This window comes from Saccopteryx leptura, chromosome 12 (assembly GCF_036850995.1).
Source record: "Saccopteryx leptura isolate mSacLep1 chromosome 12, mSacLep1_pri_phased_curated, whole genome shotgun sequence".
Classification (NCBI taxonomy): Eukaryota; Metazoa; Chordata; class Mammalia; order Chiroptera; family Emballonuridae; genus Saccopteryx; species Saccopteryx leptura.
Window position 1 is genome coordinate 28,872,921 of NC_089514.1, and position 259,058 is coordinate 29,131,978.

The 259,058-nt window shown below is 44.2% G+C and overlaps 1 protein-coding gene and 1 long non-coding RNA gene across 13 annotated transcripts; one reads left to right on the plus strand and one right to left on the minus strand.

Moving 5' to 3' along the window:
- The first annotated feature begins 81,673 nt into the window (after positions 1–81,673).
- On the plus strand, positions 81,674–235,935 carry ICA1 (islet cell autoantigen 1). Of its 12 annotated transcripts, none has more exons than XM_066353953.1 (15): positions 81,982–82,138; positions 87,537–87,610; positions 105,612–105,648; positions 109,356–109,521; positions 113,180–113,252; positions 118,866–118,989; positions 123,630–123,828; positions 190,766–190,891; positions 192,464–192,562; positions 205,141–205,235; positions 207,609–207,661; positions 210,547–210,606; positions 210,719–210,751; positions 220,650–220,919; positions 235,097–235,935. In XM_066353953.1, the coding sequence occupies exons 2-15, from the start codon at positions 87,601–87,603 to the stop codon at positions 235,216–235,218; spliced, it is 1,467 nt and encodes a 488-aa protein (XP_066210050.1). In that variant the 5' UTR covers positions 81,982–82,138; positions 87,537–87,600; the 3' UTR covers positions 235,219–235,935. The 12 variants fall into 12 exon arrangements, with proteins under 12 accessions (XP_066210046.1, XP_066210047.1, XP_066210048.1 ...); XM_066353954.1 differs by having other exon boundaries at positions 109,359–109,521; XM_066353949.1 differs by lacking the exons at positions 81,982–82,138; positions 87,537–87,610 and adding an exon at positions 81,674–81,815.
- LOC136383962 (uncharacterized) lies at positions 118,953–121,117 on the minus strand. Its single transcript, XR_010747505.1, has 3 exons — positions 121,059–121,117; positions 120,195–120,281; positions 118,953–119,022 (listed from the first exon to the last, which is right to left on the minus strand). It is a non-coding gene; the product is annotated as an uncharacterized lncRNA (long non-coding RNA).
- Positions 235,936–259,058: the final 23,123 nt, after the last annotated feature.

The window sequence follows — 259,058 nt, forward strand, 5'->3', positions numbered from 1 at the left end:
CCTGTCCTCTCACGGCAGAGAGACAGAGAGGGAGCTCTGGTGTCTCTCCCATTTTCTATACGGACACCAGCCCGGTTGGATTAGTGCTTTATTATCTTTGTTCCCTCCCAAAGGCCCCATCTTCTAATACCGTCACATTGGGGTTAGGACTTTAACCTATGAATTTGAGTGGAGTCTGAACATTTAGGCTATAAAAAGAGGTTATCTTTGGACACTTGAATTCCAATTGATTTTTATTTTCTCCTTTATATTTTTCTGATTTTTTTTTTTTTTTTTTTTTTTTTTTGGTATTTTTCTGAAGCTGGAAACGGGGAGAGACAGTCAGACAGACTCCTGCATGCGCCCGACCGGGATCCACCCGGCACGCCCACCAGGGGCAACGCTCTGCCCACCAGGGGGCGATGCTCTGCCCCTCTGCGGCATCGCTCTGCCGCGACCAGAGCTACTCTAGCGCCTGGGGCAGAGGCCAAGGAGCCATCCCCAGCACCTGGGCCATCTTTGCTCCAATGGAGCCTTGTCTGTGGGAGGGGAAGAAAGAGACAGAGAGGAAGGAGGGGGGGTGGAGAAGCAAATGGGCGCTTCTCCTATGTGCCCTGGCCGGGAATCGAACCCGGGTCCCCCGCACACCAGGCCGACGCTCTACCACTGAGCCAACCGGCCAGGGCTTTCTGAGAGTTTTATACAATGTATTTCTTTTTCAATTAGAAAGCACACACAAAATTTTACAATATTTTTGTGACTAAAAGCAGTCACATCACTCTACTGGGCCCTTTTCTGTGTTATAATTTTATGGTAAAGAGAAGAATGTTTGTCGATATTAAGCATTTATTTCCTATATAGTATTTCTTTGCTTCAATGAACATGTTCATAATTTATAACTTCTGATTGTCAAGGTGTCCCTGATATAGATATTTATCAGGGATAGAGAGGGAGGTGTGAAATCTGTTGAGAATCAAATGCCTGTGACTAATCTGTCTGTTCCATTTAGCATCCCATATATACATCTATATATTTATGAAACTCTAGCAGGACCAGACCACTCAAGGTAGTAGCTATGTGCTCAGGTGTTCTCCTTCTGTCCCCTGCGAAGCCCTGGGCCTTCTAACCATGATTCTGGTGGCTCTGAAAGCATAAAGAAACAGGAAGGATAGCTAAAGGTGGAGCACGCTAAGGATTCTGGGTAAGGAGCTCAGTGCCAATGCATGGGCCAATGTAAGAACTGACCTTGCTTAACCTTCACATATTTGAAACATTTATCTCTTTATATATAAATAAGGGTATTCAAAATGCGAGGCTGACCTATTGTGGCACAGTGTTGACCTAGAATGCTGAGGTCTCTGGTTTGAAACCCTGGGCCTGCCTAGTTGAGACATATATGAGAAGCAACCACCATGAGTTGCTGCTTCCTATTTCTCCCCATTCTTCTCCCTTTCTCTCTCCTCTTTCTAAAATCAATAAATAAAACCTTAAAGCCTGACCAGGCTGTGGTGCAGTGGATAGAGCATTGGCCTAGGACACAGAGGAACCCAGTTTTAAAATCCTGAGATCACCAGCTTGAGCATGGGTTCATCCGGCTTGAGCACAGGCTCATCCAGCTTGAGCGTAGGCTCATCTGGCTTGAGCTCAGGGTTGCTGGCTTGAGCGTGGGATCATAGACATGACCCTGTGGTCACTGGCTTGAGCCCAAAGGTTGCTGGCTTGAAGCCCAAGGTCGCTGGCTTGATCCAAGGATGCTGGCTTGAGCAAGGGGTCACTCACTCTGCTGTATGAAAAAGCAACCAATGAACTAAGATGCTACAATGAAGAATTGATGCGTCTCATCTCTCTCCCTTCCTGCCTGTCTGTCCCTGTCTATACCTCTCTCTATCTCTGTTTCTGTCTCTCTTGCTAAAATAAAAAATAAAAAAATTTAAAACCTTAAAAAAATAAACAGGGATACACTTGTGTGTATAATATAATAATATATTATTTATATGAAACCAGATGAAATTTTCAGGCTCATTTAACTAGCTGTCAAATGACCAGGAAAGCACCAGGAGTTACAGAACAAGGTATGTTAGTATAGTGCAACGGTTCTCAACCTGTGGGTCGCGACCCCTTTAGGCGACCCCTGTGTTTTGGTCATTCGAACCCCACCGGGGTCACGACCCACAGGTTGAGAACCGCTGGTATAGTGGGGTGCTGAATGGGACAGACCAATCAGTCACAAGTATTAGGTTCTCAACAGCTTCCCCACCTCCCTCTCTATCCCCCTTCCAATAGCCATACCTGCTAACGGTTGAAAAATGAAGTTCACATTCTTTTGGACTATTTTCATGGCTACAGTAGCAATCTTTTAACATAGTGCTTGCTCATTTGACTCCTATTATAATTTTCAGTGAACTAAATATCACAATGTCATTCAAATTCACAGACTAAAGATATATCTGTAGTGACAACATAAAGTATAGGATAAAATTCACTATCCTGATAAGATGATGAACATGGACAGTCACTCTGAATAATTCGAGATAAACAAACTTTTCCTCCCGATGGCTGGATATTTTGGGCCTGACTTCTCCACCTAGTTGTCCCAGCTCTCCATTTCATTCTGCCCATGTCAACACAACGAAGTCCCCGTGCGGGATTTTGAAAGCTTCACTATTTCATGTCACGTTAGCAAGAGAGACGCACATAGCCAATTCTGGATGGGTTCTTGTGACAAATGACTTCTATGGTTTGCACGTGTCTCTTCAACGACAGCTGCTGGAAAGAAACATCACCTCCCAGCTGCACAACTAAATCCTTCTCTCCCTTGTGAATTAGGAGGAATTGAACGTTTGGCTTTAAAGTGGCACTTCGTACTCCTCTCACTGAATATCACAATCGTGCCCAGAGAAAAGGAAACAAAAAAACCCATCATTGGCACTGATGGGAGAAAAAAATAGCCCTCTCATTACAGAAATAATAAGCAGGATGTGCCCCTGCAGCTTTTTTCCTTAATTCTCCTATTGTATTTTATTAAATGATGTGATTTGAAATTAAGGCTCTGGCAACCTTCATGCATACTCTGCATAAACAAGCAAAACAGAAACACAGTTCAAAGAGCAAGAATCAGCCCCTCTCAGAACCATCTGCTTTCTTTTTGTTAGGAAACTTCAATTCATCAGCAAAACTCCAAAGAAAATATTTATAGCAGAAGGATCAGCCTGCATTCTGAAGCTGTTTGGAGGCAGGGTTAGTGGAATGTTAGAAAACTTGGTTAGATTGTGTCTCTTACTAACCAATCCAGAACTAGTCATTTATTCTGCCTCATATACTCATTAAATATTTTATTCACTTGTGCATTCATTCAACATTTACTTAAGATCCCTAATATTCCAGGAAGTGTGGCAAGTGCCTCTGTTTCCATATCATTAAATGAAGATAATACTTACACCAGCTATGCCTACCTCTCAAGGTTGCTGAAAACACTGTTATAAACCATTAAGTAAATAAAAGCATCTGTGTTTGTTTCCTAGCAATAAACAGCCAGAAGAAAGTGCAATAGTCATTTAGTTTCCCATGCACAAAAGAAAAAAAGATTAATATGATTATAACTTGGAGGAGATTTCATTTTCCATGTCCGCTAGCACAAACTTTCTGCTAATTTTCATATCGGTAAACCTGATAAAACACCGTCCTCTCCCTAGTCTTACCAATTGCTCTTCTCAATGGAGGGTAACCAAAAGCTCACAGACACTATTAACTTTCTCTATCACTTTGTATAAACATATAAATAAATATGGCTAAGCAATAATATCAACATGTATTCCTGGTTTGCTAAGCAAAGTGTCACCTTGAACTTTCTTTCCACTTCTCCTATAATTTATACCCTCTTAGCTGATGGTAGCTTTGTAACCATGGCCTTCCATAGAATAAGACAGAACCCCGGAAGTCTGGCATGAAAAATAAAATCTTCTTGGGTTCAACAACTAGGTTGGGATGGGAATATTTGTTTCCACAGCATATTCTAGCCTATTCTAACAAATTCAAACATTGTACCGGTGATAAAAGGTTATATAACTAAGAAGCCTAAAATGTATAGCAATGGCTCAGCAGTTAGACAGAGGGCAGTGAGGAAACTAATTTGGAGTCCCAGAAAATGGCAATCCATTGTATGCAATGGAAAAAAGCATTTGGTAAAATGATTGCTTGTGGTAATTTGGGAGGTGCCCATGTGCTTCTGAGCTCACTAATTTAGGGGAAGTATGTTGACTGTGAATGTTGGCTGTGTCCAACAGAAGAGTACAGGATGAAATAAGCTCATGAAATCCCTGGCTGGCCCAGAAACAGAAATGAAAGGGGTGAGAATAGTTCAGAAATATGGAGACGCTCAAATTAAAGTGGTTGCTTCTAGAGCCCAAACAGTAAAACTTGAGATCTCAAAAGACTTTGCAACAAAATCCCAGTGAAACTTTCCCACTGGATAAAATGACTCAGGACAAGGATTGGATTAAACATGTGAATTCCTCTGCTTTCTGCAGACATCTTCAAGAATTTTAGAATTCCATTTAGGAAAAAATTTCAGATGTGATTACTAGCACATGGATCTTACTGGAAGCGTATACAGTACATGGGAAGCCTACTATATCTGTGAAAAAACTGCATTGCCAAAGAAATCATAAGTCTATCTACACTGAAAAAAAAATTGACATTTGAGACTTACAACTTTGGGGTCCCCCGGATTCCATGACAAAGAGGGTTACTGAGAATACTGTATAGCTCCCAAAGAAGCCACATTCCCAATACTCACTTCAGAAGTGGCCAAAGAGAATAATGGAAAAGAAAGAACATCTCAGAGGGCGCAGCTTGCGGTCAAGGAGTATCAACCAATGAAAGAACTCTCCAGGTTCAGGACTAAGTTCCAATCCAGAAACACTCACCAGCCCCAGGATTGTGGAGCCTTCACGAGGTCTATCCTGTGGGATTTTATCATCGCTGGATAGCCCCAACCTGCACCTTCTCAAGTGGGTATGCGTTCTGAGGTTATGTAATTTTACAAAATTATATGACAGAAGTTCATGGAATTTTCCTTTTGGTTTATAGGTCACCTTAACAAGAAGAGCTTTACTTGGACCAGGCCCAAGTATTCTGTAGAGCTTTATGTAGTGAACAGATGGGACTTTGGGATGTCTCCCCTGAGACTGGGTTGAGATGTCCTATATGTGTGAAGAAGGAAGTATCGTAATTGGAAATTTGATGACTAGACAGGTAGACAGTGGACAGAGACTGTAAGTATCTACCTAATATTGATGTATTTTTCTACATTTCCAATCCTCCATGCCTCTATCTAAATTATTGTGGAACCAGATCAAGCCAGTGGAAGATAAGAAACAGGGCTATGTAACTTTCACTTAAATCTTCTCCTAGGACCTGGCTGGTTGGCTCAATAGTAGAGCATCGGCCCAGTGTGTGGACTTGCCAGGTTCGATTCCCGGTCAGGACACACAGGAGAAATACCCATCTGCTTCTCCACCTCCCCTCACTTCTCTCTCTCTCTCTCTCTCTCTCTCCTGCAGCTATGGCTTGATTAGAGTGAGTTGCTCCCCCCCAAAAAAAGAACTTTAAATTAAATACAATTTAGGTGTTATTTACAGCCCTCTGTCTTCCTCACACTGAGAGACTGGGCCAGGGAAAGAAATGAGCGAAGATGCCACATTGTATGAGAATATGTCTTTCCAACAATTAAGGCTTTGCTGTTGGAAGAACTTTGTCATATCCAACTCTTTCCTAAGGATGCATTCTTTCCTAGGAGCCTCCCTTTATACTCCCAGTAAATACGCTTATGTAAGTTTGCTATTCTATCAAATGAAATATACCCAGTTGTGTTGAAATCCTGGCATGGGTTATCCCATTGCAATTGTTTTGAAATTTGCTTCCTTTGTTTAGAGAGAGGAGCATTGAGAGCCATCTTGGTCAGAGAAAGGGAAAAAACAGGAGAAGTTGTTTTTTTTTATTCAGTGAGAGGAGGGGAGGAAGAGAGATAGGCTCCTGCCTGCGCCCCAACTCAGATCCACCCAGCAAGCCCACTAGAGGATGATGCTCTGCCCATCTAGGGTGGGGCCAACTCTCTCTAATCGAGCCATGGCTGTGGAAGGGGAAGAGAAAGAAAAGCGAGAGGGAGAGAGGGAGAGAAGCAGATAGGTGCTTTTCTTGTGTGCCCTGACCAGGAATCAAACCTGGGACATCCACACACTGGGGCAATGCTCTACCACTGAGCCAACTGTCCAGGGCCTAATTTAAACTTCTTTTAGACATCAGGTATACTGACATAGCTTTGATAATCATGTAACAAAGAATAACACAAAATGAGGAGCAATGCATTTCTATAACTCTGCCGCTTTCCCCACGACAAAGGTTTGGCATCCTGAAGCACTTGTAGAAGCCAGAGCACCAGCTTGTAGAAGGTAGGAGCAACGACGACCATGAATGCAGGACCCACCTCCCCATTGGAACAGAGTATCCAGCAGAAAGGGTGGTGGGATCTAGTGGATGCTATTTAACTGATCACCAGATCTTTCATGAGTACTTAAGAAACACTGCCAAGGGACCCCAAGAAACAGAACTGAGAGAGAGAACTTTACCAAGAACTTAATTTTGAGTGAAATGAATGGAAAATAGAGCCAGGAATATCTCAGGTATCAATTAGCTTTTATTATATAAACACATCCCAAAACGTACTGGCATAATACAAGAAAATTTACTATGTCTCGCCAGTCTAGGTGGATTAGGCAGCCCTGGTGACATGAGCTGGGCTTGGTTTATCTCATGCTCACTCATGTGTCTGTGGTCAACTAACAGGCAGTCGGGAACTTGCTGAACTAGCTGTCCTTAGCTGACAGGATTCAGCTTTCCTCCACATGTTCCTCACATCCTTCCAGTGAATTAACCTCAGCTTGTCCGCATAGTGGGGGCAGAAAACCAAGAAAGAGAAGGAACGAAAGAGGAAAGCATTTCTTGAGGCCAAGGCTTAGATTTGGAATACCATCAGTTCCACCCATTGTGTAGGTCAGAGCAAATCACAGGCCAGGGTAGAGTTAAAAGATACAGATATAGACTCTACCTTCTGATAGGAAAATCTACAAAGTCAATAAAGAGGGAGGCAGACACTGAAAGGGTAATGACTAGAGCCATTTCTGCAGTCAATTCACCACACCTCGGTTATTGCTTTTACCATGACACTGTTTGTATGGGAGAAACTAGGTTATACTCTTCACAAGTTTTCCCGAACTCTAAAGCTGGAAGGATCTTAATGATCATGGTCTACCTCAACCCTCTAATATGAAGGAGAAGAAATCCGAGTCTCAGAGAGGTTATGAAATTTGGCTAATTTCCCGTAGGTGAAAGAGGACTAGAAATTACTGATTCAGCTCCGAGCTCTTTCCACTATACTATACTAAACTTTCTTCTAAGGACACTTTCAGGATACAACAAAATTTCGTTTTGTTCTCCATTATTTTCACCCACCCATATTTGCCATGAAACAATGGTCTAGAAATTCTCTAACAGTGTCAATGAAGACCCTTGGTGTCTCAGCCATGGGACCCTCACCGAGGCCCTGTCCTGCTCTACCAAGACTTGCCTTTGGTCTGTGAGTTTACTGCCCAACCCCTCTCCCACAGTAAACTTCCATAATCCTAATTATCTGCCCTTGTCCCATGACTATGTATCTATACAGAACCAACCTTCCCCAGAGGGTCCCAGCATTTGCCTGACAACATCCGTATTTGTCTCAATATTTTATGCTCTTGACAGAACTGCCCTCATTAACAGTTGCTAGTAACCTTAATTTTGCAATTTTCCCTTCCTCTTTTGCATAAGTAGCTCTATTCTGCCTTCCTTTCCTGTAGTTTCCCCCCAGAATTTATATTACAATTCAGAAGCTTGAAAGTACAGTGCTTATTCCCACGTCGAAACACACTGTAACCGACAAACTTAGAAACACGGCTATTCCTTACATTTCTAACTTGAATGAGATGGATAGCGAAAGAGAGAAGGTATAGCTTTCTGGCAACATCATCTTGATCCCTTTTAAGCGGTTGGAGCTCGAGGGTAGCACAGTGGGTCATGAACATCAGGTGCTATCACACTCTTGGGGCCGGCATATGTTGAAGTGACTGGTTACTGAGGAGGCCTGCTGCCTATACACAGAGCATGAAAATAGGAAGAAAAGCCTCTGATTTTTAGTCATTTTATGATTCATCTCTGTTTTTATGGGCATCCCAGCATAGTTCACCTCATTAGCCATCATAGAGATTTTAATTCTTGAGTTAATCCTGTGTTCATTCATCAGAATGAATATTAATATCTTTCTAATGTAATTTTTAATTAAATATAGCATCACCACTATAACACCCCAAAGATCTAAATAGAGTTTGAAAGAGAAGACAGACACTATCACAATACGAATCAGAAAATTCAGCTCACATTCTTTTCGAAAGGCTGATCACCTATGAAGTAATGAGAATAAATTGTGAGATAATGTAGGACAGATCTAATTAAGATAATGAGCTATGATTATGGACGTGGTTTTCCAGGGTTAAAGATCTTAACAAAAGGCAATACATGGATATATTTTCAATATCCTCTTTGGTCTATTTATATTAGCTATGCCTCTGAAAAAGGACAACATTCATCAAAAGTAATGACCCCAAGTCTGCTGCAAGCAGAATTTTTACTATTTTGCTATTACTTATGCATTTAATCCTTTGACAGACTTTTTAAAAAATTCATTTTCTATACTTGACTGAAACAGCATTTTTCTTTCTTTCTTTCTTTCTTTTTTTAAATCATGGCATCCAAGGGGAAGGAGATATTGGAATCCGTGTTCTCTCTGCACCTTTGAAAGCTGTATTATGAAAATAGTTTGATTTGGCTAGAAGAGATTTAGATAGATATTTCTAGAAGGAACTAACTAATTAGCATAGCTTTAACAGGCATGGTAGGCAAGACAACCGGGTGGAAAGGTGTCACTGAGCTTTGTAAATATGCCTGCCATCTTTCCTCCCCTCCAAAGACAGAACAACCACTTAATTCCTTAGTCAACAACGGCGAGTCAGCAAAAACAAATATTTTCTGAAAAGCACAGGTAGGGGAGCCCTGCCTGGAAGGGTCTGCTGTCTGCATTACTTGGTAAAAAAGTCAGCATTGCATTTTGAACATCCGGGCACTTTGCCACCCATTAAAACTGACAGTGGAGAAACTGCAATCCAGTGGATGCTAAGAGTCCGCACGTGTTCTGTCAACAGTGGCTCTCAAGGGAAAACTTGAACTCTAATCAGTGGTGCTTGTGCCACAGTGGATCCCTGGCCCAGAGTCAGCCTCACATTTATGCCATTCATGGCTGCTGTCATTTGCATCCAGTAGCATAGTGCCACGGGTCTGTTTTAGACTATTAAGCAAGTTCAGCTTATTACTAGAAAAGAAATGATAACCCTGGCGCTGTGTTTGACCACAGTACAGTAGATCTCTGGGCTCCGTGACCTCCCCAGCCTCCAGGACTCTTTAATGACAGACTATGTGAATAAATCAAGTGGCACTTCACTGAAATTTTGAGAGCCTAAGGATCTTTGAACAAAGGTGGGCAAAACAAAAGCATGAATGCCTGAAAAGATACAAATGATACATTTGAAAGCAAAGAAATTGTCAATTCCCTGTTCCCTGAATTTTTATTGAATTTTACTTTGCATTCCTTTTGTCTAGTACATGTCCTCTCCCTCCCTCTTCATCTCTCTCTCTCTCTAACTCTTCACACATGCACACCCATACCAATGTGATATTGTAGAAAAGATATTGCTAATAAGTCAAAAGATTTGCTTTGTCTAGTACTGGCACTAATTCTAATTAGCTGTGCTGGTCTGAATAAGTCACTTAAACTCTCTGATCTTCTATTTCCTCAACTCTGAAACGGGAAAAACACTGTCATCTTGTAGGACTGTTGTGAGGACTAAATGAGATTATGAAATTTAAGAACATACAAGGGTCTTCAGGTTACGACAGTCTCAACATATGACGCTTCAAGTTTATGACACTCACTCCCATGAAATCTTTTTTAAAAAATTGAGACGTGAGTACTTTGGCTTACACTGTTAGCATCATACTTATAGACTACATGAGTGAACTAGTTTGGTTGCGTGTGGTGGAAGAATACGCAGTAACACGGCCTATGAGTGAGGGGTTGGCATCCCCAGTACTCTTACCTACACCATTTTGGGCTGTTCAAAGCACAAGTGTTTGTGTCGCTTTGTTTGGTGACTTTTTGACCCTTATCATGGCTCCTAAACAAATGTCAGAGTCTTCAGATGGTAGTGCTCCGAAGAAGAGGAAAGCCATCATGATGGGTGTCACAGAGCTACGGGCATCACATGAAAAGGAGCTGTCTTCTGAGGACCTCATTCAGCTGGAGAAGCAGCTGATTGAAGAGCAAGAGATAGAAACCCCAGAACCCAAGAGATTTACCACCAAGGGTTTGCCAGAAGGTTTCTCTATGGTAGAGATGGGTTGAGAAATTTCAGGCTGAGGACCCCAGTGATGACAGATTCAGTGAGGTCTACAGAACTGTTATGGATGCCTTGCAATGCTATAGGCAGATTTTGGAAGAGAAGAAGTCATCAACCTTCCAGACTAGCTTGGAACAATTCTTTAAGAAGGGAGAGAGGCCTGCAACAGATCCTGTACCCTCTACATCAGCTGCATCTTGAGAAGAAACACCTGTAGTACAGGTAGAATCATCTCCAGCATCTCCTGCATGTTCCTTAGGCAATCCTGATTCACCTGACCCAGTATCTCCAGCACCTTCTGCAGGTTCTCCTGCCTCTCCAGCTTCCTCCTCCCAATAGGTCACTCTCTCCCACCTTGCAATACCCCTTCCAGTGTGCAAACCAACCACAGAAATAAAATAAGGAATTTCTTTAACACACATTTTTTCTGTTAATATATTTGGTGTACAGTACAGTATATTTATGTCCTTTTCTTTTTTCTGTGACTTAGTTGTGTTTTATGTTCTACATTATGATTTTACAACTGTGTTAGGATAGGTAAATGACTTAGGCTAGGGTGTATTTCAACTTACACCAAAATTTGGGTTATGTCACTGTCGTAGGAATAGAACTTGTCATAACCTGAGAGCCCTCTGTATAGACCTCTGGGCTACATATTCTAAAAATATAGTGCTGTCAATATGTTCCCACCATATTAGGTAATTTGAGAAGCAAAACCACCCTATGAGAAGCTTACAGCCAGGGATTAATTTATATCTTGAGGAAGTAAAATAATAATTTCTGAATTTGTCTTATTTCAAATGCAATCCTCAGGCCCTGGCCAGTTAACTTAGTGGTAGAGTGTCAGCCTGGCATGCAGGAGTCCCGGGTTCGATTTCTGGCCAGGGCACACAGGAGAAGTGCCCATCTGCTTCTCCACCCCTCCCCCTCTCCTTCCTCTCTGTCTCTCTCTTCCCCTCCTACAGCCAAGGCTCCATTGGAGCAAAGTTGGCCCAGGCACTGAGGATGGCTCCATGGCCTCTGCCTCAGGTGCTAGAATGGCTCTGGTTACAACAGAGCAACGCCCTGGATGGGCAGAGCATTGCCCCTTGGTGGGCATGCTGGGTGGATCCCGATCGGGTGCATGCAGGAGTCTGTCTGACTGCCTCCCCATTTCCAACTTCAGAAAAATACAAAAAAAAAAAAAACAAATGCAATGCTCATAGCCCTTATTAGACTGGAGGACTTTGAAAGAAGCTTGAGTACAGACACTGCAACAAGAAGTCATGGGAGCATCTTTCCTAAGGACCTATATTCACTAAACACATTAAATAATGGTACCTATTCTTTCCTTTTAACACCCATGCTCATCCTATTGATTTTCTTTCCCTTTTCCTCTCAGGATCCAGTATGATAGAATAGAAAGAGTGTTATGGATTTTTTTTTCTTCTTTTTTTTCTTTTTTTGTTTTTACAGTGACAGAGAGAGAATCAGAGAGAGGGTTAGATAGGGACAGACAGACGGGACTGGAGAGAGATGAGAAGCATCAATCATCAATTTTTCATTGTGACTCTTTAGTTGTTCATTGATTGCTTTCTCATATGTGCCTTCACTGTGGTCCTTCAGCAGACCGAGTAACCCCTTGCTCGAGCCAGCAACCTTGGGTCCAAGCTGGTGAGCTTTGCTCAAACCAGATGAACCTGCACTCAAACTGGCGACCTCGGGGTCTCAAACCTGGGTCCTCTGCATCCCAGTCCGACGCTCTATCCACTGCACCACCGCCTGGTCAGGCTGTTATGGATTTTGTAGACAAAAGAGACCTGGCTTGACAACTTTTCATACTATTCAACTCTCCATGCCTCGAGTTCTTCATCTGTAAAATGGACTTCTTCCAAATACTACTTTAAGTTAAAAGCACTTCAGACATAAATAGTAGGATTCTTCCATTGTATTTCAATTGTTGGAGATTGTTAGCAGTAGAGCCAACAGGCCACCGTAGGGAAAAAATCCAGTGTGTTATCACTGGGCTTTCCCACCTTCTATGTGGACTTGTTTCTCCTGGAGGTTGGCATTTCTTCAGCCTCACTTCCTAATTTGGGTGGCATTGTGTACCCCCAGTTGCCACCATCCCGTAAGTGCAGTTTTCCCCTTACCCCCAGACTAGTTCCTCCCATTTTCTTCAAATCTAAGATCAGCTCATTAATTATTAGTTACTCTATTCAACATAAGCTTGAGAGTAACTAGCAGCCCATTAAACATGCAAGAGATATTTTTCTTTGAAAATCCACATCTTCTTGGCCTGACCTGTGGTGGCGCAGTGGATAAAACATTGACCTGGAACGCTGAGGTCGCTGGTTGAAACCCTGCACTTGTCTGGACAGGGCACATATGGGAGTTGACACTTCCTGCTCCTCCCACCTTTCTCTCTCTCTCTCTCTCTCTCTCTCTCTCTCTCTCTCTCTCACACACACACACACACACACACACACACACACACACTCACTCTCCTCTCTAAAATGAATAAAATTAGTTAATTAATTAATTAACAGAATTGAAAAAAAAAGAAAGAAATCCACATCCCTTGCCGTGTTAGTGGAGGCCATTGGCATTGGCCATGGTGGGAAGGGGAAAGCTGCCCATTCTCCTAAACTTCAGATAGGAGATGAATGCCAGCTGCCTTTAAAGTCAACACCAAACCACACCTCCCTCCCTCTACCTGTCCTCAGTCTACACCATCATTTATCAACTGAGATACAGCCCGGGATCACAAACACAGCAAGTCCAAAATTCAACGAATTACCCTCCTTCCCAAACCTGTATTTCCTATCTTGAGAACTAAACCACCATTACTCCAGTCTGAAGTCTGGGAGTTATCTTTCTGTACCACAACTCAGTCCTGGCTCCAAGCCTAGCTCTGGCAATGGCTTCCCGATCAACTTTCCTTTCTCCAATCAGCACTCACCAGGGTAGAGAGAATGGTCATTCTAAAGAGCGAATAGAATCATTTTATGCTCTTATTCAAAACCCTTACATGTGTTCCCCTGGCCTATAGGACATTATCCAAATCCTGAATTTGTCATCCTCAGTCAGTGCTTTCTCCAGCCCTCCCACGAGTCGTTCCCAGTATCACACCTTGGGCTCTGTGTGTGGCTCTGATCTGTTAAACATCCCCAGGTCTGTGCACATCCTTGCCTCTCAGAATGCCCCTCATCCCTCCCTGCCTGGTAAACTGCTGCCGTCCGTAGGTGTTTAGTGCCAGGGCACCTTTTCCTGGGTTCTCCCTTTGCCTTCCTTACCCCAGCCTACCCTCCTCCCTCCCTATCCCTATGTATCTATTTTGTAAAAATCTCTTTTTTAGTGAGTGCTCAATATAATGCGTTTATAATTACTTGCTCACATATTTAACTTTCCAACTAGTCATGGGAACCTTAAAGACAAGAACTATGCCTTGGTCATCTCTGTGTTCCTCAATGACTGTCATATAGCTGTCCCTCCAGCCTCTTTCTCCCCTCTTCTAATTATATATTTGAAAGACATCCTTCAAGCAAGCTTGTGGGGATTTTGTAGTAATAGGGAAAAGCCTCTTTGGGCGTCCAAATTTTACTTTGCCCAGCACTAGCCAAGAAACAGTTGGAAGACAGGGTGAAGTAAACAGATACCAGTTAGTTGTCTGAGTGGCTAAGTGTCTGAAGGAATGGTTTATAATCCTAAAAATCATTGGTATTTATGTGGGTCTTGAAGTTTTGCTTTTTTTACTATTTTCCTTAGAGCCTGAAAGACCAATTCTTGTCTTTTTTTTTTTCCTCTCCCTCCAAATGGAGCTGACTTAATCATGTGCTAAAGAAGTAAGTCTCTATTACATTACAGGAGCTGTATAAACCTCAAAAACCTGGCTTCAATAAAAAAAAAAAGTACTATCCCAACATATTTCTTCAGGGTACCTCAATATAGTACAGCAGTAATCCTGTCACATTTTGACATTGCACATAGTATTATCACAAATAAATTATAATTTGGGTGGTTTATTGCCACCACTTTGTGCCTTAGCCACATTCCTCTTGGGCTTGATTCTCCATTGGTGCTACACCAATGGTTTCTATTATTTTCGTTGTCATTTAAAGCATTGTCATCTGAGTCATGTCTCTCTTTCTTCCGGTGACATTAGTCAGTCTTTCCTGTTGAAAGCCTTTATTTGGAAATACTCTGCAAGTAGAAATAGCACACAAAAAAATACATCCAGGATATTTCAATTAATTTTGAAATATCAGGCCCAGAGCATAAAATGTGGCTGTAGATTATTTGCTGTTTTTCAAGCCCACTAAATTTATAAACCCTTTTAAACCCACTAGAAATAAATATGCATTCTGTTCTGCTCTGGACTACCTTATTATTTATTTGTGTTCACCACAATGTATATTTAAAAATACAACAACAGAGGACGTTTTCTTAGGCAATGATGTACAAGATCAATTTCATTCAAGGTTTTGCCCATCTGATTACATTAGTAGGGGGGAGGGAAAGGTATTTTCACAAGTACGTACATGCGCAGTGTTTATCTAGGGCTCTTGTGCGTCGTTGTTGTTACTCCTTGTCATACCTGATAGTTTTATGTTATTAAAACTGCACTTATGGCCTGAAAGAATTTTTCTGCATTCATAATGCATTACTTTAGACCAGGGGTCCCCAAACTTTTTACACAGGGGGCCAGTTCACTGTCCCTCAGACCATTGGAGGGCCGGACTATAAAAAAAAACTATGAACAAATCCCTATGCACACTGCACATATCTTATTTTAAAGTAAAAAAACAAAACGGGAACAAATACAATATTTAAAATAAAAGAACAAGTAAATTTAAATCAACAAACTGACCAGTATTTCAATGGGAACTATGCTCCTCTCACTGACCACCAATGAAACAGGTGCCCCTTCTGGAAGTGCAGCGGGGGCCGGATAAATGGCCTCAGTGGGCCACATGTGGCCCGCGGGCTGTAGTTTGGGGACCCCTGCTTTAGACTGTATTGATAACAATTGATTAAAGGTTCATTTCCAATATTTGGGTACAAATTGTAAGTTCTAATCAAAGGAGTCCTAATAGAATAGAGAGTCTTAAGTTTGGAGTTCACTTGGAAAATACTGTCTAAGCTATGAAGTTCATCCTGCTCTTTCTGTCATGTGGGATTAGTAATAACGTAACTCAGACAGGTTCTAACTTCGCAGCAAGTAGGTTTTATTGAAAATAAGCATTTTCCTTAAAAATGCTGCCTGAAATAATGCTGCAAAAATACCACTTCATGTGATGTGCTTATGTAGTTAAAAACTATGTGTCCATAATGGCAAATCACGAATGTAGAAAGCCCTGGCCTCTTAGAACAGAGGGAGAAAAGGCTGGCTCTCTAGTACTTGTGTCCCTGAATAGGATGGCTGCTGGAATCAGAGACTCCCAGAGGCCTCAGCCATTTTCATGGGAAAATTTAAATTGATTGCTGATCCTTCAGCTCTATAAGCAGCAAAAGATAAATTTTTTCTTTTTTTAGAAAAAAATTTAAAGAGGTAATGTTTCCTAATGAAACCGAGCATTTTTCAAACAGGTTAAAAGTAGAAGGCAAGGAGAGAAGCATTTCAGATGCACATCCAGGGTCTACCCTCCACTAGGACAGGCTACTTAGCTCAAGGTGTTATTTAAGTTTTCAGCTGGAGCCTCCTTGGAATGCATATTATACAGGGAAAACCCAGCCCAGAAATTACTGTCACTAAAATCCATGATAATAAATACAATTTCAAGTAAGCTCTCTATCGAAAAGAGCTATTTTGCCTGACCTGTGGTGGTGCGATAGATGGAGTGTCGACCTGGAATGCTGAGGACACAGGTTTGAAACCCTGGGCTTGCCTGGTCAAGGCACATGCAAGAAGTAACTACCTATGAGTTGATGTTTCCTGCTCTTCTCCCTATCCCCGCCATTCTCTCTCTCCTCTCTCTAAAGTCAATAAATAAAATCTAAAAAATAAAATAAAATACTAGAGCTATTTTTATATCCCACTATTTGTAGATCTGACTTAACAAATAAATGGCATCCCTGGTACCCAAACATGTAAAATACCTTCTCTATTATGTCCATACTTACCTGTCAGAACTATCTAATTTAGAACTCAGTTTTAGTCCTTGAACTGATTCCCATGTGCTATTATTGTCCCAGGAATTAAAACCAAAAATGGCTGCTTGAGGGACAAGCTCTGGGTACACTCCAGTCACCGTGTTTAGTTAGAATAGAGAAATTTTCATTTGTACTCAGGAAAATTCCTTATACCTGTTCCCAGAGTTCAACAGTGTTGGTTTTGCTCATAATCACTGTGATCCAAGAACGCAGCCAAGGCCAGCAGGTTGTTCTGACCTGGCTCAGTCAGTCCTCCTCACCCATGACTCATCCCTCTGCTCCCAGACAGACATCAGAATTCAGTCCTCAGGTTCAGCACCCTTTTTCGCCGGAAGAAAAACATCAAATGAACCTCTGTTTTTAAGAATACAAACTTGGCAATCAACGCCAACCTTTCCGCTGAAAACAAATTAGGAAATGTTAGATGAAGTAGTTTTTTAAATTGAATTAATTGGGGTGACATTGGTTCACAAAACCATTTAGTTTTAGAACAACTTCTTAAAAGCATCAAAGAGCTAACAGAAGATTGGAGAATAAACACACCGAAGGGGAGAGAACCCAGAAGCGGGGGAGCTGCTTTTGCCTATGAACGTTCGTCTATCTGAAAGGAGTAGCCGAGCTGCTGAGCTGACAATTAGCAGCAAACCGCACAACGAGAGGGGCTGGAGAGACAGAAGTTGAAAATCCAAGGCTCATCAAGCCTGGGGGGCTTGCTAAACCACCCTCTGCTTTAGGTTGGGACCTCAGAAGTCTCCACCATTGGAATAAGGGGAGCTCAAAGAAATAGGCTGCCATTAGCCATAGAAAATATATCTCAGAATGTAGAGATTTCTAATGAATCAACAAACAAGTTATTAGAATTAATAATCAGAGTTAGCATGGCCACTGAATATGAGGCCAAAATCAGTGTGGTCCTCTAGGCTAGCATCAAACAACTGAGAAATGAAGTTTTTGAAACAGTGTCATCTATGGTATCATCTACAAGTTAAATACTTAGAGGTAAATCCAATTAAAGATATACAAGATTTCTATGATAAAATATTATTGAAAGAAATTAAATATATAAATTAAAAAGTGATATATCACATCAGTCCTCCCCAAATTAAAATTAAATTATATATTTTATGTAATCTCAAAGTTTTTAGCAGTCTCTGTGCATGTGTGTATGTGTGTATGTGTGTGAGTTTACCACTAGACTCTTAAGTTTTTATAAAATGTAACAAAAAATAGATAACCAAGACAAGCATAAAGAGGACAATGTTGAAGAACTTACTCTACCTCTACCAATTATCAGGGTTCATTATAAAGATAAGGAAATTAAGCCAGTGTGCTACTAATACAATAATAGACAAATAGATCAATGAAGGGGTAAAGAGCCCAGAAAAAAAAAATGTATGCAGTCACTTGATTTATAACAAATATGAAACTGTGCAACAGTGGAGAAGGGTCATATTTATAAAAAATGGGCTGGGTCAGTTGGATATCCATATGGAAACCAATAAAACATGACCCTTACTCCACATCATATGAAAAAGATCAATTCCAAGTGTCGTGTAGATTTAACGTAAAAGGTGAATCAATCAAGTGTCCTAAAGATAATGTAGGAAAACAACTTTGTGACCTTGAGGTAGGCAAAGATTTAACAATGCGAAAACACACTAACCAGAAAGGGAAGAACGATACACTGGACTTCAATAAAATTAACCATTTCTGTTTATCAAAAGACACCACTGATAGAGTGAAAAGGCAAGTCACATGGTAAAAGAATATATGTGTGGCACCAATAACAAATGGCCAGTATCCAGAATGCATAAGGAATGCTTACAAGTAAGTATTCATGCCAGACCAATGGGACAAAGACTTGGATGGTCACTTCACGAAAGAGAATATCCAAATGGCCAACAGACATGTGAAATGCTCAACTCTTTAATGCAAGTTAAAGCGACACTGGGTATCACTACACACCTGCCAGTATGAATAGAATTTTAAAGACTCACAATACCCAGTGTTTGCAAAGGTTAGAGGAACCCTCACTCTCAGATATTGTTTGTGGTAATGTAATATGGTACAGACAGTTTTGCAAACTCCTTGGTATTATCTCTTAAAGTTAAACATATGCATGTGACCCAGAAAAACCACTTCTAAGCTTACACCCAAGGAAAGTGTGAGCATATACAGTGTGTCCGTAAAGTCATGGTGCACTTTTGACCGGTCACAGGAAAGCAACAAAAGACGATAGAAATGTGAAATCTGCACCAAATAAAAGGAAAACTCTCCCAGTTTCATATCTATTCAGTGCAGTTTGATGTGGACTCGCGCACAGAATTTTTAGGGCTCCATAGGTAGCTATCCCGTATAGCCTCTACAGACTCATCACTGACTGATGGCCTACCAGAATGGGGTTTCTCCACCAAACTGCCAGTTTCCTTCAACTGCTTATCCCACCGAGTAATGTTATTCCTATGTGGTGGCACTTCGTTATAAACGCGCCGATATTCACGTTGCACTTTGGTCACGGATTTGAATTTAGCGAGCCACAGAACACACTGAACTTTCCTCTGTACCATCCACATCTCGACTGGCATGGCCGTGGGATGCTTCTCTGTATACACGGTGTTACGTCATCATCTGTGCATGCGCACATGCTGCCACATCATCCTACAGAAACTGGGAGGGTTTTTTTCTATTTGGTGCAGATTTCACATTTCTATCGTCTTTTGTTGCTTTCTTGTGACCGGTCAAAAGTGCACATGACTTTACAGACACACTGTATATACCAAGCAATTTATACAGGATATTTATAGAAACATTATTCATTATTATTATTATTATTATTAATCACCAGAAATCAGAAAATAGCCAAAATATATATCAATAACACAAGGGATAAATAAGTTGTGGTAAAGTCATAAGATGGAGTACATCTATCCTTTGCTCAGTAACTCTCATTCACTCCTGAAAACAGTGCCACCAGTTCCAATGTGTGGAAGGTGATTTCCTCACACCAAGAATTCCCAGTTACCAGCTGGGTGTTCCACAATTCAACTCAGTTCTGATGCTGTTTACCTGGAGAGAACATCAGACCCACAGGTTAAGTTTTCTAAAACTGCACACATTACCCCATTCCTAGCAACTTCAGGGACAGTCACCAGCCCAGGCCATCACCTATGCTTCTGACTGGCTGGCTATATTTGGAGGTTCCAATAACTACTACCTGCCTTGGATCCAAATAACTTAGGAGAACTCAGAGAAACATTTTACCTACTAGATTACCAGTTTATTATAAAAGCTTATAATTCAGACACAGCCAGATGGAAGAGAGAAACAGGGCAAGGTGTGGGGAAAGGGCAGAGCCTCCATGTTCTCTCATAGCACTGCTCTCCCCAGTCTCACATGATCACCTATCTGGAAGCTCTCCAGGAACCCTGTCCCCTCTGGGTTTTATGGAGGTTTCAATACATGAACGTGGTTGGCCATTGGCCCTAGAGTCAACCTCCAGCTCCTCTCTCCGGAGATCAGAGTAGCGGGACTGAAAGTTCCAACCCTCCAATCACATGATGGCTTCTCCTAGCAACCAACCCCCATCCTTAGTTGAGACCCAAAAATCACCTCATTCATCTAACAAAAGACACCTTAATTGATCTCCGTCCTTAGGAAATGCCAAAGGTTTAGGAGCTCTGTGACAGGAACAGTGGAAGAAAAACAAATACATAGTTCTTATTATAAATCATAGTATCTCAGGCACTAAGTTAAAAACATTCAAAGAAAATTATGTGCTTGTTGTAATGGAAAAAAAACAACCTAATGCATTTTATGCCAACCACAAAGATCCAAATAATAGTCACAGAGAGAAAATAACAATTAAAAAATGAAACAAGTTTATATAAGTAATAAGCAAGTGTTGACAAGTAAAAAATTAGTACATAAAATGTAATGTGATAAAAAGTTGTTTTGTTTTTTTCTGTATCATTTTTTATAACAACTTTTTCACCTTTGGGGGGAGGTATGGTTTTTAGTACTCAAACTGCACCTACATAGCAAAGTAGTAGCACAATAAAAAAATAGAGGGCAAAATAAAGGTAAACATGAGCTCTCTTGAAAGCAAGTAGAAATAAAATATTCACACAGCGGTCTGAAGAGTCATGGAGGGATGCCACCTCTCTGTTGGTGTGTCCATGTGTACGCCAGTGGCCGATGCTGTGGTGGCCATGCAGGTTCACATTGGATTCGAGCAAATAATAAAGAAACAGTGGAGCCAAAAAATGGTGGGCCATTCCATTTATTAAAGTCTTGCCCCGGCTGATGAGCAAACAGGCAGGGAAAACACTTCCCTCTCATTCAGAGCTCCCAAAGCCCTGGCACATTCTCCGGTTCCACCACCTGGAGAATCTTCTCCGGCTCCTCCTGGAACCAAAGGCCCCACCAGCCTCAGCGGAGCTCCCAAGGCCCCTCAGCTCCAGTTCCACCTCTGCACTCCTTCCGCTCCTCTATGGAACTGGCTTCTTCTTCAGCACTCTGCATTCTCTCCGCTCTCCCTGCAAAACTGGCTGGACCCACAAAGACCCCTCCTCCAGCAAACAGCAAACAATGGCCCCTCCCAAGCGGGAATGCAATCTGCAATTTGCAATCAACTGCCCTGCTCTGAGGGCAAGCACACATGTGGCTGCCCAGCGCCATTTTTTTTTTTTTTTTTTTTTGTATTTTTCTGAAGCTGGAAACGGGGAGAGACAGACAGACTCCCGCATGCGCCGGACCGGGATCCACCCCGCACGTCCACCAGGGGGTGACACTCTGCCCACCAGGGGGCGATGCTCTGCCCATCAGGGGCGTCGCTATGTCGCGACCAGAGCCACTCTAGCGCCTGAGGCAGAGGCCACAGAGCCATCCCCAGCGCCCGGGCCATCTTTGCTCCAATGGAGCCTTGGCTGCGGGAGGGGAAGAGAGAGACAGAGAGGAAGGAGAGGGGGAGGGGTGGAGAAGCAGATGGGCGCTTCTCCTGTGTGCCCTGGCCGGGAATCGAACCCGGGACCTCTGCACGCCAGGCCGACGCTCTACCACTGAGCCAACCGGCCAGGGCATCAGCGCCATTTTTTAACAATAAAAGTGAGCAAACTCAAAAAATACAAATTTTACAAATTTATTTGCTCAACACTATGCAAAACAACACAGTTTGGGTTCATACAAATATGGCACACAATTAGAATTTATTCCATATCATATTCTTTGACTAGGTAGGAACAGTTGTTCAAGAATTTTGATAACTATTTTTATGTTTCTGTGTAAAACCGTAATGCTAAAACATCACTTCTTATACCATATTCATTTTAATATGTTTTGAGATTGAAAAAGTCATTATACTAAGTAAAAATGAATCATTCCCCAAAAATGGAATAAATTTTCAAGAGCCATATAATTGACATGTTGCTCACTAACTAAAGTCAGTAGGTAGAGTAAGTCTGAACAACCAAAGAAAATGAACAAACTAGTGCTACACGCAAACACATGGATGATTATCAAAAATATATTGTTCAGGCAAAGCCAAACAAAAAAGAATGCATACTGCATGTAAGGTATTTTTCCCCAGCAGGGAAGAAGGAAGGGGCGTAGCCACACAATGTGGATAAGCAAAAGCTTTATTGAGTACAGAGCGCTTCCCACCCGACAAGGTTCTCTGGTCCCAGAGACAGAGGCCACGGAAGTCGCAAAGGGTGACCCGTGTGGGGGATATTTACAGTGTCTCTAGGGTGGTTGAGCTAATATGATGTGGTGAAATCTCACTGGCTGGCAGATGGTCGCTCTTTTCCAAAGAGCTCCTGGGAAGTTTCTTTTGGCTCACGTGGTTGTGGGCGGCTCAAGCCAAAGTTCCCGGGACTGGGTTCCTCACGTGACCTTCCCCCATTGCTGACCACCTCACACTGCATATTTCTGCTTATTTAAAATTAAAAAGCTTGCAAACTGTAGCATTAGAAGTCTTCCCATCTGGGGAAGAGAGAGGATGTCATAATTAAGAAGGGCATGAGCCTGACCTGTGGTGGCGCAGTGTATAAAGCGTCGACCTGGAAATGCTGAGGTCACCGGTTCGAAACCCTGGGCTTGCCTGGTCAAGACACATATGGGAGTTGATGCTTCCAGCTCCTCTCCCCTGTCTCTCTGTCCTCTCTCTGTCTCTCTCTCTCCCTCTCTCTCTCCTCTCTAAAATGAATAAATAAAATAAAATAAAAAATTAAAAGGAAAAAAATTAAAAATAAAAAATAAATAAAAAAAAAGAAGGGCATGAGCATGGCCTCTGGGGTGTAGGTCATGTCCTAGTTCTTGACCCAAGTACTGCTAACAAGAGTTTTTTGTGCTAACTCATTTAGTTGCACACTTGTGTTTCCTGCATTTTTCTTTCTTTCCTTTTTATTTTTAAGTGAGAGGAGGGGAGATAGTGAGACAGACTCTTGTATGCACCCCAACTGGGTTCCTCCTCCAGCACCCCAATCTGGGGCCAATGCTTGAACAAATTGAGCCACTGGCTGCGGGAGGGGAAGAGGGAGAGAAGGAGGGGAGAAGGAGATGGTCACTTCTCATGTGTGCCCTGACCAGGGATCAAACCTGGGACGTCCACACACCAGGCTGACACTTTATCCACTGAGATAACTGGCTAGGGTCAGCATTTTTCTATTTTGATGTCATACTTTACTAAAAATATTTATTTAAAACAACTCTTGAATTATGATTGAAAATAGCAACAAAATTGTTAAGTACCTAGGGAAAAAAAAACTAATAAGAGTACATACTGTAGGATTTTCTTTATATAAAGCTCAAAAGTGGTTGAAATAAATAAATGAATGAGTCTTACAGTATCTAGGAATGCATTCTCCAAGATATAACTATAAAACGGAAGAGAGCAAGGATGTCCGAACTACAGAAATCAGGATGAGGAGTGCCTCCGGAGTAGGGAATGGGTTTTGATAAGAAAAAGGTCTGCTGTGACTTCGGAGGACAGACAACCTTCTATTTCTTTTACCTGCACAGTTTTTAGATGAACATTGTTTTAAGCTATATGTTTATACGTTAGGCTTTTTCATGTATGTGCTATATTTTACAACTTCTAAAAAAAGGGTTAGAAGGGGCAAATAAAAAAAATCTTAGCATCTTATATCATCCAGTTTACTTCCCTTTATTCTTGTCTAATAATGTTCAATGTCATTTCTTATTATTTATTTTTTATAATATCATGTTTACAAAAAAAAAAATGAGGATGCTCATATTCCTTAAGCCCTATCTGGAATAAAACAATGTGAGGGCAGGGGCTATATTTTTATCTTCCTTGGTATCTTCCAGAGCACCTGCACCATGGCCAACACAAAGAGGCACTCAGTACTAGAGTATCAAAACATTTGGAGAGGCTTGCTTTACAGGCCAACCAGAATGAATCTCTTCCCAGTTAAAGCTGACACTCGCCTTCGGCTGCCTTGCCCATCTCATATCTAAAATTTATAACACACCATGAAAAAAAAAAAAGCTAGTAAGTTTTTTAATTATAACTGAAAAACCAACTTCAGTCTCTCAAAAGAAAAATTTAAGAGAAAGTGGAAGTAGGTGAATTTCCCCTTATTGCATTTCATCATTTCCTTTCACTTTTTAGGTCATTCAAGAAAACAGAGACAGCAGCCCTAATTCCTTTAAGGTCTTGAAAGAGTAGGACATTTGTGTAGTTTTAGATTTTTGTGTGTCTTTGGCATTCCCCAAGGGAAGAGACACCATCATCTCTGAAATATTTGTGACATCCTAATAAAAAACTGTGAGCTTCTAAGAATAAACTTAACAGTTAAATTATGTTAAAGTAAAGATAGTGGACAATGTCTGGTTCCAATCCCAGCTTCATCTCTATATAAACTGTCTGACATTAGCCAAATTACTCTCCCTGAGCCTGTTTCCTCAAATTATAAAATAGGGATATTAACCCTCCATAGATTGCTATGGATAGTAGTACGATCATACATATAAAAGGTCTTGATGGATAGGAGAGTCTGAACAAATGTTATTTTCTTTCCAACCTCTACGATTATTGAAGATTGTGGTGGGGTCGATCCCCAGTTTGTAACCTTCAGTCCTTCCTGATGGCACAGGGTCCTAGACTTGGTGAATCAACTAATGGTACAGATGAAAGAAAGAAGCCCCCTGAATTCAGCCAAGATGAAATTGACAAAGTGCCAAGTAAGGGCACAAAAAATGCACTATTAAATCCCTTAAAACACAAGCAAGTAGGAAACATTTTACAGAAATAACATATGATACTGATGCATACAGTGGTTGGTATAGACTCATTTGAAATTCACACCTTGAAATATATCACCATTATTTTCATATCCCCAAGAGTGGTGATTTTGCAAATTTCTAATTTTATTTTAGTTGTCAGTTGACACACAGTCTCAGAAAGATGTTTGAATCAGTTAAATTCCTGCTTCCATATTAATTTATGTAAATACAACAATATCATTATTTCGAGGTCCTAAGTCAGCATCTTCTTGCAGCTCCGTGGTCAGAAAACCTGACCAAAACTACTGGAGTCACCTGGTTACATTTAAAGAGTCTATGCTAATCAAGAAATGCAACATTAGGAAATGCGCTTATCTCTTCCCTGGTGTTCCTTCCAGATGTCTCAGAGCAGAAAGTGAAAAAGTAAACCTGCCTGATTCTCTGGCGATCTACACTGTTTCCTAAACCAGATTTGAGATCCTCTAACTCTCAGTCTTGCTTACTGGGTAATATTTGTTCTAGCCGGTACCACTGGGACCCAGATACCATTCTTCTGCTTATGTGAGTTGAACCTAAAGTACTCTCCTTTCTTCCTCACCCACCTTCAACTCTCCCTTCCAAGAAACCTTCCCCCGGCACTGGCTCTTCAATGATGACGCCCTGTGGAGCTCCTACCACGTGCACAATTATACACCATCCTGAACTGCTCCCTCTCATGGGTTTGTCCTATCGCCCTAACTACATTAGAAATCCTTCCAAGATTAGAATCAAGTTACCCCCTTAGCCTGTTTTCCCCACAGCTTCTAACATAGCTCTCAGCACCTACTCGGCCCGTTGAGTGAGGATGGCAGTGTAGGCACGGGAAGAAGGTTGGCATTAACTAGCCTGCTGCAAACACTACTTAATGCTCAACATCTCAGATCGCCATGTGACTCATCCATAGAAAATCAAAATGGCTGGGGGAAGAGGGGGCAGCAAATAAGCTCACACAGAAGTCTTCGCAGTTCCGCTTTTTAAGTTTTACAAACTGCATAGTGTCGATAATGTTGAGCTTTTCATCTTTCCTTGTCTAGAAGTTGAAAAAGAACATTGTTCACTCTGTTAGCCCCAGAGAGCTAACTTGCATGTGCCTCATCAGCTGCCTGCCTTGCCCATTGGCTTGCAGGAGGTTGCAATAGGGAGGACCAGCAGATGAGAGAGAGAGAGCAGGGTGTATGGTCCTCCATCTCCCTTGCTAAGGGGCCCCCACAGACAGGCTGCATCCTTCCACCAAAGGTCTCAGCAGTCCTCTTCACAGTCTCACTGCGTCTAAGTCCTGGTAACCCCATGCCCTCTCCCTTACAGCCAGGGGTGAGAATACCTTCCCACCACGTTCCCACTGCATTTTTATGCCCAGTGGTTTCCCAGAACCCTGCCACACGCCAAAACTCTCTCTGAATTACCCAGTTTTGAACGAACTGTTTCCTGTCAGGACCTTGTCTGATACAGAAGTTTTACTTTATGATCTTAATAACTATAATCTTTATAATATTTGTGGCACACTTGCTAGTATCCTTAGGGAGATGAGTGCACGTAGTACAATGTGCCCTTCTCTTTAGGATTCAGAGTCAGCAGTGGGACTCTCGGAGATGGGCCGATTGTGGTCTCAGCTCTTATCACCCACCCTGTGCTTTACAGACATGACCTCATCTCATCTCTCCTCCTGTCCAAAAAAAATATTAAAAAAAAAAGTCTAGAGATGAGGCCAATAAGTCAATTTTATGGTACTAAGGGAATACAGCTGCTGAGTAATAGTATTAAGAATGTGAACCCGAATGTCTCCCTACAATACCTGTGTCCTTAACTAGTGTATAGAATGGTCCCCTACCATGGCACAGTGTCTTAAAGGGCTAATGGGATGTGTTGATCTAGTGATTCTTATACTCAATACTTTACACTGCTGTTCTTTCTGAACAGCAAGGATGATTTTGTATACTTCCTCTAAGTGACTAAAAATAAATCTGCAGCCCCGATACAAACCTGACAGCTATTGACCAATCGGACTTGCTGGTAGCAGTCAGCCTGGAGTATCTAATTGGTTGCTCATGATCTGCTATAGGCCAAGTAACATGAGACGCACCCCTATTGGCATTGTGTGTGAAAATAAGAGTCACAATTTTATAAGCAACGGCCTGAGAGATTTTGGAACACAGAATTTGTGAAAGCGATTTTCTTCACTTGGCCATTGTTTTAGAGCAGGGGTCCCCAAACTTTTTACACAGGGGGCCAGTTCACTGTCCCTCAGACCGTTGGAGGGCCGGACTATAAAAAAACTATGAACAAATCCCTATGCACACTACACATATCTTATTTTAAAGTAAAAAAACAAAATGGGAACGAATACAGTATTTAAAATAGAGAATAAGTAAATTTAAATCAACAAACTGACCAGTATTTCAATGGGAACTATGCTCCTCTCATTGACCACCAATGAAAGAGGTGCCCCTTCCAGAAGTGCGGTGGGGGCCGGATAAATGGCCTCAGGGGGCCACATGTGGCCCGCGGGCCGTAGTTTGGGGACCCCTGTTTTAGAGAGTACTATACAACATCTTAATGTGCAAGGAAATCATATGGTTGGAAGCCCAAGCCACATGGCAAAGACAGAGGTAGCAACACCAGCTCACAGCGTTCCAGCTGAATTCAGGTTTCAATTCATCCCAACCCAGGTGCCACTCTGACACGAACCAGCGCAGCTAGTAATTCCAGGTCCTGGGTGGGAACGGCGCGGAATTAAGAAAATGCACTTAAAGTAAAAGGATGGGCTGGGACTCTGCAATGCTGATGGCTAGAACAGAGTGCGCTCCACACCCGCTTCCTGCTTTATTTATAGGCAAAGTGAGGCCATTAGCAAATCAGAGATCTCTCATCCCATTTCCCAGGCAACCCAGGAATTCTACCAAGAGCAGAAAAGCCCCACCATACATAACATCTTAACTTCACAAAACAAAGGATAGAGGAAACTTGCCTCCAGTCTTTCCCGGGAACATGGGGGGTACTGTAAACAATCCAGCACCACAGCTTAACAGCCTTTAGCAACTTCACAGAACAAGTGAGGTAGGGGGTTGGGCAGACTGGCAGCTTACTGTCAGTTCCCCACACCACTGTGCCCCCCAAAATCTAAACTGCAAAAACCCTGTTGGCTTTTCGGTCCCCAACACCACACAATGCAAGACAAGAAGCCTCCAGATGATTCCATTCCTCAGTCACTCAGTCACCCCAACCATTCATTTCTTCCTAGCCGGGGTCTCAGACATCAGCAGGCAGAGGCAGCCGTCCTGTCCTGTGCTGTGTAAACGCCTAACTGCAGAATTCAGGGAGGTACTGAAGGCAGAAACCACCGGATGAACCCAAAACACAAGGCTGGTATGTTCCAAAAGGAAAGTTTATCTTAAAAGCGCCTGGATGCAAGCGGGCTCAGACCACAAAGGGTGTCAGCCCCAAGCTGCAGGAGAGAGCACTAGATATAGAGGTTGCTGCAGGCGTTTGCTGGCATGGGGTTGCCTGCACCTGGACATACTCAGGTTAACATATCGGGGTTTGTCGCCTTGGTTACAAACTGTCTCCCTTTCCCAACCCTCAGGTCCCTCATGAAGGCCTTGTCCCAAAGACATTTTCTCAGAACTTTCAGGGTGGGGGGGGGGGGCTGCTTAAGGAGAGAGAAAGGTTGGGTGAGGGAGATGTTTCCTGAAGAAGTTGCCCTAGCCTCGTGGGAAGTTGGATGAGGGGAATTTGAGTTTAAAGGGGTTCTGGATTTAAAGGAGCCAACTTAGACCTAACAGGTACAAGAGCGGTTTTAGTTTTTATGCCACTAAGGTTTTAGGTAATTCATTATATAGCAATATGCCATTGAAACACTGTTAGAAATAAAAGAGGGCCTGACCAGGCGGTGGCGCAGTGGATAGAGCGTCCGACTGGGATGCAGAGGACCCAGGTTCGAGACCCCAAGGTAGCCAGCTTGAGCGCGGGCTCATCTGGTTTGAGCAAAGCTCACCAGCTTGGACCCAAGGTCGCTGGCTTGAGCAAGGGGTTACTTGGTCTGCTGAAGACCCGCGGTCAAGGCACATATGAGAAAGCAATCAATGAACAACTAAGGTGTTGCAATGTGCAACGGAAAACTAATGATTGATGCTTCTCATCTCTCTGTTCCTGTCTGTCTGTCCCTGTCTATCCCTCTCTCTGACTTTCTCTCTGTCTCTGTAAATAAATAAAGAAAAAAACAAACAAACAAACAAAAGAAATAAAAGAGGAATTAAGGTGCTACGGTAGGAATTATAGAAAACTATATAAAAATAATCAAAACGGGGCCTGACCTGTGGTGGTGCAGTGGATAAAGTGTCGACCTGGAAATGCTGAGGTCGCCGGTTTGAAACCCTGGGCTTGCCTGGTCAAGGCACATATGGGAGTTGATGCTTCCAGCTCCTCCCCCCTTCTCTCTCTCTGTCTCTCCTCTCTCTCTCTCCTTCTGTCTCTCCCTCTCCTCTCTAAAATGAATAATAATAAAAAATAATTAAAAAAAATAAAAAAAAAAAGAAAGAATCAAAACGCCCCAACTTAGCAACACGAAAGGACCACACAGTGCAAACGACAACAGTATGTGTTTGCTGCAGTGTGTGGCATGCGAGGGACAGAAGTGCAGGTGTCAGCAGAGGGACTCCTAGTAACAACCTCCTGTGACAGGCCTGCCTGATGATCTAGACAGGCAATCAAAACTGCATTTCCTCCTCTTCCAAAGTGAGGAGGGGGTGAGAAAACGGGAGCTTTTTTCTAGAATAAAGAGCTGAGCAAAGAACTTCCTTTCCACCCGAAGGGCCATAGCCAGCTCTAATGTAATATTTTATACGTTGGACCGCATTCTCCTATTTACTACTGACATTAAAATGGAAGTTACCTTCTCAAGGTAATGATGTTCAAATCCTGCCTCCCATGCACGAGGCATGGCTTAGTTGGTGACGTCAGAAACGCTCCCTAGCTCTGAATCAGAAGGAAAGTTCATTCTCAAGGAAGTTCAAGAGCACAGCACCAGGATGGACAGGCCGGGTCCTAATGCAAAGGCACCAAGAGCATAATCCAGGAGATAAGAGCATAGGCCCAATGAGTAAGGGGAGGGTGAAATGAGGAAACTCGCAGTAAGGTAACTGGATGGGCATGATGAACAGAACAAGATAAGATGTTGGCACGCTTTTAGTATGGCACGTGGTGCCTGATAGTGTGGTAGGCAGAACCAGTAAAAGGTGATACCTGGGATCAAATCCCTGCTTGTTCTGCTTTGTGAAGAAACCATCAGTATAGCCCCATGTAGACACCAGAGGTGACTTGAGAGCTGGTGACATCCACAGCAAAAATAATAAGCTGGAGCATCTGCCTGGCGTGCAGGAGTCCCGGGTTCGATTCCCGGACAGGGCACATAGGAGAAGCGCCCATCTGCTTCTCCACCCCTCCCCCTCTCCTTCCTCTCTGTCTCTCTCTTCCCCTCCCGCAGCCAAGGCTCCATTGGAGCAAAGATGGCCCCGGGCGCTGGGGATGGCTCTGTAGCCTCTGCCTCAGGCGCTAGAATGGCTCTGGATGCAACAAAGCGACGCTCCAGAGGGGCAGAACATCGCCCCCTGGTGGGCATGCCGGGTGGATCCCGGTCGGGCGCATGAGGAAGTCTGTCTGACTGCCTCCCTGTTTCCAGCTTCGGAAAAATGAAAAAAAAAAAAAAAAAGTAATAAGCTGGATGCTTTCTGGGCCGAGGGACCATAAGAACAAAGGTCCTGAGGTGGGAGATGCCTGGTGTTCAAGAAACAGCAAGCAGGCCAGTGGGGTTGGAGCAGAGCGAGAAGAAATGAACACAAAGAGAAAACAAAGGCCAGATTTGTCTTGAGCTTTTATTCCGGGTGACCACTGGACAGTTTAGAAGAGACGAATGAAATGATCTAACATTTTCTTAGCAGGATGACTCTGGAACCTGGATTAAAAATAAACCCATGGAGTTTGTGTTAAAACACTGTGTCCAATCTAGAGGCATTATTCTTCCTTAGGTATACCGGTGGCTTGGCCCAACCAGTGGAAATGGCAAAAGTAGCTGGGTTCTGAATATATTTGAAAAGTAAAACTGTCAGAATTTGCTGACAGATTAAAAGTGAAATGTTCCCTTCTTGCATTACTTTTCCTCATAGCACTTACACTTTCTGACATCCTACATATTTAATTTTCAGTGCTTTTATTGTTTCTCCCACACAAATGAGAGCCCCGTGAGGGGAAGAATCTTTTTTGTCCATTTTGATCACTGCCATGGCCCTGATGCCTGGTTCTCAGCGAGCACTCAATCAATGGGTGCTAATTGAATTGACTCATCTGAAGAATTTTAGTAACTCAGTTGAGATCTTTTACTCTTGTCACATTCTCTTCCTTTTCTAGACATTGCTTATTGCAAGGTTGATCCCATTATTCTGCCATGAGTCACTTCCCACAGTAAATCCACTTTAAATCGATCGACATTGTTTATAAAGTGTCACCTAAATTACTTGTACAGCTTGGTAGCCCTGTTCCGAGAGCTGGTGTAAACAAACGGCTGTGATGTGCTAGACATGGAATTAGGTCATTGCTGAGTTCTAATCGACCTGATTTAATTACTGTAGATGTCACTGAGGCATACTCGCAAGGACAGGTGGCATTACAACCACTCTATGTTGAGGTAATGTGCCTGTTTTCAAGTCTGAGTTATGATGTATTAATAAAGTGGCTCTGATGCCGCCATTTTGATGCCCAGGTAATATGATGAGACCAATCTGAGGGTACCACCTTGAAGCAGGGACGTGTAACACTACCTAAAACCAAGCCATCAGATTCCCACCTTTCTTTGAGTCCCCAGTGATGAGCGTCATTCCATCGCTGAGGTTCAAGGGCCTGAGGTTAAAGAGCCGGTGGGGCGGAGCATAAACTGAGGGACCGGCTGAGGTCAGGTTCCACCTTTAGGGACTCCCCTGTTTGCCAGATTTGCATATCTTAGCAGCAGACATCAATGATTCTAAATGGGATTTCTGTCATTCTCTGAACAGTGATTTATATCTTGAATGATCTGTATACTGAATAATTAGTTGCTCTTATTTAAAATTTTTCAATTGTTTAATAAGGGCAGTTTGTTCTATTTTGCAAGTGAGAAGCCACACTGGATGCCTTTGCATTTCTGCAAAGCTTTTTCCGTTAAGCAGCAATGCTTTCTTCTTGTTACTTGGTTAGGTTTCTAACACACACACACACACACACACACACACACACACACACACACACGGAGTATAAAGCTATCAGGGCAGAGCCTATTTCCTATTCTCAGTTTAATATGCACAGGGAATCCTCAGTTGCAATTCCAATGATTTGATCAGGGTCTCGATTATACCTGGAACTGTGTGAAAGCTCCTTTGTCAGTCAAGAGTTGGCTCTTAGCCACTAGGGTAAAGAAAAAGGCCTAATGTTTCTCCAATCTAGCCTAGCCAGTGGATAGCTGCCCTCAGAGGCCCAGTGGGCCACCGGGAGTCACAGTTTCAGGCAGCCTTTAAGCAATTCTTCCCTGAAGGGGTAATAATTACCCAGCCGGCCTTCCTGGGTGCCTGTTTATTGGAGGGAAGTGTATTGGGAGGTGGGAAGAAAGGGAATCAGGGATTCAGGCATGGTGAACACGGACCTAGAGATCGCACTCCCTCATTTTACACAAAAGGCCACTCTTGCCTTGTGATGTCGGGCGGACCACGTGGATCGGAAGAAGGAAAACCTGATTTTCCTCCAGGCCTCGCAAGACCAGCACTTCGTCCACCGACCCGCCCACTCCTGCTCTCCTTCTTCTCTCTCTCAACCCTGTCCCTCTGGTAGTTTTGCCCCCTCACCAATCTGTCCTCCTCTCCCAAGTCCCAGGTTTGGAACCACCCCCTACTGAAATAATTGGGTCCCTGTCCATCCCTTTTAGCAATTCCCAGCCTGGAAAACAAAACGTAAATGTCTTGTCTCCTCTGCACTTAGCATTGCTCAAAAAGAGGGAGGAGTGGGCGCTGCTCTGCGTCCTGTTCCCTGGGGCCTTCCTCCACTGCCTGTCTCCCCCCTCTGCACTCCCAGGGGAAGTGTGAAATGCTGGCATTAGTGGGGAATTCTCCCTTCAAAATGCAAAAGCAACGCAACTGAACCCCAATCGGGTTACTTTTTTTCCAATGCTCTCTCTTCTATGAGAGAAATTTATATCTCTCAAGTAATTTGTCTTTGACTTTATTTTGCACACAGACCTTTCCCACATCTGCCCTATATCATATCACAATGTTTCTCATACTAATGTTAGAATACTTCTTACATAATTTGTCTCACATATAAGGCAGTTACATTATATTTGACCTCACAAAACTCATTTACAATGATGTTTTGTGTGTGCATGTGAATAAAATCAGTACTTACTTTAGGAGTCTGATCACAGCCTAGCTGGGTCTTCTGTACAAAACTGCAATCAAGATTTTAGCTAGTCTGCATTCCTTTCTGAGGACCCTTTCTGAGGGTCCTCTGCCAAGCACACTAGGTTTTTGGTAGAATTTAGTTTCTTGAACTTGTAGAACTGTGTGTTCCCTGCCAGAAGGCCCTCTCCAAAAAGCAGGTCATATCATAGGAGCTTGCTTCCTCAAGTACAGCAAAATAGTCTCTCACCTCAAAAAAGTCTCTGGCCAGCCCTAGCCAGTTGGCTCAGAGGTGGAGTATCAACCTGGCATGTGGATGTCCCAGTTTTGATTCCATGTCAAAGCGCACAGGAGAAGTGCCTATCTGCTTCTCCACTCTTCCTCCTCTTCCTCCTCTTGCTCCTCTCTCTCTCTCTCTCTCTCTCTCTCTCTCTCTCTCTCTCTTTCTCTCTTCCCCTCCTGCAAGCATGGCTCAATTGGAGCAAGTTGGCCCTGGGCACTGAGGATGGCTCCATGGCCTACACCTCAGGCACTAAGAAGAGCCTGAGTAACACAGCAACACCCCAGATGGGCAGAGCGTTGCTTCCTAGTGAGCTTGCTGGGTGGATCCCAGTCAGGGCGCATGAGGGAGTCTGTGTCTCTGCCTCCCCTCCTCTCACTGAATAAAAAAAAAGGTCTCTGTTCCTCTTTGAAGGTCTTCCATCTGATTAAGTCTAGCTCATGCAAAATAATCTCTGTTGTCATATAACACAACCACAGAAGTGATATTCCATCACCTCTGGAATATGCTCTCCATTAGAAGCAAGTCACCAGTGCCATCCACACTCAAAGGGAAGGTATTATATGAAGTATGAAGGTATGGTCACCAGGAAGTTGAAAACCTTTGGGCCCACCTTAGGCTCTGTCCAATACATCACTAAAGAGTTAGTTATTAAGTTAACTACATGTTTTATTGTAAAGATAAATGTAATCTATTTCTATCAAAAATCCAACCATTACAGCAATAAATGAACTAGAAACCCAAAGTTTCTTCAGTGACTAGTTAGAAGTCAGAGATAGAACAGAGATTTTACATTCTGGCGGATTTGTCAAAATGTTCTATTTTTATGGTCCTTTAGGTAAACAGCTAACAATGACCAGATCAATGGATTCAGTAAAGGAAATGTTCCCAACACAATATGCCACTCTTTAGTTTTGTTCTTTGTTTGTTTGTTTGTTTATAGAGACAGAGAGAGACAGATAGAGACAGCCCTCTGAGTATCAACATAATGCCAATATCGCTGTCCCAGCATTACCCTATAGACTTTGGTGTAAAGATATTATGGTTATCTTATTTATTCTAATTAATCCCATCAATAGTATGTTCAAAGTCCCATTCAGTCAGGATGAATGTCTCCCTCCTCCATATTTCTTTACAATTTTGTGTGTAGCACTGCCGTAGGTCATCACCATACTCAGTTCTTACTGAACCGAACCAGGGTGCCATGAATCAGAATATACACTCCTCATAGTGGACTGGGCTATAAATCTTAAGATAATACCCCAGCCTTATTTCCATCTTTCTTTATCTTCTTCAACTATTCCAAAGAATTTAAATTACATCTGTCAGGGAAGACCAGAGATAGCATTTTTCCATAATGCTTTAATAAAAGTGGTATTGACTGAAAAAAATTACACTGCAGACCTATTTAAATAACTCAGGGCACTGAAAATACTTTTTTTTTTTTTTTTTTTTTTGTATTTTTCTGAAGCTGGAAACGGGGAGAGACAGTCAGACAGACTCCCGCATGCACCCGACCGGGATCCACCCGGCACGCCCACCAGGGGCGATGCTCTGCCCCTCCGGGGGGTCGCTCTGCTGCTACCAGAGCCACTCTAGCGCCTGGGGCAGAGGCCAAGGAGCCATCCCCAGCGCCCGGGCCATCTTTGCTCCAATGGAGCCTTGGCTGCGGGAGGGGAAGAGAGAGACAGAGAGGAAGGAAGGGGGTGGGGGTGGAGAAGCAAATGGGCGCTTCTCCTTATGTGCCCTGGCCGGGAATCGAACCCAGGTCCCCTGCACGCCAGGCCGACGCTCTACCGCTGAGCCAACCGGCCAGGGCCAAAATACTTTTTTTTTTTTTTAAAAAAAAAGAACAAAACCTGAAACATAGAACTATGAGAGGTCAAAACAACTCCTTGTACTAGAACTATATGTTTGGAATTTGCTTAATCCCAGCTAAGTGCTTAGAGTTAATTCAAGAAAATTAAATTACATCATAGGTTTCATGCATTTGCCAAGAAGAATGAGATGGCAATAATTCTGCCATGTGGTAAAGTGCACTTATAAGATTGTTTGCAATTTATTCAACAAATGTTTATGGGGCATCTAGTAGGTGCCAGGTAACTGTTCCATATCCTGGGGATACAAAGGTAAATCGAGCAAACAAAAGACTTGATATCATGGAGATATCTTGGGAGCACAGGAGACAGGAAGTAAGTAAATAACCAGCTATATCAGATCATTGCAGGGTATGGCAACTGTTAAGGAAAAAACCAAGGGAGACAGAGGAATAGAGTAGGACTGGGGGAGAGTGATAAGTGGTCGGGAACCGCTTCTCAGAAGAGGACATGTTTCGGCAGACACCTGGACTGGTGATTAGAGAACAGAACATAAGATCCCGAGGAAGAGCACTCAAGGCTTTGATAAAAGCAGGTTTTAAGATCGAAAGGCTGGAGGAAAAGCCAGTGTGGCTAAGTAATGAGCAAGGAGGAGAGTCAGAAGCAGTCACTTCGAAGAGAGGGGCAGGAAACAAGATGACGCAGAGCCTCAGAGACTCGCGGTGAGGAGTCTGGGGTTGAGGTGGAATGAGAAGCAGCGGGAATTTCAGTTACCGTATTTGAGAAGTTCGAGCAGAGCGCCAACTCTGAACTCGGACTGCTCTAAGTGCTTTACAAGTATGAACTCATTTAATCGCTTCACAAGCCTATGGGATGGGTGCTAAGAACATCCCTATTTTTCAGATAAGGAAACTGTGGCTCAGAGAGATTTCATAATATCATCCCAGATGCTTGGATATAGCAGCGCCAGGACAAACTATCATACTCTATCATTTCAAAAATTCACTCTGGCCCTGGCCAGTTGGTTCAGTGGATAGAGCATTGGCCCAGCATGCGGACATCCTGGGTTCCATCCCTTGTCAGAGAACACATGAGAAGCAACCATCTGCTTCTCTTCCCCTCCCTCTCCCCCTTCTCTCTCTCTTCCCCTCTTGCAGCCAGTGACTCGATTAGTTCGAGCATCATCCCTGGGTGCTGAGGATAGCTCAGTTGATTCAAGTATCAGCCCATATGGGGGTTGCCAGGTGAATCCTCATAGGGGTGCATGAGGGAGTCTGTCTCTCTATACCCCCTCCTCTCACTTAAAAGAAAAAAATTCACTCTGGTTGCAAAATATAGGAGGGTGGGAAGAGTCCTGGTAGCAATGATGGGGGCTTAGACTAAGGAATGACAGGGGAAAAGTGAGAATGGTTGGTGTCTTACCCCTTCCAGATTGCTATAAAAGTACCAGCCCTTTTCCTTCTACAGAACGAAGCTTCTAAGAGCAGAGAGATTATCGTCAGCATAGGCAACCAGAATTACATGACCCATAGACCAAGAAGAAAATTTTCTTAACCCTTCAGAAGATTAGAGAAACCTTAACTCCAGAAGATTAGAAAAAATTGAAGGTCTGTATGGAGAAGAAAAACAATTGTTTTGCCTACATAGTCTCTCCGGATGTTTGGAAAAGGTATATAGCAATCTCACTTAATGGTTACTTATTCACTGCTCTATCTCTATATTGCTATGCCAGCAGTATCTACTGTAGGTAGGCTGAGCCTGCTGTCTGGGGAACAAAGGCAAACAGGAATTAAGGGGGAATATATATACATATATATATATGGCCTGACCAAGTGGTGGTGCAGTGGATAGAGCATTCACCTGGGACTTTAAGGACCCAGGTTCAGAACCCAGAAGTCGCTGGCATGAGCGCAGGCTCAGCAGCTTGAGTGTGGTGTCGCTGCCTTGAGCATGGGATCATAGACATCATCCTATGGTTGCTGGCTTCAGCCCAAAGGTCACTGGCTTGAAGCCCAAGGTCGCTGGCTTGAGCAAAAGGTCACTCGCTCTGCTAGAGCCCCTAGACAAGGCACATGTGAGAAAACAATCAATGTACAACTAAGGTGCCGCAACAAAGAATTGATGCTTCTCTATCTTTCTCTTCCTGTCTATCTGTCCCTGTCTGTCTATCTCTCTCTTTCTTACTATAAAATAAAAAAGAAACAAAGAAAAAAATATATTGATATACATCTATAATTATATATATGTAATTAAAGATTGAGGTCAATGCTACAAAGGCAACAAGCAAGATGCTGAAATGGCAAATGATAATGGGACCTGCTTCGATAGGGAGTTCAGGGAAGGCCTTTCCGAGAACAGGCTCTCTTAGGGGGACCTGAAGGACAGAGGAAAGAGTATTTCAGGCAGTGGGGAAAATATATGCAAAAGTCCTTGAATAAAAGAATTGTTTAAAAGACCAGTGCAGATGGGGCTGCATGAGTGAGGTGAGAAAGGTCAGCAGAGATTGAAGGTCAGAGTCAAAGATGGGACTTCGTTGTATGTAAAATCAGAGGATTTTAAGCAGAAAGATGGCATCATCATATTAATTCAGGTGGTCAGTTAACAATTATATATAGAATATCTATCATGTGACAAGCACTATTAGGTGCTGACATATGTGCACAGCTTAGAATCTGGGGAGAGGTTACAGTCCATCCTCTCCATTACTGCTGTGTGCTCCACAATTCATCCTCAAAAACATGAATGAATGAGCAATGTGTATTAAAGTACAACTGTAAATCTACCAAATTTACTTTAACTCCTAAATGCTTGAGAAGAGAGCCCACCCTGGCCAGGTGGCTCAGTGGATAAAGCGTCATCCCTATGCACCACGGTCACGGGTTGGGTCCCCCATCAGGGCAAGTACGAGAAGCACTCAGTGACTACATAACTAAATGGAACAATGAGTTGATGCTTCTCTCTGTCTCTCTCTCCCTTTCCACCCCTCTTATTTGCTCCCTTTCTCTCTCTCAATCAATGAAAAATTAAATTAAAAAAGAGAGAAAATAACCCAGTCTGTTCATCGTCATAGTAGCTGCTGAATTAAGGCTCATTGACTCCATGCACAAATGAATAAATGACAAGGCCAACTGCAACTCTAAACTAGAGATGATAAATTTCAGCATAAAATGGTAAGAGTTTCTAGAGTAAATATTTGCCTATAGTCATTTATAAATAATTCAGATTTCTGTCTGAACCACCTATCAATGCTCCTGGGAAAACTAAACTGAATACACACCTGCTTATGGCTCCACTTTCTGTTTCATAAGCCACAGTGAACAAGGGTACAGGGGAGACAGGGGCTCTCTCCACGTTCTCTCTAGTTCAGGGGTCCCCAAACTATGGCCCGTGGGCCACATGTGGCCCCCTGAGGCCATTTATCAGGCCCCCGCTGCACTTCTGGAAGGGCACCTCTTTCATTGGTGGTCAGTGAGAGGAGCATAGTTCCCACTGAAATATTGGTCAGTTTGTTGATTTAAATTTACTTGTTCTTTATTTTAAATATTGTATTTGTTCCCATTTTGTTTTTTTTACTTTAAAATAAGATATGGGCAGTGTGCATAGGAATTTGTTCATAGTTTTTTTTATAGTCCGGCCCTCCAACGGTCTGAAGGACAGTGAACTGGCCCCCTGTGTAAAAAGTTTGGGGACCCCTGCTTTAGTTGGATCCACTTTCTTGTTCATAAACATCCCAGAAACTATAGACGGTAGTTAAGGAAGGAAAAGCTGAGGAGGAGAAATTGAATAGGGAGGGCCTCTCACTTCCAAGAGTTAAGACAGTTTGGGTGCATTGTAAAGACTCCAGACTTAGGAAGTCTAAGGACCTTGGTTAGATTTCTCATTTTACCCCTTATTCAAACTTCAGGTAAATTGTGTGAAAAACACTCTGAGACTCAGGTTTCTCATCTCACATTGTGGAAGGAAAAGCCAACAATAGACAAATTAATCAAGATGATCATTGCAAATTGTTGCATAGACAACAACTTCTCGAAGACCACATGGCGGGCACCGGGGGACCTAGGGGAGACTGCCTCACAGTCCCCTATGCAGGTTTCATGAGGTGGCCCCAACCCCCAAGTCCTTATGGGTATTTATTGATACCCACAAATAAAAGCAGGGACAAGAACGAGAACGTCAGGAAGCAGAGAAGAGAATGAGGAAGTCAGGAAGGGGAACTTTAGAGCAGATTAGAGGGCAAGCTAAGTAGCTCAAATGTCCCCACCTATTGATTTATCAGAATTACTCATTCTGTTCCTATTGTGCTGCATTCAGTACTTTTGTCAATAAAACCACTGTGGCCATTGCGTCAGGGCACTGAACTCTGTCCCTGTGCATTGTTTCTATTCAGGGCCTCTACAGCAAATAATGTTAAATGCTAAGAAAAAAAAAGATAAAATAGAGCACTGTGGCAGAGACTGAGAAAGGTGGAATTCTGAGTCAGCCAAATAGCTTGAAGAATGACTAAGCTAAAAGTGCTGGTCACACTGTACTACGGGAATGTCAAGGTGCTAAGCCTCACAAATTGTAAACAATAAATGCAGGGAAAGTAGTAATGTTGGGCGGATAAAATGTATTATGCTCACTTTGTTAAAGATGGCGCTGCCCATGTGAAGGCCATTGCCCAGGTGATATTAATGTGTGTCTCTGTGGGCTGTGGGCAGGCAGAATCCTTGTAGCCTGGGGCTTGGTTTTAGGACTAAGCCTTTCCCACCCTTTTTGATGTGGGGTGGTACAATCCCATCATGCCCCAGATAAATGACTTTGTATTAGAGACTTCCCTATTTTGTATATTGGATTAAAGGTTTGGATTTCTACAGTATAAAATAGGGGCAGAACAGGAGCTTGCTCTCTTGGTTCCTGAGATTATCATTAGAGGAGAGAGCAGAGCAAAGAGAGGCCACGTGGAGTAGGCCAGGAGAAGCAGCCAAGATGGTGGAGTGCTGAGTGAGAAGCCAGTTTGTGCAGAGTTTGTGCAGGGAGAAGGAAGGAGATGGGGAACAGAAGTGAATAAGTCTGGTGAGCTAGAAACCTTTGATTCTAGGAAACTCGGATAAGTCAGTAGCTTAGTGAGCACTGAATGTGAGTGGGTTTTGGAGCCTAGTGTATGTTTTTACTTGCCCGCCGGGTGCAAGCTAGGATTAAAGAAAATGGCCCACCAGTTTGTGGCTCCATTGTTTCTTTACCGACTGTCCGAATCCAATGCGAACCTGCATAGGTCAGGCTGCTTTGATAGTGGCAGCCCTGCCTTCTGGCTTTACAAGTAAGCATTCCAGAAAAGTGTGCTTGCTCCTTTGTGTAGGGAAACAGAGTGTCTGAGGAGAGGAGAGTCGGGATTCAGAAGGCAGGGGTGTGGACCTCACCATCACAAAAGGCAAACCAGAAAATAATGACAAAGCGAAAACTGAAACTTCCCCTTCCGCTGTCCGTATGTACAGAAAGGAGCCCAGCTGCAGCCAGTGTGTTTGTTGTCAGTCCCATGGGCTCTAAACCAGAGGCTTCAGTTGTTGAGGCTTTTGTTTCCGGTCCAGCACAGAGGTTGACACAAGAATTGGAGTTAAATAAGTTATTTTTAAGTGTGTAAAGCCAGAAGCCAAGGTCACTATCAAAGCAGCCTTCTGGCCCATGCAGGTTCGCATTGGATTCGGACAGTCGGTAAAGAAACAATGGAGCCACAAACTGATAGGCCATTTTCTTTAATCCTAGCTTGCACCCGGCGGGCAAGTAAAAACACACACTGGGCTTTAAAACCCACTCACATTCAGTGCTCACAAAGCCACTGACTTATCCGAGTTTTCTAGAATCAAAGGTTTCTAGCTCACCAGCCTTATTCTCCTCAGTTCCCCATATCCTTCCTTATCCCAAATACAAACTGCACAAACTGGCCTTTCACTCAATACTCCGCCATCTTGGCTGCTTCTCCTGGCCACATGGTCTCTTTCTGCTCTCTGCTCTGCTCTCTCCTCTAATGATAATCTCAGGAACCAAGAGCGCAAGCTCCCGCTCCGTCCCCATTTTATAGTGTAGAAATCCAAACCCTTAATCCAATGGAAGTCTCTAATACAAAGTCACTTCTCTGAGGCATGATTGGATTGTACCACCCCACATCAAAAAGGGTGGAAAAGGCTTAATCCCAAAACCAAGCCCCAGGTTACAAGGATTCTCAACACACATTAATATCACCTGGGCAACGGCCTCACGTGGGCAGTACCATCTTTAACAAAGTGAGCATAATACATTTTATCTGCCCAACAAAGTGTAAGCATTATTTAAAAAAAAAAAAAAAAAGACAACTGGCCCAAAATGGAGTTGCTTATGCTAAGCCCCACATCACCAAACCAAGACTTAACTATAGTTTCGGCTTTCCCAGAAATAGACTCAAACTAGTCAATCAGGAATCGCCTGATCCGCACTAGTTAGGGAGTCTGCCTGATAGGCCCCTCCTATCCCCAAGGTGAAAAAACTCGTGGACAGACAACAGCGCAACGATTGCTCGGGTGGGGTGGGGTGGCGTGGGGAGGTGGAGGAGGGTGTCTTTCATTTGGCACAGCTCCTCAGAGTTGCTGTCTACCTACAAGATTGGGAGCTGCCCAATTCAAATCAATTTTTGCTCAAATAAACTCTCAGAATTTTTACTACGCCTCAGTTTATTTTTTAATAGTGCTGGGGGTCAGAAGAATGAACCAAAGGAGACCCCGACAGCCCCCAGGAACAGCGAGCACCCAGCGTAGTTACCTGTTGAGTATCTAGAGCTCCCTGTTTTCTCGCCCCTGCAGGATGCGGTGGGCGAGTCCCTCTCAGATCTAGCTCCACAGCTTTTCTGTCCTGAGCTTTCAGACTTTATCTGAGCATTTCTTTTTCTGGGCCGGGTCTTCAAACTGGCCAGAGTCTGACCAGGTCAACTTGGAAATTGGACTGGACCCAGGTTGGAAACTGGACTGGGTATAGGGATGGGCTGGTTCCGACTGAGAAAGCAGACCTTGTTGTGGTCAGCCTGGGTCTGGCTTAAGCTGGACTGAAGCCTCAGGTGAATAGAATTGTGTTCTAAGGCTGAACAAGCAGGTGAACTGTTGGGCAGATAAAATGTATTATGCTCACTTTGTTGAGGATGGCGGTGCCCACGTGAGGCCGTCGCCCAGGTGATATTAATGTGTGCTGAGAATCCTTGTAGCCTGGGGCTTGGTTTTGGGATTAAGCCTTTCCCACCCTTTTTGATGTGGGGCGGTACAATCCAATCATGCCTCGGAGAAGTGACTTTGTATTGGAGACTTCCCTATTTTGTATATTGGATTAGAGGTTGTGAAGCTACAATATAAAATGGGGATGGAGAGGGAGCTTGCGCTCTTGGTTCCTGGGATGATTAGCATGAGAGAGCAGAGGGAGCAGAGCAGAGAGCAGAAAGAGGCCATGTGGCCAGGACAAGCAACCAAGCTGGCGGAGTGCTGAGTGAGATGCCAGTTTGTGCAGAGTTTCTATCTGGGATAAGGAAGGAGATGGGGAACTGAGGAGAATAAGGCTGGTGAGCTAAAACCTTTGATTCTAGGAAACTCAGATAAGTCAGTGGCTTTGTGAGCACTGAATGTGAGTGGGTTTTGGAGCCCAGTGTATGTTTTTACTTGCCCGCCGGGTGCAAGCTAGGATTAAAGACTATGGCCCACCAGTTTGTGGCTCTGTTGTTTCTTTACCAACTGTCCAAATCCAATGCGAACCTGCATGGGCCAGGCTGCTGTGATGGTAGTCCTGACTTCTGGCTTTACATTTGGCATAGTCGGCAGGATTCAATACAGATCGGCAAGGAGCCTTTGAGTGGTGGAGTAGAGGACTGGCTAGTGTTATGGTTCCCCATGGCTGTCCTTTTGGGGACCGTGTGCTGGCTGACTTTTACAGCCATGCGTGAGGAAACTGAGAGCTCTGTGGAAGAGGCTTCCTGGGACCTGCAAACCAAGCAGTGGAAGGAGCTGGAGCAAACGCGGGAGAAGCAGATGCTGACCCTGGAGCTGGAGGAAGCGCTGGAGGAGGAGGTCGACCAGGTTTGCAAGATTCGCCTGGAAATGGAGCCGCTGCTGGAGGAGGACTCACAGGTTCGTGAGTTGCAGATTGCCCTGGATGTTGTGGAGAGCCAGCAGCGGCAGGAGGCCAGGGCTGAGGCTGAGGATGAGGCTGAAGCTGAGGCTGGGTCCGGAGCTGCAAGGTCTGCAGAGCAGAAGGCTGCGGCAGCCTGGGGCTCAAGCCTGGCAGCAGGAGCTGGTGTTTCTAGTTCCTCTTTGGAGGATGAGGAGAATCAGGCTGGAGTTGCAATCCGCAGTCTCCATGAGATGAGAGCCCAGCTGGAAGCAGCACCTACTACGGCTCTGGTAGGTCTGCGATTTTGGGACACTTGGTTGAACGCTGTCATGCTCTCCGGAGCAGAGATGGAAATGCTGACTGCCCCTCTTTGGGACAGTGTAAGACCTGCCAGGACGGCAGGAATGAGGGGGGTGGCTGATGCCCCATGTGCTTGGACTGATTTCCTGGACTACGACTGGAGTGGGCATTGGCTCCTTTGTTGGATGGATTACAGATTTTGGACAATGTGAAATACCCTGATGGGGGTGGGGGGGTGGCTTTGCTGAAAGCAATCCCCCGCCCCGGGAAACTTTTCCCGTGGCTAGAAAGAAGGCCGAGGACATTTTGCGCTTTGGGCAAAGTGCTCAGAGACTGGTGAAGTGTACCTTTGTAATTGTTGAAATTGTATAATTTGCCATGTTGCAATTTGTGTAATGTGCCTAATTTCCTTGCACAGGGATGCCGGTGGTATAGATTGTGGGTAGTAAAGTGAGCATAGGGGTGGATTGTTGGGCAGATAAAATGTATTATGCTCACTTTGTTGAGGATGGTGGTGCCCACGTGAGGCCGTCGCCCAGGTGATATTAATGTGTGCTGAGAATCCTTGTAGCCTGGGGCTTGGTTTTGGGATTAAGCCTTTCCCACCCTTTTTGATGTGGGGCGGTACAATCCAATCATGCCTCGGAGAAGTGACTTTGTATTGGAGACTTCCCTATTTTGTATATTGGATTAGAGGTTGTGAAGCTACAATATAAAATGGGGACGGAGAGGGAGCTTGCGCTCTTGGTTCCTGGGATGATTAGCATGAGAGAGCAGAGGGAGCAGAGCAGAGAGCAGAAAGAGGCCATGTGGCCAGGACAAGCAACCAAGCTGGCGGAGTGCTGAGTGAGATGCCAGTTTGTGCAGAGTTTCTATCTGGGATAAGGAAGGAGATGGGGAACTGAGGAGAATAAGGCTGGTGAGCTAGAAACCTTTGATTCTAGGAAACTCGGATAAGTCAGTGGCTTTGTGAGCACTGAATGTGAGTGGGTTTTGGAGCCCAGTGTATGTTTTTACTTGCCCGCTGAGTGCAAGCTAGGATTAAAGACTATGGCCCACCAGTTTGTGGCTCCATTGTTTCTTTACCGACTGTCCGAATCCAATGCGAACCTGCATGGGCCAGGCTGCTGTGATGGTAGTCCTGACTTCTGGCTTTACATGAACCTTACTAAATATAATTTTGAATTACAGTAGCCACTGTGGAGAACTTTTAACCTACCTAAGTTTACCCACATACAAGGTCCCCTAGAAAAAGGGGTCTCATTATAAAGGTTCGAAGAAAAAATATTTCCCCTCCTCTCCAGTTCCTGGTGACTAGGTAAGATCCACGAGGAACCCCACTCACTCCAGAGCCTGCTGACAGGATCCTGGGGAAAGGGGCAAAAGCTGGCAAAGGGTGAGAACCCTGGCCAGCACTAGCTTTCCCAGATGTGTGTCTGTGGTGCCTGGTCGAGAGAAGAAAATAAAATTTTACCTTGTCCCTTCCTTCCCAAATCCTGATTGGCAGGAACAACAACAACAAAAAAGTAAGAATTAGATCTTTGAATTGTGCTCCTGAATCTGCTTTTGGGCACCCACTGATTGTTATCCCTCCTAGGGACCACTATTGCCTTTCTGTTTATCTGCTTTTGTGTCCTGATAATGTGGCTTGGCAGCCATCGTGCTAGGTGCCCCAAAATATGGCCGGACAGAAATGTGGTTTGCACCCCACTTGCAGCTAGGGTCCTACTCACTGTTTTCAACCCTCAGGGGGATCATTGGTCTTTATTTCTTTTGATTATCTTTGGGAGTGGCTTTGGATCTTGGGAGGGTAGCGTCTTTTGTCCCTTCTTTAAGGGTGCCTTCTGCATTCAAAAGGTTGTTTACTACTGCCAAAAATGTTTACCGTTCTGGCTGAAATCTGACAATCTATTCAAATTGATTTTTGCTCAGATAAACTCTTAAAAGTTTTAATGTGCCTCAGTTTATCTCTTAACAGTCTGCACTAATCCAAGCAATGGCACGGCAGCAGCAGACTCCACTCAGAGAAGTAGCCCCAGAGCCCAAGGAAGTTGGAGCTTTGTTTATACCGTTAAATTTAAAAGAAACAATATATCAAATTGTCATCCACTAAAAAACATGTTGTTCATTCACCGACTTAATCATAATTTTTTAACACTGATAAACAATAAATTACAGAGGTCAAAGCTGAACAATAAAACTTCCAACTAGCAACTGGAAAATTTTCAAATGGAAAAGGCGGCCATTTTAAAAAAAGCAATCTTTACCAAGCCCCGGAAAGCTTGACGGGACCTAAAGCCGTCATTAGCATATCCAGCCACCAGATGTCACCATTGGTTTAAGCAAATCGGCTCTTAGCTAATTCACACAGTGTTAGGTCTCAGATACAGTAGCTGACATTTCACTGAGCAGTTCTTGAAACCAAGCCTCCAGTTAGTACCTACATATTTATAGAGAAATTAAGACCCAGTCTAGCTTCTTCAAACTCCCTTTCTAGTACTGTCTCTGCTTCATGTATTTTTATTTAAAATAAAATGAAACAAGCTCGATGAAGCCCTTAAGGTTAGTAAACTACAACTAAGAAAAATTATATCAAAAACAGTTGTCTGTATCACAGGGCTTGGTTCCAGGCAATAATGTCATATTTACTTATCTTTTCACTTCTTACAATGCCCATTCTTGGGTATTACCAGTTAAAACAGCTCTTCAGGAAGAGAAAGGAAGTAGTGAAGAATCTGACCATCAAAATCTGATTGAATGTATTCTTTTTAGGTAGATAGTACTTTATTTATTTATTTATTTATTTATTTATTTATTTATTTATTTATTTATTGAGAGAAAGAGGGACAGACAGCTAGGAAGGGAGAAAGATGAGAAGCATCAACTCATAGCTGTGACACCTTAATTGTTAATTGATTTCTTTCTCATATGTGCCTTCACAGGGGAGGGGGGCAGGGAGGAACTCCAGCTGAGCTAGTGACCCCTTGCTCAAGCCAACGACCTTGGGCTCAAGCCACTGACTTTGGGCTCCAAGCCAGTGTCCTTTGGACTCAAGCTAGCGACCATGGGGTCATACCTATGATCCCACTCTCAAGCCAGTGACCCTGCACTCAAGCTGGTGAGCCTGTGCTCAAGTTGGCAAGCCCACACTCAAGCCGGCAACCTCAGAGTTTCAAACCTGGGTCCTCTGCATCCCAGGTTAATGCTCTATTGCACCACCACCTGGTCAGGCTAGGTAGATAATATTTAAACAACAGCCCCTAAAAGATGTTCCTATTTGAAATTTACAAATGAGTTTTTTACTGTATGGCTGCACCCAGGACTACTTTATGTCTTAGTTTTGATAGAGGACTCAAGGATTAGAAAATTACCTTTAGTAATACAGCTTTTAGTTACAATGAATAGGATTAATGATTTATGTAAGTGAAAGTTTTATTCCAGGAGCTGGACACATAAGTTGGCCTAGGTGACTTCATGAGGCTGCAAGCAATCTACCTTTGTCCCCAGGCCCAGGAGCTCCACAAGCAAGATGGTATCTAAGCCTAGTGCTCCAAGGATGGAACTCCCATTGACAAGAATGCAGATAAAGAAGTATTCTGTCCAGGAAGCAGTAAGGACCATGATTAGATAGTAATGACCCTGATGTCCTGGAAAAGATGTTAGGATTCCAGGAAAGAGCCACCCTGCCTTGTGACTCCTACGGGATTAACTGCATGCAGCCCATTGTACTAACCTCCCGTGGGAAAATATATAATCAGCCTTCACATCCGAGATTGTAAGGCAGGCTTTGGGCTAGGATATGCCCCCAGTCTTCTCAGGTTGTGGCAATCTTGATTAAAGACACCTTGTTTCCTTCCCAGATCCAGTCTTTGCTTATTGGATATTGCAGAGGTGGATGATCCGAACCCGGACTATTTATAGTCTGGTAACAGTTTCTCTATTTTTTTGGTAATTATAAAGAAGATTAAATGTTAATATCTTTTGTTGTTAGTCATTAGGCTTCTCTCTCTAGATGAGCGACTAGTCTCTCCATTTATATAAACCATTTTCTTTCCAACAAGACTCCTTATATATCCTCACCCTTATTTAAATATCCCGGGCCTGACCTGTGGTGGTGCAGTGGATAAAGCGTCGACCTGGAAATGCTGAGGTCGCCGGTTCAAAACCCTGGGCTTGCCTGGTCAAGGCACATATGGGAGTTGATGCTTCCTGCTCCTCCCTCCTTCTCTCTCCTCTCTCTCTCTCTCCCCCCCTCTCTCTCCTTTCTAAAATAAATAAATAAATTTTTTTTAAATAAATAAATAAATATCCCAACAAGCAAATTTTTTACATCCCTAACTCCTCCTTCCCATCCTCACAATTTCTGCCTTTTCAGAAAGAAAAACATTTAATAGATTTCTATTTCCTAAAGACAGCGCAAAAACACCTCAGAAGTTTTCTGTTTCCTAAAGTTATTGTTGGGCAGACAAAATATATTATGCTTACTTTGTTAAAGGTGGCGCTGCCCACATGGATGCCCGTCACCCAGGTGATATTAGTTGTCCTTCTTCTTGGGATGGGTGTGATTTATTAATGTGTGTTGGGGGCGGGCTGTGGGCAGGCAGGATCCTTGTAGCCTAGGGCTTGGTTTTAGGACTAAGCCTTTCCCACCCTTTTTGATGTGGGGTGGTGTGCTCTCATGAGGAATCCCATTATGCCTCAAATGAGTGACTGCAACAGAAACCTCCTCGTTTGTATATTGGATTAAAGGTTTTTGTTTCTACGCTATAAAGTGGGGCAGACCGGGAGCTTGCTCTCTCGGTTCCTGAGATTAGTATTAGAGAGGAGAGCAGAGAAGGGCCACGTGGAGGAGGCCAGGAGAAGCATCCAAGATGGTGGAGTGCTGAGTGAGAAGCCAGTTTGTGCAGAGTTTGTGCAAGGAAAAGAAGATGGGGAACAGAGGTGAATAAGTCTGGTGAGCTAGAAACCTTTGATTCTAGGAAACTCGGATAAGTCAGTAGCTTTGTGAACACTGAATGAATGGGTTTTGGAGCCCAGTGTGTGTTTTTACATGCCTGCCGGGTGCAAGCTAGGATTAAAAATGATGGCCCACCAGTTCTTGGCTCCATTGTTTCAATACCATCTGTCCGAATCTAATGCGAACCTGCATGGGCCGGGCAGCTGTGATGGTGGGCGCGGCAACTGGCCTCACAGATATAATGGAAGTTCTCCCACTTCATAGAGCGCATCAGTATTCTTTCTCCACTACAAATGGAAATTTCAAACCAAGAAACAACACAGGACAAGAGCAAGGACCAAAAGGAAAAGCAAAGACGTATGTGCAACTGAGATCAGAAGAAAGACAATTCCGAGTAGAGAGATTTACTACTGGCTCACTCCCATTAAATCACAGGGTTTCAGCACTGTGTTTTTTTATAGCTCTGTAATTTTGCTTTTCTATTTGGCAAACAGAATTAATTATGCTCCTTATTCAAACAAAATGACAAAGAATTATGTGAGCTGACATGGACAAAAATGCAAAGTTGATTTATTTGAATCCTAAGAATAATAGTTGATGAGTCTGAATAAAACTTGCTGCTAAAAACAGGACATTAAAGATCATTTAGATATATTTAGTGCAGTCATTCCTTCCAGTTGCATGCACATTAAGTAGCTTTTTATCTCTGAGGTGCCATCAGAGGAACTCTCAGACATTCAAAATACCAGCATTATATCATTAACACATTTCTGGTCAATGAGTTGAGTCATGTGGAACTTAGGAAAATATGTATTGCCATTCTCTTTTAAATGAGCTGCGTATTACATCCATTAACATAACTATATTGATCTAATTTCGTTATTTTCAGTAGAGTGCAGTTTGGAAATATAAAATTGATAAATGGGAGCCAAAGGAGAAAAGGGGGCTTACACAAAATGCCATAAATTATAAAACCTCAATATGGAACATCCTAGATAATTGCCATAATTTAGAAACATTAAGTAGTATGCTTTTTTTTTAAGAAAGAAAATCTTACATGTTTTAACCATTTTATGTCAGCCAGACTAATCCCCTTTCCAGAGAGTTTGAATTTATGTAAGTATCTAGGTATTTATCACATGAACTAGGGAAGGGTCAAATCAGAGTCTAGCTCTAGATCAGGGGTCGGGAACCTATGGCTCACGAGCCAGATGTGGCTCTTTTGATAGCTGCATCTGGCTCGCAGACAAATATTTAATAAAAAAAAATAACGTGAAAAATATAAAACACTCTCATATATTACAATCCATTCATTTCCTACCACTCATGTTCATGGTTGCGGGTGGCTGGAGCCAATCACAGCTGTCCTCCAGGACAACACCAAATTTTTATTGGATAATGCATAATGTACCCGGATTGTTGTATGGCTCTCATGGAATTACATTTTAAAATATGTGGCATTCATGGCTCTCAACCAAAAAGGTTCCCGACCCCTGTTCTAGATACTTGAATACAATCCCTAGAGATTCTGCTCTAATTGGCCTGGGCAGCAGCTTGAGCAAAATATAGTTAAAAATGCAGACCAGGTTGAGAATCAAGGCACCAAACCTCACCTCTTCCCAAATGAATATTGGCACATTACTGTTTTGTTATTTTTCAGTTGTTTATAAAGGAGTTTAGTTCTGAGTTAAGTTTAAAATGTGCTTGGGAATATCTAAGTTACTGCAAAAGGTGATTGCAAACAAACCATTCTTTATAGCCAAAGGATAAAAAAAAATGTCATTAGTAAGTAGATACAGTCACTCACCTCTCCATTGATCAATTCCCAAAAGCCAATTCTTTGGAACTTCCACGAAATGTATTGACAAAATGAATCAAACAAACAAACAAACAAAATCCAATAGCAAATAATTAGGGCTGAAATATACTTTTATTTTTTACAGGATTTCTCAGAATCTGTAACATGGAAATAGATTGCCGATCTCCAAGACGGACAGAATTCCTGTGTGACATGCAGTAAATGTGCTGAGTGACTAAAAGAACCACCATGGGCCTAAGGTCTCATGGAGCACACCTCAGGAAACGCAATCTGAGAGTGTATGTTTGTTTATTTATATAGTCTATATGTGGCAGAATGTTTCATACTGTAAAGCCAGTAGTCACGGCCAGGGCCACCATCACAGCAGCCTGGCCCATGCAGGTTCGCATTGGATTCGGACAGTCGGTAAAGAAACAATGGAGCCAAGAACTGATGGGCTGTCATCTTTAATCCTAGCTTGCACCCGGCGGGCAAGTAAAACATACACTGGGCTCCAAAACCCACTCACATTCAGTGCTCACAAAGCTACTGACTTATCCGAGTTTCCTAGAATCAAAGGTTTCTAGCTCACCAGACTTATTCACCTCTGTTCCCCATCTCCTTCCTTCTCCAGCGTCAAACTGCACAAACTGGCCTCTCACTCAATACTCCGCCATCTTGGCTGCTTCTCCTGGCCACATGGCCTCTTTCTGCTCTCTGCTCTGCTCCCTCTGCTCTCTCATGCTAATCACCCCAGGAACCAAGAGAGCAAACTCTCGTTCTGCCCCCATTTTATATTGTAGCTTCACAACCTCTAATCCAATATACAAAATAGGGAAGTCTCTAATACAAAGTCACTTCTCTGAGGCATGATTGGATTGTACCACCCCACATCAAAAAGGGTGGGAAAGGCTTAATCCCAAAACCAAGCCCCAGGCTACAAGGATTCTCAACACACATTAATATCACCTGGGCAATGGCCTCACGTGGGCAGCGCCATTTTTAACAAAGTGAGCATAATACATTTTATCTGCCCAACACATACATTCCTATAGAGTGAGAGCTGATAATACCCTTAGTTTTACATCTATGTTACTCAAAGTGTGGTTTGTGAGCCAGCAGCATCAACAGGGAGTGTTTTAGATATGCAGAATCTCAAGCCTCGCCCCAGACCTGCTGAATCAGAAACAGCATTAAACAAGATTCCCGGGAAATTCATATGCATATTAAAGTTAGAGAAGTGTTGCCAGCCCACCATAAGAAAGTCTTAGCGAGATATTAATATCTACTAATGGTGACATAGCCAGACCACTGAAGTTCACCATAATGGGCTCATAATAGCAACAAGTATGTTGCAGCACCTTGGAATTTTCCAAGCTCGCTTTATCTCCGTTGTACTCACAGTTAACTCGTTAACTTTTCATCTAGTTTAGGTGGTATTCGCCTGTTATCTCATGAACTTACTGCACAGGCAACTGGTTAGACCAGCGAGGAGGAAAATTGTGTCTAACACCTGGTGTTCCTAGGCTGCCTTCCAATATCAAGGGAAGAGATTAGATAGTTCAGCATCTGTTATTGGGTAATAAAGGCTCATTAGCTTATCTTTGCAATATGGCCAGAGCTTCTAGATTCTGTGGATAATAAATGGGAGCCAGCCTTCCAGATCACCGTAGCCTCAGGAAAAGTTGCTTGGGTGGCCTTATCAGCTAGCTTGGATCCTTTAGATTTTCACTCTCCATTATGTCAGCCTCTCTCACTAACTGGGAAGCCCCTGGCTGCAAATCAACAGGCAAATTACCTTCAGTGGTGAAGTCACGGATAGAACCTCCAAACATAGATTTCACTCTGGAGAGCCAAATTAAATGCAACCTGGTGCCAGAAAGGCACCAAGACCCATGCCAGGTGTGAGCGTCATGGGCTCATGGTATTTGAAAGGTATCAAATCAATATTTATTGAATGAATAAATAAACCACAAATGAATACATGCAATAAATTGGAGTTCATATCTTTCAAGCTAGTTTGTATTTCTAAATCCTTATGGATGGGATCTTTATGTGATTTTTTTTCCAATTTCTTCTCCTGCTTATAGTCACCTTATAACTGTAGGGATTCCACTGTGTTTCAGCAGAATACTGAATCCAGACAAGAACATTGCCATAGGCCCTGGCCGGTTGGCTCAGTGGTAGAGCGTCAGCCTGGCGTGCAGGAGTCCCGGGTTCGATTCCTGACCAGGACACTCAGGAGAAGCGCCCATCTGCTTCTCCATCCCTCCTCCTCTCCTTCCTTTCTGTATCTCTCTTCCCCTCCCACAGCCAAGGCTCTATTGGAGCAAAAAGTTGGCCCAGACGCTGAGGATGGCTCTGTGGCCTCTGCCTCAGGCACTAGAATGGCTCTGGATGCAACAGAGCAGCGCCCCAGATGGGCAGAGCATTGCCCCCTGGTGGGCATGCCGGGTGGATCCCAGTCGGGTGCATGCAGGACTTTGTCTGACTGCCTCCCCGTTTCCAACTTCAGAAAAATACAAAAAAAAAAAAAAAACATTGCCACAAAATCACTAGCTATGGCATTGGAAGTTTAAATCTGGGTTCTGCCATGTGTAGACTGTGTAATCTTCAGTGATTGTTTAACTTTTGGAGCCCACCTATCCTTCCTTGCAAAACAAGACTCGTAATGCCTTATTTATAGGTTTTATGGAATTTTAAAAAGGTATCAGCTGTGGAAGGTGTAGCATAGTGTAGTAGTCCTCAATAAAACACCGCCCGTTTTTCAAAACTTCACCCCTACCCTAGATGCATTGTTCTGGCTTTACCTAAACCTTATCCCTGTCCTTCCTAGATACACCTCTGTGGATCATTTAAATTGTCTGTTTCCATAAATTCTTTTTAGAGGCCGAGCGCAGAGTTAGCTTTATTTTTCTACTCCAAGTTCATTTGCTCATTCATCCATACGTTCGTTCTAATAATTTACTGAGCCCTTAGCAAGCATCAGATTTGATTCATATATATCCAACTAGAAATAAACCTCATTAAGAAAAGTTCTGTAATGGGTGCTACAGTCAAAATGCTTACTGCTTGTTCTGCTCTGCCTGGAAGTCCAGCTACAGAGATCAACCATGCTCAATCCAGGGGGAGCGACTCAATATTAAATATCCCAGGACTAGGCATATAAACATTCTCCTATACAGGTCTCTTCATAATAAAATGCATTTAAGTAGGAAATGACATAGATACACACACACACACACACACACACACACACATATATATATTTCAAATTTTCTCATTTTTTTTATTTCCTAGAAAAAAAGCTCAAATATTACACTATCTGATTCAGAATAGGACATCCATCAAAGTTTTTCAACTCCATTTGCTGAGAAGTGGCCATTTATAATTAGGCTGAATTCTTCAAGATGTTGAGCTACAAATGCCATAGATTCTTCCCGAGCAAGCCCCTTAAGCATCGCACTAATGACCACACACATCATTTTATTTAATCCTACTCCATGGTGAGTTTCTCGTCTTAGGTACCTTTATGTTCACAAGCCCTTCAACTTCTACCAAACCAAATCCACATGGATGCAACTAAGAAAACTAATACTAACGGCCTATAGAAAGCTGGAACACTATTTCAGGTCTTGGATTAGAAACAAAGATTATTTAGCCTCAGTTGCAAGTGACTTTATAACCTGTATCTCTGGCAGGGGGAGGGGGGGCGCAAAAAACTAATTGAAGGGGAAAAATCTAAACTATAAATTTTGTAGATGCTTTAAACAATAACAACAGGAAGTGCAAGTGAAAAATTAATCTCAGGAAGAAGGTACACTTTCAAAGACAAAAGGTTAAGTCCTGGGAGCATTGGTGACCAGAGATGTATAAACGTAGTTTAGACAAGAGGTGTAGACTGCGAGGGGAGTATGCCACTCCCTATGAGCGGAGTGATTGGCAAGAGAGCCAGCTGAGCGGAAAAGTGACGAGACCTTCCGTGGACGTTGGATTGCGCAACATCTCCGGCTGTAGGAACTTAGCATCTGAAAACACAGACTATCAAATGTTTCGGCAATGCTCGGAATTGTATTTCATCCTTTGGAACTGGAAACAGCCTCTCAAAGTGTTTCTCAGAGCACTGCAAACCTTCAAGCTTGCATAAACAAGACGATGTCCTTGCTCCCCGGTCAGGTGAGCCATGCCGTGTCCCCAGCATCCTGTCAGGCTCAGCGCGGCTGTTCTGGAAATATTTGTTCAACTGAGGAGGCCGAACCCAGCTAGAATTCTGTTCAGCGTTCCTGTATCTCAGGATTTTGGGATCCACTGTGTCCTTTTAGTGTGTATGGTGTGTTCCCTAATAAAAAAATTAAACTAATGAAATAGACTTTATTTTTTTAAAAGCCTCAATAAAAGTTAACAATCGTTTTCCACATTATTAGAACTAAAGACCCGCCTGACCAGGAGGTGGCGCAGTGGCTACAGCGTAAGACTGGGATGCGGAGGACCCAGGTTTGAGAGCCCGAGGTCGCCAGCCTGAGCACAGGCTCATCTGGTTTGAGCAAAGCTCACCAGCTTGGACCCAAGGTCGCTGGCTCGAGCAAGGGGTTACTGGGTCTGCTGAAGGTCCACGGTCAAGGCACATGTGAGAAAGCAATCAATGAACAACTAAGGTGTCGCAAGGAAAAACTAATGATTGATGCTTCTCATCTCTCTCCGTTCCTGTCTCTCTGTCCCTATCTATCCCTCTCTCTGACTCTCTCTCTGTCTCTGTAAAAAAACAAACAAACAACAACAAAAAAAAAAACCCAAAACACTAAAGACCCAACATATCACTGGCTAAAATAATTTTTAAATATCACTTAAATTTCCATTCTATGTGAACTCATGAAATGCCAGCGGGCGGCGCCGCAGGTGCGCACAGGGGAGCAAGGGCAGCTGGATAAATCCTGGGGAGTAGCCAACACTCTTTGTTTCAGTATTTGATACAGTTTTATTTTTCAGAACGTACAGCTGTTGGGACGTGCTGTTCATGCATCTTCACCAGCAGCTGAGGCATCCCCGCCTGGGGTGTTTCTGGTGTAGAGGCCTTGAGCTCTGTGCTGTGACACTGAGATCTCTGTCCCGTGACACTAGGGTAGAAAGTCCTTCACTTGGAGCTCCGGTAGGGTGCGCTGGCCAAGGGGACATGGAGCCTCAGTCTCTCAGAAACAGCAGCTGGGGTTATAAGCTAACAGTTGGGAACGGCCTTACACAGTTTGTCATATGTTAAGACTATGGCCGGCTTTCCAGCCTCTTCCTTCTTCTCACCGTCCCTGGGGGGCATAGCAAAGCCCAGAGAGCAGCTGCCACCCCTGCCGCCTCGCCAAGACGCCAGACAAAAAGTAGCCAGTACTCTAGCTGGGTGCCAGCAGCCCACGTTAGGTCGCCATCTGAGTGAGAGAATGCAGAAGGCACGGCGGGCTACTTCCGGCACTGGTAATGCGGTTCTGGTTCGCTCCCCACTGAATCCAGAGCATGGGTTCAGAAATTAGAAAACCGAGCAAAAACTGAACACCTAACGGCCTATGATAGAGACCCTTCCCAGTAGTAGAACTGTGGCTCAATTAACATGAGAGTCCACTTGAAAACATGCCAACACAACAATTTTTTTTTTTTAATTAACATGGGTCTAACCAATCAGATCAGACCACTGTCCCTTAGTATATCCTTAGAGGGCAAAAGAAAAAGCTGTCTACCCAGTATCTCCTCTCATGAGAAAAAGAAAAAGAAAAAGACTGGAATCCCCTTCTCTGTTGGTTGAAGCTGCTGCCGTGTAAGAAGGGCAGATTAAACTTCCCTCCTTGGAATGTCAGAAGGAATGATCAAGGCTCTATAGAGAAGTTCTGCTTAGGGTCTCCTGAATTCATGGAACAAAGTCTGTAAAATTAAAGCAGGGAAAGGGGAGAAACACTGTACAACAGGCCCTCAGGAAGGGCCACAATCGAGTTAGCAGTCACATGCTGAACAGTCTCTCTCCCTCTCTCTCTCTCTCTCTCTCTCTCATCTTTTCTCTTATTCTTTTGCTTATCAGTTCCATTCTTCTTTCACCCAGCCCCCCACCTCCTATCCCCCACTGCCCACGCCATCTCAGTCGATTTTCTTTGCTAGGTAGCAGATATTTCTCATAACACCAACTTGAAATAGTCTAACCACTGATGGACAAATTTTCTCTGTGACATTCAGCTCACGTCTCATCAGATCAGTTCATCTCTGAGCCATGAGGGCGGATATTTTGCTCTGCATATACTAACCTTTCAGGAGTATCTGTAATGAGGCTTTTAAACATATGAGTCTAAAACGGTTCTGAGCCCTGGGATGAAAAGGGAGCCACATACCAAACCTGACAAGCTCAGGGGAGGCTGACGTGGCGGACTTTACAAACTTAGAGACCTAAAGTAACCACATAGGACGGTCTGAAATGAGAGCTTCCTAACTAAAAGCGAGTCGTGATAGGTAGTCATGTCCTCAGCGGGTATCTTCCCTGACAAAGGTCAATGTTGACCTTAACTGGGCCTGTCTATTGTCATTTTGCATCTTTAATAACATGTGTTTGGAATGTCAGAGGAGTTTCCTTTTTCCACACCCCTCATGGCACAATCCTCCACCAGAGCACAGACCACAGAAACCCTCATCTTATTGTTATTGTATTAATTGTTAACTATCCTGTACCCACCAATGTAAAAGAGAAAACGTCTCTTCATTTTATGGTTGATCCAATCTCAGAGATTTCTCCCCTTTGCTTCCTCCCACCTCCCTAATCTACCGCCAATGAATTTCATGTAACTGTTCTTCCGCCTCCTCCTTTGCTTCTGATGTATAAAAGAAGTGGTAAAACTGCCATTTCCCAGAGCAAATTCTCAATCTATTGAGATTTAACTTCCTGGCAATTGTCATCAGTTTGGTTCAAACAACTCATAAAAATTCCCTATAGGGTTGGCCATTTCTTAGTCAGCAGTCCAGTTACAATGTGTGTGTGGTGGGGGAATTTCCCTTTTACAGCCAGGCAATGCTGACGACCCCAGCTGGCTGTCCTGCAGTCTGACTCAATTCTGACACTATCTCCCCCCAAATAGCATCAAATTCTGTAAGTGAAGGAGCTCAGTCCTACAAGACCCCGCCTCCCCTTCAGTTCAGACACCAGTTGCAAGTTCAGGTGCTTCTAAGGTTCCCATAAACATCTCCTTGAGTTTGATTAATTGATTAGAGCCGTTCATAGAACTCAGAGAAACATTTTACTTCCTAGATTACTGGTTTATGACCAAAGGCTGTAACTCAGCCACAGCCACAGGGAAGAGACACAGGGAGGGGGTGTACCACTCTCCCCAGATCTCCACGTGTTCAGCAGACCAGAAGCTCTTTGAAATGTGTCCTTTTGGTTTTCATGGAGGCTTCCGTAGTACATCAATATGATTGACTGATCCCACCTCTGTCCCCTTTCTCCTTCCTGTGGGTCTTTGGGTGGGACTGAGAGTTGCCTCATTAACATAACATTAAGACATCTTTGTGGCTCTCTCCACTTAGGAAATTCTAAGGGTTTTAGGAGCTCTGTTCAGAAAAGGGACAAAGACCAAGTATATATTTTTTTATAAATCACAATATCACAAGTCATAAAAGCTGGCCAGACCGAGGTCCAATCAGGCAAAATGAGCAGAGGGCAGCAGAGGCCACGTCAAGAATTCCTGTCACGGCAGCTGTTCCGGGATGCCCACTCCATTCAGTGGCTCTGCCACGTCCCTTCCGTTCTGCCATCCTGACCTGACAGAGCTGGCTAATAGCAACAGCTTCCAATTAATTCAATCATCTGAGCACAGAGTCCATTTTTAATTTATTTCCTGTCTCTCTTGATTCTCTTTTCATATGGTAATCAATAAAGATCTAAAAACGAAACTTTATTTGAAAAAGGTCAATATTCAGTAAATGGAATAATTTTAACATGACTGCCAAGAATTTTTCATATGTCTAGCTTTTTTTATGCTAGATAAAATTATTGATCTGACCAGGTTGGTGCATAATAAATGATATTAAGATAGGACGTATATTCACTTAGTGTTTAATTTGCTATTTTCAATAAAATTATTGCCGATAAAGGTCATCAAGTTTTCTCTAAATTTTTTACAGAGCCCAATGAAATGTTATACATGCCCCAAAACCACATCAATAGAAGGGTTCATGGGAATGGGTAGTTTGTGAGTTTTCAGAACTACTAATGTATTTAGTAGTCATTTCTCTCAGTTCTATAAACATACTGTAATTTACTTAACCGTGCTAGAAAATAAGGTTCAAATCAGAACAAAAGAGTTTTTTTTCTTTTTCTTTCTTTTTTTTTTTTTTTTTTTTTTTTTTTTGCATTTTTCTGAAGCTGGAAACGGGGAGAGACAGTCAGACAGACTCCCGCATGCGCCCGACCGGGATCCACCCGGCACGCCCACCAGGGGGCGACGCTCTGCCCACCAGTGGGGCGATGCTCTGCCCATCCTGGGCGTCGCCATGTTGCGACCAGAGCCACTCTAGTGCCTGAGGCAGAGGCCACAGAGCCATCCCCAGCGCCCGGGCCATCTTTGCTCCAATGGAGCCTTGGCTGCGGGAGGGGAAGAGAGAGACAGAGAGGAAGGCGTGGCGGAGGGGTGGAGAAGCAAATGGGCGCTTCTCCTGTGTGCCCTGGCCGGGAATCAAACCTGGGTCCTCCGCACGCTAGGCCAACGCTGTTTTAAGCATACTTTTTGTGAGCAGAATTAGAAATATATTCCCCCAAAAAATGCAATTGGAAAGAAACAATAACAAATAAACATAACAGGTGCTCAATAAATGCCTGACTGAATGAATGATCATGGAGAAAACAAAGAACACAATGTGGGGTATATAAAATATATAGCGAACTACAGAAAAGCTAACATTCCATAGAAGAGATAAAAGAATGTAGTTTTACATTCAGGGGACCCAAAAGATGATAAATAAATAAGGTTCAAGGAGTTGCTGGAAAGGTAGGAAAGTCATTTAGGCCAACAGATATATGAAAAAATGCTCAGCTTCATTAGTTATTAGGGAAATGCAAATCAAAACTACAATGAGATACCACCTCACCCCTGTTAGATTAGCTATGATCAACAAGACGGGTAATAGCAAATGTTGGAGAGGCTGTGGAGAAAAAGGAACCCTCATTCACTGTTGGTGGGACTGTAAAGTAGTACAACCATTATGGAGGAAAGTATGGTGGTTCCTCAAAAAACTGCAAATAGAACTACCTTATGACCCAGCAATCCCTCTACTGGGTATATACCCCAAAACCTCAGAAACATTGATACGTGAAGACACATGTAGCCCCATGTTCATTGCAGCACTGTTCACAGTGGCCAAGACATGGAAACAACCAAAAAGCCCTTCAATAGAAGACTGGATAAAGAAGATGTGGCACATATACACTATGGAATACTACTCAGCCATAAGAAACGATGACATCAGATCATTTACAGCAAAATGGTGGGATCTTGATAACATTATAAGGAGTGAAATAAGTAAATCAGAAAAAAACAAGAACTACATGATTCCATACATTGGTGGAACATAAAAATGAGACTAAGAGACATGGACAAGAGTGTGGTGCTTACCAGGGGTGGGGGGAGGGTGGACAGGGGGAGAGTTAGGGGGAGGGGGAGGGGCACAGAGAACTAGATAGAGGGTGGCGAAGGACAATCTGACTTTGGGCGAGGGGTATGCAACATAATTTAATGACAAAATAACCTAGACATGTTTTCTTTGAATATATGTACCCTGATTTATTAATGTCATCCCATTACCATTAATAAAAATTTATTTAAAAAAAAAAAAAAGTCATTTAGATCAATGTATGAATGTTTTTATTCTCTATTATTGATTTGAACTAATAGGAAGTATTAAAATCCCAGGATAATTATAGTTTTAATATATTGAGGAAGGAGAATATTTTAATTAAATTTTGCAAACAGTAAATCTCATTTAAGTATGAGTGCCTCTTCAGAAAGGACTTAATAATAAAAATGCTAGTATACGTTGAAAAAAATCAAGAGCATTGAAAAAAATTAAAAAGACAAAATTAATTAATACAGCCCGAGCATTCCAACACAATAAATACCAATAATGCAACAGCAGAGAAACATAACAGGAAGTCAGGAAGGAATTAGTGTCACAGTAATAGGTTTACAGAAAGAAAAAAATGTCTAAAACAACCATTAGGAAATTTCCTGGAGTAATGTGGGTTAACAGTCAAAAGTGACATTTATTTTATAGAAAATATACATACCATTGTGTGGCCTACACATAAGAAAGTTTATTTACAGTTGACATTTGCTTTTTGTTAAATTTCTTAAGGATAACAAAATCTAAATAAAGCATTTCAACTTATGATTTTTAAGTTGTATTTACAGTAATTAGTATATGCAAGATGAAAAATCAAAGAAAAAAATAACATTTAAAACGTATGTATCTCTCCTTCAAAGTGCTTCATGTTGTTCCAAGTCTTTTCAAACAATCTTTAAGATGTCAGAACATCAACAAAGATGAAAGAATGATATTATTTGCCTAGTAAGTCCCTTTTCTTTTTAACAAAGGATAGTATAAGTAAACATCATAAAGCTCTTCCAAATTCACTAGAATGCTTTTCTTTTTTTAGAGAGAGAGAGAGAGAGAATAAAAGAGAGAGATGAGAAACATCAACTAATAGTTGTGGCACTTTAGTTGTTCATTGATTGCTTTCTCATATGTGCCTTGACCAGGGGGGCTCCAGTCAAACAAGGGACCCTTTGTTCAAGCCAGCGACCTTGGGCTTCAAGCCAGCGACCTTTGGGCTCAAGCCAGCCACCATGGGGTCATGTCTATAATCCCACACTCAAGTTGGCAACCCCTGCACTCAAACTGGATGAGCCCACAGTCAAGCTAGAGCGCTCGGGGCCTGGAACCTGAGTCCTCAGTGTCCCAGGCCAATGCTCTATCCACTGTGCCACCGCCTGGTCAGGCCTCACTAGAACTCTTAACTTTAAAAATTGGGGAGGGGTATTGTTTTTATGAGGCCAATAATTCAAATTTTTTAAAGGAACATTAACTTGGCCTGACCTGTGGTGGCGCAGTGGATAAAGCGTAGACCTGGAAATGCTGAGGTCGCCAGTTCGAAACCCTGGGCTTGCCTGGTCAAGGCACATATGGGAGTTGATGCTTCCAGCTCCTCCCCCCTGTCTCTCTCTCCTCTCTGTCTCTCTCTGTCCTCTCTAAAATGAATAAATAAAAGTAAAAAAATAAAAATAAAAAATAAAGGAACATTAACTTGTCCATGTAACCATGAGTGCAATTTGCTAATTTACTCCTGCAGCAAATACCCTATTTTATTAGTGGCCTGAAATAGTTGATGCTTTCCTCCTCCCTGGCAGGTGCCTTACTTTTCTGACACACTTGATCTGGTCCCTACAATGCAAACTCAATATTGACTGGGGAGGAACAAAGTGAAACCTTTTCTTCAGCCACAAGTGTGACTCTAACCAATGATGACAATCACGCCAGACAAAAGAGATGAAATTTCATATTTATAGTCTAATGTCACTTACAAATGCTCTGAAGTACCTAGCCCTTTAAACATTCAAGGTTACAGTGTTTCTGGTTAATTGCAAAACTAGCAAGAAAGTAACATGTTTGATTTCTTTTTGGTTCTGTTTTATTTTGGGTACTGTTGGGCTAGGCATCTGATCGGAACCATACCAAATCACACCATTTGCAGAGCTGGGCTGTCTCTGCATTTTTTGAACAGTAAGAGGAGTGAGGGCCTGTGGCTCTGTTCTCCCAGACCCCCACTTTTGCAGTCTTCTGGGTTACCAATGAATATTTAATAAATGTCTGAGGGAAGGGAGGGACAGGGGGATGGATGGGAAAAGGGATGGAGGAGGGGAAGGAAGAAGAAAAGAGATTTTGTGATTTAAAAGTACTTGAACTATCTCAAAAATCACTGGGTAAAAGAAGCCATTTAAAGCTGATCTGACTTTTCTGGGTCACAGTTGGCCAGCAGTCCCCTACGTGAAAAATAAGAGGACTTCTTGAGATCTAAAATTTCTCATACAGAAGTAAAACTTTTATAGCACAATCAGTTTAAATGTGAATTGTTATGACTGACGTTTAATTTCACTTAGCAGTGTTTCTAAAATGAAATTGATGACTGGCCAGGTCATGATTTGCCTGGAACAGTGCTTCCCTGCACCTGTCACCCCAGAGTATTTATTAGTAGCAATATATTTCATTTTTAAAAGTGTCCTGGCTTAAAAACAATAATTGATATGGTCACTCAACCGATGACCAAATGCATTTGAGAATCCTGGTTCTTATGAAAAGTAGAGTTACCTGAGTCCTCGAACCTGATAAATTAGGACCCAGATGGGCAGGCCCAGGAATACACAGTTTAATAAGCATACACACACCCGACATAATTGTCAGGATTACTCAAGTTTGAGAAGCACAGCATTAATACACAGTAGAGGATATTAGATTTCAAGGAGGAGAAAGCTGGGACGGCCAGTGAGTGAAAATAAACAGGATGAGGTGACATTAAATAATATTCCTAAAGCCACCAATACGTAATTCTGCTTACTTGGCAAGTTTCTTTATGCACTGTGTACACTCCCACTGGAACATCTATCTTCGTCCCAGTGGCAGTGACATTCGTACAAGGGGACAGATATGAGAAAGCTCTAAAGGGCTTGATCCAGCTCCTATAGTGGCATTTGCTGTGACCCTCTGCTTGTCCTCATGCCAGGTCTGTGTGTCATCACTTCCTGTCCTCTCACCCTGTTCTCTCACTAGACTGGCTACACTAGGCTACCTATAAAAAAATTAACACTTCCCATGGCTGTTTTTTATACGTCCCCATACCATCCTCCTTTAGATCCAGATTTTAACTCAGAAGAATAAACATCATTATTGCAGTAATTCATGCTGAGTTTTTCCACCAAAAGTTAAGAGGGAGAGAGTTTGACCCCATGAAGGAACAGGTTAGCTGAGAAGTCTCCATTTCTTCTTGTAGCTTTCTTCTTCACAAACACTCGATGATTTTTAGTTAAAATTGAGCGACTCCATCTCGGATCACTGTACACGGGGATGCCCTGCTTTTTGAAAGTTCATAGCAAGCCACTTTGCTTGTACAAAAGACTTGTTTTCCCTAACTGAAAGAAATCCTAGGACTGTTTTGCAGTGAGCTGCCACAGAGGCAGCGTGCTCCCAGAGCAGCTAGAGGGGCACCGCCAACTCCTTCCCCGAGAGCTACACTGAGCCTCTCCGCATCAAGCCCCCGGAGCTTTGAACTGTGTCTGTGAGCATCTGTGCTTTATTTTGACTTGTTTCGTGCATCCATTAGCAAGATGTGTTCTAGGGTATCACAAAAGCCTAAGAGAGGTCCCTTAGCATGAAACTGGATATAATTAAGTGTTTTGATCTTGGTTAACAAAATAAAGACATTGCGCATGCTTTGAATTTGAGGTCCAGGAGTGCTCAACATTATTCCATATACATTAATGGTAATTCTTCTCTTTACGCCATTTTTTCCTCTTATGAAATATTTCATATTTTGGATAGCAGGGGAAACCTGCATATAGGTAGTCTTTAATTTCTATGTTTGTTAACTAACGGACTTGGGTTGCAAGAAACATAAAACAACTCAGACTATCTTAGACAAAAAATGGAAGATTATTGGAAGGATTGTAAAATATTTCATTAATTCTAAGGAAGGAGCAAAGGACAAATGCTCAAAATGATAAGAAGTGGGAAGTCTCCAGAAACTCAAGGAGTTGAGCGACCTCTCTAGAATGTGCCACAAATATGACTTGGGTCAAATGGCTTCTCAACTGTCTTATCTCACCATTCCAAATGCTCATCATGAAAATGTAGCACATAGTCAGGTAGCAACTCCCAGACAAGTATCTATGGCCACAGAGAGTCTCATAGACAGCATCACATAGCACAGGCGTGATCTCCTGGGGCCTATGTCTGTGGAAAAGGAATAATCACTCTGAGAAAACTGAAATCACTGCATATAGGTAGTTGACTATACAGCTACCACAATGTCATTTGTTACAGTGTACTCTCTGGTTGCCCAGTACACACACACACACACACACTATGTATATATATATATGTGTATATGTGTGTGTGTGTGTGTGTGTGTGTGTGTATATATATATATATATATATATATATATATATATATATATATACCTTTCCCCCCTCCCCATATCCAAAATACTCATAACACATGATCCAACCAATTCTTAGACAACTGCACTGGGAGACAACCACTGTCATTTCCAACCACCACACAGAGGGGAGATATTGGCCTTCAGGTCTAGGCCTCTGGTTCCTTCCCATCCCTCTCGGGTTCTGTCGCAATCCCATCTCAATATTCTACAGCCTGTGGACTACATGATCAATTCAGCCATGACTTAGATAACATTATAGAGCCCTGGAAGAAACAGGGAGAAAAATTTAATTATTATAATTCTCCCTTAAAGAAGAAACATTAGAATAAATAGCATGCTCAGCAAGGAAATATTGGTGCGCGCTACAGCCCTCTGTTCTGCATGCGTTCACAAGACTGCTGCTGACATATCAGATAGATTCCTTCTCTGCTTGTTCCAAGTTCTCCTGGCTCCCAGCCAACACCACAGCTTGCCAAGGATCTTTGCCCTGATTGCACAAAGAATCCAGCAAGTCCAGGTGGCAGTCTCAGCTACCAATTCAATAAAGCCTACATTTTTTTTAACCCTTGGATTATGCATTTCTCCACTGAGAACTGAATTCTTTAAGCTAAGAAGAGTTAAATGATTTCAGAGAGTTCAAGCAAAATTTCTGAAAGTAAAAACAATAGGTGTAATTGTAAGAGGTACCTTTACCCTTAGGACCTAGGTTGCATTTTATTCTGGCTGTGAAAACAACATCAGATGTATTGGTCACCAGGGCCACTCTGTTCTACATTCTACAACAGGGGTCGGGAACCATTTTGGCTGAGAGAGCCATGAATGCCACATATTTTAAAATGTAATTCCGTGAGAGCCATACAACAACCCATGTATGTTAAGCATTATCCAATAAAAATTTGGAGTTGCCCTGGAGGACAGCTGTGATTGGCTCCAGCCACCCGCAACCATGAACATGAGCAGTAGGAAATGAATGGATTGTAATACATGAGAATGTTTTATATTTTTAACGTTATTATTTTTTTTATTAAAGATTTGTCTGCGAGCCCAATGCAGCCATCAAAAGAGCCACATCTGGCTTGCGAGCCATAGGTTCCCGACCCCTGTTCTACAACATAGCACACAGAGATCACAGGTGCTACATCTTAGATAGTGTTGTAGCTAAGTTTCCAATTGGTCATTCCAATGAAGCCTAGCCTCATCAGGATGATTGGATATTTTAAACAGTAAAGCCAGGCAGTTAGTAGCCTATTGCTTTGCTTGAGTTACAATGCAGTGAGATCATTGAGGAGAAGCCGTGATTGGAACCCTGCAATGCATTCGAGGCATGTAAGCAGAGAAAGCAAATCCAAATCCATAAAAACTGTTGCAATGATGAGCAGTTGCTACTCCTCCATGATGAAGGAGCAACTCAAAATAACTGACCTGCTAGAATAGAAGTCAGTCAGGGATCCCACAAGTACATTGCTGGTCACTGTTATTAACAGTATATATCTGTCTTGATGAAAAGAAATTCATGTTTTTGAGTCCAGACATCACCTCCATTCTGGTCATCACAGTTATGTCCATGAACCAACAGACTAGCTGGTGAAGGAGAATGACCATCTCCCATAGAAAGAATCATTTGTTCCTCTAGTTACTAATAGCCTCTTCTGCAGCGATGGCCTCTTAATGTGCAATCACATAAACACAGATATTCTCACACTCTGAGTGGTCCTGCCCCCTTCCCTAATGCCTCCTTGTCATCAGTTCTCCAGTCTTGATCCTTCCAAGTCTCTATCCATATAGTAAGGCCAGGACTAAAAATTATCTGGCAAGTCCTCATTCAGTCTTACCCATCTCTAAAATACTGCCACTGTTCCAACCAAGTTCCTTTCTGCAGTATATACATTGCCCAAGTCACTCTGGTCCTTCCCTGGAGACATCTCTGACATCCCCGGAGACATCTCTGACTTCCCTGGACACATCTCTGACTTCCCCGGAGACATCTCTGACCTCCCCGGAGACTTCTCTGACTTCCCCGGACACATCTCTGACCTCCCCGGAGACTTCTCTGACTTCCCCGGACACATCTCTGACTTCCCCGGACACATCTCTGACTTCCCCGGAGACATCTCTGACCTCCCCGGAGACATCTCTGACTTCCCCGGAGACATCTCTGACCTCCCCACAATCCAGAAATGAAAAGGTTAAAGTCTGGCACAACAGCGGGCCTCGGGCCCCAGTTTTAGTGTTAGATTCCAGTTGTCTTGCTTGTTACAGATTCAAACAGCACCTCTGTGCCAAATAATTAGCTCAAGAAGTGATGTAGATGCTGACCCCAAGTAGACAATAAAATACTTCCTTCCAGACAAAGTGGACAATAAAATTTCTGCTCAAAATTTACCATTGTCAGCATTTTCCTTCTCCACTGTAGTCCAGGGCCACCCAGAAAAGCAGCGTTACTCCCTCTCATCTGCCTGGTGCCAGGACATCACGAGAAGCCATCTGTCCACAGGTTGAAGTTACTCTATCCCTGATCCACTCGTCACAGGAAACTCCCCGCGAGGCATGAGAGAGAACGTAATATAGGAGTGAACCGCCCCACTCAATCAATTCACCTGTGTCCTCAGGCTTCTCACAGGCTCAGCCTCCATAGCTCCCCTCCTCCCCAGTCTCTTTGGTGGGGATCCCAGCTGGGAATGCCGGGCTTTATGGCCAAGTGTCTGAGACAACCCCATTTCATGTTAGGCCTCAAGGTAATGTGGCCGCCTTACCCCAGATGGTTGATGATTCCGTCTCTACGTGAGCCTCACCACAAGCCAGGAGGCATTTCTCAAAATGAAGGGCCATCATTTAAAGGGACCTTTGCATTTTCCCAAACACAAAAGGTCCTTCTGTGACAGCCTTGTTAGGGCTTGTCTTGGGCTCCATACTGCTTTCTGACGGGCCACACATGGTCCCAGCAGCTCTGAGTCCCGCACTCATGAGGGCCGGGCGGGGCCGAGCAGCTAGCCTTGCTGCAGGGCCCGCTATAGAGCCCCTCTCACTTTGAGTCTTGCCCCAAACTAGCCATTTCGGGTGGTCACCCAGAAAAAGGCCAGCATAGGACATCCAAAAGTGGCCATACTCTATCTAAAATCCAAAGAGCTCCCAACTCACTGTACCTAGCACCATATTTCACCATGTATAAGACACACCTTTTTTCAAAAAATTTGAAGTCTAAAAACTGGGTGCATTTTATACAGTGCTTGTAGATTTTTTTACTTGCATTTCCTGCTTTTTTCACGCGGATGAGTAGTATGAATTTTATGATGAATAAAACTTGAGTTCAATAACTTTATGTAATATAATTTTTTCAGATTTTGGGCCCCAAAATTAAGATGTGTCTCATATATGGGAGCGTCTTATACATGGGGAAATATGGTACATTCTCTTTTAAAACTTGGTGGATGAATGTTTTATTACCTTATATAAATTACATACTCAATATTTTTAGCTTCAAAGTGCTGCTTTATCATATTAATCAAAGTTGGTGATTATTAAGGTGACTAATCATCCTCCTGTAGGGAGGATAGTCCTTCTTTTGTAAATTCTGTCCTCCCTCAAAAAGTGTTCTCCTACATGTCCTCCTTTTTGGTATTGGAAGACTAATCTGTAAATACTCATATTCTTTCGATGCAGAATCTATCTATTGCATGTGATGTGACATATTTGTATCTAAATTAGTACTTTTTCTTACAATTATTATCAAAAATTAATAAGCATGTAAGCATAATTACAATATAAAATATAAATATTTTATTATGCATTTATCATATCATAGTGTATTATTGTTGCAATGAATAAAATGTTTCTTTTATTTACGATATTGTTTTCTTCTATTTATTTTTGTCTTCCTTTTCATTGTAAAAAGGTTGGTCACCTTATGATTTTCTCCCACTTCATTTCATTCATCCATCTCTTCTTTATTTAGACTCTATCTGCTAAAAAAGGGGTAGAACGTGTCTTGTCATGTCTCAATGTTGCTTTGTCCTAATGAACAAACGGTAGCAAGGAGCTGCAGAGGAAAATAGAATCTCATAGCAGGCAAGTAAGTTCATCACTTCACTACACTTCCTTACAATGTTATGAATCTATATGCAGAAATCTGCCCATCTGAGAAACTGTTTAAGACAATTCAATAGCTCTTAGGATCTGCGGCTCTTGTTTGAGACAAGCAGAGTAAACATTGCCTCACCTAAGCAGGAAATCACCCTTCGCCATGTTCTTTCTGTGGCAGTTTTCCCAGTTGAGACTTTTACATGTAAAATATCTATTAGAAAATTTTTTTTTTAACAAATCACTCTTTTGTCTATTCGCTTTAACTAATATCAGAAGTAAATGAACACCTATGTTCCTCTGAGCCCTTTCAAGGCAGTTTTAACCCAAGTTGATTCTGAGTGCACTAAAGAGTTCTTCAGTTCTATGAGGATTTCTTATCTACTATGTGTAAGCTCCGTGTGAGGCCAGAGAGAAATATGCCATCAGAGTTTGCAGACTCAGAGTTTGCAGACTCATAGGGGATACAAGTAGGTAGACAGAAAATTACAGTAGAGTTTGGTGTGCTGTAGGACAGGACTAACAGAAGGGTGCTGTGGTATTGGGGATCAGGGAAAACTTTCCAAAGGAAATGATATCTAAGCTGAGGCTTAAAGGGAGAAAGATGTAGGAGCCACCCAGACCGAGATGCTAGTACGTGCAGGACAGAGTGTGTGTTCTGGGCAGGGCAGCAGTTCTATGCAATGACCGAAACCACAGAGAGCACAGCATGTCTGGATACGGAAGGCAGTTCAGTGAGGCTGGCTCTTAGAATGGGGGTGCTGGTGGTGGTGGTAGGGGGACAATGGAAACATATGTGTGTGTGACACGGCTCCCTGCCCACCTTACAGCCCCACTTTCCTTTCTCTGCAAACAGACCTCAGGAGATTGGCACAGACCATTGGTTTGTTTAAGAACAGCTAAGGGCCTGACCTGTGGTGGCGCAGTGGATAAAGCGTCGACCTGGAAATGCTGAGGTCACCGGTTCGAAACCCTGGGCTTGCCTGGTCAAGGCACATATGGGAGTTGATGCTTCCAGCTCCTCCCCCCTTCTCTCTCTCTGTCTCTCTCTCTCCTTCTCTCTCTCCTCTCTAAAAATGAATAAATAAAAAAAAAAGAACAGCTAAGGAATGAATCAAGGTAATTTCTCTTTCCTAAGGCGGCAGAGTTTTGACCAATCAGATCTAAGAAAAAAGTCAGCTGAAGTTTCCCTTCCAGGTGAAAATCAGACACTCCCGAGGAGTAAGCTGTTATCCGCTTCTTCCCTGTCTGGGATGCTCACCAGATATTTCTGGTTTGTAAAAAATTTGGGTGGTTTTTGCCTACAGTATCTAATCAATGACAAAATAGATTATATGTATAAATACAGAGGAATAAAGAGTGGATATTTAAAAGCAAAAAAGAAAACAAAACCCTTCTAGCTGGAGTTGCCACAGTCATCTTGTCATCAAGGAAAAGACCAATGAACCAAAGAGCATTATCTCTTAGGCATTATCATTTAGTTCAGCTAATGAGCTACCCCTGCATCTCTGTTTTGTTGTTGTCTGAATGTCTTGGTATGGGGGAGAATGAAATGTCTTTATTATTTAAGTCTGTTTGTCAGGGTTCTGTTACTTGCAGCTGGGCATCTTCCTAAGGGTTATACGAAGACTGCGTTGATAAGCTGGGGTCATATCGTGAAGGTCCTACAGGCTATTCTAATCAACATCCTTTTGTTTGCAAGTGACAGAAACCTGTTTGCAACTGGCTTAGGTGAAAGGGGCACCCTATAGGAACGCACTGGGGGATCTCAGGTGGTGCAATGAAAGGTGGAACAACCAACTCGTGGCAGGACCAAGCACAGCCCAGGCTTAGGGACAGCTGGAACCAGGGCTTCCAATACCACCAGCCGATCGCTCCCTATGACTTATCCATGCTTCTCCCCTTGCGTTGGCTACAGTCTTTCTCGTTTTGACTGGGTTCCAGCACATGATGAAAAACATGGCCCTTGCAGCTCTTGAACTTCCCTGTTAGCTTCCACTCCCAGGAAGAAAATGCTCCTTCTAGTATTAAATTTAAGAATTTCATTTCCATAAAAAATGTTATTGTTCTGGGTGGTCAGAACAACAGATAACCACTGCACGGGGGGTCAAACAGAAGATGTTAAGCAAAAGAACAAAATAATTAAATAATTAAATGTGTACTTCAGAAAGATCACCAAAGCCTCAGGCTAGACAATAGATCTGGAGGGTAGTCCCAGGAGGAGGGGCACCTGCCATAATTCACGCGAGATGTAACAGTGCTTAAACAAAGGCAGAGATGCTGCAGATGATAGTCAAGCTCTTACCTAGGCACTGCAGTTGGTCCCTTCCACATCCTACTGAAGAACACAACTTGTCCATGAGAGCAGAGAAGTGAACACAGAGCTGTGTATATGACTGCAGTTTTAAGCAAAGGTTTCGGGAAAAGATTAATCCATTTGCCCACTTTTATCATAATTAACTTTTTAAAAAGTCTGTTTTAAGATTCTACTGGCTTCAAGTACTGCTGAGGCTAATGTTTATTCAATAGTGATTTAACATAAAAATCGATTAACAGTTCACAAGTTTAAGACATAAAACACCAAATATGAAAATCCAATGATCCACACTTAGGTGTTCCCACCAACCCAACATATTTTAGTAGGAAATCGTTTACTGTGTGCTTTGCAGAAATAACAGTTTATCTGAAATCAAAGGCAGATGACACAATGATGTATTACAATGCTTGCACACAGAAGTAAATATTTCCAAATAAAAGCATAGTCATGAAACTAAAGGTATAATTACACATAACAGTAAAAATAATTAACCCAAGTGAACTATCAAATGTAATACTGGTAAAATTTAAAGATGAATTGGGGGATTTAATTGTTACTGATATGATTTCAGATACAGGGTATTTTTTCTTTTGGTGTCTAGATCTGTTCTAGATGGATGCTTCTTCAAGAATAGACCACAAAGCAACAAACATGGGGGGAAAGATAGTAGATGAGAAAAGGTCAGGTTGAGGAAGGAAAGGAAGACAGAGAAAGACAAGGAAAAGGAGTGTTTCTTCAAAGTGAACCAGTACTTACTGCATCTTCTCTGACCCAGGCTCCATCACAAGACTGGCAACAAGAGTTTGTAGGTCACACTGCTGCAAACTTATCAAGTCTTGGAGGAGGTCATCATGAGCCTGTGACTGATGGTAGAGCCTTGAGCTGGACCCAGGCATCAGAGGCTCCTTACCCGCTCCCTGTCCTTGGAGTGAATGCTGTGAATGCCCACACTTCCCCATTTCAAAAGGAAAAGTTTCTTACAGAGTTTTGCGTCTGGACCTTGTGAGCTGTCTAGCATTCTCTGCCTTACCAAAGCTATACCAGCCTCTTAGGTCCATAGATTCAGTGGTGTGCAAAATCTAGTGTGCACCAGAATAAGCGCAGGAGATAGCTCAGAAGGCAGAATCCTGGGCCTCAACCCAACGGTTAATCTACGAGGTCAGGGATGCTTGTACACTGTTAAGGAGCTTCTCAGGTGCTACTTCTGCCTACTGAAATTTGAAAACCACAGCCCTAGATAGATACATTTCAGACTAGCAGGTGAACCTGTAAATTATAAAATCCTGTATGTACTCTGTAAAAAAGCCAAGTATTATCAAAGAGTATAAGTGAAAATTCAACTTTCTCCCACTGCCAACCTTAGCCAAAAAGAGATCACTCCTCGGAGATAGCTTCTGTTAATATTTAGTAAATAGCACTAGAAACCTATACTTTAATGTTATGTATAAAATATTTACTTACATAGATTCATATTACATGCTGTTGTGCAAGTTGCTATTTTTACTTAAAAAACAAAAACATCGTGACCTTATTTCAACAGCTGTCAGTGTTCTAGTATGTAAATATACCATAATTTAACTTTTCTTTCTTTTAGATGGACAACTTACTGTTTTCAAAGTTTTAATGCTGTCAAGTGTTGTGACACTTGTTTTCATATGTTCACTTTTGTACGCTCACCTAATTATTTCTGCATGAAAATATCCTAAAAGTGGAGATACAGACCCACAGGTATATATAGTCATGTTACGTATGTATTGACAAATTGCTCTACGTATAGGCGTATACTTTGTTTCTAACCTACATGACCAGCAAAGGCTAAGTGGAAAAAGGTGTGGTGTATATACAGTATATATTATATATATATGAATATTATTCAGCCATAATTAATGAGCAAATCCTGTCATTTGTGACAACATGGATGGACTTTGAAGGCATTATGCTAAGTAAATAAGTCAGAGAAAGACAAATACAGTGTGATCTCGCTTATCTGTAAAATCTAAAAAAAAAAAAAAAAAGCCCACATCACCAAACTCATAGAAAGAGATAAGATTTGTGGTTATCAGAGGTGGGGAGGGAAAACTGGAGAAAGGTAACCAGAAGTACGAACTTTCTGTTACAAGATAGCTAAGTACGAGGGATCTAAGGTACAGCGAGATGACTATAGCTAGCACTGCTGTATGACATGTGACATATAGGAAAGTTGTTAAGAGAGTAGAACCTAAAGGTACTCATCACAAGAAGAAATATATATTTTTTAAAGTATTATATCTATATGAGATGATGGATGTTAACTAAACCTATTGTGGTAATCACCTTGCAATATATGCAAATCAATTCACCATTGTAGACCTTAAAATTATACAGTGATGCATGTCAATTATTTCTCAATAAAACTGGAATAGAAAGTTTTTGTTTCTATCCTCATTTTATGAGTTTAGTACAGCATCCATTTTCCATATCCTCATCAACTCTGAGCATTTTTATTTTTGGTGATTGCCAATATGATAGGTGAAAATGTTTTAAGTTGAAAATTTTTATTGAAAAACAGTATTTTTATTTTTTATTTTTATTCTTTTAGTGAGGGGGGGACAGATAGGGAGGGAGAGAGATGGAGAGGCATCAATTCCTCATTGCAACTCCTTAGTTGTTCATTGCTTTCTCATATGTTCCTTGACCAGGGGCCTCCAGCTGAGCCAGTGACTCCTTGCTCAAGCCAGAGACCTTGGGATGAAGTCAACGACCTTGGGCTTTAAGCCAGCAACCTTTGGGTTCAGGCCAGCCACTATGGGGTCATGTCTATGATCCCACCCTCAAGCCAGTGACCCCGCACTCAAGCTGATGAGCCCATGCTCAAGCCAGCGACCTCAGGGTTTCAAGGTTTCAAACCTGGGTCCTCTGCATCCCAGGCCAATGCTCTATCCACTGCACCACCACCTGGTCAGGCTGAAAAACAGTATTTTTAAATGTTTACTATTTCAATGTCTTCTTTTATAAATTGCCTATCCCTGGGTTTTGCCCACATTTCAGTTAGAGTGTTCATGAGGACCCTTCAGAAACATCCCTAGACTCTCTCCCCATTAAATAATAGTAATACATATAATATATATCGATCAACAAAATACAAAATGTAAGGTTACTATTAATTCATTAATGGAGGAACATTTGATTGAGATGAAATAACAGGCACCAGATGTATGCTGCCACCTGAAATAACTAAAACAAACAAAATACCATGCAAAATATTGGATATTAGAAAATAATATTTATTCTTCCTTTCCTCTACCCGAGTTCCTGACAACTGTTTTTTTGTTTTGTGTTGTTTCGTTTTATGTGAATTCTCTAGTTTTGCTGTTTCCAGTATGTCATAGAGCTGGAATCACACATTACGTGGCCTCTTCGGACTGGCTTTCATTCAGCAGGATGCTTTTAAGATTCCTTCATGTCTTTTAATGGATTGATAGCAAATTTCTTTTTAACAGTAATTTCCTTTATTATTATTATTATTATTTTTTATTTTATTTTTTTTCTGAAGCTGGAAACGGGGAGAGACAGTCAGACAGACTCCCGCATGCGCCCGACCGGGATCCACCCGGCACGCCCACCAGGGGCGACGCTCTGCCCACCAGGGGGCGATGCTCTGCCCCTGGGGGGGGTCGCTCTGTCGCGACCAGAGCCACTCTAGCGCCTGGGGCAGAGGCCAAGGAGCCATCCCCAGCGCCCGGGCCATCTTTGCTCCAGTGGAGCCTTGGCTGCAGGAGGGGAAGAGAGAGACAGAGAGGAAGGAGAGGGGGAGGGGTGGAGAAGCAGATGGGCGCCTCTCCTGTGTGCCCTGGCCGGGAATCGAACCCGGGATTTCTGCACGCCAGGCCGACGCTCTACCACTAAGCCAACCGTCCAGGGCACTAATTTCCTTTTAAATGTAGTATAAACCACAGTTTATCTATTCACCTATTGAAGGACATCTGGGTTGCTCCCAATTTGGAGCAATTGTTAATAAAGCTGCTTCAAACATTCATGTGCGTGTTTTTGTGCGGACATGCTTTCAACTCATTTGGGTCAATACCAAGAATTGCGATTGCAGGAGCATATTGAGCTTGGCCAGAAATTGCCATATCGTCTTCCAAAGTGGCTATGCCATTTTGTATTCCCATCGGAAATAAATGAGAATTCCTTTTGTTCCATAGACTCACCGGTATCTGGTATTCTCAATGTTTCAAACTTGAGCCATTCAAATAGGTGTGCAGTGGTATCTCATTGTTTTAATTTGGAATCCCTTTTGATATATAATATTGAGCAAATGTTTTATATTCTTACTGCCCATCTGTATGTCATCTCTGGTAAGATGTTTGCTCAGAATTTTTGCCCATTTATTAATTGGGTTGTACATTTTCTTGAGTTTTAAGTTTTCTTGGTATATTTTAGATAACAGTCCTTTCATATATTTTTGGGAAATATTTTCTCCCAGCCTGTGGCTTGTCTTCTCATTCTCTTGACAGTGTCTTTCACAGAACAGAAATTTTTATTTCTAATGAAGTTCAATTATCCATTATTTTTCTGTCATAAATTGTGCCTTTGTTGTGTAGTATCAGAAGAGTCATCACCAGCCTGACCTGTGGTGGCGCAGTGTTGACCCAGAACGCTGAGGTTTCTAGTTCGAAATACTGAGTTTTCCTGGTCAAGGCACATATGGGAGTTGATGCTTCCTGCTCCTCCCCCTTCTCTCTCGCTCTCACTCTTCCCCTCTCTGAAATGAATAAATAAAACCTTCTAAAAAATATTAAAAGAGTCATCACTGAATGCAAGATTACCTAAACTTTCTTCTACGTTACCTTCTAAGTTTTATAGTTTTGTGCTTCACATTTAGGTCTATAATTTCTGTGAAAGGTATAACATCTGTGTCTAGACGTATTTTGGAGCATGTAGAGGTCCAGTGGTTCCAGCACCATTTGTTGCAAAGCCTATCCTTTCTCCACTGAATTACCTTTAGTTTTTGGGAAAGATCAGATGTTTATGTTCATGAATCTCTATGTCTCTGTTCCATTGATCTGTTTGCCTAGTCTTTTGCCTATAGGCACCACATTGTCTTGATGACTGTAGCTTTATATTAAGTCCTGAAGTTCGCTCATGTCAGTTCTTTGACTTTGTTTCTCTCCTTCAATATTGTGATGGCTATTCTTATGGTTGAAGTCTTTTCAGTTTTATTAAAACTATAAACCCACCAACAACATGATAATCAAACTTCTTTAAATTAATGATAAGAGTGGAAAAAAAGTCTCTAAAAGCAGCAAGAGGAAAAAAATGACACACAGGACCAAAGGTAAGGATGACAGAAGATTTTGTCCCTGAAATGATGCAAGCTAGAAGCAGCATCGAACAAAATGTATAAAGCACTGAAAAAAAAGTCAATCTAAAGTTCTTTACCAATTAAAAAGATAGTGCAAAACAAAGATGAAATAGATTTTTTCAGAGGTACGAAGCTAAAAGATTTATCACCAACATATCTGCATTTCAAGAATTTTGTTTTATAGACACATCACATGTATTTTTTAAATAGTAGCCTTTATTTGTCAAGTAGGTGTTTTGTCTTCAAACATTAGTTGTTAGGGATTCAAATCCCATGATCCTTTGCATTAACACCAAAGACTATCATGGGCCTGTGGCCCAGGGATTGAGAATTATTGTTTTAGAACATAAATATGAGAAATGAAGATCTAACCCAATGTTACAAGACAGATGGATTAATTAGGATAAAAGTTGGGCTGTAATAATAACCAAAGATATAGTGGCTTAAACAATGTCAAACTTTATTGCCTTTTTATAAAACAATCCTCACGGGAGAAGCAGGGCAGTGTGGCAGATCAGGTTGTCAGGGATCCAGGCTCCTTGCTGTCCCCTATATATTGTCCTGACCTGCATGCTCAAAGGTGATCCAATCATTCAAAAAGGGTGAAAGTTAAGGTGAAGGTGTGTTTCTCCCATAGGTATGACCCAAAAGTTATACCCATGTTTCCAGTCATATCAGAACCAGACCTTGCAGCAAAGGAAGTTAGAAAACACAGACATCTGCTGTGTCACAATGTATTCAACTAAAATTTATATTACAGTAGGAAAAATGGGGACTAAGTACAGTATTTGGAAATAACAGTCTCTGCGAAGGCGAGTTAGTAAAGGAGTTAAAAGTAGAAAAAGAAAATGCACCTCATTGGGACTTAGGATATATGGGGTACAGTCCTGATTCAGCCTCTTAAAGCAAATGTTTGACCCATGCTTCACCTGAACTACTTTTACTGTTTGCATCTGAGTTTTTAGGGAGGGAAGGGGAGAGGGAGAGAGACAGAGACAGAGACAGCAAAGACCTGGAGAGTTCCATTCTAACATTTCAGTTAAATCCTGTTCCTTCCTAAGCAGGGTTGAAGGGTCATGAGCCCTATGTCTGCTAAGACCAGGGCACAGCTATGAACTCTAGGTTAAGGTCTGTCCAAACCCCAATACTAGTCAGAAGCAGGATTATACTAGACGGCACATGCCTTTCTTGCAGAAGTTTCAATGGATTATGCTGGGTGTGGAGCTGCATTATTTAGGCAGAAATCTAAGTTGCTCGACAATGAAAATAATTACCTTTCTTCTCAGCATAAAACAAGCCTTCTCTCTTCATTGTAGCCTTAATTTTGAAGGGAAAGGAAGTTAATTTTAATTAACAATAGTTAATGTTGTAAATTAAACACTTGTTCTATTTTCACATGTGCACACAAATTTGCGTAAAGATATCACTAATTCTGCTGAGGGTAGAACAGAAGCTTTGTTTTGCTATGTAGAGAGCACAATTGATCACAAGAATTATCCCAAACTTGGTCAAGATACTTGGTCTGTGTTTCTGAGAACATCTAATTCCTCTTAAAGTATTATACAATAATAATAAGAGAATAAATGACTTTATTTTGACAATAACATTTAGTTCACTCTTTCTTTAAATGTTCTATCGCCAATAAAAATCAGACAATAATTTTAATAACTATTTTTAAAGAAAACTTCATGTACAGCTTTTTTAAGCACATTGATAGTAATAGCTTAAGTTCTACCTTGCCATTGTACACTAGAAAAAAGGTATCATGAGTACCGTCACAGATGAGTCAGACAATAAAAGAATTTCAGAGCTGTAGGATACTGTAAATACAGACGTAAGTGGGTTTACAGTTGTTTTCATGGAAAAAGACATGCAGGTTAGATAAATGAAATACAAGAATAAACTGTGTTTCATGTACTCCCAACTGTAAACCTACTTTTACCCCGTAGGTCTGGATGAGTGGTAGAGCACTCATTTGCATCGTGGTGCCCGTTCACCAAGAGGAAGAGGGTATTCTGCCTTACTTGCTCATTTTAGGTGAGAGCATAAGAATTGAGGCCATAAAAAATATGCACCAACGGTCCACTAAATGTATTAATGTAGATGAAGAGTTTGTATATTTTCATATATACTTATATGCATATATTATTTTTTTTTCCTTTCCTCTCCAGCCCTAAACAATTACTAATCTACTTTCTGTCTCTGTAAATACCCCATCCTAGACTTTCATGTGAATGGAATCATATAATAGATAGAGTTTTGTGGCTAGCTTCTTTCACTTAAAATAATGTTTTCAAGTTTCATCCAGATTACAGTATGTATTTAAGTATTCCATTTCTTTTCATGGCCCAATAATGTTCTACTATATGGACATACCATATTTTGTTTATTTATCCATCCATTGATGAATGGCTGGATAAATAAACAGTTGGGTTATTTCCACCTTTTGACTAACCTGAATAATGCTGCTGTAGACATTTCTGTGAAGATTTTTGTGTGGATGTAAGTCTTCCTTTCTCTTGGGTACATACCTAGGAGTAGAACTGCTGAGTCATGTAGTAACTTTATGTTTATTCATTTGAGGAACTTCCAGACCATCTTCCAAAGTGGCCACATCTTTTACATTCCCGTCATCAATGTATGAAGAGTCCTATTTCTTCACATTCTCACCTGGCTTTACTTTTAAGCAATGTTACTTTGCTAAAAATGGTGGAACGGAAGAAGAGGACAATACCTGATGACTTAGTGCCCATATAAACCCTGGACTGACTGTTTTCCAATTTCTTCTTTATCTTATTTAATCCACTGCTATTCAGAGTCTCTGTTAATGGCCGTCTACCAGAATTCATAATTCATGTGGTCCTATTAGCACATCTTGAGCCTGGGAAGCCTTAAAAAAACATCATTGAATTGAATATGTAAGTGTTTTATTTCCCTCTGTGGAGAAGTTTCTTTGTCTGGAAAATCCACATTATTTCCTTACTTTCATATCCCATCATTCAAGAGCCATTCACTTCTTAGAAACTGTTTCGGTTCTACTAGAACCTGTGTGTGCTCTGCAAAAATGAAACAACTTGATACCCAGAAACAAGTGGAAATGGTACAGGCGGAGCCATTTTTAAATGGGAAGAAAGCGCCCATTGTGACTTATGTAGAATGAACACGAACTTATTTTCTTCCTCAAATATTTTCCTAATTTTTAGGACAGCATTAATAATGATAAAAAGTCATTTAAAGCTTTACCTTAAACTCTCTGGGACCTTAAGGAATTTCAGAGCCATGTTGACCAGATAGTGCCGGTATCACATATCTGTTCACTTTGGGACATGGATTGGGAAGCCACTTCTTTTAGCCTCAATAGCACATTGTTAGACTCCTAGCCCAAGGTTGTCACCTTGATCTTTAGAAAAGTAAAAAGAAACTTAAGTCATTAGTTATATATTAATAAATCAGGGGGGTATTTTTAGGCCCATTTCCCCTAATACTTGTGTTCCAATTACCTGTATTTTGAGGGGATACTGTGAACACTCACGCCACCCGCCATTCTACTGGCTCTCTTGTAACAGATAGAAGTACTTCCCACAAAGCCAGTCCTTGAGAAACAAGGCTTCGAACACTTTTTCCTGTAACTAGTACATCGCCACTGGTGGAAAGGAGAACATTACAGCCAGGAAATTTTGTAATCTATTTCTCTCTCAATGCTTTAACTAATTGATACATTCAGCCAACATTTGTTGAGCACCTACTATGTTAGAAATAGCACTTCATTCTGTTTAAAAAATAAGAATCTCTTTTTTCCAAACTCCTAATAGGTTTTACACATAAGTTAATTGTTCTTGGAATCAAATATTTTAAAACAAAATATCCTAATCATCTTTCTTTCACAAGAAAACCTCCCCCCCCCCTATTTTAAGAGCTTTACTTGCCTCCCTTTTTCTTCTTACAAACAGGAAAAGCATCTAGCTTATGTTAACCATTCAAGTTGAACACTCCTTATAAAAGTCAAATATATGAGCAATGTTTTTCTCTCCCAACATTTCTCCTGAATCTCAGATTTTCAATAATTAAATACTTTGGTAGACCATATTCATTATTTGTTTATTCATTAACCTTTATTAAGGACTTGATGTGTGCTCAGGTCTATATTTTGTGCCATACTGAGACAGGGACAAGCCTATCATTGACAAACAGAATCTCCAAGAATATATCCAAAGAACAGTATCAGCTTTAAAGGTTATATATATATTTCTGGAGCTGCACTATTTTATACCTTTCTATTAAAATGACAACCTCTCCTTCACATTTTCACTATCCATTTTGGCCAGCCACCTTTGTATCTTGAGATTAAGCCTAATCTCTTGGTTCAGAGAACACTGGATTCAAACTTCTGCTCAACATTCTATTTGCTGAACACCTTTATGGATGGCACTTTGGGCAATGTTCTCATCTGGAAAACAGGAATAATAATTTTACCTACATCATTAGGTTGCTGTAAGGATTAAATGTAAAGTATACAGCACATGCCTGGCATATACTGAGCAGCCCCCCCGTGTCAGCTGCGGATTTCAGATTTGTTTGTATCTTTATTCAATAACCATCTTTCATTCTGTCCTATTAAACTGTTTCAACCACTGACCGTTCAGTAAACTTTTTAACAAATACATAACAATCGGGGTTGAGCCATAGATAATCTTGGGAAGTGCCTATTCGAGCTCTTTTTCTTCACATGATCACTGCAGGGTATCTAAAAGCAGGGTTTGGTTCATTCCTGACGACAGGATAAGAGAAGATGAAATTACTGTAAGCATCAATAACAAGTATAAAAGATATGTAACCATATGGTAATGAAAAAATTATATACATATACATACATACATACACAGTTTTTTTCACACAGACTTTTTCCTTTAAATCCAAACTTAACTCACAAGTACAGGCCTCTGTAACTTTTCTTGGCATTAAAGCCTTGAAGTCTCCTATCCCTTAAGCCACAGAAATCTCTAGTGGAAGCTAGTTAGTATGCTCTACACAGGGCACAAAGAGAACGCTTCGCTAAGGCTTCCACCTGTCGGCCAGGTCATTGTGACGCAAATGCTATGGACACGTGGAACACCTGCGGGGGAGCAGCAGGGGTGTGGTCACCTTGGGCCGCATATCGATCGGAGCATGCCCCAGGAGATGGGGGTCAAGGAAAGACCCCGTGGAGTAGAGAGAGGAGATTCGTTCCCCTCATCCCGAACCCGCTCCAAACAAGGTAAGGCCATAACCTCCTCCGTCATCCAGATCCCGGGGACCTGGTTCGCCCACCGGGAGTCTCGGAAGCGGAGAGATAGGGAGAGGGGGCGGTGGCAGTGCCCCGACCGCCAGCGCCCGCTCCCCCTGGCCGCTGCGCTGCGCTGCGGCGCGCTCGGGCTCCGCGGGTTGCCATTCCGGCTGGCGACCGCCACCGCAGGAAGGGCCGGTTCCTGCGCTCCCCCGCCCCCTTCCCTCGCCTTCTGCTGACGCTGACGTCGGATGAGGGAGCTGGAGGGACGCTCCGACCGCGGCCGGGAGGCTCCTGGGGGCCGGGGCTCCGAGGTACCTGCCCTCCGGGGCCGGGGTGGGGGCGCGCCGGGCGGGCTGCAGGCTGTAGCGGGAGTCGCCTGGCCGCCGGGGCTGTCGGGGGCGTCAGCCTGGGACTGCCAATTATGCCCTCCGCGGGCGGCGGGTGACAGGAGGGTCGCCTCCTCCGGCCACTGATCCCGGTGCAGGAACCGCTAAAGCCCCGTCCCCTCCCCCGCCTGCCCCCTCGGGCCTGGGAAGGTCTGGCGGATGCGCGCGCCATGCGAGCGTGCGTCAGCCCCGGGGGAGCGGGAGGAAAGCGGCTGGGCTCCGGGCGCCTCTCCCGCCCCCGCGCCGGCTGCACCCTCGCCCCAGCCAGTCCCCCACCCCACCCACTCCGCGCCTCGCCTCCCCGCGGCTCCGGCCCCGGGACCTCAAGGTCCTTGAGTCCGGGGCTGACTTGTTGACAAGTTCACCTGCCACGGCGCCTGGTGTTTGCCTTTCCTCTTAACCCATTGGCCATCTTTGGCGGAGGTGGCAGGGAGCAGATGGGTACCTCTTTATAACCACTGGTGCCGAGAGGCCTGAGCTTGGTACCCTGCGGACGAGGTGGTCGTCAGCCCCAGACCCAACTGGAGCCAGAGACCCTAAGCAGGCCAGGTCCCTGCACACCCTGGCACTGCCGTTTCCTTTGAGTGCAGCCGACTCCTCCTTTCCTGACCCGGGGCTATTGCAGCTCCTGCTTCCTCTATAAACGAATATATCCTGTTATGATGCTTGCCTTCGCCCAGAACGACTCCCTATGAATCTTTCACATCGTCTTTTTACTTGAAGGCTCCGCGGCTTCGCTCTGAGGGGTCTGAAAAGTAACAGTGCCCTTTCGCTGGTGAAAGGCATTAACTGCCTGCTGGGGGCGAGTCCTAGTTTAGGAAGAGCATCTGTTTTCTGTTTAGGTAGCATAAAAATCAGCATGAGGAAGGGTGCTGGGTGGCAGCCTAGTAACTGAGATCTGGTAACTTTATAAAAATGAACAGGGCCTGGGAAATATAGCACCAGCTGGTAGAGAATGATACTGAATGTAGGAAGAAAGACACATAAGGCATTAGCCATTAAGGCCCTATAAATTATGACTCACTGCAAACATGTTCGTGTCCAAACATTTCAGTCAAGTCTGTCCAGAAAAATCTCAAGATTGGTTTCTGTTGACTTTGATTTTAGATTTTCTGAGATCTGGTCCCGGGGGTTGGGAAGTGAAATAGGAAATGCTCTTTGGTTTGAAGTTAATGCTCCAGACTCAGTTTCTTACCTTCTATGTCAAACACACACACATCCTTTCAAAATACTTTTAAGTGAGTTTTCAAACCGGTTTCAGTTTTTACTTTGAAACATCATGTGTAGAGTATACCGTAGGGGCAAAAGCAGTTTCTGATCCCTCATAGTTCCAGTGTCACTGGTTTTAGACCATCGCATACATATATATTTAATTGCAGGGGATGTGGCTTTCTAAATGTATCTTTTTGCATTAGGTAGGTAAATAGTTGTGCTAGTTATATTAAAGACAAAAAGATCTTTAGAAAATGACAGTTAAGCTATTGAGTACAAATTGTAATAGTGAAGAATTCTGAGGTTAAAAAAAAACCAGCGGTGGCTACTTCTCCCTTGGGTCATTGAATGCTAAGGACGCTGCAGTGGTGGCCAGTGCCCGGGCAGTTTATCTTATAGCTGCCTTTCCTTCATTCGGTAAACTGGAGTATTGAGCTGCTGCTTCCTGTGAGCATTTCTGTCTCTGCCTCGACTGTGTAGAAAAATACAGAAAACGTTGTTATCCAAAAGAAAACCTTCAATATTGCTGCATTTTCAAGACACTTGACTACACCGTAGATTTTTTCAAGTGCAGGCGGTTTTATTAGAGGCAGGACGATGTAGCCACTATGAAAAGACAGGGCAGGGAAAGCCTGTGTTTGTGTGAACTTGAAGGTTCCCGGAGAGCTCATCCAGGAGAAGGCGGGGCTGTGAATAGGCCACATGGACAGGAAGAAGTTTTCCTCTTCACTGCTTCATAGCTGGAAGCCTGTGGGGAGGTGGCACCATTTAGGATCAGTGCGCTGGTCACTGGTGTGCTTTTTACTCTGTCTGCGTTCTCAGATTTATGGGAACCCCTGACAAGTTTGCTATCTGCATGTTTTTGTTCATTAGATAACATAGGTCACTAATTAATTAGCCTTATTCTCATCCTCACCTCCATCAAGAATCTGCCTCAACAGAGCTTTAGGCTCAGACTGCTACAAGATACCCCCCCCCATTCCTTCCCCAAAGCTGTCACATTTTATACCACAATCCTATCTAGCATCATGGAGGATGTGCAGAGAAGGCTTTGGATCCCAGTGGAGCAGAATTGCAACCCCAGCTGCAACAACTAACTAACCATGTGACCTTGAGCAAGTTACTTAAGCTTTCCACGTCGTCATTTCCATATCTGTAGAGCAAGAATATTCACCTTGTGGGGTTGTGGTGGAGCATAGAGATAATATATGTTGACTTTTAACAAATAGCCTGGTATTTTTCCAGAAGAATGGGTTTATTCAGGAATAACAGAGAATTGCAATTCAGGACATGTGGTCTAATGGCAAACTAAATACTTGCAAGTCTAAAGAAACAAAGGAGAGGAGCATGCTTTCATAGACTTAGGAAGCGCTATTGTAAATGAAGAGTCCATTGGAGGAAATTGAAAGTTCCAAGTAGAGTGACTTTTCATTGGCTGAGTTATGGCACACTCCCATTGGATAAGCTGTTATTGGGTGAGGAAGACTCTTCTATTTTGCCTGCTGTAAAGTAATATCACTTCCTGTCAGAGATGCAAGGCATGTCACCTGTTGGGGTCAGTAGTGCTGTTGAATGACATCTCTGCGAGTTCTCCAAATGAGGTTTTTGTTTATTAATCTTCACATAGATAGGAAATGCTTTGCACAGTAAATAAGACTCAAGTAGCAGTAGTAGTAATTCTTTTACATGCTAAACATATGTGGTCTCTGTATCTGGAAAGGATGCTACTGCTTTTTCCCTGGTGAGAAGGAAAATGTTCCAATTTGGTTTTCAGTGGTTCCGGTGATTTTGTACCGATCCAGTGAGTTCGGGCTTTCTGGAATACTTCTGAAGTTGGAGAATGCAATCTGTGGAACAAAGCCAAGCTAATGTGTTCCAGTGGGGAGAGATCTTCCAAACCCCTGCCGCTCAGATGTGATCTGTAACCAGCAACCTTGGCTTGCCTTTGAGCTTGTTAGACATGCAGAATCTCAACCTGCCCACCAGGCTCACTGAACTCGACTCTGCGATTCAGTGAGATCCCCAAGTGATTCATGTGTACGTTAAAGTTTAAAAAGCATTGTTCTGACCTGGCATTTATCAAACCTTTCTGTCTGATAGAATCTATAATCTTTGGGGAGCTTGTTAAGTGTGGGTTACTAGCCTGGCTTCTCCCATCTCCTCTTAACACCTCAGGTGGCTCTCATGTCCAAGGTCCTTCCACTGTCTTTGAGAAACACTGCACCAAACTCTTGATCCAACACAGTGCTCTAAAATGAGCCGTGTCGTGGCGCAGTGGGATAAAGCGTCGACCTGGAACACTGAGGTCGCTGGTTCGAAACCTTGGGCTTGCCTGGTCAAGGCACATATGGGAGCTGATGCTTCCTGCTCCTCCCCCTTCTCTCTCTCTCTGTCTCTCTCTCTCACTCCTCTCTCTCTCTAAAAAAAAAAAAATCAATAAATAAAATATTTAAAATGAGCCGTGCCCTCTGCCTTGACACAGCTGCATATTCAGCCCCCTGTGAGGTCAGTAGGTATTATAATCACTAGCTGATAAAAAAAAATTAAGACTGCTTGCATGAGATGCCCTGCATAATGTGAGTGGTAGCAGTATCTTAATACTCCTTAAATCCTCGTTGATCTTGCTTTTACTACTCCAGCATCCAAACATATGTGCTCTCTCTGTGTGTGTAAGTAATTTTAAATATTAATGAATCTCTTTAGCATAGGGGTGACTATATATAACAGGGCATTTAATACATGCTCTGAACACAAAGTGTTCCTTCTATATGACTATAGACCAGTTACTTGGAATAACTGATTTTGAACTTCATCCACAAAATGAGGATGACCTCTACTTGGCAGTGTGGACAGGATAAGCATCGTGTGCACAAAGCCTACATCTCAAGGTCTGAGAAGTGTTGGTTTCTCCACTGATGTGAACTGCCTGTCCCAATGTAAACCTAGTGAGAGAATGAGTTCATGGACAGCTGAGAAGATGGCATTGCTCGTGATGAGAAATCTCTCCTGCTCAGTCGGATAGAGTCATTCACCAGGCCTTTGTCCAGATCAGAGAAGTGGGCTCACTACTCAATTTTCAGCGAGGATTTGGTGTGTCGATTCCATATGTCATGCGCTGGGCTAGTATTGGGAATCCCAGGACAAGACCCAGACCCTACCCTACTCGGGAGGATCCTAGAGCCTATAAGGGAGAAATAGAGATGTCAGTTGACAATTTCGTTTCAGCAGAAACAGAGGGGGATGAAGCCCAGGCCAGAGGCACCTCACCCAGGTGGGAGAGAGAGCAGAGAAAACCAGAGATGGTTTGTGGAAGAGGAGACCCTTGGGCTGAGCCTTAAAGGACTAATAGGAACTTGGCCGGTGAAGAGGGTTGGGAATGGGGAGAAAGAGTTGCCAACACAGTATCTAGGAGGACAAAAGGAGAGGAAACGGGGAGAGAATACTGGCAAATAGTCCTCACGTCTGGACCCCAGGGTGCGTGTGTGCCCCTTATTAGCTGAGAGACCTTGGGCAAGTTTATCATCTGACTTGAGAGGATTAAATGCATTAATCAGGATCGGCACAGGATTGATTTCAGTTAGGGTGGGGCAAAAGTAAGCTTGCAGCTGTGAGTACTGAAAACAGAGTTTATTCTTGTATTATTATTTATTAATGATTGTATTATTTTTCATACAAACAACTGTAAACTTACTCTTGTCCCACCCTGTATAGACATGGTGGTGGTGAAGATCTCAGTGGGAAATCAGGGACAGATATTAAGTCATTAGATTAGAGAAATCGAAGAATACAATTTTGGAATACATTTAACAGGAAATACGTAACATTAAAAGAGGGTGGCTATTAAGAAAAAAAGTGCATGCAGTACAATACTGTGGGGTGGGAAACACACAAGTGTATGTGTTCAGGGTTGGACCGCTGATCATATAGATGACGGTATTACCGTTAACCCCGAGAGTCTGGATTGGAGTGTGGAAAGGCCCCCGCATTCTAGGTGGTGAGAGTGTTTATACAAGGAGTGGCTGTAGAGTACTGCGGCTACTTTCCCAGAGCACACATTAAAATCTCCTCCAAGACTTATCAGCATCTCTCACACCCACTTCTCTGTTCCCAGAATAGGGCATGGACACCAGTGTATGAAGCCTAAAGGTACTTAGGGGAAAGCCGGCCTCCTCTGCATGTGTCTGGGTGAGTGCATCCTTAGCCAGAGACCAAGCAGCTAACTGTGATGAATGGGCCCCCTCTCCTTACTGGGAGGAGCCCCGTGAGCCACCAGGAGCCCATCAGCAAGGTTCTGCTGTGCACAAGCACCTTGGTCGAAATGGATTGGGGACTCACACGGGGCCTGCGCCTGTGACTAGGAGAGGCTGCTTCTGTAGGAGCAGAGCCTCTGATCCATCTCGTTCAGCCAGGCGACGAAAGGAGTGGTTAAAACAGGAGCTCTGGAGTCAAAAGCACATCTGAATTTACTAGTTGTTGACTTTGGGCAAACTACTTCACCTTTCTAAACTTTCCTTCTCCTTTGAATTATTTTTCAGTTTTAGTTGACATTCAGTATTATTTTGTATTAGTTTCAGGCATACAGCATAGTGGTTAGACAGTCATATACCTTACAAAGTCATTTCCCCATATCTCTAGTGCCCACCTGGCATTATGCATAGTTATTACAGTATCGTTGACTCTATTTCCAATGCTGTACTCTTACATCCCCTAGACTGTTTTGTGACTACAAATTTGTAGTTCTTAGTCCCTTCACCTCACCTTTTCCACTTTTTTTTTCTTATTTGTAAAGTGGGTGCTATCCCCTTCATGGCAGTGGTTACGGATGACATAATGGCATTCGGCTTCACACGTGTGACGTGCTCTGTCAGTGGTAGCACATAATTTTTGCCTTTTGTCCATCACATCTTTACAAGAAGCCTGCTGTTACAGGTACTTAGCTCGGTGTAAGGAGGCAGAGATGAACCAGTTAGGATCCCTGCCTTCAAGGGACCTGCAGTCCGGTGCAGGAGATGCAGATGAATTAGCTCACTTCAGGAGAGTAATGGGAGAGCAGCATGCCGCCACCTTGGATGGTTCATTCTTCAGTGATGAGGACAGGAATGGAAGGTCCGTGCCAGGGGGCAGGGTGGGTGTTGGGCTGGGGAAGGCTTCATGGAGGAGGTGACATTTGAGGAGAGTTTTGCAGTAAGATGTAAGGTGGCCAACTGGATAAAGGAGGAGAGGGCAATTCAAGTTGAAAGGAAACTTTACAAGTTTATTCAGAAAAAGCCTAGGATTCTGAAGTGACCAGAAGAAACAGTTCTGTGTGAGGGATAGTAAAATTTTTTGGAAAGAGAGCCAGAGTGTGGAGGGCTTTGGGTTTTTTGCTAGGAAGTTTATGCTTTTCTCTGGTAGGAGGGTAGTATGATTAGATTTGCATATTATAGTAGTAATATAGTAATAGTTCAGACTATGGTGTAAAAGATTGCAGTGGGCAGGTACAGGGATACTGTTGCCTCTGAAGGCCTAGACTAAGTCCTGGGTATGAATATAGAAAGAGAAGATGTAATTAAAGCTTTTTAGGAGGTATAATGGAGAGACCTTGGAGACTGGTTGCAAAAGGTGGGAGAAGTCAAGTTTTCACATTGGGCCATTCAGTGAATTTCATGCCGGTAATTAACATCCAGGGACCAGAGGAAGACTTCTTTGGGGGTAGAAGTAGAGAGAGATAAGTTTAGTTTTAGATGTGCTGAATTTGAAGTGCCTGTGGGGTACCTAGGTGAAGATTACAGGAAGGAGATGGAAATTGAAGCACTTCTCCAGAGTATCAGATCCACCTTCCCGTCTCCCTGCTATGATCTCTGGGGAGGGGTTTCATTCTGGAAGTCATCGGCCTATAGCTGTTGGTTGAAGCCTCGGACATGGATTAAATCACCTAGAGAGAGCAAGCAAAGTGTAATAATAGAAGACAGCCACAGTTGGAACCTTATAGATCACTGATATTTGAGATGTGGGGATGGGAGGAGGAGCTAACAGAGAAAACAGAAAGGATAGCAGAAGTGTAGGTAGTGTTTCCCGAGCAGTCGAGGAAGGGGAGCTTAGAGGTCAGGTGAGATGAGCGCCCCAGTCGGGCACACAGTGAGAAACCTGGGTGTGGCGGGGAGAGGAGCCATGGTGTGGGCTTAGGAGTCTGTGAAGTGAGGGAAGGAGATGGTAACTGGAGGAAGAAAGAGGTTGAGGAATACAGGCTGAGGGCAGAAAGGGAGGCTGACTAACTTGAAAGAGAAGGCATAATAGATGGAGTAAGGTGGGAAGGGCCCAGGGGGAGATCCACCTGGAGAGAGAATAGTGAATGGCAGCGGTTATATTGAATACATGGTTCTGGAAGTTTCCAAACAAGAGAGCAGCTGTGTGCGAGGGGTGGGAGCTATGAGAAAAGGGGCCAGTGCAATGCCAAAGGCTGGAATTCCCCGTAGTACATGAGCATGGGGTCTGGCGTCGTCACCCTGGGGAGATCTCTTACACCTGCTGTGCCCTGAGGGCCAGCGGTTGAGTGTCCTTGTAGCCAATGCTCATTCCTGAGTGTTGCCCTAAGCCACGTGGGCATCACTGTGAAGTGGGTAAACTTTGCCTTGATGTCAAGCCGCTGCCCCTTTCTGCTTCTCTCTGCACTCCTGCCCTGCAGCTCTGTGCCTCTGGGCTGCTTTCTGCTTGTTCCACCTGCCCTGCCAGGTCTCAGCCCAATGGCCTGGCTTTCCCGATCCCCATCCCAATAACCTGTCTTCTGCCCTGTTCACTCTGGGCATTGCTGCTATTTAATCCTGCAAGGTGCTTCCCTAAGAAAGCAGAGGGGCCTGACCTGTGGTGGCGCAGTGGATAAAGCGTCGACCTGGAAATGCTGAGGTCGCCGGTTCAAAACCCTGGGCTTGCCTGATCAAGGCACATATGGGAGTTGATGCTTCCTACTCCTCCCCCTTCTCTCTCTCTCTGTCTCTCTCTCTCTCTCTCTCCTTTCTAAAATGAATAAATAAAAAATTAAAAAAAAGTTGTTTGGGTTAAAAACCCAAACAAACCTTGATTTAAATAAATAAATAAATAAATAAATAAATAAATAAATAAATAAAAAGAAAGCAGAGGGAACCCGGAAAAGGGATCTCTTATGAGTTGTCACATAACACCAACTGATGACCCAGTATAGATAGGCAAGGTGGCTCTGTCAGTTGCGGTGCAGGAAACAACAGTGCTTTCTCTTGGCATCTGCTTCCCTTTGCTGCTGAATTTTATTTTAAGGTTCTCATTCGGCTTCTCCCTCTCCTGCCTCAGCTACCTTCATCCCTTGCTCTTAAGCCAGCCCAAATCAAAGATGATTTAGTGACCACAGCTTTGCCAAGGAAAGTCCTTGAACCCATGCTGTTTCAGAGCAAGGACAGGGTTGTTTGTCTGCAGAATCTGTGTATGGTGTAGACATGTGATCAACCACATATTGGTGTCTGTGTACTTCAGTAATGTAATACTAATGAGAAAAGTGAACTGTGTGGCTTGGAAAATTTTCTTCAGTCCTGGGCCTCAGTTCCCATCTCTGTGAAAAGAGGGAATTAGGCAGAATGAGCTATACATGCTTTCCAAGCTCTGAGTGATCCTGCGGAGACATAAGAAATTACTTGATCATCTCTTTAAGATGCTTTATCATGAATTTAACATTAAAGAAAAAGAACCTTGTAAACATTAGTCTTGCTAATTACTCTGATTGCTGACATTATGCAAATATGGAATTTCATGGAGTTGTGGTCACAACAGTGTTGTAAAGTAACCATACCTCAATTCCACAGATTTACGTAGAGACACCAAGTCCGGATGAATTTTGAAGAGTTTTATTAAAGGAGGAGATTTATTAAAAATGCTGGCCACATATAGCTGACATGGGGCTGTCTGGAAGCCCAAATCATATGCAAGTCCCAAAAATATTTCAGGGGCTGTTTATATACCCTTGATCACACACGGGCGGGGCAGAGCATGACATAATGGCACAAGCTTACGACATTTGTTTAAGAGACACACAGAAACATTAAGACCTTTAAGATAACACAATCAAAGATGTTTACAAATCTTTTAGGGTTCATCTTCCCTCCTTTGCCTAGGGATATGTTACTCTCAGGATTCCAGGAAGGGGGAGGAACTACAATCAATGTAGGGTGGTATTTAAATTCCGTCTCTTATTGAAAGAGAAGTTGTTTCTCGGTTAACCTTTATTTTAGATTTAAAACTAAATGACGCATTGTTCTTGCAAGCCAGAAACTTCTACATTCTTCTTCCTCTCCTCCTCAAAGGAAGAACGGGACAGGAAAGCCTGGCAGGAAAGCCTGACCTTTCCTTCTAGAATATCAATATTAATTTTTCAGCTTTTTGGTACCTTACAACACAGTCACATGCTTTTTCTTCTATGACATCTATATTATTAAAATATTTGCATATAAATTATATAATATATAATTTATGTATACATTTTATTTATTTATTTATTTATTTTTTAGATAGAGTGAGAAAGACAGAGACAGGCAGACAGGAACAGAAAGAGATGAGAAGCATCAACTTATACTTGCGGCACCTTAGTTGTTCATTGACTGCTTTCTCATATGTGCCTTGACCGGTGGTCTCCAGCTGAGCCAGTGACCCCTTGCTCAAGCCACTGACCTTGGACTCAGGCCAGCAACCATGGGGTCATGTCCGTGAGCCCACGCTCAAGCCGGCAACCTCAGGGCTGTGAACCTGGGTCCTCAGCATCCCAGACCAATGCTCTATCCACTGTGCCACTGCCTGGTCAGGTAGTTTACATTTTGTATTTGTAGACATATGTATATATTTTTATTGAAATTATTAGGTTGACATCGTTTAATAAAATTATACAGCTTTCAGGTGTACAATTCTATAACACATCATCTGTACACTGCATTGTGTGTTCACCACCCCCAGTGAAGCCTCCTTCCTTCACCGTCTAACCCCCTCTACCTTCCTCCGCCTTCTGCACCACCCTTCTTCTCCTTTCACATCTGATGGTCTTACACTCATTCATCCACTTCTCTCACAGGAGTCTGATTTGACTCAACAAGTACATTTTGCACATAGATTTGGACTATTGTAAAGCAATTTACTATGAAAAGACAGAGTGCAACCATTTTGTAGGTCATTTGTATAAGCTATGTATGTATGTATATCTATACTGACATATAGTGTTTATATATATACACATATATATAGCATATATTTGAGATTTTATTTTTTAATTAATTTTAATGGGGTGACATTGATAAATCAGGGTACATATGTTCAGAGAAAAGATCTCTAGGTTATTTTGACATTTGATTATGCTGCATTCCCATCACCCAAAGTCCAATTGTCTTCCGTCACCTTCTAACTGGTTTTCTTTGTGTCCCTCCCCTCCCCCAACCCCCTCCCTCTCCTCTCCCCCACCCAGTAACCCCCACACTCTTGTCCATGTCTGTAAGTCTCATTTTTATGTCCCACCTATGTATGGAATCATGTAGTTTTTAGTTTTTTCTGATTTACTTATTTCACTCAGTATAATGTTATCAAGGTCCATCTATGTTGTAATGATCTGATGTCATCATTTCTTATAGCTGAGTAGTATTCCATAGTATATATGTACCAAAGCTTTTTAATCCACTCGTCCACTGATGGACACTTGGGCTGTTTCCAGATCTTTGCTATTGTGAACAATGCTGCCATAAACATGGGGGTGCATTTCTTCTTTTAAACAGTGCTATGGTGTTCTTGGAGTATATTCCTAACAGTGGGATAACTGGGTGAAAAGACAGTTTGATTTTTAATTTTTTGAGGAATCTCCATACTGTTTTCCACAGTGGCTGCACCAGTCTGCATTCCCACCAGCAGTGCAGGAGGGTTCCCTTTTCTCCACATCCTTGCCTGCACTTATTCTGTGTTGTTTTGTTGATGAGCACCATTCTGACTGGTGTGAGGTGATATCTCATTGTGGTTTTAATTTGCATTTCTCTAATAATTAGTGATTTCAGCATTTTTTCATATGCCTTTTGGCCATCTGTATGTCCTCTTTGGAGAAGTGTGTATTCATTTCTTTCGCCCATGTTTTGATTGGATTGTCTTCCTGGTATTGAGTTTTACAAGTTCTTTATAAATTTTGGTTATTAACCCCATATCAGACGTACTGTCAAATATGTTCTTACATTATGTAATTTGTCTTTTTATTCTGTTCTTATTGTCTTTAGCTGTGAAAAACCTTTTTAGTTTGATATAGTCCCATTTGTTTATCCTGTCTTTTATTTCACATGCCTGTGGAGATAAATCAGCAAATATATTGCTGCAAGAGATGTCAGAGAGCTTACTGCCTATGTTTTCCTCTAAGATGCTTATGGTTTTACGGCTTACATTTAAATCTTTTATCCATTTTGAGTTTATCTTTGTGAATGGTGTAAGTTGATGATCTAGTTTCATTTTTTTGCAGGTAGCTGTCCAATTTTCCCAACACCATTTGTTGAAGAGGCTGTCTTTACTCCATTGTATGCTCTTACCTCCTTTGTCAAATATCAGTTGTCCATAAAGGTGTGGGTTTATTTTTGGGTTCTCTATTCTGTTCCGCTGATCTATATGCCTGTTCTTATGCCAGTACCAGGATGTTTTGAGTACAGTGGCCTTGTAATATAACTTGATATCCGAAAGTATGATACCTCCCACTTTATTCTTCCTTTTCAAGATTGCTGAGGCTATTTGTGTTCTCTTTTGGTTCCATATAAATTTTTGGAATATGTGTTCTATATCTTTGAAGTAAGTCATTGGTATTTTAAATGGTATTGCATTGAATTTATAAATTGCTTTGGGTAATATAGACATTTTAATGATGTTTATTTTTCCTAACCATGAGCACAGTATAAGCTTCTACTTGTTTATATATTCCCTGATTTCTTTTACCAATGTTTTATGATTTTCTGAGTACAAGTCTTTAATTTCCCTGGTTAAATTTAGTCCTAGGTACTTTATTTTTTTGGTTGCAATGGTGAAGGGGATTGCTTCCTTAATTTCTCTTTCTGACAGTTCATTGTTAGTGTATAAAAATGCCTCTGATTTCTGAGTATTAATTTTATATCCTGCCACCTTGCTGAATTCATTTATCAGGTCTAATAGTTTTTTGACTGAGACTTTAGGGTTTCCTATATACAATATCATATCATCTGCAAATAATGATAGTTTTACTTCTTCTTTTCCAATTTGGATGCCTTTTATTTCTTTTTCTTGACTGATTGCTGGTGCTAGGACTTCCAGAACTATGTTGAATAAGAGTGGTGAAAGGGGGCACCCCTGCCTTGTTCCTGATCTTAAGGAGATTGCTTTTAATTTTTGCCCATTGAGTATGATGTTGGCTGTGGGTTTGTCATAGATGGCTTTTATCATGTTGAAGTATGTTTCCTATATTCCCACTTTACTGAGAGTTTTGATCATGAATGGGTATTGGATTTTATCAAATGCTTTTTCTGCATCTATTGAAATTATCATGTGGTTTTTCTTCTTTCTTTTGCTTATATGATGAATCACATTGATTGATTTGCAAATATTGTACCAGCCTTGCCTCCCCAGAATAAATCCCACTTGATCATGGTGTATGATTTTTTTCATATATTGCTGGATCTGGTTTGCTAATATTTTGTTGAGGATTTTAGCATCTAAATTCATCAGGGATATTTGCCTATAATTTTCTTTCTTTGTGTTGGTTTTCTTTCTTTGTCTGGTTTTGGAATCAGAATTATGCTTGCCTCATAAAAGGAGCTTGGAAGTCTTCCTTCCTCTTAATTTTTTTGAAATAGCTTGAGAAGGATAGGAGTTAGTTCTTTGAATATTTGGTAGAGTTCACTTGTGAAGCCATCAGACCCATGACTTTTCTTTGTTGGGAGTTTTTTGATAACTTTCTATCTCATTTGTTTTAATCGGTCTGTTTAGGTTTTCTGATTCTTCCAGATTAAGTTTTGGAAGATTATATGTTTCAAGGAATTTGTCCATTTCCTCTAGGTTTTCTAGTTTTGTGGCATACAGTTCTTCATAGTATTTTCTTACAATATTTTGTATTTCTGTTGTGTCAGTTGTTATTTCTCCACTCTCATTTCTAATTTTATTTATTTGAGTCCTCTCTCATTTTTTCTGGGTGAGTCTGGTTAAAGGTTCATTGATCTTGTTTACCTTTTCAAAGAACCAGCTCCTGGTTTCATTGATCCTCTGTATTATTTCTTTAGCCTCTATCTCATTTATTTCTGCTCTGATCTTTATTATTTCCTTCCTTCTACTACCTCTGGGCTTTACTTGCTGTTCTTTTTCTAGGTCTTTTAGGTGTAGGGTCAAGTTGTTAATTTGAGCTTTTTCTAGCTTCTTAAGGTATGCTTGTAATGCTATGAACTTCTCTCTCAGGACTGCTTTTGCTGTGTCGCATAAATTTTGAGTTGATGTATGCTCATTATCGTTCGTTTCTAGGAATTTTTAAATTTCTTCTTTGATCTCATTGTTAACCCATTTGTTATTTAATAACATGCTATTTAGTTTCCAAGTGTTTGAGTATTTTTCAGTTTTTCTGTTGTGGTTGATTTCTAGGTTCACGCCATTGTGATCAGAGAAAGTGCTCGATATGATTTCAATCTTCTTAAATTTGTTGAGACTGCTTTTGTGTCCTAACATGTGGTCTATACCAGAGAATGTACTCATGAGCCCTTGATAAGAATGTATATTCTGCTGCTTTAGGGTGAAAGGTTCTGAAGATATCTATTAAATCAAGTTGATCTAGTGTGTCCTTTAAGTCTGTTGTTTCTTTGTTAATTTTCTTTCTTGAGGATCTATCTAGTGATGTTAGTGGGGTATTGAAATCCCGTACTATTATAGTATTGATGTTGATCTCGCCCTTTAAATCCATCAAAGTCTGTTTTATATATTTAGATGCTCCTATATTAGGTGCGCAGATATTGATAACAGTTATATCTTCCTGATGGATTTCTCCCTTTATCATTGTGTAGAGACCTTCTTTATTTCTTACTATAGCCTTTTTTTTTTAAAGTCCATTTTATCTGATATAAGTATTGCTACCCCAGCTTTTTTTTTCATTTCCATTTGCGTGAAATATTTTTTCCATCCTTTTACTTTCAGTCTATGTGCATCTTTTGTTTTAAGGTGTGTTTCTTGTAGACAGCATATGTATGGTTCCTGTTTTCTTATCCACGCAGCTACCCTATGTCTTTTGATCGGATCATTTAGTCCATTTACATTTAAGGTTATTATTGATATGTAGTTGATTATTGCCCTTTTATTCTTTAAAACTATATTCCTCTTTTGCTATATTCTTTTTATCCTTTGATCTGTTTACAACAAGCCCCTTAGCATTTTTTTGCAGCATTGGTTTGGTTGTAGTGAATTCCTTGAGTTTTTTTTTTTTTTTTGTCTGGAAAGCTTTTTATTTCTCCTTCAATTTTAAACAATAGCCTTGCTGGATAAAGTAGTCTTGGTTTTAGGTTCTTGTTTTGCATTACTTTGAATATTTCTTGCCGTTCCCTTCTGGCCTCAAGTGTTTCTGTTGAGAAGTCAGAAATCATCCTTATGGGGGCTCCTTTGTAGGTGATAGCCTTTTTTTCTCTAGCAGCTCTTAATATTTTCTCTTTATCACTAAGCTTTGGTATTTTAATTATGATGTGTCTTGGTGTAGATTTCTTTGGGTTTCTCTTTAATGGAGTTCTCTGTGCTTCTTGAACATGTGAGATGTTTTCCTGCCTTAATTGAGGGAAGTTTTCAGCTATGATATGCTTGAATAAAGTCTCTATCCCTTGTTCTTTCTCTTCGTCTTCAGGAACTCCTATGATGCAGATGTTATTTCTCTTCATGATGTTACAGAGCTCTCTTAGGTTTTCCTCAGACTTTTTGAGTCTCTTTTCTTTTTTCTGCTCTGCTTTTGTGCCTTTACTTATCATGTCCTCTAACTCGCTGATTCGATTCTTTGCTTCATCCATCCTGCTTTTAATTCCTTCCATTGTGCTCTTTATATCAGATATTGTATTTGTCATTTCTGACTGATTCTTTTTTATTATTTCAATGTCCTTTTTTATATTTGCTATCTCTTTATTTAGGTGTTTGTATTGACCATCTATTGTTGTTCTAAGACCTTTCAGCATCCTAACAGTCATTATTTTAAACTCTGCATCTGGTAATTTGATTATATATGACTCATTCAGGTCCTTTTCTGGGGATTTCTCTTGATTCATTTGTGTTGCATTTCTCTGCTTTCTCATTTTGTCTGTGTAAAGGAAGGTTTTGGCCAAAATGACTGGAGTCATTTTGTCTGTGTAAAGGAAGGTTTGGCCTCTGTTCCCTAGGTATGGTCTGTCAGCAGGCCCACCACCCCCTCTGCTGTTGCTGCCTAGGGCATTTGGGTATGGGCATTGCCGGTGCCTGCCCACTGGGGCTGTTGCTGTGGTTTCTGCCTCTCATTCACGGGAGTGGCTGTGATTACATGCTCAGGTGTACAAGCCTCGGTGGCCTTGGCCTTCACCCCACCCCTGCTGGTGGTGTTATGCTCAGCCCTGAGGGCAGGGGTGAGCACCTTTGCTCAGTTGCAGGTTTCCGCCTGATTCTGGGCTTTCTTCCTGCCCCTGAAGGAGGAGCCCGCTTGTGGGACAGCTGCTAGTCTTGGCTCCACAGTTTGGATGGGACTGTATGCCAGGTTCAGTAGCGGGACTCCGCCTGTTCTAGGCTTTTGGCTCCACCCCTGTGGGAGGATCCAGCTCCCAAGTCAGGCCACAAGCCTTGGTTCTTGGCAGGGCAAGGCTGCACTCCTGCGCCCTTGCTCAAGGGTGGGTCTCCACCCCTTCCAGGGTTCCCGCCCTCCCCCCCCCCCTCTGCAGGCTGGATTGCAGACGGCCTGCAGCTGGGCTTGACTGCTTTTGCACATCCCCTCCTCCCCAGCCTGGCAAGACTGAGCTCACACCTGGGCCTCAGTTGTGGCCAGCCAACTTCTGCCCTTGCCCACAGTACTGTGCTTCTGCGTCCCGCCGCCGCCCACCCTGGGCGAGCCCTCAGCCGTGTGGGTGGGGGCACTGCAGCTCAGACCCTAAGACTCACTACTGTAGACCCAAAAGCTCCCTCCTTCTAAGTGACTCTGTTCTGAGTGCTGCGGGAGAGCTTGTTTGGCTGGTGTCCTGCTTCCCTTTGCTGGTATTGCTGTTTCTGGGGGAAATATTTGCTTCAGATTTGGGGAGTGACTCGTCCCAGAGGTTAGGGTGGCTGTCTCTCAAAATGATTCTCCCTGTGCCTCCTAGATTACACTCTCTTCCTGCTACTCCAGTCCTCTTCTCTCTCCCCATCTCCCGGAGCCCTGGGTGAGTGGTTGTGAGAGAGGTTTTCTGTGCCGTCCCTTTAAGAAGAATCCTGGGTCTGAGAAATCAGTCTCTTTCTCACAAACAGTATCCTGTCTTGTTTCCAGCTAAACATTGTCCATATGCCTCTTCTAGGCTCTGGGGCTGCAGGCTGGGGCTTTGTTCCTGGGGCTCAGGACCCTTCCCTCTCTGCTAAACTCACTTCCCGCCACATGAGTCTCTCCCGGCTGCCATTTGCTCCAGGGAGCTGGGCAGCCCTCTCCACGTTTCCGCTTTTCCTACCAGTCTCAGTGTGGCTTCTTCAATGTTCCTTGGTTGAAGAGTCCTCTTAGTTTAGTCCAAAGTTGGTTTTTCCAGACGATGGTTCTTAAAATTAGTTTGTAATCCACTTTGGTTCTTGGAGGTGGAAGTTGGTACCGAGATTTTATTTTTGTAATGACATTTCTGACAATAATCATCAGCATTTCTCGGCAGAAGTACTATTTAAGGTATTTTCATCTGTACAGAATATTAGGGATCTTAGTTACAGAATTAATCTCTAGCTCTTTATTGATTTTCTTAATGCCATAGACCAGGGCTGTTCAATAAAAATATAATGGCAGCTACATGTGTAATTTAGATTTTATTTTTTCATTTTTATAGAAAGAGGGAGAAAGAGTGAGAGAGAGAGAAAGGAGAGAAAGATGAGAAGTGTCAACTCATAGTTGTGGCACCTTAGTTGTTCATTGACTGCTTTCACATATGTACCTTGACTGGGGGTCTCCAGTTGAGCCAGTGACCCCTTGCTCAAGCAGGAAGCATCAACTTTCATATGTGCCTTGACCAGGCAAGCCCAGGGTTTCGAACTAGCGACCTCAGCATTCTAGGTTGATGGTTTATTCACTGCACCACCACTGGTCAGGCCACATGTATAATTTAAAATATTCTGATATGCACATTTAAAAAACTAAAAAGAAACAGGTGATATTAGATAATATATTGTAGTTAACCTAATATATTCAAAGTATTATTTCAACATAAAATATAAAAATATATAGAATATATAAATAAATATCAAATTAAATTAAATATTAAGTGGAATATGTAAATATATATTTATATGTACCTAATATAGTTATATAAAGTTCAAATATATCAATATATCAATAGCAGATATTTATAATTTTTATAAATATAAGATACAGATTAATGAGGTAGTTAGTTTACTTTTTTGTGGCCAGTCCTAAGTCTTCAAAATCCAGGATATGTTTTACATATAAATCAGATCTGAATTCAGACTAGTCACATGTGTCTAGTGGCTCCTACATTGGACAACACAGTCTTAGATGATTGAGTTAATTTAGCTCAGATTATTGGTTTCATAAAAAATTTTGAAAGTTGACATCATTTTTTTTTTATTTTTTGGTTGGCGTCATTCTTTGAAATAATGTTTATAAGAGACTTCCAGATTTATAATTGGATACATGGATCCCAATTATAAAATGAAGTTTTGAAACATAATTTAATTTATTACTATCATCTAGTAATGTTCTGGGCTGGCAGTTGAAAGTTGTAATATTTCTTTACAGAAGTTTGTTGAGACCTTTGTCTGACTAGGGCGTTCTGTCATTATTCACCTTTTGAGCTTAAGCTTTTAGAGAAAAAGCCGCGATAAGTACTAGATATTAAACTCCAAAAGCTAAATTCTAATGGACATTTGAAAGTTACATTAAAAAGTTACGTATTTATACGGCACGTTTTTGAAATTAGTCTTGTCATTAGCAAAAATAACCTGTTTTGTGTGTATGTGTGTTTCTAGTCTTCTGACCCATTTTGTATCGTATGCTCTTGTTGATGCCTTTGAGGCATGTATTTTCACATGCCAGCCTCTGTTATTGTCGCCAGGATTTTTGTTGTAGCACAAAATTCACCCTCGAACATACTTTGCAAACAGGGCTTTCAATAAGAGAAAGGCAAGCAAGATGTAGACTATGTGCCTGGGAGCCCTCTGAGTTTTGTCTCATTTTGTTTGTTTTTTTGTATGTGGGGGGGGACACATCATTTTTAACTAATATTAATGTTAAGGAGGAAAAGCTTTTAGAGAAAATCTTGGCTATTATTATTATTATATTTTTTTAGTTTCTTAGAGTATAATAACCTGCTATGTTTGACATTTTCCTTTGAGAAACAGCTCATAGAATAGAAGAAGAGACTGAGGAGAGCACTGTGCGATTAGAGTCCCTCCTTGTGAACTTGATCTTTAACCTGATTTTGGACATATTTTCTCCATTTTCAGAACCCTAATTTTTTTATCTTTAGAAAAGATGTGTTCATCCTCTCTAAACTTTTCCATATATAAATGTCTCTGAAAGTAATTTAAGTTCGCTTTGTAGTTTTTGCACCTGGGGGCATTCTAGATGTCAGTTAGTCTATGCTACTATTTTACAAGAGAGCAAAGTAAGGCCAGATAGAGTGACTTGGAGTAGTCAGAAGATTGTGGCATGGTCAGCATGATCATGAGTTTACTGGATTTATTTTATATTGAGAAGCAAATTGGGAAACAAATTATATTGGCATTAAAAATATTTACATTAGGGATGTGATTTAATAGGTTTAGGGCATTGTTAAGCTTAACTAATGTCTATATAATACCTGAGCTGCTTAAAAATGTGCATGAGACGATCATTTACAATTCAGATTTTAACAGTGACTTGCATGTGTAGAGTTTAAATAAGAACATCCATTTGTTACCTGAACAGGCTGTGGCGCCATGGATAGAACATCAGCTTGGGATGCTGAGGACCTAGGTTTGAAACCCCAAGGTTACCGGCTTGACCATGAGCTCACCAGCATGAGCATGGGGTCATAGGCATGACTCCATGGTCTCTGGCTCGAGACCCAAAGTCACTGGGTTGAGCAAGGGGTCACTGGCTCAACTGCAGCCCCCAGTCAAGGCACATATGAGAAAGCAATGAACAACTAAAGTTAGTACTTCTCATCTCTCTCTCTCTCTCTCTCTCATCAAAAAAAAAAAGAAAAAAAATTTCCAGAAAGAATTTCTCCATTTAGCTGTAGTGCTCAGACTTTAATGTGCTTAAGAATCTCTTGCAAGCCTGTTACAAATGCAGGTTCCCAGACACATTCTTAGAGATTCTTGTTCAGTAGGTGAGGGATGGGGCTCAGGAATTGGCATGTTAACACCCCAGAAGATTCCAGTACAAGTGGCTGTAAATAGTACCTTGAGGGACACTCCATGTTGCACCATAACCTGGAAGGGGTTGGAAGTCCAGGTAGAAGGGGCAGTTTGCTCAGTGATTTTACTTAATCTCTTTTACCTCAAAGAACTTAAATTGTTAAATATTTTCAATGATCAAAAATTTATCAAACTGTTGCAGCAAATGAAATAGTCAACAGTGAAAAGGCAACTTGCTGAATGGGAGAAGGTATTTGCAAACCATATATCAAATAAAGGGTTAAAATGCAGAATAACCAAAACTCCTACAATACAATAACAAAAATGTTACCCCATTAAAAAATAGGCGCAGAATTTGAATAGACATTTCTCCACAGAAGGCATGAAAATAGCCAGTGAGCATATGAAAAGATGCTCACCTTCACTAATGACCAGGGAAATGCAAATCAAATCCACTATGACATATCACCTCATAAGGATGATTGCTACTTAAAAAAAAAAAAGTCCAGAAATAACAAGTGTTGGTGAAGGTGGAGAAATTGGACCCTTGAAGCACTATTGATGGGACTGTAAAATGATGTAGTCGCTGTGGGAAAAAGTATGACTACCACATAATCTAGCAACCCCCCTTCTGGGTATATATCCTAAAAGAATAAAAACAGAATCTTAAAGAGATATTTTCACACCCCTGTTTATTGCAGCATTATTCACAATAGCCTAGATGCAGAAGCAACCTAAGTGTCCCTCAGTGGGTGAATGGATTTACATACATACAATGAAAGATTAGTCTTAAAAAAGAAGGAAAACCTGTCATACGTTACAACACAGATGATCGTGAGGACATTGTTCTAAGTGAAATAAGCCAATCACAACACAAACGCTGCATGATTCTACTTACACAAAGTATCTAAGATAGTCAAACTAAGAGCTGGGGCAGGGGTCCCCAAACTACGGCCCGCGGGCCACATGCGGCCCCCTGAGGCCATCTATCCGGCCCCCACCGCACTTCGGGAAGGGGCACCTCTTTCATTGGTGGTCAGTGAGAGGAGCATAGTTCCCATTGAAATACTGGTCAGTTTGTTGATTTAAATTTACTTGTTATTTATTTATTTATTTATTTATTTTTGTATTTTTCTGAAGCTGGAGACAGGGAGAGACAGTCAGACAGACTCCCGCATGCGCCCGACCGGGATCCACCCGGCACGCCCACCAGGGGCGATGCTCTGCCCATCAGGGGGTGATGCTCTGCCCCTCCGGGGCGTCGCTCTGCTGCGACCAGAGCCACTCTAGTGCCTGGGGCAGAGGACATGGAGCCATCCCCAGCGCCTGGGCCATCTTTGCTCCAATGGAGCCTTGGCTGCGGGAGGGGAAGAGAGAGACAGAGAGGAAGGAGGGGGGGTGGAGAAGCAGATGGGCGCTTCTCCTATGTGCCCTGGCCGGGAATCGAACCCGGGTCCTCCGCACGCCAGGCCAACACTCTACTGCTGAGCCAATCAGCCAGGGCCTACTTGTTCTTTATTTTAAATATTGTATTTGTTCCCATTTTGTTTTGGTTTTTTTTTTAACTTTAAAATAAGATATGTGCAGTGTGCATAGGGATTTATTCATAGTTGTTTTTTTTATAGTCCGGCCCTCCAACGGTCTGAGGGACAATGAACTGGCCCCCTGTGTAAAAAGTTTGGGGACCCCTGGGCTGAGGACTGGGAGTTGTTCAGTAGGCATCAAGTTCCAGTCATGCACGGTGAAAAAGTTGTGGAGATCTGTTGTACAATAATGTTGTGGTTAACAATACTGTACTATACACTTCAACATTGTTAAGAGAATAAATTTATTTTTTTTACTGCAATAAAAATATTAATCAGGAAGTACTAACTGTCCTAATAGTTCCTGGTGAAATAGAACTCAAGGAAAGAGTATAATCATTTCATTTCCTTGAACAATATCTTTTTATGAGAAATGTTGTTGGAAGCTCTGAGCTAAAGAAAGTAAACGGGTACTTGCTGTGAGGCTGTCTGGGTGGTTCATGGCATCGCTATGACTTACTGAGCAGAGGGCAAGGCTTACTCATCGTGAATGTCACTTCCAAAGCAACTTGTCCAAGAACCTGGACGCCCTCCAGGAGGAAGAGACATGCTGATTGCAGGATGCTGTCATTCTGGTGACATCTGGACAGTCTAAGAAAATGTTCTCCTCCCTCTTACCCAAAGCCTGGCATTTCAACACCTCAATTTAGTTCCCTTAACACATTTTTTATAAAAGCCTGGGAAACTTTAATCATTTTAGGGATACTGGTTGTTAGGACCCTTTCTAAGGCAAAGGGAGATGCCTGCATTGATTTTGTTGGAGTAGCCAGCGCTCATACACTGAGCGTTCCCTCAGGTGGCCAGCAGTCTGGCTGGCCAGTGGCCATCCCTGTAGGTAGTGAGCTCACCAGTCTTTCTAGTAACTGGTAGGCAGGTGTAACTGGGTTGGTTGACTCTGCCCCTCCCTGTTGCTTGGCTAGCTTCTATGAATGGGTATGTGGAGTTAGTGTCAAAGGCACCTGATAGGCTGGTAAAAACCGAAATAAACATGGTTTCCTCCTTTTCACCCTTCTTGGTATCTCATTTTAGCCAATTAACTCTTTTGTTCGGTTGTTTTTTTGTTTGTTTATTTTTTTGCAATGGGCTGGTTCATTTTTTTTTTTTTTTTTTCTTCTGAAGCTGGAAACGGGGAGAGACAGTCAGACAGACTCCCGCATGCGCCCGACCGGGATCCACCCGGCACGCCCACCAGGGGCGACACTCTGCCCACCAGGGGGCGATGCTCTGCCCCTCCGGGGCGTCGCTCTGCCACGACCAGAGCCACTCTAGCGCCTGGGGCAGAGGCCAAGGAGCCATCCCCAGCGCCCGGGCCATCTTTGCTCCAATGGAGCCTTGGCTGCGGGAGGGGAAGAGAGAGACAGAGAGGAAGGAGGGGGGGCGTGGAGAAGCAAATGGGCGCTTCTCCTATGTGCCCTGGCCGGGAATCGAACCTTGGTCCCCCACACGCCAGGCCGATGCTCTACCGCTGAGCCAACTGGTCAGGGCCCTTTTTTTTTAATACTGTTTATCCAAATATTTCAAATCTCTAAAGAAGCATACAGATGCAATATACTCGCCACCTAGCCAGACACAGAGAACACTGTGGGTACAGTTGAAGTCCCTGCATACACCTCGAATAACGTCCCTCATCCCCACTGCAGTGGTAACTGTTATATGGAATTTATTGTTCATCATAAGTGATTCCTTGTACCTTTACTATATGACAATTTTATACTTTAGTAGTATATAGCACTGCTTTGCATGTTATGGTCTCATTTTATGTAGTTTCTACAACCTTCCTTTTTCATTCAACCTGCTGTTCACTTCTTAAACTTTATTTGGGATATTTATTTTAGTGTTACTTAGCTAATCTCAACACCAATGTACAATGTTATTGTGTAATAGTATTGGGCCCCTAAAATACAACAAGAAGTGGCTTAGATTGGAATTTTTATGTGTCAAGTTAACATATAATTGTAATATAGTGTGTAACTGTTAAACATATTTGTTTTATTTCAGGCTATAATATAACTTATCCTCTTATGCTTTTTCCCTGACCCTTCTCCCCAAATCATCAACAATAGAAAAAAAAGGAGAAGAAAACATGTCAGGACACAAATGGTAAGTAATTTGTTGTCTTTTTTAAACTGGAAAGACTAATGAAAGAGGAAAACGCATAGTATGTGCTCAATAAATGTCTACTGAATAGAAAAAAATCAAGAGTCACATTAGCAATAAATAACTTGTTAGTTCCTATCTAATGCTGAATATAGTCATGTTTAGTATCCCTATTAAGTGTAATATGGAATCCAAGTAACCAAAAATATGTTTTCATCTAATGAATATTTTCTAAGAAATTTCTTTATATATAACTTTTCTCTTGAGAATCTAATGTTGGCTTTTCTTACCACCATTTCTTCAAATGTAATGAATTGATACATTTTTATCACTATCTTATTTACAACTTCTAATATTAGGATTATAAGGGAATTTTATGTAGGGAAGCTATAAAATTAATGAACACAAACTCTGACTCATTAATTAATAGTCATGACTTCAACCTTCATGAACATTCATGACCCAATCACTGTTGGAACTGATGATGAAGGAAATAGATGTGGTAATCATATGGCAACGTTAGCACTGATATTTATGTGCCTATAATACATCTCAGCAGTGTGGTTAACATCTTATAAATTCCAGATCTGTTTCAAGCAGTGTTTCTGAACCCTTCTGAACCCCTGATCCATTAGGCAAGCAGGTCTTTGTCATGTTTTACCACCTTTAATTTGTACCATGAAAAATGTGGTGCATATTTTTTATTTATCAAATGCACAATTAATTACAACAAAGAATGTACTTCTTAATCCCTCCTCTCTCAGTAGAAAAGCAATCAGGTCCAAGTCCTCTTTAATATCAAGTGTCAAACTTTAAAAGAATTTTTGCATCTCTTAACATGTAATGACTTTTAATTGGTAATTAATAAATGGCTAAGGGATTTAGTTTCCCTGAGTGTCCCCATTTGACAGCTTTCTAACTAACAGTTGTCAGACTTTTTTTTTTTTAATTGTTCCATCTTGCCTCATTAAGACAGGGGGGTGATTCCATCCTGTGAGCCTCCTAATGGCTGTCATATCAGAGCAGCAGGCTCAGGAAGCAGGTAGTCACTTGTGTAGAGAGACTTGGAGAGCCCCAAGGAGTGGGCCCTTCCCCATAGTCTTTCTTCCACTGACTCTGTCACTTCATTGATTGCTGCTAAAACACAAGGGCTGCCGGGACCATTGAAATGAGCACTGGACTGGGATTCAGGGCACTGGATTTTAATACTGTGTGACTTTACTCTAGATCAGTGGTCCCCAACCTTTTTTGGGCCATGGACCGGTTTAATGTCAGAAAATATTTTCATGGACCGGCCTTTAGGGTGGGACGGATAAATGTATCATGTAACTGAGACAAGCATCAAGAGTGAGTCTTAGACAGATGTAACAGAGGGAATCTGGTCATTTTTTAAAAATAAAACATCATTTAGACTTAAATATAAATAAAACAGAAATAATGTAAGTTATTTATTTTTTCTCTGTGGACCGGTACCAAATGGCCCACAGACCGGTACCGGTCCCCAGCCCAGGGGTTGGGGACCACTGCTCTAGATTCTTAACCTTTTAAAACCTAAGGTTCCTCATTTGTTAAATGAACAGGGGTGGGGGTAAGTCATTTTCACTCGATTTCTAAAGCCCCTTTTGGTTTTTGAAAATGGAAATTTTTTTTGTTAATCCATGACCTTTGGGGGGACAGGAAATAAAAAGATACTATGCAAAGAAGTGCACCCAATTTCTCATTCTTGAAAATTCTATTTCCCTGAAATAACCACAGTTTTGGGGGTAGATGTATGTCCTCCAATCTATTAATGTGCATACTCTAAGGAGAGATTTTCTTTCATATAAAAATTATAGCTATTTTCTATTATATAAGCTTATAATAAAACTGCTAAATGATGCAGAAGCCATGAAAGTCTCTCCAATCCTACTTCCCTAAAGATAACCATTACTAAGAAAGTCATCTGAAATCCTTTATGACTTTTCAAGAATAAGTCTGTGAACTGAGAGTTAGACACGTTATCTGAGAAGAGATTATAAATCATCAGGTTTTGAGAGACAGGTATGTTGAAATGGTAGTATAAAGCAATGTTTTAGGACACAGGTCTGGCATAGTTTTAGTGGTGGCAATACCATGAGATAGAATATGATGTGTGTCCATGTAGGAGAGACGCAGGACCAGGTGGGCCTTTGAAGCGGGAGCCCTGGACAGCAGGAGGGTGCAGACAGGATGGGAGGGGTGGAGTGCCAACAGAAAACTTTCTGTCAATATTTGAGGCACTCTGGTCACTCTTCCAGAATTCCATTTCATTTTCAATTTTTTTTTCCTAATTTCTTCTTATGTACATTTTTTTAGAATTTTTTTTTTGAGAGAGAGAAAGGAAGAGAGAGAAAGAAAGGAATGGAGAGAGAGGAGGGAGAGAGAGAGAGAGGGAGGAAGGGAGAGAGAGAAAAGCATCAACTCGTTTCTACACTTCGTTGTACATTGATTGGTTTTTATACCTTTCTTGGTTAGGGATCAAACTGATGACCTCTGGCTCAAGCCTATAACCTCGGGGTCGAGCCAGCTTGAGCTAATGGCCCTGGGATCATGTCAGCGACCCCAGGCTCAAGCCAACAAGCTCGGGTTTCAGGCCCACAACCTTGACATTCTGTCCGAAGCTCTATCCACTGCACTACCTGAATATATTTTAAGCATTTATATTTTAAAAATTAAAGTTTTAATATCAGAAATCTATAACTTTTTAAAAATGTTTTTAAATTTTATTTGACTTTGGTAAGAAATCTATCCTCACAACAATGTTTAAGTGGACAGTGTAGGGCTACTGTATTCATCAGGCAGAATTGAAACATTCTGACTGTTGATAAGGAATTTCCCATTTCCCTCTCACCCCATCCAGCCCCTGGTAGCCACCACCTTGCTCTCTGACTCCATGAGTTTGGCTATTTAGGTCCCTCTGGGACAGAGTTAGAGCATGCTGTGTTTCAGCCCCTTATCTCTGCTTTTCTGCCATCACTTTGGTGTTGGTGTGACGCTGGCCTGGAGGAATATTGGTGTGTCGGCGTCATCTCTGCTTCACTGGGTGACTTGAGCCCGTCACCCTGCCTGGCTTGGCCTCACTTCCCTCCACTTCTAAAAGGGCTGTGACCTACCTGTTGATATCTAAACTCTCTTCAAGGTTTAGCTTCTCTTTTTCCTGCAATAATTGTTTTATTTTTTTCACTAACTTTTAAGGTCTTAGAGTCAGCGTTGATCCACTTTTTTGGTGTAATTACCATAAAAGAAAGTATTTATATGTTGATTAATGTTGTAAATGTATAATACAGGGGGTCCTCAGGTTATGACACAGTTCTATCCTAGGACAGTGACATAACCTGAATTTTGATGTAAGTTGAATCACATCCTCGCCTAAGTCACTTACCTAGCCTAACACAGTTGTAAAATCATAATCTAGAACACAAAAACACAACTAAGCCACAGAAAAAGGAAAAAGACATAAATATACTGTACTGTAGTAACAGAAAAAAAAATGACCAAAAAATGAGGATAAAAAAATTCCTTCAATTTTTTAAAGTTTTTATGGGAGTAAGCGTCGTAAACTCAAAACGTCATACATCGAGATTGTCATAATCCAAGGACCCCCGTACAAGGTTTAAATAAGTTCTTTCACACTGAAATATCTCAGTCGTTGTGAAAGCCATGAATGAAATAGTTCCTTGAATGTGTTTCAGCAGCTACCCCTGGGACCTACAGGACCGATGCGCTCAGGAGAAGTCGGTCGTAAACAAGATGCAGCAGAAGTACTGGGAGGCGAAGCAGGTCTTGATCAAAGCCACGGGGAAGAAGGAAGATGAGCACGTGGTGGCTTCGGATGCTGACCTGGATGCCAAGCTGGAGGTGAGCCCTTGACACCTCTCCACACAGCCACCTGGCCTGGGTCATGGTCCTAGAGTGGATCCATCTGGGCACGCATAGGTTTGCTTTAGATTTGAAAATCCATTGTGAACAACTAGTTCATGCGGACGATCTAGGATCAGATCAATTCAATCCCTGCCTGGTCTTTTAAAAGAAATCTAACAGATTTTCCTATAACTACTCATATGCCTCAGTTAATTTGTTTGATTTTTTGTTGTTGTTATAATTGTTGTTGTTATTTTTTGCACTTAGTTCAAATGCATGGCATGTGGTACGTTCTCAGTAGAGTTTGCTGAAATCTGTCAATGCAATTAAAGAACCCCCACTAGTGATGGCAACACTAGGGTTTGCAAATGTTTACATTTACCAAAAGAAAAAAGGATGATAGGGAAGATCCTGGAAAGTAGAGCCTAGTAAGCTTGGTGTTCTACCCTGGAAAATTCTAGAATGACTTAGTGAAGCAGCTATTTCGTTAGACTAGTTAATAATACAGTGAGCTGAATTTGTATCTGGTTGCACCTGGAATACCAATATCACAGGTGGAAGGCCCACAGACTCCCTGTGTTTTTGGACATTCTGCCAGTAGTTTAGATTGAAATATAAACAGCAGAATTCTGTGAATAGCAGGGCGCTGAGAGGAAAAATATGCTACATGACCTGATAAAAATTCAAAGTGATCTCCAGATTTAATATATAAGCTAAAGTTATTAAGCTGAACATTTAATGGGACTAAAACAAAAGCCTCAGGATTTCAAAAAGCTGGGTTAGACAGGATGTTCTCATGCAGATTGCTCCGATGGAGAAAGTACCACCCGAGGTATCTGTTCTGATTTTAGTATTCCAAGTAAGTTAAAACGAGTTTAAGTAGCTTATGCTTTTCACATCATATAGCTTTGTTTCTCTTTTTAACACCCTAGTGAATGAATTCCACATGTTAATTATTAGTGCATTACATGCAATACAGCTATTTTATATTTATTCTTAGACTTTTGCAGAAGCATTTTTACCAAGTTAACTACACCAGGGGTCCCCAAACTATGGCCATTTATCCGGCCCCCGCCGCACTTCCAGAAGGGGCACCTCTTTCATTGGTGGTCAGTGAGAGGAGCACATTGACCTTCTCATTAGCCAAAAGCAGGCTCATAGTTCCCATTGAAATACTGGTCAGTTTGTAGATTTAAATTTACTTGTTCTTTATTTTAAATATTGTATTTGTTCCCATTTTGTTTTTTTACTTTAAAATAAGATATGTGCAGTGTGCATAGGGATTTGTTCATAGTTTTTTTTATAGTCCAGCCCTCCAGTGGTCTGAGAGACAGTGAAACTGTGTAAAAAGTTTGGGGACCCCTGAACTACACTTTAATCAAATAGTTGCTGTCCTAGCCACAGAGCATCCAACTGTTAGCTGTGACTAACCATTTTACACATGACAGAGGTTTCTGCTGCAGCAATGTTAATACTGGTGTTGATGTTTATAGAGACTGGATTCCATCAATTAAACACATGAAAATGATATGCAAACCATTTTGATCTGGTCTTACACTGTTACCCATACAGGGAAAGCCGATAGAACAAGAACTTCTATGCTACTGGCACAGAAAGCTAGTGCCAAGCTAATGGTCAGGTTTCTTTACAATCTGTTGGGAAGCTAAGGTAGAAATGTTGCTCTAAGTTTAAGTATTTGTTAAAATAGCTTGTTAATAAAATATTTTTCTCAAAAATAGCTCCTAAGTACAAAAACACACAAGACTAACCTGATAGGTGTCTGTTAGTGGGTGCTTAGCACAGGACACTGACTGGATGTGGAAATGTTTCTCATCTTATTTTGGGTGCGGTTACAAGAGTGATTGTATACAATTGTCAAACTCACAGAACTGAACCCTGCAGAGCTGTGCGTTTTATTGCATTTAATTTAGACTTCAGTTTAAAAAAAGTAAACAGTAACAACAGATCAGATCCTGACCATAATTTATGAATTACCATGTGTTGGTGGTTTGTGACCCAGAATACTGATATCAAGTATTTGTTAAGAAACAGACTCAGCCTGCTGGTTTTCCTATTTTGTTTTCTGGTAAAAGGTTGTTGCTTTGTTTTGTTGTTGTTGCTTTTCTTTTCTAAAGAGGTAGAGGGTGCATTATAATGAAATGAGATTTAGTAAAATGTGTACTCTTTTTTTTTTTTTTTTCTCTGAAGCTGGAAACGGGGAGAGACAGTCAGACAGACTCCCACATGCGCCCGACCGGGATCCACCCGGCACGCCCACCAGGGGGCGACGCTTTGCCCACCAGGGAGCGATGCTCTGCCCCTCCGGGGTGTCGCTTCTGTTGGGACCAGAGCCACTCTAGCGCCTGGGGCAGAGGCCAAGGAGCCATCCCCAGCGCCCGGGCCATCTTTGCTCCAATGGAGCCTTGGCTGCGGGAGGGGAAGAGAAAGACAGAGAGGAAGGAGAGGGGGAGGGGTGGAGAAGCAGATGGGTGCTTTTCCTGTGTGCCCTGGCCGGGAATTGAACCCGGGACTTCCGCACGCCAGGCTGACGCTCTACCACAGAGCCAACTGGCCAGGGCCAAATGTGTACTCTTTGTGTCCAAGTTTTAACATATTAAACATTCCTGGGAATAGTTTTAATCTTTTAAGTATAGATGTATGCCTCCGTTTTTGTTAATTTGGTCATATATATTATGAAGCATATCACCTAATTTGATTAAAAGAGTGAAGGGCTTTCTACTACCAGGGTATAATTGCTACAGCACCAGGGCCAGTGAGCTCGAGACAGAGGCAAGGCCTTGCCCTGTCACATCGGGTGGCTCTTCAGGGGCAGAACGCTCGTCTGCCAGGGTTCCTGAGAGATACCAGCCCTGGCCAGTGCGTTGGTGGAGACAGTGTAAAGCTTCTGTTCTCTCCTCTCTTGAGCTGTCTCAGTTTCTGAAGCAAAGCCGGTCCACCATGAGTTAAAAGTCCAGCCCACCTGCTTTTCCCTTCACTTCCTCTGTCGTGGCCATCGCATGACATTAGCTTTCTTCTCTGCATGTTTTATGAAATCACTGGGAAAATAAGGAGTGATGAGGCTGCCAGGTTAATTCCATTTTCCCAGATGTCTTCTAAACAGAATGTTCAGCTGATAGAGTTTTGTTTGCTTTTTTTATAGAGTTGTTATAGCATGCCATAAAAGACATTAGGATCACAAACTAAGCTAATTTTATGTTTTAAATATGATGCTTAATTGACGGGTTCTCCATTAAAATAGGAAAAAAGACAGCAAGTGGTAAAAATAAATAAATAAATTAGATTATGAGGGAATACTGGGTCTCGGGTGTACCAAGTCCTCTAATTGGGCCCTTCACTTAGGATTTCTGTTTATCAGCTATCGTTTCAATTGTCTGGAGGAAGTCACTGTTCTGCAGGTCATACTTTGGATTGCAGAGATGATAAATTCCAATAAACACAGAGCCACAGGAGCACATAGGAAGGCTTTGGCCGCAGCTTCTGCATCGTCCACCACAGAACATCAGGCACACTTAGCACACGGGCCTGTTTTTAGTGGGCAAATCAAACACTATGGTTATATGTTCAATGTAATTAAATATTTTTATTTCACTGCTGTCTGTTTTATTTGGCATTTTGTTTGTATTTTTTATTACAGCTATTTCACTCAATCCAGAGAACCTGTTTGGACTTGTCTAAAGCAATTGTACTCTATCAAAAGAGAATATGTTGTAAGTATACCATACGTATAAATATTCACCAGTTAGACAGTAAGAAATAGAATATTTTGCCTTACTGTATCATATGTTTAGGAGGTAAGACAAAGTCACTGGTAGTTAGGAGCGTCTGTCTTTGCCCTTTAAGAAGTAGGGAAGAGGGACTTTAAATATTTGATCAGAAACCCTTTACATGGGCTGTATATCTTACAAGTACCGTAACAGTTGAGTTCTGTATTGGGTCGCCCATGATTAAGTACAAGCCATTTATTTTTCTAATTATTAAAACATTTTCTCAGTTTTTAAATCTTGGGATTTTTTTAAACTAGGTTTTGTTTGTTTGTTTGTTTGTTTGTTTTTTGTTTTGTTTTATTGCCCTGGCTCTATTTCTAATTTTATTATTTTTAAAATTACCAAATGGAGAGAGAAGGCACATATAATTAGTGCATTGGCAATGTCTTACTGCCAGTACTTCTTTATCAATGTTTCTTAGGTTGGATATTGGGTTACTAGAGAAGCAGACTTTCCTATGATCATCTGGCTTAAACGCATGAGCATATCTCTGAAATGCTAATATCAAGTTGTACATTACTATGCCTTTCTATTTCTATTTGAAGGTGATTTAATAGTACACTTTCTATATTTCTGAGACTAAATGGGATGTTTTTTTCTGTTTCTGTCTGCTGTCAAACCTTTTCCCAACAATCACAAATTAACAATTGAAAATTTTCCTTCATTGGGGGTCTTTTACTAAGACTTTTTGGGGATAAGTACAAAATCCTAGGACTTAGAGGCAGAATTCTATAAACTGTCTATGTTGCTATGTACTAAGTGTTTGAGCTAAAACTTCTCCAGGGCGGTAACTCCACCGTCTTGAGCAATGAGGAAACAACATACACGATACAGCCACACCCACCACTCCTCTGTCCCCTATTTGGTCAGTCTCAATCACAGGTTTACTTCGTCACCAACACAGGGTTCAGGTCCCCTTCCTCCCTCCATCTTCACTGCCGCGCTCTCAGCTCAGGCATCCCCCTCTCGATTTGCCACGGCGGCTTCCTGACTCGCTGCCTCGCTTTGCCTCTTCCAGTCCACTGTCTGCGCTGCAGTCACGGAGCAGTCCGGCCGCTGTCGTGGGGCTCCCAACTGTCAAAGCAGGGACAATTTGAGCAGCAAAACAAATAATGACTATTGGATTACAACCCATAAAGTCAAATAGTCAAATATCTATAAAGTCTATATGGAAATCAACAAATAAGGAGGAGAGACGCAGTCCTTCCTTATAAAATAACTCCAGTGAATAAATAGAGAAAGGCTGAGAAAGCCACAAAATCATGAGGCAAACATGACCATAGCAACTGTGACAGTTGGGATGCTCTGAAAGATGTCATAATTCAGGAAAGTTTGAGGAGAAACAGGATATTTGCATAGTCTTGTGTATTCTCCCCCCAAGATTTATAATAATTACAAAAAGGGGGGAAAATTATAATTTCACAGTAGACATTCAGTCGACAGCACCCAAGGAAGTGATGGAGGTGAACCTCCCCAGGGATAATGCGTGTTGACCACATGCAGGCCTGATACCATGCACTCAGCTGTGTGGGTTCTTTCCCCAAACCTGTAACCCCGGGGTCACAGTGAGAAATCAGACAAGCCCACTGCGGGGGCAATTCTGCCCAAGACCTGACAGGTGCCCACACAGGGCATCACGGGCGTGAGAGAGAAGAAAGACGGCGCTGTCCCAGACTGGAGGAGACTAGGGAGACGCGACAGCTCGACGCAGGGCAGGATCCTGGACTGGGTCCTGGAACAGAATGATGGGAAACCTGGTGGAATTTAAATAAGGCTGCGGTTTAGCCAATAGTCGTGTACCAGTGTCAGTTTGCTGGCTGTGATCGTGTGCCATGTGTTATGTAAAATGCTAACATCCAGGGATGCTGAGGAAGGGTATCCAGGAACTCTATTCCACTTGCAGTTTTTCTGTAAGCCTAAAGTTATTTCAGAATTAAAAGTTTTTCAAAATGTACATTGGAACCTATGGCTTCTCTGCCGAAAATCCTCCAGTAGCACTTTAAATAAGATTCAAACTCCCAGACCGTGGCTTATAGATTCCTACGTGATCGGCCCAGCTCACCCCTCCAGCCACGTTCGTCTTCATCCGCCATGTGACCTGAGGCCTTTGCACTCACTGTTCCTCTGTGTGAAGTGTCCCTGCCTGATCGTTTCAGGAGTGGCCCCTTCTTGACCTTCAGAGTTCAACTTCATGATCACCTGCTCAGAGAACTTCCTTGACCACCAGTCCAAAGCAGCTGCTCGTCTCTCTTACTCTTTATGGTATTGAGTTAGTGATTCTGTATTTGTTTTATTTCCTATCTGCTGCTGCTTGAACGTAAGCTTCATTAGAGCAGGTACCCCGTGTGTCTTGTTCGTTTGTATAAGATCACCCATAAACTAATTCACTCTGTACCGAGCGAAATAATGCTGCCAGAATAATTGCTTTTATAATTCTTTAGTTGCATTTTTAGGGCACATCTGCAAATCTAGGCAGCAATTAAATATGCATAGGTTTTTAGTTGTCTCTGCATTTGTAAACCTCAGTGAAGTGAAAACTTGTAGTCAGTACAAACTTTTTTTTTTTTTTTTTTTGTATTTTTCTGAAGCTAAGAATGGGGAGAGGCAGTCAGACAGACTCCCGCATGCGCCCAACCGGGATCCACCCGGCACGCCCACCAGGGGGCTACGCTCTGCCCACCAGGGGACGATGCTCTGCCCCTCCCGGGCGTCGCTCTGTTGCGACCAGAGCCACTCTAGCGCCTGGGGCAGAGGCCAAGGAGCCATCCCCAGCGCCCGGGCCATCTTTGCTCCAATAGAGCCTCAGCTGCAGGAGGGGAAGAGAGAGACAGAGAGGAAGGAGAGAGGGGTGGGGTGGAGAAGCAGATGGGCGCTTCTCCTGTGTGCCCTGGCCGGGAATCGAACCCGGGACTTCTGCATGCCAGGCCGACGCTCTACCACTGAGCCAACCGGCCAGGGCCAGTATAAACTTTTGAGCTATCTATTACCTTAGAAGAATTTTAAAGGTCCATAAGTTAATTTCAACATTTGGATTTTAAAATTAACATTAAGGGAACAAACATCTCGGAAAACAATGGCTATCACTCCTTGGATGCCTGATGTGGCTCAAGCTTTTAAAACAATTTTATTGATTGATTTTTAGTGAGAGAGGAAGAGAGAGAGATAGACAGGAACATAGATCTGTCCCTGTATATAACCTTACCGGGGATCGAACCATCAACCCCCATGCTTTCAGACGAAGCTCCAACCAACTGAACTATCTGGCCAGGGTTGATGATGATTCAGCTCAAACTTTTTCCAGTCACCCTCTGAGCAGCACTGCCAGTTAATCAGAGTCTGGCTCTTAAAATGAAACCTATTTACCACCCCAAGTTCAATTCTCAAGTGCACAAAGTAACCAAAAATGATTTTTCAAATGCTTCAACCTTCTAGGTTTATTTAGGAAAGAGTACATTTCACCAACCATGCAATCATGTACGTTCCCTGAATTGATTTCTTCTTAGCTTGAAGCCAAATGTGTTCATTTGTATGTGACTTGAGGCTTCAAGGTAAAATAGGTGGCAGTAGCCTCATGCTATTGTGAACAAAAACATGAAATGGCTTCCCACAGGGAAAGATTATTTGTGCAATTGAGTGGGTCTCACATTGGAAAGTAAAGAGAAGGAGTAAAAGGCATTAAAAAACAACAAGACGTCTTATAGGAATTTTTTTAAAGCTACAGAGAACCATGGCATAAATGTCAAATAAACATTGAAAGTGAAAGACAGTGTACAAGGATAACAAGGGGGAAATTATAGTTAGTTTAGTAAGCATTTACGTGGAGGATCCATAGTTTGCATGAGGTCCCTTTCCTGAGACATCTTCGAGTCCCATAGGAGATAGACACACACCCACCTACTCACTAACACTAACACCGATATTCAGAGAGCATTGCTAGCTCCAAGAAACAGGGATCCATCACTACTTCTTTGAGCTGGACTTTGACCAGTGAACTTGAATCTGAGAGACAGAAAGGGGATAGTCATTCATCTCCCACAAAGAACGGCTTCTAAAAGCTTCTCCTCTGAAATGTTTAGAGTGAACCAAGGTCGCAAATTAGTAAGGAAGCCATAGGGCGTTCAACCTTCACCTTTGGATTTCTGGTTCCTGGCTAACATTCTGTAGCCATTGTTGGAGAGGGTGGGTCAGAAATGGGGTGCTTTCTGAAAGAAATCTGGATGGTTACTGAAAACAGACAAGAATTCCAGTAGCATTTAAAAAGCAGTTTTAGAAACACGTGATGTGTAAAAGCATCAGTACAGCAATGCGAAATAAGAGTAGTAGTGTTCAGAGTATGTCCATAGCAAATGCTGTGTTTAGAGAAAAATACATTTCTGGAAGCTTACATCACTCCTTGCTCAGCTGTTGGTGATTGTGTATTGAGGACCAGTGGCTGTGTTATAACTCACTGTTCATTGTGTGGGTGCCCTGTGTTTGATTAAACAATCTCCGCTACAGGGACAGAGTGTTTTGCTATTATAAATAATGATGCTACGATGATCTTTTTTAAAAAATTGATATTAGGGAGGAAGGGAGAGAGAGAGAGAAATACATCGATTTGTTGTTCCACTTATTTATGCATTCATTGGTTGATTCTTGTACGTGCCCTGACCAGGGATTGAACCCACACCTTGGCGTATCAGGAGGACGTTTTAATCTGAGCTACCTGGCAGGGCCGGTATCTTTATATATACATCTTTCTGTCCATTTTACCACTTCCTTGGGATGTACTAACAGAAGTGCAATGACAAGAGACATTTGTATTTACTGCCAAATCAATCTGTAGAAAACTTGTACCAGTCACTATCTCACCAAGAGTATCATCTGAGGTTGTCTTTAAAAATAAGGACCAATATAAATATCAAATTATTATGTTGTGTACCAGGAACTAATATAACGATGTAGGTCAATTATACAATTCTAAAAGCAAGATTAGGCATAGCTGATCCAGATTCGGTTCCAGCTCTGCATTGAAAAAATCCAGCAAGTCATCCGTCTCCCCCCACTCACTCCTCATCCCCCACCTCCAACCAAAACCCTCGGTCATGGATAGAGGTGTTCGAATTGCTTCACAATCAAGGAGGATGTAACTCAGAAAGCAGAGATCAAAAAGTCAGCAAGAGTGAAAAACAGAAGGGAACTGGGCCTCCATTATAGGCAGCCACTAAATATTCCCACAGTCATACTTGACAAACTCAACTTTCTCAATTCAGCTCGAAGCAGCACATTATCGGCTCGCTTTACAGGACAGAGGTCATTCTCTGGTTCTGATTACAGGGCACCAAACGCACTGACAGATGTAGTCGAGTGAATTTGATCTCTCGGTTTTGTACAGGGAAGAACAGCATGAAAGTTAGAGGGAGGGGGTGGGGAGCTTACCTTGTAGCCTGTCACTTGGATTTTATTTCTCTCATTTTTGACTCGAGAAGAGAGAGGACCTTGTGATTTGTCACCCTGCTTCCCTCTGTAATAAACATGCTCATTGTTCACGGCTCTTTTTGGTCTTTTCTTCATCAGTCTTGTCTCAAGAAGAAAACGAACTGGGAAAGTTTCTCCGATCCCAAGGCTCCCAAGATAAAACCAGAGCAGGAAAAATGATGCAGGCGACAGGAAAGGCCCTCTGCTTTTCTTCTCAGCAAAGGTGTGTGGCCTCCCTGGGGGCTCGTGGAGGGATCTGTTGAGAATGTGGGACCCACTTACTCAGAACACCGAAAAGTCTCTCACCTGAGACTGACAAGCTATTCTGTTCTCAGCTGTTGTCTGTTTGTACTTATTCTCTGATTAAGGTCACAGGTATGATATTCTTCTCCTCCTTATGAGAATTTAAAAATATTATTTTTTCATACTTCTTCTGGTCTATTGGTCAATTTAGGTGCCACTCAGTGATGTCCTAGGCATGCATATATATATATATATTTGTATTTTTCTGAAGCTGGAAACGGGGAGGCAGTCAGATAGACTCCCGCATGCACCCGACCAGATCCACCTGGCATGCCCACCAGGGGGCGATGCTCTGCCCATCTGCAACCAGAGCCATTCTAGCACCTGAGGCAGAGGCCATAGAGCCATCCTCAGCGCCCAGGCCAACTTTGCTCTAATGGAGCCTTGGCTGCAGGAGGCGAAGAGAGAGACAGAAAGGAAGGAGAGGGGGAGGGGTGGAGAGGCAGATGGGCACTTCTCCTGTGTGCCCTGGCCAGGAATCGAACCCAGGATTCCTGCACGCCAGGCCGATGCTCTACCACTGAGCCAACCGGCCAGGGCCCCTAGGCTTATATTTGACTTTGCTCATTGCCTGTAGCAATCAGTCTGGTGCCCTTCCAGCAGCTGATCAAAGCAGTAGCCTAATGAGACCAGGTGGAATGGTTCCTTCTCTGCTCTCTATAGACCAATTAACTTAAGAGCATTATTGTTGAAGATGTCCCAAGCTGTTCTGCTCAGGCCCTGGACAGCAATCAGCAGTCCTACCTGGGAGCGTGCTAGAAAGGCAGAGTCTAGGCCCCATCGTAGAACTGCTGAATCCCAACCTGCATTTCAATGAGATCTTTGTTGCTTTTGATGCACATCCAAGTCTGAGCAGCTCTGGTGCAGAGGAAGTTGTGCTAGGTCCGTGGCTTCTGTTTTGAACACTGCTGTGACTCATTTTTACGGTCTGTGTGGAACACGCAGGAACCCCTGCACACAGCTGCACTTTGTGCCCAAGAAACTGACTCTCCTCGCCTCCTCCTTCGCCAGTAACTAACAAGCCTCCAAAAACTGTCAATCACTACTATTAGGCAGGATTGTACCTAAATAAGGCTTATAAGTGGTAGCTTCCAGAAATATTCAGGCTACAAAAATGTTGCTTACTCAGATTGTCCAACCTTTTCTTCTGTTAATTTCTCCGTACTGCGTTCTCTCCCTGTGGGCCACGAGCAGGACTATTACACAGTGTTCCTGTGAAAACCAAGAAAGGAGGAGCAGAAAAGAGACCAACTGTGTTAGTTTCTCAGCATTCCCACTGCTGGGCACTCGGGTTCTTCCTAATACATTTGGACCCTGACCTGGAGGGCAATGCCAACTTTCCTACTTGAATGAAACCATTTCTAATAGTTCTCTACCCCAGTTTTCCAAGAAAAGCGTTACTTTATAATTTTGAATTGCACCTTTTAATCTTATTATAACTGTTATTCCTTATAAAGGTACTTATTCATTCTAAAAAAAATTTAAAAACAGAGAAAAACCAAAAGGACAACATTTTAAAAATCAACTAAAATTTTAGTATAGATTGTGTACTTCTAACTGCTTGATGCTTTCTACCACAGACATGTGCCCTAGCCTTACAAGGATAACTGATTCTTGAAAATTTTTCCATAAATTATCATATGTTAAGCATATAATTATTACTAATTTCAGTGGCAAAATTCTTACGTAGACCTGCATGCCAAAATGAACATCCATTTATGAGAAACAAAGCCAAATCCTTGGACACACCACTACAAAAACTACTGTGACTGATCACATAATTATTTCATAATATGGCTATCCAGCTATACCCTTTTGTACTGGTATACCAAATTATCTCACACAGCACGCATTTGGTACTATAAGTTTATATAATCTAACCTTTGGATACAGATAAAAATAATAAAAGAAATCAACAAAAACAATGCAAATGATATGTGAGAGTGTCACTATGACAAAGTCGCAATCTGCCCTACATCCATAACTTACGGCAGCTTGGTCAGCCTGCCATTTGGACGGTGGCCTCCTACAGCATGCCTCTGGCTCCATGGCGCTCAGCTGCCCACCAAGCACCTGGAATCCAAACCAGTCCTGCTAGACATGAAGAAATAGGAGGATTACATAAAACCCTCATGAAGTTGAATTTTCAGACCTTGAATAAACATAATTTTGGCTATGTCAGAATTTGTTTTGAATATAAACAGCACCATCCCATACAATTTTTGTATAGTATTGCATTTTGATTATTTATCAAGTTGATTTTTCTGATGAAATAACACTAACCACCTTTTTATGTCCATTAGACATTTTTTAAAAACCTCTACAGCAGAGTATTCTATTATCCAGGCACACCATGATACATTTCACCTGAGTCCTGTGCACAATTTGGATCACATCCACCTTTACTGACTGAGGAATAAATGCCTTTGGAGTAGACCTTCAGGCACTTTATTAACCATTCCCATTGGGTAGCTTTTCGTGAATGAAAACGTGGGCCAGTCTTTCACTGAAGCTTGCTGGTTCAGTCACTGAGTTGTTCCTTGGTCTGGACTCGGTTTCTGGCACCACATGTGAAGAGATTTTTACCTTTCTGATTTTACATGAAGCAGTTACAGGGAAAAAAAAAAAATAATGAAGTGCTTTTATATGCCTGCTTCTTTTCTTCAAGATCTTAATCGCTATCCTCATGTCATTACATCTTCAAAAGTTTGGGTCCAACTTTACCACAGTCAAAGAAAAAGAGAATATTTTATTCACCAGACTCTTTTTCAGCCAGTTCAGGAAAAGTGGCAAAATCCAAGGGACAAGAAAAAAGAACCCAGAAATAAACAGGACCCTTAGGGGGACGACGGAGGGCCCCTTCTCCCCTCCAGTAGAAGTCTCCAACTTTATAAACCTTCACACCAGTGTTTGTTTTCCCGACTTATTTGGCAGTCAGTGCTACAACTGCTCATTCAGTTTGATGAATGGTGAGCATTAAACTTAATCCGGTGGTGATAAAGCACAGGCTTACTTTATGACACAACAATATGTCTTTGAAAATGACTTGCAACACCTAGGTAGGACGATTCGAGCAAGCTGTTTTTAAAGAAGTGCTGAATATTGAAATACAGTCCTTTACAGATAAAAGGGAAAGTAAATAGTAAAAGAGATATTTTTCTTATTTATTCATTTTTGTTTGTGTTGTTTTTTTTTTTTTAGAGAGAGAGACAGGAGTGGAGCGGGGCAGAGGAGAGAGATGAGAAGCATTAACTCATCGTTGCTTCACTTTAGTTGTTTAGTGACTGCTTCTCTTACATGCCTTGAAGGGCAAGAAGGGGGCTCAAGCCAAGCCAGTGACCCCTTGTTCAAGCCAGTGACCTCGGGCTCAAGCCCAGCAACCTTGGGATCACGTGAATGATCCCACACTCAAGTCAGTGACCCTACGCTCAAGCTCGTGACCTCGGGGTTTTGAACCAGGGCCCTCAGCATCCTGAGTCAATGTTTTATCCCCTGTGCCACCACTGGTCAGGCAGGACATTAGAGTTTATTGCTATATCTATAATCTTATCATACTGTACACATGTAAGGCATCATCAACATTGAGGGACTTGTCAAGAGCTCACTTCAGCTCACTAACAACATTGTTCCCACCACCTAGGTACATTTGCATTTAAATTGAAATGTAAATGTTTCTCTTAGTTTTCTTTTTTGACCCTTTGCCTTGCAACTTAATGCAGATGACTTTTTTGAAAGTGAAATTCATCTGACATTACTGTTTAAGGTAGGAATATGAAAGAAGCAGTACATTTCCACCCAAAATAAATATTTTATCCAAAGTTTGATATACATCAAGCATTATTTTTTTTGCTGAATAAATAATGATATGTCATAGCCAATATTGAAATATTATACCCAGTTCATTGTATAATATACATTTGTTTTCAGTGACGTATCCTTAAGTTTTGTTTTCTCATAAGGATCAAATCACAAACCTATCTGAAAGCGCTGGGTACAGAAAACCCTCAGTACCTGCACTTCTCTCCTTCCCTGACCATTTAGAATGCTCTGCCTGTGCTTCATTCTCTATGGGAACAAGCAGCAAATGCCCAGGCCTTTGGAGAATAATCCAGAATGACCTAGCCAGGGAGACCCTGATCACACACAGGTCCATCTCTCCCCAAAGGGCCAGGCTGCAGAGGAGCAGCCGGCAGGAGTGGCCAAGAGTAGACATGGGAAATGGTTATGCCTTGACCTTTCTCCGTTAACACAGATGGTGCTAGCTTCAAACAAGTACTCTTTGCCCAGGCATGAGGCCGCCCACAACAACGCCGATGGAACGACTTCCCAATAGTACAGTTAAGTAATGTAATCTAAGAGATCAGGACATGGCTAATCCTCTCTGGCTGACTCATCAGTTCCCAAACATTTCAGTTATGTTCTAATTCATCAAACGTTTCTACAGCATCGTCTATGTTGCAGGCACTGTTCTAGGCTCATGAGTTTAAGATTGGTAAATTGTGAAGGACTCAAACCGTTAGCCCGCTTAGTTTCTAAACTGTGGCACTCTCGTCGGTCTAGGTTAGCCTTGCGAAATCCTTTGTGTCGATTTCACCAAGAAGTGGAGACGTTTCGGCATCGGGCCATCTCGGACACTTGGCTGACAGTCAACCGCATGGAGCAGTGCCGGACTGAGTACAGAGGGGCATTATTATGGATGAAGGACGTGTCACAGGAGCTGGATCCAGACCTCTACAAGCAAATGGAGAAGTTCAGGAAGGTAGGAGATTCTCTGAGCGTTACCAAAAGGGGAGCATGCTGGAAGGTAATGGGGTGTGATTTGAATCCCTCTAGTGAGGAAGACACAACTGAAAAGCACCAAGGATGCAATTCATCATCGCTGGTGTCTTTTTATGTGACAGAATACCAATTAATGCAATATAATTCTCTAAGGATAAGAGCGAAGAGACAGCTGGAAACTGCTGGGACTTAGTTACTCGTTCTAATTGAAGTCAGATTTTCAAATAATGTGCACTCTTTGTAAGGTTGTCACTTTCAATGCTTCTCACGCAGAACTAAAAATCAAGATTAGATCAAATGAAACTGGAAGGTGAGAACAGACTGTTGTGGAAATCCTTTTTAATTGCTAATGAATATTAAAATTAATAGAATAATAATGCTCCTTTGTTTTGTGAATTGGTTCCGAAGCTGTAGCGTGTGGCATTGACTCCATCTCTAATGGATCTCCTCAGAATTTTGTCTGAGGAAAATATATAGCTGAGGAGATGGGTATGCTCCTCAATTTCCCGGAAATAACTAGTGAGCAGGAAAGAATAGTATTCCCTTGGTTTTTAAAATTGTGTTGTGTGTCTGGTTTGCTGTTTGAAGATTTGTTCAAACAAAGATACATCCCACCACCAGGTGGCAGTCATGCACTGAGTAACGGTGAAATGCAAAGAGTTTTGTTGTGGACATAGTCCATGGTTCTTTGTTTGGTTGACTTAGCTATATTTCTGCGAATGGAAGAAAAAAATAAAGTAAATGTTAGGTTTTACATAATATTGTATCAACTGTCTTATTACTCATTTCAAATGATTCAATTATATTGCTCAAAATCCCTAGATTTATTTTTAAGTACGTACATCCTTGCAGAGCTGGGAATGGGAATGAAAGGCCAAGGGATCCCAGCAGGTTAGATGTGGGGGATAGTTGAACGGAGGGAGGGTCAAGAATGGGGAGGAGGGATCTTCTGTTGCTTAAGAATGAGGTCACCAATTCTTAACCTAGGTATTAGAGTCATACACATTCTTTTAAATGCCACATCTTCTGGTTTGTAATCTAGAACCCTTCTCTGTAAAGAAAACCAGAGTTCATTTTATTTGATTGTAGATGACCTTTGTGTGTTAGCCGTGTCTAACTTCTTGGTGAGGCAGGCTTCTGAGCTCATGAAAAATCAGAATTGAAAAGGCATTATAAATGAGCTATGAAACTCAATCCATAAACAAGAAGATCCCAAAATAGTAAATAAAACTTTTCGAGAACTGATCACTAGATGTTGGCGAGCCCAGGCTGCCTTTGAGATTGTTTAACTTTCTTACTAGGCAAGTAACTGGCTTTGTCTTTGACACTTTACCTGGGGGTTGAAGGAGGATGGGGGAATAGAATGGAGAGGTTAAAAAAATAAAAAGAGACAGAAAAACCCTCAACATTATCTGTGGAGTAGAGTGCCCATCACCTTATATCTGCTACATCTTTTTAACTTTGTAATAGCCAAAACACAGATTTCATTTTATAGGTGAAGAAAATGGTACCTATTATAAGTGACTAGCCCAGGGTCAGACAGGGAAATAAAAGTCAGAATCCTAGAAAATTGTGCATGTTTTTTTCCTTAAGAAAATAAAAGGGAAGTTGAAGAGCGTGCCTAAAATGAAAAGGGGCATTTTCATAGTGATGCCACTCCTTTGATTTATTCATTCAACAAACATTTATTGAGCACCTTCTGTGTGCCAGACAATAAAAGTAAGCTTATGATTATTCTGGAAGGCCGGAGAATTTCCTGTGGAATCATGTTTATTTGGTTTTGTTTTGGAGGGTGGTTACTAGCTGTGTAAGGCTGAAATAAAAACCAAGCCCTCGTCATTTGGTTTGAATGTTGAAATATTACCCACTCTTTAGTGTCATCAGTCTGTTGATTTTGGAAAATATGGTTGAAAAAATTCTTTGCCATACAGAAGGAGCTGCAGCGATGCCTTGTCCTGGTCCCATGTGTGCTGGGTTTAATTTAATAGCAGAACATCGTGTACTCAGAATCTAGGGAAAGACTTTTTTTTTTTTACAAAGTCAAAAATTATTTGATGGCGCTGGCCTCTCCACAGGGGCAGGGACTAGACAGGTTCTCTTGACTGCCCTCACACCAGGGCCAGCCCAGCACCTGTCCCCATATCAGTGGCCAGATTTGAACTATTGAATTTGAAGTGTCAAAGGCATGTTTTCTCAAACCTCTAGAGCATTTCCACCACATGCAACTGACCTTAAGATGTTTTGGAAGTTGACGTGTGTGGCTTGCAGGTAGGAAGTAGCATGACCAATCTGTGGCTTGCTGCCCTCTTTGGAATGAAGTTAAATTGTGAAGTTTGCTGTTTGCTTGGAGTCACGACATGAAATTTAACTTTGGGCAAGCTTTGGTGTTTTGTCCCCGTTAGAATTCCATTTTAAACAGGTCTCCATTGATCTCTGAGGAAAAGTGTTCATTCTCAGCCTTCTGGGTGAGAGGTCAAGCTGCAGTTGGCTCCTTGGGTGTCACTGTGGGCTGGGGACTTACAGTCTCTCCTTGGAGACTCCTCTGGCCACTGTCATCATTCAATGGATGAACCTTGAACTGAGGTAGTATTTCGTGAAAAAATTCCGTTCTTTGAGTTCCCACTTTCTGAGCAGACGGAATTCTAAGTCATGCCTCACAAGCGGATCCCCCTGATGTCAGTCTTTAGCATACATTCACTCATTTATTCATTCAAGCAACCAGTGGTAATGAAGCCCCACTGCATGCTGGGCCACAGGTAGGCCACAGGCATGAGTAAACAGACATGGTCACTGCCCTTCAGTCACGTGTAGCCACTTAGGTGTATAGCAAGAAAGCATGGGGCAGTAGTCTGAGGTAGCACAGGCTGCTGCACGGAGGGCTGCCTGTAGGAAATGGCAACTGAACAAGATGTGATGGATGAATAGGAAGGAGCTGGGTGGAGGAAGTAGAGACCAGTGAGCAGAGTTTCTGGCTGAGGAAGCAACTTAGATAAAAGCCTTTAGGTGAAAGCACTTCTAAGGACCTGAAAACCAGAGCACAGAGGGTCTAGTGGGTGTGGGAACGGTGGAGCCCAGACCACGGGGCTGCCAAGGCCCGCGGAGCCACGCCAGAAGGGCTTCTCCTGGAGGGCGGAGGGGGAACGGACGGGTTTGAGAAGGGAAGGGTATGACTAAATCTGCGTTCTCGGCAGCTCCCTCAGACTTTAATGTGGAGAAGGGTTGGGAAGACCCAAGCCTCACGCCTGGGAGCGCTGCTCGGAGGCTTCTGTATGAACCGAGACGAGGCCTGGGGTGCCCATGGAATGAGGAGGGCAGACGCCCAAGGAATACTTTGTTCTGGCCTTTCCCAGACCATCAGAGCACCGCTTTAATTACAGAGCTCCTCATTCTTTCTGGATAGGAGTATAAACAAACAAACAGCAAGATCAAGTGTGCTTCCACCTCCAGCCAAGGCTGTTTTCTTAGTGTTTCCCAATGCGAAGAAACTTTTTTTTTAATAGCACACAGTAAGCACAACAGCAATGATGAATGGAAAACTTAAAATTAAATGAAGTAAATAATCTGTTTCCATTCCGGCCCTCTTTGAAGCACGTAGGCCAGATGACAGAGCTCTCAGCAGCAACGTTACTAGGCATTTATTAAGTGCCTATATTTGGGGATAGAAATACAAAGAGGTGGAAAAGCTTGATCCCAGCTCTCAAGAAGGACCCTGCTAGTCATCTGCTTCTTGTCAAAATTACTGCGATAAACAAGACACCTGGAGAGTGGCCATATGTAGCTATTCTCCCAAAGACCAAATAATAGGAAATGGTAGGTGAACTTCAATGGGTCGGCTGGGCGGCTGTGTGTAGTTGGAAGCCCCTTCTGACAGCGTGACTCACCCCAGCAGGAAAACGGACAGCAGGCTACACCGTGCAGTATGTGATGAGCAGTTACGACGTGTGATGTATGTGCCCTTTGAAGGCAGAGGTAGAGGGTATAATTTAAAAATAGAAGTCAGCTTCTTGTAGCAGATTACATCAGCTTAAGTTGTGAGCTCACACAGAAGAGCGTCGCAGCCCGATGCCCTTGAGAGAGTCCTCCTGTGGTCAATTAAGTGGCTTGTTTTTCCTGAAAGTCAGAAATGGGATGGAGGGTAATTATTCTAAATGGAATAAAAGCTGTGTTAGGTGTAAGAAAATAGTTCTGAACCCTCTAAAGAGATAATATGGAAACATAGACACGGGCATTTGTATGAGTCGGAGTCCTTATGGGCAAGGACGAGGGAACTGGCGTTTTAATGAGGGTCATTTATTAAATGGCTAAATGAAATCCTCCAGCATTTGTCTAGTGTTTTATCACCATCGTTCAGGAGGGTATCTAAAAGGTAGGGAATGTGAACGATGCTCTGGTATTCTCAGGCTTGTCTCTATTTGAAACACTGTTCGATTTCTGAGGGCTGTTAATTCACCCACATCGTATTATCAAAGGATATGTTACTGTGAAAAGGTTCATTAAGGAATGGTGGTGGCTAAATAGGTGGGGCCTTATTAGTGTCCTCAGTCAGTGGTGTCCCTACGGAAGGTTCGGGTCTATAGAGCTTGGTCAAGGACTAGTAAACAGCAGTATTGACATGAGAGGGTGCTTTCCTGTGGGCGAAGACGGGTTAATTAATTTGACAGTATCATTAATTACTGCTGAAATCATTGGTCTTTGTCAGAGGTCGGGCTCTTTTAGCCACGGAGGGCAGGTCCCCTGAGAGCCGGAGACGCCAAGTAATAATGCGGGAGTATCACCACTCAAGCCATCTCCTGTCCGGTGATAAAGGCCTATTGTTTGGCCTGGGCCTTCCAGCTCTCTTGCTTAAACCAGTGTTCTGCTTTGCTTCAGTGCCAAGGGCAGGGCTGAGACTCACCAACCCCAACAAACTGTGTTGAGTGAGTGTGGAGAGTTTCAGCTTTGGGTCCGTACAGTGCACCAACATGATCTGTTTAAAGCAGCACCTTGCCTCTCAGGGCTTTGCTGATCGATACATAAAGGGGTGGCTGAGGGTGGTGCTTCACCCAGTGCTCTTCTGTCTCCCCTAGTTCTGAAATTCTCTGCACTGGGTTGAGTTCTTGGAAGAGGTGAAAGTTCCGTTTGTAAAGCTAACAACCTTTATTATGTCTGTTTCATAACCCTCCAGTTTTCGTCTGTGGGGTTTTGGTGTGTGCTTGTTGTTTGTTTCGTTGGGTTGTCTAATTAGGGTGCCTGTTTCTTGCGGTGCCCGAGAAGATGGAATCTGGCTGCTAAACCCCACCCTCGGTTGCCCTTTCTTTCTACGGCCTCAACGCCGTAGGGCAAACATGCCATTCTCACATGGCACAATTGGGCAGGTAACGAATAATTACGCCCTGGCTTTCATTTCTGAATTTCATGAGATGAAGCCTTTGGGGCTTTGTGTCTTTACTGATTTCCCCTGCTGAACTGGGTGAATAGCAAAAATGAGTTTCAAGGTTAAGACAAGACCATTTGGAATAGCATGCGTGAAACAGATAACTCTCGCAGAGCTGATGGCTGGCTGGCCAGCTGGCTGGCGGCTGCTCCTGGTTGGAAATAGAGGGGAGGAAGGTGCATGAGCTCAGAGTTGGGAGGGCTGTGTGCTCTGTTCCTAGTCCTGCCCACAGCAGCTGTGACAGCTTGGCTAGATCTCCAAGTCCACTGTAATGTTCTCATCCACTAGCGGAGAGACAGGTACTAGAGGGTCACCACGCTCTCTTCCAGCTGTAACATTTTTATTATCCTCTCTCTAAATCATCGCGCTCTGAAACTGTTAGGCTCGTCTGCCGAGACCTGGAGACTGGGCCCGGGCTAACATGCCTTTGGTCAGCGTCATGTTTGCCTCCCACTTCGAGAAAGTTCTGATCTTGCCGGGTCAGCCTGGTCTTACTGCTGTTGCGCTAATATTAGACCCTGGAAAAGAAGAATGTTTCGCTCATACTTCTTGGGTAGAGGAGCCTTCAGTGTTTGCAAACTGACGTTTATCTCTTGTTTAGATATTAATACTTTTGCAAGGGTGAGAAACCCATGACCCCACAGGCCAGCGGCCTGTTTTTGTAAATCAATTTTTTTCTGGGAACACAAGTGTGCCCATTCATTTACTTGTGTCTGTGGCTGCTTTCATAAGCCCATGGCAGAGTTGAGTGGGTTTGTCAGACTGTTGTGGCCCACAGAGCCAAAATGTTTGCTTTCTGCTCCTTTACAGAAAACGAGTTGACTAGAGTTGACTGACTTCTATTACATGTTGAGGTTAAGAAGTCTTAGGAATTAAAAATTTGTTTTAATTATGGTAGAATACACAAAATAAAATGGACTGTCTTAGCCATTGTTAAGTGCCCAGTTCAGTAAGTCCGTTCACATTGTTGTACAAGAAATCTCCAGAACTTGTGCATCTGGCAGAACCGAAACTCGAGTCCCCATTAAACAACCAGTCCCTGTGATCCCCTCCCCCAACCTCTGGAAACCACCATTGTACTTTCTGTGTTTGTGAATTTGACTATAGATTTCTCATATAAGCAGAATCATGCAATATTTGTCTTTTTGTGACTGGATTATTTCATTTTGCATGATATCTTCCAGGTTCATTCATGTTGTAGCATGTGGCACAATTTCCTCCCTTTTTAAGGATAAGCAGTATTCCATTGTGTGTATACACCATGTTTTATTTATCCATTTATTTAGCAGTGCACACATTTGGGTTGCTTCTACCTCTTGGCTACTATAAATAGTGTTGCTATAAAAATGGTGTGCAAATAACTCCTCCAAACCCTTCTTTGGACCCCAAATACATAATAAACAAACATAATATGCGTCTTATGTTTGTCTTACTGAATGAAATTTAATCCTGCCATTGAATAAAAATGAGACTCAAGCTTTGCAAGCAATTTGACTTTATCATCCCAGAAGATAAGTCTGCATACACTAAGTCATAGTTTATATTATCTCATTTCTCTAAGAATAGTAAACACTGGTACAGTTTTTAAAATAAACATATCTAATACTGTAAAAGCTAATGTGTTGGCTTCAAATAGATTTTTTTTTTCATGCGGAGCTTAGAGAGGACTGCTTCTCTCTTGAGAGAAATAGTGACTGTTTGCATGTGGCATTTCTCTGATTGCTGAAGGGGAAAGCTTGCTTTACTCTCAAGTTTCAGAGTGGACTGTGGACAGAAGTGGCTTATCGGAGTGGGAACTGCTCTGGCCCAAGGTCATTCTCCTTTTTTCTGACCGTCCGGCTTTTTCTCCTAAGGCTTGTATGTACTAGATGTCATATGCAAACCTGGTTTCCAGAACTTCATAGATGATAATGTACCAGACATACAGATGTTACCAAGTAGAACCATCAGGTTCCAGAACGAAATGTTGCTATCCAGTGAGCTGGGCTCCTGATGAGGGCTTCTCAGTGCCGCGGCAGCTAGAATCTGTTGAATGAATTCATTATTTCCCTGTTGCAGCGTGGTGTGCTTTTGGCTGCAGGGTCAGAGAGATGGCTAGTTACCAGGGCCCCCCCCCCCCCTTCCACACCACCACAGAATGTTCCATCTGCCTCGCTCTGCTACTGAAGAAGGTGTCATCTTAGATTATGGTTATATGGAAAATCACTGTGTTCCCGGAGTGTGATTTACTAGTTGCTATCTTTCTAGGTTGTCTCCAAGCCTGTCATATCTATATTATTACCCTCTTCTCTGGTTAGCAGCTCAAGTATCAGCTTTCCTAGCCAGTCCTCGTATTCTCTCATGACAAATTAGTTGCAATTTTTACCATCTTCTACAATTTAGTATAAAAGAAGACAGTTGTTGCACCCTGGTGGGTTAGCCCAGCACTCTCACTTTAAAATGTTTATGTTTTAGGGAATCTATCTCACTACGCTATTATTCTTATTTTTAAAAGTGGTTTTTTACCATTTTAAATGGCAAAACCATTTTAAAACATGGTTTGCTTAGAGACACAACACAGAATGTGGGTTTTATTTCATTTCGAACAGGAGTAATAGATCTACCATTTCCTGAATGCCAGGAGCTTTATTGTCCTCTAAGATACTTTTATTAGAGTCAGGGAGAATTCTCCTCAAATATATTCTTCTTTGCAACCAGACTTTCCAGTGACAGGAAAAAAAAAAGATTTGATAGTTGTCTAAATCATTACTTTTACATCAGGCTGCATTTATAAATTGGCTAGGGAGTGTTAATATTTCAGAAGGGAAGCTCTAAATCACAATTGCTTTAGAAAAGAACCTACATTTTGTGTTTGTCATTAAGGAAGACTGGAATGTTTTAAAAAGCATTAAAATGATTGAATTATTTTTGTGAGCCCCCAACAAAGCAACCCAAACAAGATTTATTCAAGCAGTATTGGCCCCATAATGTCATCATAGACTATCTTTCAAAGAAAACTCAGAATCCCCCTGTATCCCAAATCCTAGATCTATCCATACTTTAGTGCTGAACTATCAAAAGAACAAGCCAATAGAACACTGGTAATTTCCGTTCACCGTTCTGAAATTAAAAAAAAAAAAAAAGATACATGTTGATTTCATGGTCTCCAGTGAACTGATACAATCTTTTTTTTTCTTTTTTCTTTTTTTGTATTATTCTGAAGTTGGAAACAGGAAGGCAGTCAGACAGACTCCCGCATGCGCCCTACTGGGGTCCACCCGGCACGCCCACCAGGGGGCGATGCTCTGCCCATCTGGGGCGATGCTCTGTCGCAACCAGAGCCATTCTAGCACCTGAGGCAGAGGCCATGGAGCCATCCTCAGCACCCGGGCCATCTTTGCTCCAATGGAGCCTTGGCTGCGGGAGGGGAAGAGAGAGACAGAGAGGAAGGAGAGGGGGAGGGGTGGAGAAGCAGATGGGCGCTTCTCCTGTGTGCCCCGGCTGGGAATCGAACCCGGGACTCCTGCACGCCAGGCTGACGCTCTACCACTGAGCCAACCAGCCAGGGCCTGAACTGATACAATCTTAATCGAAGGGGAAAATTGGCTGGTGGTCCTGGTGTTACCCAGTTTATGACCCCATCAGCAGTGGTGCTCTGTTCTCTAAAGCGTGCACAGTTCCCCACCACTTTCCACTGATTTCTCTTCAAGAGTGGCTTCCCTTTGGCTCCTTTAATGAGTTTGTGGTAAAACCTGCCAACCTTAACAGAAAGCAGCTTTAAGCGCGTGTGCTACCCATCATCGAGCATAAAACTTTCAGGTCAGTTCCAGGTATGATACAGTTATCCCGTGCGGGGAAAAAAAAAAAATTGTTTCCTGATATAACAAGTATCCCAAACTAAATCATCATCTCGCACAGGATAAATGAAACCCATATACAGGAGCCCTAAAATATTAAACCGACCAATTTGACATGAACTCAGGGAGCCCTAAGAAAAAGCAGGCCCTTGAAAGGCTATCGGTACAACTTTGAAATGAAATTCCCACATGCATTAATCAGGCTTCTGTTGTTCCCATCAAATGAAATATGATTTGGGGGCTTGGTAACACTTCACAGTTGATTGGCTCCTTCTATCCAACCACCCATCTATCTGTCCATCCATCTATTTAAATTCACTCCCCAGCTGTGATCCTGAGACAGCCATTGTCATTTAGATCTCTATTCCTTACTGTGGTTCTTCTGGTGACTGCCGACATTGGAGTAGGGGCTACTTCTCAAGATAGATTAATTATATAAACAAATTGAGGGATGAAAGTTTTTTTTTTCTGCTTTGTTCCCTTAGTTTTTTGTTTTTCTTTTTCTGGGCTTTTAGAGATGGGACTCTGCATTCTTATAAGCAACAACCATTCATGGGTGGTAGATCATGTCCTGAGAGAGGTCCAGGCAGAGATTTGGAAAATACCCACACATAGAAAGGAAGAACTATATGAAAAGTCCATACATTAGTGCGTGAGAAATAAATGAAGGACTTTCTCAAATAGACAAGGAAGCTGAAGAGAAGCTAGCAGAGTAAAAATATATTACATTTAGGATCTTGTTCTCTTTCCATTTTTTTCCCTCTTAAATTGGGGGTGGGGGGGGTGGGTGTAGATGCAGGAGAACCTGGCAATAATAATTGTTTTGGGGGCAGGAGACTAGATTGGGAGATGTCCCGAGAAGAGATAAGAAACGAGAATGAGGTTGGAGTTTTACTGTATGCCTTGCACCTTTTAAATTTTGTGCCCCGTGCATGTATTATCCTTAAAACAATATGCATGAAAAAGAATGAGGATTAATGAGAACAGATAAGATTTGGTAAAAATCAAAGGCATAATGACAGAAAACTCTTAAGAGGGACAAGAAATGGGGAGGATGATTTTTTTGGTTTGCGTTTAATAGAAAGGGAAGAAAGAAGAGACTCTAAAGGCAGAGAGGGGAAGCTTCGTTCCAAAGGTGATGTCATAGGGCAGAGGATGGAGGAGGCTGGAAGATGAGGTCATTTTCGAAAGCCATCAGCAGGGAGAGCCATGTGAGGTGGTTAAGTAACTGAGGGCTGAAAGGATCAAAAATAATGCCCGAGGGAATCCCACCAAAATCAGGGAGGAGGATGAGAATGTTTCTTGTAAAAGCCTTCACTGTTCTGAGAAAACTGGAATGGGCAGCCTTATGCTTCTCCTGAAGGGGGAAAGGTGAGAAAGTAAGGAGACAGCTTTTCCCATTACCCTCCCTGTGTCCCGGAAGGAACACGTCCCCTGTTTTGCATCAATGAGAATGTAGAGAAAATCGTTTCCCAAAAAAAGAATCCAAGAGGGGCAGGGCAGCTATTGCAGAAAGAGAAGCCTGCATGCTTTCTGCCGAACACCAGGGCCTTGGGGTTGGGTGCAGCGTCCTCGAGACTGACGTCTGATCTCTTAGCGCGGAGGTTTTCTGCTGGCTTTCGCGACTTGTCCTGTGTTCGTCCTTCCCTGCTAACGCTCATTCATGCTGTTTAATATGCTCAGTCTAAATCTTTCCCTACGGCGTCTCTCTCAATTCATTTCTCTAGATCTGTATCCTGCTCAATTTCTGAAATCTAGCGATCCCATCAGTTTGGGGTTTTATTTTTTTTACTGATAGTCTTCCAGTTTTTGTAAATGAAATCAGGAGTATTTATGCTCCTACGAGCCCTAATTTTGTCATTAAAATTTCTCAAGAAGCAGTATCAGTTGCCATCAACCAAACTCTACCCCTTTGGCTTCCTGGTATTTATGTATTTACAAGTTTATTTTTAATACGCTGACAAGGGCCTCTGAATGCTCAGGTTTAAAAAGAAACTGACATGCGTGCAGAGTCTAAGCCGCACACCTTCCTGGGCACGCAGAGCGGATGGGGCTCCCGCTCACCAAGTACTCATGTCAGAATCAGGTAAGACTGGGAGGCGTGGGACGGAGGGTTTCCAGAGACTGCCTGGCAGACTCAGGTTTCACTGGAATTGTATCACGGTCACCACAAATCAAGTGTTTTAGAGTAAAAGGTCAAAAGCATCTTTAATTTTAAAGCCTTCCATATCGTCCTCATCCAGGCTGTGTAGGCGATGCCTCCTCACCTTTCCTCCCCGAGCCCTGCCAGGAAAAGCCAGTGGTTTGTAAACTGAAGCTATGTCAGCTAAAGCTTTTATTGGTACTTATTATCCGGGCCTCCGTCTGCTTTTAATTTTAATTTTTCTGCTGAAAGAACTAGCTTTGCCTTTTTTTTTTTTTTTTTTTTTTTTTTTTTTTTTTTTTTTTTTGTATTTTTCTGAAGCTGGAAACGGGGAGAGATAGTCAGACAGACTCCCGCATGTGCCCGACCGGGATCCACCCGGCACGGGTGGACGCTCTGCCCACCAGGGGGCGATGCTCTGCCCCTCCGGGGCGTCGCTCTGTCGCGACCAGAGCCACTCTAGTGCCTGGGGCAGAGGCCAAGGAGCCATCCCCAGCGCCCGGGCCATCTTTGCTCCAATGGAGCCTCGGCTGTGGGAGGGGAAGAGAGAGACAGAGAGGAAGGAGAGGGGGAGGGGTGGAGAAGCAGATGGGCGCTTCTCCTGTGTGCCCTGGCCGGGAATCGAACCCAGGACCTCCGCACGCCAGGCCGACGCTCTACCACTGAGCCAACCGGCCAGGGCCTGCCTTTCTTTAAAAAAAAAAAATTTTTTTTTGCACATCTTTTACTTTAAAATAAAAAGGAACAGCTGAACGTAGTGACGTGGAGGCAGACAATGGACTTCCTCTTCCCTGTCCTTAATGTGTTTTAGGTTTGGGGCAAAACCTCTTGGATTCTGTATTGACCAACTTGTCCCTCTTCTGTCCCCGGCATGTCCTCCTTCTCCCTGCCGCTCTTCAATTTCAGCTAATAAATTGTGTAAGTATAGTGGACAGGAAGAAGCTGATGTTAGGAAAAAGGGGGTTTGGAAAGTAAAATGAAGAGTTCATCAACTTTTTCATTTCCTCTTCAATCGAGAAAATAAGAACAACATATTTTAAGAGAATGTTAAACATGAGTTGTACAAAAGTCAAAATACTGCTCTTTTTTTAAGTATAAATGTTGTCAGAATACAAAAACAGCAGCTATGTAAGCTCCACAGTGCACTATATGATAGGTTAATTTATGCAAGTTTTTTAACATATTTGAATATTTTCCCAGCCTAGGGTTGTTCTTAGCAGTCTGCCTTGTAGCTAGAGTAGCAGCTACTTAAATATGTACATAATGCAGACAATTTCTGATTAAATATTTGTAAAATGCTTCTCAGTTTACAAAACTGCTTCATAGTGACAACTTCACTGAGGCTCACAGAGCAGTGAGGGCGTGAATGCTTGTCCCATTTCACAGCTGTGGCCACCGAGCACCGTGAGGCTGACTGACTCACCCACAGCCATAGACATGAACCCGAGTCCTCTGATGCCCAGGCCGGAGCTCCGCCCACCACTTCTGCTCCAAGTCCCTCCCACGCTGATAAATGGATCCACGTGTCATGCTAGGCCACATGGGAGAGCGTTTCTATGGTAGAGACCCAGCTGCACAGTAAAGTAACAGCTACACCTTCCAGCACGTTCTATATCCTTTGTGCTCATTTTCTCTGACCCCGAGGGCTCCTTTTGCTATCACCTTAAGGAGTATTTGGTTGGTTTGTTTGTTTTTTCCTTCTCACCAAGCCAGCCATCAGGATGACTGCCCTCTGAACATCTGGTCATGTTTCTGTCTTCAGCATCGAGGACGTCTTGGGTCCCACCTTGTTCCGAGTGCCCTTTGTTGTGAAAAGGCTGGTTTCCAGCGTGGGTTTCTTGGGTTGGGGTACCTGAGCCCACAGCAGCCTACCTCCAGCACAGGGCCCGGAGTCGGAATGGATGCTAAGGCTCGGGAATGGAAAGTTGACATCGTGGAGGCCGGCATCCCAGCCAAGGCTCCTCTGCATATTGACTGGCAGGTTGAAAGCCAGTACGTACACTACTGAGAGGGCTTTACTTGTAACGGGCAAGTCGCAGAGGCCCTATAGCCGATAGGCACAGAAAGTTAGCAGGTCACCTACAACATTTCCAGTAATAAAGGACATCTTCCTACACATCTGACTCACCCAGAGTTAGGGTGTTTCTAGCCGGAGTTGAGTATAAGAATCCTCTGAGCCTGACCTGTGGTGACGCAGTGGGATAAAGCGTCGACCTGGAACACTGAGGTTGCCGGTTCGAAACCCTGGGCTTGCCTGGTCAAGGCACATATGGGAGTTGACGCTTCCTGCTCCTCCCTCTTCTCTCTCTCTCTCTCTCTCTCTCTCTCACTCCTCTCTCTCTAAAAAATAAAAATCAATAAATAAAAAAAATTCTTTAAAAAAAAAAAAAAAGAATCCTCTGAGAAGCCAGTTGGACATGGAGAATCCTGGGTGCCACCTCAGGATTCTGATTTGTGAGGTCTGGGGTGGGGACCAGGAATCTGATGTATTATTATTATTATTGTTATTATTGATTGATTGATTCATTTTAGGAAGACAGAGAGGAAAGGGGAGAGAGGGAAGGAAGCTTCCATTTGTTGTGCCACTTGGGTATATATTCATTGGTTGCTTCCCATATGTGCCCTTACTGGGGATTGAACCCACAACCTTGGTGTTTCAGGACGACACTTAAGTCTAACCAGCTGAGCTAACCAACCAGGGCAGGAATCTGATTATTAACAAACTTCCAGCTGATTCCCTTGCTGGAGTCCATGGATCACACCTTGAGACATATTTTCCCAACACACCATTGCAGAACAGCTAGTGCTCACCGTGATGACTATTCCATCCAAAAGGTGATTTTGCTATATTTAATAAGACAGACGTTCGAGACAGGTGTCCTTTGAATGAAGATTGATTTCTTATTCTTTAAAACTCTTTTAGCCTGACCTGTGGTGGCACAGTGGATAAAGCGTTGACCTGGAAATACTGAGGTCGCCGGTTCGAAACCCTGGGCTTGCCTGGTCAAGGCACATATGGGAGTTGATGCTTCCTGCTCCTCCCCCCTTCTCTCTCTCTCTGTCTCTCTCTCTCTTCTCTAAAAATGAATAAATAAAATAAAATAATAATAAAAAAAAGACTAAGCCTTTCCCACCCTTTAAAAAAAACTCTTTAATAGAATTAACTTGAATTATATGGAAAAGTTACTTAAATAAAATTCTTTGATTCCTGAGAATCTCACTAAGTCAATCATTACTCTGCTTCCGGGTACTTACCACACGTTTGCTTAATTAAGCCCTAGAGCAGGGGTCCCCAAACTTTTTACACAGGGGGCCAGTTCACTGTCCCTCAGACTGTTGGAGGGCCGGACTATAAAAAAAACTATGAACAAATCCCTATGCACACTGCACATATCTTATTTTAAAGTAAAAAAAACAAAACGGGAATAAATACAATATTTAAAATAAAGAACAAGTAAATTTAAATCAACAAACTGACCAGTATTTCAATGGGAACTATGCTCCTCTCACTGACCACCAATGAAAGAAGTGCTCCTTCTGGAAGTGTGGCGGGGCCGGATAAATGGCCTCAGGGGGCCGCATGCGGCCCGCGGGCCGTAGTTTGGGGACCCCTGCCCTAGAGCCTAGAGATTTGTGTACCACAGACACTCAGATATACTTACTTTGCTCATCTACAACCAATTTTAACCTTGCTAATTAATCCGTTCTCCAATTTCAACTCATCCCTCCTCAGTGTTCTCCCAGTTGACTCAGAAAACTGAAAGAACTCAAACGGAGCCTCAGGTTACTGAATATCTCAGATTGATTACTCAAGATCATGCTGTTTGGTGGACATGCAGCAAATGATTTTGAGAATTCATTTATACATGTTAAACACAGGGTGTTTTCCAAGAGCGATCTGGCACTGTTGGTGTCCTGATATGCATGCTTTTTTAAAAAAAAAAAAAAAAAATGCCTACAGCATCACAAATAAATCCTTCCCACTGCATCCTTCCCCGGTCATGTGGTTTGTCTACTGCCTGAAGCTGGCCATCCTCTTGAGACTGGAGCCGCCAAAGACAGAGAAGCCTTCACCACCAGGTCCTCCACACTGCCGTCATGCTACTCTGTGGTTTGTTACAGCTAACGTTATTCATACGGGAAAAGGTCCTGGCTTTGAGTTCCTTTCCGTAGTAAGTACCAAGATGTCAAGAAAAAGGCAGGGATGGTATAAAAATAGTAATTCCCAAATGTCATTTGTCCCAGAATGACATTTCTGTGCTTGTGGAATACATGAGAGGCTACAAAATGATAAATAAAGAATGTCGGGAATATAGTAGTTTGTCATTTCTTGACAGATGCCCCACCATTCTTGAGTAGGGCAAAAGAAACTTCAAATAAGAACAAAATTAACAAATAAGCTATTAAAAGTTTATTACGTGCCAGCTACTGTTCTAGGCATTTGACATGAATAGACTCATTAAAATTCTTCAAAGGTTAGACACTGTGACCTCCCACCTAGAATTTTGAAGCATAGAGCGGTTAAGTAACTGTCCTGATGTCACACCGAATGTGGCAGGGCCAGGTGGGATAGGTTATAAAGTTACTCACGTCATCACACACACATCTTCTTTTCTGGACCCAAAGTAGTTTCTTTATGAGTGTGTGTGGTGGGGACGTGCAGACTTGTCAGGGAAACGAGGTTGAATAGCCTCCCTCGTTTCCGACTCAATGTTGAGTGTCCTCAAATTTCTGCTGCTTATTAGCCCTGGTTTCCATAGTCTCTTTGAGGATTCTCTTTCAGAATTTCACCCACTGTTCCTCCCAGGGGAACACTGTGCTGACTGTGTCCTGGAGGTGGGCAGGGGAGATGGCGTCCTTGAAGCCACCCTCTGTCCCTGCCTCCTTGTCTTGCTGCAACATGGCCGGCCTGGGTTTGCATAGCATGTCCCTGAAGCTCGTGACTGGGGCAACTCCCGGTCTTTTCCTCATGTCAAGCAATGTTCTGAGAACTTCCTCTGCCTTCCCTTAATGAGTTACCCTGATGGCAGCTCAAAGGCTTTAAGAAGCTAAGTCACCTTCATGTCAACTCTACACACACATACATGACACTGTTTCATCTTAATAAATATTTACCAAGTATTTTCATTCAACCTGCTTTCTTATTTATGAACCTGCTATTTATTTTTTTTATCTAGTGTCTGGTGTGGGGGGGGGGTTCAGATTAGATTACAATATTTCTAACCTTTTTTTTTTTTTTTTTTTTGTCAGAACACTGCATATCTGTTTGAGGCTGCATGTGAAAGTCTGTGTCTTATTTACATAAGAGAGACTATAGTAAGGAGGCGCTCTCTCCCTTGACCAGAGGCGGAGGGCAGGGTAGAAGAGTTTGTAAAGGAAGGAGGTTAGGGAGTTAGGTCAAGAAAGAGGAATTGATATCTAAAGTGAGAGCTCCATCCTTGTTTGCTTTCTCGTTGCCAGGGAACTGAGCATATACAAAATGAGTCGGCAGCTCACCTTTCCACCAGTGCCCTTGACCCTTGGCTTTCTAGGAGGCCAGTTCTTTATGGGGGAGATGTGTCAGATAGACATTGAAGGTGTGGGGCATGAATGTGAGCCCCCTGCCCTGCATCTACTTCGAGACAGTCTGGAGCAGAGCTAGACACAGACGTGATAACGCTAGTGCAGTGAGCTGCACCCAGAGCTCTGTGCATAGAGAAGAACCGATTAATTTCTCAGCTATTCACTGTTCTGCTTCTTCTGGTAAATTGCCTTTCTCCTTATCTGTTTCACTAACTGGTGCCTTTTCTGTCTCATGCTAACAAACAGGGCATCTCTTGAAACCTTCATCACATCCTTCGTTCATCGTCATTCTTACATTCTTCAAGTTACTTATCAACTCTCACAACTTCATTCCACGTCCTTGGTTCTGCCTGCTAGAGCTCTCTCTCTCTCTCTCTCTCTAAGCCTGCTTTTTGCTTAATATATACAAGATGGGTACTAGGCTTATCAGGGTGATCACATCGTAAGTTATATAAATATGTAATTCCCTATGGTGTACACCTGAAACTAATATTGTATGTCAACTGTAATTGAAAAATAAATTTTTTAAAAGTTTAATAAAAAAGGATATATGAGAGCCTCTAAGCAACACAGTGAGGTCCCCTCACAGTCCACACTCCAGTGTCCAAACAACCCCACATGGCCAGTCTCCACGTCCAGTCTCCGCCCCGGACAAGCCTCCTTTCTTTTCAACTTAACTGACCTTGTTACTTTGTTGAAGGCCCTACTAGTCTTCTAGGGCCCAGATTCAAAACCTGACTCATTGCTGACCTTCCTCTCCTTTATCCATCAGCCTCCTAGACTTCAAATACTCCTTGCGTTGGACCCTTCTCTGGCTTCTCATTGAAGCCACCCCACCTTGTATTTCATCTCCTGGGGCTTTAAGGAAAGACCACCTAACAGATGTGACTCCCCCCTCTCCCGCTCTTGTTTGCCCCTTTCATACTCCTTTTCCCTCCTCCGCCTCCTCTTCCTTTTCCTCCTCCTCCTCCTTCTTCTTCTCTCTCTCTTTCTCTCTCTCTCTCTCTCTCTCACACACACACACACACACACACACACACACACACACACACACACACACACACACACTAAACCTAAATCATACCTTTGAGATTTTCAAGCACTAAGAGATAGACTTGTTTGGATGCTTTCTTTCGTTTTGTTTTTTAGTGAGAGACAGGGACAGAGAAAGAGACAGAGAGAGGGACAGACAGGGGACTGATAGAGACAGACAGGCAGGAAGGGAGAGAGATGAGAAGCATCAATTCTTTGTTGCGGCTCCTTAGTTGTTCAGTGATTGTTTTCTCACATGTGCCTTGACCAGGGGGCTACAGCAGAGCGAGTGACCCCTTGCTCAAGCCAGTGACCTTAGGCTTAAGCCAGCGACCTTTGGGCTCAAGCCAGTGACCATAGGATCATGTTTATGATCTCACGCTCAAGCCAGCAACCCCGTGCTCAAGCTGGTGAGCCCACACTTAAGCCGGTGACCTCTTAGATTTGAACCTGGGTCCTCTGCGTCCCAGCCTGATGTTCTTCCCACTGCATCACTGCCTGGTCAGGCTTGTTTGGGTGTTTTAGATCAGGGGTAGTCAACCTTTTTATACCTACTGCTCACTTTTGTATCTCTGTTAGTAGTAACATTTTCTAACTGCCCACCAGGTCCACAGCAATGGTGATTTATAAAGTAGGGAAGTAACTTTACTTTATAAAATTTATAAAAGCCGAGTTACAGCAAGTTAAAGCATATAATAATAATTACTTACCAAGTACTTTATGTCAAATTTTTGCTAAGTTTGGCAGAATAAATCTTTATAAAACAACTTACTATAGTTAAATCTATCTTTTTATTTATACTTTGGTTGCTCTGCTACCGCCTACCATGAAAGCTGGAACGCCCCCTAGTGGGCGGTAGGGACCAGGTTGACTGCCACTGGCTTAGATGAAGGAGCCTGTGGATGATCTTGCTATGTCCCCTTGAGATCTAAGTGTGTATCTGTCCCCATGAGAGTTGCATTTTCTAATGCAGCGGTCTGGAAAGCCTTTAGCATTTCAGCCAAAGAGGTAAGTACTCTCTTAGCCTCACCTAGCTGCATTGTTGCCACCTAGTGTGTGCTTCCGCCAGATCAGGGCCCACAACACCCTAGGCGGAACTTGAGTTAAATTAGACTATGCTTTGTGACTCTGATTGGGACCCTTTATTGGTTTTTCTCTCCCCCTGCTTCAGTCAAAATCGTGTTCCTTTTTCATTTATTCTGGCAATCATGTTCCGTCTGTGCATTAGTTGAGAATCCCTCTTTATCCAAAGTATAATTCTTGTTTTCAAAAGCACTTTACGGTCTTGCTGTTTCTCATCGTCTTCCTGTGAGTCAAGCCTCTGCAAGCCTGCTTTGTCCTCTTCACATCTTACATTGTCCCCGCTCTAAAAGCAGAGTGTTTGCTTGGAACTCTGATCTGAGCTTTGGGTCCCACGCCCTGCCCCCACCTCTCCCAGAAAGAGGCTCCCAGAGGGACAGACTGACCCGTCTATGAAGATCAGTAGCTGGACAATTAATGGGAATGTTGATTAGGGAAGGAATCGGGTTATCTAAAGGAGACGTTTTGAGATTCATCCCAGCATGAGTGCCTGCATATTTCCCTTCTCTGGGGCAATGTTTGTGTTGGGTTTTTTGTTTTTTTTTTACCATTTTGCTTTGATTCTGGAGCAAAGAGTTACATTTGCAAAGAGAACACTTACTTCAAAGATAAATTGACTGGCTATATGTCAGCAGAAACTCTATGCTTACTTTCCACTCTTTGATCTTCCTTCAGTGGCCAGTTATTGAATGTGCTGGTGGTGTTGGATGCTATGGAGAATAGAATACAGATAAAAAATGGCCCCCTCCTCAGTTTTCCAGTTTAACTGGGGAAGCAAGACATACCTTCATAAGAGAGAAAATCTGCTTAGTTGCCTGGTGTTCAGATGAATAATAGGTCCGTGTATGGCATTTCCCTCAAACCTCGTAAATGACATGAAGTTCCATCTGAATTGGAACAACATGCCACTTTATTCTAAACTACATGTATTTCTATAAACATATATAAGTCATATGAGAACTTCTCTAATAATAACTACCGATTCTCACAGTATTCCATTCTTTTGATCTTCCATTTTTTAAGTCATAGCTCAGGTGCCACGAGAGAAACACTGGTTTACACGTGGTCACCTTGGAGAGCCTGGTAGTACTGGGCATAGATCCACTGCCCTGGCTGATTCCAAATCTAGAGCCCTTCTCAGACTGTGCATGACTTGGTAGAGAGCCCGTTGCCAGACTGGTTACACCAGGGGTCCCCAAACTTTTTACACAGGGGGCCAGTTTACTGTCCCTCAGACCACTGGAGGGCCAGACTATAAAAAAACTATGAACAAATCCCTATGCACACTGCACATATTTTATTTTAAAGTAAAAAAACAAAACGGGAACAAATACAATATTTAAAATAAAGAACAAGTAAATTTAAATCAACAAACTGACCAGTATTTCAATGGGAACTATACTCCTCTCACTGACCACCAATGAAAGAGGTGCCCCTTCCGGAAGTGCGGCGGGGGCCGGATAAATGGCCTCAGGGGGCCGCATGCGGCCCACGGGCCGTAGTTTGGGGACCCCTGGGTTACACCAACCAAGCTTTCTGGTTGTGTGATAGCAGGAAGGAAGCTTGACGGTACTGCTGGATTCCAAGGCTCTGCTTATGTTTAGAGGAGGTAATGAAAAAAGCACTATAGACCTGGAAGTACTGCCAGGTTTGGGAGAGACTGCGCAAGCAAGCGCGCATGTGTGCGTGACGTGTGTGTATGCGAGAGAGAGGAAGAAAGAGTGAACATGTGTGTGCTCAGAACCAGCAGCGTCTCTGCTTCCAGCCTAAGAACAGTAATTCGCTTCTTGAATTATGTAAGTGAGGAGTGTTAGATAGATCCAGTGGAACTGTATATTTTGACTTCGAGCTCTAAGAAAAAGACCAGGTGAGATGCTCACATTTAGGAATTGTTGGTCTCTTTGATTGAGGTACGTGAGAAAAGATGAGATCCCTTAGGAGAGGATTTTGAATACAGAGGGAAAGGGGAACTAAAATGTCAGCATTTAAAGGTCAAGTTAGAGGAGAAGCCAAAGATATAAAGGAAAAAAAAAAACCCAGATTATTTGGTGTTATTGCAAAAAAAAAAAAAAAAAATGAACGTACTTCAAAGGAAAAACCTGTCAACCCTGTATGTCCCCTACTGTTCTGTCAAATAAAAAGTGGTCCTGGATTTAGCCTCAGACAAGTGTGTTCCATAGAATTATGGAGTAAGAGCATAAGTGAAAGGAGGAACAAATGAGGAGAGATGAGGAAAAGATGTGGGTTAGGGGACATCTCTCTCTGAGAAGCCTGGCTGGGACGGAGCGTGTAGAGCAGGGATCCCCAAACTAGGCCCGCGGGCCACATGTGGCCCCCTGAGGCCATTTATCCGGCCCCCGCCGCATTTCCGGAAGGGGCACCTCTTTCATTGGTGGTCAGTGAGAGGAGCACATTGACCATCTCATTAGCCAAAAGCAGGCCCATAGTTCCCATTGAAATACTGGTCAGTTTGTTGATTTAAATTTACTTGTTCTTCATTTTAAATATTGTATTTGTTCCGTTTTGTTTTTTTTACTTTAAAATAAGATATGTGCAGTGTGCATAGGGATTTGTTCATAGTTTTTTTTATAGTCCGGCCCTCCAACGGTCTGAGGGACAGTGAACTGGCCCCCTGTGTAAAAAGTTTGGGGACCCCTGGTGTAGAGAAGGGGCAGGCGCCAGAGTGGGATTTTTCCTGATGGGATCCACCGAAGTGTGTTTGCCTGCAGACGGGGAGGGGAGGAGGGGAGAGGACAACGTGGAAGAGAACGGGATACCCGGGACCGGCGGGTCCTCACCTCAGAGACTGGAAGGCTGGGAATGCAGATCCTGCAGGAATGGAGCGTCTTCGGAAGGAAGAGGGAAGGGAGGGAGGGACAGAGGGACAGAGGGAGGGAACGAACTGTGGGAAGTTTGTACATTGATAGTCGGGCATCTGAGGAGCTTCCAGGAGATGGCTCCCACTTTCTCCTGACATCCCTGAGCATAAAGGGGGAAAAGAAGAGTTGGGTTTAAGGTAATAGGAGAAGGCATGACTTTTTTGGACTAAAGAAACATTTAGTGCAGTGGTTCTCAAACTTTTTGAAATCAGGGCACATTTAAAATCCTACAAATAATTGTAGGTGCACTATATACAAATTTCTGAGAAATATGTCATAATAATTAAGTCAAGTATTAAAGAAAAAATATATAAAGTCCAAACGTGCTTCTATGGTAATTAAACAAAATAAATATGACAAAATTCAATTTATTCTGACATTAAAAAACATTTTTATGTTACAGTTTTTGAGTTATGCTTTCTGGAATTCATAAAAAAAGAGGGGTTAAAAAATTAAAAAATGACAAAAAATGTTATCTTTATATATATATATAGATAGGTACATTCTTAGTAAGATTTAGTAAATTCAGCAGGTCCCGGAGCGAATGTGTTAAGTTTTTTTTATTCTTATGTTTATGAGAAACATGAGCCTGATGTGTCCTAATGATTTCTTCAATGTTTGGGCATATATTTGAAAGGCAAACTTTCATTTCCTCATCAAGAATTTCTCTCTTTTTACTCTTAATTGTGTTGAGGGTAGAAAATCATAATTCACATACATAGGGTATTGAAAATTGTAGTAAAATGTTCAAAGCTTTTTTAGATATTGCCACATAATCTTCTTTTATAGAAATCCAAAAGGCTTCAAGAAACAATTCCTTATGTTTAATCATCAATCCAAAACCCCCACCATACATATCATCTTAACTTTACACCAAATAAAGGTTAGAAGAAACTTGCCTCCAGTCTTTCCGGGGAACATGGGGGTAGTGTAAACTATCCAGCACCACAGCTTAACAGCCTTTTGCAACCTAATCAGGCAAGTGAGGTGGAGGGTTGGGCAGACTGTCAGCTTACAGCCAATTCTCCACACCTCTGACTCCCAAAAATCTAAACTCTAAAACCCCTGTTGGTTTTTTGGTCCCCAAAAGGCACATATTTCTCTGGAATACCATAGGGCACACCTGCAAATCGTCTAGAGCAGGGGTCCTCAAACTTTTTACACAGGGGGCCAGTTCACTGTCCTTCAGACTGTTGGAGGGCTGTACTATAAAAAAAACTATGAACAAATCCCTATGCACACTGCACATATCTTATTTTAAAGTAAAAAAACAAAACGGAACAAATACAATATTTAAAACAAAAAACAAGTAAATTTAAATCAACAAACTGACCAGTATTTCAATGGGAACTATACTCCTCTCACTGACCACCAATGAAAGAGGTGCCTCTTCCAGAAGTGCAGCGGGGGCCAGATAAATGGCCTCAGGGGGCCACATGCGGCCCGCGGGCCGTAGTTTGGGGACCCCTGGTCTAGAGCATAGCAATGCGCCCTGGTGCACACTTTGAGAACCACTGATTTCTCACACTTTTGAGAACCATGAGTGCCTGGTTGAGGGTAGTCGTCAGGGCCACCAGGTCAGCTGTGCAGGTTGTGTATTGCACAAGGTTGCCATATCTAAGAGAGGCACTGCTTGCATAATAAACATTGTTTATTTGCAACAAGTTTCTTCCAGATGGTAGTCAAGTATCTCGTTCTCGCAAAATCAAGGTGATCAGGACAGCTCTCTGACAGAGAAGGGAAGTATGTTGAGGAAGTAACAGCATCTTGTTCTAATTCATCTGCAAGCACTGTGTGAAAACTGGTGTTGGTACTCAGGCAGCTAAGGGATTCCGCTCTGCTCCAATGGGTGACTCTTCCTCCACAGCATGCTAGTTCCTGCAGGCAGGTAACTAGTGAGAAGGTAGGTAATTGGGTCCATCCACAGTTAGAGTTTTCCAGTAGTTGTGACATGAGTGGAAATAAAAAATTTTGACGTTAGTATCCAGGAGTGATTAAGGCGATGCCCATACAATACAAGTTAGATAGGGAAGGCCGTGAGGACGGAGGTCAGTGGATCAGAAACATCAGTGAGAATAAGCCCTAACGTACTGGGGATTCCTGAAAGGGTGAGTCCGGAGGGTAGAGATCTGTGACGAAACAGTGTGGTATTTAATTGGTGATTTTGAAGATAGGGAGTTTCTGGTGAAGTCAAGGTTTCTATGGGGGAGGGGAGAGTGTGCTGATATACTCAGTATTTACACACTAATATAAAAAGGATACCTTATATATTTTTTTCCTGTAACGACCAATGTGCTGAAAGTCTAAGCTAGAAGAGAACTGTCTCCAAAACTAAAAAATATGATCATCTCAATGTTCTGCATCTGAGCTCTGAAATATGAAAATAGATATTAAATAGAAACCATGATCAGTGTCTTAAAATACAGTTTTATGGACATGTTCTTCCTTAGATGTTGCTTAGCTATTTCTTAGAAATTACTAAGAAGATTTTCATTATTTTACTCTTTAACCCTTTGATTAGTGAGTTTTTTGTTAACCCTTTGAGTGAGGACATACATGAACCTGCATACTACTCAAAGGGCTAATGATCTGAAAAATACTTTAGCTCTTGTTATTTTGACATATTGGTAAGACCTATGCAAAAAAAATCAGCCGTGTGTGTGTGTGAAAGAGAGAGAGAGAGAGAGACAGCAAGAGTGAGAGTATGTGCATGTTAATGTTGAAGGATAGAAAGAGACAGTATTGAGACTTCATTGTTTTTGAAAATAGGCTGGTACACTGGGAACTAGATGTGATAAAATACTAGTTATTATGAATACAGAAAAAATAAAAATAAAAAACCTCAGGGTTAGTAAAAGTATTTGACTAAAGACCACTTTAGGTATAGAGTTTTAGCTTAGACATGGCTATTCAGGGTACATTTAAGTCAAAGTCTGGGAAATAAAATAAAAATATTATCAAGAGGGATCAGAACGGTAACATTCAGTATGTCCAGTGACTGTGTCTGGGATACTGCAATATCTCCCTAGTAATGTTCATGTTCACGTGAGTGGGTATTTGGATGCTGTCTCAGTTACTATGGCTGAGTAAATTACTCCAAAATTCAGGAGAATAAAACAGCCATTTATCATGGTCAACAGATTCTGTGGGTCAGGAATTCAGACAGGGCACAGGAATGACCCCTGTGATTATCAAGGCAAAGGACAATATAGCTTTGGTCCTTTTTCCTGGCATGCTTGCCCTTAGAACCCAGCCAGCGACCAGCGTCAACCGCTAGGCGTGCAGGCAGTATAAGGCTCCCGCACAGCATGGCAGCGTCCCCGCATGAGGGGCGGGTTGGGAGCTGCATTGCCCTTTGCCTTGGAAGTCACACAGTGTCGTTTCTGCATGCTATGCATTAAGGCAGTTAGTGAGGAACTGGGAACACTGCTGTGGTCATCTTGGCAAGATGCACGCTGCTACACGTACCTCTCAGTTTCATTAAGCGTTATTCAAAGATATCTTCTGCAATCCGGTAGCACACCCATTTAAAATGTGTATCATTTCCTGGATTCATGATTGCAAATGCTCTGGAAAATGAAGGCACCTCGGCAACAAGCAGCATTAACCCTCTCAGAACACCTGCTACCCCAAAGCTCCTCAGCGTCACCCTCCATCTCACTCGTGGCTATGCCTCCTGCTCCGGTGAGAGATTTGCAGTCAGCAGATAGCACCCTTCCCCATATATCCTCTGCTCTCTTTCCATGCCCTGCCCATCAAAGCTCTCAAAAAAAAAAAAAAAAAAAAAAGTCTCCATAACTCACTTCCTTGTAATCAGGCCTGCTACTCTCCCGAAATGTCTATGATTTCCCCAAATCCAAATCCTATCACATTTGCTCATGCCTTATCTTAAGGAAGCTCCTCTCTATAGTGTTTTACAACGTGACCACTTCCTACGGCTTTAAACTCTGTAACCAGGACCTTCTCGAATCCTGTATCCTACCTACTCTCTCACTGCTTCTTGCACATTTCTACCATATTAATGTTGGTGTTTCCCAGGGTCCCATCCTTGGCTAAATATCTTCTTTACCTTCATGCTTTTCCTGAATAATCTATTCGTGTGGCTGATTTAACTACAGTAGACTCCAAAAATCTTTTTTTTTTTTTAATTCAGTGAGAGGAAGGGAGGCAGAGAGACAGACTCCTGCATGTGCCCCCACCGGGATATACCCAGCAAGACCACTAGAGGGCGATGCTCTGCCCATTTGTGGCGTTGCTACATTGCTTAGCAACCAAACTCTTCTTAGCATCTGAGGTGGAGGCCATGGAGGCATTCTCAATGCCCAGGACCAACTCGTTCTAATCCAGCCATGGCTGTAGAAGGGAAAAAGGGGGGGGGGGGGAGAGGAAGAGGGAGAAGTGAGAGGGGGGAGGGGTGGAGAAGCAGATGGGCACTTCTCCTGTGTGCCCTGACCGGGAATTGAACCCAGAACATCCACATGCTGGGCAGACTCTCTGCCACTGAGCCAATCAGCCAGGGCCCCAAAATCTTTATCTCTACTCCAGTGCCCTCCCTCACACCCATCCTAATATACCCCCCTGCCCTTTGAGCATCGCGACTTTCATGTAGAGGTGAGTCAGAACTGTAAAACGGGGCATCTAAAACTGATTTCCTCTCCCTGTCTCCCTGTAACTCCCACCCCATCACCAGCTCACTTTGTTCTCTCTGAGGCTAAAAACCCAAGAAATGTCTGATGCCTTACTGTCTTGTCTCTTCGCCATCTAACAGATCACTGGGTTTGCAGATGTTGCATTCTAAGTATTTCCCAGATCTGCACCTGCTAACTCAGCTCTCCTTCCTGACTGGACTTCCAGCCCTAACATGCTTCCCTGCTGCTCCAAGTCCCCTTGCACATACATAACCAGTGTGATCAAAGTGAAACCAAAATCCAACCACAGCATGTCTCTGCTCAGTGGCGCCTGAGGCCGCAGGATCGAGTTCAAGCTCCTCGACATCCCACAAAGCCCTCTGTGGTTTTGCTCTTGTCCAAATCTAGGGCCCCAACCTCACACCACTTCCAGCCTCATATTCTATGCTGCAAAAACTTCAAGCTGCTTAGTTTCCTCCAAACAATGAGCTGTTTCTTACACTCATTCCGTTGTTTGTACTGTCTCCTCTGCCAAGAGACAGGCTGAGGTCCATACCACTGGAGGAGGTATGCAATTGGTACCGCCTCAGCCTTGAAAAGGGAAACAGAAGTATGCAAGGGCAGGGGTGTGGGTGAGTTAAGCACAGTGTGCAGGGCAGGATGGGTGGATGTTTGACAGTGGGTGACATTTACTCAAACCGCATTTTCTGCCGTAGGCCATTAGCTTGTATTTACTCCACATTTCGGCTTCTACCACAATCTGTATTGTTTCTCACATGCACAACTTACAGAAACTTCAACGTTCAAAAGAAAATTCATAGAAATATGTCATTCCAAAATGTATATAAGACTCTTCTTATAAAGTTATCTCTTACAGGAAACATTTTTGGTTGATTTCCAACATCCATTCTACCCCAGATGGTTAGTTTAAGACAGTAGTTCTGCAAGTGTGGTCCTCAAACAGCTGTATCAACATTACCTAGGAACTTGTTAGAAATGCAAATTCCTAAGCCCAGTCCTACTGAATCAGAAATTCTGAGCTGGGGTCCAGCAAGCTGTGTTTTCAGAAGATCCTCCCGGTGATTCTGATTTATGTACATTCTTGAGAACACTGGCCCAAGATGGTCTAGACTAGTGATCCCCAACCTTTTTGGGGCCACGGACCGGTTTAATGTCAGAAAATATTTTCACTGACCGGCCTTTAGGGTGGGACGGATAAATGTATCACGTGACCGAGACAAGCATCAAGAGTGAGTCTTAGACGGATGTAACAGAGGGAATCTGGTCATTTTTTAAAAATAAAACATTGTTCAGACTTAAATATAAATAAAATGGAAATAATGTAAGTTATTTATTCTTTCTTTGCGGACCAGTACCAAATGGCCCACGGACCGGTACTGGTCCACAGCCTGGGGGTTGGGGACCACTGGTCTAGACCGTTTCATTCCCTTTGCCACTAACTGCTTTTAGAATATATAGGTAACCCAATTCTGGCTTGTGAGAGGTGAGAGGAAGTCTGTTAGGTCAGTAGAGAGCCTCCGGGGAAATTCCAAGAAGGATATTCAAAAAAGATTCCTCCTGTACTTATCTGGATGTTATCATGCCTGGATGTGTCTGCTGGAACTGCGTCAGCCTTCTTGAGACCGGGAAGGGTGCCTGCCAGTGGTGGAGGCATCATGTTGTGAATGGCGAAACAGGAAATTGGAAGGAACTTTAGTCCTATAGGACTTCACTGAGCCATTGAATTGGCTAATCTTGGAGGCTACCTCTAGAATGTGAAGTAGTTTCCTCATTATTTAATTCTGTTAGAGCCAGTTCTGTGCTTTCTTTATGAAGTCATAATTGGTGCATATACTTATTCTTTGTTTATATGTACATTTATTCACACCAAAAGATTCATCCTTTGTTTCTCTAGGGCCCTGGTCGGCAAACCGCAGCTCGCGAGCCGCATGCAGCTTTTTCGCCCCTTGAGTGTGTCTCTTCCACAAAATACCATGTGCGGGCGCTACCTCGATAAGGAATGTACCTACCTATATAGTTTAAGTTTAAACAATTTGACTCTCAAAAGAAATTTCAATCGTACCGTTGATATTTGGCTCTGTTGACTAATGAGTTTGCTGACCACTGTAGGGGATACTACTAGATGGTGATTATAATGAATACTTTGAAACCAAGCAAAACGCACGTTTCATTCACTTCTAGAATATAGTGGTCATGCTTCACTTTAACAATCAAATAATGATGCTCAAAGCCTTTTCCGTATTTTCCCAGGAGGTGCAGGACTTTCCCAAGAGTCCCTCCCAATCCTTCTTGTGAATCCCATAGGAATGCTCTGTTCCTCAGTTCTCCTGTGGCTGTCACATGTGTCACCAGTCAGCTGTCAGCCTCCGCCCCGCCAGGTCACTTTGTGTTTGTCATCCTTTGTCATCCTGTAACTGAAGAGAATTATGCAGATGTGTGACTCCTCTTAGAATTCATTGGCCAAGCACTTCCAGAGGCCATTTCTGGAGGGTTCCTCTTTCCTCTGTGCCCAGCATGTCCCCCGTCACAGGAGACAGCGTCACTTTCCCACCTGGGTGCGCCATGGGCCCTGTCGTGCCTCCCACTGAGGTGTTCAGAGAAGACCAAGGTCGTCGTGGTCTAAAGGGAGATGGTGTGGGAGACGCAGTCCGCCCACCAGGCAGATTTGCACGCGCACAGCTCTCTCATTCCTCCTTCCCTCTCACTTGAGCTCCCTCTCCAGGATCTGTGCTTGGCTTTGCCCCTGCATAATCGCAGACCAATTCAAGTGCTCTTCCCCAAAACGAAGGAGGAAGGAGCGATTCCCTCTCAAAGACGGATTCAGACCTCACTTTGAAGGTTGTTTTCCTGCCTTTTGTTATCAAGTTTTTCGAAACCGTGGAATTGAGTGTTTGCCCATAAGGCACGCTGCACCAGAAACAAGCGCTCTGCTCTCCGGGGAGTGGCGGTCCGCGTGGGGATAAGGCTTATTAGGAGGACCTTGGAAGTAGAACCGCCACCAGGCCAGGCCTTTCAGGAGGAACAGCACAGCTAGACCTCAAAAGACAGAACTAGCGTGTCCCCCAGGGTTTGCAAACCGGCTTCAGTCAGCAGCAAAGGCTCCTGGGGTCCTTCCTGGCTGAGTGCCCCGCCACTCTGGGCTGTGTCTCATTTAGTTCCCCACAGCTAATTGTCTGTATCTTTCCATATTCCCCAGTTTAAATGTCCAGGAGAGACAATTCGATTGGGCTAGTTCATCAACGTCTTTTGTGTTTGAGCAGAGCTTTTTATACCAGATGACCTCACAGGTCATTGACCCAGATGGAATGACTCCCTTGGGTCAGGTGACAACCCCAGGTCTCATCAGCTGTGTTGATGGGATGGAGGTGGGGGTGAGGGACAGGGTCACAGGGTAAACCACAAAGCCACTTCTTTCCAGGGAATAGGCTAAGGTTGCTCCTTCAGCAGAGGCTGCGGGTGGGGCTTCCCTTACCAGGGGCCTGTGGGCCTGGCGGGGCAATTACTGCCGTGTAACCAAGTAGTACAATGCAGTCCTTCTGACAGGGAACACAAGGGAAGGCTGACTTTTAATTAATGATTGACATCCACATTTTGACCTCACTGAGTTGTTCTTCTGGGCCTTAGTGTCTTCATCTATAAACTCAAACAGTTCATCTCGGTGATTTTTAAGGACTTTCTATTCAGGGAAGATCAGATTTTATAAGCCTGGTTTATGCAATATTTGGAACTCTCTCTATAGGAAAAAAAAAGTACAAAATTAGGTACAAGGTCTTTCTTAGAGGGGATCCTGAAACTCAAGCTTGCTGAGTTTTGTATAATTCCTCTGCTTCTATCCTCAGATTCTGTGGGGTTTTTTTTGGTTATTGTTCTGAATCCTGCCTACCTCTTGTGCTCACAGTGTGAGACTTTTCTGATGAACCACACACAGGCGGATCTTCCATTTCTTTCCTCAAAGAACACTGTGTCTTCCCAGCAGTTCCTTAAATAGACTGTAGGCAATTTGGGAGTTTAAGAAGGTAAAAAATTTGGTCCATAAACGTTGCACGCATTTGAAGTGTACTGTTATGATATTGGAATTAATTAGCATGATTTCTACCAACGTCCCTTCACTTTCTAACTATACATTCTTTAAGGTGTATCCACGCCGTAAAGATGGCGGCCATTTGTCTCTGCTAATGTATCTTCAGTCTCTTGATGTGCTGCTGCTTATATTTGTTAAATTTGCATTTACTGTAACCATTGGATTGCACTGTATCTGCCTGTTCACACACATGGATCAGTAGCTTGAAAGCAATTCACAGTAATGTAAACTTTGCATTTCTTTTATCATGAGTGAAGTTGAATAATTTTTCATATATATATTAAAAGCCACTTTGATACCTTTTTGTAAATTTTCCGTGCATGTCTTTTTTTATTTTCCTATGAGATTTTTTTTTTTACTTTACTCTCTCAATTTATAAATGCTTTTTATATATTAGGGATGTTATCCCTTTATGTACAGTGCAGGTTGAGGCAAAGGTAGGTTTACAGCTGTGAGTGTGCTAAACACAGTTTATTCTTGTGTTATTATTTATTAATTATGATTTTCCATATGAATAACTGTAAACCTAATTTTGCCCCACCTAATATACATTGCAAATATTTTCTTTCAGTTTGTCAGTTATCATCGGATTTTGTTTATGTTATTGTACTATACAGAAGTCTTTCTTTTTATTTAAGCAAATTTATCAATCACTTCATTGTATCTGGCTTTTGACACATAATTAGAAATTCTTTATGTAAACTCAAGTTAAAAAAGAATTCACCCATAATTTCTTTTGCTTGTATAATTTTTTTTTTTTTTTTTTTACATTTAGATCACCAATTTACTTAGGGTTTATTCTTGTGCATGGTGTGGAATACAAATCTAATTTTATCTTTGCCAAGTACCTATTCATTTGTCCCAGTATTATTTGCTAAGTTCATTTTTGCACTGTGATTTGAGATATTATATTTAATCATAATGCCAAGGTCCATATGTACTTGAGTTTATTTTCTGTTTTCCTATTTTCTATTCTACATACTGGTCTCAGCTCATCCATGTACCAGTACCATATGGTCTTAAAAAAAAAAACTTCAGTAAACAGGTCTGCTAGGCTAGTTTCCCTCTTGTAACATTTCTTTTTTAGTATTTTTCTGGCTATTTTTACATGTTTATTTTTCAGGTATGTAATTTACTATCATCCTGGCATTTATTTCTGTTGGGTTGTTTTAAATTATAAATTAACTTGGGGATAACTAACATTTTTATTATGGGAACATTAGTATTTTTTAGGGATGTTTTATAGTTCTCTTTTTAAGGATTTTTATATATTTCGTGCTAAATTTATTCTTAAGTACTTTATCTTTTTTATTGCTATTATAAATGAAGCCTTCTCTACCTTTGTGTATTCTATTTTTAAATTTTTTTAATTGATTTCTTTTGGAGAGAGAGAAAAGAATGGAAAAAGAGAGAGAAGGAGGGAGGGAGAGAGAAAAACATTCATTTGTTGTTCCACTTAGTCATGCCATCATTGGTTGATTCTCATATGTACTCTAACTGGAGTTCAAATCTGCAACCTTGGCATATCAGGACAATGCTCTAACCAACTGAGCCACCTGGCCAGGGTTTGTGTATTCTTTTATAGCCTGCTATTTGCCTGACCTGTGGTGGCGCAGTGGATAAAGCGTCAACCTGGAAACGCTGAGGTTGCCGGTTCAAAACCCTGGGCTTGCCTGGTCAAGGCACATATGGGAGTTGATGCTTTCTGCTCCTCCCCCCTTCTCTCTCTCTCTCTCTCTCCCCTCTCTATAATGAATAAATAAAATCTTTTTTTAGAAAAAAAAAGGAGGCATATCAAATAGCCTGCTACTACTATTATTTGTATTTGGTTATTTATTTGAAATCTATTGTTTTTATTTGGTTTTACCATTGATTCTTTAGAACTTTCTAGGTCCAGCTACGGAGAAAGTTTTACTTTTTTTCCAATTTGTATGTCTCTAATTGGTTTCTGTTGTCTTCTTGCGTTGGATAGTGTCTCTAGTACAATGTTGAATGGTAGTTCAACAGTAGGTAGTTTTGCTTTGCTCTAACCTCAGTGGAAATATTGACTTTAAGACTAGGGCATGTTTGGATTATTACCTACAGGATATGGGTGGCAATGCGGTGAAAGGAGGTGAAATGAGGGAAGTTAACACTTTTTTCAGAATACTAGTTTGTATAGATATGCCTTGTGGAATTATATTAATATTTTACATATCTAAAATATGAATACTATAAGTAGAAAAGTAAATTAATAAGACCCACAGGATGTTTAGAGACTCTGCATACAAACAAACAAATGAAAAAAAATATTTCAAATTAATAATATAACCGCACTGTAGAAGGAAGGGGGAAAAGTAAATTCAAGCAGCTTCTGAACCCAGTATTCTGACTGTGTATTCTCAGGCTAAACACAAAGCAACTGTGAAAAATTGAACTAGTAGTAGACTGCTCCTTTTTGCAGAAGCATAGATTAACAATTCTGAAACCATTTTTTATACCTTCTAAGATTAAGCAAGTAAATTGTGACTACTGGAAGTCAGGGTTTGCACTTTGGGAGCAGAAGCTACAATTAGGATAAAAGGAAAAATAATAGAATGAACCCTGCACTAAACCCTGGATTGGATTAAAATTGGAAATATAGCTATGAACTCATGGGTTCTAATACATATACATCAGCGGTTCTCAACCTGTGGGTCGCGACCCCGGCGGGGGTCGAATGACCAAAACACAGGGGTTGCCTAAAGCCATCGGAAATACATATTTATTATACAATACATTTTTAAATAAAATATGTATTTCCCGAAGGCTTTAGGCGACCCCTGTGTTTTGGTCGTTCAACCCCCGCCGGGGTCGTGACCCACAGGTTGAGAACCGCTGATATACATACATATATATTTAAATTGACATAGATGTGCATGGATATAATATGTATAGGTGTATTGTGTATATTGAGTGCATGTGCACATATATACACACATTTATTTACGTGTGGATATAACAGACAACTCCCAGCTCTGTCCCGAAACAGGCTTGTAGAAATTTTGCCATGGTAGCAATGCGCATAGCTATAGCCAAAATACACTGTTTTCCACTGAAAGGGACCATGGCTCCATGGAGAAATGGCTGAATTCAAGATCAAGGCAGGGAAAGAATTTTTTTTTTTTTGTATTTTTGTATTTTTCTGAAGCTGGAAACGGGGAGAGACAGTCAGACAGACTCCCGCATGCGCCCAACCGGGATCCACCCGGCGCGCCCACCAGGGGCGACGCTCTGCCCACCAGGGGGCGATGCTCTGCCCCTCCAGGGCGTCACTCTGCCGCGACCAGAGCCACTCTAGCACCTGGGGTAGAGGCCAAGCAGCCATCCCCAGCGCCCGGGCCATCTTTGCTCCAATGGAGCCTCCACTGCGGGAGGGGAAGAGAGAGATAGGAAGAGGGGGGGGGGGGTGGAGAAGCAAATGGGCGCTTCTCCTACGTGCCCTGGCCGGGAATTGAACCCGGGTCCCCCCGCACGCCAGGCCGACGCTCTACCGCTGAGCCAACCAGCCAGGGCCGGCAGGGAAAGAATTGTTAAAACTTCTTATACCAAAAAGTCTGTCACATGACACAGGAACTACTTGAAGGGGTTCCTAGCCAAATCTGGGATAATGTTATAATTAAAATAAACTACTAACTTAAATAAATACTATAGTAAATTTAACACTACTAAGGAAAGTAAGTATCCATGAGCTACAATGATATAAACAAACAAGTAAGCTAATAAATAAGGGAAAGCAGGAAGCTTTAGTAGAAAGCTCACTAATATATATAAATAGAAGGAACAATGGGATTAGAAACCAGCCTTGTAAGCCACCATAATAATTGATACAGGCAAAACCAGCCATGAATCCTAAAACTAATAAAGTTTGAGAATAGAATATTTACATTGTCTCAAAATATATCACTGTAAACTATTTTTTATTTATGAAGGGTAAAAAAGTAAATCTAAGTGCAGAAGCCTGGCAAACACTATCTTAACCAGATTAGTTAGCATTGCTATTAATGAGATTAATCAACACTTTGTGTTTCTTCATATGTTACATAGAGCAGTAGTCCCCAACCTTTTTTGGGCCATGGACTGGTTTAATGTCAGAAAATATTTTCATGGACTGGCCTTTAGGGTGGGATGGATAAATGTATCACGTGACCGAGACAAGCGTCAAGAGTGAGTTTTAGACGGATGTAACAGAGGAATCTGGTCATCTTTTAAAAATAAAACATCGTTCAGACTTAAATATAAATAAAACAGAAATAATGTAAGTTATTTATTCTTTCTTTGCGGACTGGTACCAAATGGCCCACGGACAGGTACCAGTCCATGGCCCGGGGGGGTGGGGACCACTGACATAGAGAATGAATCACATTTAAGGTATGCTGCCAGAGGCATATAACTGTAATCTAATCATGAGGGCACACAGTATAATCTAAAAATGTGGGCCATTCTGTAAAATACCTGGCCTGTACAAAGACAGACCCAGGACCTGACCCAGACTAGAGGAGAGTGAAAAACTATGACAATTATATGCAATGCATGATTTTAGATTTTCTTTTGCTATAGGAGATATATTGAGAAATTGTTAAAATCTCAATAAGAGTTTATAGATATTTCAATGTTAATTTCTGTTTTCAATAATTATAATGTTTATATAAGAGGATTTCTTATTTTTAGGAAATACACATTGACATCTTCAGAATAAAATACATAATATCCACAACTTACTTTTATATAGCCCATAAAAAAATAATGTGTGTTTGTGTGTGTATCTAGAAAAAAAACCAAATGTTGAAATTTTAGGAATCTGGAATGGTGTCCAGGACTATGCAGATTTTCTGAAAGTCTAAAATTATGTTTGGTGATTTCATGGTTTGAATGCTACCTTCCTTTATAATATTATTCAAATTAAGAAATTAAGCATTCAGTGTACAATAGAATAGCACTACACCAAGGTGACAGCAGCGGAAGTTTATATTATTTCACATATCATATTGCATTTATATTATAACTCTTGTGACAAATCACAATAATCTATCAGCATGAGTCTTGGCAAGTTTAGCGAAACCTGGTCTGTATCTCTCTGATGTAAGGCACAGTGATCTAGGGCTAGGTGGTATCGGTTATGTACAAAGATTGTGAATTCAGTCACTCTGGTATAAATTGGGGGACAGAGTAGGGCAGAGGGCAGCTATGATCCTATTAAATTATTGGAGCTTACTGAGTCAAACAATGGTTGCTCACATCTGTTGACTGCTCTGTATCTCTGCAATAAACAACTCTCATGTCCATTTAGTCATCATCATACTGGAGTCGTGTCCCCCAGGAACGCCAGGGCAGTAAAATTTTAGAAGCTAAATGTTTAACTTTCCAGAGCGTTTGTGCAAGACAAAGCAAGGTTCACAGAAGCAAACTTCCTTGCTCCCTAAACACTGAGCCCCGGAGAACTGAGAGCTCACGCATGTCATTGAACTTTGCACTGCTGGATTCATACACTTCGCAAACCAAAATTAGATTCTGTCGTTGGTCCAAAAACCTACATCCTAATGATAAACTTGTGGTGGATAAAACCTTTTCAATGTTACATTTAGCTCCTGCTCTGTCCCTCGGCCTGTGATTGAGTCAGGTTGAGTTGAGTTGAGCCTGGGAGAAGAAACACATTGCACCGATGTAGGATTTTCTAAAATATCTGAAGAAAAGTACTCAATACCCATTCTGTTAGGTTTTAGAATCCTCCAGGGGGCACCAGAACATTCCAGTGTAGTTGGCCACACTTTCCTTAAGTCCAGAAAGGCTAACACTATTAGCTTCTTATAATTGATTCGCCTACTGAAACCCTTTTAGTTCCATTAATGTTTCTTTTTCGTACAGTGGCTTTTATAACACTTGTGAGTTTATGGAACGTTTCTGCCTGTGAGGAGGCAGAGGAAGTGAGGAGATCTTCTCTTGGATGAGTCCCTAGAAACTGGAGCCCTGCCTCCTCAGGGTAAATAGGAGAGCTTTCAGGCCGCTCTGAGAGTAAGGATTTTCCAAATGTTCCAATCTGGCTGGGGGTGGGGGGAACCCCTGGAGGAAACTGAGACTTCATTCACTTTCTTAGCCTAATGCTATGCATAAGCCACCCTGTTATTATCATTATTAATAATAAACAGTGGATGTCAGGCAGGCCCTTCATGGTGGAGTTTCATATGAATTTTATGCAGAAGGAAGGTGTTGCCAGGCTACTTCATAATATTACTCAGTTCTGGTCCAGGAGTACGGAATTCCAAGAGGCCTCCTGAGCCTGTCCCTCCAATTAGTGGCTACTTCATTATGAATAAAGAACCTCATTACTGTGGGCCTTTAAGTGAAATAGGATCCCCTACCTCTTGAAATTCGCCTTTCTAAGTACAGACAGTTCCCAACTTACAAACAATCCACTTAAGAACCACCAAGGCATTCAGAGGCAGCCTGGCCTCCTGCAGCTGCTGCCCGGGCCCCCTGCCCAGCCCCCTGGCCCAGGCCCCTGCCCCACACTCCTGGTCTGCTCCAGGGAGTTCTGCCCTCCCTCCCGCAGAGCCAGCTGCCCACCTGCCTCCCAGACTGCGGGCTCAGGGCTGGGGGTTCAGTGAGGCCTCAGAGCGACCGCTGGTTTTATAGTTGAGCTCAGCTATGGGGTAAATAGGCTTTTGTGGCCTGGCCTGGGAACCGAACCACCATTTAAAAAAGAGAAGAAGAAAAAAACCTGTCTCCATGGGAAAATGTATTCTGCGTTCCCAACAGCCAGCCAACAGACATTCGAATGACTGTGGGAGCTGTGTGCATGCGCCTAGCAGGGCAAAGAGGAGAAGGAATGGCCTCTGTGTTCTGGGTCCCCAGTCTATCCCAGCTCTGTCTCCCCCACCACCCCACCCCGCCATGGGGCCTTAGCAAGCCCTCTCACCTCCCTGGGTCTCACGTGATCTGTAAAACAATAGGACTGAGTGAGTTATAAGCCTCCTTCTGATATAATGACTCCAGTTGATCAAAGCTCTACCCTCATTTCACTCATTCATTCTTCATTCATTCATTCATTCATTCACAGGCATTTTACTCAGGGCACCCGCTTTGGTGCCAGGTTCTAGGCTAAGGATTGGGGATAGAGTCCAATACTATAGATCCCAGTTCTGGAGCGGCTCCATGTTTTGTAGGGAGACAGATATCTAAGCAAATGCCTGTAATCTAAGCACTGTGATTGCGGTGAGCTCTGGGTGCCTCAGGAGGGTAGCACCTCCAGCCGATGAAGACTTCCTGTCTCGGTTTCTGTTTTAATGCTCACCTCTCCCTGGTTGTCAAGGCCAGTTCCCTGGAAACAGGGCCTCTGCCCCTGCTGTTCTAACAGGTCTACCTCATCCCCTGGCTTCTGTGGGGGAGTCTTGCTCTCTTCCTCGCATCACTGAGAGATGGAATGCAGGGGACGCTCCTGCCAAAATCGTAGGCTGATTCCCTTGCGTGCTGCCCCGAATGCTGCCTTCTTCCCAGCCCTGGTGAGCCCCAGCCTGAAGACTTCTCTCCCTCTCTTCGGGGCCTTCCCTGTCCTGGCACCTCTTGGATTGCCAGCAACTGTGTTATTCGCAGATTTAAAAAAAAATTTTTTCACCCCTAAAATGGTTCTAAAGGCCCAGCCATCTCCTGCTTTCCTGTATTTATAATCCTTGTTCTTCTTCTTCCAAAATTCCCTGTCAAGTTCTCACCCTGACCCCACACACGCTATTGGAAAGAATAACAATAAAGGTGATTCAAAAAGGTCATTGGTCATTTGGAAGGTGGTACCATGGCTCAGGTTTGAGTCTTAATTCTGTGGCTTGGTGTCTGACATTCAGAATTATGTCCTTATGAAGATTCCCAGGAAAGGATCGCTTTGGAAGCTCTGTGCGGGCTGCCAGAGTGTGGGAAGGGAGGAACAGGGAGAGAGTTCCAGAGTGAAATGGTGAGACTTAGAAACCAAACACATGTGTCGTTACGTGTTAGGAAATTGTGACAGTGTTTTTTCTACTCTTGGATGCGACGGCCTATTCCTCAAAAGTATTGTAAGAATGAAGTCATTATTTTGCATCTCTGGAAGAGTTTTGACAGTTATAACTGGAAATAATGCCTCAGAAATCTTGTACTTTTTTTCATAGAAATAGCAAAACACCCCAAGACGGTTTTAGGTTAATAAGACTTTTACTTTCCAACCCCAATTCCGTCAAGTTCCTTTAGATGACAACATGGCGAATTCAGGCTCTGCCGCCAGACTCTCCTAGGCTCAGTTTAGGGCTCCATGCTCTCCAGCAGTATAATCGTGGGCAGGTCTTTTTTTTTTTTTTTTTTTTTTTTTTTCATTTTTCTGAAGCTGGAAACGGGGAGAGACAGTCAGACAGACTCCCGCATGCGCCCGACCGGGATCCACCCGGCACGCCCACCCTGGGGCGACGCTCTGCCCACCAGGGGACGATAATCTGCCCATCCTGGGCGTCGCAACATCGACCAGAGCCACTCTAGCGCCTGAGGCAAAGGCCACAGAGCCATCCCCAGCGCCCGGGCCATCTTTGCTCCAATGGAGCCTTGGCTGCGGGAGGGGAAGAGAGAGACAGAGAGGAAAGCGCGGCGGAGGGGTGGAGAAGCAAATGGGCGCTTCTCCTGTGTGCCCTGGCCGGGAATCGAACCTGGGTCCTCCGCACGCTAGGCCGACGCTCTACCGCTGTGGGCAGGTCTCTTAACTTCACTGGGCCTTCGTTTCTTCATCAGAAAAAATGGGCATGATAATGTTAATTGCATTAACTTCATAGGATTCTCATGAGGATTAAACCTGTAATATTTATAAAGTATTTCAAACAGAGTCTGGTCCATAGTGAGCACAAGGCAGGCATTCTTTGTCACCCAGGTTTAAGTTTTTATTAAGTAAAATAAATACAAATAAAGAGCTTGTGTGTTGTATCCAGATTTTGAATGGCTTGTCTTTTTTAATACAAGAGCGCCTTACTGAAATAATTCAGTTGTCTTCTTTTCCCATGTCAGTGGCACATTGGGACACAGTCACCTGTTGTCTATAACAGAGCCCTTCAAACTGAATGCCTTATGTCTGAAGGTGAATCCATGTGACTTCCCCCCTGACCTGCCCCTTCTCATGACCTTTTGATGGATGTAGGCTTAAAATATTCGCTTCGGGTTTGACTGCTCCCTCTCCTTGTCTGACATGTTTTGTTGGTTTCAGAATCTTGCCATTTCTGGAAATACCGCTCTCATCCGTACCACACCCTCCTCTGCACTCTTGTTGCAGCCTCCACGGGTCGCCCTGGTGTTCTCCCCAGGTACCGACGCGCTGTGGTCGCCCTGGTGTTCTTCCCAGGTACCCACGCGCTGTGGCCGCCCTGGTGTTCTTCCCAGGTACCGACGCGCTGTGGCCGCCCTGGCGTTCTCCCCAGGTACCGACGCGCTGTGGTCGCCCTGGCGTTCTCCCCGGGTACCGACGCGCTGTGGCCGCCCTGGTGTTCTTCCCGGGTACCGACGCGCTGTGGCCGCCCTGGTGTTCTCCCCGGGTACCGACGCGCTGTGGTCGCCCTGGCGTTCTCCCCAGGTACCGACGCGCTGTGGCCGCCCTGGTGTTCTCCCCAGGTACCGACGCGCTGTGGCCGCCCTGGTGTTCTTCCCAGGTACCGACGCGCTGTGGCCGCCCTGGTGTTCTCCCCAGGTACCGACGCGCTGTGGCCGCCCTGGTGTTCTTCCCAGGTACCGACGCGCTGTGGCCGCCCTGGCGTTCTCCCCAGGTACCGACGCGCTGTGGTCGCCCTGGCGTTCTCCCCAGGTACCGACGCGCTGTGGCCGCCCTGGTGTTCTTCCCGGGTACCGACGCGCTGTGGGCGCCCTGGCCTTCTCCCCAGGACCCGACGCGCTGTGGTCGCCCTGGCGTTCTTCCCAGGTACCGACGCGCTGTGGTCGCCCTGGCCTTCTCCCCAGGTACCGACGCGCTGTGGCCGCCCTGGTGTTCTTCCCAGGTACCGACGCGCTGTGGCCGCCCTGGCGTTCTTCCCAGGTACCGAGGCGCTGTGGCCGCCCTGGTGTTCTTCCCAGGTACCCACGCGCTGTGGGCGCCCTGGTGTTCTTCCCAGGTCCCCCAGGTACCCACGCGCTGTGGGCGCCCTGGTGTTCTTCCCAGGTACCGAGGCGCTGTGGGCGCCCTGGTGTTCTTCCCAGGTACCAACGCGCTGTGGTCGCCCTGGTGTTCTTCCCAGGTACCCACGCGCTGTGGGCGCCCTGGTGTTCTTCCCAGGTACCGATGCGCTGTGGTCGCCCTGGTGTTCTCCCTACGTACCGATGCGCTGTGGTCGCGTCCCTGTTCAGGACCCGTAGCAGCTCCCCGTGACGTAAAACACAGAGCCCCGCACCTGTCATTAGAGATCCTTCAGTGCACAACCCCAGCCCGATCTTCACTCCTGTTTCCAGTGTGTGTACTCCCAGTGCCCGTCCCCCAGGGTGACCACATGCACGGTCTCCTCTACTTCTCTTGTCCTAACCTAACTATTCACGATGCCCCCTTTCACTTACAAAGTGCCCCTGTTTAGGCAATAAATCATCTGCTCACCCTAGTGTCTCCCATTAGCCAGACTATGTGTGCCACGATTCCTGCTCCTCCCCCATCCCTTTCATCTGGAACCTGCTTCCCTGGATCTGTGCTTATCCAAACGCTTCCTCTTTTTGAAAAAAAAAAAATCATATGTTGCTTCTTCCACTCTTTCAACCTCCCAGGGCACTTTATACACCACTCTTTGTCACCTTTCTTCTATGTATCGTGATTATTTGCATGTTATTATAGCTTGTCTTCCAGACCAAGGTCCTTGAAGAAGGAAGCCGTCTCTGACACAGTGTTTCCGATAGCATCACTTAATGCAGGGTCTTCCGTGCCTGGAAATCACAGATGTCCGTTCCTGAGTGCTTATTATGCACCAAGCATTGTGCGTATGGGTATATACACTATAGACCTCATCTGTATACATTTCCTCCTTTAATCCTAACAATAGTCCTGGAATGTATAGTGTCTCTGTTTACTAATTTGGAAATTGAGGTTTGGATTAAATGACGTGTTCCAGGTCATGGAGATGATAAGTCTAAGTGCAGATATTTGGACCCAAATTTCTCTGACACAAGGAGCATGTCTTTACCAGGAGGCTGGTTCTCTAACTTTAGCAAGCAACATGATCACCTGAAGGGCTTATTCACACATAGTGCTGAGCCCCAGTCCTACCTTTTGATTCAGCAGCTCTGGGGTGGGGCCTGAGCGTTACATTTCTAACCAGCTCCCAGGTGATGCTGATGTTGCTGGTCCAGGAAGCACATTTTGAGAACCACTGCATAAGCATAGCCATTGGTCAATGAATAAATAGATGGATGATGGGTCATTTGATGTAAAGTTTCCTAAGTCTGCTCTGCATTTTATATACGAGGCACATTCCTACATTCAGTTATGATCCTTAAAGGATCAGGGTTAGAACAGTTTTATTTTAAATATTTTAAATATCAGTTTTAGTTGTCTTATAAGATTGCTTAAGTCTGAACTTGAGCTGATTTTTTTCTATTTTTTTAACCAAAGAAGGATATAACCATTTTAACTTACCTCTTTTTCTTTTTTTTATATCTTTTTTTAAAATTTTTTATTTATTTACTTTTTTAGATTTTATTTATTCATTTTTATTAGGGGGGGGAGAGAGAGAAAAAGAGAGAGAGAGACAGAGAGAGAGAGAGAGAGAGAAACAGGGGGAGGAGCTGGAAGCATCAACTCCCATATATGCCTTGACCAGGCAAGCCCAGGGTTTTGAACCGGCGACCTCAGCATTCCAGGTCAATGCTTTATCCACTGCGCCACCACAGGTCAGGCCTTTTTTTTATATCTCAAAAAATGTTTAGTTCATAGATCTCTCCCCTTTCCCAGGTAACTTTAACTGCCATCTATTCCTGTGTATATATATATTTAACATGTAATAGGGACTGAATCCACAGTAGGTCCTTAGGACTTATTTCAAGCATGAATTATTTCTCCAAACCTAAATGTAGTCTAAAGAGATTATTTGTGAGCAACTTGGGAAGAGATAAAGCTCTCTTGTGATGTTTATATGGTGATGTATTCCCAAAGGAGCATGATTAAAGCAAATTTCCTTTTTTCTGCTCTATTTCACCTCTTAACAAAACAAGCCATGATATGAATTCAGCTATTATTTCTGAGTAAAGAGCGGAACCCTCTCACTGTCGAGGACGTTTCATCTATGAGATAAAAAAAAAGTGCCACTGCAGCAGACGGCACTGTGCTGCCCTTTCTGCTGTCCTCTCGGAGCCTGGTGGTGGCACCGGGCCTCGGTTTGTGTCCGTAACTTAAAGCCCCACGTCATTCTGCAGAAACGGGATGAGCCGAGTATTAGCCATAGGGAAGGAGGTACTGCAGAGTGCTCCTGAGCACTGTCTTGTGGGACAAATCTCACACTTTCCAATGCAGATGCACAGTGATCATAATCTTGCTGTGAGAGTTACAAGCCCATTGATTCTACATGATTCTGCACGTAGGAGATGATAGCAAATGAACTAGCTCTTTTGTATTTTGTCAGTGATAAACATCTACTGGGAACTAAGGAACAACTTTCTGTGTTTGTGACAATATACAAACAAATAAATTTCTGGAAATCCTATCTCATTTTGTTGCATTCTTCGGGTACTGCTCAAATACTAATTTATTCCCTATTATTTGTGTCTGTGTGTCATCATCCAGCAGTTTGAAATTTCTTTGAGAGTGAGAATTATGCCTTATTTATTGTTTTTTAATGTTTCTATCTCATTTTACTGTCCCAACTACCCTTACATAGAGGCTAATTGACATGCATTGTGCTGAAAAGAGGACCTTGGACATAACTCCAAATGATTGCAATACGCATCACAGTTTTAAAGGAAGCTGCTGATGTACTTTCTCTCTCTCATTTATCACATGCTGATGTTTTCAGATATAAAGGCAGAAACTCAGAAATGTTAAATGACTTACCCAGCATGACAGCACTGGGAAGTTTCTGATCTTGCATAGAACTCAGGCTCTCTAGACCCAGATTGGGTGCCTTTTCCACTGTACCACCTTGTCAAAGGTTTTAATAGTTATTTGTTGACTGAACATGAAATTGTACCAAAACTACCCCCTCTACAAACCCTATCGCCAACACACACACATCCTATGTGCCTACCTCTTATTGGATTGTATTCCGATATGGCTACATGGTTCAAAGTGTAGGATTGGAACCCAGATATAGATGGAGCTAGAATAGCCTTTAAAAGAATAAAGATTTAGAGAAGAGGGTATTCAGACTGATGCTTATAATCTGAAATGTAACCTTCACTTTCTTGGGTAAAGACTTTTAGGGGCACAGGGAAATTTAGGTGTCAGGCTCTGCGTGAGGGCTGCTGAACTCGTCCCCTTCCTTCAACCCCCAAGTTGTGGTGAGAGGGTCTAGCCTGGTCTCCATTGTGCAGTGGAAAGTTAGGGAAAAGTCTTTGAAGTCCCTATACACCCAGTGTTGTCATTGGGGAGCTATGTCCTGAAGACACTAGTGACGAGGGCAGCAATTCAGGGACATGCTGTCCAGGGATTTACTCTCCCTGTGTGAAGATTCTCATCGATATTGCCAACCTCGGCATCACAGTGGGTTTCCTTTCAAAAAGAATGATGTGACACAATGGTGAACAAGCAGAGAGCTATCAATACCATACAAAAACAACATTTTAAAAAGACAAGGCATTTTCCAAAATAGGACCAATTCTGAATGTTAGATCTGTTGGCTGTTATGGAAGAATGGTCTTCTTTCAAAGTGGTTCTTTAATTCATTTATATTACTTTATATTTTATCAGCAATAAAAATGAGAAGAAATAGTAGCACCCATAAGGCTGCTACCAGGATTCCAGGATTAGATAATGGACCTCCCTTTAACTGATTCCATTTTGGGAATGGTTGTCCACTGGTCGGTCTCTGCTGACTCCAGCATTCAAGGAAGAAAAGAAAAGAGTCTATTTTTCTGCTCTGTCCAGATTTCATAGTAAATCCTTCAAGTATTTATTGAGAAATTAATATATGCCAGGCAGTGTGCAAAGCTCTGGAAATGAAATTGTGAACTAGGCTGTCACTGATCCTGCCTTTGTAGAATTCATAATGTGGTAGGATCAAGCAATCAAAGTACAGCATCTGGAGCCAGGAAGGGTTCCTAAAGGAGCTTGTTGGAGCACAGAGAGGAATGCCTCGTTCTGCCCACTGGCTCAGATAGGCTTTGCAGAAATATCACTGGTTAAGCTGCAGACTGGGAGTGCATAATTAGTGGCCAGGTGAGAAGGGGAAGGAGAGGACAAGTTTCCCTCTCAGTGCTGTGGGATGTGTGAAAGCCCAGGAGGGGGTGAGGGAGGGTACAAAGAAATGAAAGGAATTTGACTGGATCATGGCGTTCTTCTGCCATAAGCTATGTAAATAGAACATTGCTCCAGTCAGAATAATTGCCCGATACGTTCACCTCTTAGAAAGCAGGAAGACTTTCACAGTCAGATAATCTTCCAGATAGTTTTCACTGTATTTATACTGTATATTTAGTTTGCATTTGGGTTGTGTTCTTTTTTTACTTCTTAAGGTAATGGGGATGCTAGTAATGCCTTTTTTTTTATAAATGTTTTATAGAATTTATTGGGGTTACATTTCTTAATTAAGCAGTGGCTTATTTTCCTAGCCACACTTAAAACTGAAAATGACGAATACTTAGGAATACATCAAACTAAAGACATGTAAAACTTCTCTACTACAAATTCGAAAACTGTAAAACGTTGCTTAAGAAAATTAAAGTAGACCAAAGTAAAGGGAGGAATATACCAAGAAGACTCCATTTTATTAAGATACCAGTGTTCTCCAAATTGATCTATCGGTTAAATGCAACACTAATCTCAATCCCAATTCACAGGACAATAATAAATGTATATAGAAATACAAAGGACCTAGAATAAAATAGCCAAGGCAATCTTAAAAAAACTAAAAAGAAAAGGACCGTTGTTATAAGAGGTGTTTTTGTTGTTGACATATCCAACTTTCTAGTTTTTCCACCATTTCAAGCATATATCTTCCATCCCTAAATATCACAAAATCTCTTCTATGTAAAAATATAAAAAATGACTTTCTCCTTTTTCAAGGAAAATAACATTAGCATTTGGAAGCAAGTTTGGGGAACTTGGGCTGACAGCGTGAGGACTTTTAAGTTCTAATGACAAAATACCTGAGAATTTTCCAGCAGTTTCACTGTTTTCAGTTTCTCCCTACCACACTTAGCCCAACCCCCCTTGTCTCTGTACAATATTTCTTTAAAAAACCAGTGGCTCTAAAATGAATTTTTGAATACGTTAGTAATCATCTGACATTGACTGATGATCAAAGTAGTCACAGAAGTAAGTCTTTGGATAGCTGACAATTGTCCATGGCGTTGCTGCCTACTCCAACATTACATCTAGTATCTTGTCATCTAACCAGCCTCTTCTTATGGCCATCCCTATATCAGGTTTACTCGTCTAGGCTCGGCTATGGTACAGAGAGACACTCAAAATTCCGTAAATGCCATGGCTTAAACTAAAAGAAGTTTTGCTTTATTCTGTCTCTTTGTTTTTGCCCACCAAATAGTCCTGGGCAGGTGTTTAGGTTGGTGGACTGGCTCTCCTCCAAGAAGACATTTAGAGACCTAGGCTGATGACAGCTTTGCAATCCTTAAATCTGCCTCCCAATGTTCCCTAGATGTGGACATCCCAGTCATCCCGAAAGGGAAGAGAGCATGCAGAAGCATGTATAGAAAAGTTTTATGGGCCAAGCCCGGAAACGGTGCATGTAACGAGTGCTCACATTCCGCTGGAGAGAACTTTGTCCCATGGCTACACCTATTTTCAGGCGAGTCTGGAAAATTAGAAAGGCTGATGGATTTTTATGGACAGCCAGCAGCCTCAGCCACAGGAATACTTGCTCATCATACTGGAAATCTGACATGTTCTCAGGCCTATAATGAGAAAAGGAACCATGGCTGACACAAACTTGAATGGATTGGGTGTGTTCAAGGCCCACAAACCCACGTTGTCTAAAATAGCTGACTGGAGCAAACTGGAATGAAGTGATTTCCAGCAGGAAGGCGCAAAGACATGCTATAAAATACATGGAATCTCAACACACACTGTGTTTTAAAGATTTAGACTAATGGGAAATTGAAGCAGCTAAACCAGCTTCCTTCTTGGCGTACAGTTACTTTAAAAAGACCACACTGAGTGACGGAATGTCAGCCACCCAACTATAAAAGTATAGGTTTCAGACCCAAAGCTCGTGATGGTGTATCTGAATGTGTGCCAGGTGAAAAACTGTTTATCTGACTAGCATTTTTAGCTCCCACTCTCAATACAAAATCAAGATATGGTTCCTGCCACAAGCTCCCTGGAGAATACAGAAGTCAAATAAAATGACAGTAATCATGCCACGTGATAAGGGTCATATGAGATCATCAAGGTATGTGATAAAGTACTTGGGGGCCGAAAGGAGCAGCATCGACAGTCACACTTAGGGGCTGAAATGTGCTTCCTAGAGGAGGAGGCACAAGCTGAATTCTGAAGAGCCAATAAAGGAGAAAAGCTAGGACATCAGTGGGAACAATATATGAAAAGGAAGTGGATAGAGCTCCTTTATGAGCTGGGAGATTGCACCAGAAGGAAAGAGGGAGTTGGGAGATTTGTTGGAGAAAAGAATGAGAAAGAGAAGTGAGACAGGGCCGGATCACGAAGGGTGTGTGTACAGGTTAGAGTGTCTGGATTTACCCTCGATTTTCTGGGGAGCCAGTGAAGGTGTTGTGCTTGCATCAGTCTTTTCCAATACTCCCTAACTCCCAGATCCACCGCACTGAGAACTCAAGGGCAACAACATGGATCCGCAAAGGGAAAGGCCTGATTTTTTTCCCCACTCACTCTGTCCGTGACCCACTACAGCAGGGGTCGGGAACCTATGGCTTGCGAGCCAGATGTGGCTTTTTTGATGGCTGCATCTGGCTCACAGACAAATCTTTAATAAAAAAAATAATAACGTGAAAAATATAAAACATTCTCATGAATTACAATCCATTCATTTCCTACCACTCATGTTCATGGTTGCGGGCGGCTGGAGCCAATCACAGCTGTCCTCCGGGACAACACCAATTTTTATTGGATAATACGTAACATACACAGGTCGTTATATGGCTCTCACTGAATTACACTTTAAAATATGTGGCATTCATGGCTCTCTCAGCCAAAAAGGTTCCCTGCACTACAGAGTGAATAAACACAACTCCTCAGACAAGACCATTTTCAGCAAATCAGTTTTCACCCGTTAATTTATGAGTTGATTTGCGTTTGGGAATTAGATGACTTAACACTGAGTGACCATCGATAAGCGTAATAAAAATATCCTGTAATATAAAGCACAAGCAGGGTTAGCTTGGGCAGCCAAGAGACACAGGCAAATACACCAGCCTTTCACATGGCACGTAGACATGAATAACTGATCAAAAAGAGTAATGAAAGAGGAATGACACATTTTTAAAACCACAGTCAAGCACACAAGAAATACCAGTGGGATAAATGACATTATTGTAGCCTTTTTACAGTGGCCTGAAATGTGTGCTTCTCAGATTAGAGAGAGAAATTGATAAAGCTGGTGCCCTAGGCTCAGTCTTGTGACCCTGGTTAATATTACCACTAATGACCTAAAAGAGGAAGTGAACCTAGTCGGTTAAATTTTCTGATGACAGAATTGCTTTATGTTAAAAACAGAAAAAATAATTTACCAGCTGAGCAAACATTAAGAATATTGGAGGAAGTGTGATAGCTAGCTAAATTAATCTGAAATGTATCTGTATATTATAAACTACATGGTTGTGAATAATGTTAACTGTATTCATTTCAACTTGCCAAGGGCTTGAAAACTAGAAGACCTTGAACTCTTTGATCCTACATGAATGGCTGTATTATTGCGTAGTGAGTAATGGTTGTATTTTAAAACAAGAAGCTGGAATCACGAATTCAACATATTAGAATATTTTTGTGTAATGAGTTGACAAAGTAACAAGGAAAAAGTAGTAGACGAAGTGCCGACACCCCTTATTTTGGGTAATATGTAGTTAATCTCACTAGTTTGAGATTTGCTACAATTGGGAAAGCGAGGTGAGTCAGTGAAGTGAGCAAGAACTTTCACATCCTGCCCCTCCCCTGCCAGCCAGATTAGCCTGAGCCAGCCCTGATGGTTCTGAAACCCAGTTTCCTTCTCTGTGGAATATAGACCAGAGTATGGTTGGTGTAGGGGGTGTTGTGAGGATCAAATGAGAGGATGTGCGTGTACGTGCAACACCTAATCGGTAAGTGGTGGGGGGAACGGTGAGGAAGAGGGACCATGTCTGGGAAGCCTAACAGCAGTCCAGCAAACGGAGCCTGCTGTGTGCTGTCCAAGAGCAGTGTTCCTCAGCGGGAGAGCGCGGTCTGGGTGTTCACTCTTCTGGTCTTCTCTCTTGACTCATTCGGTGTTTTACATACCTGCCACCTGGAGGCGTGTAGCCTTCGCCTTGTAAAAGTGAATAGTTAGCTTCCACCCTCATGCAGTTTATAGTCAAGGGCAGCTGAGCATAAGTAAGAGCCAGTAGCACCCACCATAGTTTTGTTTCAGAAGGGTGTTTGCCAAGTGCACTAACTGCAGAGAGGAAGAGGTGCTAACTCAGTGGAGCAACGTTACAGGAAAAGGTTCTCAGAAGAGAAAATCTTTGAGTGGGAACTTAGAAAGTGAGTAAGAGGTACCATGTGGACAACAAGAGGAGGGCTTTCCAGGCAGAGGAAACGTGCAGAAATATGGGGGTGGGTTTGGTATGGTGTAGCTGGGCAGTGGCAGCAGAGTGTGCCCAGAGTCGGTGGTGCACAGGAGGGGATGTGGGGGAGGAGGCAGAGGGGCCACAGGTAGGCAGGGTGTGGGTGTGGAGTTCATATTTCAGACGGGAGGAGACAATAGCAACCCAGGCCAGATTGTGGCTTTTCTACTTAATTGCTGTTTGGTCTTAGGCAAATCATTTTGTATCTGAGTTTTGTCCTCTATAAAAATATAGCAGTACTTGGCCCTGGCTGGGTAGCTCAGGTGGTTTGTGTATCTTCCTGACATGCTGAGGTTGCAGGTTTGATCCCTAGTCAGGGTACATACAAGAGTCAACCGATGACATCATGAAAAAGTGGAACAAGAAATTGATGTTTCTCCCTCTCTGTTTCTCTCCCTTCCTTTCTCTCTAAAATCAATTTTTTTTAAAAAAATTGTAAATGTAACAATGATGAGACATTACCCACCTTAAATGTTTAGTCCTTTTTCCTTTTCTCACCCAACTTGGATATTTCCTGTCCTAACCCTGAACTCAGCCATTTTGACAAGAAAACCTGGTTTCTTTAGGAGAGAAATGGTAGTTAGAGACCATGATCTGGGTGCTGGGGGTACATATAGCTTTCTTAGCCATTATTTTTAGACCTTTACTATGTATGAACAGAGCCATAAAATATATTTTTGGATTATTGAACCTTAATAAAGAAAGCAGAACTACTAAGCTCCTATTGTACTCTCATTTCCATTAAGGGAAGTGGTATTAAATTGGGAAAGGATAAACAGAACTCTTAAGGGACACTTGGAGCTCAATCTGTGAAGGGGGCTAATATGCATTAGTTGTATTTCAATACACTTAGTCCCTGGACTGAGATGAATTATGTCCCAGAAAGATCTCATGTATCCAAGCACAGAAATACTTCCAGTAAACATTGAGAAATCAGAGATGCCAGAAGAATATAAACAAATACTGCCTTATTTTAAAAGAGAGTTTTAAAAACTTAAATTTTTACTATAGTAAATTACACTTTAATTCTTAATCAAATCTAGAACTGATTACTATATAAATTGTTTGTAAGGAACTTAGAAAAAAATTGGGATTATTCTGAAGCAGAATAGATTCATTTTAACACCAGACTGACCCCCATTTACTCTGATTGATAGTATTTTGTAAGTCTCATATTGTTCTCTCTAGAAAAATATATGGAGAAAAGCAAGTTAGAGATTGGATTAAAAAGACAAACAAGACCAAGCTGTGTCTAGTCTTAGGACTCTCTTTAAATATAAAGATACAGACAGGTTAAGAGTAAAGGGACAGATTGATTTATAGCCTGAAAATCCTAATCAAAAGAAATCTGAAGTGGCTCTGTTAATATTGGACATAATGGATTTCAGAACAAGGACTTTTGCCGGATATAAATATAATTTTGATTCAACATGACTACCTGAGAAACAGAGGTTACTTTAATATCAGTCAGTATAATTCACAATTTGAGTAGACCAAAAACCATATAGCATCTCAGCGGATCCAGAAAAAGCATTTGATAAAATCCAATATCCATTCCTGATAAAAATTCTTAGCAAACTAAGAGTAGAAGAGAATATCTTCACTATGGAAAACAGTATGGCAGCTCTTCAAAAAATTAGGAAGAGAGTTACTATATGACCCAGCAATCTCTCTACTGGGTATCTAACCACAAAATGTGTAAACATTTATTCCCAAACATATATGAATCCCTATGTTCTTGGTCACATTATTCACTGTGACCAAGACATAGAGATAACCAAAGTGTCTTTTGACAGACGATTGGATAAAGAAGGTGTGGTACATATATACAATGAAATACTACTCAGCCATAAGAAAAGACGAAATGCTGCATTTGTGACAGAATGGATGGACCTTGAGAATATTATGCTAAGCAAATAAGTCAGTCAGAAAAAACTGAGAATAGTATGATTTCATTCATGTGGGATATAAAACTGGAATTCATAGACACGGACAACAGTATGCTGGTTACCAGAGGAAAGGGGGGGGGGGAGGTGGTAAAGGGGAAGAAAGGGCCAAATCTATGGTGACAGAAGATGTTCTGACTTTGGGTGGTGGGCACACAATGCAATATACAGATTATGTATCTTAGAAATGTACACTTGAAACCCATATGATCTTATTAACCAATGTCACCCCAATAAATTTAATTTTTAAAACGTGAACTCTTTAATCTGATAGTGGACATATATGAAAAACATACAGCTAAGATCATAATTAATCTCCCCTCCTAAGATCAGGACTAAGGCAAGTATTTTTCCTCCTATCAGCTTCTATTCAACATTATCCTAGCCAGTAAAGGCAAGAAACATAAATAAAGACATACAGATTGGAAAGAAAGAAGTAAAGCTGTCTGTATTCTCAGACATGATGTATGTATATAAATCTATCTGTCTATCTAGAGAATCTGAAGGAATCTTTTAAAATGCTTTTAAAACTAATAATTGAATTTAACAAGGTCACAGGATACACAATCAGGTTACAAAAATCAATCATATTTTTAATAATAAAAAATTAGAACTTAAAATGTATAAGAATTACAATTACAGTAGCATCAAAAATATGAAATATTCGCCTGACCAGGCAGTGGCGCAGTGGATAGAGCATCAGACTGGAATGCAGAGGACCCAGGTTTGAAACCCTGAGGTTGCCAGCTTGAGCGCAGGCTCATCTGGTTTGAGCAAGTCTCATCAGCTTGAGCCCAAGGTCACTGGCTTGAGCAAGAGGTCACTCTGTCTGCTGTAGCGCCCCCCTCCCCCCGTCAAGGCACATATGAGAAAGCAATCAATAAACAACTAAGAATTAATGCTTCTTCACAACGAAGAATTAATGCTTCTCATCTGTCTCCCTTCCTGTCGATCTGTCCCTATCTGTCACTCTCTCTGTCTCTTTCTCTCTCTCTGTCACACACACACAATATATATATGAAATACTCTGCAATAAATTTAGCAAAACATGTATAAGACCTGGGCACTAATATCTACAAGATGTTAAAAACTCAGTAAATGGAAAGATATACCATGTTCATTGATCTGAAAGTACTGTTGTCAATTCCCACTAAATCTGTGACTTCAGTGCAGTCCTAACCAATATCCTGGTGACTTTTTTGAAGAAATTGACAAGCTAGTCTTAAGATATGTCTATAAATATGAAGAACCTAGAATAACCAAAATAATTTCAAAAAGAAAAAAAGTTATAGGACATATACGATCTGATTTAAAGATTCATTGTAAAGCTATAGTAATCAAGACAGTGTGGTATTAGCATAAGGATAAACATATATATCAAAATAGTAGAATAGAAAGCCCAGAAATAGACCCATACATGTAATGTCTTACTGATTTTTGCCAAAAGTACCAAGGAAATACAATGGCAACTGGATAGTTTTTCAACAAATGGTGCTGGAACAATTGGATAGCTACATGTGGGGAAAACAAAACAAAAAGAATCCATACCCCAACTTATACCATAGATAAAAATTAACCTGAAATGGATCATAGATCTAAATGTAATAGCTAAAAATATAAAATTTCTAGAAGAAAAAGCACAGGAAGAAGTCTTTGTGACCTTGATGGGTTAGGGAAAGTTTTGGTAAGGCACAAAAGAAACCTCATAAACTATAAAAGAAAAAAAAATGGTAAATTATATGCTATCAAAATTTAAACTGCTATTCAAAAGGCACTATTAAGAAAATGAAAGATTCAGTCTTGAAAGAAAAGGTTTTTAAACTTATGTCTGATAATGAATTTATATTCCAACCATATAAAGAACTATTATGCCTCAGTAATAAAAAGATAAACCTAATTTTAAAAAATAGGCAAAAGATTCAAATAAGCACATTACTAAAGATATATGTGGCAAATAAGACATGAAAATAACTTGAACATCTTTAGTCATTAGAAAAATGCAAATTAAAATTATAATAGCTGTGACTACACATCTACTAGAGTAGTTAGAACTTAAAAGATTGAAATTACCAAGTATTAATGAGGATATGGAAAAAATGAAGCTTGGATTAATTATTGATGGGGATACAAAATAATATAGTTACTTTGGAAACAGTTTGGCAGTTTCTTATAAAATTAAACACACAGTTACTGTACAATCCAGCAATCCCACTCCTAGATATTTGCCCAAGGGAAATGGAAAACATGTCCATACAAAGATTTGTGCTCAAATGCGTACAGCAGCTTTATTTAAAATAGCCCAAAATTGGAAACAACTCAAATATACAAATTCCAATGTATTGCCTGACCTGTGGTGGCGCAGTGGATCAAACATCGACCTGGAATTCTGAGGTCGCTGGTTCAAAACCCTGGGCTTGCCCAGTCAGGGCACATGTGGGAGTTGATACTTCTCCCCCCTTGTCTCTCTCTCTCTCTCTCTCTAGCTCTCTTTCTGTCTCCTCTAAAATGAGTAAATAAAAATAATTAAAATTCCATTGTATCAATACAATTAACTACTACTCAGAAATAAAAAAGAACACAATGTTGATATATGCAATAACATGGATCTCAAAGGGCTTATGCTGAGTGAAAGAATCCAGCCACAAGATTCAACATAGTTAAAATGGCTATTTTACCCAAAACAATATACAAATTTAATGCAATCACCATTAAAATACCAATGTCACTTTTTAAAAAATGGAACAAAAAATCACCAGATTTGTATGGAATCATAAAAGACCCTGAATAGCCAAAGAAACCCTGAGAAAAAAGAATGGAGCCAGAGGTATCACACTACCTGACTTTAAATTATACTATAGAGCCATGATAATCAAAACAGCATGGTATTGGCAGAAAAAGACAACCAGACCAATGGAACAGAATTAAGGGCACAGAAATAAAACCACTTACGAATGGAAAAATAATCTTTGAAAATGGAGCCAAAAACACATAATGGAAAAAAGAAAGCTTCTTCAATAAAAGGTGCTGGGAAAATTGGAAAACCACATGCAAAAGAATGAAACTTGACTATAGTTTGTCCCCATGCACAAAAATTAAGTCAAAGTGGATCAAAGACCTAAATATAAGACCTGAAACAATAAATTACATAGATGAAAACACAGGTACTAAACTTATGGACCTTGGCCTTAGAGAACAATTTATGAATTTGGCCCCAAAGGCAAGAGAAGTAAAGGCAACAATAAATGAATGGGATTATATCAAACTAAAAATCTGCACAGCAAAAGAGACTGACAACAAAACAAAGAGACAGCCAAGCAAATGGGAGATGATATTTACAAACAACTCTGATAAAGGGTTAACATCCAAAATATATAAAGAACTCACAAAACTCAGCAACAAACAAGCAAACAATCCAATTAAAAAATAGGGAGAGGATCTGAACAGACACTTCTCCCAAGAGGATATACATAAGGCCAACAGATATATGAAAAGATGCTCATCTTCGCTAGCTATTAGAGAAATGCAAATCAAACTACCATGAGATACCACCTCACACCTGTTAGATTGGCTGTTATCAAGACAGGTAATAATGAGTGTTGGAAAGGCTGTGGAGAAAGAGGAACCCTCATTCACTGCTGGTGGGAATGTCAACTGGTACAGCCATTATGGAAGAAAGTATGGTGGTTCCTCAAGAAAAAAAATAATAATGAAGGATTCCAAAACAGCAACGGAGTAGCAGACATTCCAACTGCCACCTCCCAGGACCAAACTGGAGTTATAGCTAAATTTAAGAACAATCATCCTGAAAACCCAATTTAGGACTAAATGAAAAGGAGTCCACAACCAAGGAGTCGCAGAAGCCACATTGAGACTGCAAAAAGGGCGGGGAGTGGGGCGGAGGGACTCTCACTGCAGAGAGGGTCGTCCTGAGAGGGGAGGGTCCTCGGCCCCAGGCCAGGTGCCCCAGCCCAGAGCCCCAGAGCCTAGAAGATATACCGTCTCAAAGGGCCTGCGCAGAAAGTCTCGTTCACAGCCACTCACCGGGGTCTCTGTCAGAGGCAGGACTGAGAGGACTAGAGTCGCAGGAGGAGAGTGAACTGGGCAGGCCAGGAGAGACCTGGTAGAGGACAGCCACCAGAACCCTGTCCTGAGCCACTCTCCAATGCCATTGTCACCATCTTTCTCCATGCTGCATCAGCCTGGGGGGCATCTGGCCCACCCTTGGGAGTGTCTCTGGTTAATGCTGAAAAGTAACCAGCCGTGCCCAGGAAGCAGTGGGAAGGACATCGGCTCAGCTTTCTGATGTTGAGGCTGGAGCTTTCTCCATACTCTCCCAAGAATATGACCAGAGAATATGGCCGGTGCTTCTCGGACTAATGGGAGACTCAGTGGAAACTGTCCGGACTGTGGGCAGACCAAATCTCTGGGTTTCAGCGGTCACACCCATTGGGCTCCTACTGGCCACACCATACTGAGGTCTGTGAAAGAATTCAGGACCCCTGGGGGTCCTGAACCACACCCACGACGTTTTCTGATACCTGATTAGCCCCAGCCCCTACACTCTACCAGAGGTTGTTTCCGGAGCCAAGCCTAACAAGCAGACAGAGGCAGCAGGTGGCAGAACTCAGGGAACCTTGGGCCTTGACTTGCCCCCAAGGCTGGTGCTGGTAAAAACCATCCTAGAGGCCTTGGCTGGTTGGTTCAGTGGTAGAGCATCAGCCTGGTGTGTGGAAGTACCGGGTTTGATTCCTAGTCAGGACACACAGGAGAAGTGACCATCTGCTTCTCCACCCCGCCCCCTCCTTCTTTTCTCTCTCTCTCTCTCTCTCTCTCTCTCTCTCCCTCCCTCTCTCTCTCTCTCTCTCTTCCCCTCCTGCAGCCATGGCTTGAATGATTCGAGCAGTTTGGCCCCAGGCGCTGAGGATGGCTCCATGGCCTTGCCTCAGGCACTCAAATAGCTCAGTTGCCAAGCAATGGAGCAGCGGTCCCAGATGGGTAGAGTATCAAGTAGGGGGCTTGCCAGTTGGATCCCAGTTGGGGAACATGCAGGAGTCTGTCTCTCTGCCTCCCTACCTCTCCATCTCTCAATTAAAAAAAAAAGCCAGCCTCGATGTGCAACTTGGTCCTTCCATGTGTACCTAAGCTCAGCAGAGGCAGCCACAGACTGTGGGTCACTTATAGCTCCAAAGATGTTGCAGAGGGCCAGTTATGGGCAGTGTCTTACACTGTTCTGCACGAGGTTCCCTCCTAAGAGACCTCTACAGACTACATCAGAGCAGAAACCAACTACCCTTACCAGCAGCATATCCAAAGGGAGAGCTAGTCAGGCACCAAACCCAGCTGAGGCAAATTCTGCTTTCTGTGGTCAACACCTGCACAGCAGCTCACCTGCATTGGACAGGGTGAGCTTCGCAGTCAGCTGACCCAGGTGCTGCATATGCTGCCCCGCTGAGCTGAGTTCTACAGGGGAAAGGAGAGAGGCTTAGAGCACAGACATTTACAGTGTGAGTTCCTTGGAGCCTGTTGTTGGGATGGGTCAAGGGCTCAGCCACCTTCTGGGGGGGGCACAATCAGCCCCAGTGGAAGACTCTCTCAATCTTCCTTCTTGGGATCAGGGGCTCCCCAGCTGAAAGAACTCCTGCAGAGGGGACTGTCGGTCCCACCCAGTCTGAACCTGCTGCTCACCTCTCTCTGGAGAAAGAGAATTGGAGTATCCAGCAGTGGCTGAGGGATTAGGCTCCGGAGTAAGGGCCACTTTCCCGATACTGAGCTCTTGACTAAGAGACCCCTGAAGTAGGGAGTCCCGCTAACATGGTATTCCCAACCTCAACTGCCCTAATCCACCACGGTTGCACCCTATGGAGGGCTTGGTGGGGTGAGGCCAGTCTGAGCTCACACTACAGTCTTTCTACAGAAGACTCTGTGGGAAGACCAGGCAGCTGCAAGAGGAGGTGGAGCAGCTGAAAAGTGGAGGCAAGTCTTAAGGAACTTGGGCCCTTTTACAGAGCTGCTGTCATCTCTAAGCAGGAGGAAGCTGATCCTTATACACAGGTTGACCCCTCCCACACTGCCCAGGCACAGAAAATACAGATACAGTGAACAGAGCAGTAGCTCCAGACAGGTAGTCCACAGTGGGTTGCAAACAACGTCTGACATTAACCTTAGTGATATCAAGTTATTCTACAAGGCCATTGTAATCAAAACAGCCTGGTATTGTCATAAGAACAGGCATACAGATCAGTGGAACAGAACAGAGAACTCAGAAATAAACCCACGTCTTTATGGTCAATTAATATTTGACAAAGGAGGCAAGAGTATACAATGGACAATCTCTTTAATAAGTGGTGTTAGAAAAATTGGATAGGTACCTGCAAAAAAATGAAACTAGACTAGACCAACTTATACCATTCACAAAAACAAACTCAAAATGAATAAAAGACTTAAATGTAAGTCATGAAACCATAAAAATCTTGGAAGAAAACATAGGCCGTAGACTCTCAAACATCTCTCATAGCAGTATTTTTGCTGATACATCTCCATGGGCAAGTGAAATAAAGTAAAAAATGTACAAATGGGATTATATCAAACTAAAAACCTTTTTCCCAGCAAAAGATGCCATTTACAAAATAAAAAGGCAGCCCACTTAATTGGAGAACATATTTGCTGATAATGTCTGATAAGGGGTTAATAACCAACATTTATAAAGAACTTCTAAAACTCAACACCAGAAAGGTAAGCAATCCAATCAAAAAATGGGCAAAAGAGATGAATAGACACTTCCCCAAAGAGAACATATAGATGGCCAATAGGCATATGAAAAAATGTTCAGTGTCACTAATCATTAGAGAAATGCAAATTAAAACCACAATGAGATATCACCTTACATCTGCCAGAATGGCTTTTATTAACAAATCAATAAACAACAAGGGCTGGCGAGGGTGTGGAGAAAAGGGAACCCTCCTGCACTGCTGGTGGGAATGCAGACTGGTGCAGCCACTGTGGAAAACAGTATGGAGATTCTTCAAAAAATTAAAAATGGAACTGCCTTGTGACCCAGCTATCCCACTTTTATGAATATATGCTAAGAATCCCAAAACACTAATTCAAAAGAAGATATGCACTGCTGTGTTCATTGCAGCATTGTTTACAATAGCCAAGACATGGAAACAGCCCAGCTGTCCATCAGTGGATGAGTAGATAAAAACACTGTGGTACATTTACACAATGGAATACTCTGCAGCTGTGAAAAAGAAGGAAATCTTACCTTTTGTGACAGCATGGATGGACCTGGCGACTATTATGCTAAGTGAAATAAACCAGGCAGAGAAAGACAAATATCATATGATCTCACTTATATGTGGAATCTAATGAACACAATAAACTGAGGAACAAAACAGAGTCAGGTTCACAGGGAACAGATAAACGCTGTCAGAAGAAATGGGGAAGAGATGATGGAATCAAAGAAGTTGAAAGGACTAGACAAATTATATATACATAACACAGAAATACAGACAACAGGGTAGCAATTCCTAGAGAGAAAGGGGGAATGGAGGTGGAGGGGGGGCCAAGGGCATAAAATGGAAATGGTAAGAAGCTTTGCATGGGGCGTGGGGGCACGATGTGGGGGGTAGAGGGTGTAATACTGAGTGGGACACTTGAAACCATGTCAACACAATAAATTAAAATTAAAATTAAAATTTTACTCTTAAAAAAAATTAAGAATAGAACTACCATATGACCCAGCAATCCCTCTACTGGGTATCTACCCAAAGAACTCGAAAACATTGGTACATAAAGACACATGCACTCCCATGACCGTCACAGCATTATTAATGGTGGCCAAGACATGGAAACAACCAAAGTGACCCTCGATAGAGGATTGGATAAAGAAGTAAAGAAGATATACATCTGTACAATGGAATACTACTCAGCCATAAGAAATGCTATACTGCCATTTACGATGGACCTTGAGAACATTATATGAGGTGAAATAAGTAAATCAGAAAAAGCTAAGAACTGTATGATTTCACACATAGGTGGGATATAAAACTGAGACTCATGGACATAGACAAAAGTGAAGTGGTTACCAGGGGGAGGTGAGGGAGAGGAGTAAAGTGGGACAAGTACACAGTGACAGAAAATGATTTGACTTTGGGTGATGGACACACAACACAATCAACAGTTCAAATGCTATAGAAATGTTCCTCTGAAACCTATGCGCTCTTACTGATCAGTGTAACCCCATTAAATGTAATTTCTAAATAGAATAAAAGGAAAAAGAATCCAGCCACAGAGACTGGACTATACACTGCCTTGTACTATTGTATTGATATGAAACTGTGGAAAGACAAACCTACCCTGTAGGGACAGAATGCAGATTAGTAATCAGGATGGCCTGGGACTTGACGGAAAGATTTGAGTGCAATGGGAACATTCAGGAGTGAAAGAAGTGTTCTTCTATCATGCTTCTGGTGGTAGTTGTGTGATTGTATACAGTTGTCCAAGAACTCATAGAATTGTACACCTAATATAAAGTTATCCCTCGTAAATAATGCTGATTAAAGTGATTGGAGACAAGGATGGTGGTGGTGGCTTCGGTAGCAGTGGCATCAACTTCCAGCACAGAATGAAACATATCATGACGGCATGGATTTCCTCTAGAAAACAGGGAATCCACTGACCCAGTGCACGTAAGGGAATGTAAAGGAATTTGATGGGCTGTCTTCTTTCCACTCTGTTGAGAGCCTAACTAAAGAGCCTTAGCAAAATTTCTTATAGTAGTAGAAGCTCTGTTCAGGCGACATGGCTTGGGACCTCCCTATGTTTACATTTAATTGATAAGGACAGCCAGAGCTTACTAAGATGATGGTTATGCCTTTTGTGCATGTCTTAAACTTACAACACTGAGTTACATGGTCAGTGGTGGATCAATGACCCTGTAATCAATGACATGATACATAGGATGGGTACTTTAGTGGAAAGAGCATGAATTCTAGAACTAATTTCACCTGAGTTTGAACCTAAGTTTTGGATATCAGATAAAAGTCTAGTTCTTGATTTCCTTTTCTGTAAAACAAAGATTTCTTGCCTGACCAGGCAGTGGCGCAGTGGATAGAGTGTCAGACTGGGATGCGGAAGACCCAGGTTCGAGACCCCGAGGTCACCAGCTTGAGCGTGGGCTCATCTGGTTTGAGCAAAAGCTCACCAGCTTGGACCCAAGGTCCCTGGCTCAAGCAAGGGGTCACTCGGTCTGCTGTAGCCCCATGGTCAAGGCACATATGAGAAAGCAATCAATGAACAACTAAGTGCCACAACGAAAAATTGATGATTGATGCTTCTCATCTCTCTGCGTTCCAGTCTGTCTGTCCCTGTCTATCCCTCTTTCTGACTCTCTCTCTCTGTAAAAAAAAAAAAGACACACAACGATTTCTCCCCTAAATGTTATATGACATATAGTAAATAAATGGTACATGATACATAGGATGGGTACTCTGTTCATATAAATTTTAGAAAAACTGGAATCATCAAAGTCTAAAAGGTATCTTTATCATAGAGCTTCTTAGAGCCTTTCATATGAATCTCCAGCAAGGCAGAAGTAAGCAGTCCACATTAGTACTCTCTTGGTTCCACATAACAGAAACTCATCTTGAACTCATTAAGGTGACGGGAGGAGTTAAGTAGACATCCCATGTAACCAGGCATTTGAGTGCTACCAGGGCTCTCTCTCCACACCACAGGAAACTCAAACACCAGGACTTCCTGTCTCTAGTGCTTCGGCCACTAGGAGAGGACTGAGACTTCTTTTCAATCATTCTAAGTTCAGAAATACTCAGGAAGGGCTCTGGTTTGTCCAGCTTAAACCAGGTGCCTTTCCCCGAAGCCGCCCTCCATGATGCCTTGTGATTGACTCAGTTGGGTTAAGGTGCCCATCGCTGGAGCAGTCAGTGGGACAGGAAAGGAGGCCTGATAAAAGACATACCAGCCCTCATTTGTACCCCATTATTAGAATAAAGAGAAGCACCATTTTTAAATGGGGTGAGGATTTTGTTGAGAGAAGATAAAAAAAATTATTCCTAAGTCTACACTTTATCACTCACCCACATACCTAGTGCACATAGTCGTTTACATGTACTTCTGTGCATAATACAGCATCAACATTGCTCCTGCCATCAGTGGCTAAGTATTATAGACCAAATACAATAAAGTGACTCAGCAAGGTATTTGCTTATTTGACCCTCAAGAGGTCTTGCTTGGCTTACTGGTCTCCAAAAAAAAAGTCTATTTTAATAAAGCCAAATATCTGACCATCTGTTTTCCAAGTGACTTCAGACAGGCTAAACTTTGTCTTGTGGCACCTTGCTAAGCCAAAAGAAGTGATTGGTATATGCTGTGGTCTCATATTTATTCCTTGGATGCAGGATGATGCCTCAGAGAGAAATAGAGGTGGACAAATTAAGTTAATGAGAGCGGAGCTGTTTGGGAAAGAAATTAAAATTCTGATGTGGTCTCAGATGTCCACCAGAAGCTGATAGGGGTCCATGAGAAGCCTCTGGTGGAAAAGGCAAGTTTGACAATGACACTGGGTTCGGGACAGTTAGATACACGTAAGTCAGAGTCCTTTTTCCATATCCAGCTTCTCTACGTAAGTCTAAAACTACCTTCAGCTCTCCCCATAACTCCAGACCTGTCCTCACCTACTCTCATCTCTCCTCCAAACCCGTCCCCACACCACCATGAGTGATCATTTTAAACTTAAAATAAGATCCTAGATCTTCCAGGCTTAAAGGCCTCCAATGTTTTTTCACTACTTCTAGGAAAAAACCAAAACCCTGAGCATGCACATAAGGCCCTTGTTCTGGGATGTGCCCCAATCCACCTCTCTCGCCTCATCTCCTACCACTCTTCTGTTTCTCACAGCCAGCCAGCTGCACTGGCCTTCTGGGACCTGCCTTCTTGCCCTCCACAGGGCCTTTGCACATGCTCTTCTCTCTGCTAGAGTACTCTCTCTCCTTCCACAGTTAATCATGCTCAGTCTTTCAGAATAAGGTGTATATACTGCTTCTTTGGAGAATGCCTTCTAGATCAGATTCCTCGGTACATCTCTCTTCTGGGGCTGTGGGGCTTTCCTTCTGAGAACTTCACTCAGTTTGTCATTATGGTCTCACTGATATAAAATTGCCCACTGGACTTTCAATTCTGTGAGGACAGAGGCCACCTCCATTTTTCTCACTGCCCCCAGCCTGTAGAAGTTACTCAGTAAATATTTGCTGAATGATGGCTAGAGAAAGGGAGGCAGAGCCTTTCCCCAGAAGGAAGTGTAAAACTAGATTGCAATTTTTTTCTTTATGTTGTTTTTAAAAGGGGGAAAAATCACATAAAAATACAAAACTACTCTCAGATGATTTAGTTGTGGGGTAATATGAAGACCTTTCCCCCTGGTTAGGGAAGGCGGGTTGAACTAAGAGGATGAATAGCTTTGGCTTCACCATATGTAGTTCAAGTTGGGGCTAAGAGGTAGAATTTCAGGTTAGGAGGAAGAAGTACAGAGAAGTGCCCTGTAGCTTTGGCAGTTGAGACATTGCTCCTTTCTCTGGTAAATTGCATTTGGGCAGTCTGGGGAAGGCAGGGTCATAAAGAGGGTCTGATATGCATGATCATTTCCTGGAGCTTGGAGAATAAGAGGAGAAAGGTGGGACAACAGAAACAAAATTAAGAAATAAACAAAGAGTACATTTATTTGACTGAAGACTTTTTAAAGGACCTTGGAAAGCAGAGGAGCTCCCCAAGATGTTTATGTAATTGAATGTAATTTATCTGGGATTGAAAGGAATAATAATCAAAACATTTTTCACTTAAGTGCATCTGGAAGCTTACTGCAATTAGTCTCTCGATGGTGGCCGATGCGTGAGTCTGTCCTTGGTGTTCTGTCCTCAGCCTGCAGACCGGAAATGTGTTTTGGAGAGCAGGCTTGGAGTACAGACTATGAAATGAACTTGACCATATTCAAAATGCCCAGCAGTGTAACATCCTCCTTGTTTGGCAGGGAGAGGGCTCAACATTTGGAAACTCAGCAGCGCATTAAGTATTTTAATAATCATTGTTGACACGCATAGCATATGGCCTTTCAGAACACCCTGGGTCAATGTCGAAGTCTTCTTCTAGATTTCTAAAATTACTTTTACAAAAAATAAAAAATAATAATAATTAGGGCACATATCAAAGCACATTAATTCATGAGCTTTCTGTTATAAGCAAATGAAATAAGTTTTCTCCTAGGATAAAAGAATATCTATGAGTAGCTGATTGTGTAAATGTAAAGGAAAAAGAATAATTTACAACCCTGTAAAAAATATTAGTTTGCCTTTAATTAGAAAATCTGGACCCTCCCATAAGCAGGCCAGTCTTGCAGATAACTTGCGTTCATTCTATCAAGCTTTAAGACCTATCTCAGGTACTGCCCTTTTCAGAAGCTGTTCTGTCCATAAACCTTATCTATGGCCACAGTCATGCTGTGAAATAAGCAACTGTAACATTCAGTGACTTAAAACAATACAAATTTCTTATTGCTCACAAGTCTGTGAGTTAGCAGGACCATTCTGATCGCTGCTGAGCTCACTCCTGAGCCTGTGGTCAACTCTGGGGCGGGGTGGGGCTCTGTTGATCATGGCTGGCCTCCCTCACGTGTCTGGGGGTCAGCTGGCCAAAGGTCGAGCTGTTGAGACAACTGGGCTCTCCTCCTCGTGTTTCTTGCACACACAGGCCCTTCACACTTCTCCAGCTGGTCAGCCCAGGCATGGTCTCAGGTTGGCCTGGCCATGTTCTCATGGCCGCCTCAGAGAAGCAAGAGAGAAAGTGGAAGCATGTTAGCAATTATGTTCTTCAAGCTCCAGGTTCATCACACTTGCCAGCATCCCATTGGCCAAAGCAAGTCACATGCCAAGCCCAGAGTCAGAGTGAGAAGAGACTACAGGCTTACAGGGCAGAAGGTGGGAGAGGGAGGCCAGTCTTTGAGGATTTAAAGCTGTCAACCACACCTCCTTCCTCACCACACCCAGAATTTAATTATTCCCTCGCCTGTGCTTCCTGTGTTCTTCAGTCTTAGTTCTATTATGCTTTTCCCTTTGTATTATAATATAGTTGCTAGCTTGTCTGTCTTCTCTAAAAGATTAGGGGGTCTTTATGCCTATGTGCATTCATTCATAAGTATTATATTGACCACCTGCTGTGTGTCTTACTCCTTTATGACACCCCAGTGCCTAGCCCTGGTCCTGACACGTAATAGACGCTAGGTATGTGTTGAAAGAGTACGTACATGAAAGCTTACATCCATATTAACCTCCTTCCCCTCCTGGAGAATAGGGTGAGGGCAGATGCTTCTCAGGATCACATTTGAGGGGCAGGTGTTCCCAGCCGACGCGCCTGGTGACCCAGTGGGGACCCTGCACTGAGGGTTTCAGCTGCTTACACATCTTTCCCCCACACTGTCCCACTCCTCCCCTCTGGAACTCCGGCTTTCTTTTCTCTGTCCCTACTTATTTCTCTCAGAGGAAGACAGAAACATCACTGATGTTTAACTGATCCAAAATTCCTTTCGTAATCAGCATTCTCGTGTCCCTTACCTGGAGTCTCTCCACTCTGCAGTGAAGAACGGCCGGCTCTGGGGCCGATTTCAGTTCATGGTGTGGTCAACATGAGAGGAACTGGACGGCTTCCGTTCTCAGGCTTTCCCAGCTCTGTGGACCCAAACTACAGAGGAGTTCTCTGGAAATGTCTCATACGGATAGACACAAGACCCTGTTCACTCAGGGTCTAATTCTGTCAATACAGGTGTACTGCCTCATTATTTTTCAGTTCCATAGAATAGAATATACAGGGAAAACTTGTATTTCTGGGTAGAATCATCATTTTGAGCTTCTTGATTTTTCAGCAAATAGGAGGCAGAACACCATGGCTTTGGAGTCAGGCAGGCTAATCTAGGATGCCAGCCCTGCCTGGTAGTTACTTTCCCAAATGAAGCCTCTTACCCTCAGCTGTCAAAGTGGGTCATAACAGAGGTTAAGAGAGAATAAATGCTGGCAGGTGGTGGGAGAATTGTATTAATTGTGAATTATATCTATTGTTAGATTGTTATAAATTATAACAATTGTGTCAATTGTTGCCATTATTATATCCTGCCCTATAATTTTATAAGCTGTGAATATAAATTAGCATTATTAGTGGTAGAAATTAATGTATTTTATGTTAAGTCATCTTTATGCTTATCTTTATTAGAAAATAAAATCATTACTGCTAAGACCACTTTAAAGGTGATGCTCTCAAGTGGTACTCAGGTAATTTACCTTTTGAAATGGCCTGGAAAATTTCTTCTTTTAGTCACGAAATATGTATTCAGCACCGGCTTTGTAGCAGGTCGCCATGTGCTGATCATACAATGGTGATCAAGGAAGACATTGTCCTTGCCTCCGGTATCTATCCTGTGATGAAAGAGCTATTATTAACTCCCAACTCATAGTTATCTACCTTGTAACAACCAGTGCGTGAAGTATCTGACATAAATGAATATCTGGCTGGCTTTCCCTAGTTAAAATATGATGTGATGATGCCTCAGATTGGAGGAAAAGTGAATTTTGACATCACCATTTTTAACATGGCTGTATTAAATTTTAAAGCCTTCTATTTCTTCATCACATGATATATAGAATAGCTATTTCTGAATCTTTTCCTGACCTTCACTCTGTCCCTGAATTACTATATTGCTCCGTGATGGATGGAGGATTGCTAATGTACATACTCCATTTTAATGTATTTGAAAGTTTATCAGTAGAGATTGTTTTTTAGGCTGTGTCACAATTCCCTTTTGTGGTATTCTAGATTGGATCTTGGAAAAGAAAAGGATAAAAGTTGGTAAAAATTCAAACAACATCTGGTGTTAACAGGATTGTATCAGCATTAATTTTTTATTCCCAACCAACGTAGTATGTTACGTAAGATGTTAGCACTCAAGGAAGCCAGCTTCAAAGAACAATGAATACAATATGGCAAAGGTTGTTCCCTTGCCAGCCGGCATGTTTCCAGATTTCTCCCCGCTATGGTCAGTTTGTGAATGGCTTTAAAAGAGAGGAATTTTAATATTCAACTGAGAAAACTATCGTTAGGATGGTAAGTTTGCTATATAATCATGATATGCATTACTGTCCTTTAGGTCTTTTGGTAGTAAAGAAGGAATGTTGTGGGATCTCCTTGCTTGCCTGGAATTTTCAGAGGTGTTTTCTTATATGAAAGGGATAAGCCCACTATTAGCCTTTTCTAACCAGCAAATTTTGACTACTTAAGAGGTTGACTGGTTTAAAGTGCTTCCTTTTACTTTCTTAGGTACAAGCACAAGTACGCCTTGCCAAAAAAAGCTTTGACAAATTGAAGATGGACGTGTGTCAGAAAGTGGACCTTCTTGGAGCAAGTCGATGCAATCTCTTGTCTCACATGCTAGCAACCTACCAGGTAACGAAGTGACCACTGGTACAGTGAATCAAGAATGGTATGAGGTTTAGCTAACAGGAAAAACGGTGTTTAAGCTAAAAATATGGTTTGGACATTCTGAAGTTCTGAATGCCTTTCTCATATTTGACTTCCTGCAGCTCTTCCTTCTAGCAGACTACAATGGAATCAACCCAAATATCAGCTCTTCCCCGTGCGTGCACTCTGACTCTCACTTCCCTGCATTGGCTTACATGGTGCTTTCTGCCTGAGTGCCTTGCCTCCATCCCTTGTGCCTTTCCCAACCCGCTGCCTTTGATGTACCAGCCTGCGTCCTATCCTTCAGAAAGCTGCCTCTGAATTCAGCGTCGATGCCTGTACTTCTCATGCCACAGTCACAAGCTGTCATAATTTTAGTGAACTTGGTGTTGTCTCCTTCTAATCTCTGGTTAGCACTTTGTATCTATCAATAGTACCATGCGCACCAGCTGAGTACAGGAGACCAAACTCTAGTGTTGTAGGGAATATAAAAATTCATAAGACCAGATTCCCTGTCCTCGAAGAGGTTTAAAAAGGAAGTCAGAGACGGTCAAGTCTAACTATATTTTCTATACCTCAATGACAGAGCAGGGTGTGCTAAGTAAAGAAGTTCTACAAATTCTGATGAGGGTTTGAAGAGGGAGAAATTGAATGCGTTTGGGGATCACAAAACTACAGTGTGTCCGTAAAGTCATGGTGCACTTTTGACCAGTCACAGGAAAGCAACAAAAGACGTTAGAAATGTGAAATCACCAAATAAAAGGAAAACCCTCCCAGTTTCTGTAGCATGCACAGATGATGATGTAACACCGTGTATACAGCAGAGCAGCCCACGGCCATGCCAGTCGAGATGTGGACAGTACAGAGGAAAGTTCAGTGTGTTCTGTGGCTCGCTAAATTCGAATCCATGACCAAAGCGCAACGTGAATATCAGCGCGTTTATAATGAAGCGCCACCACATAGGAATAACATTACTCGGTGGGATAAACAGTTGAAGGAAACCGGCAGTTTGGTGGAGAAACCCCGTTCTGGTAGGCCATCAGTCAGTGACGAGTCTGTAGAGGCTATACGGGATAGCTACCTAAGGAGCCCTAAAAAATCTGTGCGTGAGCCCACATCGAACTGCACTGAATAGGTATGAAACTGGGAGAGTTTTCCTTTTATTTGGTGCAGATTTCACATTTCTATCGTCTTTTGTTGCTTTCCTGTGACCGGTCAAAGTGCACCGTGACTTTACAGACACACTGTATATTGTGAACGATAAGCTCTGTGTTTTGGAGGGTGGAGCTGGAGTAAGTACAAAGAGAATGGAGAGGAGACTGTCCCGGGTGATAGAGCACATAAGTCATGGAGTTAGTGTATTTGGGGGACAGAGAGGCATCAAGTGTGGCTGAAATACAGGGTATAAGTGGGGCACTATGGGAGACAAGTCTGTAGAGGTGGATTGGAACCATGTTTTGAAGGACCTTGACAGCCATGGATGGGAACACTTCTCTGGGACCCATGCCTAGAACTGGGCATTCAAAATATTAAGAGCTTTACTGTCTTTCTTTCCAGACCACCCTGCTTCATTTCTGGGAGAAAACTTCTCACACCATGGCAGCCATCCACGAGAGCTTCAAAGGCTACCAGCCGTATGAATTCACGACGTTAAAGGTATGAAAGCTAGAGAGGCCATTAGGAAATCTGATGAAAAGTGAAGTTGTGTTCCTATCCCAGTGTCCACTGCAGCAAGCATTATTACTCTAACAGACTCCAGACATCCGAGTGGGAACTCTGCCCCCAGCAGAGTCCGTTTTCCTGCATCAGTATTCAAAGCCACAACAATCCAAAAACACAGGATGAACTCTGGGGTACATGTTACTAGGAGATGAATTGTGGTGAACTCCAGCCTGGCCCTGGACTTGGTTTTTGTCTCCTACTAACCTGGTGATGAGTCTTGCTCCTTTAAAATGCTAGTTTGACATTGCCAAAGGGAAGATTATACAAGTCTAGTAGTACACTCTTACTTTTTAATTATTAAATTCAAATATGCTCACTTAAGAAGGTATTTTTTTCCCTTACTTCTGACAAATAACATTTTATTCTGTGAGCACCATCCAATCTAGAATTGCATTTTCCCATAAGACTATAGTAATATTCTCTAATTAAAAAGGCAACATCAAACTTAATTTTTCTCAACTCAAAAGGGACACATGCATCATGTCTGATTCTCAGTATTGCAGCTGAATGTGGAATCACTTTGCTCTCTGATGGCTGCTGAGGGTGAGTGCATGTCTGATTCTCAGTGTTGCAGCTGAATGTGGAATCACTTTGCTCTCTGATGGCTGCTGAGGGTGAGTGCATGTCAAGATACGGAAGAGATTTGGGCTCCAAAGGATTTTAAGAACGGTAAACAAACACTGGGCTTCAGGTCATATCCTTAAAAGGAAAGAACTAGTTAGCGTTCACATTGAAATGACCTTCTTTCTAATTTTTTGGCCAATTTATGTCCCATCATCATGCTTAACAAACACTAAAAAGCTATATATTTTTTGCCATTAAACACTTCTTTGATTTTGAGATGTTTTTAATGTCATTGCATCTACAAAAATACTAAGACAGAAAGCCTTTAAGTTGGCCCTTTAAAGGAAGGTCCCAAGAAGAACCCAAGACAGTCCATTCACGAGGTGATGTCCCTGACCTGACACCAGACAGGACACCTGGCCATGGGGTTTGTTCTTCACAGTCCCTCCATCAGCTGGTCACTTACTTGCCCACTGACAGGCTGCATGAATGGATTCAGAATGTGGCTTTTCTTGTCCTGTCAACTGGACTGTTAGTACTTGAGGGGAGGGACCTTTCATTTCTCATGTAGCCTCCTTTGTCCTACACACCCTGAACCACAGCCTTCCTCATCACATCAGCAGTGACACTGCTGTTGGTAAGGACTACGTGCATTCAGCACCTTAGGAAGCGGCTGTCCCAACCAAGGCCGGCAGATCAAAATTAAATGAAAGAAAAAAAGAGGAACATAGTTGTAAAGAATAAAATGGCAATAAATACATATATATATGTATATATCAAGAATCACTTTACATATACATGATTTAAATGTTTCAATCAAAAGACAGGGTAGCTGAATGGATAAGTAAAGAAGACCCTTACATATGCTGTCTACAAGAGACTCACCTGAGAATAAAAGACACACAGAGATTAGAAATAAAAGGATGGAAAAAGATATTTTATGCAAATGGAAAAAAACTGGGTAGGAATTTCTGTATCCACCAAAATAGACTTTAAAACAAAGACTATACTAAGAGACAAAGAAGGACAACACATAGTGATAAATAAATCAATCCAATGAGTATATATAACCCCTTTAAATATTTATGCCCTCAACATAGGAACACCTATATATGTAAAGCTAACCTTGATGGACATATAGGGAGAGATCAACAGTAATATGGTCAAAGTAAGGGATTTTAACACCTCATTGACATCAATGGCTAGATCTTTCAGACAGAAAATCAGCAAGGAAAAAGTGGACTCAGATGACTCATGAGATCAGATGGACTTAATTGATATCTTCAGATTGATTATAATTAGTATAATTCCCACTATTTATATTTCTTACACAGGCCTGAGTAGAATCCTATGGATTATTCTTTGATAAGGCAGAAATTTTGTTTTAGGGTATGAATGTGCATCAGATTTTATTTTATAATACATACAAATTTGGAGGTTATCTTTCAAAAGACAGTTGTACATAATGCAAATCAGCCAGGTGGAAGATAATGTGCCTACCCCAAATACAATTTACAGGAAGCTCAGGTTTGAGTTAATTGCATATAAAGCATGATATGAAATTAAATTTGTGCCACAAGAATGGAAGAATCCTTATGTGTATCCCTGGCCTCCTATGCTGAGGAAAATATGGCTCCCTAATTTTTGCCATGATATTTAATCCTGCAAAGAGAATCAAGATGATTTTGTTAGAGGACTTCTGGGCAGAGCATTTAGTGAAAATTTGATGGCAGTGGTTCAAGGTATAACTGCAAATATTTGGGGCAGATGACTCTCTATTGCCTTTTACATCTCCAGAGCCTTCCTTCAATTATGGTTTAACTACCAGTTTATGGTTTAATTGTAATACAAACTCAGTAGAGTAATAAATCTGTTGAGGTGTAATATGAGGATAAGAATATCAACAATGTTAAGTGTCCAGAAGTCAACCAAATAAACTATGCTTGTGTTCCCCCTCTTGAATGCTATTCATCTAGAATCTCAAGCTAATTATTTTATGGGGATTCAAACCTGTATAGTAAAATCTTGTTATTACACAGCCATCATAGCACAGAGAGAGCCACACTGCAAAGCCTGTTGTATGAAAATGAGAGCACTAGTACCTTCTGCATCACCACCAAACCTCAGGCTATTGTCTGACTTACCACTCTCTTGCCCTAATATATATATTTTTTAAATACCTGCCTTATATTTAGATTCTGATTGGATCAAGTCATCTTTTAATGTATGTAATATTCTTCTGAATGGCACTGTGTATTGATAATGGATAGTTTTAACTTAAATAGGTATTTTCACAATTTGTTTGTTCTCTGCTGCGTTTACCCAAGTAAATAGCCCCTTAAATGCCTTTTGGGACTGGGGCTAGAAAGAAAACATTGTCTTTGGAGAGGTTTGCCAAGCTCTGTTAATGAAAAGCACCCTATTTGTTTTCTTTGCTGCAGGGTGTATTCTGAGTGTGTTGATAATTGTGCCACTGCAGCTGTATTTCCTGACTGTTAGTTTTATGCTTGATGAAGGATGATAATTAATGTGTTAAACACTGGGTGCATCCTGTTTGGAGGGAAGAGTCTTTTGCTGCAGAATTACAGGGATGTAACGCATGCCCCAGAAGTTAACAAGTTTTGTTTCTACTGAGGCTTTCTTTAGAAAATATATATAGTTCTTTTTCAAAATTATTTTTGAAATTATTTTAAAGTAGAGAAGACTCTACTTCCAGTAACAGTATTTTCATCGTTTTAACTTATAATAGATTTCTGTAGAATTTTAACTTCACAGAAAGTTTGGCATTGAAATTTAATATTAAAAATATTTCTAATCTAATTGTTTTAACAGTTCAAATTAGACAGACTATTTATAAATGGTTTCCAATAAAAGAAGCATTGCTGTAATCTCATATTTTTGAGCAATAAATATTTATTGATATTTATGACTCCACTCAAGAGTTGAGTGGCTTTTCCCTGGAAAACTTAAAATTCTATTTGTATCAATGGCTTTTTTGTCCCTATCTGGCATGTGGGTTAGGGACCGCTGCACATTGGTCCTTTTGAAGAAGTGGACACACTCAGAGCTGATAGAAGACGGGTCCTTCTGCATTTGCATTTTTAAAGAGATCAGATAGGCTATATGTAAATGAGAATGCCTGGTAGCAAAGTATCTTCCTGCGATGTGCCCATTCCAGTGCGTTGGAAGGAAAGCCGAGTAGTTGACTCAGGATACAGGGGAAAGCTTTGTATGTAAGAGCACTCACACAGGAAGCAGCAGCTTTAAATCCCGTTCTGCCACTTTCCACTTCTGGCAATGGTGGTGACAATGGTGGTTGAGAGCTGGTGGTGGTAGTGATGGTGTCAGCTGGGGTAGTGGCTTCAGTGACCCATGTGGGGGTAACAGGGATGGACTTATCAGGAATACCCTAACCCAGTGGTCGGCAAACCACGGCTCATGAGCCACATGCGGCTCTTTGGCACCTTGAGTGTGGCTCTTCCACAAAACACCACATGCAAACGCCACTTCGATAAGGAATGTACTTACCCATAGTTTAAGTTTAAAACATTTGGCTCTCAAAAGAAATTTCAGTCGTTGTACTGTTGATATTTGGCTTTGTTGACTAATGAGTTTGCCGACCACTGCCCTAGTGGACCCAGAAGACAGCCGTGGCCAGCATACTACAGAAGTGTCTGTTGAGGTTGCCAGATTCTGTAGCCCAGCAGAAACTGCTTTCTGACTCACCGTTTCACCCTGGATGATGAGTATAGCAGTGAGTTTCACGGGCAAGGCCGGATGGCCGTGGGATGCCCGGTCTCTCGGCTCTCGCCCAGATAGCCCTACCCGCTCCCTCCCTTCTCCCTAGATGCTCTGGCAGCTCCTTCCCAACCCTTTCATTCAGCCCGCAGGCCAGTCTGGGCTCATCTGGTCCCCACGGGAATACAGAGGGTGGGGCAGGCCCGCAAGCCAGAGAGGAAGGAGGGCCCCCCACCCTTGCAGCCTGCTCATTCTGAACACGCAGCCCTGCTCTGCAACTGGCTCTTGGTCTCTGCCAGATTTCTAACGCTAAGGAAACCTGAATTTGAAAACCCAACTCTGAGCATGTACAAAAATAACCATCGAAACAGATGTGCCAGTGTTCCCTCCTGTCTCTCCCGGGGGCTCAGACTTCGCGCTGTTATGCGGAACATCATTCTGAACACCAGAATGCTTTCGGCTTTCGCAATTCCAAAAACATCTTTTACTCAATTCTATTTTTCTCAGAGTCGTATGCCTCACAGCCTTCTTCCACCCACCTCCACATTTCTCAGTTAATCACTTGAACATTTACCGACAAGCCACATGGCTCTGTAGTTACTTGCTTTGAAAATAAAGCCATAATAGTTTTTATGAAAATTGGGTAAATATCTCCGCAATGCTATTTTCGTTGCCAGTCCCAACATGGCAATTACTCATGGCAAGCATCCAAAACATCCTTTTAGACTTTCAAGTTTTCACTCAGTGTCATTACTTTACACAGCGTTTAGCCGAACATTGTTTTTCACCCGAGCTGCTCCAGGCCAGATCATTACAAAGAGCAAATTGGGATGCATCCAGGTCACTGGGAGAGAGGTGGTTAGAGGGGTTGACCACAACCACTCCTGAAATCTGAGGGGGGCAAGCCAGAGTGTGGCTGGTCATCACTTCATCCATCCCCTTTGATGACTGACATGTGGTCCTCTGGGCCGCAGTAGCTCAGGCCCGCCTCACAGCAGGGAGTTCTCCACCCCCACCCCTTCTCATTCCCTAACTCTTCATCTGGGAGAAAGGCAAACATTATCACTGTGTGGGTGGCTGTTCGATGCCAAGCACTCTACTAAGGGCGAGGTATAGTAACGTCTAGGAGAAGCTGTTGTGGTATGCATGGCTCTAATGTACCAGGGTTGGGTATTAGAATTAATAATACTGTTAGGTTCAGCGTTGACATATAGAAAGCGAAGTGCATATATTTTAGTTAACCCTCAAAACAACCTTGGGAAGATGGGCATACTCGTTCTTTTTTTTTTAATTGATTTTTTAGAGAGAGGAAGGGAGAGAGCAAGAGAGAGACAGGGGCATATCTGTTCCTGTATGTGCCCTGACTGGGGATCGAACCGGCAGTCTCTGTGCTTCAAGACGATGCTCTAACAAACTGAGCTCCCTGGCCAGTGCGACATACTTGTTCTTGTTTCCATATTTCCTAGAGGAAACTGAAGCTCAGATGTCTAATCATTAGTCCAAGGCCACATGCCCAGTATAGAGCAGATCTAGAAACAGGGAGGCTTATGCTTGTTTTACTCTGCCACGTGACATTTCTTCCAGATGGCATTTCTGGCCATGAGGCTGGAGGGAGGAGAGAGCAGAAGTGGCACCTTTAAAAGGTACAGCTATAAACTTTCAATTACAAATAACTCTTTTAAGCGTTTGCTTGTCGGCAAAAGCATCTTTTATATACTGCTCACAAAAATTAGGGGATATTTTATCACTTCATATTCATTTTAAATGAGCAGTATATGTCAGTCCCTCAGACATGTGGGAACCCATGGTGCTTCCTCTGGAATTTGGAATGAAGTCCTCTCGATCTCCTTGGCACGGCATATGAAAGGGGAGTTCAGTAAGTGTTCTTGGCTTGGCTGTTGGATACCATTTCTTAACCACTTGTAGACTTTCAAAGACCTGGATTCAAATATTGCTTCTACCTGTCTGTGGTTGAGTGGCCTTAAGCAAGTTCCTTCACCTCTTTGAGTCTCCATTTTCATGTCAGAAAATCAGGAATGAGCTGTTTCTCTGGGTTTTTTTGTTTGTTTGTTTGTTTTTTGTATTTTTCTGAGGTTGGAAATGGGGAGGCAGTCAGACAGACTCCCGCATGCGCCCAACCAGGATCCACCCGGCATGCCCATCAGGGGGCAATGCTCTGCCCATCTGGGGCGTCGCTCTGCCACAATCAGAGCCATTCTAGCGCCTGAGGCAGAGGCCACAGAGCCATCCTCAGTGCCCGGGCAAACTTTGCTCCAATGGAGCCTTGGCTGTGGGAGAGGAAGAGAGAGACAGAGAGGAAGGAGAGGGGTGGGGTGGAGAAGCAGATGGGCGCCTCTCCTGTGTGCCCTGGCCGGGAATTGAACCCGGGACTCCTGCACGCCAGGCTGATGCTCTACCACTGAGCCAACCGGCCAGGGCCTTCTCTGGGTTTTGTAAGATGTGTCAAACATGCAGTGCAGCACCTAACACAGGATGCAGTCATCTAATGCCTTTTAGATTTTTTAAAAGTTGTTGATAAGGAAGCACATTTTGAGTGTTTACCATAAGCATTATCTCAGTTCATCTTCACAATGTCCCAAGAAATGTTTACCTCTTATTAGCTCTATTGTGCTGATGGGTAAATCGAGACCCCACAGGGGGAAGACCATTTTCCACATCTCAGCACTACGTAATCCATTTCCCAAGTCTGTCTCTTCCCAGGACACAGTGATGCCTTCCTAGCTTCCTAGTACCAATTTCCTCCTTATTATAAAGAATAAGGTTATATAATTTATGATTGTTTATTTTTCTCTCATTTTATTCCTCAACATTTTGTTCTATAGTACAACTCGAGAGTACCTTCTGGTCCTAGATTAATAGTGTTCCTTATATAGTGTCATCATAAATTTATAACTTTATAACGGCCTGGGTGGGGAGGACACGTGCTTCCCGTCCATGAATTGCATGGCTCATACACATCGTCATGTCTTCTGCTTTTTATTCCTCATGTGCTACCAATTATATAAACACACACACACACACACACACACACACGTGCGTGCACACACACACACACACACAACTGAGTCCAGCATCTTTTTACCATGCCTCACTATTTTGAGCAATTTTGTTTCCTTTTATGGACACTATTTGGCACCTTTGTATGCATACACTGTAATTAATGAGAAGCAGCCTGAGAAAAGTAATTGTCATAATTAAGGATTAGAAAAAAATGTTACCCGATTGTCAAAGTCCAACATTAAAGTTAGGTCAGCTATAAGGGCTGCCTGCTGGCCTTCCATCTGTGGAACGTGTTTGCCGAGTCGTTTGCTTTCATTCGATGACCATTGCTCCTGCTTTTTATTTCCCTCATATAGGAAGTAGTAACTCCCATTATTATGTTAAGCTGTTTCCTGTCTAGGACATTGCTGCCAGCTCGATCTGTGCATTTCCTCTGTCACGCTCATCTTATAGATCATGTGTGTGCTTCCTGACACCATCGCAACGTTGATGGAAACTATTAGCGTGTCAGTGCAGCCTTGGCAGAGGAAGGTTACGTGGTCTAAAAACATTTCCTCCTCGGAGAACTTTTCAGTTTCACGGGATGCTGGATGGCTACTCATCGTAGTGATTTTTCACAAGCAGTTTTCTTGAAAGACCTAGTTAGTGGGTTGGGGATTGGAAACAGAATTGCTTTGACATTTCATTTCTGGACATGGACTTGAATGTGGCTTCCATCAGCCGGTGATACAAAATAGTTCCATCTGATGGCTGCCTTGTCTCTCCAGTGAACCAGGCCTCTTAGATTCATTTTGCCTGAGCAGGTGTTCACGTCACATGGAAAATGCTGTCACCTCTGACTTTCACCGATGCTCCAGGGTTAAGTGTTTTCAGCTGAGTTGTGGACTTGAAAGAATTCACCTCCACCCCAGCCCCCAACAGGGCCTTTTAATCAAACCTTGGTGGAGAGCAGTGGTCCACCACATAGCTTATCCTGTATCTGTCAGTCACATCCAGGGGCTAATTTTGAGAGGAAAGGGGACATGATTTGTCCTCTGTGATGTTTCACAGCTCCTCTAAGCCTCTTTATCTCTTCAATGTATAACATCTTTGTAAGAAACAAGTTCCATATGTGTTGTGGGGTTTTTTTCCTGCCTTAGAGAGCAGTGTTTAGCATAGTTTGATCTAAAACTCTTTCTTACTTTAAGAGATGCCCCTTGAAAATGTTCTGAAATTTATTGTGGTGATGGTTGCACAGCTCTGTGACTATACTAAAAATCATTGAAGTGTATATGTTAAATGGGTGAATTCTATTGTTTATGAATGATATCCCAGTAAAACTGATATGTGTCTGTGCATACACACACAATTCCCCTTGGTTCAAAATTCTGATATTTAATAAACAAGCCCATGTGCTCAGTGTTATATTTTAACACTTGTGGTTTGTTTCATAAACTTTTATTACTCTCCTGAGCCTTCGAATTTTCTAACTAAAGATCTCTAATTTTTGCAGTTTAACCTTCTGTACATTAATTTATCAATCAACAAGTACATACTTAGCATCTCTTTTAAGTGGCAATGGTGATAGTAGGGTGAGAGGAGTTTCTGTCACAGGAATTATTAATAATAAATTAAAGTAGCAATTGGAACTGCAGCCATTCTGTTGGCTAAGCACAATGGTGATTTGACTGTGATTGTGGTGACAGGGAGGCAACAATTGAGTCCCTGCTAATGGCCCAACAGGGGAAGGGGTTGAAAAGAAGGAAGGAGTGGTTTACATTACAAAGGGATTGTCTGAGAGCTGTTCAAGTGTGGTTCTGTGGGGAGGTCAGGCTGGAGACAGAGGGATGATAACCATGGAGCTGTCCAGGGCATCTCCGGGGCTTAGGCGAGCACCGTGGCGGACACAGCCTGGCTGAGAGCAGACCCGGCTGGCCCTGCCTCGTTCTGGTTGATAAAAAAGAAATGCAATGAGAAGATAATTGAGCCAACCAGGAGGCCCGTACCAGTGTCCCAGAACTGAAAATTGACTGTTGGAGCCGTCGGAACCTTGGCTGGAAAAACTCCTGGCTTCACTCTGACCAGGGTTGGCCACTCTTTGGGGGAGTCAGACTGCATCAGGGTGTATGTATCATGTATCAGGGTGTGTGTGTGTGTGTGTGTGTGTGTGTGTGTGTGTGTGTGTGTGTGTGTGTAAAAACTCCTGGCTTCACTCTGACCAGGGTTGGCCACTCTTTGGGGGAGTCAGACTGCATCAGGGTGTATGTATCAGGGTGTGTGTGTGTGTGTGTGTGTGTGTGTGTGTAAAAACTCCTGGCTTCACTCTGACCAGGGTTGGACCACTCTTTGGGGGAGTCAGACTGCATGGGGGGGGGGGGGGAGGTGCCCGTGCAAGCGCGCAAGCGCGTGTGAATAAAATGCTGTGATTGGCAGATCCATTGAAAAAAGTAAGTTCTAACATCTGTTGAACTCCTCCTTAAGCTTGCATATTTCCAAAAAACATACCCACGTGCCCCGCTCTTACCAGATGCTTTAGGATATATAATTAAAGAAAAATAACCTAGACCACAGTCCATATTCCAATTGCCTCATTTGTTCCAGTACTGTTCTTTCTAGCAATTTCCCTCCAGCCAGGGACCACGGATTCCATTTAGTTCGCATGCATTAGAGAGACAGAAAGAGTACATGAATATGAGGAAATTAATGAGGCACAATGTTAAATATTGATGGATGTGGGTACAGGCACGCTCTCCCTATGTGACCCCTGCTGACCTCCGTATCCCGGCCTCTTAAGTCCTGTTCTCTCGCGCCCTCCGCTGCAGCCCTGTTGGGTTCCTTTTGTTCCTCAAATGAACCAAGCCATCTCCACCTTAAGACCTCTGCTCTCGAGGGGCGGGGGGAGGGGGGGGGGCTCTTCTCCCTGAGCCGGATTTGGCTGGCTTCTACGTGTCATTGAGCTCTCAGCTGAAATGTCACTTGCAAGAGAGGACATTCCTGTTAACTGAAGTAATGATCCAATCACTTTCTAGTCCCCTGTTGTAATTCTCTGCCCAGGCTCATCACTAGCTGATCACTTGCTCTGTCTTGTTTATCTGTATATCCGTGCTCTCCAAAGAGCACGAGGTGCGCACAAACTATTTGTGGACCGAGGGTACTAATCTAAAGGCCCAGAGACAGGAAGTCGTTCTCTGCTATAATAAGGAGTGTTTTTGATTATGAAATACCAACACAAAATATATTGATTCAAACATCTACTGTCTGTAAAATATATACGTACACAAACAAATTCCAAATATGAAAGTAGTCTAAGTATGTAAAAAAGAAAGGAAATACATGAAAATAAGAACTTATTATTTGGGGAAAATGAAATTATGAGTAATTTTTCCTTTTTAAGTTTTCCTAGCATTCTACATGTGGTTCTATTGGTTTTTGTCTTTTGTGGGGGTTTTTTTGTGACAGACACAGAGAGAGGGATAGATAGGGACAGACAGACAGGAAGGGAGAGAGATGAGAAGCATCAATCATCAGTTTTTCATTGTGGCACCTTAGTTCATTGATTGCTTTCTCGTATGTGCCTTGACTGTGGGGCTACAGCAGACCGAGTAACCCCTTGTTCAAGACAGCAACCTGGGGCTCAAGCCAGTGACCTTTGGGCTCAGGCTAGCGACTATGGGGTCATATCTATGATCCATTCCATGCTTAAGCCAGTGACCCTGAACTCAAGCTGGTGAGCCCATGCTCAAGTCGGTGACCTTGGGGTTTTGAACCTGGGTCCTCTGTGTCCCAGACCAATGTTCTATCCACTGCACCACCACCTGGTCAGGCAAGACTAATAGACTTTGAAGGATGAACAGATAAGTAGGAAGAGCTTCTAGGTTAAGGAGCAGAATGAGCAAAGACAGTAAGGCCCCGACAAGTACATAGGAGACAAGCCTAGCTGCATGGAAAGCTCACATTGGGGGGGGGGGGAGAGTGGGAAGTGGCTGGGGAGAGTAAGATAGGCTCACATTTTAGAAGATCTTAAAACTAGGCAGAGAGAATTAGACTAGAAGTGGGAAGAAATAAAGAACCGGTTCTTGAGAAAAAAAGTATCATGGTAGCCTGGGTGTTGTAGGACAGTGCAGGGGTGCCAGTTAGGAGGGTGACACCAGTATCCAGCTGGTATTTGTGGCAGACATGAAAATCAATCACAGCTCTGCTCTGCTGAGCCCTGGCCTCCAACCTGCCTCCACCCAGCCCCCCGTCCGTCATCACTGGTCAGTCAGGGTGGGCACACGAAACTTCCCTGCCTTCTTGTGCGCGTGTTGTCACAGCAGAGGGAAAGTCTGGGAGGCGGAAGGCAGGAGAAGAGATGCCAAGGCCCAAAGGGTGGACTTAATAGCTCTGAGAATAGAAGCAAGATAAGTGTCTTGAGATGTTTCTTTTGTGTTTCTAGGGTTTGTATTTTAATTAGAGCCAGAAATAGAGATCTCCTTGTATAACTCATTGTTCAGTTGTTGGAGAAAAGTTCTGCTTTCTCAAGCTTTGTCACTGATATATAGTTTCTAGGCAGTTGCTTATTAAGATATCTTTTCTTAAATATTTAGTAAACTTTGGGACAGGCATCGCAAGAAATTATGTGTCATAAAAAGACTCTCCCCTGTTTTTAATCTACAAAGATTTAGACGCACCCGCTCTGTCCACTCGTGGGAGTTAACTTGTCAGAATATGTTTGCCACTATTTCTGGGGTTTGTTTGTTTTTTAAGGTTTTGTTTCGTCTTGTTTTATAAGTTGTTTTAGGTTGCTAAATAGCAAATAAAATTAAAAATAAAATGAAATTGTCTCATCTTTGGGAGGAGGAAAAGCTTCTACTCTGTCAGTGTGTGGGCTGTAAGAGAAACAGAATGTTTATCTTAGCTGCATTTTAAAGATGGAAAATAAATTAGCAATAGCCAAAAGGCCTCCTTTTGAATAACTTATCACAACTGGGAGAACATAAATCTAGTGGCAAAACAACTCTCCTTTCTAGGCTAGGCTAGTATTTCTTGGATGGGTCTGAGAACATATAAAATGCCATTTCTATCCACTTGATTGATTCAAGGTAACCTCCCCAAATCTCTAATTCAAGGTGTGGTTGCTGGGACCAGTGGCAGATGTATTTTTTTTATGGATGATCTTTTTGTTTGTTTGTTCTTATTTTCCTTTTTATTTTCTATGATTCGTCATCAAGAGCTTACAAGACCCCATGAAGAAGCTGACTGAGAGAGAAGAGAGGAAGAAGGTCCCCCAGCAGGAAAGTGACGAGGCCACAGAGGAGCCGAGTCAGTAAGTCACAGGTCTTGTCTTGACACAATCTTTGTTCCCACAGGTAAGGGCAGCACAGTCCTCACTGACCAAGTCTGTTGGGGCCTCACCCCCCAGGGTAATTGCTTTTCCCACGCTTCTTAGAGTAGATGCATTAAAATTGAGATTAAACTCCCCAGCACACATTTCTATTAGACCGGGACTCACCCCAATAAGAGACCCATTTCTGGGGTACTTAGAAGGGACACACCTGTGAGGAGTCGAGTGGGGCAGGAAAGGGTTGTGTCCCCACTGCTGCCTGGCTCTCTGTCTGGTGGCCACAGCCCCCGCATTCTGCTGGCTTTCTGGACTCTTTCTGGTCCGTTTGTCACCATCACTTAGCAAGATCCTGTCCTAGATAGGAAATCCCCAGGCTTTTGTCTCAAAGAAGGAAATAACCTATGAAATTGCCTTGTAGCTCATCTCGTACTTCGGTGTTGTTCTCCGAAAGTGTTGAGTTTTGACATGTTGTTTACTCCTCTGTGAAGCAGAGAGCAGGAAGTGACGGCCCCATCCTTGTTCCTCGCCTCTTTACAAAGAAGGTGCTTCCAGTCATTTTAAGTACTGAGGGAAATGTACTACGTAGAGGGTGCAAGCCCTCTCATACAGCAAGGGGAAGCTTTCCATGTGGATGTCTTTCTCTATTGAGATGTCAGAACCTGCAGGAGTGGCATTAACCTTGAACGGGGCTGACTTGAGAAACCAAAATAGATTACCCCACCATTTGCTAGTCCTTTTCCACACAAAAAAATTAGATGACAGTCTCGTGGCAAAGCAGCCTTACATTTTTACTGTGTTTCTAAATAAAGTTTCAAATATATACATCATTTATATCTATCTATCTATCTGTCTATCTGTCTATCTGTTTAAACAGTTTAATTGCACCCACTACCACCATTTTTAACACAAATACTAGAAAATTTCTTTAGTGCAGAATGAAAACAAGTTTTTACTGTAGGAAGGTTGTAAAATGTGATCTCGATGTAGTACAGTTGACTTATTGGGGGAAGCAGTTTAAGCTATTCTTAGTAATAAAAAAAACCAGGCTAGCTTCCAGTTAGTACCTTCTACTCACCAAGCACAACACCAGGTGTTTGATTTGTTATCGCAACTCGTTCTCATGATAACCCTCCGTGATCCGTGCAGGCGTCTGTCTAGTGCGTGAATGATGGGTGTGCAGCTCAGAGAGGTTAAGGGATTGCCCACCACGCCTGCTGGAGAAAGAGCCAGAATCTGGAGTGAGTCCTGGAATCTTCTTTCACTCCAAATGTTACTACGATCAAAATAAAGCATGACCTTCCTTCCGAAGGAACAAGGAAGATCATCTTGATTAGTTTTAATTAATATCAGATTCCTGTTTTATTTTAGTACTTTGTTTTTAAAGGCTCACAAGTCTAATCCAGGAACTATTTAAAATGACAATGAAAATGCAACAAGGATTTTTTTTTTTCAGACAGGGCAAGTAAAGGTGAACCAGGATAGTGGGGGGCAGTTCGGAGGCACTGGCTGAGTCTCAGCGTGGTGCTGTGTCTCTGCCATGACCCTACCCGGGTGTGGTCAGGGCGGAGTGAGGCGACAGTCTGCGATTGAGAGTGCTCCTGCCCTCAGCCTCGTGGGCTTTAGCTAAACTACTGGGATGTCCTCTCCTGTGACACCCTTGTCACAGCTGCTTGCCCATTTGTTTTAAACTCTGTTTTCAAAAGTGATAACTTAAGTATCTACCTTACTTTTTACCTAACTAATCATCTAGATCAGGGGTCCCCAAACTACGGCCCGCGGGCCGCATGCGGCCCCCTGAGGCCATTTATCCGGCCCCCGCTGCACTTCAGGAAGGGGCACCTCTTTCATTGGTGGCCAGTGAGAGGAGCATAGTTCCCATTGAAATACTGGTCAGTTTGTTGATTTAAATTTACTTGTTCTTTATTTTAAATATTGCATTTGTTCCCGTTTTGTATTTTTACTTTAAAATAAGATATGTGCAGTGTGCATAGAGATTTGTTCATAGTTTTTTTTTATAGTCCGGCCCTCCAACGGTCTGAAGGACAGTGAGCTGGCCCCCTGTGTAAAAAGTTACAGGGGGACCCTGATCTAGATATTTACAGAACACATTCCTTACGACAAAAACAGATTCAGATGTTAAGATGCTACTAACAGCGCTGAGACAGAAGAAAGCACACAAATTTATTACTTCAGAAAATAAATAGCCTGTAAATGTCTCTGCAGTCACGTGTGTGTGTGTGTGTGTGTGTGTGTGTGTGTGTGTGATAATAGACATTGTATAGAAAACCTGGCTATATCATAAATATAACATTTTCAGAACTAGATTACTAAATTTTTTTTTAATTTTATTTTAAGGTTAATTTCATTAGAAGAAGAAAACCAGCACAAGGAATCCTCTATTTTTAAGAGTAAGTTTTGCTTTTTATTTAGAATTGATTCTGAAATACTGCTTGCTCAACAGCCAACTCATTATCTTTTTTTGGCAAACTACCCCTAGGCCTTTCTTCTTTTCCAATTGAGAAAAGTGTGTATTAACATGCTTTCAGTTGTAAATTTTCATAGCTCAGTGATGTCGACCCTATAGCATTAGAGTAAGAGGCTGTATACCTTGAACCAGAAAATAGCATCATTAGTCACTTCAGCAGCAACCCGTCAGGGGAGCATCCACAATGAAGACTTGGCAGAGAGCTGTTTCTTTTACAACAGATGATATCATTTCTGCTATTACCACTACTCGTTCTAACTGCTGTCTGGGCTGTCGTGATAGTTTTCATAAGATCCCATGATTATATCGCATCAAGTATGGTTTTCATTGTGTTGCGGGGTGGGTGCCGGTCATGGTTGGGAATAGACGCTGCTTTCCAGGTGATTTCTGGGCCTGTTATGGAATGAACAGGACACCAGACGCCTCGTTGTACCTGTGGTCGGAAATGGGCTCTGAGCCGTGAGTGATGATACCATGTGCTGTGAGTGGCTCGTCAGCTGGCGCTGCCTCCTGCCACTTCTGCCAGTCCTCCCATTGATCCATTGTCACATGGAGGAGTAGATGGAATAGTAATTAAGGTAGAACTAAGGTGATGTGATGCTGAGCCTTCCACTCGGACACAAAATCCTCAGACAAAGGAGAAGGTCTTACAGGTGATGGGGAGAGCACTCATCGCCCAGCCCTCTGCCCAGCCTGGCCCTCCCAGAGACTTGTCTGCACCTGCCCCGTTCCGCCCTTTGCTACAGCACTTGGCCTGGCCCAGAGATGGGAGGAGGTGCCGTAGACCCTGAAAGCTCCCTCTTTTCCATCCTTTGCTACAGCACTTGGCCTGGCCCAGAGATGGGAGGAGGTGCCGTAGACCCTGAAAGCTCCCTCTTTTCCATCCTTTGCTACAGCACTTGGCCTGGCCCAGAGATGGGAGGAGGTGCCGTAGACCCTGAAAGCTCCCTCTTTTCCGCCCTTTGCTCCACCCTCTATTTCCCTTGTCTTCCTTCTTGCTTCTCCGACCATTTGCTCCACCCACTTGATTCTTCTCCCACTTCAGTTCTTCATTTGCTTTTCTCCAGTGCGCCATTCAATAGGAGAAGAAAACCAACCCTCACTGTTTGCCCTCTTGGTTAGCTTCCATCACACGTTCACACATGTACGCCTTCACTTATGTACTTTTTCATGTGTTCAACAAAAGTATATTGGGTGTATTACAACGGATGGCACATCTGGGCATGCAGTGGTTCACCAGACATAGTCAGAACGTGCCAGGATGGCGCTTACGGTCAAAGGGTAGGCAGGTGGCGATCTAACAGCTGTTCCTGTCGTTGCACAACTGCAGCTGCGGTGAGAGCAACAGGGGCTCTGGGCATGTGGGACAGGGAGATGTCACCTGTCTGAGGGTTCTGGGAACTGGCCACGTCCAGTGCTGTTGCAAGACTGTCAAAGCAAAAGAAACAGCCTGGGCAAAGGTTATGAACAAGGGATGACCGAGAGAAGGTCAGAGGCACAATGTTCTGGAGCATGAGGGAGGGAGCAGGGGGCAGAAGGAGACAGAGAGGCAGGTCAGCCTGGTCTGGTTGGCCAGGTAAAAGCTTTCTGACTATTGAGCCACACCCTCCGGTATCAGTATCTCTTGGGTACCAACAGCATGAGTCACATTAAGCCAATCTAGGTAATCAAATAAAAAAATATTAGTTCTGTGGGAAAGTGTAAATTCCAGTGTATTATTATATCTATATAAATCATATATTCATGTAACTTATGACAATATAGGAATATCAGAATTTCTTTCTTTTTCTTTGTGTAATATGTTTACCTGCTTGTGGCATGTGCATAATATTTTGAGACTATAGATGTTGATTGCCATATATATATATATATATAATATATATATATATTATATATATATATATACACACACAGAGTGAAATCCATTAAAATGAAGTGTCATCTTGTATTCTGTGACCTGCAGAAAGTCCAATGGTCATATGAGCAAACCAAGTTTTAATCCCATTCTATTATGTATGTTTGTATATATATATATACATACATACATACACATACAGACCACTTTATTACTTAGAGCAGTTTTTGGTTCCCAGCAGAATTGGGCAGAAGATGCAAAGATGTCCATATACTGGCTGTGTGCACACATTCACCTCCCCCATTATCAACACCCCCCCACCAGAGTAGTGCATTTGTTATAAACTGATGAACCAACGTTGACACATTTGATAATCCAAATTCCACAGTTTACATTAGGGTTCACTCTTGGTGAACCTATAATCCATAGGTTTTGACAAATATATACTGACACGTGTCCGCCATTACAGCATCATACAGAAGAGTTCGCCTGCCCTGAAAATTCCCTGTGGCTTCCCCTGTTCATCTCCCCCGCCCCTCCAACTCCTGGCACCTAGTGATGTTTTTACTATGTTCGTATGTATGTAGCCTTTGCGGAGTGCTGCTTTCACTCAGTAACCTGCCCTTGATTTCAGTCAGCTGTGTGGCTGACGTTCATTAGCACCGTCAAGCAGTAGTCTAGCACTTGAGTTGCACATTCGTCCATGGAAGAACTGTTAGATCAGTGTCTTACAGTTTTTTACTGAACAAAGCAAGGATTCAGGGTGGTTAACTCAGCATTTGCTGAGCACCAACAGCTTGAGTAAAACATAATTGGAAGGCCCCTGCTTCTGCATGAGTGAGTTTGTGGCTGCCATTTCTTCCTGAAGCTGTGTGTTTACCCTGCACACGATAGTGTGCGAGCATGAACCCCATTCTGAACCAGTGATGACCAACTGCAGGTTGTATTTACAGCTGAAGGAAACAGTGTTTTAGCTGCCTTAGACAAAAACTCTGCACACGATGCATGCTCAGGTAACCCAGATTAAAAGAAATGACTCCGTTTTAACCATCTGACTCAAACGCCTTACAAAATAAAACTAACTCATGATTTTGTTTTCTTTCCTCTCCTCAAATGGACTGATAGATGAACTATTAAACACGAACCCCGAGGAAGGTGGTAAGATTTATGCATTTCTTTGGGGTTATAATTGGTTGAATGTTTTAATACCTGTTTTGCATATAGGAAAATGTGATGTTTATCTTTTGAATAGATGACTATCACTTGTCTTTATAAATGAAGTTTATTCTGCTCCAGCACATTAATATGTATTAGTATGTGTGGCTCTGTCATCCTTAGTATAATTAGTTTCACAATGTCAGACTCCTAAAGCTAAAAGTTATAATGTCAAAGGTTGTGTGTTGTAGAGAAAGCATGGCTTTCAGAATCAGACAGGCCTTGTTTTGATACCGGGTCCACCCTAAATTATCTGTATGGCCTTCTGTTATTTGCTTCATACTTAAACTCTCAACCTGAGTTCTCATTTGTAAAATGGAACCAATAGGAACAGTCTTGCTGCGTTATTGTCAAGGCTGGAGATCATATATGTAAAAGGCCTTTCATGGTCTCTGACATAGGGACACTCTTCATTGGTAAACAGTGGAGATAGTAAGACTAGAATCATTGTTCTGGTGGTAGCGCCACTGAACTGTAGTGAAATTCAGAGAGTTTGCTGGCTAGGTCTCACACCTGAGTTTACCAGACCTAAAATCATTATCCTGAAGAATAACCATCCAAGAGAGAATTCAGAACCACAGATTTGTGTGAGACAAGCATAGTCTTAAGTAATCCCAAGAAATTGAGTATGTGACTTAGTCATGACATTTTCTCCCCGTCCTCCCCAGGGTGTGCTTCTAGTGGTTCACCAGGAGTCCTCAATCCCCTCGAGACTTGGGACCTTGCTCCAGAACACCTCTTGTCCTTGGTGCTGGCACGGAGTCTGCCCTGGTCTAGACTAGACAAGAGCCAAGGTCATCCTCCAGACTCCAGTGAACTAGAGCCAATGATTTTTCCTGACTCATTCTGAGCTTGACTTGGATTTAAGTTACAGAGTGTGGGAAGAGGAAAATCTAGAAAACAGGGCACTGATTGACGTTTTTTTCAAAGATGTAAGGGCAGCCAAACTCTGACGTTCGGTTTCTAGGGCTCAGGCAGGTAAACCTGAGGGTGGAAACCCCCTGGGCTCTTTCTCCAGGCAGCAGTATACGAATGCCCATGTCTATTTTATCAGAATGACTGCTTATTTATAAATATTGAAACCATACCAGGTTATGAAAGTCATGAGCACGTAGTTAATGCAAATTACCGTTACCTGGCCTCCATTTTTCTGCACACTTTCCCACCTTGGCTTAAGGGCACAACAGTTGGATGGAATAAAGTTGGGTTGTTTTTTTTTAATAAATTACTTCTTTGGAGAGGGAACTATTTTAGTTTTACAAAGGCAAGATAAAGGCTATAATATAACAAGCACTAGGTTCTTATTACCCAGAAAATATTTTTTAAATAGATGGTATATTCATATCTGTAAAAAACAAACAAACAAGAAACAATAATAAAAGGTATACAGTGACAGGGGTCCCCAAACTTTTTACACAGAGGGCCAGTTCACTATCCCTCAGACCGTTGGAGGGCCACCACATACAGTGCTCCTCTCACTGACCACCAATGAAAGAGGTAGCCCTTCCGGAAGTGCGGTGGGGGGCCGGATAAATGGCCTCAGGGGGCTGCATGCGGCCCGCGGGCCGTAGTTTGGGGATGCCTGCAAGAACCCTCACTCCCTGTCCTGCCCCCCACTCCTCTCTCCATCCCCACGTTCCCATCCCCGCAGTTACCCTCGGGCATCTTGTTATGTAGACACGAACAAATATGATTCTGTATTCTTGTGCTTCTCCCTCCTTCCCCTCCCCCCCAAAAAAGGTCATTGGTTTTGGGGGTTTTGACTTTTTTCACTTGGTAGTGGTAGCACACTAGCCTGGGAACATGCATTTCTTCACAGAATTAAATCAGAGCTGCCATTGCCGGAGATACATGCTTACTCTCATTAGCTTCCTCCAAAGCACGTGCCAAGACACCCTGCCATAAGGATGCCATCTTTTGAGTATTTTAAAACAATTTTTCTCTCATTGGTTTATAGTCCTAGTCTTTGTTTCACACAACAGCAGCACTGAATTTTACTCTGAAGACAGAGAGATAAATGTGCTCTACCCCTCAAATGTGAATTTTTCCCCCCTCAGGCTGAAAAATTGATTTACAGGTTTTCTCAGTTATATGCAGTGTCACATGATTTCTCCTTTCCTTGTGTCACCACCGACCCACAAAGCCGTCCTGTAGGCACGAGCCATGCCTTCCCACTCTCTACCCCTGGGCAGCACCAGCTGCAAAATTAACATGGCCATGAGTACAGAAATAGCCTCACAGAGAACTTGGGATGACCGAAGAAAAGAACACTCAGTTAATTGGTTGACTTCAAAATGTGTGTCCTTCGTAAAACTGCCAGATAGGCCCCAATCCTGAATTAAAACACATTATAATATGCAGGACATTAAACAATCAAGAAATTAGAAGAGCCTAATCCAGGGATGGCTGACTTTTATAGGACAAGCACCCTGCTGCTTGGGGCTGGTCCACTCCCAGTGGTAATTCTGTTAGACCAATCATGGCTAAACTGTGGAATAATGTCATCAAAAAGCAAGCTGCTTATGACAACAGCGAGGAGACAGTTCTTCAGCACCCGTTGCCCAGCAGATCACGCTGATTCAGTGGACAATGAAATGTGTTTTCTTCTACTAAACAGATAATGTAATATAAAATGTAATCTTTGGCCTGTTTATAAAAATGTCTTAAGTTGAAAAAACAAAACAAAACTGGGTGACATTTTGAGATACTTGCCCTGACAGCACCTTGTGACCACATGTAACAATCCCAACCTCAAATCACAAGTTAAAACATATAGAAGTCTTTGTTTCTCTAAATTGGGCCAAGAAAAAAACCCATCAGATAACTGAACAGAAAGCAGTGGTTTAAGCACAAGAGAGGTGATGAATTCAGCTCACCGAAATCTCATCACTTGGCCTGGCCTTACCCAAAAGATCCCCCTTTGGGGACAAGACTCACTGAACCGATTTTTTAAAATCTTCATTGTCCATATTACAATTTAAATGTTTGTCTTCTGTGACTTCCTTGGTTACTACCTTCAGACTGAACGATTCTAAATTCTGGCCAAACATCAGGATGACTGAGAAGCTCACTGTGTAGCTCCCATAGCTCTGAGAACCTTTAGTCCATAGTAATCACATGTTTCTGTCTCTGGGCCCGTGTCCCTTCTCCTGCAGTTCTCCTAAATAGCTGACCAGGGAGCTGATTGCTTCGTCACAGGCAATGTGCAAATAGTAAGCTCATTATCTTCTCCTTAGTCCCTTCTCCCTGCCTTCCTCAGCACCCTCGGACGAACTGCTGTAAATTATGGTGCACTTTTAAAACCAATACTGTCCTGACTTGATCACCATGTAGTCAGTAGTGTGCTATGTAGATTAACCCTGCTCCCGTGTTCAAGTTTTTCAGTAAAACAATTTGCTTGTTAAGATCTAATGCTATAATGAAGACGCATATTTATAAATGACTTTTTCACTAGAAGTAAGTTTTTAGAAGAATTCTTGCATTCCAAATAAGTACAATTTGTTACCAGAGCTTTCTGTGATGAAGACTGTTTGTCTTGTTAGATGTTGTTGTGAGGTCATTTCCTGCCTGTCCTTCCCCCGTTCTCTCGTTTGGGGGATGAGAGTGTTGGCGTTTGGGGTTTTCACGTGTGCTGCAAGCATGCAGCCTTTACAATTAGTCATAACTAATGCGGAGAGTGGGGACCAGGGAGAAAACCAGAGAAGCGACGTCTTCCTGTTTCACACACAGATGAAGGTAACTGAGGTGACATTTATCTTGTTTTCCTGTGCTCTCATTTTTGGTCTGTGTAGTTATGTTTCCATCTTCTGTGTTCCTAATTTATGCTGAGGTCATGAAATTCAGTATGATTTCAAAACTGTTATCTGCGGGGGCTGCCACACTAGCTTTCTGTCACCCACACACTCTGTCTGAACTTGAGAGCTTCCTTTGTATGTCGGTTTTCACTCATTGAACACTCCTTGGACCAGACTCAGTCAGAGCTCATTGGTTCAGGATCAGTTTTCCTGAGGAATGTTTTCCTAGGGGCATGGGCCTTTTCCTTGTGAATGCTTGGGCAGTGCCGGGCAAACATGCCGAGTGGTTCTACCCTCTCAGCCCTTCTCCATGGCGCCTGCAGACAAGGGCTTTGCTGGGCTGCCAGGAGAGTCAGCTGACCTTAAAAACCCTCACAACTACCACAGCTCACCTGCTAGTTTGTACACGAGCCCGCGCATAGGCTCTGAAGTGAAAGCAGTGTTGAGAAAACATCTTACCCCATGAGCCAGGCGTCTCCAGCCAGACAAGCTGTAAGTCAAAGTATATGACCTTGGGCAGGTGCCTTTTTCCTCTTTTGTAAAATGAGGAGACGACCTCTAAGATCCCTTTCAGTTGAGGATGATTCTTCTCTTAGAGAATCTCACTGGGAGAGAGCAGTCGGTTCCCAGACAGAAAAACATTGTTGAGAAATGGCCAGCAGAGTTGTTTTGCAAATCACAGGCTTCCCTGAAAGCAGTTTTGATGAAAGGGCTGCACTAGAGCTTGAACTTGACCATGGAGGCCCTGATACCATTATTGGTCAGAGGGAGCCATCAAAGATTTGGAGTAAGAGAGTAATAATCTCACAGCTGAACTGAGCAAGGTATACAGTGGGAGGCTGCCAGCAGGCTCGCCAATGGGCAAACCCCAGAGGGTCCCAGGTGGGATTGGAACCATGATCATAAGTAAGATCTATAGACAACAGGGAAGGAAGGTATGACGGCTTAGGAGGGTACCTGAAAGGCAACCCGAGTAGGAAGACACAGCATGGAAGTCAAGAAGCTAGGAGGACATCTACGAGAGGCACTTCATGAGGACTCTCAGGAGGTGACAGCATTCCCAGAGTGGGCGGCAGGGCCAAGTGCTATGGAGGGGGAGGCCTGAGAAAAGGAGGCTGGAGTTGGCCATGAAGAGCTATCTGCCCGCCAACCTTCAAGAGGCCACTTCAGGCAGAGCAGGCTCCCACAAGGAGGGGGAGGGCATAGAGAGGGTTCCTCCTAGAAAGGAAGAGGGAATGCATGAAAGATCATAGAGTTGGAGGCCAGGAAGTGAGAATTTGAGTACTTTTGTAGTAATGTCTGTGGTTGGGTTATGTGATCTAAAAGTAAACATGGAGACAGAGCTTTCAAGAGCAGGAAGGGGGCTTGGAGTAGTATCGGTGGGTTTGACACCTGAGAGCTCTATAGTCTTTGTTCATCCTTTAAGGCAAGAGCAATAGGATGCCATAACCCAGTAGCAATCATTTCTCATCTAGTGGGTAGCAGCAGCAGCTATGACTTCAGTTGTATAGCTCTTACTAGAGCTGCTCTCAGAGAGCTTATCATATCTGTGTGTGCGTCCCTGTTTCCTCACAGTTGAGCTCAATTACTTCCAACAAAAAGGAGAGCATGATTCTTAAGAGCCAACTGACTAGTGTTATTTTTCAAGTCTTGGCTTGTCTGGTTACAGATCCAACCTTGCTCTTTTCTGCTTGTAATTAAGTTCTTCTTACAAGTTATGTAGAGTAATCTCAAGCATCTTAATTATCAGGGAAATAATTGGGAGGTTCCCCTGTTTTCTGGTTCAAGTCAGTGCCAGTTTCATTGCTCTTAGCTAAGTAGTAAGTTCTCTTCAAAAGAAAATGTCCACAGTGCAGCCTGCTTTAGCTGTTATTAAAAACGAAGACACTAAATAGGAGGCCAAATCTGATGGCAGACCTCAGACTCTATTTTGAACCAGCTTTAGACAATATTATCCTCACCGTGGGTCCTTTTCTCATTTCTGTCATTAAGAGTGAGTTTGATAAGATACAATAGTAGTCAGGAATCTTTTGGGCAGAAGTAATAGAACCCTTCTCTAAATAGATTAGCATTAAAATAAAAAAGAAAAGGAATTAATGTACTGGGTGTTGATTGGTCCATGTGACCAGAGATGCACAGTGGTGATTGGCTTCAGTCAAGGCTGGATCCAGGACTTGAGTGTCATCAGGATTCTCTCTCCAACTATTTTATTTTAATTTTTTATTGATTGATTTTGGCAATAGAGGAAGGGAGGAGGGAGAGAGAGAGAGAGAGGGAGAGAGGGAGAGGGAGAGAGAGAAGAACATAGCTTTGTTCCTGTATGTGCCCTGACCAGGGATCGAACCGTCAACCTCTGCACTTTGGGACAATGCTCTAATGGTTATTCGGCCAGGGCTCCAACTCTTGATGCTGTTTCTCTCTATGCTTGGCTCTGTCATCGCCTAGGGCCTCAGAACTGTGTTTTAGAACTTGGAACCCCAAAGAAAGATAGAACCTCTTCCTTCTAGCTACATATACCAAAGTCAGGGAAGCCTCTGGCACATGCCCACCCCTAGCCAGTCACTGTGGCCTGAGGGAACTGAAGGACTCTGGCCAGCCTAGGTCACACGTCCACCTGAATGAGATGAGATGAGGCATCTGAAGTGGTGTCTCCCCAAGATCATGTGGAGAAGGTGTTTCCCCAGAAAGAGAACCAGAAGTTAGCCACCCTCACAGAAGTCCACTCTAGATGCCCCCATGGCACCACACAGTAAAAACAGAGAGGGTTTTTCCAGTCTGTGGTTCTTTGGGGAAGGCTCGGAGTTCATTATTTGTTGTTGCTAATGTTAGCCACGATCTTCCCCCGACTGACATGTACCTGAAGGCAGGGACACCTCCCCGAGGGTTTGACTTAGCAGAGGGCTGTAAAGTGACTCCAGGAGGAACAGCCATAATTAACAACATTCATTTAAAGTCACCTGTGTCTCTAGGGTCTACACATCCCTTTTAATGGATTCCATCACAATGGGTTTGGTTCGGTAATCACCTGGTTTCAGCCAGGCCAGGAAGTAACACATGCAAAAAGGTTTGCGCATTTCAGTCTCAACAGAACATAGGAAGTTCAACTGTCTGTGAAGTTGTCTGTCAAGCGGGTGATGCCAAGAGAGGCCAAGAGAGGGAGGGGCCCGCATGCAGGAGACGCTTGTTGGCGGACACACGGGGCCTCACCAGGTTCCATCGCTTCCTGAGGTAGGCGGTGTCACCTTGCCTGCTGCGCCTTTCCCACCAGCTCAGGCCTGGGTCCCTGCAGTACCCGGGGACCACAGAACTGCCTATGGAGCTTTTTAATAAAACGCCATCCTCCCCATCTTCTCAGCACACCTGCAGGCTGCAGCTCGGTGCAAATTTCTGCGATGACACAAACAGTAAGGAGGCTTAAATGACACAGTTGTCCCACTGAAGGGACAACTTGCCCCTATTTATAAACCAGTGATGTAAGAATGGCTAGACTCCTCCCCTCCCCGACTTCTAGCCAGTCTGCTCAGCACATCAAAAATCTCCTCAATCTGAAATCTTCATAGAAACTGTGGTTGAAAATAGACCCAGCAAAGCTGACAGAGATAAGTTTTTTTTTTCTTAAAAAGCCTTCACTTAATATTTGTCTCATCTATATAAGGAAAACCTGTTCAATCCACTGGATATGACAGCATCAGAATTGCAGTTTTAGCTCAGAGCCACTATAAATGGTGACTGTCCCTTCTGTCGTGACTTACCACAAAAAATGTTCACAGTTCCCAGGCGGCAGTTAGCCATCACAGCAAAGCCACAGCTGATAAAACCAGCAGCCTCCGTTTCCAAAATATGTGGAAAACTTAACGAAAGGTCTTGTTCCAGGCTTTCTGGTAGTAATGCCCCCATTCTGCTTGCTTGCACCACCCAGAACTTTGTCAGGGTTCTGCAAGAATGAATCTCTTAAAGTTCTCCTTCTGGACTGTCTGTGAAATTGAAGGTATATTTATGTTTTGTTCTTCCTCGTAATACTCCAAGGGAGGCATTATGAATATAATTTTATAGCTGGAAACACAGAGGCCCAGAGGGGCGCGAGGGCCTTGCTGCAGTCATACGCAGGTCCCATGCTTGTCCCCACCCTCCGGGCCTGTGTCTCTGGCCCATGGACCTCCTCCTCTGGGCGCTTCCATGGTTTGCCCTGTTTCCCTGTCAACCTTTCCCTGAAGCCCTCAGGCAAACCGGGCCCACCTTTTCTTTGCTCTGTGCAGTTGGGTTGCAACCAGTGGTGGGATTCAAATAATGTAACAACCAGTTCTCTGCCCTAATGACCATTTTAAGTATATATAAAAAAAATGATATACCGAAAGATAGTTTATTATTTCAGGCGCTTAAATAAGAACAACAGAAGACGTATGCAAAACTAGATTATAAGAAAGAATTTTAAAATATTAATGAAAAAAATTAAATAATACCTAACCAAAAAAACAATAAAATTGTTATTTAAGATATTTCCATATTGTTTCTTGATTGGTGTCCTCACTTGCAATTTTTTACCTATGGATGGAATGAACATTACTACAGGCACTTAGAATATGCTGTTGTGCAGATGAACATTAAAAAAGAGTAAGGAGGCCTGACCTGTGGTGGCGCAGTGGATAAAGCGTCGACCTGGAAATGCTGAGGTCGCCGGTTCGAAACCCTGGGCTTGCCTGGTCAAGGCACATATGGGAGTTGATGCTTCCAGTTCCTCCCCCCCTTCTCTCTCTCTGTCTCTCCTCTCTCTCTCTGTCTCTCCCTCTCTTCTCTAAAATGAATAAATAAATAAAAAAATTAAAAAAAAAAAAGAGTAAGGAGTCTATGTAAACACAATAAATTAAAATCAATTAAAAAAAAAAAGAGTAAGGTAAGGAGTATAAATTTGTGATGTCCACACTGGGCGGCTGCCCAGGCATCCACCTTAGAGAGAACCCTGATTACAAGTGCCATTTTAACAACCGGTTCACTGAACTCAACAAAAAATTAGGTAGCAGTTCTGCCGAACCGGTGCAAACCGGCTGAATCCCACCACTGGTTGCAACAAGGGAGAGAGGCAAGGATGACTTTCTTGGTCGTCACTGGACTTCCTGCCCTCCTCCGCCCTCCTCTCCCTGGGCCGTCGGGGTGTGCGGAGGCTTCCCTCCCATCCTGGCTGGCAGGGGAGGCTGCCATGTGTCCTGCTGACTGTGGAGTTAGGGTCTGTTGTGGGGGAAGGATCCAGGAAACTGTACAAACAAGCAACTAAGAGCTCCAACATGCCTTCAACCCTGGCTTTGTTTCATATTTATAGAGAAATTTTTGGTAGTAAATTTGCTTTTTGTATGAAGGTAAAACCAAAACCTTAGCATTTTTTGTGGAAACAATTTCAGTGCAATTCTAATGATTCGCAGAAACTAGACTTGCTTAGAAGGAAAGGCATGATGGCTAATGGGCCTAGAAATTTAATTCTGAAATTTCTTAAGAGAAGTAACAATGGGGTTGACTTGTATTTTGACTAACTTGTTCTTTCTTTTTTTCTTTTTATATATTTTTTATTAAGTGAGAGGCGGGGAGGCAGAGAGACAGACCCCCGTATGTGCCCCAATCAGGATCCACCAGCAAGCCCCCTGCCAGGCATGCTCTGCCCATCTGGGGCCACTACTCCGTTGCTCAGCAACCAAGCTATTTTAGTTCCTGAGGCGAGGCCATGGAGCCATCCTTTGTGCCAAGGGACAACTTGCTTGACCATTCGAGCCATGCTGCAGGAGGGGAAGAGAAAGAAAGAGAGAGAGAGAGAGAGAGAGAGAGAGGAGGGAGGGGGAGGGGTGGAGAAGCTTCTCCTGTGTGCTCTAACCAGGAATCGAACCCTGGACTTTCACACACCAGGCCGATGCTCTACCGCAGAGCCAGCCAGCCATGGCCAACTAACTTGTTCTTAAATCTAGCCATCGCCCAATCTGTCCCATCCTAACCCCCACTGCATTATTTCCTGAGAGCCTGGGCCCTTGGTGGTGATGTGTTTTGTGTTGTCTTCCTTCAATCAGCTTGCCTGGGCCCAGTGGCAGGGTCCCTGGAACCGGAAGGTGCTGACAAAGACGACCTGCTGCTGTTGAGTGAGATCTTCAACGCTTCCTCCCTGGAGGAGGGCGAGTTCAGCAGAGAGTGGGCCGCTGTGTTTGGGGACGAGCGGCTCAAGGAGTCAGCACCCACAGTGGCCCCAGGAGAGCCCGACCCTAAGCCCCAGCCGGGCTCAGGATTCCTGCCTTCGCAGCTTTTAGACCAAAACATGAAAGACTTACAGGCCTCGCTACAAGGTATGAACTACAGGGATTGAAATGGTTTTTTGTTTGTTGGTTGGTTGGTTTTTTCATTCTTTTCTGTTTTGTTGTTAGTCCAAAACACTAGTTTTTTCTTCTTTGTCTTTGTTTTCTGATATTTGTTTCATATCTAGTGTCTTTTTTTTTTTCCACTTTTGTAATTTTCTTTTATACCCAGTGACTTTTTAGCTGAAATCTAAGACTCACATTCCAGCTCTAAGATATGTCGCAGGGTTTTAAATCTATTCCTTCTCACAGGTTTCTCCCTGTATTAACAATTTCTATTCATAAAAGGTGAGAGGGGGAGGTTCTCAGTCTCATTGTCTGATTGGTTTTAGACGTTTCCGTGGCCGCTGGAGAGGATCAGGTTGCCCGCACGGTCCCGGCCCTGCTGACTTGGCCGGCCCCGCCCGGCGATCACCCTCGCCGAGTCTCCCTGTGTTCTCTCACAGAGTTCCTCACACCCCGTAGCCATGCCGTTTCTGAGTGCCCACTGACGTTGCAGTGGGCCTCTTAACCCTTTTCACACCTCCTCTTATCTCGCTCCGGCACCCTCTGACCCTGGCCCACCCCTTCCCTGAGCGTGTCCTCAGCTCAGCTGTTTCCCTCCTGCCCGAAACGCACGGCCCAACAGTCCCACGCCTCCTTGGCCGCCGCAGGAATAGCCTCCGCGCTGGTCCGAGGGGTCAGCAGCCTCGGCGAGGGCTCAGAGCACACGGAGGCTCTCCAGCAATCCCCCCCTGCTGGTTGAGAATCGCTGGCCCAGGAACCACACTGATGGAGACACAAAAACTAAGACTCAGGTTGAAATGGACATTTTTAAGATGGAGTTTCTAATCAAACAGACCTTGGGAAGGAAACCATTTTCTACCATTTCAACACTTTCTTTCCCTCCTCTCATATTACTCTCATTGTACGGCAGTAATAAGAACTTCTCGAATTGTTTTGGTTTCCACGAAGTTAGGCTAGCTCCTTAACAAACAGCTTGTTTACCCAGCACTTAGAGCAGAGAACAAACGGCCAGCCGGAGTGATTAAGTAATTACGGGCTATTAAAATACCCGAGGTCACTGGGGATGAGATCACGGACAGGAGTTGGTGGAAAAGACTAAAATGTCTTCTCTTCTTCTTATGAAATACATCATTCCTTTTATCTTCCTCCGTGAGTCTCACTTCATAGCTATCTCATTTCTCCTCAGAAGTGGAGCTAGAGATAGAAGGGGTAAACGAAATCCAAAAACTACTTATCAGCCCTGGGTTTCATCATCTCCTTCACCAAGCTCCGGATCGGCGGTGCCAGCAGTGACCTGAGTCAACCCCCACCCACCTGTGGTGGAGGGCCAGCAAGCTGTGGGACAGTGGAAGGCTGAGGCCGGCATCCACGGCTCAGCTCTCTCCCTCCAGCAGGGTGAACCCCACTCAAGCCCCCCATTTTGGAGACACCAGGGCCCCTGCTGCCAACAGAGCCCAGTGGCGGGGGGCCCCCACCTAGCCACAGTGGCTGTGTCTCACACTTGAGAGTACCCCGCTCTGACAGCCTGGAAGTCAGAGCTCGGCCCCCTCTTCCTGAGCGGGCAGAGTGAGGTCTCAGCTCAGACCCATAGCGGGGGTAGGGGGCCCGGAACTATGCCCAAAAGCTATGGCAAGAACAGTGGCCCGGGGCTCTGTGCCTCAGCCTCGCCTTAAGTTCAAGGGAAAGGCACAAAACCACCCTTGGGTCTAAGGAGGGAGGTATTCCAACAGCAGGAGAGAAATGCAAGTTCTGCTAGGGACCAAGAATGGGGTCCTCCAAGGGAGGCCGTTCACTTCCTGGAGGTCACCACCATACCACCACTTTGGCGAGTGTTTCTCGTTTGTTTAACATATATTTATTGGGTCCTTCTAAGTGCTGGGCCCTGGGGATTCATCTGAGAATAAAACAGACCAGGCTTCTGCCTCCCTAGAACTCACATTCTACTGGAGAGAAGACAAATATAATAAAGAAGTAAAGAGCACCATACGTTAGAAATTGATTGATGTTGCTGAGAAAAGAAAAAATATAGTTTTAGCAGTCTTTAAAAAGAAAAAGAAAAGAAGCCCTGGCCGGTTGGCTCAGTGGTAGAGCATCAACCCAACGTGTGGAAGTCCCAGGTTCAATTCCCGGTCAGGGCACACAGGAGAAGCGCCCATCTGCTTCTCCACCCCTCCCCCTCTCCTTCCTCTCTGTCTCTCTCTTCCCCTCCCGCAGCCGAGGCTCCATTGGAGCAAAGTTGGCCCAGGCTCTGAGGATGGCTCCATGGCCTCTGCCCCAGGCGCTAGAGTGGCTCTGGTCGCAACAAAGCAACACCCCAGATGGGCAGAGCATCGCCCCCTGGTGGGCGTGCCGGGTGGATCCTGGTCGGGTGCATGCAGGAGTCTGTCTGACTGCCTCCCCGCTTCTCACTTCAGAAAAATATAAAAAAAAATTTTTTTTTAATTAAAAAAAGAAAAAGTGGAGCCAGGGGATGGGAGTGTTGTGGAGCTGCAGGGCAGGTTAGGCTGCAGAATTCTGATCGAGAAGAGGACACCTGAGCCAAGACTTGCAGGAGGTGAGAGAAGGAGGCTTGCGGAGATCTGGGCAAGGGAATCCCTGCGCCAACGCCAAAGACAGGGACTAACGCACTGCAGCCCAGGGTCTGCGGGGAGAGCAGGGCCGTTAGAGCCCACAGAGCAGGGGGAAGAGGTGCTCAGAGAGGAGACAGAGGCTGGGCCAACCCTGGGCCTCGGAGCCTTTGGAAGAACTTGGGAACCATCACAGCATCTTGGGCCAAGCACGAACATGATCTGATTTACTATTTAAAAGGATCATCTGGCTGCTAAAAGTTTCCTTTACTCTGAGAGGGTTCTATCAAGATCCAGTTAGAGGAATCATTCTATAACCTGTGAGTTATCCTGCATCCTTTGCGTGCCAACAGCTACAAATTGAATGTCCATGGAACTCAAAGTAACTGGGGAAAAAATTGCAACCTAAGTGTTTGAAAGAGGAAGTCCATGCAACCTCTACCACACCTCCACAGTCCCAGCAGGGGGTCTTCAGCTCCATGATGCTGTGCCTGAGTCAGGGACCCTTCTGAACACATGGTACAGATAAAGAACAGTTCCGCTTCGATCATCGATCCTGAAATGCACTTACAGCCACATTCTGTGCTTTTGTTAGGACTCCCCTTGCTCTCCCCCTTCAAAAAAAGGAGGAATAGACAAACATAGGCTCTAGATTTTTTTTCCTGCATCTATAGTCTAAAAAACTCCATCCATAGACACGAATTGCAAAAGCATCTAAGTCGCAATTAAACTTTTGATACTGTGGATTGAAATGGCTTTCCCCCAATTATTCAGATCATCTCCAAAACCAAATTAAGTAAACCACTGAAACAACAAAGTAGTCTGTAAAGCCTGTTGCCACGGCCACCATCACAGCTGCCTGGCCCATGCAGGTTCGCATTGGATTCAGACAGACGGTAAAGAAACAACAGAGCCAAAAACTGGTGGGCCATCATCTTTAATCCTAGCTTGCACCCAGCAGGCAAGTAAAAACACACACTGGGCTCCAAAACCCACTCATTCAGTGCTCACAAAGCTACTGACTTATCCGAGTTTCCTAGAATCAAAGGTTTCTAGCTCACCAGACTTATTCACCTCTGTTCCCCATCTCCTTCTCCCTGCACAAACTCTGCACAAACTGGCTTTTTCTTCAGTGCTCTGCCATCTTGGCTGCTTCTCCTGGCCTCCTCCATGTGGCCTTTCTCTGCTCTCCTCTCTGCTCTCTCCTCTAATGCTAATCTCAGGAACTGAGAGAGAGCAAGTTTCCGGTCTGCCCCCATTTTATAGTGTAGAAATCAAAACCTTTAATCCAATATACAAACAAGGAAGTCTCTGATACAAAGTCACTTATCTGAGGCATAATGGGATTCCTCATGAGAGTGCACCACCCACATCATGCAACAGTCAAGGGCAGGGGTCCCCAAACTTTTTACACAGGGGGCCAGTTCACTGTCCCTCAGACCGTTGGAGGGCCAGACTATAAAAGAAACTATGAACAAATCCCTATGCACACTGCACATATCTTATTTTAAAGTAAAAAAACAAAACGGGAAACAAATACAATATTTAAAATAAAGAATAAGTAAATTTAAATCAACAAACTGACCAATATTTCAATGGGAACTATGCTCCTCTCACTGACCACCAATGAAAGAGGTGCCCCTTCCAGAAGTGTGGCGCGGGCCGGATAAATGGCCTCAGGGGACCGGATGTGGCCCGCGGGCCATAGTTTGGGGACCCCTGGTCAAGGGTGTGGGGAAAAGCTTAGTCTTAAAACTAAGCCTTAGGCTATAATGACCCGGCCTGCTTACAGCCTGCCCCCCACACCCAATGCAAACTATAAGCAAGCAAACCTATATATCATATTTACAAACTTATTTGACCAACATAGTCAAACTAGACCTGGAGCGGAAAGGCTCACTGGCTTGCCTGCCCTGTGGTGGCGCAGTGGCTAGAGCGTTGACCTGGAACGCTGAGGTCGCCGGCTGGAAACCTGGCCCTGCCTGGTCAAGGCACATCCAACAAGCAAGCAATGAACAACTAAAGTGAAGCAACTATGTGTTGATATTTCTCGCCTCCTCCCCCTCTGTAATATCAATAAATCTTAAAAAAAAAAAAAAAAAAAGAAAAAAGAAAGAAAGGCTCTGGCTCAGTGAAACAGACTGAATGCAGACCCGGGTTGTATCTGCAACCCCCCTGCCCACACTCCTTCCGCAGCAAGTGGTCAGGCCCCTCACGTTCTCTGAGCCGCTGCCTTCTCATCTGTGCAGCGAGGTGCTAATATTCCTCACTAAATAATGTACGGGGAGAGACCCAAGTCATCCAAAGGGGCACATTCCGCCTTTCCACCAGCAGGTTTCATCTCCTTAGCCCTGGGGAACCCCAGCTTCAGAGATGCAGAGGGCTAAAATTGTGTGGCTCTGTGAGTCCACCATTGGTAGCTAGGGAACCAGCACTCACCAGCACTCGCTGTGGCCCACGCTATGAGCCCGGCACTGTTCTGTGTGCTTATGTGTGAACTTCATCCTCACAACACCCTTCCCTGGCAGGACCTATCATCATCGCCATTGTATGGCCCAGGAAACTGAGGTACAGAGTGGCTAAGTAATCTGCCTGAGACCAATATAGCTGGGAGGAGACAGGTCCGATTCTGCACCTGCGCCTTCTGACTCAGGAACCGGTGCCTGATGTGACCGCTCAGTCCTGTGCCTCTCGGTACCACGTCTCTGATGGCAAACGTGGCCCCCCAAAGGCTCTCTCGGCTTCTCCTGGATGCTTCCAGAGGAGCCGGGCTGATCATGATTAACCCGATTACTGTGGAGGAAGGACGTGGGTGTGGGGAGACAGGGTCTCCTGTCAGTCATAAGAGTTGGGGGGTGTTCCAGAGTAAGACTGAAGTTAAGACTGTCCGTACGATCTTCGCCTACACTCGCAGCCGCCCACACCTTTGCTCACATGCACTCAGCTCAGCCTCGCCCTTGTCCTCCTAGCTCTCCGTGAGATCCAGGGGGGCTGTGTCCTCAGGGTCAGAGTGTCAAGAAGACTGAGTTGGAATGCCTCAGGCTGCATGCAGCCACGGCCGCCTCTGCCGCCCCCTCCCCCTGCCTCTCCCCCTCCACCCCCTCAGTATTCCTCTCCCATCCTGCTCTGGCTCCCCTCTTCTTGTGGCTTCATACCCCCCCCCCATTTCAACCTCTAGGAGAACAAAACAAAGTATCTTATATTTAGGATCAAATTGTGCTGAACATTTGAAAAAGGAGTTGATTTTAGCTAGGATTTCTAAATTTCTAAAGTCCTAGCATGACAGGGGCTTGGTTTCCTGTGTCATATAGTGATGAGGAAATTGTACCTTCCTGAGACCTCTTCACGTGAGTAGGGGGAGAGCCAACCGGAGAGGCTGCCTGCGGCAGAGACGGGCCGGCTGATAGGCCACACTCGACCCCCTCTCTGTTCTCTACCAGCATCCAAAACATAAGTTAGAAACAGACACTGATGCTGAAAAACGCTGGTGCTCCTAATAAATGCACCAGGACATCTTTTAATTTAGAGTTTTACAAACGAAACTTCCGAGTCCTGTTCCAGATTCTCACAAACCCCCAGCCCTGAGTTCCTTCCATGCCTGGTTTTACCCCATTCCGAGGTGCTGTTGCATCTGTGGGTGGGTTTCCATTTGAGGCTAATGCAACACCAAGCTTTGCTTTATCTCCGATTCACCTTTCCTTGACCAGAGCTCCGCTCCCCCCAGAGCATGCTGCCCACCTACAGCCCATGATGCTCGCTGGAAGGAAGGCCCCCTTCTTTCTCGTCCTTCAGTGCTCGTCCTTTTCTCGGCTTCAATGCGGTTCCATCCAGGAGCCGCGGCTGACTTTCCTTTAGCCCCCGCAGTCGGCGTAGGTGTTTCCGCTCTCCATTCCCTCCACACCCTGTCTTTAGTCATTCCTCTCATCTCAGCTCGTTGTAAGACTGATTGGATTGTCTGTCTCTCGCTTTAGGTTGTCGTGGGCAGGGCTCATGTTGGTGTGGCTCACCATCGTATTTCAAGACTATCGCTCAGTGGCTGGAGTACAATAGATACTTAAAAAAGACTGGATGGGTGGATGCATAGGTGGTGGGTGGATGGGTGGGTGAGTGGGTGGGTGGGTGGAAGGCAAGGGAAGGAGAGAGCAACTGACATTGCACTCCTAGATTAAAAGAAAAACTACCCTGATCTGTGAACCTGATGGTGCTGCTCTCAGGGGTTATTCCTGATGATCGCTGAGCTGAGCAGAACTCGAGACTGAGTCTAGGTTTATTAAGGGGCTGCTCTCTAGCCTCTGTACGCCCTGGTTCCATCTCCTACAAGATCCTACTTTATCCATACAGGAGCGTAACAAGGCAGGAATTTTCACCCGCCTTTGCAGGTATAGAGTCTGGGGCTCAGAGCCGGGAACTGTGGACAGCAGCCCAGTGCTCGTCCGTCGTGGCTGTGGTGAGGCCGCTATCCCCTTCGCTGCCAGCCCCACGCCAGAGCCCCCAGGGCTGTGATCATGAGCCCAGCCTGGGCTTGTGCTCTCCCGGCTGGTGAGATTACATTCATGGTCAAGTGCTGCTCTGCCTGCTGTTGTTTTGGCTTCACTTGCTGCTCTAGCTGGGCGGTGTTATTTCTGGCTGATTTATATTTTCCCTTATGTAAGTAACAGAGGCAGGATCGCTCCAATAAAATTTTATGCGTATTTCCTGCAAATGGGTAGCACAGTTGACATGTCAGAGGAGCCGAGAGCTGGGAGTCATTTTGTTCACAGGGTTCTCAGTGCCCCTCCCGCCCAACACAGTTACTCTGAGATGGAGAGACGCTCTTCCAGCCCCACCCTCCCGTTACAAACACCTCAGCCAACTAACACCGAGAGGAGAAGAGTTGACGGCAATTACAGGAATATTAGCAGCACTAAGTTCTCTCTAAATAGAGTTCTTTCCTGACAAAAGCCGAGACGTTTAAAACTTGCTTTGGCATTCCACCCATAATTACCCTCATTGCACCCTTCCTCTAGTCTAGATAATTCCCAAAGTGATAGAAGTGAGGATAAAATTGCAGCTGAGCTGAGTATTCATTTCAAGAAAAGATTTTTTTAAAGCCACAGCTGGTGTCACAGCCCCATCACGTTCTCCCTTCACGCACAGATAGTTAGACTGATCGTAATGGCTGTTCCCAAGACAGAAGGCGACTGGGCAAACTGGCCGTGGTTTCTGCCTCACCCCGTGGGACAAGGGCATTCTCATGCCCTGTGTCTCTGTGACAGTTCTGAGGTAGACTGTCCATCATCTAGTCCCCAAGAGGGGATGTCTTTAGGCTCCTCCTCCTTCATGTCTTCTGCTACAGATTCTAGGTGACACTTGTGTGGTTGGTGGGGGAAGCAATATTCAAAAATCTGTCATTTCACAAAGAAATCCAGTTAGAAGACGTCTTTTTGAAGGAATCCTTTAAATGATAGGCTTGAAAATAGGATTTGTCTTTCTGGTCCTTTTAAAATCTGATTTGATATGCAGACATTTTATGTATTTGTAACTTTTGCAGAACATGCCCAGTAATACATAAAGGGGCGCTCCATTTTCACCTGCCCCCTGTAGGAATGTGTTCCACTTCATACTCTGAAAAGTGAGAAAATACAGTGCTTTGAACCTGTCTCTTCCTTCCAGTGTTCTCTGTAGCCATGTTTTAAAAATTCATGTTGTGCATATTTTTGAAAGGGGAAGAATGCTCTTGCTGCGTCCCCACTGTGTGAAGTAGCAGACGGAAATCAGGGAGGGTGTCAGCCATCCCTCTCCCCGGCTTTTCTCTGAGTCAGTTCGGGTTCTCTCCGGAATCATGGGCCTCCCTGAACTCAGTCAGAGAGCCGGACAGCATGGGAGAGCTTAACGTTGCAAGACGTGGGGAGAAGGTGGGGTCCTGGAGCGGGCTCCTCTGTTTCCTGGGAGGGCCTGTCTCTCTTTGTCTAGGCTCTGATCTCAACCAAGATGACCCTGATTCTGATGGAGATGGTGACCCTGGCAGCCTCCTTGGAGACCATCTCTGGTACTCCTTCCCAATCTTAAACTTGCTTAACAATCACGAAGGGTTTGTTAAAACCAGTTTCTGGGCTCTCCTCCCAGGGATTCTGATTCCAGAGGTCAGGGTTGGCCCTGTGAACTTGACTTTCTAACCGGCTCACATGTGATGCTCATGTCGCTGATGTGGGCATCACGCTCGGAAACTCCTGCTCTGAGAGCCTGGGAAAAGGCCGCAGGGGTGGGTGGGAGGGTCCCACCAGGTCTGCTGCGCACAGGTGGGAGGGTCGCACCCGGTCTGCTGCGCACAGGTGGGAGGGTCCCACCAGGTCTGCTGCGCACAGGTGGGAGGGTCCCACCCGGTCTGCCGCGCACAGGTGGGAGGGTCCCACCAGGTCTGCTGCGCACAGGTGGGAGGGTCCCACCCGGTCTGCTGCGCACAGGTGGGAGGGTCCCACCCGGTCTGCCGCGCACAGGTGGGAGGGTCCCACCAGATCTGCTGCGCACAGTGGGCCACACTCAGTGTCCAGGAGAAGACTGTGGGGAGAAGGGCAAAATTTACCTCCTTAGAGTCTACCTTTCGCTTTATTTGGCACGCAATGGAACCGCAGCTTGACGCTCCACATTTACCACTGTTTGATGTGGTTTGGGTTTAGAAGCAAAATGCTCATGGGCCAATTTTCTTGGAACCATTGAGGGTATGTTCCTCCTGGATTACACCAAACAGTGTTGTTGTTGATTTGGTTTGGTGTTTTTTTTGTTTTTTTTTTAAGATCTTACTTATTGATTTCAGAGAGAGAGAGAATGCAAGAAGCATCAGCTCATGGCTGCTCTCACTTTAGTTAATTGCTTCTCTTATGTGCCTCGACTGGGCAAGCCCGGCATTCTGAACCAGCGACCCCAGCAATCCAGGTCGACACTCCATCCATTATGCCACCACTATTTAGTCAGGCCAAATAGCGTTAATTTTTAAAAACTGCTTTATTAAGCTACAATTTACATACCTGTAGTGCCAGTTGTTGAGTCCAGGCAGGGTCGCACTGGATTTGGGCAGACCACAGAAGCACCGCGGGGCCGAAAGCATCGGGCCGTTCCCGTTTATTGGATTCTTGCAACGGTGGGGAAATCCATTTCTCACAGCGGGGGACCAGCAAACAGAAAAATCGCCCCTCGCGGCAGGCCAGTGATCAGGAAAATTGCCCCCAAAGGGCAAGTAACCCTAGCTTTATATAAGCTGCGTGCGTGCACGCACACACACACACAGGCTTTCTCTGTGCTCACGCACTAATCATGCAAAGTGCTTGCAGCCGGACAACAAGTAAGCAAGCCTAACCACAGCCGTTTTCCCCACAACACCATAAAATTCATCCATTGTCACTGATTTCTGGTAAATATATATTATGCAACTGTCACCAGAGTCCAATGTTAGACATTCCCATCATCCTAGAAAGTTCCCTCAAAATCTGGTAGGTTTTTTTTTTATTGTTTATGAACTATGTTAACTATACATTTAAGTACCTTTCCAATGAATGGCAATACTTTTAAAACCCCCTCTATGTTTTCTTTGTTTTAGAGCCAATAGATAGATCACAAGCCACCTGTTTCATTTGTCATTCATTAGTCTTCATAGAGAAGTTCGTATGCCACTTGCCTAGAATGAAACAATTCATTCAGTGCATATTTCGGCATCTACTGTGCCATGCCTTGCTTTGCCATCTCTTGAAATGATACTTCATCAAGGTACTCCTCATGGTTTAAAAGAGTTCTTCAATAGTTTATCTGAATTCAGTATCCATCGTGAGTCAGGCAGGGCGTGAAAGGATGTAAAGATGAATAGTCCCTGCCTTCAAGGGGCTCACAACTCTAGGAGCAGAGACCAAAATGCAGACTAGTCAGTATCCTGATTCTATAATTAAGTCTCTTATTAGAATGGCAGCATAAACAAACAGCATTTAATCGTATCATTTTTGTAATATATACGTAGTGGCCTTTTTGCTCCATAAATTGGTGAGAATCCAAAACTTTTCTGAAAGCAAACACTGTGACAAGAGCATACCAGTAGAAGGATACAGTTTTAACCCTGGCGGACCCTACAGTGACGTATTGTCTGAGAGTCAGCGTTTCGCAGTGAGAATCAACAATGGACTTGTACCGCGTTAGAAATTTTGGAGCACATTGAAGAAAGTTTCTTGTCTCTGAGAAGATAGGACTTACGCATCATTAAAGCAGCTACGCATAGAAACATGGTACAGCTGCAGGACTGCTGAATGCCTCGATCATGGTGGCAGGCACAGCACAAGAGGCGTGCAGGCTGCTGGGGCAGGCGAGCTAAATGCCACTGTGCGCCAACAGCATCAAGGAAAGGGGGCTTTCTTCCCCCTCATCTGTTTGCGCTGGACTGCCATTCATTTATCTGCATTTACTAAGCTTTCCACTTTAAATCAGCTGTATAGAAAATAAATGAAATGAATTGGATCATATTGGAAGTAGAGAAGGCCTGAGCTCACTGGTTTTAGAAATACGTTTAGTGGAATTCACTCTTTCAAACTTTTTCTGTTTATGACAGATAAACAAGGCACTTGATTGCCTTGGATCACTCACTGTTGATAATCTCTGGTGTGACCATGAAACGATGTTACTTCAGAAGAAAAACGGGCATAAAGCTAAAAGCAAGAATGCTTTAACCTCAGCAATTTCTCGTTTGATTTTCAAAATCCAATCCGTTCCCTAGTTTTCTATACTTTTGAGTTGGGCATGGTTATATATATCTATATAGAAACATATAGATATAGATATAGATATAGATATAGATATAGATATAGATATAGATATAGATATCTTTTCCCTAAAGTGTATTCCAGGTATGAGCAACCTGGAGAAGAAAGTTCTTGCCATATCACCGCCTTCCCCTTCTTTGGAGGCCACCATGGTTGAGGACCATGTCTGCCCAGCAACTGGTGGGGCGGTGGGACTGCCTTCCCCTAGATATGACGACCTCTGGTTTTGAGCATTAGGTTGGCCAGAGAGCATGTCAACCCTCTGCCTCCTCATGGCCAGCACCAGAGGCAAGCGGTCCAAATGGCCACAGCCCTGAAGTGAAAGATAATACAGTGTTTTATTCCCCTGCAATGACCTTCGCCTTGCTTCCCACTGGCCTAACACAACTTTCTGTCTTTTCTTTACTAGTTTTCATTTGAGCACCTGCTACCAGGATGGAGAGTTTTACGTGATCTTAGATACTACATTCTGACTTTTTTTCTGGCTTAGCGTCCTAGTTCATAATACCCTTTATCGCATCTACTGAGGAGGAATCAAATGTGTGTCTCCACGTGAGTGGATGGTCCGTCCCCCCCCCCCCAGCCTGCGTGGAAACAGCAAGCTAGGAAGGGCCACCGAGGTTTGCCACCGAACAAGGCATTTCATCAGTGCGCCTCAGGAGCCAGGTTTCATAGTTGTCAAAAGAGGGCCTTTCAAGCTCTTGCGCTCCGTTCTCCTTTGAGACAGGCCCCAGAGAACATCTGCTCGACTGACGACCTTGTCTGCATTTGCAGCTCTCCCTTTCTTTGTTCATCTCTCTCTGGGTTGACCACAGGACGTTAAAGGAAGTGTCTAATATCATCAAAAACATTCTCATTTTGTTCTTTTAGGTGTTGTGCTAATAGTCACACCTGTTTTTCCCTCCAGCAGTGGAAGCCTGGGAAATGTGAGGGTTGGCCCAACATACAGGCACCTGGCTCCTCCCTCAGGGCCACGCCCACTCTCTGGGAGCCTTCTAAGACCGCTGCAGAGGTTAGGAAGAAGGGGAAGTGAGTGTGTGATGTATTTTCACTGGAGCTCACTCTCTCTCTCTCTCTCTCTATCTATCTATCTATCTTTTTTGACAGAGACAGAGAGAGGGGCAGACAGGGACAGACAGACAGGAAGGGAGAAAGATGAGAAGCATCAGTTCTTCATTATGGCACCTTAGTTGTTCATTGATTGCTTTCTCATATGTGCCTTGACTGGGGAGCTACAACAAAGCAAGTGACCCCTTGCTCAAGCCAGCAACATTGGGCTCAAGCCAGGAGCCATGGGATCATGTCTATGATCCTGCACTCAAGCCAGTGACCTCACACGCAAGCCAGATGAGCCTGTGCTCAAGCCGTTGACCTCAGGGTTTTGAACCTGGATCCTCTGCGTCCCAATCTGATGCTCTATTCACTGTGCCTCTGCCTGGTCAATCATACACTAATCCTCCTAAATCAGTCTTGTTCCCTTGTGTGACCTCCTACGTGACTAAAGAAAATTGCTTTCTTTTTTCTTTTTGGTTGTTCCCCAGCCCCACCCAAACTATATTGAAATATCTCAAGTCTCAGTCTATTGTTTCAAAATCAAGTGTCTTGAAGGCTAACTGCACATGGAATTCAATTAATGTTCCACACAAATAACTTGCATGTCACCCATTAGCCTTGCTTACAGTTGTTTTATCTCTATAATAGATGCATTGATGATCTCACTATAAAGTAATATATTTATGAGATACTTTGAAAAACAGACAAGGAATCAGAAGTATAACATGATCAGGACATTGTCAACAGGTGCCATTTTAATGAAAAGACCAAAGGTCTTGCTTATGGCGGACCTTCTCCCCATCACTCTAATAGAACCACTTCTAGCATCTTGTCCTTCCTGTGTTTTTTGAGCGTCCTTTTAGCCAGATGGCAAGCACATTCCTAGCTGCTCTTAGCTCAAAGGATCACCTGTCAAAGAGACATTTTCTTCGTGCTTTTGATACTCCCACCTGTTGGAGAAGGAAAAGAAGTGTGGGTCCTCCAAGCCAATGAACTTAGATTCTCACGTGGAATGATTTAGATAAAGAACAGCTCCCAAGCTTATTTAGAAATCACTTGCATCAGGCACTCTTTTGAAAATGTTCTGCTCATCTGGGAAATAATTGGGCTCTGTAATGTATTCAGGAAGTTAGGGCAGGTGGTTCAGTAAAAGAGTAGCTGAGAGACTGAAGAGGTGGGGGGATGGTTTAGAGCCCAGTGGGGGGAGGGAAGGCATGTCAAAGGCCCCTTTCGCAGCCTGATGGGAGGGCGCTGAAGAAGGCAGTGACCCTGGGCGTCCAGGCCGGGGCTCCAGCCCACTTCTGGGCCTGTAGCTTTGAAGGCTGAGAACAGTGACCACGGTGTTTCCCTTGACCCAGCAGAGCGGGAAAGATTCCTCCAGCGGACACTGGAAGTCACCCTGCTTCCTCAGCCGTGCGGTCTGATTTCTGAAGTAACCATCACATCACCTGCTTGTGGTGAAGTGGCAGGGTCTGAGGTTTTAGGCAACTCTGTGGGCTGTGGACCCCTGTGGTGGGGCTGCAGGTGGGCTTGAACCCAAGAGCTTGGTCTCTCCGGAGCTTTAGGCCATGGTTGAGACACGTCACTCAGCCAGCGAGCAGACGGACCTGGAATTCCCTAACTGGTTTCAGAGGGGAAGTGCAATGCTCTTTGTCTGGCTGAGCACCCGCCCTTTTCGAGCTGAGCCTGGAGCCCTCCGGGGGCAGCGTGGTGGAGGTGGGCGTTTGAGCGAAGGGTGTGCTGATGTTTCGTCTTCTCTCCGCAGAGCCTGCCAAGGCTGCCTCGGACCTGACTGCCTGGTTCAGCCTCTTTGCCGACCTCGACCCATTGTCCAATCCCGACGCTGTTGGGAAAACAGATAAAGAACATGAATTGCTCAATGCATGAATCCACAGCCTCCAGTAGGGAGCCCGCTCCTCACTCAACAATGCGCCTGGGGGCTCGCCGGCGGGTGACTTGATCAGTATGCTGTTTCACTATTTATGTGCCATTTTAATAAAATGAAGGGGTCAGAGGCCCTGTTTATATTGGTATAATTATTTACTCTTCTTTGGTATAAAGGGATAGTGTGTTCTCTCTGTGGGCCTCACAACCCGGGACTGTCTGGGGCGGTTTCCAGCCTGGCTGCTCTCCTGCCAAAACCCCCGTGGCGGCTGCTGCTGTGTCACTCGGCCACTGTGAGATCCACGCTCAAGTCGTAAACCTACTCTGTGTTGGGTTTAAGTGATGTGCGTGCAGCCTCAGAGGAAGCGGATGGATGACTAGAGAGGCCGGAGGCCTCGCCCGGTACCCCTGCCTCTGTCCCCCTTAGAGGGAGGCTGCAGGGGACGCCCTCTGCCTGCCAAGCCACCTGCTGGCGCGCTCTGGACCAAGCTCCAGCCAACCAAAGACACTGCTCCCAACCCTTCCCGGCGCGCGTGTTGTCTCACGGAGAAGCTGGGCTGGTCCCCGCTGCATGAGCCTGTCCACGGAAAGCAGCCGATCTACAGACCCCAGTGTCTCCTACTGTCCTCTCCACGGCTGGAATTCAAAAGCATGTATTCCTGGAGTCCCTTGTGACGTTAACTGTTGTTGTTTTTTTAATTAAATGGAAACGATATTTGACACGCCAAGTCAAGTTAATAAATGAATCTGTTGTGGGGACACAGCGGAGAGGTGCTGTGGGGATAGGGACTGGAGAGGGACAGAGGGGGAGGACAGGTCACACCTGTGTGATGCTGACGCGTGACCCCACGCACCCCCCAGGGACAGCAGGGGGTTGGGGGGGAGGACCTGGGCTGTTGTTGGCACTGGCGGGGGTGGGAGTAACAGTGTTGCATATGGAAACATGAGAAACAAGCGGCTTAGTCACTCCGCAGAGTGGGAGCCCTCAGAGCTTAGACACTCCGCAGAGTGGGAGCCCTCAGAGCTCAGACACTCCGCAGAGTGGGAGCCCTCAGAGCTCAGACACTCCGCAGAGTGGGAGCCCTCAGAGCTCAGACACTCCGCAGAGTGGGAGAGTGGGAGCCCTCAGAGCTCAGACACTCCGCAGAGTGGGAGCCCTCAGAGCTCAGACACTCCGCAGAGTGGGAGCCCTCAGAGCTCAGACACTCCGCAGAGTGAGAGCCCTCAGAGCTTAGACACTCCGCAGAGTGGGAGCCCTCAGAGCTCAGACACTCCGCAGAGTGGGAGAGTGGGAGCCCTCAGAGCTCAGACACTCCGCAGAGTGAGAGCCCTCAGAGCTCAGACACTCCGCAGAGTGAGAGCCCTCAGAGCTCAGACACTCCGCAGAGTGAGAGCCCTCAGAGCTCAGACACTCCGCAGAGTGAGAGCCCTCAGAGCTCAGACACTCCGCAGAGTGGGAGCCCTCAGAGCTCAGTCACTCCGCAGAGTGGGAGCCCTCAGAGCTCAGACACTCCGCAGAGTGGGAGCCCTCAGAGCTCAGTCACTCCGCAGAGTGGGAGCCCTCAGAGCTCAGACACTCCGCAGAGTGGGAGCCCTCAGAGCTCAGACACTCCGCAGAGTGGGAGCCCTCAGAGCTCAGACACTCCGCAGAGTGGGAGCCCTCAGAGCTCAGACACTCCGCAGAGTGGGAGCCCTCAGAGCTCAGTCACTCCGCAGAGTGGGAGCCCTCAGAGCTCAGTCACTCCGCAGAGTGGGAGCCCTCAGAGCTCAGACACTCCGCAGAGTGGGAGCCCTCAGAGCTTAGACACTCCGCAGAGTGGGAGAGTGAGAGCCCTCAGAGCTCAGACACTCCGCAGAGTGGGAGCCCTCAGAGCTTAGACACTCCGCAGAGTGGGAGCCCTCAGAGCTCAGACACTCCGCAGAGTGAGAGAGTGAGAGCCCTCAGAGCTTAGACACTCCACAGAGTGAGAGAGTGAGAGCCCTCAGAGCTTAGACACTCCGCAGAGTGAGAGAGTGAGAGCCCTCAGAGCTTAGACACTCGGCAGAGTGGGAGCCCTCAGAGCTCAGACACTCCGCAGAGTGGGAGCCCTCAGAGCTCAGACACTCCGCAGAGTGAGAGCCCTCAGAGCTCAGACACTCCGCAGAGTGGGAGCCCTCAGAGCTCAGACACTCCGCAGAGTGGGAGCCCTCAGAGCTCAGACACTCCGCAGAGTGAGAGAGTGAGAGCCCTCAGAGCTTAGACACTCCGCAGAGTGGGAGCCCTCAGAGCTCAGACACTCCGCAGAGTGGGAGCCCTCAGAGCTCAGACACTCCGCAGAGTGAGAGAGTGAGAGCCCTCAGAGCTTAGACACTCCACAGAGTGGGAGCCCTCAGAGCTCAGACACTCCGCAGAGTGGGAGCCCTCAGAGCTCAGACACTCCGCAGAGTGGGAGCCCTCAGAGCTCAGACACTCCGCAGAGTGGGAGCCCTCAGAGCTCAGACACTCCGCAGAGTGAGAGAGTGAGAGCCCTCAGAGCTTAGACACTCCGCAGAGTGGGAGCCCTCAGAGCTCAGACACTCCGCAGAGTGAGAGAGTGGGAGCCCTCAGAGCTCAGACACTCCGCAGAGTGGGAGCCCTCAGAGCTCAGACACTCCGCAGAGTGAGAGCCCTCAGAGCTCAGACACTCCACAGAGTGAGAGAGTGAGAGCCCTCAGAGCTCAGACACTCCGCAGAGTGGGAGCCCTCAGAGCTCAGACACTCCGCAGAGTGGGAGCCCTCAGAGCTCAGACACTCCGCAGAGTGGGAGCCCTCAGAGCTCAGACACTCCGCAGAGTGGGAGCCCTCAGAGCTCAGACACTCCGCAGAGTGGGAGCCCTCAGAGCTCAGACACTCCGCAGAGTGGGAGCCCTCAGAGCTCAGACACTCCGCAGAGTGGGAGCCCTCAGAGCTCAGACACTCCGCAGAGTGGGAGCCCTCAGAGCTCAGTCACTCCGCAGAGTGGGAGCCCTCAGAGCTCAGACACTCCGCAGAGTGGGAGCCCTCAGAGCTCAGACACTCCGCAGAGTGGGAGCCCTCAGAGCTCAGACACTCCGCAGAGTGGGAGCCCTCAGAGCTCAGACACTCCGCAGAGTGGGAGCCCTCAGAGCTCAGACACTCCGCAGAGTGGGAGCCCTCAGAGCTCAGACACTCCGCAGAGTGGGAGCCCTCAGAGCTCAGACACTCCGCAGAGTGGGAGCCCTCAGAGCTTAGACACTCCGCAGAGTGGGAGCCCTCAGAGCTTAGACACTCCGCAGAGTGGGAGCCCTCAGAACTTAGTCACTCCGCAGAGTGAGAGAGTGAGAGCCCTCAGAGCTCAGACACTCCGCAGAGTGGGAGCCCTCAGAGCTCAGACACTCCGCAGAGTGGGAGCCCTCAGAGCTCAGACACTCCGCAGAGTGGGAGCCCTCAGAGCTCAGACACTCCGCAGAGTGAGAGCCCTCAGAGCTCAGACACTCCGCAGAGTGGGAGCCCTCAGAGCTCAGACACTCCGCAGAGTGGGAGCCCTCAGAGCTCAGACACTCCGCAGAGTGGGAGCCCTCAGAGCGTAGACACTCCGCAGAGTGGGAGCCCTCAGAGCGTAGACACTCCGCAGAGTGGGAGCCCTCAGAGCGTAGACACTCCGCAGAGTGGGAGCCAGAGTGGGAGCCCTCAGAGCTCAGACACTCCGCAGAGTGGGAGCCCTCAGAGCGTAGACACTCCGCAGAGTGGGAGCCCTCAGAGCGTAGACACTCCGCAGAGTGGGAGCCCTCAGAGCGTAGACACTCCGCAGAGTGGGAGCCCTCAGAGCTCAGACACTCCGCAGAGTGGGAGCCCTCAGAGCTCAGACACTCCACAGAGTGAGAGCCCTCAGAGCTTAGACACTCCGCAGAGTGAGAGCCCTCAGAGCTCAGACACTCCGCAGAGTGGGAGCCCTCAGAGCTCAGACACTCCGCAGAGTGGGAGCCCTCAGAGCTTAGTCACTCCGCAGAGTGGGAGCCCTCAGAGCTCAGACACTCCGCAGAGTGGGAGCCCTCAGAGCTCAGACACTCCGCAGAGTGGGAGCCCTCAGAGCTTAGACACTCCGCAGAGTGGGAGCCCTCAGAGCTCAGACACTCCGCAGAGTGGGAGCCCTCAGAGCTTAGACACTCCGCAGAGTGGGAGCCCTCAGAGCTTAGACACTCCGCAGAGTGGGAGCCCTCAGAGCTTAGTCACTCCGCAGAGTGAGAGAGTGAGAGCCCTCAGAGCTCAGACACTCCGCAGAGTGGGAGCCCTCAGAGCTCAGACACTCCGCAGAGTGGGAGCCCTCAGAGCTCAGACACTCCGCAGAGTGGGAGCCCTCAGAGCTCAGACACTCCGCAGAGTGGGAGCCCTCAGAGCTCAGACACTCCGCAGAGTGGGAGCCCTCAGAGCTCAGACACTCCGCAGAGTGGGAGCCCTCAGAGCGTAGACACTCCGCAGAGTGGGAGCCCTCAGAGCTCAGACACTCCGCAGAGTGAGAGCCCTCAGAGCGTAGACACTCCGCAGAGTGGGAGCCCTCAGAGCGTAGACACTCCGCAGAGTGGGAGCCCTCAGAGCGTAGACACTCCGCAGAGTGGGAGCCCTCAGAGCTCAGACACTCCGCAGAGTGGGAGCCCTCAGAGCTCAGACACTCCGCAGAGTGGGAGAGTGAGAGCCCTCAGAGCTTAGACACTCCGCAGAGTGGGAGCCCTCAGAGCTCAGACACTCCGCAGAGTGGGAGAGTGGGAGCCCTCAGAGCTTAGACACTCCGCAGAGTGGGAGCCCTCAGAGCTCAGACACTCCGCAGAGTGGGAGCCCTCAGAGCTCAGACACTCCGCAGAGTGGGAGCCCTCAGAGCTTAGACACTCCGCAGAGTGGGAGCCCTCAGAGCTCAGACACTCCGCAGAGTGGGAGCCCTCAGAGCTTAGACACTCCGCAGAGTGGGAGCCCTCAGAGCTCAGTCACTCCGCAGAGTGGGAGCCCTCAGAGCTCAGTCACTCCGCAGAGTGAGAGCCCTCAGAGCTCAGACACTCCGCAGAGTGAGAGCCCTCAGAGCTCAGACACTCCGCAGAGTGGGAGCCCTCAGAGCTCAGACACTCCGCAGAGTGGGAGCCCTCAGAGCTCAGACACTCCGCAGAGTGGGAGCCCTCAGAGCTCAGACACTCCGCAGAGTGGGAGCCCTCAGAGCTCAGACACTCCGCAGAGTGGGAGCCCTCAGAGCTCAGACACTCCGCAGAGTGGGAGCCCTCAGAGCTCAGACACTCCGCAGAGTGGGAGCCCTCAGAGCTCAGACACTCCGCAGAGTGGGAGCCCTCAGAGCTTAGTCACTCCGCAGAGTGAGAGAGTGAGAGCCCTCAGAGCTCAGACACTCCGCAGAGTGGGAGCCCTCAGAGCTCAGACACTCCGCAGAGTGGGAGCCCTCAGAGCTCAGACACTCCGCAGAGTGGGAGCCCTCAGAGCTCAGACACTCCGCAGAGTGAGAGCCCTCAGAGCTTAGACACTCCGCAGAGTGGGAGCCCTCAGAGCTCAGACACTCCGCAGAGTGGGAGCCCTCAGAGCTCAGACACTCCGCAGAGTGGGAGCCCTCAGAGCGTAGACACTCCGCAGAGTGGGAGCCCTCAGAGCGTAGACACTCCGCAGAGTGGGAGCCCTCAGAGCTCAGACACTCCGCAGAGTGGGAGCCCTCAGAGCGAAGACACTCCGCAGAGTGGGAGCCCTCAGAGCTCAGACACTCCGCAGAGTGGGAGCCCTCAGAGCTTAGACACTCCGCAGAGTGGGAGCCCTCAGAGCGTAGACACTCCGCAGAGTGGGAGCCCTCAGAGCTCAGACACTCCGCAGAGTGAGAGCCCTCAGAGCGTAGACACTCCGCAGAGTGGGAGCCCTCAGAGCTCAGACACTCCGCAGAGTGGGAGCCCTCAGAGCTCAGACACTCCGCAGAGTGAGAGCCCTCAGAGCTCAGACACTCCGCAGAGTGGGAGCCCTCAGAGCTCAGACATTCCGCAGAGTGGGAGCCCTCAGAGCTTAGTCACTCCGCAGAGTGAGAGAGTGAGAGCCCTCAGAGCTCAGACACTCCGCAGAGTGGGAGCCCTCAGAGCTCAGACACTCCGCAGAGTGGGAGCCCTCAGAGCTCAGACACTCCGCAGAGTGGGAGCCCTCAGAGCTCAGACACTCCGCAGAGTGGGAGCCCTCAGAGCTCAGACACTCCGCAGAGTGGGAGCCCTCAGAGCTCAGACACTCCGCAGAGTGGGAGCCCTCAGAGCGTAGACACTCCGCAGAGTGGGAGCCCTCAGAGCGTAGACACTCCGCAGAGTGGGAGCCCTCAGAGCGTAGACACTCCGCAGAGTGGGAGCCAGAGTGGGAGCCCTCAGAGCTCAGACACTCCGCAGAGTGGGAGCCCTCAGAGCGTAGACACTCCGCAGAGTGGGAGCCCTCAGAGCGTAGACACTCCGCAGAGTGGGAGCCCTCAGAGCGTAGACACTCCGCAGAGTGGGAGCCCTCAGAGCTCAGACACTCCGCAGAGTGGGAGCCCTCAGAGCGTAGACACTCCGCAGAGTGGGAGCCCTCAGAGCTCAGACACTCCGCAGAGTGGGAGCCCTCAGAGCTCAGACACTCCGCAGAGTGAGAGCCCTCAGAGCTCAGACACTCCGCAGAGTGAGAGCCCTCAGAGCTCAGACACTCCGCAGAGTGGGAGCCCTCAGAGCTCAGACACTCCGCAGAGTGGGAGCCCTCAGAGCTTAGTCACTCCGCAGAGTGGGAGCCCTCAGAGCTCAGACACTCCGCAGAGTGGGAGCCCTCAGAGCTCAGACACTCCGCAGAGTGGGAGCCCTCAGAGCTCAGACACTCCGCAGAGTGGGAGCCCTCAGAGCTCAGACACTCCGCAGAGTGGGAGCCCTCAGAGCTTAGACACTCCGCAGAGTGGGAGCCCTCAGAGCTTAGACACTCCGCAGAGTGGGAGCCCTCAGAGCTTAGTCACTCCGCAGAGTGAGAGAGTGAGAGCCCTCAGAGCTCAGACACTCCGCAGAGTGGGAGCCCTCAGAGCTCAGACACTCCGCAGAGTGGGAGCCCTCAGAGCTCAGACACTCCGCAGAGTGGGAGCCCTCAGAGCTCAGACACTCCGCAGAGTGGGAGCCCTCAGAGCTCAGACACTCCGCAGAGTGGGAGCCCTCAGAGCTCAGACACTCCGCAGAGTGGGAGCCCTCAGAGCTCAGACACTCCGCAGAGTGGGAGCCCTCAGAGCGTAGACACTCCGCAGAGTGGGAGCCCTCAGAGCTCAGACACTCCGCAGAGTGAGAGCCCTCAGAGCGTAGACACTCCGCAGAGTGGGAGCCCTCAGAGCTCAGACACTCCGCAGAGTGGGAGCCCTCAGAGCTCAGACACTCCGCAGAGTGGGAGAGTGAGAGCCCTCAGAGCTTAGTCACTCCGCAGAGTGAGAGAGTGAGAGCCCTCAGAGCTCAGACACTCCGCAGAGTGGGAGCCCTCAGAGCTCAGACACTCCGCAGAGTGGGAGCCCTCAGAGCTCAGACACTCCGCAGAGTGGGAGAGTGAGAGCCCTCAGAGCTTAGACACTCCGCAGAGTGGGAGCCCTCAGAGCTCAGACACTCCGCAGAGTGGGAGAGTGGGAGCCCTCAGAGCTTAGACACTCCGCAGAGTGGGAGCCCTCAGAGCTCAGACACTCCGCAGAGTGGGAGCCCTCAGAGCTCAGACACTCCGCAGAGTGGGAGCCCTCAGAGCTCAGACACTCCGCAGAGTGGGAGCCCTCAGAGCTCAGACACTCCGCAGAGTGGGAGCCCTCAGAGCTCAGACACTCCGCAGAGTGGGAGCCCTCAGAGCTCAGTCACTCCGCAGAGTGGGAGCCCTCAGAGCTCAGTCACTCCGCAGAGTGAGAGCCCTCAGAGCTCAGACACTCCGCAGAGTGGGAGCCCTCAGAGCTCAGACACTCCGCAGAGTGGGAGCCCTCAGAGCTCAGACACTCCGCAGAGTGGGAGCCCTCAGAGCTCAGACACTCCGCAGAGTGGGAGCCCTCAGAGCTCAGACACTCCGCAGAGTGGGAGCCCTCAGAGCTCAGACACTCCGCAGAGTGGGAGCCCTCAGAGCTCAGACACTCCGCAGAGTGGGAGCCCTCAGAGCTCAGACACTCCGCAGAGTGGGAGCCCTCAGAGCTTAGTCACTCCGCAGAGTGAGAGAGTGAGAGCCCTCAGAGCTCAGACACTCCGCAGAGTGGGAGCCCTCAGAGCTCAGACACTCCGCAGAGTGGGAGCCCTCAGAGCTCAGACACTCCGCAGAGTGGGAGCCCTCAGAGCTCAGACACTCCGCAGAGTGGGAGCCCTCAGAGCTCAGACACTCCGCAGAGTGGGAGCCCTCAGAGCTCAGACACTCCGCAGAGTGGGAGCCCTCAGAGCTCAGACACTCCGCAGAGTGGGAGCCCTCAGAGCGTAGACACTCCGCAGAGTGGGAGCCCTCAGAGCGTAGACACTCCGCAGAGTGGGAGCCCTCAGAGCTCAGACACTCCGCAGAGTGGGAGCCCTCAGAGCGTAGACACTCCGCAGAGTGGGAGCCCTCAGAGCTCAGACACTCCGCAGAGTGGGAGCCCTCAGAGCTTAGACACTCCGCAGAGTGGGAGCCCTCAGAGCGTAGACACTCCGCAGAGTGGGAGCCCTCAGAGCTCAGACACTCCGCAGAGTGAGAGCCCTCAGAGCGTAGACACTCCGCAGAGTGGGAGCCCTCAGAGCTCAGACACTCCGCAGAGTGGGAGCCCTCAGAGCTCAGACACTCCGCAGAGTGAGAGCCCTCAGAGCTCAGACACTCCGCAGAGTGGGAGCCCTCAGAGCTCAGACATTCCGCAGAGTGGGAGCCCTCAGAGCTCAGACACTCCGCAGAGTGGGAGCCCTCAGAGCGTAGACACTCCGCAGAGTGGGAGCCCTCAGAGCTCATACACTCCGCAGAGTGAGAGCCCTCAGAGCGTAGACACTCCGCAGAGTGGGAGCCCTCAGAGCTCAGACACTCCGCAGAGTGGGAGCCCTCAGAGCTCAGACACTCCGCAGAGTGGGAGAGTGAGAGCCCTCAGAGCTTAGACACTCCGCAGAGTGGGAGCCCTCAGAGCTCAGACACTCCGCAGAGTGGGAGCCCTCAGAGCTCAGACACTCCGCAGAGTGGGAGCCCTCAGAGCTCAGACACTCCGCAGAGTGGGAGCCCTCAGAGCTCAGACACTCCGCAGAGTGGGAGCCCTCAGAGCTTAGACACTCCGCAGAGTGGGAGCCCTCAGAGCTGGTGCCTCTCCTGCCCTCTCTCGGCACGCATGTGTGAGAGGCCACACATGTCCGCCCGTGCGCATAGAGCCCTCTCAATGAGCCAGGGGCGGGGAGGCGGGTAGAACTGATGATGGGCCAGGACATAGTTGTACATGCTCAGCTGGACCAGGGCGGCCTCTTCTGTGTTCCTGTGGCCTCAGCCCCCGACTCTGAAAGGGTCTCCCCCAAATCCACAGGCATGTTGGGCTTCCCGGCTGTCTGTGGTGTGCCTTAATGGAAGGGCCCAGCCCCAGAAGTAGCCACTGTCCCCTACTGTCTCCTCCTGGGGGCAGGAGACAGGGACAGCAGGAGGTGGTCTTCTTTTCTGCATTGAAAGAAGCCTTTGGGTGACAGGGGGGCTGGGGACGCTGTGTGTGGTCTGTGTGGCCCTGCTCCCTTCCCGGCCAGCACAGGCTGTCCTTGGAGTCCCATGTGTTGGCACCTCACTGAGCAGTCCCTCAGCCTGGCATTGTCCGTCTCTGAGGCGATGGAGACCCAGTCCGGGGCCTCGCCCCCGGCCCGGTACCCCCCACCCCCCAGCACACACACGTAGGAGGGCTCGCTGCAGCCTGAGCCTCCCACAGGTCTCTGGGCCTGTGCATTGCTGCCCGGTCCACCCAGGAGACGCCCCTCTCCTTTCCCGCAGCCACCTCACAGCTCTCCCCACCTCTGGGTGCTCCGCAGCTCCTACCGCCTCCACCTGGACTTCAAGGGGACCCGGGTTGGCCTGTGGGGAACCGTCGTTCCCTGCTCCCTGACACCTCTCCTCCTGCCCTCCTCCTGGCTCCCGATGAGCACGGACATGGCTCTGCCATGCAGTATGCGTCTGCCTCTTACAGGCCCCGAGAGCAGGGCCCCCTGTGCCCGAGCCCCCTGTCTCCTGTCCTCAGCCCTCCGCAGTCACCTTGTAAGCCCCGGGTTAATGATTGCTGAAGGGAGCTGCCCCGTGTGGAATGCGGATTACAGACTCCTCGTTCCATCCTGGGTCACAATGGATTGCAGCCGCCTGTAGGGAGAAGGCTCCGGAGGGGCTGACCGCAGGCTGGAGGCCCAGGGGGCTCTGGGGGTGGGGGTGGGGGTGGGGACAGGGGTGTGGGGTCCTCCCCAGCTGAATGAATCACTTTAAATGCTAACAGACTGCCTGTTCACACTGATCTGTGAGTGAAGGGGAGAGGAGAATGCTGGTAGTCGGACAGGCTTTGCAACAAGTAAAAGGAAAGAATTGCACATGAACGCATTTTCTCCCTGAATTTTCTTTACATTTTTGTTAAAAAAAAAAAAAAAAAAGATTCAATTCCCTTTCCCATCTGCAACGCACTTGGCCAGGCTCTTGATCCCTCTTGATAGGCGCGGTGTGATCCAGGCTTACACAAAGGCCCTCGGCCACCTCTCCATTTAAGGAGAAGCAGCTGCTGCCTGCGTCTCTAAAGCAGGCTGTGCTGTGGGCGGGGCCTGGGGCTTCCTGGGGGGGGGGGGCACCTGGGGCGCCTCCCCAGGGAGAAGCACACCCCATCTCGGGCACCAAGAAGACAAACGTGCCCCACCTTGCTCACGCCCAGTCTCACTTCTCCTCCATTTCCACGCCACATCCTGAGGCCCATCTGCACCAGGATTGCCTGGAAGCCTCGGGGAAACTCAGAGCACCTGCTCCTGGCAAGCTCACTCGCTGCCACTTCCGTGGTCTGCAAGTCCCCTACCCCCCCACCCCACCCCCCACCCCCACCCCCACCCCCACCCCCACCACCACCCCCCGCCGAAACGTAAAGAATATTCCAGTCTAAGGGAGAGAGCCAGAAATGTTTCTATTTCCTCCTTTCTTACTGTTTTCCCCAGCTGGCGTGGGCTTTGGTGCACATTATAGATTCATTGCCTTCAAAATGTAATTTTAGAAATGTCAAGTTGATGTTGAGTTCTGGGAGAGTGAGAAAAGCATCCGTCAGTTTCAGAATTAGAAATGCACCAATGTAGAAAGAACCAGCACATTACTTTTTTTCTTTACTGAGGTTTAGGCCCAAGAAAATGTGATCCTCTTAGAGTTGCCAGTCCCGGGAACCCTAAGGTGCCAGTGGGCACGTAGGTGGGGCTCCCCCATCATGCTGTGGTCGGTCTTGCCATTGGCTGTGGGGCCATAAGAGGCCGCCTAGCCATCTGGGTCAGCGGCACCTGCCAGACTTCTCCTGCCTTCTGCTCGTGCTTCAGCTCCAGAGCCAACTAATCAAACTCCTTGCTTCCCTTTCTCAGAGACCAGGGCAGACAGAGACCTCTCCCCAGGGGCCAACCCTGGCAGTGGCTCAGGGCTAACTATGAACACTACTGATTTTGCCAGTATGTCAAAGTTGCATCTGTCTTTGTGATCAACTAGTGTCCTGCAGACGGGCCATGGCAGTGAGTTAAGCCTCTGTTTTGATTTAAACAGTCTCCCCAGTCCACTGACTGGCACCGCTCACAGAGCAGCGATGTAGGTCCCTTCAGCCTGGTTGGAAAATAGATTTCAGCTTGGAGCCGAGCTGAAATGATTGGCAATGGCTGCCCAAAATTCTGCATTGAGAAGGATTCTGAAAAATGAATGATGTTTGCGATGGATATGGGGCAGGGAGTGGTGGCAATAAGGTGATGTATTTCCTAACGCGGCATTAGACCTTGTCTTTCGTGGGGCTTATAGAATCGTCTTCTTCCTTCCTCTTCCTCCTCCTCCTTCTTCTCCTTCTCCTCCTTGTCCTTCTTTTTCTCCTTCTTCTTCTCCCCTTCCCCTTCCTTCTCCTCCTCCTTTATCAAAGTAACTAGGATGCTGGAACCCTGAAAGAGGAGAAAGTATGGATGAGAAACGCAGAAAGGTCAAAGAGCACATCCTTCCTGAAAACTAATTCAACTCAAACTCATTTAAACACCAACAAAAAAAAAGTTGTGTATTTATTTGCCCAGGTGACTGAAAAGAATATACATGCTTCAGGCCCAGCTGGATCTAGGGGTTCAGGCAATGTTCTCATCAATTGTCCCCCTTCAGCTGCCAGCACTGAATCCCTCTGTGATGCTTCATCCCCAGAGACTTCTCATAAGGAAACAAGGACCAGCATCTCCCGCCAAAGTTTTGGAATTGAGCAGCCTTGGGTTCTGTGTCCAATCTTCACTCAGTCCCTGGGATCAAGCTGCATAGGGGATCAAGCTGTCGACATGCCTCTCCCTGAGACCTGCCCCTCAAGGAATGAGGACGGAGAAACGAGTTACTCAAGGGAAATGGGTCCTGTTCCTAGAGCAGTGGTTCTCAACCTTTCTACTGCCGTGACCCCGCAATACAGTTCCTCGTGTTGCGGTGACCCCAAACCAAAAAATAATTTTGGTGGCTACTTCATAACTGTAATTTTGCTACAGTTATGATTCGGAATGTAAATACCTGATATGCATTATGTATTTTCCGATGGCTTTAGGCGACCCCGCCGGGGTCGCGACCCCCAGGTTGAAAACCGCTGTCCTAGAGGAAGAGGGAGTAGATCCTAGACAGGAAAGTGCAGCCGTGAGCTGCTCTTGCTTTCACTGGAATGACTTTGAGGAGACACCCGTGGGTGTGGAGTGAGGTGGGTGAAAGAATTAGAATGTTTTCCAGAATGCCTACTACAAGGGGCCCCTTGGAGACTGCCTCCAAACACGAAGGCTGGAGAGTGTGTCCTTCCCAGTGGCCCACTGAGGATGCTTACGATGCATTCTCTTACAGCTGACTTCAAGGATTTCAAAAGGATCATAGGGCGCTTTGCATTCAATCTGCTCAAATCCAGATGAGGAAACCAGGGAACCCAAGAGACATAAAACACACCCCACCCCAAAAGACCCCACAGAACTCAAAACCAGGACGAGAACGCATGTTGCCGACTCCAGGTTTAGGCTTCTTTTACTGCACCGTGCTTGCTAGAGAAGGAAGGCCACAGAGAAGAACTCACAGACATGCACAGCTCCTTTTAAAGCCAATGTCTCTTTTCTCTCCTCCCACCCCCTTCACTGTTTAAGGCCAGTTATTAAATGAACCCTCTGGGGGGTAGAATGAAGGACAGTAGTACAGAGCAGTAGTCAAGACTTTGGGCTCTGAATCTGGACAGATCGGTGGTCAAGCTGAGGCTCCGCCAGAATGGCATCAGCCCTCTCTGAGCTGAGGCTCCGTGTTCTCCCCCGTCTCACGGGGACAGTAGCACTTCCTGCTCAGGGAGGCCTCACAAAGACGAGAGTTAATATTGTGCTCACACACTGCAGCACGCAAGCGTGGCCGCTAGTGTCTCAGAAGTTCACTGGCTTGGTAAATGCTACTAAAGCGAGAGTGGGAGGCTGCCCTCTCCCCGTGGCCTTCCGTAAGACCCCCCCCTGGCGCCGTCTCCTCCTGGTCACTTACTAACTCACCCCTAAGTGAGGAATGGAGGAACGCACGATGAGTAAGTCGCTCCTGATTTTCCCCTGAAGTTGGGCAGAATTTCGTGCTGAGAGAAGGAGAAGCAAAGCGGGGCCTCCGCCACACAAAGGGGACAGGCTCAGAAGTTGCCTGTCGGAAAGGCATTTTTAAACGAACCACTAACCAGAACACTGATCAAAAAGGAACCGGGCGGCAGAGCAGCTGGAACTCGCGCACACGGCTGATGGGAGAGCAGAGTGGGGCTGTCGTCTTGGAAAACGGTTTGGCAGTTTCACAGAAAGTTAAACATTCACCGTACAAGCCTGCAATCCCACGCCTGGGAATTCACTCTGGAGGGAGTACAAATGAACGTCCGTACACAAACTTGTATGTGGATGTCTGTAGCAGCTTTAATCATAATCTCCCCAAACTGGAAACCTAAATCCCTTTCTCCTGGGGGCTGGACAAGCTGTGGTCCATGCATGCAGTGGGCTCGTACTTAGCAGTGGACAGGAACTAGCGACTGACTTCTGCAACGGGATCACTCATATTGGTGTCAGGTATCCCCTGATGGAATGTAGTAAGAAGGGAACTTCACCTCTTAGTATTCTCTCCCAATAGTCATAAGAAAAATATCAAACTAAGATTGAGGGGCAGTCTACAGTATACCTGACCGGTAGGTACCCTTGAAAAGCATCAAGGTCAAGCAAAGTACGGAACGACTGAGAAAGCACCACGAAGAGGGGTGGGGAGGGGGATTAAGGTGACCAGACAACTAAATGTCATGTGGGATCAGGACTGAATCCTGAGACCAAAAGAAAAAAAAAAAGATTTGTGGAAAAACGAATGAAAATAAAGTCTATAGTTTAGTTAATAGTAACACAGTGATGTCAATTTCTTCATTTTTACACTGTCTTATAGCTCTGTAAGATGTTAACATTAGGAAAGCTGGGTAAGAAATTTTAACTGTCATTGCAAATTTTGTGCCAATCTAAAAGCATTCCAAAGTAAAAAGGTTGTTTGTTTTAAAGACAACAGGCTGTGAGATTGCACTTCTATGCTGTTTGGTAAAGCTGTCTGTAAGGACAGGTTTCAGATCAGCGGTTTTCAGGGGCTGAGGTTGGGGGAGAGGTGGACTCCAGAGCGGCATAAGAAAATCTGCGGGCTGTTGGAATGCTTCCGTAAACTGACTCTGTTGGTGGTCACACAACTGTTGCGTTTGTCAAAATTCATAGAACCATGCACTAAAAAGGACGAATTGTACTATATGCCTCGATAAGCATGGCTTTCATGAAGAGTAAGATGAAAAGAAATTGGATTCTGGAAATGGTGCCACACTACCGGGGCAGAGAGCCCCTGAGCCATCCGCAGAGGTAGAGACTGGGCTGCAGGTTCAGGAGTCAGACAGGCTCGAAGCTCAGAAGATGAGCCTGTTCACGGTAGAGCTCATCGATGTCTTCCAGCATCGTCGAGCTCATCGATGTCTTCCAGCATCGTCGAGCTCATCGATGTCTTCCAGCATCGTCTATGTGGAAGTCAGGATAGGCCAGCTCATGCTTCAGCAACAATCACTGCTCCATCTCAGTGGCTTACACGAAGTTTTCTTCCATTCTCACCAATCCTCTGTTTCCAACATGGGTCAATGAGACTCGACCTCACAAACCCTCAGGGACTCATGCTAAAGATGCGCCATCATGCTTTAGCCGATCTCATGAAACATGGGAGCTTTTCCGTCACTGCAGCAAGGAGAAGCCACACATTGGCTGTGCTATGCTTCGTCCAAGGAAGGGCACACAGCCTATTGGCCAGAAATGGTCATGTTTCTAACTGCAAGGGCCTGGGAAGGGGGCAGCATAGAAGACAGAATGTTTCAGGAGTACTGCTGTGTCTGCCTGAAAAAGGCTCTAGGTCTTTAAAGTTGACTTTGAAAAACTTATGTTAAAACTGAGCAGAAATAGACTCATGGGTACAGAGAATAGGCTGATGGTCACTGGAGGAGAGCAGGGTGAGGGGCTGGGTGAAAACAGTGAAGGGATTTGGCAGTACAGATTGATGGGTGCGTCCCAGGGATGGAAAGAACAGCATAGAAACCGTAGTTAATAATGCTGTAATAACTCTGGGTGGTGCCAGGTGGGTACAGGAAACAGCAGGGGAAATACTTTGTAATGCATGTGATCGTTTAACCCCTATGCTGTACATCTGACACTAATACAGAGTAATAATGAATGTAAACTGTGGTTGAACAAACAGATAAATAATTGAAGTCTAGTTGGTTCAAAGGAAAGAAGAAAATATATGTGGATTAAAGAAGGGAGTTGTGTGCTTATTGTTTTCTTTTTAGTAGAAAATGGTCTTATACCACTGGCGGTTCTGTCTTCTTACTGGAGATTGGAAAAGTTCCCCATGGAAGCACTGACACAGCACCATTCAAACTGCCTGTCACAGCACGTCCCCGCCTAGCAGTCCTGGCTCCCAGGCTCCCATTCTGCCGGGAGAGACACTGTCTTAGGCTAGCGAGGCCCCTCTGGGCCACAGGCCCTCCTGGTCTCGCTGGCCGGCTCAGCAAGCCAGTGTGCTAGTCCTGGCAGAATTCACCTTCCACCTGGAGGAGAGTCACAAGCTTATTAGCTTCCTTCTTTCATTCTGAACTGGGATGATACAAAACAATGGGTCTATGACAAGAGAGCAGAAATCAAAATGAAGAGAAGCAATGCGTAGTCACTATAAAGCCACAGGAGCCCTGAGCAGTGACAAAGGCTGAGCAAGGGGAAGCAGTGAGGTGGAGACCAGACAGGCCATGGGGGAGGTGAGACAGTGTGGCTGGCGTGGGGACCACAGAGTTGCTAGGTCAGCACGGCTGTCATAGCTCGCCTGCGGCTCTTCTCAACTTGCATCCATTGCACCCCTTTGTACTTCCCTCTTAAGAGAGGATCTTTAGCCTTAATATAAAGTATACGCCTATGTCCTGCTTTCTGAATTCATTGGTAGGAAACTGACTTGAGGGCCCTAGTGTTCTCCACATGCCCAAAGGCTTGCTCTAGGGTTCTCAGCACTTGGCCCCACTCATTGATCCAGTGTTCTCCTGGACAACACGATGAACCTCAGTTGAATTCTGGGTTCCTGTTGGCTCTCTATCGAATCCTTTCCTGCACCCTCCCATACTCTGCTCCCTGTTCCATCTCCCCCCCCCCCCGCGCTCCTATTGCCTGACACTCCACTGGTGGGACATGGCTCCTGGGACCCTTCTCACGTTGAGTGAGTGTTGGCTTTGGCATTGGGGGGGGGGGGGGGCAACTCCATGACTTGCTGTAGTAGAGAGCTGATGTAAGCGCTCAGGAAACCTTCACACCCCACCAGCGGCCTGCACCCAGGCCCCCTCTGCAAGCCGGGGAAACAGCAGTGGATTTTGGAAATAAACACCTCATTAGTGAAGGCTGGGTTATACATCAGCTCTGGGCTTCCTCTAGCCACTTCCTGGTTAGTTCTCTTATTGATTTCAGTCTGAGGTGTCTCCTGGCTAGTATTTCTGGCCTCCGGTAGTGCCCAAGGGTGTGCTCCACACGGTACAGCATCCTCCACTGTCCTCCTGTCTCCGGCACAAACAAAGCATCTCAGGACTGACTCACGACACCCTGACTTCCATTCTCTTCTAGAAGTTCATTGCTATTTCCAGCGCCTGGGTTATGAACTCTATTCTGGTCCAGGGACTTATGGACTTCTTAGCTTCTAAATTTCTGTACACCACCTGAGATCCTATGTCATTTTGTGTGTGTGTGTGAAAATGTAGCTCTGATTTCTCCACCTGAAAAAATGATCTAGAGCTTTTATAAATTCCCAGAAGGGTCGGTGAATGACAGAAAGTCAGGAACGCTCACGCTAGTCATGGGGTTCACACTGATGCAGAGGCCCCAATGTGGCTGGAATGCCTGTGAGCACCAGGAGCCCCAAACTATCCACGTGGAAGCAAGCGGAAGCTTCCTCAGGCCACCTTTCCCTGCAGGGAGGTCACAGCCATTTTGTACCGTTTCCTCTCCCCTGGCCTCCATGGCTGAGTTGGCCATGCGTGGGCCTCAGCAGTCAAACTGAGGAGTATTTTTATCCTGCCAACAGGAGCTGCCATCCTGGGTGAGGTGTGACTTCGGCTCCAGCTGGGAAGGAAGAAGTGTGCGGGAATGGAACAAATCCTGATGACAGACTAGCCGGAGCTCCTGCTCCCTGCAGTCTGCCACCCATCTGTCACCTGTCCTCGGAACCAGCCCCGGGGGGCCCTTGCTTCTGTACTTGGGCTTCCCTGCAGTCTGCCACCCATCTGTCACCTGTCTTCGGAACCAGCCCCGGGGGGCCCTTGCTTCTGTACTTGGGCTTCAGTGGTGAGCCTTGTGGTGAGCAAAGCCCAGAGCCAAGCAGCCTGGTTCCTCTGACCTATATACCAAGTCCATGGTTAAAGACAAGTGCCTGGAAAAGACAGAATTGGGCCAGGGCTGAAGTTGACATGTCCTGGTCTTCTGGCCTTGCTTTCTGGGAGTGAGCAGGCAAGACATGGAGGTCTGTGGGACCCTGGCCCCTTACCTGGGTGACCAGGTGTGGACCCCTGACTGACCCACCTACAGAAGGCAAGGAAAGACGCAAATGAGCATCAGTGCTTGGCAGGAGGGGGAAGTTAGGACCGTGCAGTGGATGTCCTTGGGAGCCTTCGAGGCAGAGATTTTAGGCTTAGGTAACCATGTTTTATAGATAGAAGCACTATTAGTTTTTGTCATATTCTTCATGTCTTTTTTTCTTATATATATACACTTACAAAACCAAGGATCACATTGATTTGTGACCTGCTTTTTGCCACTCGGTGAAAGTGCAGCTGCGTTCTTGTTCCGGCTCTAATGATGTACTTACAAGGACATACTGATTTATTTTTCTAATAGCAGATGTGGGAGTGGCCATCTCCTGGCCACCTTCTTAGCACTGAATAGTATACGTCTCTTTAATCTTTGCCATCTTAAAGGTAACAAATTTTACTAATTTGTATTTTTTGGGGACTAGTGAGGTTAAGCATTTATTTTCTTGTTGGTCACTTCCCTTGAATTTCACCTTGTGTTTCTATTAGGAACATGTAAAGCAGTCAGTTTGGTCACCTCCACTTTCTGCTGAGAACTAGAGGATGGATGGATGGATGGATGGGTGGATGGATGAATGGGAGATGGATGGGTGGGTGGATGGATGGATGGATGGGTGGGTGGATGGGTAGATGGATGGATGGATGGATGGATGCGTGGATGGATGGATGGATGGATGGGTGGGTGGATGGGTGGGTGGATGGATGGATGGATGGATGGATGGATGGATGGATGGGAGGATGGATGGGTGGGTGGATGGATGGATGGATGGGTGGGTGGATGGGTAGATGGATGGATGGATGGATGGATGGATGGGTGGATGGGTGGGTGGATGGATGGGTGGATGGGTAGATAGATGGATGGATGGATGGATGGGTGGGTGGGTAGATGGATGGATGAATGGATGGGAGGATGGATGGATGGGTGGATGGGTGGGTGGATGGGTAGATGGATGGATGGATGGATGGATGGATGGATGGATGGATGGATGGATGGGAGGATGGATGGATGGGAGGATGGATGGATGGATGGGTGGGTGGATGGATGGATGGATGGGAGGATGGATGGATGGGTGGATGGGTGGGTGGATGGGTGGATGGATGGATGGATGGATGGATGGATGGGTGGATGGATGGGTGGATGGTAAGAAGGTGGTTCAGGCAGGAGAAGGGAACTGTCAACAACTCTGCAGATTAAGGCCATATTGCTTCCTTGTTTTATTTTACAAGACACTGCAGAAATAACACATGCTTACTGTAAGAAGAAAAAAAAAATTTTCCAAAGGGCATAGAAATGTTGTGAAAGCCTTTCTCAGCCCTTTCCTACCCCTCCCCACAGACCCTGTCCCCAGGTGTGACCATCTACCCTCCCCACAGACCCTGTCCCCAGGTGTGACCATCTACCCTCCCCACAGACCCTGTCCCCAGGTGTGACCATCTACCCCTTCCCACAGACCCTGTCCCCAGGTGTGACCATCTACCCTCCCCACAGACCCTGTTCCCAGGTGTGACCATCTACCCTCCCCACAGACCCTGTCCCCCAGGTGTGACCATCTACCCTCCCCACAGACCCTGTCCCCAGGTGTGACCCTCTACCCCCCCCCCAGACCCTGTTCCCCAGGTGTGACCATCTTGAGCCTCTTCCTGCTACTGTCCCCAGGTGTGACCATCTACTCCTCCCCACAGACCCTGTCCCCAGGTGTGACCATCTACCCCTCCCCACAGACCCTGTCCCCAGGTGTGACCATCTACCCTCCCCACAGACCCTGTCCCCCAGGTGTAACCATCTACCCCTCCCCACAGACCCTGTCCCCAGGTGTGACCATCTACCCTCCCCACAGACCCTGTCCCCAGGTGTGACCATCTTGAGCCTCTTCCTGCTACTACTTCCTTATTGCGTTCTCCCAGGACCCACTGCGATGGTCACAGGGTTAGGGGAGCAATCAGGAGGAGGGATCAGGGATTCAACAGGGAGTAGATTCTTCAGACAAAGCTCCAGGGGTGGTCATGGGGAAGGGAGGCAGGAAAGACCACACCAGATGTTTGTCTGCAGGCAAATGGGCAGAGAGATGACCGGAGAGTGAGTTAAGATTACCCTCTTTGCCTTCATGTCAGTCCATATGAAAAATGGCAGCTGGTTTATTGTAGCACATGAGCAGTGTCCTTTGTTAACTTCTGTCCTTTGGGTATAGCCCTTTTCCTTTACAAAGTGGAATAGAAAACCTGAGAAAAGGTTTGCCTTTCCTGCATGAACCCCCCGCCCCATGTGGCAGGTCCTTGTGGAGCCCTATGTCCACCTTTCAGCCAGTTTGCTCCAGACAGTGGTTTGAAATAACATCCATTGGCTGCAGGGCCATACCCAGTTCTGGCTGAAGGAATGTCACCAAAGTCATGCTTAAAACTGATGCCAAGACTTGAGTAGAATTTGTCGTGTGAAAGGGAACCCATTCCGTGTTATCAGAAAATCTTTCAGAGGAAAACTGACCTAATTGTTCCAATTCTCAGTGTTAAGAAAAAATGGCTGTTTTGAATGAGAGGGGCCATCACCAAACTGATCTGGAACCTTTGAAAAATTTATTTTTTATCTCCTCTTAGATGCAAATGCCTATGGAATGGAATAGGCCAAATTAGAACCAGTGGGTGACCAGCCGCCTGTTATCTAAAGGAAAAAAAGAGATTCAAAGTACAAATAGTTTCTGCTTTTTCTTCCTTCCCAGCTTTAAAACCTGATCGCCGGCCCCACCCTTTCTTGCATCATTTCACATAGGGGATCCTTTTCTGCAAGGGTTTGATTCCCACCTACCCCTCACCTCCGTGGGCTTGTCTTAGGTAAGATGGTTTAGTGTTAGACAACTTTTAGGCACATACAGTAGACTTAATACCAGGTGAATTGTTCAGTAACAAAATTTTGCACGAGAAAGCTTTGTTGTGGACTGAGTCCAAAATGGCTTTTTTTCAAGACCTGTCCATCCTAAAATAGGCAAGCCTTATCTCACGGACCCAGAGGATAGAGTGCTAGAGTGAGGTTCCAGGCGATGCCGGTGGCAGTAACGGGGTAAGTATGTGTGGTGGGGGGTGGCATGGAGAGCAGCCGCTGTTCTGTATTAGTTCTCTAACCCTATGTAACAAAGTACCCCCATACTCAGCGCCTTCACAGAACAAACATGGATTATCTTGCACAGCTCCCGAAGGCCGGGACCCCACGAGGGGCTCAGCTGGTCTGGCTGGAGGGCTCTCAGAGGCTACCGGCATCTCAAGGCTTGACTGGGGCCGGAGGACCTGCTCCCAAGCTCGCTCACAGGCTTGCCAGTGCCGGGGGCCTCAGCTCCTTGCTAGCTGGTGGTCAGAGGACACCACTACTGGCCACGTGGTGTAGCAGTCCCTCCACAGGCCTTTTGAATATCCTCATAACATAGCTTCCCCTGCAGCAAGTGATCCAAGAAAGTGCTCACCCCAAAGCAGAAGCCTGCCTTTTCATAACGTAATCTCGGAAGCGGCAGCCCATCACTTTTGTGGTATTCTGCTCATAAGCGGGTCCAGGCCACATGTGAGGGGAGAAAAATTAAGCTCTACCTCTCGAAGGGAGGCGGATCGAAGAACTTGAGCACATATTTCCCAGACAACAATGTTCGATACAAGTTACCTTCGCCTAGTATTCTTGGGTTTTTGCAGAAGTCAGCAAATTTGCTTCTGTAAAAGACAGTAAATATTTTAGGCATTGTGGGCCAGACTGTCTCTGTTGCAACTACTTAACAGAGCCATTGTAGTGCAAAACAGCCAGGGGCAGTGGAGTTGGTCCTTGAACAAGGTGGGGGTTAGGGACTGAGACCCCTGCACAGCCAAAAATCTGCATATAACTTATACAACTTTTGACTCCCCCCAAACTTTCCTACTTAACTACAGAAGCAAACGAGTGTGGCTTTGCTCCAGTCAAGTTTAATTTACAAAACTAGGCGTGGGTTAGATTGGGCCCATCTGCCGTCATTGGCTGACATCTGGCCTACAGTGCTGAGAGGTATTGGAAGTCTAGCATAGTTTTGTCTCCTTGCCATCAGAATCCTATTTCAAAAGAAATCCTTCGGCCTGGACTAGCCATCTGATCTGACACCATCGTGCCTCTGCAGCTTGGAATCCAGGGCTGAGATAAGAGGGAGACGGAAGTGCTAATCTGAGATCCGGGTGGAGAGAACTCCTGGACTTGGACCTCCAGTCTGTCTCCTGGGAAACAGGAATAGGGGTGTAAAAAGGGGGAGTGCTGACTCAGTACATCCCGGGATAACAGTGTTCATGCCGTGCAACCATGGGAGCCGAGATGAGGCAATGAGTCTGAGGAGAGACTTTAGATCAGGGGTCGGGAACCTATGGCTCGTGAGCCAGATGTGCCTCTTTTGATGGCTGCATCTGGCTCGCAGACAAATCTTTAATTAAAAAAGTAATAACGTTAAAAATATAAAACATTCTCGTGTATTACAATCCATTCATTTCCTACCGCTGATGTTCATGGTTGCGGGTGGCTAGAGCCAATCACAGCTGTCCTCCGGGACAACACCAAATTTTTATTGGATAATGTGTAACATACACGGGTCATTGTATGGCTCTCACAGAATTATATTTTAAAATATGTGGTGTTCATGGCTCTCAGCCAAAAAAGGTTCCCGACCCCTGCTTTAGATGGCCGGAACTGCGGGGCGGGACTACGGCCTTCAGATTTTGACTCAAGATGAGAATGAAGATTTCCATCCTCACAAAGCTCCTGCAGCTCCAAAGAGTCTGAAATTCACCAAGGAGCATCCAGGGGAAAAAAGTTTGAGTACCGGCCCTGGCCGGTTGGCTCAGCGGTAGAGCGTCGGCCTGGCGTGCGGGGGGAACCCGGGTTCGATTCCCGGCCAGGGCACATAGGAGAGGCGCCCATTTGCTTCTCCACCCCCACCCCCCCTCCTTCCTCTCTGTCTCTCTCTTCCCCTCCCGCAGCCAAGGCTCCATTGGAGCAAAGATGGCCCGGGTGCTGGGGATGGCTCCTTGGCCTCTGCCTCAGGCGCTAGAGTGGCTCTGGTTGCGGCAGAGCGACGCCCCAGAGGGGCAGAGCATCACCCCCTGGTGGGCAGAGCGTTGCCCCTGGTGGGCGTGCCGGGTGGATCCCGGTCGGGCGCATGCGGGAGTCTGTCTGACTGTCTCTCCCCGTTTCCAGCTTCAGAAAAATACAAAAAAAAAAAAAAGTTTGAGTACCAAAGATGGAGTATAAGACAGGAGCTGCCTGTACAGCACAGGAGGGGCCATGTGGGGGGACTGTGGAACCTCAGACCTGGAAGGGGCGGTTGAAGGAACGGGAATAAGCACTTATTTGGCAATATTCATAAATAAACTTTCAGTGGCGATTTCTAGCTAGCATAAGATTAAACAGACATAAATTCTGAGGGCTAGTTTCCCCCCTCATTTCTTCAGACTTGATTTTGCAAATACTGATATACTGACTTGTTTCTCAGGGCTGTTTATATTAAGCTTATTATTATCTATGCTTGATTGAGTCAAACATAGATAAGGCTGAAAATCCTTTTCCTTTGAATTCACTTGGAATGGATT

What these genes read in the sequence shown, in the direction of transcription:
- ICA1 (XM_066353949.1), top strand. Translation starts at nt 81,728, where the DNA reads ATGCCCCAGGAGATGGGGGTCAAGGAAAGACCCCGTGGAGTAGAGAGA. An exon ending in AACATGTCAGGACACAAATG is followed by an intron (nt 105,649 to 109,355) that starts GTAAGTAATTTG and finishes AATGTGTTTCAG; the next exon opens with CAGCTACCCCTGGGACCTAC. An exon ending in ACATGCTAGCAACCTACCAG is followed by an intron (nt 190,892 to 192,463) that starts GTAACGAAGTGA and finishes CTTTCTTTCCAG; the next exon opens with ACCACCCTGCTTCATTTCTG.